General features: G+C 45.1%; 3 protein-coding genes across 5 annotated transcripts; 1 reads left to right on the top strand and 2 right to left on the bottom strand.

Moving 5' to 3' along the window:
• Positions 1 to 122,901: 122,901 nt before the first annotated feature.
• On the bottom strand, positions 122,902 to 132,835 carry LOC122929434 (zinc finger MYM-type protein 1-like). Its single transcript, XM_044282999.1, is given in 6 exon segments — positions 122,902 to 122,973; positions 129,663 to 130,708; positions 130,711 to 131,361; positions 131,364 to 131,529; positions 131,599 to 131,783; positions 132,736 to 132,835. Coding segments are annotated over 6 exon segments (2,220 nt in total).
• Positions 132,836 to 142,962: 10,127 nt separating this feature from the next.
• POC5 (POC5 centriolar protein) lies at positions 142,963 to 215,158 on the top strand. Of its 3 annotated transcripts, none has more exons than XM_044291961.1 (13): positions 142,963 to 143,092; positions 143,918 to 143,998; positions 151,399 to 151,543; positions 154,353 to 154,448; positions 156,709 to 156,911; positions 157,781 to 157,957; positions 170,582 to 170,686; positions 173,222 to 173,401; positions 174,558 to 174,720; positions 175,465 to 175,589; positions 176,992 to 177,105; positions 195,634 to 195,813; positions 214,664 to 215,158. In XM_044291961.1, the coding sequence occupies exons 2-13, from the start codon at positions 143,918 to 143,920 to the stop codon at positions 214,799 to 214,801; spliced, it is 1,707 nt and encodes a 568-aa protein (XP_044147896.1). In that variant the 5' UTR covers positions 142,963 to 143,092; the 3' UTR covers positions 214,802 to 215,158. The 3 variants fall into 3 exon arrangements, with proteins under 3 accessions (XP_044147896.1, XP_044147889.1, XP_044147902.1); XM_044291954.1 differs by having other exon boundaries at positions 175,462 to 175,589; XM_044291967.1 differs by lacking the exons at positions 195,634 to 195,813; positions 214,664 to 215,158 and adding an exon at positions 178,599 to 178,778 and having other exon boundaries at positions 175,462 to 175,589.
• Positions 215,159 to 228,557: 13,399 nt separating this feature from the next.
• ANKDD1B (ankyrin repeat and death domain containing 1B) lies at positions 228,558 to 281,487 on the bottom strand. The gene is made up of 15 exons (XM_044291944.1): positions 281,243 to 281,487; positions 275,395 to 275,498; positions 274,822 to 274,920; positions 272,826 to 272,924; positions 269,753 to 269,857; positions 263,873 to 263,971; positions 261,335 to 261,433; positions 259,760 to 259,858; positions 253,669 to 253,767; positions 251,367 to 251,465; positions 248,948 to 249,046; positions 246,763 to 246,858; positions 241,270 to 241,462; positions 235,981 to 236,112; positions 228,558 to 229,215 (listed from the first exon to the last, which is right to left on the bottom strand). The coding sequence occupies exons 1-15, from the start codon at positions 281,403 to 281,405 to the stop codon at positions 229,157 to 229,159; spliced, it is 1,644 nt and encodes a 547-aa protein (XP_044147879.1). The 5' UTR covers positions 281,406 to 281,487; the 3' UTR covers positions 228,558 to 229,156.
• Between the last annotated feature and the right edge of the window lie 6,871 nt (positions 281,488 to 288,358).

Genomic DNA, 288,358 nt, shown 5'->3' with positions numbered 1-288,358 from the left:
ACAAGGGGATACTAGTATAAAAGTTATCCATGTACAGGGGGTAACCCTTATCTAGCAGTGGGCTCATAAGGTCCCACACAAGTTTCCCGCTAACACCCAGAGTGGGGGGACATTCTGAGGGTTCAATACGGGAATCTCGCCCCTCGTACACACGAAACTTGTAAGTGTCCTCTGAGGTACTCTTACAAAGTTTATACAGCTTCACGCCATACCTCGCCCGCTTAGTGGGAATGTACTGGCCGAAACTGAGTCTACCCTTAAAAGTAACGAGAGACTCATCAACAGCAACCTCCCTTCCAGGTACATAGGCCTCCAAACATTGTGATCGATGACCGGCCTGTTTTTAAAGGCGGTCATAGGCAGGATCACCTCGGGGGGAACATGCTGCATTATCTGCATAATGCATGCATTTCCAAATGGCCTCAAAACGGCAACGTGTCATGGCCATACAGTAAAGTGGGGTCTGGTAGAGGACGTCCCCACTCCCGTACTGCCTGACACTGGGTTTTTTGACTAGGCCCATGTGCAGCACGAGGCCCCAAAACGTCCTCATCTCGGCTGCACTGACCGGAGCCCAGCCACCGGCCCTAGCCAAAAAGGAGACGGGGTGTTGAGCAATAAGCTGTTGGGCGAACAAGTTATTTTTTTCCACCATCAGATTCACAAAGTGGTCAGTGAAAAAAAAACTAAAAAAGTCATATTCAGTGAAACCCACTGTGTAAATCTGGATTCCTGGTTGGTCAACAAAGTCAGGAATCACGGGCTCAAAATCCTCTGGGGTACACCAGACAAGTTCACCGGTAGGTAGCTCAGGTGGACTTATCTGGTGGGCCGGAAAACTAGTACGAGCCCCAGGGCTGCTCATACTAGTGTGGGACACAGGGTCCCTGGCATGGGGGGCTCCTGGCTCTACCTGGCGGCGTCTCCGCCGCCTTGGGGGCTCATCATCATCACTAGATGAGGAGAACAAGGATGACAACAGGAAAGTGGGGTCATCCTCGTCCTCACTGGGGCTCTCGGAGTCGGAGAGCAGCTGGGTGTATGCCCCATTGGCTGTGAACATCCGGCGGCCCATCTTCTAACGCTAAAGGGGAGTGTGTGTGTGTGTGTAAAACTTTATTTAGTGTGTGTGTGTGGGGGGGACGGTGTGTTTTTACGTATACACTACCCTAACCTAACAGAAAAAAATATATAAAACAAAATTAAAAAAAACGCAAGCCCCAAAAAGTGGTACAAAAAAACACTTCAATCCCCTAAAAATTGCTCACACCCCCAAAAACTCGCTGATCAGCGGTACCAAGCTGATCAGCGGTGGGGTGTGCGACGCGCTAACAGCTAAGAGTGCCGGCCACAGTCAGCGCACCTACAAAAAGAAAAAAAAAAGTGCTTGTGCCCCAAAAAATGGGGGGGGGGGGGTAAGCTGCTGCACCCCTGGGGGTCGGAGGGTCGCACAGCTGAGGGTGGACCCCAGACACCCTCAGATCCGGGTGCTGCACACAAAAAAAACCATATTTTTTTTTCACTCTCCCTGCCTAACTAAAGCTCTCCCTAATTGTTTATGTGCCAGATGGCACTTTATGGTGACTCAGGGGCCACGGATGGCGGCGGATCGCGTGGGAGGCAGAGAGACCGACACTGGGCTCCTCTCTTCTCGCTCACACAGAAGTCTGTGGGCGGGGAGAGTGGAGCTCCGGAACGTTATCCCCCCGTCTGTCCATCCAGCCAATCACAGGCGATCCTGAGAGGTGGCGTCCCCGCCACCTCACAGGATCTACAGAGCGTGATTGGTGGTGTATATTACACCACTGATCACCCTCCTATTCCGGGTCATCGGGTCACCGGAGTCCCGAATGACCCGGAAACGCTGAAAACCGCAGGTCTGAATTGACCTGCGGTTTGCAGCGATCGCCGATATGGCGGGGGGTCACAGGACCCCCTCGGCATTGTCACAGGGTGCCTGCTGAATGATTTCAGCAGGCACCCTGTTCGGATCACCGCCTGCCGCGCGGTGGTGATCGGAAATAAACAGGGCCTACATGTACGCCCTGTGTCCGTAAGAGGTTAAAAGGCTTGTGCCAGCAAGCGGGCGGGTCTTTCTCTGAAGGAGGGTCACATCGTGCCATGTGTTTAGAGGGACCTGCAACCATCTGACATCACTGCCCTCCAAGGAATTAGTAGAACTACAGGTAACAGCACACTGCTAGACAATTGCACAAAGATATAAGAAAATACTGAATAAAAAATAGCAGCTTGGTGGCCATGCTCTTTGCGCATATAATTGATAAAAAATATGTCGGACCCATCTACCAGACGACAAGGTGGCTTCTAATCAGATCAACATATTTTTGATCAATTATATGCGCAAAGAGCTTCTAACTGCCCTTGCAGTAAGTATGGCCACCAAGCAGCTATTTTTTATTCAGTATTTGCTTATATCTTTGTGCAATTGACTAGCAGTGTGCTGTTACCTGTAGTTCTACTAATTCCATTGTGTTTCAGCCAAGGTAGCGTGCACCTGCGTTCTCAAATTTACTTATTATGGAGGTGCTGGTTCGTTTGTTTTTCTTCCCTAATATCACTGCCCTCCATGTGACTACAGCAAAGGACTAATCATTCATCTACCCGTTATCTGACTTGTGCTCTGTGTAATCCTGTGTGTACCATATTACCTGAATGTGTAACCTCAGACCACTGTATATATTCCTTGTGTATATTTTGTTATCTAGTGAGTCCTTAAGGCGATTAAATATATACAGTAATTTAATCTTGTGCTATCTTGTATCTCGATCATGAATCCCTGCGTCCGTGTTTCGGCCTAGTTATAAGCTACCGCGGGTTGGTTTCTCAACCTATATAATCCTGTTAGCGGACCGGGCTTATATAAAACAAGAAGCTGGTGGCAGATTTCCCGGGCTGCGAGCGCGCTGTTTCACTGGGGCAGGCCCTCCAGCTTGTTGCCTCTCTGTGCCCGTGTGGACAGGAGGAGTCGGTGTAAACTGTACCAAGCTGACCTTACATGCTCCTCTGGGAGTGTGTAACATCACGTCTTGGTAACCAGTGACCATACCGTAACTCGTGAGCTCGACGTAGTTGACGTCTGACGTTAGTCGGAGCACAAGGGGTACGGTATTCATCACAAGGGGTATTAGAATTTGGGGGCATTTCTGAGGCACTGTGGCCCAGCGTTTAGCACTGCATGGAGGTCATATGTTCTTATAGGGCAGTGGTGCCCAACCATTTTTCGTCTGAGGGCCGCTCTAGACTTGGTATAAATTTTGCGGGCCGGAACCAGGTAACTTTGCCAGAAAGAAATGCAAACGCTGTGAGGGGGCACATGTGAGCATTACTACTGTGAAGAGGGCACATATCTGGCATAACTACTGTGAGGGGGCACATATCTGGGCATAACTACTGTGAGGAGGGCACATATCAGGGTATAACTACTGTGAGGAGGGCACATATCAGGGTATAACTACTGTGAAGAGGGCACATATCAGGGCATAACTACTGTGAGGGGGCACGAGTGAGCATTACTACTGTGAAGAGGGCACATATCTGGGCATAACTACTGTGAGGGGGCACATATCTGGGCATAACTACTGTGAGGGGGCACATATCTGGGCATAACTACTGTGAGGGGGCACATATCTGGGCATAACTACTGTGAGGGGGCACATATCTGGGCATAACTACTGTGAGTGGGGCATGTGTGAGCATTACGTCTGTGAAGAGGGCACATATCTTGACATTATTACTGTGAGGGGGCATGTGATGTATACATGTGTGTAATGTATGTAGTGCAGTATGTGATTATCACACACTGCACTACATACATTACACACATGTATACATCACATACTGCGCTGTCACCTTCTTCTGCAGGTCTACCTTGATGTCTGGTCTTTAGGCTTCAGTCAGATCCTCCACCGCCATGCTTGCGCCGTGTGCCCAACACCACCAGGAGCTGGCCCCTCCTCCTTTCAGCTCCCGCCAGCTTCTCCTACAGCAGGGCGCTCTATTGCTCCAGTGCCCGCCCAATCTTACAAATCAGGGGCGTAGTTAGAAATGACTGGGCCCCATAGCAAAAAAATGTATGGCCCCCCTTCCCGGACCTCCCTTCCAGAGCTCCCACCCAAACACCCCTCCAGGACCTCCCACCCCAACATCCCCATACCCCTCCCTAGATCCCCCCCCTTCAGTGTCATCCACAGATCCCCCCCCTTCAGTGTCGTCAACAGATCCCCCCCTTCAGTGTCGTCCACAGATCCCCCCTTCAGTGTCGTCCACAGATATCCCCCCTTCAGTGTCATCCACAGATATCCCCCCCACCCAGAGCCGCTTCCTAGCTAATTTATTCACTGCTCTTGCCTCTGTGAAATTGAAGAGAAGCGCCGTAATCTCGCACAGGCGCACTGGCAGAGGCCAGGAAGATGGTGCATGTGCACTTCGATGCCTCTGCCAGTGCGCCTGTGCGAGATTACGGCGCTTCTCTTCAATTTCACAGAGGCAAGAGCAGTGAATAAATTAGCTAGGAGGTGGCGCTGGGCCGGGAGATTGCACGCACAGGCAGCATTGCTTTGCTGCCTGTGCCGTTCACAGCGCTCCTTGCGCTGATAAAGTCCTGTCACTGCGCGGGCCACATGACACGGCATCACGGGCCACATTTGGCCCGCGGGCCTTAGGTTGGGCATCACTGTTATAGGGAATTTAGATTGTGGACAGTAATGAATCTATGTAAAACTTCCATAAACACTTGCCAGCTGCTTCTTTCTCACAGGTCGGAAAAAGAAGTCAACCCCTTTAAAGAGGAGCTGTCTCCTCTCTCTGTTTTAGCATCTACTTGCATTCCTTATCTAATAACAATTCTGGAGCATCTATTTTTATGACTCTAAGCTGTGCCATTCCTCTATTATTTCTTCTAGAACAGGGTTTCTCAACTCCGGTCCTCGGGATCCACCTACCAGTCATGTTTTCAGGATTTCCTTAGTATTGAGTACGTGATATAATTAGTGTCCATGCATTAGGACTTACCACAGGTATTCATTATGTGGGATATTTTCAAATCCTGACCGGTAGGTGGGTCCCGAGGACCGGAGTTGAGAAACCCTGTTCTAGAAGTTATAAATGAATTACTGGAAGTTTGCAAAGAAGGTGCATCTGGGTTTTACCAGTTGGGGGGGGGGGGGTGTCCTTGTACAGTCTGCAACTGATTGTGCAGGGACACGCCCCCAACTGGTAACACCCATCTGGACCTTCACTGCAAACTGCTAATAATTCATTCATAACTTCTAGAAGGAATAATAAAGGAGTCATAAGAATCAATGCTCCAGAATTTTTACACGGGGAATGCAAGTAGTTGCTAAAACAGACATGTCAGGAGAGGTGACAGTTGAACAATTCATTCATACATTTTCAGGAGAAAAACCAAAGAATAGCACAATGCAGCACTCTAAGGCTAGGTCTACACAACGACATTTGTCGCGCGACATTTTGTTGCACCAATGTCGCACGACAATTTTTATAATGGCAGTCTATGGTGTCGCACTGCAACATGCTGCGACGGGACAGTCGCAGAAAAACCCATTTGAGGCGTAAACACAATGAGAACATGTATCCATCATGCCTTGTTACCACTGTGCAGGCTGGTGGTGTAATGGTGTGGGGGATGTTTTCTGGGCACACTTTAGGCCCCTTAGTGCTAATTGGCCATCGTTTAAATGCCACGGGCTACCTGAGCATTGTTTCTGACCATGTCCATCCCTTCATGACCACCATGTACCCATCCTCTGATGGCTACTTCCAGCAGGATAATGCACCATGTCACAAAGCTCGAATCATTTCAAATTGGTTTCTTGAACATGACAATGAGATCACTGTACTAAAATGGCCCCCACAGTCACCAGATCTCAACCCAATAGAGCATCTTTGGGATGTGGTGGAACGGGAGCTTCGTGCCCTGGATGTGCATCCCTCAAATCTCCATCAACTGCAAGATGCTATCCTGTCAATATGGGCCAACATTTCTAAAGAATGCTATCAGCACCTTGTTGAATCAATGCCACATAGAATTAAGGCAGTTCTGAAGGCAAAAGGGGGTCCAACACCGTATTAGTATGGTGTTCCTAATAATTCTTTAGGTGAGTGTATGTTACATATCGATGGAAGATAGGCTCTATGTTAGTCCAGCGCCAGTACTGCTGAATATCTTTGTACTCTATAAATCTTTTAGAAAACCTGATGCACGCCCTCAATAAATTCCGTGTTGTGGATTTCCAGTGTGCGATCAGCGCCAAAAATCTTCAACACACCTGAACGCGGCCTAATAATATATACAAGAGGCATTTTCATATCCTTCTTTTATAGATCTCATAATGACACAGAGCATGCTAACCTGCACTTTCTATATTTCACAAAGATGGTGCCGATATCCGCAGCCTCCGTCTTTATGCAATCAATAGGGATCGCGCCGTACACTATTAAAGGCATCAGGCACATGACGGCTGGCCCATAGGCACACATCCCTGGGTTTCCTATATCCCTACCGTTTCTTGCCTGCTCGTTCAGAATTACAGTATCACATGTAACTGGGAACAAAGGCTACAGGGAACAGAGTTTAATGGATTGTGATTACTGTTCTGGAACAGATTGAACCTCTTTATAGTCTATGAGAAGCTGATGTGAACTGAATTCAAACAAAAGGAAGATAATGGATTTTACTGCAAGCTACTCAGATGAAAAGGATGCTATCTCATAATTTACAACTACAGTAGATATCCAGGATAGGAGGAGAGAAAGGGAAAAGTAATAAAACATTGACGATATTAAAATCCTCTGCGAGATTTTGGATATTTTGAGTATTTTTCGCCTTTGCATTGTTTATTTCTAGAGAATAATTAACCTTGCTCCTCGCTAGCAATGTGACGATCTTCTGATCGTGATTATTATTACCCCAAGCTCCTAGTCTTGGACACTTTCCAGCATTCGCCCCGACTGAAGTATAGATGAAGTGTATCTTCTTAATGCCTTCTTTGAATCCCAGCCAAGTCTTTTATAGCGTATTACAGAGATTGCCTCCGTGAAATGTTTTATGCTCTAAATTCCTTCTTTTTTTTTTTTTTTTTAAGTATTAGACACCAGTCATTGCATGTCTGCTGGGGCGATGTCTTTGAGGCGCCTTGGAATTCTGACAGAGCGGATAGATGGCACAGGGAGACCGGGCACCGTTAGAATATGTATCTTTTTAGGGTACTTTTACACTAGCGTTTTTCTTTTCCGGTATTGAGTTCCGTCCTAGGGGCTCAATACCGGAATAAAACTGATCAGTTTTATCCTAATGCATTCTGAATGGAGAGCAATCCGTTCAGTATACATCAGGATGCATCAGTTCAGTCACTGTACGGTTTTTGGACAAAGAAAATACCACAGCATGCAGCGGTATTTTCTCCGTCCAAAATTCCGGAACACTTGCCGGCATTATTTTACATTGTAATGCTTTAATGCCAGATCAGGCATTGTTCCTGAAAAAACTATCCAGTTTTGCGGTCTGCGCATGTGCAGACCTTTAAAAATGTAAAAAAGATAAATACTGGATCCGTTTTTACGGATGACAACTGGAGAGACGGATCCAGTATTGCAATACATTTGTGAGACGGATTCGCATCTGGATCCGTCTACAAATGGGATCCGTTTGCATGCAGATTGCCGGCGACGGAACTGCCTGCCGGAATCCAGCGACGCTAGTGTGACAGTACCCTTGTACCTCTAGACAATAATGAAATAACACAACAATAATAGGTTTAGCTTAGAAAAATAGACCAAAATAAACAAGCTGTTCCAAACAGCGTTTAATACGTCTGCCAGGAGTTGGCGACAAGGTCGCCTAAGGGAAAGGAGCGGAAATTATTTTCAGTGTTAAAATATAGCAGTGATAATGTTGGCAGATGAAAGCAAGCAAGGCGCTACTAAGACTGCTCCATCTTTTACTTAAAAGGGTTGTCCAAGTCCTAGATACTGATGACCTCCCTTCAGGATACATTATAAATATCAGAACAATGGGGGTCCAACCAGGGGTGGACTGGGAAAAAATGGCCCTGGAATAGAAAAAAAAAACCTAGAAGTGGCCCCATGTTGTAGGTGTATCCAAATTGATAGAAGACGGGGCAACACATGTAGGCACGAACTAGAGAAGCAGGTGGGGACACCACAGTGCGGCACAAAATACTACCACCAGCACCACAGTATGAAACTGTTTTATTGCCTGAGCATGTAAATACAGTTGAATTCAGGAGGGCACCTGCCACCTCTGACCGGGTGCATAAGTACCTGATGCCCCTACATTAAAGGAAACCTGTAATCACTTTCTAAGGCCTCTTTCACACGGGCGTCCCAGATTTGCTCTGGATGCGTCGCATGTGCATTGCTGGAAACCTGCGTGAGTAGGCATGCAATTGCAGTCAATTTCAACTGCGATTGGGTTCCATTGTTCAGTTTTTATTGCGCGGGTGCAATGCGTTTTGCACGTGCATGATAAAAAACTGAATGTGGTACCCAGACCCGAACCCGGACTTCTTCACTGACTTCCTTCTATCTTCATTCAGCAGGACCTGCGCTGACGTCACCACGTGGTGAGTGCGATTACATCAAAGGTCCTTTTGCAGGTCCTGAAAGAAGAAGAAGGAAGAAGAAGATGCCGGCTGTGCGAACAAGTGGATGAGGTGAGTTAATTTTTTTTTTTTTAACCCCTCATGCCACATTTTAGTAAGCATTCTTTATTAAGAATGCTATTATTTTCCCTTATAACCATGTTAAAAGGGAAAATACTACAGTACATTGACTTTTATCAATTTACTAACATCATCTCCTAGCAACCATTCGTGAAAATCGCACCGCATCCGCACTTGCTTGCGGATGCTTGCGATTTTCACTCATCTCTATTCATTTCTATGGGGCCTGCGTTGTATGAAAAACGCAGAATATAGAACATGCTGCGATTTTCACGCAACGCACAAGTTATGCGTGCAAATCACCGCTCATCTGAACAGCCCCATTGAAGTGAAAGGGTCTTGATTCAGTGCGGGTACAATGCGTTCACCTCACGCATTGCACCCGCGCGGAATTCTTGCCTGTGTGAAAGGGGCCTAAGCCTATTTATCCACTCACTTTTCTATAAATACTTTTTAAAACATTAATAATGATATTAAAATCAATTCTGAACAAACTATAAGTTCAGAGGAAAACTTAAAATAAATGTTCCTGCCAAATATATGTAAATGCACTTTAGATGAGTCCTGTCTCCTCCATGCTTCAGAGAAGAGTCCAGCCACGCCCACAAACGAATAAGACACACCCTCTACGATAGCTCCGTCCTTGATCCCTGGGCGCTGCTCTCCATGTCTGTATGCTTAGTTTAGATTTTTTATTGTAGTGAAAGGTCCTCTTTAACCTCCTCAGAACCGCCAAACACAGGATTGCGTCCTGGCGGCGGCCCTGTTATTCCTCCTGGACGCGCCGATGCGTCCTCTCGCGAGACGCGAGATTTCGAGCACAGCCGGGAATCGGCGCAGGAGTAGTTCGTCACCAGCCTACCAGCCAATGATCATCGCTGGCAGGCTGGTGACTTTTGAAAAATTGAATAAAAAGCCATTTAACACACTATATTTATAAATATATAAAGCCGGTCGGTTGCCCTGACTACCTGGGGAGCAGTGGGAAGACAGTCTGGGACTTGGTGTCACCCTTATTTGGCAAGAGGTACCATCTTTATGTGGACAATTTCTACAAGTGTGCCCCTCTTCAGCCATTTGTTTCTAGAACAGATTGGCTGCTGTTGGCTTCCCCCAACGGCTCATTACCACCCGTCTTGCAAGGGCTGCCTTGTGTAACAAAGAACTGCTCGCGGTGAAATGGAGAGACAAGCGTGACGTTTACATGCTCTCCTCCATTCACGCAGACACGACAATCGAAATTGAACGAGCAACTGGAGTTATTGAAAAGCCCCTCTGTGTCCACAACTATAATTCGCTCATGGGAGGGGTGGACTTCAATGACCAGATGTTGGCTCCATATTTACTTTCCTGCAGGACCAGACGCTGGTATAAGAAGGTGTCTGTATATTTAATTCAATTGGCTCTGTACAATAGTTTTATTCTCTACAGTAAGGCTGGGAGAACAAGATCCTTCCTCAAATTTCAGGAAGAGATCATCGAGAACCTCCTGTATCCAGGAGGTACCGTGGCCCCAACCACCAGTGTAGTGAGCCGTCTACATGAGCGACATTTCCCCGAAATCGTTGCTGATACCTCAAACCAAGCGCCACCCCGAAAAAAATGTCGTGTCTGTAGCAGGAGTGGAATAAGGCGTGACACCCGCTATTTCTGTCCTGACCGCCCTACCTTATGCTTAGGGGAGTGTTTCCAGAAGTACCACACACAGGTACACTATTAGTATAGAGATTGCGTGACACAGAACAGGCACACAGGGCTCTTAGGGCCCTTTCATTCACAGCTGCTGCAAACCTCTCCTTTCACCTGGGACAAAGTGCATAATGTACTTCGCCACATCTCTGGGCGATTTGCGCTTTGCACATTGTCCCATGGGGAAGGAGAGGTTTGTCCTATAAAGGTAAAAAAAAAATCACAGGTAAGCAAAAAAGTTAAAGGGAACCTGTCACCCAAAAATCGCCTATTAAGCTGTTTACAGTACCTTATAGTGCTGTATAGTCGTTTCCTGATGCACTTTTTGTTAGTTTTGCCGCATGTATGCTCAGTCAGAAATCGATGTTATATTCAGCTGCTGCCCCGTGCTTCAAGTCAGGCTTGAAGTCACGGGGGCAGCGGCCTCGGCGTCTTACATGGCCCTCTCCCCGCCCCCTGCCTCTGTGACTGACAGCCGAAATCCGATTCCGGGACCGCGCTCAACGGCCGCATGCGCAGTAAAGGGCGGCAGGAGCGCGGTCCCGGCTGCCGCGCGTACTACGCGCCGTCTTACTTTCGCCGCACTGCGCATGCGCCCGACATCCTGTATCAAACGCGCCCGCGCCCAGATGCCGGGCGCGGGCGCGTTTGATACAGGATGTCGGGCGCATGCGCAGTGCGGCGAAAGTAAGACGGCGCGTAGTACGCGCGGCAGCCGGGACCGTGCTCCTGCCGCCCTTTACTGCGCATGCGGCCGTTGAGCGCGGTCCCGGAATCGGATTTCGGCTGTCAGTCACAGAGGCAGGGGGCGGGGAGAGGGCCATGTAAGACGCCGAGGCCGCTGCCCCCGTGACTTCAAGCCTGACTTGAAGCACGGGGCAGCAGCTGAATATAACATCGATTTCTGACTGAGCATACATGCGGCAAAACTAACAAAAAGTGCATCAGGAAACGACTATACAGCACTATAAGGTACTGTAAACAGCTTAATAGGCGATTTTTGGGTGACAGGTTCCCTTTAATGTTCCAAAAGTTCAATAAAGTTTTTAAAAGATAATGTTCTGTTTCAAATGTTATATAAAGTAAATGTTAATAAATTTATTGCGTTGCGGCCTGGTGTTTTTTTTTTTTGTTTTGTTTTTTTACCTTCTAGGTGGACCAACCGATCGACCAGCTGCAGCACTGATGTGCATTCTGACAGAAGCATTGCGCTGCTGTCAGATTACACAAAAGTCGGTGTATGCGGCGCTGCAAGACGAGATTTCTCCCCTGCAGTAAAAAAGATACGTTTGCCGAGGCTTATGAGCTGAGAGGCGGTGTTCATATGTTTTGGCAAACATTTTTTATTAAAAAAAAAAATACTGCCCTGGCATTTTAGGGGCCCTAAAGCGTGAGAATAAGTCTGGAATCTAAATGTCTAAAAATGCCCTCCTAAAGGGTACTCATTGGAATTTGGGCCCCTTTGCGCACCTAGGCTGCAAAAAAGTGTCACACATGTGGTATCGCCGTACTCAGGAGAAGTAGGGCAATGTGTTTTGGGGTGTCTTTTTACATATACCCATGCTGGGTGAGATAAATATCTCTGTCAAATGACAATTTTGTATACAAAAATGGGAAAAGTTGTCTTTTAGAGAGATATTTCTCTCACCCAGCATGGGTATATGTAAAAAATACACCCCAAAACACATTGCCCTACTTCTGAGTACGGAGATACCACACGTGTGACACTTTTTTGCAGCCTAGGTGCGCAAAGGGGCCTAAATTCCAATGAGTACCTTTACAATTTCACAGGGCATTTTTTACGCATTTGGATTCCAAACTACTTCTCACGCTTAAGGGCCCCTAAAATGCCAGGGCAGTATAAATACCCCACAAGTGACCCCATTTTGGAAAAAAGACACCCCAAGGTATTTTGCGAGGGGCATGGCGGGTTCATGTAAAATTTTATTTTTTGTCACAAGTTAGTGGAATATGTTTGTTTATTATTTTATTTTTTTCTTACAATCATTTTCTAACTTGTGACAAAAAATAAAAACTTCCATGAACTCACTATGCCCATCCACGAATACCTTAGGGTGTCTACTTTCCGAAATGGGGTCATTTGTGGGGTGTTTCTACTGTCTGGGCATTGTAGAACCTTAGGAAACATGACAGGTGCTCAGAAAGTCAGAGCTGCTTCAAAATGCGGAAATTCACATTTTTGTACCATAGTTTGTAAATGCTATAACTTTTGCGCAAACCAATAAATATACACTTATTGCATTTTTTTATCAAAGACATGTAGAACAATAAATTTAGAGAAAAAATTATATAGAAATGTAGTTTTATTTGAAAAAATTTACAACTGAAAGTGAAAAATTACATTTTTTAGCAAAAATTTTGGTCAATTTCGATTAATAACAAAAAAAGTAAAAATGTCACCAGCCATGAAATACCACCAAATGAAAGCTCTATTAGTGAGAAGAAAAGGAGGTAAAATAAATTTGGGTGGTAAGTTGTATGACCGAGCAGTAAACCGTGAAAGTAGTGTAGTGCAGAATTGCAAAAAGTCATCTGGTCATTAAGGGGGTTTAAGCTAGGGGAGATGAGGTGGTTAAAGCCACTGTGACTCCTGAAAAAGACAGTGGATGGGGTCGGAAGCAGAAAGCTCCACTCTCTCAGTTGGGTTACTGCAGCTCGGCTGCTGTTCAAGTGAGGCCGTGTTGCGTGAGCTGCTAAAAGCATTTAGAGGTATGCTTTACAGCAGCCACGTGGACCCATAGACAAAATAATCAGGAGACGTTCATGGATGTCTATGTAGACAGTGCACCCTGGCCTGTGCAGAAGTCATTGTGCAGAAAGGGAAAATAGATAAGATGTGCCTATGAATGGAGGCTTCTGTACTATCTTTATATAGGCGTTTTATTGTATCCCTGCCTGTGATGATAATGAGATGACTGCTGAAAAATAATCTCTACAGAACTGGAAGTGTCAGCGTACTGTTAAACTTAGTGGCCTGTGTAAAAACTGCAAGATTTTAGCTTTTTTTCTTCTTCTATATATAGTACCATGGAACATTTAAAAACAAAATCACAGACAAGTCTTGAAAATATGTTTCATTTAAAAACTTTATCTAAACAATCAGCAATTTTCTAAAGACACATGCTGTAAAGTCTGATGCCATAAATGTATGATTACCTTACTATCTTAGCACAACCTTTAAGTAATTCGGTAAATATCTGTTCTCTTTCTATCAGGGGTAGCTTCTCAGTTCTGTAGTTTCATTAGCAGCTTTCAGTCTCAGGGATGAAGGTTCCCTGGCCCAGACCTAGTTCCCAGCTGCTCACACAAACACATCCTTCCTCTAGGCCTGCTCAGCAAAGAACTCCTCACTAGGGAGTGGTACCAGACCATCACCCTGGCAACTACACTAAGACAGCTAAATGTAACTCTTGGAATTTACAGTGCACGAGAAAAAGAATACTTTAGCAATAAATCACATTAACTCTTTAACATATTAACTCTTTAGTAGTAATGCACTACAAAATTAACCTTTCAGCAGTGATTCACTGGGTCACTGCATATGAAGCTGATAAAATGGGTTTTCTACTGCCAAACTGGGTGTGACATGTCTGTACACTGTAAGCGGCTATAGCTGCTGTGAGGTAAAGGAGAGACAGCGCTTGGCTACCTCCGGCGCTCCTATAGAAATGAATAGAGCGGCGGAGCTCATATCCGACCAGCCGTTCCATCCATTTCAGGCGGACTCCACAGGGTGCAGGGCCCCAATTCCTGTGATCGATGGGGGTCCCGGCGACAGAACCCCACTAATCTGATAGCCCCTATCCACAGGACGTGTTGTAACCAGAATACCCCTTTAACAGGTATCAAGTGTAGTTAGTTGAGTACAAAAATCAAATTCCTTCTCCAAAATTCTTTATGCATGTATGCACACATTTAGACGTATACCCTTTTCTCAATTTACTGGAAGAGGGAAGGTACTCAGTCATACCGATTTTTATTAGATATGTTTTAAAATTAAAGGGGTTTTCTAGGAGTTTAATCAGGAGCATAACTAGAAAATTCAGGGATCCAGAACAAACATCTGAATGGGCCGACCCCTCCCAAACTTGAATGTTTATCTTCTTCACGTGAAAGTGGCGCAGAGACACATTTTCTGTCAAGTCACGTAAAAAGCTGCCAGCAAAAATGCATACTGTGCTGTTTTTTCCAGTAAAGTGCCAGAAACACAACAGACCCCATTACGGTCAACATGGTCAATAGGTCGCTGTTGATATCCGTCATGTGATGAATGTGGCACATCCGTTATTTTCATTGTCCTGCTCCTCTAGCCAAATAACCAACGTAGATGTGAACAAATCATTACAACCCACATAAAACAATAATCCTTTCAATTATGTAGCTGTGCAAAGAGTTTGTGTCCTGGATGCTAATTCACCATAGACAACTCTACGAGGAGGAGGAGGAGGAGGGGGCCCAAACTACGAGGGATCAAGACTGTGTTTAACGCAGGAGGCCAAATCTGTTGGCAAAAGAAGGTGACAAGGGCTAAGTGGGAGAGGCTGATAATAGGAGGACCTTATAGGGGGAAGGAGGCAGTAGAAGAGTGGCAAAAAGTAGCAGAGCCTCTGTAGGGGTAGGAAGGTGACAGAAGGGGAGTCACACCTAAGCACAGTCTCTGTAGGGAGAAGAAGGCAAGAGGGGAATGCAAGGTGGGAGAAGAGAGGGGCATGATTACAGAACTCCGGTTTGTAGACACAACTTGGGAGTGCAGGGTCAGGTGGCATAGGTAGGTTTGCTTTAAGGGGGAGGGTGCAAGGAGGAGAGGAGATGGCAAGAAAATAAAAACTTTGTACTTTCGGGTCATACTCATATTGTCTTTTGGGCACAGAGACACTAAGAAGGTCCAGATAGGACCGAAATGTCCGGTATTATGTGTAGATGTGCTTATACTCACCTGGACATGTTGAATAAAGTGTTCTAAACTGCAAAGACTTTTTGTGGAGTGCCATAGATTTCCTCTCTCTGATTATGGACTGCTGTCAGAACTGCTGCTGCTCCTCGGCTCCTGCGAAGTCTATATGAAGAGCGCAGGCTCAAAAGTACCACTGCTGTAGTCAGAATCCATCTCCATCGGCTGGCCTTTCTGAATTGACTTGCTACCACCTTAATTTGGAAAGGTGTGGAGGAAAATAGCAGAGCAGGGCACCAGCCAGGCACAGGAGTTGGTACTCAGCAGTGTTTTGTTTACTTGGTGGCAGGCAAACATGCAAGTGGCTTTATGGTGACAGACTGTTCAGTGTATCAGATAGAGGTGGCGGAATGAAGAGGCCGCGTGCTGTGGCCCCTTCCTGTTTTAACATGAGCTGGGTTCCTGATGGCAGCAGCATCAATACTACCCTCAATTCAGACAAAACACAATGAAAGTCAGTCCTGTGTTCCAATAAAGGCAGATACTTGCGCTGCTGCAGGCTCCGGGATAGTGTGGTAGGTGTTCACACTCAATACAGGTAATAGAAAATTTGGAACCGCGCTGCTTTGGACTATTTTCCCCGGTCACTGATGGATGGCATTGGGCTCCAGCCCCTTTCCTTATCACCCCAACAAGGTCCGGTCTTCCACAGACAGTAGCCTCTATGAGGTTCAAGAGAATAGGCACAATAGTGAAGCACCCTTTAGCAAATGATCTTAAAACGTTTTAATCTACTCACAAGAGTTGTTCAACAAAAAGCATATAACAATATCATTTAAGATCGTCTCGTTCCTGCCCGACCCGGGTTTCGCTGCCTCGCTTCCTGACATCATCTAGCATTAAGACAGTCTGTGCCCTCTGGCCCTGCGGGCTTTGTAGCATCTACTATGGCTGCTATGTTGGTAGTTATGCCCCTGAGTTCGATATTGCTGGCTTATCCTCCTGATCAGTGGGGGTCCGACTGCTGGCACCACCACCGATCAGCTTTTTGAAGAGCTGTTGGGAGTTAGGGTATTAATCTTGAACTCACGCAAAACTTCAACACCCAGTGGTCCCTCAAGTAACAATGTTAATTGGTTCTGGGACGACCATTGTAAGTTGAAACCATTGTAACTTGAGTCCATAACTCTATGGAAAACTGGTAATTCGCTTGAACCACCCAAAATGTCATCACAGGATAATAAAAAATTAAGATTTAAGAAAATAAGCAGATAACTAAGATAGATGAAGCAAATCCTTAGATAGAACAGCGAGGAATAGATGCTGGAAGCTGTAAATGACTCTCTATGACGTCACCCAGTGTTCCTCACCTCAAGTCCTCAGGGCCCACCTCCTGGTCATGATTTGAGAATATCCCACAGAATGAATACCTGTGGTATGTCCTGATGGATGGACACTAATTACATCACCTGCTCAATACTAAGGAAATCCTGAAAACATGACTGGCCGGTGGCCCTGAGGACTGGAGTTGAGGAACACTGATGTAACCAGATGATTCTTCAGGGTCCTGTATAGAACAGTGTACCACAAAAATGGAGCCACCTTCGCCTAATATCCAAAGGAGCAGATCATCCTGCCATAGACAGAGGGCAGTACAGGAAATGTAGTACTGCAAGGTACTGTAGAGAAGATCTACTAGACACCAATACAAGTAATTTATCAGAGAAATGCCATGTTGGTTGGTTGGATCTGAGTCTGAAGCATTGAATGTTGAGTCTAGATTCAACTTAAAGGGGTTGTCCAGGATTGGGAAGATTGGAGTATGTGTACAACAATGCCCTAAATGTTACAATCGTGCCTGTCCTACCTTTACCCGACATTTCTAATGCCCAGTTTTCAAATCTCCAACTCTCAGCCGGAAGCGCTGTGTTTCCAAGACTCGGTGACGTACCGGGTCCCTTTCTGCCGAGTGAAGCCTCTTCTTCCGCTTCCCAGGGAGCCCGGTGACGTCACCCTCAGCCACATGAATTATTCAAAGTGCCTGGATGGGCGGTAACAAGGCGGCAACCAACCGCGCTAAGCCACGCCCATCCGGTCCGGTGACGTCACCGGGCAGGGCGCTTTATTATGAATGAAAGAGGCAGAGCACTGAATATTAATTAGGGGGCGGAGTCACGGCGGAGATGAAACCATGCTGCCACGCTGTGCTGGGAACCACAGTGCAGTGCGGCAGGAAGGTAGGAAAAAATAAACATAGGTGTAAACAAAGCGTGGGGGGACCGTATGAGCCATATAGAAATGGTGAAAATACTTAAAAACATATGGGGGGACCTTGATTCAGCTGTTAATAGGGAGTACATAAAAAAAAAAAAAGAAATTTGATCCCGGACAACCCCTTTAAGATGAAAGGCCATTGTATGTTGAAAATATTGTATCCTGAGGCCACTGTATTTTGAGGGACCACTGTATAGTCCTTCAGGGATCTTTGTCACAAATGTAGTACATACAAGGGATTATGGTTTTCTCAGGGGTAGTTGCAGTTCCCCTCTGCATACCAAAGTCTCTGTAGTTGCACTTGCAGAGTTTATCAGTATCCCTGAATGTTGTCCTATAAGCCACCCATGGCAGGGGTGTCACTCTGTTGCAATACTCTGCCTAATAGTGCACCTGCATCAAATAAATCTCAAATCATATCTGCCAAGCCGCTCATCAGGGAGAGTCGGCATGGGTGTGCAATCTGTGGACACATACGACAGTGACCATTGCCATCTTTGCCCAACTACCTGCTCCTGATGTGCTGCCTCATGCAGCGAACGCACAGATCTCTGCTTTGAGAGGAATTTGATGATTCTCTTTGTGATACGTTTTTTCCAGCCATACTGTATACAGAGAGTAGCTTCTTTCATTCCCAAAGCAGCGTCTTGTATGGTGTGGTTTGTTTGCTTTCGAGAATACTCCCACAGAACACCCACACTCTTACAGTCTGTGTGTCACGTGCATAACACAGAGATCTAAGAGGCTTAACTATTTAATGAAGCATACAAGCCACAATGGCCCTCCTTGCTGCGCTGCTCGTACAGACAGAGACGTGCTCTGCATGATGATCTCATTGTGAATGATTCTGCTGAAAAGACACCGCAATCTAATAAAGCAGTGATCTGTCCGGACACATCATCCTCAGCCAACTTCATACATGCAAACTCAGTATCACATACCAAAAATGTAGGTAATGTAACATTTAAAGGGGTTATCCAGGAATTTACATTGATGACCTATCCTCCGGATAGGTCACCAATATCAGATCGGTGGGGGCCCGACACCCAGGACTCCAGTCGATCAGCTCCATTAGTTGCCTCTTCTTAGGCCACGTGACGTCACAATACATAGGTCACGTGGCCTAGTTGCAGCTCAGCCCCATTCAGGTCAATGGGGCTGAGCTGCAATACCAAGCACAGCCACTATACAATGTATGGCGCTGTTCTTGAAAAGCCGGTTGCACTCACCAGAGCTCCAATGTGCGCCGTAGCTCCCTGAAACAACTGATCGGCGGGGGATGACCTGAGGATGGGTCATCAATATCAATTCCTCAATAACCCCCCCTCAAGGGACAGAAAGTTATTTTTTTGGGGGGGGGCTTTTACTGACCAGATGCATTTTTCTATTTGGCACGTGACTTTGAGAGGCACAACTTGTTTTTCAGTTTTGTTATGCAAATCGTTTTGTGCAGCACGACGACTCAGTGGTTAGCACTGGCGCTCTGCAGCACTAGGGTTCTAGGTCTCCCTGTTTTTGTGTGGGTTTCCTCCCACACCCAAGACACACATAGTTAGGGTTCATTCACACGTCCGTAGAATGGGTCCGCATCCGTTCCGCAATTTGCGGAACGGGTGCGGACCCATTCATTCTCTATGGGGCAGGAATGGATGCGGACAGCACACTGTGTGCTGTCCGCATCCGCGGAGAGCGCCCACGATCTTCCGGTCTGAGGCTCCAGAAAAAAATAGAACATGTCCTATTCTTGTCCGCAATTGCATACCAGAATAGGCAGTTCTATGGGGGTGCCGGCCGGGTGTATTGCGGATCCGCAATACACTACGGACGTGTGAATGGACCCTTACATAGTTAATACGGTTAAAAAAACACATAAGTCCATCAAGTTCAACAAAGGGATAGGAGGGGACGCGAATCCCAGAAGGGAATTTAGATTGTGAGCTCCACTGGGGACAGCGAGGGATGTAAAGCGCTGCAGAATATGTTGACACTGTATATAACACGTGAGAGTGAATCTGGACCGCACATCCTCAATGCTATGCTTTTGATATGACAACAGTTTTTCAGCATAAATAAACATGGCTTCTCAGCACAATTTATAATAAATATAACCTATTGCTATGCACTAAAACGATGCATTGGTATACAGTTTGATCAAAGAGCATAGGCCCACTTACCACAACAAGGTTGCCTCTTCAAGTAGGGACCTACTCTAACTTTGGCGCGGCACTGCGCAGCGACCACCGGCGCCTCCGCACCAGCAGGCGACGGGACCCAGTAGCCACACAGCGCCCCCACTGTGCAGCAAAGCGCAGGGATGTAAAGCGCTGCAGAATATGTTGACACTGCATAGTTAAAATAAACGGTACATTTTTGTGCCTTTTCTCTGTGATACATAGGGCCGTATTTTTATTCTATCATCTTTTTGTTTTCATTTTTTATTCCAAAGAAAATGTATGAAAAAGGGAAAACTTGAAGTCTGGTGGCTTTTTTTTTCAATTAGTGCCCCTGTTCTGCCAAATCTCTATACCTTGTGAAAAGTCTATACTGGAAGTGACGTGGCCAAACCGGAAGTGACGAGGCCGCACAGGAATCAGCTGGAGGAGGGTGTGCGCGGCGCTGTGCAAGCGCACATCCACTGGCTCAGGAAAGAATTGTTGCAGCGCCGCAATAGAAGTACTTTGTGCACCGCGCAGGCACACTTAGGGGTATAGAGATTTTGCTGCGCAAAATGTTGCATCAGATCTCCCTACCCCTGAGTGCGCACGCGCGCACAAATCATCAGTTGCAGTTTATCCTGATTTGAACTGATGATTTGTGCGTTTGCGCACTCAGGGGTAGGGAGATCTGATGCAACATTTTGCGCTGCAAAATCTCTATACCCCTAAGTGCGCACGCGCGGTGAATGAAGTACTTCTATCGCGGCGCTGCAACAATTCTTTCCTAAGCCAGTGGATGTGCTCATGCGCAGCGCCGCGCACACCCTCCTCCAGCTGATTCCTGTATGGCCGCGTCACTTCCGGTATAGACTTTTCGCAAGGTATAGAGATTTGGCAGAACACCCCATAATGTAACACAAGTCTTCAGGCATTTAAACATTTTTTTTTTTTTTATTGCCAATTTTTCCTGTAACTGGGGCTCACATATTAGTCTACTTTCACAATGGCGTTTTGATTTGCATTTGTGAGATCTGTTCAGGGCTCTCACAAGCGGTCCAAAACGGATCAGTTCAGCCCCAATGCATTCTGAATGGAAAAGGATCCGCTCAGAATACATCATTTTGCCTCAGATCAGTCTCCATTCCGCTTTGGTGTCCATCCTATGAAACTGAGCCAAATGGATCCGTCCTGGCACACAATGTAAGTCAATAGGGACGGATTAGTTTCCACTGACACAATCTGGCACAATAGAAAACTGATCCGATCTCCATTGACTTTCAATGGAGTTCATGACGGATCCGTCTTGGCTATGTTACAGATAATACAAACGGATCCGTTCTGAGCGGATGCATGCGATTGTATTTTTCTGAACAGATCCGTCCATAACGGATCCGCACAACACACGAGTGTGAAAGTAGCCTAAGGGCTTGTTCACATCAGCGTTTAGTCCTCCGTTCGGCTTTCCGTTATGAATTGCGTCCGTCTCAAAATTGAAACGGATTCATTTATAACGGAACGTAACGGACATATTTTGCTACGTTTTGAAACGGATACCATCTAACGGATACGTTAATAAACGGATTAAAAATGTCCGTTCAATCCGTTCAGTTACTCAGGTAATGGATCCGTTTTCACTTTTATTTATTTTTTCAGTTGTCCCTCCCCTATCTGCATGCTATATAATGGTGCTATATTGTGACATCCAATTGCTGGAAGAGGAACAATGCTGCCCGCTCATGTCCTTTTTTCTGTGGACTATATGGTATGGAAACTTCGAAACATGCGAATGTCATCCATGAAAAGGAAACGGCGATATTGGGTGCATCCCATTACATCATGCCGAACAAGCCCTTTATCAAGAACTCAGAAAACAGCCTGTCAAATTTTCAGAATATCTCCGTGTCAGTGTCGCAAGCTTTGATGACCTTTCACAACGTTTACGTCGCCGATTGAGACGGAAGGATACGAAATTTTGTTGAAGTGTAACTCCAGAAGAACGACTCATGGTCACTCTGCGGTATGTATGGTACAACTTTCCATTATTGCTTCTACTGGGTTTCAGAGCCTTTTTGATTTGATTATTATTGAGAGTATATGATTAATCTCAAGAAACAACTTTTTATTTATAGTAGTTACCTAAAATATGTAAATGCATCCAAATTTTATACCATTTTCTGTTCAACCACTAGGTAATGTTGATCTGTTTGCTGTGAAGGATCTATAATTAATGCTTGTGGGACAATCCGAAAAGTGGTTTTGCTGCAGTGTATTTCTTATGAATAGTATTTGTGTAAAAATTATGTTAAATTTTATTTTATTTTTTTGTAGGTTTCTGGCTAGTGGTGAAAGTTTTTCCAGTCTTCATTTTCAATTTCGACTAGGAAAATCTACAATATCTTACATTGTTAAAGATACCTGCCGGGCAAATTGGAATCTTCTGCGTGAAGAATTTCTTCCCCATCCTACTTGCCAACAGTGGATCAGCATAGCCGACAAGTTTTATGAGGTGACACAGTTTCCCAATTGTATTGGTGCAGTGGATGGGAAGCATGTGAGGGTCTTGAAGCCCCCACGTAGTGGATCCTCCTTTTTTAACTATAAAGAGTATTTTTCTGTGATCCTAATGGCAATTGTTGATGCACATTACAAATTTGTGGCTGTTGATATTGGAGCTTTTGGACGAACAAATGACGTGTTTTTAAAAATTCTAATATGGGAAGAAGGCTGTACTCGGGGAACTTTGGTATACCAGAGCCCAGGCCTTTACCAGGTACTACAAACCCTACTCTTCCATTTGTTCTAGTCGGAGATGAAGCTTTCCAAATGTGTGGAAATTTACTGAAGCCATATGCCAGCCGTGGTCTAGACCAGGGCTGGCCAACCTGCGGCTCTCCAGCTGTTGTAAAACTACAACTCCCACCATTCCTTGCTGTAGGCTAATAGCTGTAGGCAGACTGGGCATGCTGGGAGTTGTAGTTTTGCAACAGCTGGAGAGCCGCAGGTTGGCCAGCCCTGGTCTAGACTATCGCAAAAGAGTGTTCAATTACAGACTGACTCGCGCAAGAAGAATGGTCAAGTGTGCTTTTGGCATATTGACTGCAAAATGGTGAATATTCACTCGTGCAATACAATTGAAAACAGATACTGTGGATGATGTCATAAAAGCATGTGTTGTGTTGCACAATTATGTACTGACCAAAGAGCCTTTGCCTACGGAGCCACTGGCATTAAATCCACCAGAAGATCACATAGAAACTGGCCCAAGATGAACAGTTGCTGTGAGTCGCATGCGCGATCGATTTCCAGAATATTTCATTTCTTCAGCTGGATCTGTGCCTTGGCAGGATGAACATATTTGAACTTATATAAAATTCTCTATTGTTTGTTACTGTTTGTTTATTAAATATGTACAGTTGAAAGTTGTAATTGGTTATGTACATAATAGTTTATTTTATTGTTTGTTCTTAATATATTATTGTTTATTGCTGAGTCAACCATGATGCATCGGTCTACCTACATTTATTGCCTTAATTCAGCAAAAGGTAAAGCTATGCCTCTCCAACCATCTGCCTATCCCTTGTTTGTCGTTTTGAGTCTTGACTGTATTAAAACCACTGACAAAGTATATTTGAAATAATAAAAGTATTTATTTAGATAAAGAATTTTTTAAATATATATTTTTATATTTTAATAATCATTTGCATAAGTTTACAAATAAACTTCCATAAAAGCACATAGCTCAACACAATGGAAGTAGAATTCACATTAGAAAAGGATAAAATATTCTCTACCGTACATGTAGGAATACCAAAATGTCCATTGTGAAAATGTTGTTCTATCTGTGACTGTGATCCTCCTTAGTACATGATGCAAGTGTACACCATTCTCATGATTGCACATGCTATGTGATAGCATCATCATACCAAGTTCTGAATCATCACACTACAGTATGCACCGCGAGACATGTCTTCCTTGAGCGGGATAGAAGTTATATGGTGACATGGAACATGCAAATGGAAGTGCACATTATCAGTTATTTCAATGCTGCTATGAATGTCTTACCAAACACAGGGCTACTGTGCATCATCAATATGATGTAAAAAGTGCTAGACTACAGCCATGTGGGTGGCACAACATGCAAAGAATCAGTGTAATCACTGATGGTGTGTCCTCCAGTACCCCTTTAAATTACATCAGCAGGTACAATTTTCTTTGGACAAACCCCATGTCTCTGAGTGTGTTCAGTCTTGTGCATGAGACATTATATCAAAGAATATAGTAATGACATATGCCATTTCTAGTATTGTATTTGCATCGTTTTCAAGCTAGTGTACAATGGAGGATCACGATAGCGAGACAATAGCAATGGAACAACAGATGGAAGACTGAAAAAGTCATCAGCTTTGTGCAGACCACGCAAGGTGCTGAATAAGTGACAGTATATGGATTTGTGTACTGTGTCACTCACTCACAAGTGTTAAACAAGAACTATCATCATAATCATTGCAGTCCATTACCGTAAAAGAGTTGAACCAACCTGAGTCTAGTCATGGTAGCTAATCTCTGTGTCTCTGACCCATGTGCTGATGAATGGCATTTTTCTCCTTAATATAAGGAAAAAAAACTAGCTGGAAAACTGTCAGTCATCAGCACCTTGGCCTGGAGATAAAGTAATCATGAATAATAAGGCCAATTACTATTTTCAGGGTTCAATCTGCTATGATTGAAAATCGAAATGTCCGAACGAGGAAATCAAACCACCTGCCTATATTTAGCAGCTTGTATGGGCTTCTGAAAGTGTCACGGACGGTGTACAGGAAACAAGACAATGCAACATGCATATATGACTCACTAGATCCAAAGCTAAGGATCCGAAAGGGAGACCCCTGCACAAGACCTGGCACTTTCCCTGGCTGCTCATCCTATGCAAAGATCCCAAAGGTGGATGGTTGCATATCCACGTACCTCGACTAACTAATCCCTGAACACCCTACAATAGTGAGGGGACACGACCACCGGCTCCCTACACCAGACACGGAGGGAGTCAGGGTCACCTGGGATCCAGCAAACAGAAAATAACAGATAAATGTACAGCACTTAACTTTGTAGCAGACTGGGAAACAGGATCAGCATGCACACACACTCTAGGAAGTAGTATAAGCCGCCCAGTAATGCATTATGGGGCGGAATTTAAAGGGATGCAATCAGTCCAACTACATGACAGCTGAGAGAGGCTAACGAGATGAGGAACTGAACACCACAACAAGGAAAACTCAAGGAGGAGGTTCTGAAAGGCTTCTGTCAGAGCTTCTCAGCTGTCTGGTTGTGACAGAAAGCTGATAAGTGCACAATAATTACACACATATCTGAAACATCCTTAAAAGTAATCTAAAACTATAAAAGTATAAAACATAGAAAATTTTTCAAGTTCAACATTATTAAAGTGCAAAAATTGACACAGTGGTCAATATAAACCTTGTGAGGTACTCATTTATAAACTTCAAGAAAACATATTATATATTGTGTTAACTAGGGTGGTGGTTGAGTGAATGGAGCCTTTCCTGGGGCTGCAATTGGAGACCCATCATCTTCTGCACTTTGGTCTAGGAGTGATTGCATGAACGACTCTTGCGATCTGACATATTCACCCTGTTGTTGATGTATAAAGGGAACATGAATCAGTACCAGATTCGTATGGAACAGATTTGCTTGAGAAAGGGGTATTAAAAGCGGTGGGAGTAGGAAAAACTGAGGTAGAAACACCGTCGTTTTTGGAGATTCTATTTGGAGCTGACATAGAAATCACATTCGGACTTGGTGTCTGTAGACGTGTTTGAGAACTACCAGTGCTTTTGGATTGCAAAGGTGTTTGTGCAGAGACATAGTAAGGTAGCTGTGATTGAGATTGGCTTAAAGTCTCTTGAAAGGTTGATGCAGGTTGATAGCTGAGGGATGTGCTATGGCTTTGAGAAGGTGGAAATGTGTGAGACGTTGGGTATTAGTGGGACGTAGGTTGTCTTTGGGACGATGAATGGCTTTGGGATGGAATAAAGTTGTGGCATGTTGATGGAAAGTTGTGGAAAGCTGGAAAGTTTGGTGCAGTGCCTAAGTTTTGGGCCTGTGGGAAGTTGTGGTATGGAGGTAATATGTTGGATGGTGGAAAGTTTTGGGACTGGCTAAAGTTTTGTAAATGGGGAATTTTTTGTGGTTGTTGAAAGTTTTGGGATAGGGGTAAGTTTTGGGACTGTTGAAAGTTTTGTGACTGTTGAAAGTTTTGTGACTGGGGAGCGATATGTGGCTCAGTGTATGAGTGAGCCGGTGGAGAAGTCATGGATGTTGGGTAGGAGGTGGCTGGGGGATACGACTGAGCCAGAGGACCAAAATGAGATGGTGTAGGGTGTTTAATATTCCAAACAGTTTTGATCAATGTCACTCGACAATCACAATTCTGCTCTGGAGTCATGTTGTCCATCCAATGACTTAACGTTAAGAGAAACTGCTGATTATGGTTAAGGGGTTCTGGACGACAAACTACCTCGACATGCTTGATCATGGTAGTTAACTCTTGCTTATACCGAGTTTGCTCCTCCTCTATTTTTAATAAACAATCTCGGAAGATCAGTGCAAGATCCTCAAAGACTCTATGTGGTCTTCGAAGTGGTCTCGGCCTACTTAAAACTCTGTCAAAGGCAGAAGAAATGAACTGTCGAGTATCTTCAATCTGAGCACATGTCTCAGTTTGGCGGCCGCGCGACTCCAGAGCAGAATCCTGTGACTGAGATGGTAACGAAGTTTGATCGGTAGATCATCCAGACAATTGTTCGGTTTATTCCTCATGTTTAAGAGGTTCTGCTTCAGGAGGGAATGTGCTTGAATGAGTCCTAAAATAGATAGGGAAATAAAAGGTATACTTTCTATATTCATTATTGTTTTTTGCTTCTCTTTAGGATATTTAACTCACGTGCGCAGCTGAAAACAACGTTGAAGAAATTGAAGATGTGGTGCATATTGGTAAGCTTTCCTCCGAGAAGGATCCAAACCACTTGGTGCCGTTCGTTCATGATTGAGGTCACGCATAAACCTATCGCGTATTGACCTCCAGCGTGTTGATATGATTTCAGCTAGAAAATAAAGAACAATTATAATAACCGTATATACTGCTAAATATATTCTTTTCTGTTGACATCGGATTGCATAAAAAACTGTTGCCCCAGGCAGTCTAACATTCTACATTGTATATAACTGTTATTTTGCCTGGTACCTGAATTGGCTGTATCAGTTGTTGAAACCAAGTTTTCGGAACAGAAAACTTATGCTCACTTCACTATTCTTCCAACTAGAAACATCACTATCAAATCTTCAAAAACCAAATGAATTAACAAAAGGAATGAAATTAATGTACCACAATTATTTTGAGCCTGACAGCTCAAATCGTTCCATGTGGGAACCATAGAGCTGGCCTTGCTTCTACTAGCTGTATTAGCAGCTCACAGTTTATGATTGGGAGAAATTGCCTATCTTGCTGTCTACCCTATTTGGTTTAAAACAAATGTTATCATTACCTTAAAAAGCTACCTGCAATTCCAACTGCACTTAAGTTTTTTTGTTAAAACTTGTATAGCGAATATGTTGCATGTGCCACCACTGCCCACTGCATCTTTGGTTTTAATTAAAAAATTGTAAAAAAAATTTGGTTTCCTTGTATTTGGTCTTTGGGTGTGAAGGGCTATAAAGATATAGACTTGGCGAGCGGGTCGTTGCTTTAAATTTAATATGAGAGTAGCCCCTGTTCATGGTATGTCCATTATGGGATAAGCAAAACTTAAATTTTTGTTTGGGTGAAACTAATGTCTCCAATCCTCAAGGTCATTTGTTATAATAATAATTTTTTTGGGGGGTATGATGGCCACGTTATCTTATAGGTGATATAAGATACTGTATACTGGGGGCAGTGTGGACAGCTCACAGCACATGTGCCTACTCACACGGCCTACACGTCCACGACGACTGCCACGACCACGTTGTCCGCGACCACCACGCCTGGAAGTTCTTGTTTGAACAGGTGATGGATTTCACTTTGCCTGTTTGTGTCCTAATAAATAATATAGTTATCACAAAAGACAATTGATAGTTATCACAAAAGACAATTGATTACTTTAGAGAACCTAAGTATAGATACTCACATCGTCGTCGTTATGACGTCTACTTCGCAGATTTTCAATGGAATGTGTACCCTCCTGTGTCTGAAAAACAAACACAGTTTTGGATTCATTGAAAATTGCCGTCTGCCTGCCCTGCAGCAACCAAAATGCATCACCCATATACACTCTATCAAATATTGTTGCCAATACATTGGCCTATCTATCCTTTTGCGGTGTTGGCAAATCATGTACCTTTCGAGTTTATATCCATTGTACCAATTATGGATGTGTAGAAACCAAAAAATCTAAATATAACATTCCACACTTACTGACTCCATTGGTTCAGGAGAAAAACGCAATTCCTCGCCAGCATAGGATTCAGCGTCGGAGTATCCCTGAAATATATAAATATGTATTGTCGTTCAGACATATTTATTATTTGGAACATTAATAATTTATTTTTATCTAAAGATTTTTACCTGCATGTGAAAGGATGGAGTACTTCGACTGCCAACCGAAGGAGAAGGCGAAGACATCTGAAAACGTTACAGAACCATTATAGACAAGAGCTTATAGACATATTTCAACATACACATTGGCACAAGATGCAACAAGGGTTAAAACAGGGATTAGTCAAAACACAAAATTGCTCCTCTGGTCCTTAAAATTATATCAACCCCCTATTGCAATTTGACTTTTGCCAACATCAACAGACCAGACCACAACTAAATGACTCTACATTGTGAAGGACCCACACAAAATCAGACGGCAGATTAGATCCTCATGACTCTCATCCGGCCCACAGTAGCCTTATAGCATTCCCCAGTAGCCCTATAGCATTCCCCAGTAGCCTTATAGCATTCCCCAGTAGCCTTATAGCATCCCCCAGTAGCCGTATAGCATTCCCCAGTAGCCTTATAGCATTCCCCAGTAGCCTTAGCATTCCCCAGTAGCCTTATAGCATCCACAGTTTGAAAATATTTGCCCCCAGTAGCCAAATAACATGTCCCAGTAGCGTAATAGCAACTCACAAAAGGCTAATAACATCCCCCATGTGCCTAATAGCATCCACAGTTTAAAGATATTAGCCCCCAGTAGCCAAATAGCATTCCACAGTAGATGATCAAAGTAAATACTTTTCAATTGAATCAATTCATACCCTTTTCTTGAGACTTTCTCCAACTTGAACATCAGCTTTCAGAAATGGTGAGGAGTAGCGCTCACGTGACACTCCCTTGTTTTCCTGTCTTTGTTTGGAAGTTCCTGTTTGTTCTGCGCATGTTCCTAAACAAAAAAAACTTACTATAGGAACGTTGTGTCCACGAAAGAAAAATTTAACAATCCGTTTCTCATTTACTACAATGAACGTGAATGGACGCTCCGTCAAGAATCCGCTTTTCTGAACGTAGAAAAAAATCCTGCAAGCAGGATTTTTTTTTCCGTCTGAAAAAACGTATTCCGAACGTATTACCAACTAACGGAGTCAAACGTATGCATACATACGTCAATTAGTTTCTATGGGAGGTTGAACGGATATGTTTTTAGATATTTTTTTCTACTTCCGGACGGACTACAGGAATGGAGAGCTTGAACGCAGATGTGAACATAGCCTTAATCCGGTTACAGGACAAATACAGCCCCCAGAGCAGCTGGGAACTAGGTCTGATCCAGGGAACAGTGATGACCAGTTCGCCCGCGACCACATGTGGGCTGCCATCTTAACTCACAAGTCCGGCGATGCACAGGTAAGTCCTTGCCTGTGCGCGAGCCGGTCTGAAACAAATGCGGTCACCGGGAGCAGGCAGTTCCGAGAACAGCCGACGAGGGCCTTCATCAGGCTGTTCTCGGAACTGCCTGCTTCCGGTGACCGCATTTCAGACCGGCTCGCACACAGGCACAGGTAAAGACTTACCTGTGCATCACCGGACTTGTGAGTTAAGATGGCAGCCCGCATGTGTTTGCGGGCAAACGCTGCAAACTGGCCATCACTGATAGGAAACCTTCATCCTTGCGACTGAAAGCTCCCAATAAAACTACTGAAATAAGAAAACTACCCCTCAAAGAAATAGAACATTTACCGAATCACTTAAAGGTCGTGCTAAGACGGTAAAGTAATCATACATTTATGGCATCAGACTTTACTGCATGTGTCATCAGAAAATTCCCTTAATAGGCCTAGATCAGGAATGGCCAACCTGCGTCTCTGCACCTGTTGCAAAACTACAACTCCCAGTATGCCTGGATAGTCTACAGCTATCAGCCTACAGCCGGGCATGGTGGGAGTTGTAGTTTAACAACAGCTGGGGAGCCGCAGGTTGGCCATCCCCGGCCTAGATATAGAGGCCCACAGAAGAGCATTGCATTGAGCAGTGTAATGTGTGATGCTGTCATTGAGTCACTACAGGAGGGAGCTCTCTCTAGTCAGGGTGATGGTCTTAATGGGTATGTGTCATCAGAAAATGACCTGCTATTTAAATCACGTTTTTATGTTTAACATTTATTTTTAATTTTGCATGTCATTATCTATATTTAAACAAAAAAAATAAAAAATTCTACAGTTTTCAAACTGCCCATTAAGGCCTCTTTCACACTTGCGTTGTCTGGATCCGGCGTGTACTCCACTTGCCGGAATTACACGCCGGATCCGGAAAAACGCAAGTGTACTGAAAGCATTTGAAGACGGATCCGTCTTCAAAATGCGTTCAGTGTTGCTATGGCAGCCAGGACGCTATTAAAGTCCTGGTTGCCATAGTAGGAGCGGGGAGCGGGGGAGCGATATACTTACAGTCCGTGCGGCTCCCGGGGCGCTCCATGCGATCACGTCATCTATGCGCGTGGGGCGCCCTGACGTCACTCTGGAGCGCCCCGGGAGCCGCTCGGACGGTAAGTATACTGCTCCCCCGCTCCCCACTACACTTTACCATGGCTGCCAGGACTTTAGCGTCCCGGCAGCCATGGTAACCATTCAGAAAAAGCGAAACGTCGGATCCAGCAATGCGCCGAAACGACGTTTAGCTTAAGGCCAGATCCGGGTCAATGCCTTTCAATGGGCATTAATTCCAGATCCGGCCTTGTGGCAAGTCTTCAGGATTTTTGGCCGGAGCAAAAAGCGCAGCATGCTGCGGTATTTTCTCCGGCCAAAAAACGTTCCGTTCCGGAACTGAAGACATCCTGATGCATCCTGAACGGATTTCTCTCTATTCAGAATGCATTAGGATAAAACTGATCAGGATTCTTCCGGCATAGAGCCCCGACGACGGAACTCTATGCCGGAAGAAAAGAACGCAAGTGTGAAAGAGCCCTAAGTCCAATAATAGGCACCTCTTCTTGGTGTGTAAAGATCACTTTACCGCAGTTATTTGCTTATCTGTCATTCTAATCCTGCCTGTAATGATACCACCTCTGTGTATAGATAAGACAGGATCCTCCATTCACAATAGGTGATTGTCACATCTTATCTATTCTGTCCTTGTACAATGACCTCTGCACAGAGCCTGCATAGAAAACTCTCCCATAGAAGTCACTGAGGTCCCCCCTGTCCATTGTGCTTTCTAAATATTGACAGTATTGTATGATGAGAGATGGCTGTTATATCCATGCCATGTGTTGCGCAACATTTATGGGTTTTGTTTTCAAGGCATTCCCTTCACTCTTCGGGTCAGGAAGGGGTTAAAGGAGTTGTCAGCGTTCACTAAAAACTCAGCCAGCCTCTGAACATGTGGTAAAATAAAAGAATCAATACTCCCTTCATTTCTCGCCTGCTGCTTCCTGTGCTGCGCTCCTCCCCATCGCTGATGTTCCACGCGCACCGCTCACAGTGCAGCCAATCACTAGCCTCAGCAGTACACGGAACGTCGCTGCAGCGAGGAGGACCAGAGCGAGAAAGGAGGGGAGTATCGAGTCCTTTGCTATTTTACCACATTTACAGGGGCTGCCCAAATTTATATTAAACTCGGAAACCCCCTTTAAATAACAGCCAAGTACAACAATTAATGCAGAGACCAGTGTAACAAACGGGAGTTGAATATCAGGCATGAAGAGGATAGTCCTGGAGGTCTATGTCCGTGGCTTGACCACGGAAATCCTCAGTTTGGGCTCATGCACACAGCAGTCTGCAAAACACGGATCCCGTCCAAGTGAAAATCACCATTTCTTTTTTACTTCTGTAAAAATGTCTCATCCTTGTCCGCAAAACAGACAAGAAGAGGACATGTTCTATTTTTCGGGGGACCGCGGAACGGACTTGCAGATATGAATAGCACATGGTCTGCTGTCTGCATCTTTTGCTGCCTTATGAAGATGAATGGCTCCTCATCCGATCCGCATGTGGATCGGATGCGGACTGAAACTACGGCAATGTGCATGAGCCCTAATGTTGACTAGGCCGTCTATAAAGTTAAGTATCAGGATTGCATCAGCCTCTATTAGTGACTGAACCATTTAGAATCAGCCTCTTCCCAAACACATAATACTAAGGGCTTGTGCACACGACCGTACGTACAGGTGAAACCAGAAGCTCACATGCACTATATAAAAAGACACATATGCATCTGACATGAAATTAGAATAAACCTTTCCTGTTTTTGGTCAATTAGGATTACCATAATTATTATTATTTGCCAAATCCCAAAATAATGAGTTTTAAGGCGTTTTTATTACTTTCTGCAATGTCAAACGTTTACATACACTAAGGCCTCTTTCACACTACCGTATGGCTATTTCAGTGTTTTGCGGTCTGTTTTTCACAGATCCGTTGTTCCATTTTTTTGTTTCCATTGTGTTTCCGTTTCCGTTCCGTTTTTCCGTATGGCATATACAGTATACAGTAATTACATAGAAAAAATTGGGCTGGGCATAACATTTTCAATAGATGGTTCCGCAAAAACGGAACGGATACGGAAGACATACGGATGCATTTCCGTATGTGTTCCTTTTTTTTTTTGCGGACCCATTGACTTGAATGGAGCCACTGAACGTGATTTGCGGGCAATAATAGGACATGTTCTATCTTTCAACGGAACGGAAAAACGGAAATACGGAAATGGAATGCATACGGAGTACATTCCGTCTTTTTTCCGGAACCATTGAAATGAATGGTTCCATATACGGAACGCAAAAAACGGCCCGCAAAACGGAAAAAAAACGTAGTAGTGTGAACGAGCCCTAAGACTGCCCATATGATGATGTCATGTGTTCGGAAGCTTCTTAGGTTTGTTGGCAACATCTGAGTTAGGCCTCCTGCACACAACCATTTTTTTTTCCCGTTTACTGGCCGTTTTTTGCGTTCCGTATACGGTCCGTATATGGAACCATTCATTTCAATGGTTCCACAAAAAAAACGGAATGTACTCCGTATGCATTCCGTTTCCGTATTTCCTTTCCCGTTCCGTTTAAAGATAGAACATGGCCTATTATTGCCCACAAATCACGTTCTGTGGCTCTATTCAAGTCAATGGGTCCGCAAAAAAACGGAACCATCTATTGAAAATCTTATGCCCAGCCAATAATTTAATCTATGTAATTACTGTATACTGTATATGCCATACGGAAAAACGGAACAGAAACGGAAACACAACAGAAACAAAAACGGAACAACGGATCCGTGAAAAACGGACCGCAAAACACGGAAAAAGCCATACGGTCGTGTGCAGGAGGCCTTAATTAGAGACACACTTGTGGATGTATTTAACTCCTTAACGACCCAGGACGAGAATGTTCATCCTAAATGGTCGGTACTTTGCACCCCAGGGCGAGCATTCTCGTCCTGCGATCCTTCCTATCCCCCATGCGCGCTGCTGCGATCAGCAGCACGGATCTGGCTGTTACCGTGCTGCATCCACCAGCATCGGTGATAACGCCATTGCCGGTGGATTAACCTCTCATATGCCATGGTCAGCACTGACCGCGGCATAAAGAAGGTTTGACCTCCCTCTCCCCGCTGCGGTGGCGGGAACCGGATGGTTGCCATGGCAGCCCCGTTGCCTTACACAGGCATCGGGCCTGCCAGCTACGGGAGCCCAGGAGATCCAGCCTGAGGGCTGGGTCTCCTAGGCAACTGTCAGCGTCTTACTGTGTGACAGTTAAATTTAGTACAATACAGAATGTATTGTACTTAATTGAAACAGGGATCAGACCCTAAAAAGGTGAAGCCCCACAGCGGGACAAATATAAAAAGTAAAAAAAAGTGAAAAAAGGGTTTTTTTAATAATAAAAAAAATCAAAAGTTTCAAGTAAAAAAAAAAGCGTCCTTTTCCCAAAATAAAGTAAAAATTTAATTGTAAAAAATAGGGAAAAAAAGAAAAGTAGACATATTAAGTATCGCTGCGTCAGTATCGACCGGCTTTATAAAAACATCACATGACCTAACCCCTCAGATGAACACCGTCAAAAAAATTAAATAAAAACTGTGCTAAAAAACATTTTTTATTTTTTTTGGTCACCTTACATCACTAAAAGTGCAACACCAAGCGATCAAAAAGGCATATGCCCACCAAAATAGTACCAATATAACCGTCACCTCCTCCCGCAAAAAATGAGCCCCTACCTAAGACAATCGCCCAAAAAATAAAAAAAATGATGGCTCTCAGACTATGGAGACACTAAAACATGATTTTTTTTTTGTTTCAAAAATAATATTATTGTGTAAAACTTAAATAAATAAAATAAATCATACATATTAGGTATTGCCACGTCTGTAACAACCTGCTCTATAAAAATTAGGTCAAAAATAAGATGACCTAACCCCTCAGATGAACACAGTCAAAAAATAAAATAAAAACTGTGTAAAAAAAAGTCATTTTTTGTCACCTTACATCACAAAAAGTGTAATACCAAGCAATCAAAAAGTCATAAGCACCCTAAAATTGCACCAAGCAAACCGTCATCTCATCCCGCAAAAAATAATACCCTACCTAGGACAATCGCATAAAAAGTAAAAAAACTATGGCTCTCAGTATGAAGATACTGAAACATTTTTAAATTCAAAAATGCTGTTATTGTGTAAAACTTAAATAAATAAAAAAAGTATACATATTAGGTATCGCCGCGTCCGTATGAACCTGCTGTATAAAAATATCACATGACCTAACTCCTCAGGTGAACACCGTAAAAAAATAAAATAAAAAGTGTGACAAAAAAGCCTCACATAACAAAAAGTGTAATACCAAGCGATCAAAAAGTAATATGCACCCTAAAATAGTACCAATCGGACCGTCATCTCATACTGAAAAAAAACTAGACCCTACATAAGACAGTCTCCCAAAAAATAAAAAATAAACTATGGCTTTCAGAATATGGAGACACTAAAAAAATCATTTTTTTTTAAATGCTCTATTATGTAAAACTTAAACAAACAACATATTTGGTATTGTCGCATCTGTAGCAACCTGCTCTATAAAAATACCACATGATCTAATATAGAGCAACCAAAAATCATATGTACCCTAAAATAGTACCAACAAAACTGCCACCCTATCCCATAGTTTCCAAAATGGAGTCTTTTTGTGGAGTTTCTACTCTAAGGGTGCATCAGGGGGTCTTCAAATGTGACATGGCAACTTAAAACTATCCCAGTAAAATCTGCTTTTCAAAAATCATATGGCGTTACTTTCCTTCTGCGCAATAAATACTGTGTGCCCATAGAGCAGTGTACGACTACATATAGGGTGTTTCTGTAAACTACAGAATCAGGGCAATAAATATTGAGTTTTGTTTGGCTGTTTTCCGCCTTGTTGGCGGAATTTTTTTTTATTAAAATGGAAATCTGCCAAAAAAGTTCAATTCTGACATTTCATCTCCATTTTCCATTAATTCTTGAGGAACACATAAAAAGGGTTAACAAAGTTTGTAAAATCAGTTTTGTATACCTTGAGGGGTTTAGTTTCTAAAATGGGGTCATTTTTGGGTGGTTTCTATTATGTAAGCCTCACAAAGTGACTTCAGACCTGAACTGGTCCTTAAAAAGTGGGTTTTCGAAATGTTCTGAAACATTTAAATATTTTCTTCCAAACTTCTAAGCCTTCTAACGTCCCCAAAAAATAAAATGGCATTCCCAAAATGATCCAAACATGAAGTAGACATATGGGGAATGTAAAGTAATAACTATTTTTGGAGGTATTACTATCAAGTAGAGAGATTGAAATTTGGAAATTTGCTGATTTTTCCCCATTTTTGGTAATTTTGGTATTTTTTTATAAATAAATAAAAAATTATTTTGACTCAATTTTACTACTGTCATGAAGTACAATTTGTGACGAGAAAACTATCTCAGAATGGCCTGGATAAGTAAAAGCGTTTTAAAGTTATCACCACATAAAGTGACACTGGTCAGATTACCGTAGCTAAAAATGGCCTGGTCCTTAAGGTGAAAAATGGCCGTCTTTAAGGTGTTAAATGCACACCTGAAACACACTGCTTTTTTGTGTAGCATCATGGGAAAGGGTAAAGAAATCAGCCAAGATATCAGAAAGAGAATTGTGGACTTGCACAAGTCTGGCTCAACCTTGGGTGCAATTTCAAGATACCTAAAGGTACCTCGTTCATCTGTACAAACAATTATATGCAAGATGGGAATGTCCAGCCATCATACCGCTCAAGAAGGAGAAGGGTTCTGTGTCCCAGAGATGAAAGTGGTTTAGTCAGACATGTGCATATCAACCCAAGAACAAAAGCAAGAGACCTTTGTGAAGATGGCGGAAGCTGGTAAGATTGTGTCAATATCTACAGTGAAACGAGTACTGTATCAACATGGGCTGAAAGGCCACTCTGCCAGGAAGAAGCCATTACTCCAAATGTTTCCAATGCACACAGGAACAAAGACCTACATTTTTGGAGACATGTCCTGTGGTCTGACGAAACTAAAATTTAACTTTTTGGCCATAACGAGCATCATTACGTTTGGAGGAAAAAGGGAGAAGCTTGGAAGCCTAAGAACACCATCCCAACTGTGAAACACGTGGGTGGCAGCATCATGTTGTGGGGTTGTTTTGCTGCAGGAAGGACTGGTGCTCTTCACAAAATAGATGGCATCATAAGGAAAGAAGATTATGTGGAAATACTGAAGCAACATCTCAAGACATCAGCCAGGAAGTTAAAGCTTGGGCGGAAATGGGCCTTCCAAATGGACAATGACCCGAAGAATACTGCCAAACTGGTTACAAAGTGGCTTAAGGATAACAAAGTCAATGTTTTGGAGTGGCCATCACAAAGCCCTGATCTCAATCCTATTGAAGATTTATGGGCAAAGATAAAAAGGCAGGTGCGAGCAAGGCGACCAACAAACATGGCTCAGTTACACCAGTTTTGTCAGGAGGAATGGGCCTAAATTCCGACCAACTATTGTGAGAAGCTTGTGGAGGGATATCCAAAATGTTTGACCCAGCAATGGCTATGGGGCCCTACGCCACTGGGGATCCGCCGCCAACTGAGGATTTAAAAAATAAAAAATCATGTGGCGAGTGGACCGGGCCCGGGCGTGGTGCTGTGATAGGGGGCGGTCGGACTCGGAGCCGGAGGCAGATGATATGGGGGCCCTATGGCTACTGGCACATGATAGGGGGGCCCTATGGCTACTGACACATGATAGGGGGGCCATATGGCTACTGGCACATGATAGGGGGGCCCTATGGCTACTGGCACATGATAGGGGGCCCTATGGCTACTGGCACATGATAGGGGGGCCCTATGGCTACTGGCACATGATAGCGGGGCCCTATGGCTACTGGCACATGATAGGGGGGCCTATGGCTACTGGCACATGATAGGGGGGCCCTATGGCTACTGGCACATGATAGGGGGGCCTATGGCTACTTGCACATGATAGGGGGGCCCTATGGCTACTGGCACATGATAGGGGGGCCTATGGCTACTGGCACATGTTGATTGGGGGGCTCAGGCTACTGGCACATTATAGGGGGGGCTCTGGGTACTGGAACATGAGATAGGGGGGCTCTGGCTACTGGCACATGATATAGGGGGGCTCTGGCTACTGGCACATGATCGGGGGGCCTATGGCTACTGGGACATGATAGGGATAGGGGGGCCCCTATGGCTACTGGCACATGATAGGGGGGTCCTATGGCTACTGGCACATGATAGGGGGGCCCTATGGCTACTGGCATATGATAGGGGGGCCCTATGGCTACTGGCACATGATAGGGAGGCCCTATGGCTACTGGCACATGATAGGGGGGCCTATGTCTACTGGCACATGTTGATGGGGGCCTATGGCTACTGGCACATGTTGATGGAGGGCTCTGGCTAATGGCACATGATATAGGGGGGGCTCTGGCTACTGGCACATGATATAGGGGGGCTCTGGCTACTGGCACATGATATAGGGGGGCTCTGGCTACTGGCGCATGATATAGGGGGGCTCTAGATACTGGCACATGATATGGGGGGCTCTGGCTACTGGCACATGATATAGGGAGGGCTCTGGCTACTGGCAGATGATATGGGGGGGGGCTCTTGTTACTGAAACATGATGGTGGGGGGCTCTTATTACCATTACATGATTGGGGGCATTTATGAGGGCACATTTTACTGGCACATTATTGGGGGACATCTATGGGGGCACCTTTTTACTGGCACATTGGGGGCACTTCTTAATGGCACATTATTGGTGGGCACTATAGGGGCATCTACTGAGGCCACAAAGAACAGCTATTTTAAATGGGGGCTCTGTATAGGGGCATTTTATACTGGGATACATTATGGTGGGTACTATGGGGAAGGTGGGAGAGGAGTACTATGGGGTCATCTACAGGGGCACTGAGAAGGGGTATTTTATACTTACAAATTATGGGGGACACTGAGGGCATCTACTGGGGCACTATATATGGGACATTTTATACTGGTACATTATGGGGGCACTAAGAGGGAGAGGGGAGAGGAGCACTATGGGGGCATTTACTGGGGGCACTATATAGGGATATTTTATACTGGCACATTATGGGGGCACTATGGGGACATTAGCTCAACTGGGGGCATTACAAGGGGGTATTTTTTGCACTGTCACATTATAAGGAGAATTATTTCTACTGGGGAGGGGGCATTATGGTGGGCTTTATTACTCCCTCATGGTATGACCCCTAGTAGCAGCACCAGCCTCTCCCTGCTCTGCTATCCCTCTGCCCATTCCCCAAATCCGTATTATGAAATCTTTCTCATTAGGATAAAACGCATCAGCTCCACCGAGCCCCCCAGCCAAAGTGGTGAAGTGGTGTCTGAGATCCCCAAGGGCCAAGCCAAGTAACTGTAAGTTTTCATGTGAAATATGTTTATGTTTAGCCTACACTGTGCCACACAATATACAGTTTCTTCTGTAAAAGTCATCAAGTGTCATGGGGGGGCCTTATTGTTTTTCGCCCCAGGCTTGTTTCTTTAGCTATGGCTTAAGTTATGGTAGTTATTCTCCACCATTCTTAATACGGGGCTTTATTGCAACATATACCGTATTTTTCGCCGTATAAGACGCACTTTTTCCCCCCCAAAAGTGGGGGGAAAATAGCAGTGCGTCTTATACGGCGAATGCTGCTGATTTTGCTGAGTTTTCAATGATACACCCGCCGCGATGCCGCGCGGCGGGTGTATCAGCTGAGAGGGAGGAGGGGCAGGGGGCCGGCATCTGCTTTTATAATGACAGCAGGCCCGTGCAGTGACTGTATTCTACTACACGGGCCCCACTCACTGTATAATCGTATCTTTAATAGTTAATTGTAATTGTATGTAATCGCATAAGGAGCGCTGTGTATTACCGGTACTTACAACTACAAGCGCTCGCCGCTCGGTAGGTAGCAGAGAGGAGGGAGGAGGCAGGCCGGGAGGACGGGCGCTGGCAGTGTGAGTCATACGTCACGTGCCTGCGCCGCCCACTTTATGAATGAAGCAGGCGGCGTGGGCGCATGACGTATGACTCACGCTGCCAGTGCCCGTCCTCCCGGCCTGCCTCCTCCCTCATCTCTGCTACCTACCGAGCGGCGAGCGCTTGTAGTTGTAAGTACTGGTAATACACAGCGCTCCTTATGCGATTACATACAATTACAATTAACTATTAAAGATACGATTATACAGTGAGCGGGGCCCGTGTAGTACAGTCACTGCACGGGCCCTGCTATCATTATAAAAGCAGATGCCGGCCCCCAGCGTGTATTGAGGGTCATTCACTACAGGGACACTTATGGAGGGGATCTGTGGATGACACATAGCATAAGATGCTATGTGTCATCCACAGATCCCCCCATAACTGTCATACACAGATCCTCAAAACAATGCCATCCAGAGACCCCCATAAGTGTCACCCACAGATCCCCCATAAGTGTCACCCACAGATCCCCCATAAGTGTCACCCACAGATCCCCCATAAGTGTCACCCACAGATCCCCCATAAGTGTCACCCACAGATCCCCCATAAGTGTCACCCACAGATCCCCCATAAGTGTCACCCACAGATCCCCATAACAGTGCGTCACCCACAGATCCCCCATAACAGTGCGTCACCCACAGATCCCCCATAACAGTGCGCCATCCACAGATCCCCCATAACAGTGCCATCCACAGACCACAATTAGTTCAAAACCCACCAAAAGCATACCTTTTGGTTCAAAATATTTTTTTTCTTATTTTCCTCCTCAAAAACCTAGGTGCGTCTTATGGGCCGGTGCGTCTTATAGGGCGAAAAATACGGTAACTCTCTTTTAATTTAAATGCTGAGAAACGGGTGGAACATATGTGATGTTGTGATATGGGCAGATCATCCAATAAGAGGGGGCGGCAATTTTTATCTTGCCTAGGGTGGCAAAAATCCTTGCACCGACCCTGACCCTGATGCACCCCTAGAGTAGAAACTCCCTAAAAGTGGCCTCATTTTAGAAACTACACCCCTCAAGGTATTCAAAACTGATTTTACAAACTTTATTAACCCTTTAGGTGTTCCTCAACAGTTAATGGCAAATGGAGATGAAATTTCAATATAGAGCAATCAAAAATCATATGTACCCTAAAAATAGTACCAACAAAACTGCCACCTTATCCCGTAGTTTCCAAAATGGGGTCACTTTTAGGGAGTTTCTACTCCAGGGGTGCATCAGGGGGGTTGAAACAGGACACGGTGTAAATAAACCGGTCCATAAAAATCAGCCCTCCAAAAACCAAACGGCGCTCCTTTCCCTCCACGCCCCGTCGTGTGGCCGTATAGTAGTGTACGACTACATATGGGGTGTTTCTGTAAACGGCAGAGTCAGGGCAATAAAGATACAGTCTTGTTTGGCTGTTAACCCTTGCTTTGTTAGTGGAAAAATTGGTTAAAATTGAAAATTTGACAAAAAAAAATTAAATTCTCAAATTTCATCCCCATTTACCAATAACTCTTGTGGAACACCTAATGGGTTAACGTTTGTAAAATCAAGTTTTGAATACCTTGAGAGGTGTAGTTTCTAGAATGGGGTCATTTTTGGGTGGTTTCTATTATGTAAGCCTCGCAAAGTGACTTCAGACCTGAACTGGTCCCTAAAAATTGGGTTTTTGAAAATTTCTAAAAAAAATTCAAGATTTGCTTCTAAACTTCTAAGCCTTGTAACATCCCCAAAAAATAAAATATAATTCCCAAAATGATCCAAACATGAAGTAGATATATGGGGAATGTAAAGTAATAACTATTTTTGGAGGTATTACTATGTATTATAGAAGTAGAGAAATTGAAACTTGGAAATTTGCAATTTTCAAAACTTTTTGCTAAATTTGTTATTTTTTTATAAATAAAAATGAATTTTTTTTAACTTCATTTTACCTCTGTCATGAAGTACAATATGTGATGAAAAAACTGAAGAGGGAGGAGCACTATGGGGACCCTATCTTATATACTGGCATACATGGGGGACACTATGGAGAAGGGGGAAGAAACACTATGTGGGCATCTTCTGAGGCCCTATCTTATATACTGGCAGACATGGGGGGCACTATGGAGGGGAGGAGCCCTTTGGGGGCCCTATCTTATATACTAGCACACATGGGGGGCACTATGGAGAGGGAGGAACACTATGGGGACCCTATCTTATATACTGGCATACATGGGGGGCACTATGGAGAAGGGGGGAAGAAGCACTATGGGGGCATGAGGGGTGTAGTTTCTTAGATGGGGTCACTGTTATGGAGTTTCTACTCCAGGGGTGCATCAGGGGGGTTGAAACAGGACACGGGGTAAATAAACCGATCCATGGTGGTAAACTGCTGTACGGGCACACGGCAGGGCGCAGAAGGAAAGGAACGGCTTTTGAAAGGCAGATTTTGCTGGACTGTTTTTTTGACACCATGTCCCATTTGAAATCCCCCTGATGCACCCCTAGAGTAGAAACTCCCAAAAAGTGACCCCATTTTAGAAACTACGGGATAGGGTGGCTGTATTTTAGGGTACATATGATTTTTTGTTGCTCTATATTACACTTTTTGTGAGGCAAGGTAACAAGAAATAGCTGTTTTGGCACCGTTTTTATTTTTTGTTATTTACAACATTCATCTGACAGGTTAGATCATGTGGTATTTTTATAGAGCAGGTTGTCACGGACGCGACAATACCATATATGACTACTTTTTTGGTTTGTTTGTTTGTTTCAGTTTTACATAACAAAGCATTTTTTATTTTTTTTATGATTTATTAGTGTCTCCACATTCTGAAAGCCATAGTTTTATTTATTTTTTGGGTTACTGTCTTGTGTAGGGACTCATTTTTTTCGGGATGAGATGACGGTTTTATTGGCACTATTATGGGGTGCGTATGACTTTTTGATCGCTTGCTATTACACTTTTTGTGCTGTAAGGTGACAAAAAATGGCTTTTTTACACTGTTTAGTTTAGTTTAGTTTATTTTTTTACGGTATTCACCTGGGGGTTAGGTCATGTGATATTTTTATAGAGCAGGTTATTACAGACGCTGAGATGGGTGAGAGGAGCACTATTGGGGTCATTATATAGGGGAATTATACTGGCGCCAATTATGGGGACATTTTATACTGGCACATTGTCAGGCACCATGGGGACAAGGGGAGGCGCACTGTTGGGGCATGATATAGGAGTATTTTATACTGGCACATTGTAAGGCTCCATGGGGATATGGGGGGCCACGATATAGGAGTATTTTATACTGCCGCAAATCATAGGGCACTATGGGGACCTTGTCTCAACTGAGGGCACGAAGAGGTTTTTTTTTGGGTACACAGTAGGGGGCATTGGCACACATTATGAGGGAACTATGGGGACATGGGCTCTACAGGGGGCACTAAAAGGAGGTATTTTTTATACTGCCATACAACAGGGCATTTTTATTTTTAATGTAACACATTATAAAGAGAATTATTACTACCGTAGGCATTATGGTGGGCTTTATTACAGTTGAGGGACTATGAGGAACATGAATACTAGTATAAGCACTATGGGAGCATTATTACTTCTGGGACACAGTGGGAAATTATTACTGTAGGGGCACTATTACTACTATATGTTGTCTGGTAGATAATTATTTCTATTGGTGGGATTTTGGAGAGCAGTATTACTGTGGGGGGCACCATGGCACAGTATCGGCTTGGCACAATTATTTTTGGGAACATTATGTTTACACTATTAGTGTCAGGGACACTGTTTCCTGGGCACAGTTATTTTGTTAGGAAATGGTGTGCCAGTAATTATTGAAGGGGAACTACCGTATTTTTCACCCTATAAGACGCATCGGCCCATAAGACGCACCTAGGTTTTTGAGGAGGAAAATAAGAAAAAAAATGTTTTTAACTAAAAGGTGTTTGAACTAATGGTGGTCTGTGCATGACACTATTATGGGGGATCTGTGGGTGACGCACTGGTATGGAAGGGATCTGTGGATGGCACTGTTATGGGGGAATCTGTGGATGGCACTGTTATGGGGGGATCTGTGGATGGCACTGTTATGGGGGATCTGTGGATGGCACTGTTATGGGGGATCTGTGGATGGCACTGTTATGGGGGGGTGATCTATGGATGTCACTGTTATGGAGGGGGATCTGTGGGTAGCACTGTTATGGGGGGGTGGATCTGTGGATGGCACTGTTATGGGGGGATCTGTGGATGGCACTGTTATGGAGGGGGATCTGTGGATGGCACTGTTATGGGGGGGTGGATCTGTGGATGGCACTGCTATATATGTGTCTACCACAGATCCCCCACCCCAAAACAGTGCCATCCACATATCCCCCACCCCATAATAGTGGCATCCACAGATGCCCTATTATACCATAGCTAAACCTGTGGGAGGGGGGAGGGAGGAAGGGCTGGTGTCATGCAAATGCGGCAGGGCCGGTGCGGTCACTGTACTCCAGCCCCATCGCTCACTCACTTCCTTAATGCCTAAACATTTTATAATAATAATAAACATTTTATTATAATAATAGCTTTAATTGACGTTCCGATCCTCAGCCCCATCTGTACTACCATACTTACTAAATGTCCTGTAGCAGGAAGAGCAGGGCGGCGCAGGCACGTGACGTCAGTGAGTTCCGGCCGGCCGCCCTATTGTTTATTATTATTATAAAATGTTTACGCAATAAAGCAGTGAGTGAGTGGCGGGGCCGGAGTACAGTGACCGCACCGGCCCTGACGCATTTTCATGACAGCGGCCCCTCCTCCCTCCCCCTCCAGCTTATGCCATCTACATAACAATGTAAAAAGAGGTACCTGCCATAATCATCGGCCTCACATACCAGAGCCTCAAATTTAATCTTGTTATGTATCAAAATTGAGACCCCTCTGGAGTAGGTAGTATATACAGAATGATATCCCGCCACCATCCATCTCCTCTCCAACCACCTTACTGATTCCTTATCTAAATGTGTCTCCTGGAGGCAGATGATAGCTGGCAGAAACCTCTTGATCCACTCAAGGATAGCAAACCTTTTATCCCTCTCACGGAGCCCTCTCACATTCAATGAAAGGACCCTAACCATCTATCCGAGGGGGAGGGGAAGAAAAAAAAAAAGAAAAAAAAAAAAAGAAAAAGGAATTTTCTCTCCACACCCCGCCCACCCACATCCCCCATATACCCTCCCATCTAAGTAGTCCCCCCTTCTGCTGGTCGGCAGTCCGGGCGACTCCATATCTTAGCATAGTGGCTCCTATCACCTCCCCCCCCCCAGCCTCAAAGACCCTCCTCCGCCCATTCGCTAACTTCCTCCGGAGTCTGAAAGAAAACGAACTTGCCGTTATATTCCACCCTTAGTTTTGCCGGAAAAAATAGACTGTACTTTATACCTGCCTCCCTTAGTCTTTTTTTTACCGATATAAACTCTCTTCTTTGTGCATTAGTACTAAATGAATAATCTGGAAAAAGTTTAATCTTTACACCCTGTATATGGTATCTTTCTGAAGTTCTAGCGTCGGCTAATATTCCGTCTCTGTCCTTGGATAGTAGGCATTTCACCAATATCGGTCTAGGGTAATCTCCTGGCACCCTATTTTTTATGGGGACCCTATGTGCTCTTTCGATAGAAAACAGGGGGGAAAGAGTACCTTCTCTACTGTTCTCCCTTAACCATCTCTCCATAAATTCAGTACAGTTTTCTCCCTCCGCTCGCTCTGGGATCCCCACACATCTTATATTTGACCTTCTTGATCTATCCTCCTGGTCTACCAATTTTTGTTCCATCTTGACGTTTGTCTGTTTTAAAAGTGTCACCTCCTTCTCTAATTTCTGGACGGATTTCTCTAAGGTGGGAATCCTTTTTTCCATCTCTTGCAACCGCTGCCTTACTTTTTCCATCTCCGCTCGTTTAACCATAACATCCGTCTGTACTGCCCCGAGCTGGGTTACCAGATTACCGATTAGATTTTCCATCCGTGAAACCGTACCAAGTATATCCTGCACCATTTTTACATCTGTTTCTGTGTATGTCACTGGGGTTCCCCTCTCCCCCTCTCCCCCTTCAACTGACGTCTCATGTGTCGGACCCTGTAATCTGGGATCCACAGTTTTTTATTTTTGTGGGGATCTTGGCCCTGGTGAATTCGGAACCAAATACTTATTTAGGCCCGATTGTTTAGACCCACTTTCCAAACCTACTGCTGATCTCCTGGCGGTGCTCCCCGCAGGGCCGCACTGTTCCTCCCTTTTTTTAGACGGCATTTCAGTTCTCCACCTCTTTTTTTTTTTTTTTTTCCTTTTCTCTCCCTTTTCTTTTTTTTCCTTTCCCTTTCCTCCCTTCTTCCTCTTTCCTCCTTCTCTCCTTCCTTTCCTTTCCTCCTCCTTTCCTCCCTCCCTCTCTCTTTCCCTTCCCCTTCTCTTTTCTCCCCCCCTCTCTCAATACAAGGGCAGTTTAAAAACCCAGCAAAAACAAATATAACCCCCTTCTTAAATTAGTCACATTAATCACAGACAATCAAATACAGACAATAAATTATATCCATATTTAAACAATTTTAAACATGAAAGTCAGTCCAATGGTGAGAAGATCAGTTCAAAGGGGGAAAAGTTAGTAATGTTAATCAGGACCTTGACTGGGAAAGATAAATTCCTTACGGAGTTATGACTCAGGGCATAAGGTCCGGGCGTATCGGAAAGTGCAGGCAATTAGTTAGTTAAATCGGGGAGGTGTAATACCGTTAATTTAAGACCTGGGTGCAGACAGGATTATCTCAAACGGAATTGTTAAGGGTTAATGTAAAAAGAAGGGTTATACACCAGGATCCAAACCCTTCCCCAATCTTCCTCTCCACGTTTAATTCACTGTGTTGCTGGTTGTCTCTTATTCCAACCAAGTGTCTCAAGATGGATATCGTTTATCCTTTGGTCTGCAATGGCCTCAAACTGCGTACCCATAATCACAACCACAGTCACCGTGGGAAACAGACCCTCTATCAGCTGCCATCGCCGGGGATATCACCCCTACTTTTTACCCTCCTTCATAGTGAGGGCAGACATAAGGGCAAAAACTGAACATGGGTCGCAGTAGGAGTCAATACAAGCTGTACCCCCAGAGTTAATCACCCCTGGTGATCCTATATCCAAAAGCTTAAAGGACCTGTCGTTCGGCACTGCGGTCAGATACTACGGTCAGGGTCAGCCTCTCCCATAAGGTCAGCAGGGATCCACAAAGAGCAAGACCTCAGGCTCAAACGGCAGCATCCCAAACGCCTTCTCTTCAATGCGCCAGCACCTCCACTCACAATCCTCTCCAACAGCACGGCCGCTATGGCGACTCACCACCTGGCGACTCCTGGCATCACGGAACGAGGATCGAGGTCAGGACACCAGCACCGGCATCCAGGCAATCCAGGGCGACCTCGGCATCTCGGACTCTCGGCCTAACAGCATCAGCTGTTCCGAACGACGGTATGGGCGGCCAGCGTGCGGAGGGGGGGCGGAGGCGGAGCCCTAGCGTCCTACGTCAGACGCTCTCATGCGTCCCTGGCTACTACGGCTATTCATCATCATTGAGTAAACTTTGACCCTGTACCTCACAGTCAGCAGACACATTCCAGCCAATCAGCAGCAGACCCTCCCTTCCAGACCCTCCCACCTCCTGAACAGCATCCATTTTAGATTCATTCGGAAGCTGCAGTCTTAGGCCTCATGCACACGACCGTTGTTTCATTCCGTGTCCGTTGTTCCGTTTTTCGTGATTTTCAGCGGACCCATTGACTTTCAATGGGTCCGTTGAAAACTCGGCTAATGCACCGTTTGCCATCCGCGTCCGTGATCCGTGGTTCCAGTCCTGTCCTATTTTTTTCATGGTCAACGGTTCGCGGACCCATTCAAATTAATGGGTCCGCGAAAATCGTGGATGCACAACCGTTTGTTATCTGCGTGAGCGTCCGTTTTATTTACTATGGCAAAACTGTCTGACAGATTTGAGCCAAATAAAATTACAATACAGGAAGGAAGCTTCAGGTCATAGGTTATCTGATAGCAGTTTGCTAGTGACCTGTGGTAATGGTGTTTGTGTGGTGATTTGAGGAGAATTTTAAAATTTGAGTTTAAAATGCCTAGATGGAATGTGGAAAAATTAATAACTCTGGTTAAGGAGAGGGACAGCAGGCTCAATATCTATCAAAACCGAGTCCGCAAGGAGGTGTCATGGGAGAAAGTGGCCCGTTCCATGAGGCGTTTAGAATGGCAAAAAGCCGATGCCAGAGGCTGGCTGATTTAGGTAAGTGCCAGCAATGTCATTGCACTGTCCTGGCCCCTGTCTTGTCACTATTGAACTAGCTGTTAATTCCATGATGTCTTAATAACTGCATACGAGCGTGGAACACGGAGGTGAGCGTTCCGCGGTATCCCAGCCTGGCGTTCTCTTTTGTTGCTATGATGCGGTGTGCTTTGTGTCGACGCTGAAGTACAGTCAGACACTGGTATAGATCATACGAGTGTATTACAGTACTGCAGTGGCGGCACTAAGCACACGGCGTCATAGCAACCAATGATGGCGTGAACTCCTGTTCTCAACAGGATGCTAGGCCGTGATACCACTTAACGCTCAGCTCCGTGTTCATAAACTGTATATTTTAATGGCCTGCCTTATTTTATATAGGCCTATATATGGATTTTTACAAAACAATCGTAAAATATATACCATACTCCTACCATTGGGTGTATTTTAAATGCCTGGCCTTAGCTATGATACTGAAAACTGTAGTAATGGATACTATGCATGTGCACCTGCTAGTTGGTGGCTCTTGTTCTAGTTGTAATTGAGCATACAATAGTTGGTATTTAACACATATTGTTTAAAATTAAGATACGGATGGCTAGCACGATTAATCACTGGCTTCATGAACGTATTTCATTAGTATACCCACACCGGCACTACTGTAGCATGTGGTGTCTATTCGTGCATTTTTGGATATTTATCTTCAGGGGACTGCTTGATTTTGGAGAAATGTCTGCTTTGCTCTTAGTCCCTTTTTTTTTTTGGGCCATATTTTTTCAATAAATTTATAAGATTTTAATTGTTTAATTTCTAAATAGTCAAGCAGACGAAGACCCGGTGGAACAGTTGCCGGGATCAATTCCACCGGAAGCTGAACGAAAGAGGACGCAGTGGCAATGGCGGAGCACGCAAAAGGCCATATATATACACAGCCCAATTAGAATTTCTTAAACCGGTCATGAATTTGAGGCCGTAAGTATGTTTATGATGGTGTTTGACTATTGATGACCTATCTCCTCTGTGTAGGTGATATTGTTTTTTTTTAAAGGCAAAGTCATCACCGGGCAACAACGCTGTTCAGCAGTATGAAGAGTCAACACGAGCACATCGCACATGCCCTGCCCTCTGCCGTCTCTCTTCCTCCTGTGTGCCACTTTATGTTACATCTATTCACAGATATCTGATGGGATAGAGTGCTATCAGTGCTGGAAATGAGAAGGGAGATGACACTTGGGCACTGAACGTATTTTCTCATCATACAGCTGATTGTCATATATTTTGGCAGGTGTTTGTCCATCGCCAATATGATAATGTGTACCTATCCTTTGTATATGTTCAAAATATGATAATGCTCGTCCAAGGCCTTAGCAGTCATAGGTGCCTGAATAGTGTTCCCATTTAGGTATTGTTCTCTGTGTTCCTATGTTTGTGTACATACATGCTAATATTTTTTTTTATTTTTATTTTTTTTAATTGTACCCCTTCACTATGGATATTTCCTTTACCATTATTGGCAAGTTGTATTTCAAGTCAAAAAATTGATTCTATTCGGTTAAAATAAAAGGCATAATACTTTGTACTATTACATTAAGTAATGATGCACCAACTGCGTTCCTGGAGCAGAATTAGAAATTCAACTTCCACCATGGCTTTATGATGCATTATAAATGTTCTAGGTGTGGTATTTTTGTGGGTTTATTTGACAAAAACGAGGGTGACAGTGTACAAACAGGTCCAATGCGGATGCACAGAATTTCAGCACTTGGTTAGCTCCTAGAATGTGTCCACCTGTTTTCGGCCAGTACATACCCAAACTACTATCATTGCTCTGAAAATTAGTTTCCAAATTTGTGTTGATGCTCCCAATAAGAATCCTCTGTGAATTTGTGTTTATGGATGTGTTAAATTATCATCTCACTAGGATTTTCGACATTTACTGAAAATGTCTTCTAGGCAGAATCAACGACTATAGCACAACCCATTTTTTTGGGGGGGATAAACCTTATGTAAAACCGAAATGTTGTACTTCATAGATTTAATATATGTTTATTTCTAATTTTTACATACAGTACTGTCGACAGTTTGGATGATCCTGAGGAGTCAGATTTGGGCGGGAGCAAAACTCCAGCTGCTTTCTCGCCAGAAAGTAGCCCCACTCATACCCAGGCCGAGGAGACGGAACATCCTACCGTTGAGCCACCAACCCTTTCCCAGGGGAGCACAGAAAGGACCCAGCAGCCTCAGTCAAGGCGGCGGCGAAATGTCCCCCAGGCTTCCTCGGCGGCAGATACTCGGGAGCAGATTGGCTCTCGAGTCATTGAATTCCTCGCCAAGAGGAGGAATGAGAGACCAGAGGTAGCTGTGGTGAGGGGGCTGGGGCCTTTACTGAGGGGTTACTTTACAACCAAATCAACCTTTGGATGGAGAAGTAGCAATACAGATTATAGGCCTTTTGAATTGGTGTTCGTCCCAACATCTGTTTGTACGGGGAGCAATGTAAACTATTATTATTGAGAGTAGAAGGCACAAATGCACAAACCCCCCCTTTTATTTAAAATTTTGGGGGTTGAGAAATATAATATTATCCTAATGGTTGTACAGGAAACCTATTGGCTATGTGCATTTTCGCCCAACAACACTTACTATTGAGTCTTCGGTGCCAAAAAAAGCATATCATGTTACAGGAATACATGTAGAATGTGATGGTATAATACTTGTAGTACTAAATAAAGTTTATTTTCCATGGTGAACCCAACATAAACATTTGGTATTAGAAGGTTTTTTGAAATATATAGCAAATCCAATAATAATGGTTCAATAATTTAAATCATAAACATCATTTAAAAAAAAATTATATTGATTAACTTTTTGTTCCAAAAAACCTCAGCCCACAAGCCCACGTCAAGGGTCCTCATTCTCTTGCGAGTCCCTACACTCAACTATGTCTGAAATTACAGAAGCTAATAGAAAAAAAAGAAAAACTAGCGAGCACAGAAGAAATCAAACACTGCCACGAATTGCATCCCTCTGCCATGGCAAGGACCCCTCTGGGCTTAAAAAGTAGTCTGCATAGAGTTCTCGAACTACAATGTCTGCAGTCCCAGGTCGTCTATGCAGGGTCCGATCCAAACCCAGACCTGATGATGCTGGCAAATCTTCCATGTCAACAGAAGAGGAAGCCTCGTGAATCCTGGTGAAGTTGTGTAGAACAACACAAGCTTGAATCACCAGGGTAGCATTCTCCGGATCCATATGTATGGATGACAAAAACACCCTAAACTTGCTAGAGAGTATTCCGAAAGCACACTCAACATACCGACGGGCACGAGTCAACCGGTAGTTGAAAATACGCCTCCTGACATCCAAACCACGCTTTGGATAGGGCCGCATAACATGGTGAGTTAATGCAAACCCTTCATCCACCATGATAACAAATGGAGCCGGCGGACCAGCAGATCCGGGCAGTCTTCTGGACTCGGGCAGGGCAAGCTGGTTGGCACAAAGCCGCTCACCTATTCTAGAAGCACTAAAGATGCGAGCATCAGCAGTGCTTCCATAGGCCCCAATATCAACCATTATAAACCGGTAGTTACTGTCAGCAACAGCCATCAGCACTACCGAAAAATATTGTTTATAATTGAAGAATCTGGACCCTGAGTGTGGCGGCTTCTTCACACGGATGTGCTTGCCATCCATTGCCCCAATGCAGTTTGGAAACTGCGCTGAAATTTGGAAGCCTGCAGTAATCCGAACCCAATCGTCCGCCTTGGGCTTGCGGCATAACCGTCTCTCGGAGTTGGTGCCAGATGACATGGCAAGTGTGACATACAATCCGAGAGATCGTCGATGTTCCTATAAGAAACTCAAAATGCAAGGATGCAAATGAGTTCCCCGTTGCAAGGAATCTGTTGAAAAAAGAAAAAAAAAAGAAAATCAGACAGCAGCAAATCAAAGGGGACATCAGATACATGAATCACGTATAATGTTGTACACATGATATGATTTTAAACACCCTATGTCCATTGTTGACTTATTGTTGACTTAAAAATTTGGGTGTATGAGCAAAACACTACCAGCTATTGGGGTGTGGGCAGTACTACCACAACTAAGTTCCAAAAACTGTCTTTAGCCCCTTTGAAATGCTGTAAGTTATTGCCGACTTAAAAATTATGTGAACATTATGCATGATGAGGACGTTAGATGAAAATCTCAGGGTTTCGGCACCACCACAATCCCACAAAATAGGTTACAGACCGGTATATAGGCTTTAAGCAGGGTGGTGCACGCAGCTAGGGATCCTGACTGAGGGTCCCAAGTCTTCAAGACACTCCAATAATCTGCTGCACTCGCCAATAGTTTGTGAAAAATTGTGATTTAGTCACTCACACAGCCAGGATACAGGCTGCTGTAACCTGGCTGCCTGACTGAAAAAATCACCATTTTGTCACAAACTGCTGGCGAGTGCTGTGGATTATTGGAGTGTCTTGAGGACGTAAGCTGAACACAAGTTTGAAACTTGCACAAAAGAATAGACAACCTTCAATATTTGGATGTTATGTGTCAGGGATTAACGGTTATTAAAACAAAAATACAAAAAACATTTGCACAAAAGATTATGGGCAAAGAAAGATTACTTCAGCAAACAGAAGCACATGTCTAACAGCAGCCATTTTAAAACACATGTTCCTCCTGACAGAAGCACTGCACATTACTGGTGGAGCTTGAAACATTAAATATTGCTTACCTCAACGTGACGATAAGCCTTTCCTCAGGAGAAATGCTGCGCCTCATATTGGTGTCCATGAAGGTAAGGACAGTACGTAGAGGCGACAGCAAGCGATCAAATGTATTGACTGACATCCTACAGAAGGAGAAAAACTTCTCTGGATGCAGCCGCAGATCTTTGTAGAGGGTATGAAAGTGTCCTTTCCGGTAATGTTGCGAAACAATCGGATGGACCCAAAATCGCCGCCTTCTACTAGGTTCCTCAGCCAACAAAGGAGTGCGCTGTCCCCATTGCCGAAAAACAAGCCAATGCAGTAAGACCTCTTCCTCAGATTCTTCCTCCGTGGTGAAACAGCAAAGACAAACAACCAAAATAACCTCTGTACTCTGTGAAGACTACAGAAAATGGCCACAAAACAAAACTCAGGTGAACAGCATTTATACCAGTATCCTGGGTGGAGTTATTAAAATTATTTTTTTTTCACCATTCCTTGTTTAATGACGGTCCGCAAAAAAAAACGGAAACACGGACACACGAAAACACAACGGAACAAAAAACTGACACAGATCACGGAACAACAGAACCCCGTTTTGCGGACCGAGAAAAAATACTGTTATGTGCATGAGGCCTTAGTGAGAGGAGGGACAGTGCAGCTGCTGCTGATTTAATAGGGAAATCGATAGCTAGGCCAGTGTATTCAGTGTCCACTACAGTCCTGAAAGACTCATCTGATCTCTGCTGTAAGGACAGCGTCCTGACAGCACCCCAAAAAGCCCTTTTTAGGCTAGTACATCAGTCTGCTTTTTTTTTTCCCTCTGTAATCTAATTGCAGTTGCCTGCCAGTGTGTGTGTCAGGCTCACAGCGTATACTGTGCCCATATGCCCAGTGCCACCACTCATATATCTGGTGTCACAGTAGCTTGCATTAAAAAAAAAAAAACTACAATTTTGACTAATATAATAGCAGTTAGTTTTCTGCAAGCGTGTGTGTTAGGCCTACAGCGTCTACTCTGCTAACTTCTGCCAGTGCCACTTATATCTGGTGTCACACACAGTAGCTTGCATCAAAAAAAAATCTAAAAAAATTTGACTGTAATATAATAGCAGTTCGTTTTCTGCAAGCGTGTGTGTTAGGCCTACAGCGTCTACTCTGCCAACTTCTGCCAGTACCACCAGTGCCACTTATATCTGATGTCACACACAGTAGCTTGCATTAACAAAAAAAAAAAAAAGATTTTGACTGTAATATAATAGCAGTTAGTTGTCTGCAAGCATGTGTGTTAGGCCTACAGCGTCTACTCTGCCAACTACTGCCAGTGCACAGTGCCACTCATATCTGGTGTCACATTAGCTTGCACGCATAGTACAACTAAACCAATCTAAAAAAAATGACAGGCAGAGGCAGGCCACCCCGGGCCGTCGTTGTCGTGGTGCTGTTATTCTCTTTGGCCCTAGACTAATGCCCAGTGTTCAGAGGCCACGTACCCTGAACTCGAAAAGTTCTGAGGACATAGTTGACTGGCTAACACAGGACACCCTATCTTCTACAGCTTCCGCTCGGAACCTTGATGCACCATCCTTCTCCAGCTCAGCTTCGGGCGCCTCTCAAGTTACTACTCGCCCGCCTGTCGCCACCACCAACACTAGAACCACATCCCCTTCACTTGATCTGTCAGAGGAGTTATTTACACATCAGTTGGAAGAAATTAGTGATGCGCAACCATTATTGCCAGAGGATGTAGATAACAGGGATGTGTCTCAGTCAGGCAGCATTACACAGATGGACGTACGGTGTGATGATGTTGTACCTGCTGCTGCTTCCTTTGCTGAGTTGTCAGATACAAGTGAAGCGGTTGATGATGACGATGTGTATCCGTGGATGTCACGTGGGTGCCCGCTTGAAGAAAAGAAGAACAGGGGGAAAGTTCAGATGGGGAGACAGAGAGGAGGAGGGGACGAGTTGGAAGCAGGGGGAGGTCGTCGCAAGGAGCTAGTGGCACAGTCAGACAGCATGTATCGGCACCCGGGGTCAGCCAGACAGCACGCCAATCAACGCATGCTGTTGCTACCACCAAAATGCCGTCATTGCAGATCTCAGCAGTGTGGCTTTTTTTGTGTGTCTGCCTCTGATAACAGCGATGCCATTTGCAACCTGTGCCAAAAGAAACTGAGTCGTGAGAAGTCCAACACCCACCTAGGTACAACTGCTTTGCGAAAGCACATGATCTCACATCACAAATGCCTATGGGATCAACACATGAGTACAAGCAGCACACAAACTAAAAGCCACCATCCTCCTCCTGGTCCAGCATCTTCAGCCATGTCAACCACTGCTGTCCTCCTTGCCCCCTTTCAACCACCCGCCACTCCGCCTCTCGCCTTGAGCAGTTCCTGCTCATCTGCCCACAGTCAGGTGTCTGTCAAGGACATGTTTGAGCATAAGAAGCCAATGTCACAGAGTCACCCCCTTGCCCGGCGTCTGACAGCTGGCTTGTCGGAACTCTTAGCCCGCCAGCTTTTACCATACAAGCTGGTGGAGTCTGAGGCCTTCAAAAAATTTGTAGCTATTGGGACACCGCAGTGGAAGGTACCCGGCCGAAATTTATTTTCACAAAAGGCAATCCCCAACCTGTACTCTATTGTGCAAAAGGAAGTCATGGCATGTCTGGCACACAGTGTTGGGGCAAGGGTCCATCTGACCACTGATACCTGGTCTGCAAAGCACGGTCAGGGCAGGTATATCACCTACACTGCGCATTGGGTAAACCTGCTGACGGCTGCCAAGCATGGAATGCGTGGCTGTGCAGAGGAGTTGGTGACACCGCCACGACTTGCAGGCAGGCCTGCTGCCACCTCCTCTACTCCTCCTACTCCATCCTCTTCGCTAACTTCCTCGGCTGGGTCCTCTTCTGCTGCTGCATCTTGCTCCACATCAACTGCACACCCCCAGCTCCCCAGGGGCTATTCCACATCCCGGATACGACAGTGTCACACCGTCTTGGGGTTGACTTGCCTGAAAGCAGAGAGTCACACCGAACCAGCACTCCTGTCCGCCCTGACTGTTGGTACAATCAGGAAGGGGGGGTTAACTCCATCCTCCTTCTGGCCCCCCATACCAATTCCCATCAAAACCCTTCAATAAGGACACTGACACTGTTCATCTTTTAACCCTTTTATTGTTGTTGGGTGGTAATCGGCCACAGCTTAATTATTCAAACGGCAAAACTATAAACCTTGCACCGTGCGCTCTGCCAGCCGCTGGTCTCCCAGCGGGCAGTTCCGCCCATTTGCCTCCAACACCTCTCCGTCGTATAAACCTGCCGCCAGCTGTGACTTACAAATTCAACAAGGCACCTTGCCTACTTAAAGAGTCCAACCGCAACCACATACAGAACCACAATTTGAAACGAAGAACCAAACTGCCATCTTACAGGGAGGGAGGGAGGGACAAAGCACTTCCGCTAAAAGAGGGAGAGAAGAGGCGGGACAGTGGCATATATGCCCTGCTGGACGCCCGCCTCCTCCCCTCTAACCCGGATCCCTGCATTAACCCCTTCCTACCTCTGCAAACGGGGCCAGGCGAACCCATACAAAAGTGGGGGAGAAAGCGGGGGGGCCACCAGTCCCTGCCCACTCTCCCTAAACTGTCGGGTGGCCACCAGACTGTTGGTACAATCAGGAAGGGGGGTTAACTCTGCCCTCCTTCTGGCCCCCCATACCAATACCCATCAAAACCCTTCAATAAGGACACTGACACTGTTCATCTTTTAACCCTTTTATTGTTGTTGGGTGGTAATCGGCCACAGCTTAATTATTCAAACGGCAAAACCATAAACCTTGCACCGTGCGCTCTGCCAGCCGCTGGTCTCCCAGCGGGCAGTTCCGCCCATTTGCCTCCAACACCTCTCTGTTGTATAAACCTGCCGCCATGGAGGAGAACCGCCCTCAAACGAGGCTCCGACCACCACCCAACAAAGACATGGCCTGCTCCACCCCATCCTGAAGACCTGAGAGGAAAATATCCAATCCTATATCCGAAAGATGAACCCATCGGGCCTCATCAATGAGCGATTATCGCCTTCAAGCTGCCTGTGGCAAACCACCACACCACCCTGGGACCTAATAAAGCGGGATATACGCGTATTTACCATTCTCCTGCTCCTCTCAACTGCCTCCCCACCCTGCCATACAACACGAGGGACAACTTCGGACCACACCAGAACCACTTCTCGAAAAAAGGACGGGAACCGCTCCAGATCAGACCGCATGAGGGTCAACAACTCTACCAGGGGCACGGAACCTATATCGTTCCCCCCTGCATGTATGACCAGAATCACCGGGCCATTGGCTTGCAAACCAATATCCACCACTTGGGAAAGGAGCTGCGCCCATCGTAAGCCACGGATTCCTCTCCAGAATACATCAACTTCCCGGAAACCGAGGGATCTCCCGCCAGGCCGCCAATCCGCTCTCTGGGCCGCCTAGAAAATGTAGGAATGGCCGATTATCCATATGGCCGGACGCCCTAGACCTGTAAGAAAACAGAATTAGCACCAAGCAGACAATGCACAAATCAAAAACAAGAGGAACAATGCGGGAAAGGTCTCCTGGAATTAAAACAGCTATGTTATCACTACATTGTTGTTTTTTTGTTATTTTTTTATAACAAAAGATCCGGCCTAATATACCTCGCAAAGCAAGCTGACTTCCACCTGCCAATCCTCATAACTTCCGATTTGGGCAAACCTGCCCTGGCCGCCTCCGTAGCTACCCCAATCCGGAATGAATGAGTACCGAATTCCTTTGGATTCACCCCCACTAACTCTAAACAAGACCGCAAAACCCTGGTGAACTGGAATTTAGTCAGAGGGTAACCATCTGCATGCGCAAAGAAATTGTGGCCCGCCGGGCGCAGCACACTGTAGCTACCTACCAGTCGGACCGGGCAAGTTATTCCCAAAATCGGGTGTAGAGGAATCCAGGCACCCCTACCAAACTGGTCTGTCTTAGACCGACTGATCCGAATCCTCAAAGAATCATTGCCCAGCACGACATCCTGACAAGAAAGACCCCACGATCTGCGACAACAGGGGGCAACCAACTCACCCACCTGGAGGGCCGCAAAGAAGGCTACGCTAAAACTGCACGAGAACATCGCTGTCTCAAATGGCGATGCGCAAACCTCAGGAAGCCTGGTAATAAGCCTACCCAGCAAGTTAAAACGAGATCGGCCTCCGACTCTCCTGCGACACAAACTCCTTTCTCCAACCCCTTAGAGCCTGACGAATAATAAACTGCTTGGTCACATCTAACCAGCCGCGCAATTTGAAATGAAAGGCGACACCAGCCAGGCGTCGGTGAGCGACCGCCGCAGAAACGCGCGTAACTCGCAAACGCAATAACCATTCAGTTGTGACTTCCAAGCGCATGTCATCTCGGGAGGCCACATCTCTGACGTCCACCATTCCCCACCATTCAGCCCATGCCTTACCATGCGCCTGCCATGTAGCAAGGGAAACTGACGATCTGATCAGCGTCATCAGCTGCGGTCCACCAAGTCCCACAGGTACGACGGGCATCTCTTGCCCTCTAGATCCGCTTCCGGTAGAAAGGACCGGAAATCCTGCCAACGAAAACGGGAAAGTGTATCAGTAATTTTATTATCAGCCCCTGGAACATGACGAGCCCTAAAATAGATATTACATTCGAGGGATCGCAGCACTAGATGATGCAGCAAAGCCAAAACTAGGAGGGAAGAGGAAGACAAGCTGTTAACAGCGTAGACCACACTCAAATTGTCCGTCCAAAAAGAAACATGCCTATTGGACAACCTATCCCCCCATAATTCCACCGACACGATAATAGGGAACAACTCCAACAACGTGAGGTTCCTGCACAATCCAGAGGCTCGCCATGAGTCAGGCCACTAAGCAGCACACCATTCAGCCTCCAAAATCGTACCAAAACCGCATGATCCAGAAGCATCCGAAAACAGGGACAGTTCAGAATTGGGGGTCACCTCGGACATGTAACAGATGTGGCCATTGAAGAATTGTAAAAAGGCTTTCCAAACCCGCAAGTCTTCCTTCAGTGAGGCAGTGAGTCAGATGCGATGCCGGGGAGACTTGACAACCCTGGTAGCTAATGACAAACGCCGGGCGAAAACTCGTCCCATGGGCATCACCCTACATGCAAAACCTAAAAGGCTCAAAAGAGACTGAAGCTGTAGGAGGGTAACCTTTTTGACTACTAAAAACCCATCAATTAAACCCATAAGCTTCTGAAGCTTCTCACGTGGCAACCGGAAAACCGTATCCACTGTGTCTATTTCAATACCCAAAAACGATAAACACCTAACCGGGCCTTCCGTTTTCTCAGCGGAAATGGGAACCCCAAACTGAGCCATCCTCTCTAAAAACAGATTCAGCAACAACAAGCAACCATCCCCGAAACCTGGAGAAACAAAAAGAAAGTCATCCAAATAATGCAGGACTGACGTAGAGCCCGACTCATAACGAACGACCCATTCCAGGAAGGAACCAAAGAACTCAAAATAATGACACGAAATGGAGCAACCCATAGGGAGACACGTATCATAGTAAAAGTGACCGTCCACACAGCAACCTAGCAAGTGAAAGCAGTCAGGGTGAACAGGGAGAAGACGGAAAGTCGATTCAATATCCGGCTTGGCCAGGAGAGCGCCCTTGCCCGCCTCCCTGACCAACGCAACCGCCCAATCAAAGGAGACATAAGACACAGAAGCGTCCTCTGGACTAATGGCATCATTCACCGACGAACCCTTCGGGTGGGATAAGTTATGTATCAACCTGAACTTACACGGTTCTTTCTTAGGGACCACACCAAGAGGGGAGACCCGTAAATTAGGGAAAGGTATCTCATCAAACGGACCCTTAATCCTACCCAATGAAACCTTCTCATAGACCTTTCCCTAAGGACCTCTGGAAGCTCCCGAGCCGATTTCAAGTTATCCGAAAAAAAACGGGAAACTGTTAAGAACAAAGGGGATAAAAAACCCAAAGGAAAAAACAAACCGGAGCTGGGCAGCAACCTATTTATTGGGGTACCTGTCTAACCAGGGGCCCATCTCTGCCACGCTCACCGGGGTCCTTATATCCCCCTTGTTCAAAATGTTCGGGAGGCTTAACTGCGGGGCGGGTGCTCTTACTAGCTGGGTGAGGGCCGCCACAGGCGGAGCACTCATGTTTAAATCTACACAACCCGGCAAACCTGCAGTTCCCCTCGTTAAACAACCAGCAAGAACCAGGGGGCGGCGGCTGGAAAGGGAAGGGGCCTCTGTGCCACCATTAATCTCAACCACACGTCCGTAGCTTTTACCCCCCACCCAATCTCGAGTTGTAACGCCAAGCGACAGCGGAACTCCTCATCATACCGCCACAATGAGATTTGTAAGCACTATAGATTATATCCTGATAAACGAACAGCTCGGAACACCGCTCGGGATGCCGCTGCCCCATAATGCAACCCAAAACAGAAAAGGCCTGCAAACAATTGTTCATTGTCTTGGCCACTCTGGGTCTGCGTTCAGAAGTCTTATCTGAGAAACGCCTCTCCTTGTCCACTGTGTGTTGGTCAACCGATATGAGAGACCAAACATCCACATACTGGTTAGCCCACACCTCATCCCGCACCGTTTCGTCCAGGTGGGTGCCAAGGAAGCTAACCCCACAATAGCACGAATCCTTGTGTACCCCAGCCAACACGGGCGCTTGCTTAACACTGGGAGGAGGAGGCCTCTGAGCCTGGGCAGGCTGTTGCAACCGCTCTAACAGTGTCCCCAACAACTCGGCCGTGTTCACATGACTAAACTACTGCCCCATGCCGCAGTCACACAAGCGGCAGCAGGACGATGTCACGGATGGTGTACAGGAAACAAGACAAAGCAACATGCATATATGACTGAGTGGATCCAAAGCTAAGGAACCAAAAGGGAGACCCCTGCACAAGACCTGAGACTATCCCTGGCTGCTCAGCCTATGCAAAGATCCGAAAGGTGGAGGTTTGCATATCCACGTACCTCGACTATATAACCCCTGAACACCCTACAATAGTGAGGGGACACGACCACCGGCTCCCTACTCCAGACACGGAGGGAGTCAGGGTCACCTGGGATCCAGCAAACAGAAAATAACAGATAAATGTTCAGCACTTAACTTTGTAGCAGACAGGAAAACAAGATCAGCATGCACACACACTCCAGGAGGAAGTATAAGCCGCCCAGCAATGCACCATGGGGAGGGATTTAAAGGGAAGCAATCAGTCCAACTCTATGACAGCTGAGAGAGGCTAACGGGATGAGGAACTGAACAGCACAACAAAGAGAACTCAAGGAGGAGGTTCAGAAAGGCCTCTGTCAGAGCTTCTCAGCTGTCTGGTTGTGACAGACGAGGGAAGAGGAGGCAGGAAGGGGCGGAGCCACCACTGGCACGGCAGCACAGGGAACCTGCCGGCCAGCCTGAGCTGCATCAGCGCCGATAGCAGAGCTTAAGGTACGGGTAAACGAAGGGGGGGGACTGTGCCCGAACCTAGCAGGGGGGCGAATGCGCCGAGCGGACCGCCTGCCCCCCGCTGAAGCCCTGGAATCTGACAAAATTTCCTCCCCAGGGGTACACGCCAAGCCAGGGGAGGAGGAAGGCTGGGGAGGACTGAGGCTGCTCAAAAAGGAGCGCAGCCATCCCTCACCCCCCTCCGCCATTCTCGCCCTCAAAGCCTCCAGCAGAGGGGCATCTGAAGCGGACATCCTCATGCGGACAGAGCGCTAGCTTACCAACAAAGAGCTTCCGCTCAAAGAGGGAGAGAAGAGGCGGGACAGTGGCATATATGCCCTGCTGGACGCCCGCCTCCTCCCCTCTAACCCGGATCCCTGCATTAACCCCTTCCTACCTCTGCAAACGGGGCCAGGGGAACCCATACAAAAGGTGGGGGAGAAAGGGGGGGGAACCACCAGTCCCTGCCCACCCTCCCTAAATTGTCGGGTGGCCACCAGAACGCACAGGTAGATCAGTGGCTGACTCCGCACCAACTGGAGATCGGCAAAGTGGTGTGTGACAACGGAAGCAATTTGTTGGCAGCATTGAATTTGGGCAAGTTGACACATGTGCCGTGCATGGCACATGTGTTGAATCTGATCGTACAACGCTTTGTGCATAAGTACCCAGGCTTACAGGACGTCCTCAAGCAGGCCAGGAAGTTGTGTGGCCATTTCAGGCGTTCCTACAAAGCCATGGTGCACTTTTCAGATATTCAGCGGCGAAACAACATGCCAGTGAGGCGCTTGATTTGCGACAGCCCGACACGTTAGAATTCAACACTCCTAATGTTCGACCGCCTGCTCCAACAAGAAAAAGCCGCTAACCTCCTTGTCTGAGTCCTCTTCTGCTGCTGCATCTTGCTCCACATCAACTGCACACCCCCAGCTCCCCAGGGGCTATTCCACGAAAAAGCCGTCAATGAGTATTTGTATGACTAGGGTGCTAGGACAGCCTCTGCGGAGCTGGGAAATTTTTTGGCACGTTACTGGACACTCATGCGCAATGCCTGTAGGCTCATGCGTCCTTTTGAGGAGGTGACAAACCTAGTCAGTCGCACTGAAGGCACCATCAGCGACATCATCCCATTTGTTTTCTTCCTGGAGCGTGCCCTGCGAAGAGTGCTGGATCAGGCCGTAGATGAGCGTGAAGAGGAAGAGTTGTGGTCACCCTCACTACCAGAAACAGCCTTATCAGCATTGCTTGCTGGACCTGCGGCAATGCTGGAAGAGGAGACTGAGGAAGAGGAGTCAGAGGAGGAATGTGGCTTTGAGGAGGAGGAAGACCAACCACAGCAGGCATCCCAGGGTGCTCGTTGTCACCTATCTGGTGGGGTTGTACGTGGCTGGGGGGAAGAACAGACCTTCAGTGAGATCAGTGAGGACGAGGAACGGGACACGAGTAGCTCGGCATCCAACCTTGTGTAAATGGGGTCTTTCATGCTGTCTTACCTGTTGAGAGACCCTAGTATACAAAGGCTGAAGGAGAACGACCTGTACTGGGTGGCCACGCTACTAGACCCCTGGTATAAGCAGAAAGTGCCTGAAATGTTACTTAATTACCGGAAGTCGGAAAGGATGCAGCAGTTCCAAAATAAATTAAAAAGTATGCTTTACACAGCATATAAAGGTGATGTCACAGCACAAAAAGAATCTAACAGGGGAAGAGGTGAAAGTAATCCTCCTACTACCATGACCATGCCGGCAAGGACAGGACGCTTTACAGACGTGTTGTTGATGGAGGACATGCAGAGCTTTTTAAGTCCTACGCATCGCCACAGCCCTTCGGGGTCCACCCTCAGAGAACAACCCGACCAACAGGTGGCAGACTACCTCGCCTTAACTGCAGATAGCGACACTCTGAGGAGCGATGAACCCCTTGACTACTGGGTGTGCAGGCTTGACCTGTGGCCTGAGCTATCCCAATTTGCGATAGAACTTCTGGCCTGCCCCGCTTCAAGTGTCCTGTCGGAAAGGACCTTCAGTGCAGCAGGAGGTATTGTCACTGAGAAGAGAAGTCGCCTAGGTCAAAAAAGTCTAGATTACCTCACCTTTATTAAGATGAATGAGGCATGGATCCCAAAGGGACTGACAGTGGGCGATACATTCGACTAAAAAAGGCCTGATGACATGAGCTGCCTTGGGCTAAAAATGGTCCACCCGCTGCTGTATTTTATCTCTGCATGCCGGATGACTTGCGTGACTTCCCCGCCACCAACTAGGGTTCAAGCCGCAATGTTTTAGTGCACTTTCTGCCTGGAAAACATCAATTCTTCTGACCGCTGCTACAGCAGCGGCTGCAACAATACCTAATTTTTCAGGCATGTGTACATGCCTAATTTTTCTGGCCTCTGGTGCTGCACTGTGGCTGCAAAAACAAAACAAAAAAAAAGGCACATACATGTGTCAATTCCCCTTCGTGATCGTTACCTTGTTGTGGTGTAGGGGCTTGCGTATCACAGTGAAGCGACCACCTCTATGAGTGTGTTGGCAATGGCAATGTTGGCACACCCCAGATGATAAGGTCGTTGCTTCATTGTGAACAGACCAAAAGCGATCGGCTGGATAATTTTGCATAGAAAAAACATTAATTTCCTTTGTGATCATCTAAGGTGATCATTAAAGCCTACTTGGCCAACAATGGGCACACAGTGCAGAATCATTGTTTTCTGGGTCACTTAACTGTCACTGAACTACCTCAGCACGACCATTGGCTTTGAAAAAACCCCATCGCCTGCAATCTCCCAAACGTGCGCACGAGCACAGTCATCACTACACCAAGACTGACGCATAGAGGAATAAAATTTATGTCATGAGTGTGTCAACTATTGACAACTCTTTGCGGTTGTCTAAGATCTATTCCATACACGTCCCCTGATAGGGGACGTAACAGGGAATAAACTGATAGGAAAAGTACTACTTACCACACCACTCATGTCTGGTGGCACAGTACTTTGCACGGCGCACGCGCCGTGCCCCAAATTGGAACTAGGAGGACCAACCAAGTATCTTTTTCCATCTCCCGGTTCCTAAAATCTATTCCATAGACCAGCCCCTGATAGGGGATGTAACAGGGATTAAACTGATAGGAATAGTACTACTTAACACACCACTCATATCTGGTGGCACAGTAAATTGCACGGCGCACGCCAGCAGTGCCCCAAATTGGAAGTAGGAGGACCGACCAAGCATCTTTTTCCATCTCCTGGTTCCTAAAATCTATTCCATACATGTCCCCTAATAGGGGACGTAACAGGGATTAAAGTGATAGGAATAGTACTACTTAACATACCACTCATATTGGGATTGAATAGTACATTGCACGGCGCACACGCAGTGCCCTAAATTGGAAGTAAGAGGACCGAATAAGCATCTTTTTCCATCTCCCGGTTCCTGAAATCTATTCCATACACGTCCCCTGATAGGGGACGTAACAGGGATTAAACTGATAGGAATAGTACTACTTAAACACACCACTCATATCTGGTGGCACAGTACATTGCAAGCCGTACGCGCAGTGCCCGAAATTGGAAGTAAGAGTACCGACCAAGCATCTTTTTCCATCTCCCGATTCTAAAATCTATTCCATACACCGGCCCCTGAGAGGGGACAAAACAGAGATTAAACTGGTAAGAACAGATTTTTTAAATAAAAAAAAAAGAGGACAGCCTCTGCGGAGCTGGGTATTTTTTGGGCACGTTACTGAACGCTCATACACAATGGCTGTAGGCTCATGCATCCTTTTGTAAGGTGACAAACCTGGTCAGTCAAACCCAAGGCAATATCATCAAACTCATCCCATATGCTTTTTTTCTGGAGCGCGCCCTGCGAAGAGTGCTGGATCAGGCCGTAGATGAGCATGAAGAGGAAGAGTTGTGGTCACCATCACCACCAGAAGCAGCCTTGTCGTCGTCGATTGCTGGACCTGCGGCAACGCAGAGAGAGGAGTCTTAAGAAGAGGAGTCAGAGGAGGAAGGTGGCTTTGAGGAGGTGGAAGACCAACCACAGCAGGCGTCCCAGGGGGCTTGTTGTCACCTTTCGGGGACCCTTGGTGTTGTACGTGTCTGGGTGGAGGAAGAGACCTTCAATGATGTCAGAGAGGACAAGGAATGGGACATGGCTAGCTTGGTATCCAACCTTGTGCAAATGGGGAGTTTGCGGTTGTGCAAAAGGACTGTTTACGGTTGCTTGTGGTGCGTTAAACGGGGAGTTTGGTCTATCAGAGTTTGGTCTGTCACTGTAAAGTGGGCGCAACCCTTGCACTACCTGACCGATACAACATCATACCTGATCGTATACACACACTGGATGTTTTAAAGCACGTTATTCCAAACAATTTAGGAATGTTAGGTGATTTATGCCCTTTATGGATTAAAGCCCGACTCTGCGTCAACTAAGTAATTTTCCATGGGAGTTTTGCCATGGATCCCCCTCCGGCATGCCACAGTCCAGGTGTTAGTCCCCTTGAAACATTTTTTCCATCACTATTGTGGCCAGAAAGAGTCCCTGTGGGTTTTAAAATTCGCCTGCCTATTGAAGTCAATGGCGGTTCGCCCGGATAGCCTGTATGCGAACATTTGCGAAAATTCGCATTCGCCGTACGCGAACAGAAAATTTTACGTTCGCGACATCTCTAATACCCGCCGCAAGGACCCGTAAACGCCGCAAACCGCAGGTCACAGGACCCCCCGCGCATTGTTCCAGGGTGCCTGCAGATTGATTTCAGCAGGCACCCCGTTCCGATCACCACCCGCCGCGCAGCGGTAATCGGAACTACACATGTATATATATTTTACAATTTTTATTTACATTTTTTTATTTTTTTTATTTCCTTAGAACATCTTCATGTTTTTTAATTGAAGCCGAGGTTGGTGGCATCATAAGGGCAGCCCCATAGTGGAACCATGAGGAATAGATTGAGTTAAGGGCCCTTTTCCAGCTCCGGATCAGATGTTCTTGAGATGTTCTTTGCATCACTGGCCTCCAGGTCTTCTAGAAGAATTATCCAGTCTTCCTTGATGTTACCAGGGAACCATTATGTTACCATTATACCTGCTATAATGCCCCAGGTACATGGGGGCTGGGGAACAACAGCGCAGGATTTCTGAAGTTAAAGTGGTTGTGGGGTTCAGAGTTGAACCCGAACAATTCCCTATTTTCACCTCTCCGGACTCCCTGATATGAGCATTGGAGCATATCCTCCTATGCTTTCCTTTCCTTTGTGCTGAATCGCGTAGGGGAAAGGCATTTTTAGTAGATCCGGTGAAGTATCGGGCTCTCCATAGGGACTGCAAGGCGGAGGCCTCCACCCAGAGGTGTTCCCTTTAACGTCACCGGCACAAATGGGTGGGCTACAGAGCTGCCTTGCCTGTAAAACGGCTAGGGCAGCGCTAAAGCCCGCCCATCAGAGCTGGTGACATCATCGGGAACACTGCTAGGTGGAAGCCTAGCAGTGTAAACAAAAAAGCCCTTGTCCTGTGTGATTCAGTGCAGGGCAAGATAGAGAATCAGAGCATGAAATGCCCCGATGCTCATATCAGGGGGGCTGCCTGGGTAAAGATGGCGATATGTCCATCATGACCTACTGAGTTCCCCACCCATTTTAAGATTTCCCTCCTATTAAGAAGCCTGAAAATCATTATCTATTACACAAACAATGTCACCACTTACTTTCCCTCCCTTTACTGCCCTTCTGCCACAAAATAAATCTCCTATAACAAGAGAAAAAAGTTGTCTTATTATATTTTATATTTTTTACTATATTCATTCTCCAGGGATATAGCCCGATTCTTCTATGAGCACCATCTACATAGGAGTGCCCCCACACTGACCTCTAGTGGACAGGTCAGGTATCTGTTGTCTAGTATTTACAATGTCACATCTGTCCAGGATGTCGTTTCCTCTATTAGATACTCATGGACATTTCCACTCAGCCTCTCTTACCATTGTATCATCAAAGGGGTTTCCCAGATTCCTGTAAATAGGTCATCAGTATCTGTGGGGGTCCATGTCCCGTCTCCAGAGACCCTGAGTTACCCAGCTTTTTACACACATATCATTTGAGGCTAGCAGCCGGTCCCCGCAGATTATCTCCACAGCTTCATGATATCTCACATACAGGACATGCACTCCAGTGAGATATCAGCATCCTGTTCCTTTAAATTTCATATTTCAGATGTCGCTGCTCAGCAGCCAATGGGATCGCTGGATTTGAACTTGAACGGAACCCAACGGTCAGTGGTCCTCAGACCGTTACAGGACGACGAGAGGTGAAGATGGACGCCGGTGAGATCTCATAAGTGACGCTTCTCTCATCTCCCATGATGCTTCACTCACAGGATCAGGGATCTGCTGAGGGCTTTATACTTTCTCCTACTTGTCCCAGCCACCACTAGGGGGAGCTCTCTGTATATGGGTTTACACATGTGGGTGTAGTGAGCTCCCCCTAGTGACCGGTGCAGGATTTTTTGGCTGTGTGAGGGGAGCGCTCTGTTGGATCTGTCTATGGGGGCACTCTGCTGCCAATGTACTTTATTCGGGGCACTGTGCTGGCATTATATACTGTATGGGGGCACTCTGATGTTAATGGGGGTATATTATTTAGCAGCCATTTTGGGGGTGCTGACTGTAATTATGGACAGAGACAACAGAGATGACACTTTTCCTGTCATATATCTGTATAGAGCACCAGTATAACCCAGTCTGCATTATGGGGGGTGATTTATCAGAACTGGTGCAATGGAAAACTGGCTCAGTTGCCCATAGCAACCAATCAGAATCCACCTTTCATTTAACAGAGCTGCTTTGGAAAATCAAAGGAACGATCTGATTGGTTGCTATGGGCAACTGAGACAGTTTTTCTTTACACCATGAATCTCCCCTCTGTGTCTATGTGCAGTATTACATATATGGGCCCTTCAACTGTAAGAGTCACTACAAATACCCAGTAAAGGCCACGCCCCAATGTATGATTACATGTACAAAGCCCAAAATATAGTCCAAACATAATCTTATATCTGTATATATATACTCCATTATTATATGTGATTATCATCCACGTCCATGTAAAGTGATTGTCCACCTTTTATCATCAGGTCATTTTTAGATACTGATTCATTGCTTCATACATTTTTATAGTGATCAGAGCTTAGTTTAACAGATACAAAGCTCCAGATACTCTGCACTCTAGAGGGAGCTCACTGATCACTGTGTATACATAGAACTAATAATGTAGTCTGCGGTACGCTCCTCAGCTCCCCCTAGTGGTGGCTGCAGGCAGGTAGGATTTATTATTCAGATTTTCTGTATGAGAAAAGCTGATCCCTGACTGCAATAAAGATATATGACGAAATAAAAGGGGTTCTCCAGGACTTTCATATTATCACCCCTAGGACAGGTCATCAGGGTGTGATCACACTGTTGTTAAAAGATCAGTGACTACAGTTTCTTTAATGGGTTTACAGATCGCGCTATAACTTCTAAAATTTTGGACAAGTACAGAATGGCTGCGGGCAGGACTTCTATGGAGGTAAGTGGCTTCATTGTAAACTGACCCCTTGTCCTATCACCCATAAGGAGTGGTAAGTGGTCACTTACTGTATTCTCTTCTCTTTAGAACATTTACTGCCACCAAGCCAGCATGTATGAACTTGGACTCTTCTCAAGTGAGTATTTTTGGTCATAGGAATCGCCTATGAAAACTTGATCTGAGCTTTAGGTTTAGACTGATCTGAAGTAAACTCATGATCTGGTTGTGTTCTCTCTGCAGCTTATTCCCGCACCGTGGAGGAGAAGAACCTACAAAACCTCATCTACTGCATCAGATTCCTCCCATCTCCAATCTTCAAGATGGAGGTGAGTGATCGTACTACCTGTCATATTGTCCTTATAACAGATTCCTCCATGTTCTGTCTATAGATGTGAAGGTTTTAGAGGAACATCTAATAGACAAGTGTCTGAATATGTTCTTAGCGCCTCATGCCGACCAGCAGAGAAGCCCAGAGGAAATATCTACCTTTTCCTCTGGAGAAAGAAGATTCAGAGCCGGCACTGATGATGGCAAGCCACCTGTGTGGAGAACTGAAGGTGAAGCAGCAAGATGAGATCGAGAAGAAGGAGAAAAAAGAAGAGAGGATGGTCAAACAGAAGGTGGATGTGAAGCGCAAGAACCTGGGAAGAGTTCAGCATCAGGCCGGAAGAAGACAGAAGCTCCGCCAGCCAACCACCTTCCAGTATGTGAACACCAACCTGAGAGGGAAGAAAAACATCCTCTGGACCATCCTCTTCAAACCATTCTGCCGGTGAAGGATGGTAAGGAGCTGTAAAACCACCAGCAGCAACCAAATAATAAAAAAAAATATCATAGTTATTTAATATTAATACTTAGAATATTGTAAAAAGCTGAAGGGTAGTAATATAGTAATAAATGTATAACAATAGTGAAAATAAAAAAATAACAATATGATTATTAGAAAACGTAGAAAGGATTTGATCCAGAGTTCTAGGACTGATCGCCTTTTCCCAGGGCCGAGAAGGAATTTTCCCCTTGTGACACGAATTGGCCGAATGTGTCCAGGAGTTTTCGCCTTCTTCTGGATCAACTACTTTAGGGATAGGGATCTAGATTATAGTAATAGTAAAAAAATGAATAGAAATATTAAGAATTATAATTGCAGTATTTAGGCTAATTAACTAAAATAATATATTATAATAGGTATCAGGAGTTTGATCCAGGGTCTAGGACTGATCGCCTTTTCCCGGGGTCGAGAAGGAATTTTTCCTCTGTGACACAAATTTGCTGAATGTGTCCAGGGGTTTTTCGCCTTCTTCTGGATCAACAGTTTTAGGGATAGGGACCTAACTTAGGGATCAGGGGGCTTGATCCAGGGTTCTAGGACTGATCGCCTTTTCCCAGGGTCGAGAAGGAATTTTCCCCCTGTGACAAGAATTGGCTGAATGTGTCCTGGGGTTTTCGCCTTCTTCTGGATCAATTACTTTAGGTGTAGGGATCTAGATTATAGTAATAGTAAATTATTGAGAGAAATATTAAGAATTATAATTGCAATATTTAGGCTAATTAATTAAAATAATATATCATAATCGGTATCAGGAGTTTGATCCAGGGTCTAGGACTGATCGCCTTTTCCTGGGGTCGAGAAGGAATTTTTCCCCTGTGACACGAATTTGCTAAATGTGTACAGGGTTTTTTGCCTTCTTCTGGATCAACCGTTTTAGGGATAGGGACCTAATTTAGGGATTAGGGGGCTTGATCCAGGGTTCTAGGACTGATCGCTTTTTCCCGGGGTCGAGAAGGAATTTTTCCCCTGTGACAAGAATTGGCTGAATGTGTCCAGGGTTTTTTGCCTTCTTCTGGATCAACCGTTTTAGGGATAGGGACCTAATTTAGGGATAGTTATCAGGGGGCTTGATCCGGAGTCCTAGGACTGATCGCCTTTTCCTGGGGTCAAGAAGGAACTTTCCCCCTGTGACACGAATTGGCTTAATGTGTCCAAGGGTTTTCACCTTCTTCTGGATCAACAGTTTTAGGGATAGGGACCTTATTTAGGGATATGGATCAGGGGGCTTGATCCAGGGTTCTAGGACTGATCGCCTTTTTCCAGGGTCGAGAAGGAATTTTTACCCTGTGGCACGAATTGGCTGAAAGTGTCCAGGGGTTTTTGCCTTCTTCTGGATCAACTACTTTAGGGATAGGGATCTAGATTATAGTAAAAGTAAATTATTAAGATAAATATTAAGAATTATAATTGCAATATTTAGGCTAATTAACTAAAATAATATATAATAATAGGTATCAGGAGTTTGATCCAGGGTCTAGGACTGATCGCCTTTTCCCGGGGTCGAGAAGGAATTTTTCCCCTGTGACACGAATTGGCTGAATGTGTCCAGGGTTTTTTGCCTTCTTCTGGATCAATAGTTTTAGGGATAGGGACCTAATTTAGGAATAGTTATTAGGGGGTTTGATCCAGGGTCCTAGGACTGATCGCCTTTTCCCGGGGTCGAGAAGGAATTTTTCCCCTGTGACACAAATTGGCTGAATGTGTCTAGGGGTTTTCGCCTTCTTCTGGATCAACAGGTTTAGGGATAAGGACCTAATTTAGGGATAGTTATCAAGGGGCTTGATCCAGGGTCCTAGGACTGATCGCCTTTTCCCGGGGTCGAGAAGGAATTTTTCCTCTGTGACACGAATTGACCGAATGTGTCCAGGTTTTTTTGCCTTCTTCTGGATCAAGACCTTTAAGGATAGGGATCTAGTTAAATAACATTACCAATTTTAGTAATAATATTGTCGGGATAATATAGCAGGGATAGCATTAGTATAATAGGGAGAATTATAGTAATAATTCTAGTAGTATATAATAATAGGATAGTCATTAGTGTTAGTGTAGGAACCCACTTGAAGGAGGTCGCCGTGACGTGGCAAGTGGGCTTATACATCTTGTTAAAAGTGTATACTAAGAACCTCCTGCCCATGGTTATAGCAGCAGTAGATGATGGTATTACGGTATTACATGTGGATGTGCGTTCCAGGGGATTTTGGTAATCTGTTCACCAATTGTGCTGTGCTTTATCTGTGGCGGGGGGGGGGGGGGGGCTGAGCCAAAAGGGATTAGCCTGGCAGCAGAGGTGCTATTGGACTGCTGTCCACTAGGTGTAGTAATATAGTAATAATACGAATATATAGGGTAATTATATTAAGATAATAATGATAGGAATAATTGGTAGAAATAAATGAGCCAATATCATTAGAACTTTGTGTTGTCTCCTTTATTCTTCATGCTGCCGACGATTAAACATGCCTCATGTACGGTGCAATCACCTGATAGAGAAGCTGTTTCCTGTTTTGTCAGGTGATGAGATAATTATTGGGAAGGAATGTATTTGGCCATTAATTGGTCAGTCTAGGTGATGTGTGCGCCACGTGACACTTTCAGTCTAGAGGAGACGGTACAGAGAAGAAATTCGTGGCACACCAGAGTAAATTTGATGCAATTTAATTCATTGATGTTTTACACACATCCAGTCGAGGTCTCCGCTATCATAACCACAGATCCCTTGACAAAGGCCAGATATATGGCCGAAACGTTGGGACACGTTATACAAGCCTAATTTGCGATCCGGATGTATTAATTATGTGTATATATACATGAAGTTATGAAATGAAATGATGTAAAACATCAATGAATTAAATTGCATCAAATTTACTCTGGTGTGCCACGAATTTCTTCTCTGTGCTACGTGACGTTTTATCGTCCTCCGTGGGCACCCACCACTAAAACAGGGTGTGCGGGTCTCATCATCCCCTACATAGAGGAGACGGTAAGCGGTGGACCTTGGAACCGGTCATCGATATCAGATATAGGGGGGTCCGTTAGCAGCACAGATCAGCTGCTTTGGACAGCCCCCAGATACAATGCAGTGGCCGTGCCGGGTACTACAGCTCAGCTCATAGAATCGGAGCCCTGCCTCAATATGGTAGAAACTAAAGAGTTAATGGAGCCTTCCTCACACTGTAAAGTTTCAGCTGCAGTGGGATTGTCGGGGGTCCCAGCAGCCTGCCACTCCTTTCATTTCAGGGTCTCTGTGGGATTGGTGGGGTTCCCAGCAGCCTGCTGCTCCTTTCATTTCAGGGTCTCTGTGGGATTCGTGGGGTTCCCAGCAGTCTGCTGCTCCTTTCATTTCAGGGTCTCTGTGGGATTGGTGGGAGTCCCAGCAGCCTTCCGATCCTTTCATTTCAGGGTCTCTGTGGGATTTGTGGGGGGCCCAGCAGTCTGCCGCTCCTTTTATTTCAGAGTCTCTGTGGGATTGGTGGGGGTCCCAGCTAGGGTTGAAGCTATTGATTATTTTAGTAATCAAGTTATCTATCGATTAATCAAACGATTTATCAAGTACTCTAATAAGAAAAAACTAATAAAAAAAAAGTTTTCCTTTGTAAAATTTCATCAGACCCCCGTCTCATCATCAGTCCTCTGTGCCATCAGCTCTCCCCAGTGCCAACAGTCCTTTGTGCCTTCAGTTCTCCCATGCCTTCAGCTCAACCCACCCACCCCCCACCCCTGGTTGTCATCAGCTCCACCCACCCCCCACCCCTGGTTGTCATCAGCTCCACCCATCCTCCCATGCATCCACCCTCCCCCTCTGTGCCATCAGTCCTCTGTGTCATTAGTCCTCTGTGCCATCAGCTCCACCCAGTGTCATCAATCCTGTGCCATCAGTCCTCTGTGCCATCATCTCCCCCCAGTGCCATCACCCCCATCCCCAATGCATCAATCCTCTGTGCCATCAGCTCCCCCCATGCCATCAGTCCTCTAGTGCCATCAGCACCCCCAGTGCCATTGCAGCATGCCAGACCTGCAGGGTATAGCGATAGTGAGGTCACGGTTATGGGCAATTGAGGGTTACTCACTTTTCTGAAGGAGAACCCTGGGCAGGCATGCGACAGTGAAGGAGAGGTAGACACTAGTTCCTCTGGGGCACACTCTGTAAATAGGGACCAGGCCTGATGGTATGTGAGGTGCCCTGGATGTTGCAGGTATTTTGAGTGCCTTAGGTTAGGTCCCTTTAAGAAACTCGACGCCAGTGCCTGTAACGGTGGCACACCGGTTTGCTGGAGGATTAATGGAGTACACAGTTGGTAAACCAAACGTTGCTTTACTTCAGGAAACAGTCCAACTTTACAAGCAATTGCAGTGGTATATAATTTAGTCCTTTATAGTACAAATGCACAGCAGGTTTACTTCACAGCACAGCAGGTTTCAATCTTGCAAGATACTTGGAGGGTATACAGTTAATGCTTTGCAGTACAATGCTGCTCTATCCCCTCAGCTATTCTAGCTGGCTGGATACCAAGGTCCGGATGCCTAATTGCTGGCTTGAATCCTTGGTATATATGATTCTTCCTCCAGTATTGGCACTTGCTTTAGATTACAGTACCTTTGCTTCCTAGCTGGCTTCTCTGCTGGAGTGGAAAGGTGGCTGCAGGTTTGTCCCATGAGGTGCTCTCCTACTACTGGGGTGTCTCATCTGTATTTGTTGGCTGGATTACTGGTCTGCAGGCAGGCTGTACTCCTTCTAGCCTCCTGGTGCAACTAGGAACCAGGACTATCTAGCTGCATTTCAGGAGGAGGCCCTCAGCATATCTTGGGCTGGTGCCTTCTCACTTCTGTCTCCACAGACTCCTGACTATGACCTAACCTGTCTGGGCCTGGAAATTTATACTAGTGGCTCCCTATCTCCCTCTAGTGTCTGGGATATCTAATTACACCCAACTAGGCCTGCTATGCATTAACAGGGGAAACATACCAATGTAAAAACACACAGGAAATACATTACAATGCATGGATAAATATAATATCACTGTCCCTTGTGAGCAGAAGTAACACGTTACCCAATTGACCCTTGTGTAGTGCCCACTCCTACCTAGCGGGACACTACATACCCCCATGCTACGACATTGCCCGTCCTCGGCGCAACATGAAAGGGGCCCTGTCCAGCTGGATACTGCACCTGAAATAGAGAAAAATAATGCAAAGCAGGAAATACATCATATGTATACATCAGGCAGTTCCACTGGCTAAGGAGCAAGTTCGGTGAAAAGGGGCGTCGTTCTCTTCTCTCAGGATAATGTAAGGGAACAGGGGCGCTGACCTGGTGCACCGTATCAAGGATACCAGGATTAGTGCATATAAAACTTTAAGTGCAATAGTCCATAATAAAACGGTAGTAGTCCATAGAAAATGTAAAACATTAAATAACAATTCTCGGAGGCTCAAAGCATATAAATGAGTCCGTACCCAGGTTTAAAGTGACAAGTGTAGCCAAATATAAAGCAGAAGCAGAGGTACCAGATCACAGAGGCTCGCATACGGTGGAGTCCATCTCTGGGCACATTTCTTTAAAATTGTAGCAAGATCTCAGAGGCTCATGTGCATTAGAGTCTATCCCTGGGCGCATTTCCTTTAAATTTAAGTTGCATAGTAAAGACGACAGCACATAAAAATAGTCCACATTATTCAAATGGCATATAAAAATAAGTGCTGCAATACCCTTAATCAACCTGAAAAGGGGGTTAAAGGGTTAAAGGTGCAACATACAAATAGGCACAACTTGATTCAAATATTGCAGAAGCAGGCAGGGGGTCCTGTAAACAATATGGCCTTGCTGCAATTGGTATTTCAGTGGTTTACCGCCTCCACTGAGCCGTGGGTAACTGGCAGCAGCAACAAAGGGCCAAAACAACAAAGGACTCCTGTCCTGGAAAGGGTTAATCCACTTTATTAGGGTTCCTTGGCAAAAGAAATCAAATCAATGGCCTAGCAGGCCAATTCACAGGGGCATGTCATATCCACTTGGCATCACAGTGGTGCTCCCTGGCTCCATTTGTGGATTGGGCCTGTAGTGAGAGTCAAAAGACGGGTGTGCCCACAACACAGTATTGGGGGGCAACTGCAGCATGAAAGGACCCCTAATAGGTATTGGCCCCATAGGCCTAGGGGTAAGCACGGTTGCTGACCGCACCGGTGCAGGCATAGCAATTGAGGGCTGCTGCACTGGCCTGGATACCGCTGCTGCAAGCGATCCGGTGGGTTCCTGGACAACTGGCTCTGCGCGTCAGTGCACAGAGTAGGAGGACCTCACCGCAGGTGCTGACACTAAAGGTGGCCGGCTGGCAGGGACAGGTACTCTCACCTCAGACCCGGAGACGTCCGAGTCCTTAAGTCCACTTTCCTTCTGTTTAGGTGGAGTCTGGATCCTGGTGGAGGCAATCTGGCGCATCTCACGTAACTGCTTCTCCAGCCGCACGATCTGGTCATCCAGGCTTTCAGTCTCAGGATCGCTGACTTCCGATGTTGCCGCCAGCACTTGTGAGGTAGATGGCACGTGCTGCGCAGCCGCTGCAGGTTCAGGTGAGGCCTCCGCTCTTTTTCCTTTTCAGATATTGTCCAGGGCAGCATGGAATCGCTCCACATCTTTCAATTCTCTAATAGTCTTCTCCCTGCGAGGCAGCTCAGGTGAGGGCCACGGACTCACCCTCTTTTCCACTACTGTAGGTTGCCAAAAAACATTAGGGCCAATAAAGGAGCCCTGCTCTTGAAAGGCATGATGGGCCGGTTCTGGAGAGCGCGCTGGTTCACGCTCGCAGCCAGTATAGTCCTCATCGATTTCCCAGTCCTCCGATTTCTTCCTGGGACGGGACATGGCAGTGGCGTAGGGGCCTCGCAGGCCCTCGGCAGGGGTAAACTCGACTTCCTCTCCCTCGCGGAGGTTATGCAGGTGCTCTGGGAGGTAGCTCCGCTTGACGGACCTCCGATTAACATACAAGTCTCTGCCGGTAGTATAGTCTTTTATAAAACCGAAGCCTCAGTCCTTGTCAAATGCCAAAACCAACCCCATTCTCCTTTCCAGGCGGGGTTGGGTATCAGTGTGGCGCTCATGAACGGTCTTTGCCAGTTCTTCATAGTAGATCTTAGTCTTGGTAGTTTTCTTGATTGCAGCCTCCCGTATCTCTGCCATTAATGCTGACCACTTAAACGAGGGCTGGAACAAGTCTCTCCATGAACCATAGTAGGTCTCAGGTTGCGTCCTCTGTGGCGGGCAGGTGGGTCTCTCCAGTCACGGAGAGTAGGCCGGTGGAGCATCCTCTTGCTCTACACCAATAAAGTCCATTTTTAACAGGTCAGGCGCGGACACCCCAGCAGAGCAGTCTTCACTCTTCAACATGCTCGATCCTTCTCTGGAGAGCGACAGGGTGGCGCCAACAATTTCAGACAGATCCTCCCATTGCACTGGGAGGCCGCCCCCCAGGTACTCCGATATGGGGGCGGCAGAGTCCATTTCTGCAGACATGCAAATGTCCAGACAGGGCGGTGGCGCGGACATATAGCCTTTCCCGCACTTTTCAGCAGAAGGCGCCAATTTTTACCGCCAATTTAGTATGAAGATGACGTAGCAATCAAATCCAGTCAGGTTAAGCGGCCATCTTTGAGCAAATCGCTGTCTATTCACTGACAGCAAGTGGTGGCTTACGCAAATGGCAAACAGTCCAGACAATATAATCTTCACACCGCAAATTATTACAGTTCACTTTGGCCCAGCAATTTTCAATAAAGCAATTAGGGCTTGGTCACTTTAAGGCAAATAACAGCACACAGTTTTTGTATCCGCAATGGCGCAGGAATGATCGTATCCTGTTTGTGACGCCAATTTATGCAGCACGCCAGACCTGCAGGGTATAGCGATAGTGAGGTCACGGTTATGTCACAGAAGGTGTACAGGACACAAGACAATACAAAATGAACATATGACTCACTGGATCCAAAACTAAGGAACAAAAAGGGAGACCCCTGCATAAGACCTGGCACTCTCCCTGACTGCTCAGCCTATGCGAACATCCCAATGGTAGATGATCGCATATCCTCGTACCTCGACTGTATAACACCTGAACACCCTATAATAGTGAGGGGACACGACCACCGACTCCCTACACTAGACACGGAGGGAGTCAGGGTCACCTGGGATCCAGCAAACATAAAATCACAAATGAATGTACAACACTTATCTTGTAGAAGACTGGGAAATAGGATCAGCATGCACACACACTCCAGGAAGTTGTATAAACCGCACACTAATGCATTATGGGGAGGAATTTAAAGGGATGCAATCAGTCCAACTACAAGACAGCTGAGAGAGGCTAACGAGATGAGGAACTGAAAACCAAAACAAAGAAAGCTCAAGGAGGAGGTTCTGAAAGGCATCTGTCAGAGCTTCTCAGATGTCTGGTTGTGACAGGTTATGGGCAATCGAGGGTTACTCAATTTTCTGAGGAGAACCCTGGGCAGGCATGCGACAGTGTAGGAGAGGTAGACACTAGTTCCTCCGGGGCACACTCTGTAAATAGGGACCAGGCCTGATGGTGTGTGAGGTGCCCTGGATGTTGCAGGTATTTTGAGTGCCTTAGGTAAGGTCCCTTTAAGAAACGTGACGCCAGTGCCTGTAACGGTGGCACACCGGTTTGCAGGAGGATTAATGGAGTACACAGTTGGTAAACCAAACGTTGCTTTACTTCAGGAAACAGTCCAACTTTACAAGCAATTGCAGTAGTATATAATGCAGTCCTTTATAGTACAAATGCACAGCAGGTTTACTTCACAGCACAGCAGGTTTCAATCTTGCAAGATACTTGGAGGGTATACAGTTAATGCTTTGCAGTACAATGCTGCTCTATCCCCACAGCTATTCTAGCTGGTTGGATCCCAAGGCCCGGATGCCTAATTGCTGGCTTGAATCTTTAGTATATATAATCCTTCCTCCAGTATTGGCACTTGCTTTAGACTACAGTACCTTTGTTTCCTAGCTAGCTTCTCTGCTGGAGTGGAAAGGTGGCTGCAGGTTTCTCCCAGGAGGTGCTCTCCTACTACTGGGGTGTCTCATCTATATTTGTTGGCTGGATTACTGGTCTCCAGGCAGGCTGTACTCCTTCTAGCCTCCTGGTGCAACTGGGAACCAGAACTATCTATCTGCATGTCAGGAGGAGGCCCTCAGCATATCTTGGGCTGGTGCCTTCTCACTTCTGTCTCCACAGACTCCTGACTATGACCTAACCTCTCCCTGTCTGGGCCTGGACATTTATACTAGGGGCTCCCTATCTGCCTCTAGTGTCTGGGATGTCTAATTACACCCAACTAGGCCTGCTATGCATTAACAGGGGAAACATACCAATGTAAAAACACACAGGAAATACATTACAATGCATGGATAAATATAATATCACTGTCCCTTGTGAGCAGAAGTAACACGTTACCCAATTGACCCTTGTGTAGTGCCCACTCCTACCTAGTGGGACACTACATCATCACCCCCATGCCATCAATCCTCTGTGCCAACAGCTCAATGTGCCATCAGTCCTCTTTGCCATCAGTCCCCCAGTGCCATCAGCTCTATGTGCCATCAGTCCTCTGTGCCATCTGTCCCCAATGCCATAAGTCCTCTATGTCATCATCATCTCCGATGCCAGAGGGCCCACAGCTCCCCCAATGCCACCATCTCCGCTCCTAGTCTCCAGTAGAATACTTACTTCTCCTGTATGGGCGCCTCTCCAAAACTCCTCTGTCTTCTTCTCCGCGTGCTGCACTGACATCCCGACGTCACGCAGCGTCAGGTCATAGTCACAATGTGTCAGGAGGACAGGGCAGCACGCGGTCCGGCGGATGACCACGGAGCAGTGAGTAGTAGCAAGCACTTCACTCCGACTCCGTGGTCACATGACACAAATGAATCCTCGAAGCAGATTTTTGGGTGTCTAATTACTCGATTAAATTGAGTAATCATTTTAGCCCTAGTACCAGGAGCCTTCCAATCCATTCATTGCAGGGTCTCTGTGGGATTGGTGGGGGTCGATATATTCAGTTTGGAGTATAAGCGCCACATGAAGAAATACGCGGTCCCGTGTCATGCTATCAGTAATGTTACTAATGGTTTTCTGAGGAATGTTCTGCCATGCTGAATGTACTTGGGCGCACAAATATACCTTTGCAATTGCCAATCAGTGAAGTCCCAGATGTGTTTAATGGGCGACAAATTCAGATCCCCTGCAAGCCATGGTAGCACGTTTAGGTCAAGCAAGCTGCTCAGAGTAGCACGAGCAACATGCATCTTGGCGTTATCCTATTAAAAAATTGGTTCTGGAACATGTTGGAGAAATGGCTGTACCACTGGTTCCACTACCAAATCAATGTAATGAAGACTCCAGAGGTCCAGGTACTGTACATTATGCCACCCAACACCATAATCCTGGGAGTAGTAGTGGTGTGATGTTCCCTTGTGAAGGACTCTTCATGGTATTGGCACTATGGGCTCCATATCAATCTCTGTGTTTTAATTCATCTTACTGTGCACCATTATAGCCTCTGTAAGTGATGGCATGAGGTAAATGGAGCACCTGTAGCTGGACGTCTGGCTCATAGCCCAATGTCGGGCAAATGCCTTCTGATGGTTTGTGTAGACATTGTTTGCCACCTTCAGCTTGGGATATAATATTTTCACTTGCAGAACTTGCAGGACAGAACCCTTGAACTGAGAGACCTTGGTTTATCATTCTGGCAGATGACTGCTCGCCTAGGCCAAGATGTTATTTCTGGTCCTCCTCACATGTTACGGTGGTTGGGAAAACAATGATGAGCTGGAATGACAGCAAGAGGTGCACAGAGAAGAACCTCTGCACAGATGGATTATTTGATTAGAAAAGTGTCTCCTAGTTGTCTGATTTTGGGGCGTGGAAAAGGAAGGGTATTCTGAGGTTGGGCCACCTTCTGGAAGAAAAGAAGTTCATGTCCTTTACCAGATTTCAGGAGTTGTATGACCTACCTAGAACACATTTTTATAAATATCTTCAGGTGAGACGAGCGTACAACTCCACATTTAGAGGCGTGACTGTGGTGGCAGGGAGAGATGCTGCATTGCACCAGATTCTGTCCAGGGGGGCAAGGAGAGGTATGATCTCCTGTATATACAAGCTGCTGCTTGATAAGTTTCTACTGTCGCATCCGCTTGTGGCTAAAAGTAAATAGGAGAAGGATGTTGGTGAGCTAACCGACGACCGATGGTCTGACATACTGGAGGCGATACCTCTCTCTTCCTTGAGTGAAGGGCGTAAACTCTCGCAGCTGTTCATTGTCCATAGGGTCTACAAGACACCGTTTTATTTGTTTCGCATAGGGTTTAGACCCACGGATGAATGTCCAAGGTGCTCTATGGCTTCTGCAGATTTGTTGCATATGATGTGGACGTGCGAGAGGCTAGGGAGATACTGGGAGATGGTATCTCAGACGATACAGGACGTTTACAAGGTACGGATACCGCCTGATCCGAAAGTGTGTGTGTTGGGATACGTTTCTAAATTGGCCACTAGTCAGGTCCATAAAATAGCTATAGGTAGAGTGTTATATGTTGCTAGAAAGTTGATCGCCCTGCACTGGATACAGACAGCGCCGCCAACCCTAGGCGAATTCTTAAGTGCTGTTGACACAATGTTAAGCTATGAATGGATGGTATACCAGAAGCGTGGATGCCCAGCAAAATTTGAAAAATTATGGGAACCGTGGCTGTCGTTTCGACGTCTGCATAGGAATATATAATAGTGCGCCTTTGTATTGTGTGGGTTAAGGTGGAGCGGGATGGGTGGGATGGGGGGGGATGGGGAGTTGGGTTGAAATTTGATTATTACTCATGGCTTGGTACCCTGTGTGTTACCAGACTTGCTGGATAATATGTCTCTATTTCAAATTTGTTTGTGACATGTAATAATGTGTATTTACATTATAAATTTTTCAATAGAAAAGATCTGATTTAAAAAAAAAAGAAAGTGTCTCCTAGTGGTCCATTCTGTAATGCAAGTGAAATTGAACATCACATCTACACAAAGCATTAGAAGGCATCTATGCGACACTGGGCTATACTGTAAGTCAGACATCCAACTACAAGTGTTCCATTGACCTCACGCCATTGATTACAAAGACTATCATGGTGCACAGCAAGACAGCAATGGAAGCTGGAATTAAGGTTTAGCAATGGTTCTTGCTTGGATTTTGGTTGCAATGACAACTAGAGATTGGTATGCAGACCACGCGGGCAATGCCATGAAGAAGCCTTCATAAGGGAACATAGGTTCTGAGGATTGGCATAATATACAATAGTCTGACCACTATAGTATTCATTCCAGGTACAGCTCAGCGTTACATTGATTTGGTAGTGGAACCAGTGGTGCAGATATTTCTCTGAATTGTCCCTGGACCCAATTTTCAACAGTACAACACCAAGTCACATGTTACTTGTGCTACTGTGAGGAGCCTGTGTGGTCTAAACATGCTTCCATGGCCTGCAGCAGCTCCCTACTTGTCTCCCATCAAACATATCTTGGACATCATTGGTCAGCAATTGCAAAAGGGGCGGCTAGCAGATGATCTTGATGATTTGCATGACCAACAGTATTCCACGTGGCAGAACATTCCTCACCGATGTAAGTGTATATATTTGTGTCCATGATGCCCATACTTGATACATTAATACAATTTGAGATGTTTTGAATATTTTGCTCTTATTACTCCTTTTTTTGTCCAAATGTAAAAAGAAAATGTCTAAGGCGCTCAGGGGCAGGGTTGGTGGGATATACAGGTCCTTCTAAAAAAATTAGCATATTGTGATAAAGTTCATTATTTTCTGTAATGTACTGATAAACATTAGACTTTCATATATTTTAGATTCATTACACACCAACTGAAGTAGTTCAAGCCTTTTATTGTTTTAATATTGATGATTTTGGCATACAGCTCATGAAAACCCAAATTTCCTATCTAAAAAAATTAGCATATTTCATCCGACCAATAAAAGAAAAGTGTTTTTAATACAAAAAAAGTCAACCTTCAAATAATTATGTTCAGTTATGCACTCAATACTTGGTCGGGAATCCTTTTGCAGAAATGACTGCTTCAATGCGGCGTGGCATGGAGGCAATCAGCCTGTGGCACTGCTGAGGTGTTATGGAGGCCCAGGATGCTTCGATAGCGGCCTTAAGCTCATCCAGAGTGTTGGGTCTTGCGTCTCTCAACTTTCTCTTCCCAATATCCCACAGATTCTCTATGGGGTTCAGGTCAGGAGAGTTGGCAGGCCAATTGAGCACAGTAATACCATGGTCAGTAAACCATTTACCAGTGGTTTTGGCACTGTGAGCAGGTGGCAGGTCGTGCTGAAAAATGAAATCTTCATCTCCATAAAGCTTTTCAGCAGATGGAAGCATGAAGTGCTCCAAAATCTCCTGATAGCTAGCTGCATTGACCCTGCTATTGATAAAACACAGTGGACCAACACCAGCAGCTGACAGGGCACCCCAGACCATCACTGACTGTGGGTACTTGACACTGGACTTCAGGCATTTTGGCATTTCCCTCTCCCCAGTCTTCCTCCAGACTCTGGCACCTTGATTTCCGAATGACATGCAAAATTTTCTTTCATCCGAAAAAAGTACTTTGGACCACTGAGCAACAGTCCAGTGCTGCTTCTGGTTCAAAAGTGGCTTGACCTGGGGAATGCGGCACCAGTAGCCCATTTCCTGCACACGCCTGTACACGGTGGCTCTGGATGTTTCTACTCCAGACTCAGTCCACTGCTTCCGCAGGTCCCCCAAGGTCTGGAATCGGTCCTTCTCCACAATCTTCCTCAGGGTCCGGTCACCTCTTCTCGTTGTGCAGCGTTTTCTGCCACACTTTTTCCTTCCCACAGACTTCCCACTGAGGTGCCTTGATACAGCACTCTGGGAACAGCCTATTCGTTCAGAAATTTCTTTCTGTGTCTTACCCTCTTGCTTGAGGGTGTCAATGATGGTCTTCTGGACAGCAGTCAGGTCGGCAGTCTTACCCATGATTGCGGTTTTGAGTAATGAACAAGGCTGGGAGTTTTTAAAAGCCTCAGGAATCTTTGGCAGGTGTTTAGAGTTAATTAGTTGATTCAGATGATTAGGTTAATAGCTCGTTTAGAGAACCTTTTCATGATATGCTAATTTTTTGAGATAGGAATTTTGGGTTTTCATGAGCTGTATGCCAAAATCATCAATATTAAAACAATAAAAGGCTTGAACTACTTCAGTTGGTGTGTAATGAATCTAAAATATATTAAATTCTAATGTTTATCAGTACATTACAGAAAATAATGAACTTTATCTCAATATGCAAATTTTTTTAGAAGGACCTGTATTGGCCATGTGATGGTGCCTCTGTGACTTAATGCGAGGCCAGCAATCAAAGCTCCAGGCAGGACAACATGAACACGTCCCAGCTGCCGACGTGTTAAGTGGTAGGGCCGGGAGTCTACAGTGAAGCGGAGTCATTATCTGTGCCCTTTAAGTACGGGCTAGCGGGTCAGACAGTGCAGCAGAGTGGTGTGCAACAGAGCATAGGTCACTGCGAGAATGGGCTTCCTAATAGTGTAGGTCGCAATACGTGGAGGGAGCCGGGAGCCCAGTGTCACTGTGTATCAACTGCGCGTCCTATCCCTCCTTCTCGGCACCAGTCCCAAGGTTGGGGGCTTAGGGAAATAGCAATATACATGTGTAATGTGCCTCTAACAATACAGAGGATAGCGTTTGAAATCTCAGAGTGAAAAAGTGAAATACTAGGCAGAAATCTGTGTCAGTACTACTTAACATACCACTCATATTGGGATTGCACAGTACATTGCACGGCGCACGCGCAGTGCCCCAAGTTTGAAGTAAGAGGACCGACCAAGCATCTTTTTCCATCTTACGGTTCCTAAAATCTATTCCATACACGTCCCCTGATAGGGGACGTAACAGGGATTAAACTGATAGGAATAGTACTACTTAAAGAAACCACTCATATCTGGTGGCACAGTACATAGCAAGCCGTACGCGCAGTGCCCCAAATTGGAAGTAAGAGGACCGACCAAGCATCTTTTTCCATCTCTCGGTTCCTAAAATCTATTCTATACACCGTCCCCTGATAGGGGACAAAACAGAGATTAAACTGGTAAGAACAGATTTATTTTTTTTATTAAAAAAGAAAGAGGACAGCCTCTGCGGAGCTGGGTATTTTTTGGCCGCGTTACTGAACGCTCATGCACAATGGCTGTAGGCTCATGCGTCCTTTTGTGGAGGTGACAAACCTGGTCAGTCAAACCCAAGGCAACATCATCGACCTCATCCCATATGCGTTTTTTCTGGAGCGTGCCCTGCGAAGAGTGCTGGATCAGGCCGTAGATGAGCATGAAGAGGAAGAGTTGTGGTCACCATCACCACCAGAAGCAGCCTTGTCGTCGTCGATTGCTGGACCTGCGGCAACGTAGAGAGAGGAGTCTGAAGAAGAGGAGTCAGAGGAGGAGGATGGCTTTGAGGAGGTGGAAGAACAGCCACAGCAGGCGTCCCAGGGGGCTTGTTGTCACCTTTCGGGGACCCTTGGTGTTGTACGTGGCTGGGTGGAGGAAGAGACCTTCAATGAAGTCAGTGAGGACAAGGAACGGGACATGGCTAGCTTGGTATCCAACCTTGTGCAAATGGGGAGTTTGCGGTCGTGCAAAAGGACTGTTTACGGTTGTTTGCGGTGCGTTTAACGGGGAGTTTGGTCTATCAGAGTTTGGTCTGTCATTGTAAAGCGGGCGTAACCCTTGCACTACCTGATCGATAAAACATCATACCTGATCGTATACACACACTGGATGTTTTAAAGCACGTTATTCCAAACAATTTAGGAATGTTAGGTGATTTATGCCCTTTATGGATTAAAACCCGACTCTGCGTCAACTACGTAATTTTCCATGGGAGTTTTACAATGGATCCACCTCAGGCATGACACAGTCCAGGTGTTAGTCCCCTTGAAACAACTTTTCGATCACTATTGTGGCCAGAAAGAGTCCCTGTGGGTTTTAAAATTCGCCTGCCTATTGAAGTCAATGGCGGTCCGCCCGAATCGCCCGTTTGCGAACATTTGCAAAAATTTGCGTTCACCGTTCGCAAACTGAAAATTTTACATTCGCGACATCTCTAAACCCTTACCGCAAGGACCCGTAAACGCAGCAAACCGCAGGTCACAGGACCCCCGCGCATTGTTCCAGGGTGCCTGTTGATTGATTTCAGCAGGCACCCCGTTCCGATCACCGCCGGCCGCGCGGCGGTAATCGGAACTACACATGACATACCGGTACATCATGTGTCCTTCAGTACCAGGACATCATGTCGTGTCGGTACGTCATATGTCCCCAAAAGGTTAAAGTTAGGGATATATATTTTACAATTTTCTTTTACATTTTTTTTATTTTTTTTATTTCCTTAGAACTTCTTCATGTTTTTTGATTGAAGCCGAGGTTGGTGGCATTATAAGGGCAGCCCCATAGGGGAACCATGGGGAATAGATTGAATTAAGGGCCCTTTTCCAGATCTGGATCAGATGTTCTTGAGATGTTCTTTGCATCACTGGCCTCCAGGTCTTCTAGAAGAATTATCCAGTCTTCCTTGATGTTACCAGGGAACCATTATGTTACCATTATACCTGCTATAATGCCCCAGGTACATGGGGGCTGGGGAACAACGGTACAGGATTTCTGAAGTTAAAGTGGTTGTGGGGTTCAGAGCTGAACCCGAACAATTCTCTATTTTCACCTCTCCGGACTCCCTGATATGAGCATCGGAGCATATCCTCCTATGCTTTCCTTTCCTTTGCGCTGAATCGCGTAGGTAAAAGGCATTTTTAGTAGATCCGGTGAAGTATCGGGCTCTCCATAGGGACTGCAAGGCGGAGGCCTCCACCCAGAGGTGTTCCCTTTGACGTCACCGGCTCAAATGGGTGGGCTACAGAGCTGCCTTGCCTGTAAAACGGCTAGGGCAGCGCTAAAGCCCGCCCATCAGAGCTGGTGACGTCATCGGGAACACTGCTAGGTGGAAGCCTACCCCTAGCAGTGTGCCATTGTAAACAAAAAAGCCCTTGTCCTGTGTGATTCAGTGCAGAGCAAGATAGAGAATCAGAGCATGAAATGCCCCGATGCTCATATCAGGGGGGCTGCCTGGGTAAAGATGGCGATATGTCCATCATGACCTACTGAGTTCCCCACTCATTTTAAGATTTCCCTCCTATTGAGAAGCCTGAAAATCATTATCTATTACACAAACAATGTCACCACTTACTTTCCCTCTCTTTACTGCCCTTCTGCCACAAAAAATTTCCTATAACAAGAGAAAAAAGTTGTCTAATTATATTTTATATTTTTTATTATATTTATTCTCCAGGGATATAGCCCGATTCTTCTATAAGCACCATCTACATAGGAGCGCCCCACACTGACCTCTAGTGGACAGGTCTGGTATCTGTCCTCGAGTATTTACAATGTCACTTCTGTCCAGGATGTCGTTTCCTCTATTAGATACTCATGGACATTTCCACTCAGCCTCTCTTACCATTGTATCATCAAGGGCGTTTCCCAGATTCCTGTAAATAGGTCATCAGTATCTGTGGGGGTCCATGTCACGTCTCCAGAGACCCTGAGTTACCCAGCTTTTTACACACATATCATTTGAGGCTAGCAGCCGGTCCCCGCAGATTATCTCCACAGCTTCATGATATCTCACATACAGGACATGCACTCCAGTGATATCAGCGTCCTGTCCCTTTAAATTTCATATTTCAGATGTCGCTGCTCAGCGGCCAATGGGATCGCTGGATTTGAACTTGAACGGAACCCAACGGTGAGTGGTCCTCAGACCGTTACAGGACGACGAGAGGTGAAGATGGACGCCGGTGAGATCTTATAAGTGATTCTTCTCTCATCTCCCATGATGCTTCACTCACAGGATCAGGGATCTGCTGAGGGCTTTATACTTTCTCCTACTTGTCCCAGGCACCACTAGGGGGAGCTATCTGTCTATGGGTTTACACATGTGGGTGTAGTGAGCTCCCCCTAGTGACCGGTGCAGGATTTTTTGGCTGTGTGAGGGGAGCGCTCTGTTGGATCTGTCTATGGGGGCACTCTGCTGCCAATGTACTTTATTCAGGGCACTGTGCTGGCATTATATACTGTGTGGGGGCACTCTGATGTTAATGGGGGTATATTATTTAGCGGCCATTTTGGGGGTGCTGACTGTAATTATGGACAGAGACAACAGAGATGACACTTTTCCTGTCATATATCTGTATAGGGCACCAGTATAACCCAGTCTGCATTATGGGGGTGATTTATCAGAACTGGTGCAATGGAAAACTGGCTCAGTTGCCCATAGCAACCAATCAGAATCCACCTTTCATTTAACAGAGCTGCTTTGGAAAATGAAAGGAACGATCTGATTGGTTAATATGGGCAACTGAGACAGTTTTTCTTTACACCATGAATCCCCCCTCTGTGTCTATGTGCAGTATTACATATATGGGCCCTTCAACTATAAGAGTCGCTACAAATAACCAGCAAAGGCCACGCCCCAATGTATGATTACATGTACAAAGCCCAAAATACAGTCCAAACATCATCTTATATCTGTATAGATATATATACGCCATGATTATATGTGATTATCATCCACCTCCATGTAAAGTGATTGTCCACCTTTTATCATCAGGTCATTTTTAGATACTGATTCATTGCTTCATACATTTTTATAGCGATCAGAGCTCAGTTTAACTGATACAAAGCTCCAGATCCTCTGCACTGATTTAAAGTTAAATAATAAAATCTCCCCTCTGTGGCCACCTCTAAAGGGAGCTCAGGAGCTCACTGATCACTGTGTATACATAGAACTAATAATGCAGTCTGCAGTACGCTCCTCAGCTCCCCCTAGTGGTGGCCTCAGGCAGGTAGGATTTATTATTCAGATTTTCTGTATGAGAAAAGCTGATCCCTGACTGCTAAAAAGATATATGAAGAAATGAAAGGGGTTCTCCAGGACTTTCATATTATCACCCCTAGGAAATGTCATCAGGGTGTGATCACAGGGGTTCGGGAAGGAAATTCACTGTCGTTAACAGATCAGTGACTACAGTTTCTTTAATGGGTTTACAGATCGCGCTATAACTTCGACAATTCTGGACAAGTACAGGATGGCTGTGGGCAGGACTTCTATGGAGGCAAGTGGCTTCATTGTAAACTGATCCCTTGTCCTATCACCCATGATGAGTGGTAAGTTGTCACTTACTGTATTCTCTTCTCTTTAGAACATTTACTGCCACCAAGCCAGCATGTATGAACTTGGACTCTTCTCAAGTGAGTATTTCTGGTCATAGGAATCGTCTATGAAAATTTGATCTGAGCTCTAGGTTTAGACTGATCTGAAGTAAACTCATGATCTGGTTGTGTTCTCTCTGCAGCTTATTCCCGCACCGTGGAGGAGAAGAACCTACAAAACCTCATCTATTGCATCAGATTCCTCCCTTCTCCAATCTTCAAGATAGAGGTGAGTGATCCTACTACCTGTCATATTGTCCTTATAACAGATTCCTCCATGTTCTGTCTATAGATGTGAAGGTTTTAGAGGAACATCTCATAGACAAGTGTCTAAATCTGTTCTTAGCGCCTCATGCCGACCAGCAGAGAAGCCCAGAGGAAATATCTGCCTTTTCCTCTGGAGGAAGAAGATTCAGAGCCGGCACTGATGATGGCAAGCCACCTGTGTGAAGAACTGAAGGTGAAGCAGCAAGATGAGATTGAGAAGAAGGAGGAAAAAGAAGAGAGGATGGTCAAACAGAAGGTGGATGTGAAGCGCAAGAACCTGGGAAGAGTTCAGCATCAGGCCGGAAGAAGACAGAAGCTGCACCAGCCAACCACCTTCCAGTATGTGAACACCAACCTGAGAGGAAAGAAGAACATCCTCTGGACCATCCTCTTCAAACCATTCTGCCGGTGAAGGATGGTAAGGAGCTGTAAAACCACCAGCAGCAACCAAATAATAAAAAAAAAATCATAGTTATTTAATATTAATACTTAGAATATTGTAAAAAGCTGAAGGGTAGTAATATAGTAATAAATGTATAACAATAGTGAAAATAAAAAAATAACACTATGATTATTAGAAAACGTAGAAACGTAGGTCCAGAGTTCTAGGACTGATCGACTTTTCCCGGGGTCGAGAAGGAATTTTCCCCTTGTGACACGAATTGGCCGAATGTGTCCAGGGGTTTTCGCCTTCTTCTGGATCAACTACTTTAGGGATAGGGATCTAGATTTTAGTAATAGTAAAAAATGAATAGAAATATTAAGAATTATAATTGCAGTATTTAGGCTAATTAACTAAAATAATATATTATAATAGGTATCAGGAGTTTGATCCAGGGTCTAGGACTGATCGCCTTTTCCCGGGGTCAAGAAGGAATTTTTCCTCTGTGACACAAATTTGCTGAATGTGTCCAGGGGTTTTTCGCCTTCTTCTGGATCAACAGTTTTAGGGATAGGGACCTAATTTAGGTATAGTTATCAGGGGGCTTGATCCAGGGTCCTAGGACAGATCGACTTTTCCCGGGGTCGAGAAGGAATTTTTCCCCTGTGACACGAATTGGCTGAATGTGTCCAGGGGTTTTTTGCCTTCTTCTGGATCAACAGTTTTAGGGATAGGGACCTAATTTAGGGATCAGGGGGCTTGATCCAGGGTTCTAGGACTGATCGCCTTTTCCCGGGGTCGAGAAGGAATTTTCCCCCTGTGACACAAATTGGCTGAATGTGTCCTGGGGTTTTCACCTTCCTCTGGATCAATTACTTTAGGTATAGGGATCTAGATTATAGTAATAGTATATTATTGAGAGAAATATTAAGAATTATAATTGCAATATTTGGGCTAATTAATTAAAATAATATATTATAATAGGTATCAGGAGTTTGATCCAGGGTCTAGGACTGATCGCCTTTTCCCGGGGTCGAGAAGGAATTTTTCCCCTGTGACACGAATTAGCTAACTGTGTCCAGGGGTTTTTGCCTTCTTCTGGATCAACCGTTTTAGGGATAGGGACCTAATTTAGGGATAGTTATCAGGGGGCTTGATCCAGGGTCCTAGGACTGATCGCCTTTTCCTGGGGTCGAGAAGGAATTTTCCCCCTGTGACACGAATTGGCTTAATGTGTCCAGGGGTTTTCGCCTTCTTCTGGATCAACAGTTTTAGGGGTAGGGACCTTATTTAGGGATATGGATCAGGGGGCTTGATCCAGGGTTCTAGGACTGATCGCCTTTTCCCGGGGTCGAGAAGGAATTTTTCCCCTGTGGCACGAATTGGCTGAATGTGTCCAGGGGTTTTTGCCTTCTTCTGGATCAACTACTTTAGGGATAGGGATCTAGATTATAGTAATAGTAAATTATTAAGAGAAATATTAAGAATTATAATTGCAATATTTAGGCTAATTAACTAAAATAATATATAATAATAGGTATCAGGAGTTTGATCCAGGGTCTAGGACTGATCGCCTTTTCCCGGGGTCGAGAAGGAATTTTTCCCCTGTGACACGAATTGGCTGAATGTGTCCAGGAGTTTTGCCTTCTTCTGGATCAACAATTTTAGGGATAGGGACCTAATTTAGGAAGAGTTATTAGGGGGCTTGATCCAGGGTCCTAGGACTGATCGCCTTTTCCCGGGGTCGAGAAGGAATTTGTCCCCTGTGACACAAATTGGCTGAATGTGTCCAGGGGTGTTCGCCTTCTTCTGGATCAACAGGTTTAGGGATAGGGACCTAATTTAGGGATAGTTATCAGGGGGCTTGATCCAGGGCCCTAGGACTGATCGCCTTTTCCCGGGGTCGAGAAGGAATTTTTCCCCTGTAACACAAATTGGCTGAATGTGTCCAGGGGTTTTCGCCTTCTTCTGGATCAACAGTTTTAGAGATAGGGACCTAATTTAGGGATGGTTATCAGGGGGCTTGATCCAGGGTCCTAGGACTGATCGCCTTTTCCTGGGGTCGAGAAGGAATTTTCCCCCTGTGACACGAATTGGCTTAATGTGTCCAGGGGTTTTCGCCTTCTTCTGGATCAACAGTTTTAGGGGAAGGGACCTTATTTAGGGATATGGATCAGGGGGCTTGATCCAGGGTTCTTGGACTGATCACCTTTTTCCGGGGTCGAGAAGGAATTTTTCCCCTGTGGCACGAATTGGCTGAATGTGTCCAGGGGCTTTTGCCTTCTTCTGGATCAACTACTTTAGGGATAGGGATCTAGATAATAGTCATATTAAATTATTAAGAGAAATATTAAGAATTATAATTGCAATATTTAGGCTAATTAACTAAAATAATATATAATAATAGGTATCAGGAGTTTGATCCAGGGTCTAGGACTGATCGCCTTTTCCTGGGGTCGAGAAGGAATTTTTCCCCTGTGACACAAATTGGCTGAATATGTCCAGGGGTTTTTGCCTTCTTCTGGATCAACAGTTTTAGGGATAGGGACCTAATTTAGGAATAGTTATTAGGGGGCTTGATCCAGGGTCCTAGGACTGATCGCCTTTTCCCGGGGTCGAGAAGGAATTTTTCCTCTGTGACACGAATTGACCGAATGTGTCCAGTGTTTTTTGCCTTCTTCTGGATCAAGACCTTTAAGGATAGGGATCTAGTTAAATAACATTACCAATTTTAGTAATAATATAGCAGGGATAGCATTAGTATAATAGGGAGAATTATAGTAATAATTCTAGTAGTATATAATAATAGGATAGTCATTAGTGTTAGTGTAGGAACCCACTTGAAGGAGGTCGCCGTGACGTGGCAAGTGGGCTTATACATTTTGTTAAAAGTGTATACTAAGAACCTCCTGCCCATGGTTATAGCAGCAGTAGATGATGGTATTACAGTATTACATGTGGATGTGCGTTCCAGGGGATTTTGGTAATCTGTTCACCAATTGTGCGGTGCTTTATCTGTGGCGGGGGAGGGGGGGGGCTGAGCCAAAAGGGATTAGCCTGGCAGCAGAGGTGCTATTGGACTGCTGTCCACCAGGTGTAGTAATATAGTAATAATACGAATATATAGGGTAATTATATTAAGATAATAATGATAGGAATAATTGGTAGAAATAAATGAGCCATTATCATTAGAACTTTGTGTTGTCTCCTTTATTGTTCATGCTGCCGACGATTAAACATGCCTCATGTACGATGCAATCACCTGATAGAGAAGCTGTTTGCTGGTTTAGTCAGGTGATGAGATAATTATTGGGAAGGAATGTATTTGGCCATTAATTGGTCAGTCGTGGTGATGTGTGCGCCACGTGACACTTTCAGTCTAGAGGAGACGGTAAGCGGTGCACCTCGGAACCGCTCATCAATATCAGATATGGGGGGGTCCGTTAGCAGCACAGATCAGCTGCTTTGGACAGCCCCCAGATACAATGCAGTGGCCGTGCCGGGTACTAAAGCTCAGTTCATAGAATAGGAGCCCTGCCTCAATATGGTAGAAACTAAAGAGTTAATGGAGCCTTCCTCACACTGTAAAGTTTCAGCTGCAGTGGGATTGTCAGGGGTCCCAGCAGCCTGCTGCTCCTTTCATTTCAGAGTCTCTGTGGGATTCGTGGGGTTCCCAGCAGTCTGCTGCTCCTTTCATTTCAGGGTCTCTGTGGGATTGGTGGGGGTCCCAGCAGCCTTCCGATCCTTTCATTTCAGGGTCTCTGTGTGATTGGTGAGGGGCCCAGCAGCCTGCCGCTCCTTTCATTTCAGGGTCTCTGTGGGATTCGTAGGGTTCCCAGCAGCCTGCTGCTCCTTTCATTTCAGGGTCTCTGTGGGATTAGTGGGGGGCCCAGCAGTCTGCCGCTCCTTTTATTTCAGAGTCTCTGTGGGATTGGTTGGGGTCCCAGCTAGGGCTGCAGCTATCGATTATTTTAGTAATCAAGTTATCTATCGATTAATCAAACGATTCATCGAGTACTCTAATAAGAAAAAACTAATAAAAAAAAACGTTTTCCTTTGTAAAATTTCATCAGACCCCCGTCTCATCATCAGTCCTCTGTGCCATCAGCTCTCCCCAGTGCCGATAGTCCTTTGTGCCTTCAGTTCTCCCCATGCCTTCAGCTCAACCCAGCCACCCCCCACCCCTGGTTGTCATCAGCTCCACCCATCCCCTCATGCATCCACCTTCTCCCTCTGTGCCATTAGTCCTCTGTGCCATTAGTCCTCTGTGCCATCAGCTCCACCCAGTGTCATCAATCCTGTGCCATCAGTCCTCTGTGCCATCATCTCCCACCAGTGCCATCACCCCCATCCCCAGTGCATCAATCCTCTGTGCCATCAGCTCCCCCATGCCATCAGTCCTCTAGTGCCATCAGTCCTCTGTGCCATCAGCACCCCCAGTGCCATCACCCCCCCATGCCATCAATCCTCTGTGCCAACAGCTCAATGTGCCATCAGTCCTCTTTGCCATCAGTCCCCCAGTGCCATCAGCTCTATGTGCCATCAGTCCTCTGTGCCATCTGTCCCCAATGCCATAAGTCCTCTATGACGTCATCCCCTCCGATGCCAGAGGGCCCTCTGCTCCCCCAGTGCCCCCATCTCCGCTCCTAGTCTCCAGTAGAATACTTACCTCTCCTGTATGGGCGCCGCTCCAAAACTCCTCTGTCTTCTTCTCCGCGTGCTGCACTGACATCCCGACGTCACGCAGCGTCAGGTCATAGTCACAATGTGTCAAGAGGACAGGGCAGCGCGCGGTCCGGCGGATGACCACAGAGCAGTGAGTAGTAGCAAGCACTTCACTCCGACTCCGAGGTCACATGACACAAATGAATCCTCGATGCAGATTTTTGGGTGTCTAGTTACTCGATTAAATTGAGTAATCATTTTAGCCCTAGTACCAGGAGCCTTCCAATCCATTCTGTGGGATTGGTGGGGGTCGATATATTTAGTTTGGAGTATAAGCGCCACATGAAGAAATACACGGTCCCGTGTCTTGACATGCTATCAGTAATGTTACTAATGGTTTTCTGAGGAATGTTCTGCCATGCTGAATGTACTTAGGCGCACAAATCTACCTTTGCAATTGCCAATCAGTGAAGTCCCAGATGTGTTTAATGAGAGACAAATTTAGAGCCCCTGCAAGCCATGGTAGCACGTTTAGATCAAGCAAGCTGCTCAGAGTAGCATGAGCAACATGCATCTTGGCATTATCCTGTTAAAAAATAGGTTCTGGAACATGCTGGAGAAATGGCTGTACCACTGGTTCCACTACCAAATCAATGTAATGCCGAGCTGTTATTGTACCTGAAATGAAGACTCCAGAGGTCCAGGTACTGCACATTATGCCACCCAACACCATAATCCTGGGAGTAGTAGTGGTGTGATGTTCCCTTGTGAAGGACTCTTCATGGTATTGGCACCATGGGCTCCATATCAATCTCTGTGTTTTAATTCATCTTACTGTGCACCATTATAGCCTCTGTAAGTGATGGCATGAGGTAAATGGAGCACCTGTAGCTGGACGTCTGGCTCATAGCCCAATGTCGGGCAAATGCCTTCTGATGGTTTGTGTAAACATTGTCAGCTTGGGATATAATATTTTCACTTGCAGAACTTGCAGGACAGAACCCTTGAACTGAGAGACCTTGGATTATCATTCCGGCAGATGACTGCTCGCCTAGGCCGAGATGTCATTTCTGGTCCTCCTCACATGTTCTGGTGGTTGGGAAAACAATGATGAGCTGGAATGACACCAAGAGGTGCACAGAGAATAACCTCTGCACAGATGGATCATTTGATTAGAAAAGTGGCTCCTAGTGGTCCATTCTGTAATGCAAGTGAAATTGAACATCACATCTACACAAAGCATTAGAAGGCATCTATGCGACACTGGGCTATACTGTAAGTCAGACATCCAACTACAAGTGTTCCATTGACCTCACGCCATTGATTACAAAGGCTATCATGGTGCACAGTAAGACACCAATGGAGGCTGGAATTAAGGTTTAGCAATGGTTCTTGCTTGGATTTTCGTTGCAATGACAACTAGAGATTGGTATGCAGACCATGCGGGCAATGCCATGAAGAAGCCTTCATAAGGGAACATAGGTTCTGAGGGCTGGCATAATATACAATAGTCTGACCACTGTAGTATTCATTCCAGGTACAGCTCAGCGTTACATTGATTTGGTAGTGGAACCAGTGGTGCAGATATTTCTCTGAATTGTCCCTGGACCCAATTTTCAACAGTACAACACCAAGTCACATGTTACTTGTGCTACTGTGAGGAGCCTGTGTGGTCTAAACATGCTTCCATGGCCTGCAGCAGCTCCCTACTTGTCTCCCATCAAACATATCTTGGACATCATTGGTCAGCAATTGCAAAAGGGGCGGCTAGCAGATGATCTTGATGATTTGCATGACCAACAGCATTCCACGTGGCAGAACATTCCTCACCGATGTAAGTGTATATATTTGTGTCCATGATGCCCATACTTGATACAGTGATACAATTTGAGATGTTTTGAATATTTTGCTTTCATTTTATTACTCCTTTTTTTGTCCAAATGTAAAAAGAAAATGTCTAAGGAGCTCAGGGGCAGGGTTGGTGGGATATATTGGCCATGTAATGGTGCCTCTGTGACTTAATGTGAGGCCAGCAATCAAAGCTCCAGGCAGGACAACATGAACACGTCCCAGCCGCCGACGTGTTAAGTGGTAGGGCCGGGAGTCTACAGTGAAGCAGAGTCATTATCTGTGCCCTTTAAGTACGGGCTAGCGGGTCAGACAGTGCAGCAGAGTGGTGAGCAGCAGAGCATAGGTCACTACGAGGATGGGCTTCCTAATAGTGTAGGTCGCAATACGTGGAGGGAGCCGGGAGCCCAGTGTCACTGTGTATCAACTGCGCGTCCTATCCCTCCTTTTCGGCACCAGTCCCAAGATTGGGGGCTTGGGGAAATACCAATATACATGTGTAATGTGCCTCTAACAATACAGAGGATAGCGTTTGAAATCTCAGAGTGAAAAAGTGAAATACTAGGCCGAAATCTGTGTCAGTACTACTTAACATACCACTCATATTGGGATTGCATAGTTCCCCAAGTTGGAAGTAAGAGGACCGACCAAGCATCTTTTTCCATCTCACGGTTCCTAAAATCTATTCCACACACATCCCCTGATAGGGCTCTTTCACACTTGCGTTCTTTTGTTCCGGCATAGAGTTCCGTCGTCTGGGCTCTATGCCGGAAGAATCCTGATCAGGATTATCCCAATGCATTCTGAATGGTGAGAAATCAGGATGCATCAGGATGTCTTCAGTTCAGGATCAGAATGTTTTTTGGCTGGAGAAAATACCGCAGCATGCTGCGCTTTTTGCCCCGGACAAAAATCCTGAACACTTGCCGCAAGGCCGGATCCAGAATTAATGCCCATTGAAAGGCATTAATCTGGATCCGGCCTTAAGCTAAACGTTGTTTCGGCGCATTGCCGGATCCAACGTTTATCATTTTCTGAATGGGTTATCATTTTCTGAATGGTTTAGCGTCCCGGCAGCCATGGCAAAGTGTAGTGGGGAGCGGGGGAGCAGTATACTTACCATCCGTGCGGCTCCTGGGGCGCTCCAGAGTGACGTCAGGGCGCCCCACGCGCATGGATGACGTGATCGCATGGCACGTCATCCATGCGCATGGGGCGCTCTGACGTCATTCTGGAGCGCCCCGGGAGCCGCACAGACGGCAAGTATACTGCTCCCACGCTCCCCACTACTACTGCCACTCTCCACTACTACTGCCACTAACACTGAACGCATTTTGAAGACGGATCCGTCTTCAAATGCTTTCAGTTCACTTGCGTTTTTCCAGATCCGGCGTGTAATTCCGGCAAATGGAGTACACAACGGATCCGGACAACGCAAGTGTGAAAGAGCCCATAGGGGACGTAACAGGGATTAAACTGATAGGAATAGTACTACTTAAACATACCACTCATATCTGGTGGCACAGTACATTGCAAGCCGTACACGCAGTGCCCCAAATTGGAAGTAAGAGGACCGACCAAGCATCTTTTTCCATCTTTTTCTTACCAGAGATTAAACTGGTAAGAACAGATTTATTTTTCAATAAAAAAAAAGAAAGAGGACAGCCTCTGTGGAGCTGGGTATTTTTTGGCCGCATTACTGAACGCTCATGCACAATGGCTGTAGGCTCATGCGTCCTTTTGTGGAGGTGACAAACCTTGTCAGTCAAACCCAAGGCAACATCATCGACCTCATCTCATATGTGTTTTTTCTGGAGCGTGCCCTGCGAAGAGTACTGGATCAGGCCGTAGATGAGCATGAAGAGGAAGAGTTGTGGTCACCATCACCACCAGAAGCAGCCTTGTCGTCGTCGATTGCTGGACCTGCGGCAACGTAGAGAGAGGAGTCTGAAGAAGAGGAGTCAGAGGAGGAAGGTGGCTTTGAGGAGGTGGAAGACCAACCACAGCAGGCGTCCCAGGGGGCTTGTTGTCACCTTTCGGGGACCCTTGGTGTTGTACGTGGCTGGGTGGAGGAAGAGACCTTCAATGAAGTCAGTGAGGACAAGGAATGGGACATGGCTAGCTTGGTATCCAACCTCGTGCAAATGGGGAGTTTGAGGTTGTGCAAATGGACTGTTTACGGTTGTTTGCGGTGCGTTAAACGGGGAGTTTGGTCTGTCAGAGTTTGGTCTGTCACTGTAAAGCGTACGTAACCCTTGCACTACCTGATCGATACAACATCATACCTGATGTTTTAAAGCACGTTATTCCAAACAATTTAGGAATGTTAGGTGATTTATGCCCTTTATGGATTAAAACCCGACTCTGCGTCAACTACGTAATTTTCCATGGGAGTTTTGCCATGGATCCCCCTCCGGCATGCCACAGTCCAGGTGTTAGTCCCCTTGAAACAACTTTTCCATCACTATTGTGGCCAGAAAGAGTCCCTGTGGGTTTTAAAATTCGCCTGCCTATTGAAGTCAATAGGATCGCCTGTATGCGAACATTTGCGAAAATTCGCGTTCGCCGTCCGCGAACTGAAAATCTTACGTTCGCGACATCTCTTATACCCGCCGCAAGGACCCGTAAACACTGCAAACCGCAGGTCACAGGATCCTCTGCGCATTGTTCCAGGGTGCCTGCTGATTTCCAGGGTGCGCGGCGGTAATCGGAACTACACATGACGTACCGGTACATCATGTGTCCTTCAGTACCAGGACAATGCCGTATCGGTACGTCATATGTCCCCAAAAGGTTAAAGTTAGGGATATATATTTTACAATTTTTATTAAATTTTTTTAATTTTTTTTTTATTTCCTTAGAACATCTTCATGTTTTTTGATTGAAGCCGAGGTTGGTGGCATCATAAGGGCAGCCCCATAGGGGAACCATGGGGAATAGATTGAATTAAGGGCCCTTTTCCACATCTGGATCAGATGTTCTTGAGATGTTCTTTGCATCACTGGCCTCCAGGTCTTCTAGAAGAATTATCCAGTCTTCCTTGACGTTACCAGGGAACCATTATGTTACCATTATACCTGCTATAATGCCCCAGGTACATGGGGGCTGGGGAACAACGGTACAGGATTTCTGAAGTTAAAGTGGTTGTGGGGTTCAGAGCTGAACCCGAACAATTCTCTATTTTCACCTCTCCGGACTCCCTTATATGAGCATCGGAGCATATCCTCCTATGCTTTCCTTTCCTTTGTGCTGAAGGGAAAAGGCATTTTTAGTAGATCCGGTGAAGTATCGGGCTCTCCATAGGGACTGCAAGGCAGAGGCCTCCACCCAGAGGTGTTCCCTTTGACGTCACCGGCACAAATGGGTGGGCTACAGAGCTGCCTTGCCTGTAAAACGGCTAGGGCAGCGCTAAAGCCCGCCCATCAGAGCTGGTGACATCATCGGGAACACTGCTAGGTGGAAGCTTACCCCTAGCAGTGTGCCATTGTAAACAAAAAAGCCCTTGTCCTGTGTGATTCAGTGCAGGGCAAGATAGAGAATCAGAGCATGAAATGCCCCGATGCTCATATCAGGGGGGCTGCCTGGGTAAAATGGCGATATGTCCATCATGACCTACTGAGTGCCCCCCTCATTTTAAGATTTCCCTCCTATTGATAAGCCTGAAAATCATTATCTATTACACATACAATGTCACCACTTACTTTCCCTCCCTTTACGCCCTTCTGCCACAAAAAATCTCCTATAACAAGAGATAAAAGTTGTCTTATTATATTTTATATATTTTACTATATTTATTCTCCAGGGATATAGCCCGATTCTTCTATAAGCACCATCTACATAGGAGTGCCCCACACTGACCTCTAGTGGACAGGTCTGGTATCTGTCCTCTAGTATTTACAATGTCACTTCTGTCCAGGATGTCGTTTCCTCTATTAGATATTCATGGACATTTCCACTCAGCCTCTCTTACCATTGTATCATCAAAGGGGTTTCCCAGATTCCTGTAAATAGGTCATCAGTATCTGTGGGGGTCCATGTCACGTCTCCAGAGACCCTGAGTTACCCAGCTTTTTACACACATATCATTTCAGGCTAGCAGCCGGTCCCCGCAGATTATCTCCACAGCTTCATGATATCTCACATACAGGACATGCACTCCAGTGAGATATCAGCGTCCTGTCCCTTTAAATTTCATATTTCAGATGTCGCTGCTCAGCAGCCAATGGGATCACTGGATTTGAACTTGAACGGAACCCAACGGTCAGTGGTCCTCAGACCGTTACAGGACGACGAGAGGTGAAGATGGACACCGGTGAGACCTCATAAGTGACGCTTCTCTCATCTCCCATGATGCTTCACTCACAGGATCAGGGATCTGCTGAGGGCTTTATACTTTCTCCTACTTGTCCCAGCCACCACTAGGGGGAGCTATCTGTATATGGGTTTATACATGTGGGTGTAGTGAGCTCCCCCTAGTGACCGGTGCAGGATTTTTTGGCTGTGTGAGGGGAGCGCTCTGTTGGATCTGTCTATGGGGGCACTCTGCTGCCAATGTACTTTATTCGGGGCACTGTGCTGGCATTATATGCTGTGTGGGGGCACTCTGATGTTAATGGGGGTATATTATTTAGCGGCCATTTTGGGGGTGCTGACTGTAATTATGGACAGAGACAACAGAGATGACACTTTTCCTGTCATATATCTGTATAGGAGACCAGTTTAACCCAGTCTGCATTATGGGGAATGATTTATCAGAACTGGTGCAATGGAAAACTGGCTCAGTTGCCCATAGCAACCAATCAGAATCCACCTTTCATTTAACAGGGCTGCTTTGGAAAATGAAAGAAACAATCTGATTGGTTGCTATGGGCAACTGAGACAGTTTTTCTTTACACCATGAATCTCCCCTCTGTGTCTATGTGCAGTATTACATATATGGGCCCTTCAACTATAAGAGTCGCTACAAATAACCAGCAAGGGTCCATTCACACGTCCGTTGTTTCTTTCCTGATCTGTTCCGTTTTTTGCTGAACAGATCTGGACCAGATCTGGACCCATTCATTTTCAATGGGTCCTGAAAAAAAATCTGACATTGTGCTGTCCGTTTTTTTTCAGGACCCATTGAAAATGAATGGGTCCAGATCTGGTCCAGATCTGTTCAGCAAAGAACGGAACAGATCAGGAAACAAACAACGGACGTGTGAATGGACCCTAAAGGCCACACCCCAATGTATGATTACATGTACAAAGCCCAAAATACAGTCCAAACATCATCTTATATCTGTATATATATACTCCATGATTATATGTGATTATCATCCACCTCCATGTAAAGTGATTGTCCACCTTTTATCATCAGGTCATTTTTAGATACTTATTCATTGCTTCATACATTTTTATAGCGATCAGAGCTCAGTTTAACTGATACAAAGCTCCAGATCCTCTGCACTGATTTAAAGTTAAATAATAAAATCTCCCCTCTGTGGCCACCTCTAAAGGGAGCTCAGGAGCTCACTGATCATTGTGTATACATAGAACTAATAATGTAGTCTGCAGTACGCTCCTCAGCTCCCCCTAGTGGTGGCCTCAGGCAGGTAGGATTTATTATTCAGATTTTCTGTATGAGAAAAGCTGATCCCTGACTGCTATAAAGATATATGACGTAATGAAAGGGGTTCTCCAGGACTTTCATATTATCACCCCTAGGAAAGGTCATCAGGGTGTGATCACAGGGGTTCGGGAAGGAAATTCACTGTCGTTAACAGATCAGTGACTACAGTTTCTTTAATGGGTTTACAGATCGCGCTATAACTTCTACAATTCTGGACAAGTACAGGATGGCTGTGGGCAGGACTTCTATGGAGGTAAGTGGCTTCATTGTAAACTGACCCCTTGTCCTATCACCCATGATGAGTGGTAAGTTGTCACTTACTGTATTCTCTTCTCTTTAGAACATTTACTGCCACCAAGCCAGCATGTATGAACTTGGACTCTTCTCAAGTAAGTATTTTTTGTCATAGGAATCGTCTATGAAAACTTCATCTGAGCTCTAGGTTTAGACTGATCTGAAGTAAACTCATGATCTGGTTGTGTTCTCTCTGCAGCTTATCCCCGCACCGTGGAGGAGAAGAACCTACAAAACCTCATCTATTGCATCAGATTCCTCCCGTCTCCAATCTTCAAGATGGAGGTGAGTGATCCTACTAACTGTCATATTGTCCTTATAACAGATTCCTCCATGTTCTGTCTATAGATGTGAAGGTTTTAGCGGAACATCTCATAGACAAGTGTCTGAATTTGTTCTTAGCGCCTCATGCCGACCAGCAGAGAAGCCCAGAGGAAATATCTGCCTTTTCCTCTGGAGGAAGAAGATCCAGAGCCGGCAGTGATGATGGCAAGCCACCTGTGTGAAGAACTAAAGGTGAAGCAGCAGGATGAGATTGAGAAGAAGGAGGAAAAAGAAGAGAGGATGGTCAAACAGAAGGTGGATGTGAAGCGCAAGAACCTGGGAAGAGTTCAGCATCAGGCCGGAAGAAGACAGAAGCTGCACCAGCCAACCACCTTCCAGTATGTGAACACCAACCTGAGAGGAAAGAAGAACATCCTCTGGACCATCCTCTTCAAACCATTCTGCCGGTGAAGGATGGTAAGGAGCTGTAAAACCACCAGCAGCAACCAAATAATAAAAAAAAAATACATAGTTATTTAATATTAATACTTAGAATATTGTAAAAAGCTGAAGGGTAGTAATATAGTAATAAATGTATAACAATAGTGAAAATAAAAAAATAACAATATGATTATTAGAAAACGTAGAAAGGATTTGGTCCAGAGTTCTAGGACTGATCGCCTTTTCCCGGGGTCGAGAAGGAATTTTCCCCTTGTGACACGAATTGGCCAAATGTGTCCAGGGGTTTTCGCCTTCTTCTGGATCAACTACTTTAGGGATAGGGATTTAGATTTTAGTAATAGTAAAAAATGAATAGAAATATTAAGAATTATAATTGCAGTATTTAGGCTAATTAACTAAAATAATATATTATAATAGGTATCAGGAGTTTGATCCAGGGTCTAGGACTGATCGCCTTTTCCCGGGGTCAAGATGGAATTTTTCCTCTGTGACACAAATTTGCTGAATGTGTCCAGGGGTTTTTCGCCTTCTTCTGGATCAACAGTTTTAGGGATAGGGACCTAATTTAGGTATAGTTATCAGGGGGCTTGATCCAGGGTCCTAGGACAGATCGCCTTTTCCCGGGGTCGAGAAGGAATTTTTCCCCTGTGACACGAATTGGCTAAATGTGTCCAGGGGTTTTTCGCCTTCTTCTGGATCAACAGTTTTAGGGATAGGGACCTAATTTAGGGATCAGGGGGCTTGATCCAGGGTTCTAGGACTGATCGCCTTTTCCCGGGGTCGAGAAGGAATTTTCCCCCTGTGACACAAATTGGCTGAATGTGTCCTGGGGTTTTCACCTTCTTCTGGATCAATTACTTTAGGTATAGGGATCTAGATTATAGTAATAGTATATTATTGAGAGGAATATTAAGAATTATAATTGCAATATTTAGGCTAATTAATTAAAATAATATATTATAATAGGTATCAGGAGTTTGATCCAGGGTCTAGGACTGATCGCCTTTTCCCGGGGTCAAGAAGGAATTTTTCCCCTGTGACACGAATTAGCTAACTGTGTCCAGGGTTTTTTGCCTTCTTCTGGATCAACCGTTTTAGGGATAGGGACCTAATTTAGGGATAGTTATCAGGGGGCTTGATCCAGGGTCCTAGGACTGATCGCCTTTTCCTGGGGTCGAGAAGGAATTTTCCCCCTGTGACACGAATTGGCTTAATGTGTCCAGGGGTTTTCGCCTTCTTCTGAATCAACAGTTTTAGGGGTAGGGACCTTATTTAGGGATATGGATCAGGGGGCTTGATCCAGGGTTCTAGGACTGATCGCCTTTTCCCGGGGTCGAGAAGGAATTTTTCCCCTGTGGCACGAATTGGCTGAATGTGTCCAGGGGTTTTTGCCTTCTTCTGGATCAACTACTTTAGGGATAGGGATCTAGATTATAGTAATAGTAAATTATTAAGAGAAATATTAAGAATTATAATTGCAATATTTAGGCTAATTAACTAAAATAATATATAATAATAGGTATCAGGAGTTTGATCCAGGGTCTAGGACAGATCGCCTTTTCCCGGGGTCGAGAAGGAATTTTTCCCCTGTGACACGAATTGGCTGAATGTGTCCAGGAGTTTTTGCCTTCTTCTGGATCAACAGTTTTAGGGATAGGGACCTAATTTAGGAATAGTTATCAGGGGGCTTGATCCAGGGTCCTATGACTGATCGCCTTTTCCCGGGGTCGAGAAGGAATTTTTCCCCTGTGACACAAATTGGCTGAATGTGTCCAGGGGTTTTCGCCTTCTTCTGGATCAACAGGTTTAGGGATAGGGACCTAATTTAGGGATAGTTATCAGGGGGCTTGATCCAGGGTCCTAGGACTGATCGCCTTTTCCCGGGGTCGAGAAGGAATTTTTCCCCTGTGACACAAATTGGCTGAATGTGTCCAGGGGTTTTCGCCTTCTTCTGGATCAACAGGTTTAGGGATAGGGACCTAATTTAAGGATAAGGATCAGGGGGCTTGATCCAGGGTCCTAGGACTGATCGCCTTTTCCTGGGGTCGAGAAGGAATTTTCCCCCTGTGACACGAATTGGCTTAATGTGTCCAGGGGTTTTCGCCTTCTTCTGGATCAACAGTTTTAGGGGTAGGGACCTTATTTAGGGATATGGATCAGGGGGCTTGATCCAGGGTTCTTGGACTGATCACCTTTTTCCGGGGTCGAGAAGGAATTTTTCCCCTGTGACACAAATTGGCTGAATGTGTCCAGGGGTTTTTGCCTTCTTCTGGATCAACTACTTTAGGGATAGGGATCTAGATTATAGTCATATTAAATTATTAAGAGAAATATTAAGAATTATAATTGCAATATTTAGGCTAATTAACTAAAATAATATATAATAATAGGTATCAGGAGTTTGATCCAGGGTCTAGGACTGATCGACCTTTTCCTGGGGTCGAGAAGGAATTTTTCCCCTGTGACACAAATTCGCTGAATGTGTCCAGGGTTTTTTGCCTTCTTCTGGATCAACAGTTTTAGGGATAGGGACCTAATTTAGGAATAGTTATTAGGGGGCTTGATCCAGGGTCCTAGGACTGATCGCCTTTTCCCGGGGTCGAGAAGGAATTTTTCCCCTGTGACACAAATTGGCTGAATGTGTCCAGGGGTTTTCGCCTTCTTCTGGATCAACAGGTTTAGGGATAGGGACCTAATTTAGGGATAGTTATCAGGGGGCTTGATCCAGGGTCCTAGGACTGATCGTCTTTTCCCAGGGTCGAGAAGGAATTTTTCCTCTGTGACACGAATTGACCGAATGTGTCCAGGTTTTTTTGCCTTCTTCTGGATCAAGACCTTTAACCCCTTAAGGACACAGCCTTATTTCACCTTAAGGACCAGGCCATTTTTTGCAAATCTGACCACTGTCACTTTAAGTGCTGATAACTTTAAAACGCTTCGACTTACCCAGGCCGTTCTGAGATTGTTTTTTCGTCGCATATTGTACTTCATGACACTGCTAAAATTGGGTCAAAAAAGTTAATTTTTTTGCATAAAAAAATACCATATTTACCAAAAATTTTGAAAAATTTGCAAATTTCAAAGTTTCAGTTTCTCTACTTCTGTAATACATAGTAATACCCCCAAAAATTGTGATGACTTTACATTCCCCATATGTCTACTTCATGTTTGTAGCATTTTGGGAATGATATTTTATTTTTTGGGGATGTTACAAGGCTTAGAAGTTTAGAAGCAAATTTTGAAATTTTCAGAAATCTTCAAAATCCCACTTTTTATGGACCAGTTCAGGTTTGAAGTCACTTTGTGAGGCTTACATAATAGAAACCACCCAAAAATGACCCCATTCTAGAAACTACACCCCTCAAGGTATTCAAAACTGTTTTTACAAACTTTGTTAACCCTTTAGGTCTTCCACAACACTTCATGGCAAATGGACATACATTTTTAGAATTTAGATTTTTTGGAAAATTTTCCAATATAATCAATTTTTTCCTGGAAAAAAACAAGGGTTAACTGCCAAACAAAACTCAAAATGGGTTGCCCTGATTCTGTAGTTTCCAGAAACACCCCATATGTGGTCGTAAACTACTGTTTGGCCGAACGGGAGGACATAGAAGGAGGGGAACACCATATGGGTTTTGGAAGGCAGATTTGGCAGGACTGGTTTTGTTTATACCATGTCCCATTTGAAGCCCCCTGTTGCACCCCTAGAATAGAAATTTCAAAAAAGTGACTCCATCTAAGAAAGTACACCCCTCAAGGTATTCAAAACTGGGTTTACAAACTTTGTTAACCCTTTAGGTGTTCCACAAGAGTTATTGGCAGATGGAGAAACAATTTAGAAATTTCTATTTTTTGGAAAATTTTCCAATATAATCAATTTTTTCCAGGAGTAAAACAAGGGTTAACTGCCAAACAAAACTCAAAATGGGTTGCCCTGATTCTGTAGTTTGCAAAAACACCCCATATGTGGTCGTAAACTACTGTTTGGCCGAACGGTAGCACATAGAAGGAGGGGAACACCATATGGGTTTTGGAAGGCAGATTTTGCAGGACTGGTTTTGTTTATACCATGTCCCATTTGAAGCCCCCTGTTGCACCCCTAGAATAGAAATTTCAAAAAAGTGACTCCATCTAAGAAAGTACACCCCTCAAGGTATTCAAAACTGGGTTTACAAACTTTGTTAACCCTTTAGGTGTTCCACAAGAGTTATTGGCCGATGGAGAAACAATTTAGAAATTTCTATTTTTTGGAAAATTTTCCAATATAATCAATTTTTTCCAGGAGTAAAACAAGGGTTAACTGCCAAACAAAACTCAAAATGGGTTGCCCTGATTCTGTAGTTTGCAAAAACACCCCATATGTGGTCGTAAACTACTGTTTGGCCGAACGGGAGGACATAGAAGGAGGGGAACACCATATGGGTTTTGGAAGGCAGATTTTGCAGGACTGGTTTTGTTTATACCATGTCCCATTTGAAGCCCCCTGTTGTACCCCTAGAATAAAAATTTCAAAAAAGTGACTCCATCTAAGAAAGTACACCCCTCAAGGTATTCAAAACTGGGTTTACAAACTTTGTTAACCCTTTAGGTGTTCCACAAGAGTTATTGGCAGATGGAGAAACAATTTAGAAATTTCTATTTTTTGGAAAATTTTCCAATATAATCAATTTTTTCCAGGAGTAAAACAAGGGTTAACTGCCAAACAAAACTCAAAATGGGTTGCCCTGATTCTGTAGTTTGCAAAAACACCCCATATGTGGTCGTAAACTACTGTTTGGCCGAACGGGAGGACATAGAAGGAGGGGAACACCATATGGGTTTTGGAAGGCAGATTTGGCAGGACTGGTTTTGTTTATACCATGTCCCATTTGAAGCCCCCTGTTGCACCCCTAGAATAGAAATTTCAAAAAAGTGACTCCATCTAAGAAAGTACACCCCTCAAGGTATTCAAAACTGGGTTTACAAACTTTGTTAACCCTTTAGGTGTTCCACAAGAGTTAATGGCAGATGGAGAAACAATTTAGAAATTTCTATTTTTTGGAAAATTTTCCAATATAATCAATTTTTTCCAGGAGTAAAACAAGGGTTAACTGCCAAACAAAACTCAAAATGGGTTGCCCTGATTCTGTAGTTTGCAGAAACACCCCAAATGTGGTCGTAAACTACTATTTGGCTAAACGGCAGGACATAGAAGAAGGGGAACGCCATACGGTTTTTGGAAGGCAGATTTTGCTGGACTGGTTTATTTACACCATGTACCCTTTCAAGCCCCCTGATGCACCCCTAGAGTAGAAACTCCATAAAAGTGACCCCATCTAGGAAACTACGGGATAAGGTGGTTGTTGATTTGGTACTATTTTAGGGGTAAATATGATTTTTGGTTGCTCTATATTACACTTTTTTGAGGCAAGGTAACAAAAAAATTAAATTCTAAAATTTTTCTACATTTGCTATTTAGTTTTGTGGAACACCTAAAGGGTTAACAAAGTTTATAAAGTAACTTTTGAATACCTTGAGGGGTGTAGTTTCTTAGATGGGGTCACTTTTTTGGAGTTTCTAGTCTAGGCTACATCAGGGGGGGCTTCTAATGGGACATGGTGTCAAAAAAAAAACTGTCCATCAAAATCTGCCTTCCAGAAACCATATGGAGTTCCCTTCGTTCTATGCCCTGCCGTGCGGCTATATAGCCATTTACGACCACATATGGGGTGTTTCTGCAAACTACAGAATCAGGGCCATAAATATTGAGTTTTTTTTGGCTGTTAACCCTTGCTTTATTACTGGAAAAAAAGGATTCAAATGGAAATTTTGCCCAAAAATGGGTGTTTTGGCACCGTTTTTATTTTATATTTTTAACACCGTTCATCCGAGGGGTTTGGTCAAATGTTATTTTTATAGCGACGACTTTTACGCACGCGACGATGCCCAATATGTATGGCTCTCAGACTTTGGAGACACTAAGCAGGCATCCTAAAACTGCGGCCCTCCAGATGTTGTAAAACTACAATTCCCACCATGCCCTGCTGATGGCTGTAGGTTGTCTGGGCATGCTGGGAGTTATAGTTTTACAACATCTGGAGGGCCGCAGTTTGAGGATGCCTGCACTAAAACTAATATTTTTTTGGGGAAAAAAAATTGTTTCTGTGTCTCCAAAGTCTGAGAGCCATAGTGTTTTATGTTCTCTAGGGGACTGTTGGAGATTATAAAAATTTAGTACTCCATGGAAGTGTGATACTCCCTGAAGCAATCGATAATGCAGAGGCCCGGATGATCGGGGCAAGTGTCACACTGAGTAGTGGTGTCCTTCCGTATCCCCCTCTTGTGACACACTCTGCATCTTTTTTGGGTTCGTCCCTTCTTTCCAGTATGGGGGACCACACCTGGAAAGTGTTGGCCAGGGACGATCCGGGCGCCTCCAGTTCCCGAGGTACTCCGGCCTGCTCTTTCCCGGTCCGAAAAGATCAGGTCTTTGAGGACTGCCTCATAGAATTGGAGGAATGTCCCTGTGCTGCCAGCGCTTCGGGATAGTACAAAAGAGTTGTACATGGCAACCTGCACCATGTAGACCGCAACTTTTTTGTACCATGCCCGGGTTTTGCGCATGGCATTATATGGCTTGAGGACTTGATCAGAGAGATCAACTCCTCCCATATACCGATTGTAGGCGACGATACAATCGGGCTTGAGGACCGTTGCCGTGGTACCTCGCACAGAGACTGGGGTGGTGCTGTTACCGTGGATTGTGGACAGCATAAGGACATCCCTCTTGTCCTTATACCTGACCAGCAACAGGTTTCCACTGGTAAGTGCACGGGTCTCACCCCTGGGGATAGGTACCTGGAGGGGGTGGGCAGGGAGGCCGCGTTGATTTTTCCGCACGGTCCCACAAGCGAACGTGGATCTGGCGGCAAGGGACCTGAACAAGGGAATGCTGGTATAAAAGTTGTCCACGTACAAGTGGTAACCCTTATCCAGCAGTGGGTACATAAGGTCCCACACGAGTTTCCCGGTAACACCCAGAGTGGGGGGACATTCTGGTGGTTGAATCCGGGAATCTCGCCCCTCGTACACACGAAATTTGTAAGTGTACCCTGAGGTACTCTCACAAATTTTGTATAGCTTCACGCCATACCTCGCCCGCTTTGTGGGAATGTATTGGCGGAAACTGAGTCTCCCCTTGAACGCAACGAGAGACTCATCAACCGCGACCTCCCTTCCAGGTACGTAGGCCTGCTGAAATGTGGCCCCAAAGTGATCGATGACCGGCCGTATCTTGTACAGCCGGTCATAGGCAGGATCACTTCGGGGGGGACATGCTGCATTATCGGAATAATGCAGACATTTCCGGATGGCCTCAAACCGGGAGCGTGTCATGACCATACTGTACAGTGGGGTCTGGTATAGGACGTCCCCACTCCAGTACAGCCTGACACTGGGTTTTTGCACTAGACCCATATGCAGCACGAGGCCCCAAAATGTCCTCATCTCGGCTGCACTGACCGGCGTCCAGCCACCGGGTCTAGCCAAAAATGAGCCCGGGTTTTGAGCGACGAACTGTTGGGCGTACAGATTCGTCTGCTCCACCATCAGATTCACCAGTGGGTTACTGAAAAAAAAACTAAAAAAGTCTATTTCAGTAAACCCCACTGTGGGAATCTGGATTCCAGGATTGCCAGCGAAATCCGGAATCTCAGGCTCAAAGTCCACTGGGGGACACCAGCTAAGTTCATCGGCAGGGGTCTCCGGTGGACTTATTTGGTGGGCCGGGAAACCAGTACGAACCCCAGGGCGGCTCGTACTAGGGTGGGCCACAGGATCCCTAGCATGTGGGGCCCCTGGCTCCGCCTGGCGGCGTCTCCGCCGCCTTGGTGGCTCATCGTCATCCGATGATGATGAGGAGGATGCGGATGACAAAAGGAACGTGGGGTCATCCTCATCCTCACTGGGGCTCTCAGAGTCGGAGGCAATCTGGGCATATGCCTCCTCGGCCGAGAACACCCGGCGGGCCATGGGTGTGTGTGTGTGCGTGTGTATGTGCGTGCGTGTAAACCTTTATTCTATGTGCGTGTGTGTGGGGGCACGGGTGTTCGCGTACTAAAAGTCCAGGCAAAAAAAATGGGCAAGTGTTAGAAAAAAAAAAAAAAAAGTTCAAACTTGCTGATCAGCGGTTCAACGCTGATCAGCGGTCGGTGGGGTGGTGGGGCGGTGGGGCGGGCGATGCGCTAACAGTGGACGGACGCTAAAAAGTGCCGGCCAGTCAGCGCACGCAGAAAAAAAAAAGTGGTGGTGGGGGGGTCTGGTGGGGGTGGGGGGGTCTGGTGGTGAGGGGGGGGCTGGTGGTGGGGGGGATGCGGGGGGGGGGGCAAGTGGCAGGGGGGTCTGGGGTCTGGTAGCTGGAAAAAAAATTTGGAATAAATGTGATTTTTTTTTTTTTTTTTTTTTTTCTAACTTTTCCCTTCTATCCCTGCCTAAAAGTGCCTCTCCCTCACTGACCCTAACCTACCTGGGTGGCGATGGGTGCAGGAGGGTGATGGATGGCGATTAGGGGGGACACAGGAGCTGGTGCTGGACGATGCTGCCGGGTGCTCGTGCAGAACAGGAAGAGGAGGGGAGAGAGGAGCGCAGGAAGTTTGAATCTCGCGCCTCTCTCCCCTGCACCAATCAGCACCCTGGACAGCGGCGTTCAGCACCAGGGCCAGCTCCGCCTCTGCAAATCCTCGGACTGCGATTGGTGGTGTAAAATTACGCCACCGATCGCAGTCTTTTTCCGGTTCATCGGGTCACAGGACACCCGAATGGACCGGAAACGCAGAAAACCGCAGGTCTGAATTGACCTGCGGTTTTCTGCGATCGTCGATGCGGGGGGGTCAAATGACCCCCCCCTGCATTGTTACAGGATGCCGGCTGAATGATTTCAGCCGGCATCCCGTTCCGATTAACCCCCGCGGCGCCGGCATCGCTATTTAAAGCCATGACGTACCGGTACGTCATGTGTCCTTAAGGACTCGGGAAACATGCCGTACCGGTACGTCATGTGTCCTTAAGGGGTTAAGGATAGGGATCAAGTTAAATAACATTACCAATTTTAGTAATAATATAGCAGGGATAGCATTAGTATAATAGGGAGAATTATAGTAATAATTCTAGTAGTATATAATAATAGGATAGTCATTAGTGTAGGAACCCACTTGAAGGAGGTCGCCGTGACGTGGCAAGTGGGCTTATACATTTTGTTAAAAGTGTATACTAAGAACCTCCTGCCCATGGTTATAGCAGCAGTAGATGATGGTATTACAGTATTACATGTGGATGTGCGTTCCAGGGGATTTTGGTGATCTGTTCACCAATTGTGCGGTGCTTTATCTGTGGCGGGGGAGGGGGGGGGGCCGAGCCAAAAGGGATTAGCCTGGCAGCAGAGGTGCTATTGGACTGCTGTCCACCAGGTGTAGTAATATAGTAATAATACGAATATATAGGGTAATTATATTAAGATAATAATGATAGGAATAATTGGTAGAAATAAATGAGCCATTATCATTAGAACTTTGTGTTGTCTCGTTTATTGTTCATGCTGCCGACGATTAAACATGCCTCATGTACGATGCAATCACCTGATAGAGAAGCCGTTTGCTGGTTTAGTCAGGTGATGAGATAATTATTGGGAAGGAATGTATTTGGCCATTAATTGGTCAGTCGTGGTGATGTGTGCGCAACGTGACACTTTCAGTCTAGAGGAGACGGTAAGCGGTGGACTTAGGAACCGCTCATCAATATCAGATATGGGGGGGGGTCCGTTAGCAGCACAGATCAGCTGCTTTGGACAGCCCCCAGATACAATGCAGTGGCCGTGCCGGGTACTAAAGCTCAGCTCATAGAATAGGAGCCCTGCCTCAATATGGTAGAAACTAAAGAGTTAATGGAGCCTTCCTCACACTGTAAAGTTTCAGCTGCAGTGGGATTGTCAGGGGTCCCAGCAGCCTGCTGCTCCTTTCATTTCAGGGTCTCTGTGGGATTCGTGGGGTTCCCAGCAGTCTGCTGCTCCTTTCATTTCAGGGTCTCTGTGGGATTGGTGGGGGTCCCAGCAGCCTTCCGATCCTTTCATTTCAAGGTCTCTGTGGGATTGGTGAGGGGCCCAGCAGCCTGCCGCTCCTTTCATTTCAGGGTCTCTGTGGGATTTTTGGGTGTCTAGTTACTCGATTAAATTGAGTAATCATTTTAGCCCTAGTACCAGGAGCCTTCCAATCCATTCTGTGGGATTGGTGGGGGTCGATATATTTAGTTTGGAGTATAAGCGCCACATGAAGAAATACACGGTCCCGTGTCTTGACATGCTATCAGAAATGTTACTAATGGTTTTCTGAGGAATGTTCTGCCATGCTGAATGTACTTGGGTGCACAAATCTACCTTTGCAATTGCCAATCAGTGAAGTCCCAGATGTGTTTAATGGGAGACAAATTCAGAGCCCCTGCAAGCCATGGTAACACGTTTAGGTCAAGCAAGCTGCTCAGAGTAGCATGAGCAACATGCATCTTGGCGTTATCCTGTTAAAAAATAGGTTCTGGAACATGTTGGAGAAATGGCTGTACCACTGGTTCCACTACCAAATCAATGTAATGCCGAGCTGTTATTGTACCTGAAATGAAGACTCCAGAGGTCCAGGTACTGTACATTATGCCACCCAACACCATAATCCTGGGAGTAGTAGTGGTGTGATGTTCCCTTGTGAAGGACTCTTCATGGTATTGGCACCATGGGCTCCATATCAATCTCTGTGTTTTAATTCATCTTACTGTGCACCATTATAGCCTCTGTAAGTGATGGCATGAGGTAAATGGAGCACCTGTAGCTGGACGTCTGGCTCATAGCCAAATGTCGGGCAAATGCCTTCTGATGGTTTGTGTAAACATTGTCAGCTTGGGATATAATATTTTCACTTGCAGAACTTGCAGGACAGAACCCTTGAACTGAGAGACCTTGGATTATCATTCCGGCAGATGACTGGTCGCCTAGGCCGAGATGTCATTTCTGGTCCTCCTCACATGTTCTGGTGGTTGGGAAAACAATGATGAGCTGGAATGACAGCAAGAGGTGCACAGAGAAGAACCTCTGCACAGATGGATCATTTGATTAGAAAAGTGGCTCCTAGTGGTCCATTCTGTAATGCAAGTGAAATTGAACATCACATCTACACAAAGCATTAGAAGGCATCTATGCGACACTGGGCTATACTGTAAGTCAGACATCCAACTACAAGTGTTCCATTGACCTCACGCCATTGATTACAAAGGCTATCATGGTGCACAGTAAGACACCAATGGAGGCTGGAATTAATTTTTAGCAATGGTTCTTGCTTGGATTTTCGTTGCAATGACAACTAGAGATTGGTATGCAGACCACGCGGGCAATGCCATGAAGAAGCCTTCATAAGGGAACATAGGTTCTGAGGGCTGGCATAATATACAATAGTCTGACCACTGTAGTATTCATTCCAGGTACAGCTCAGCGTTACATTGATTTGGTAGTGGAACCAGTGGTGCAGATATTTCTCTGAATTGTCCCTGGACCCAATTTTCAACAGTACAACACCAAGTCACATGTTACTTGTGCTACTGTGAGGAGCCTGTGTGGTCTAAACATGCTTCCATGGCCTGCAGCAGCTCCCTACTTGTCTCCCATCAAACATATCTTGGACATCATTGGTCAGCAATTGCAAAAGGGGCGGCTAGCAGATGATCTTGATGATTTGCATGACCAACAGCATTCCACGTGGCAGAACATTCCTCACCGATGTAAGTGTATATATTTGTGTCCATGATGCCCATACTTGATACAGTGATACAATTTGAGATGTTTTGAATATTTTGCTTTCATTTTATTACTCCTTTTTTTGTCCAAATGTAAAAAGAAAATGTCTAAGGAGCTCAGGGGCAGGGTTGGTGGGATATATTGGCCATGTAATGGTGCCTTTGTGACTTAATGCGAGGCCAGCAATCAAAGCTCCAGGCAGGACAACATGAACACGTCCCAGCCGCCGACGTGTTTAGTGGTAGGGCCGGGAGTCTACAGTGAAGCAGAGTCATTATCTGTGCCCTTTAAGTACGGGCTAGCGGGTCAGACAGTGCAGCAGAGTGGTGAGCAGCAGAGCATAGGTCACTACGAGGCTGGGCTTCCTAATAGTGTAGGTCGCAATACGTGGAGGGAGCCGGGAGCCCAGTGTCACTGTGTATCAACTGCGCGTCCTATCCCTCCTTCTCGGCACCAGTCCCGAGGTTGGGGGCTTGGGGAAATAGCAATATACATGTGTAATGTGCCTCTAACAATACAGAGGATAGCGTTTGAAATCTCAGAGTGAAAAAGTGAAATACTAGGCCGAAATCTGTGTCAGTACTACTTAACATACCACTCATATTGGGATTGCATAGTACATTGCACGGCGCACGCGCAGTGCCCCAAGTTGGAAGTAAGAGGACCGACCAAGCATCTTTTTCCATCTCACGGTTCCTAAAATCTATTCCACACACATCCCCTGATAGGGCTCTTTCACACTTGCGTTCTTTTGTTCCGGCATAGAGTTCCGTCGTCTGGGCTCTATGCCGGAAGAATCCTGATCAGGATTATCCCAATGCATTCTGAATGGAGAGAAATCAGGATGCATCAGGATGTCTTCAGTTCAGGATCGGAACGTTTTTTGGCTGGAGAAAATACCGCAGCATGCTGCGCTTTTTGCCCCGGACAAAAATCCTGAACACTTGCCGCAAGGCCAGATCCGGAATTAATGCCCATTGAAAGGCATTAATCCGGATCCGGCCTTAAGCTAAACGTTGTTTCGGGGCATTGCCGGATCCAACGTTTATCATTTTCTGAATGGTTACCACTTTAGCGTCCCGGCAGCCATGGCAAAGTGTAGTGGGGAGCGGGGGAGCAGTATACTTACCATCCGTGCGGCTCCTGGGGCGCTCCAGAGTGACGTCAGGGCGCCCCACGCGCATGGATGACGTGATCGCATGGCACGTCATCCATGCGCATGGGGCGCTCTGACGTCATTCTGGAGCGCCCCGGGAGCCGCACAGACGGCAAGTATACTGCTCCCACGCTCCCCACTACTACTGCCACTCTCCACTACTACTGCCACTAACACTGAACGCATTTTGAAGACGGATCCGTCTTCAAATGCTTTCAGTTCACTTGCGTTTTTCCAGATCCGGCGTGTAATTCCGGCAAATGGAGTACACAACGGATCCGGACAACGCAAGTGTGAAAGAGCCCATAGGGGACGTAACAGGGATTGAACTGATAGGAATAGTACTACTTAAACATACCACTCATATCTGGTGGCACAGTACATTGCAAGCCGTACACGCAGTGCCCCAAATTGGAAGTAAGAGGACCGACCAAGCATCTTTTTCCATCTTTTTCTTACCAGAGATTAAACTGGTAAGAACAGATTTTTTTTCAATAAAAAAAAAAAGAGGACAGCCTCTGCGGAGCTGAGTATTTTTTGGCCGCGTTACTGAACGCTCATGCACAATGGCCGTAGGCTCATGCGTCCTTTTGTGGAGGTGACAAACCTGGTCAGTCAAACCCAAGGCAACATCATCGACCTCATCTCATATGTGTTTTTTCTGGAGCGTGCCCTGCGAAGAGTACTGGATCAGGCCGTAGATGAGCATGAAGAGGAAAAGTTGTGGTCACCATCACCACCAGAAGCAGCCTTGTCGTCGTCGATTGCTGGACCTGCGGCAACGTTGAGAGAGGAGTCTGAAGAGGAGTCAGAGGAGGAAGGTGGCTTTGAGGAGGTGGAAGACCAACCACAGCAGGCGTCCCAGGGGGCTTGTTGTCACCTTTCGGGGACCCTTGGTGTTGTACGTGTCTGGGTGGAGGAAGAGACCTTCAATGAAGTCAGTGAGGACAAGGAATGGGACATGGCTAACTTGGTATCCAACCTCGTGCAAATGGGGAGTTTGAGGTTGTGCAAATGGACTGTTTACGGTTGTTTGCGGTGCGTTAAACGGGGAGTTTGGTCTGTCAGAGTTTGGTCTGTCACTGTAAAGCGTACGTAACCCTTGCACTACCTGATCGATACAACATCATACCTGATGTTTTAAAGCACGTTATTCCAAACAATTTAGGAATGTTAGGTGATTTATGCCCTTTATGGATTAAAACCCGACTCTGCGTCAACTACGTAATTTTCCATGGGAGTTTTGCCATGGATCCCCCTCCGGCATTCCACAGTCCAGGTGTTAGTCCCCTTGAAACAACTTTTCCATCACTATTGTGGCCAGAAAGAGTCCCTGTGGGTTTTAAAATTCGCCTGCCTATTGAAGTCAATAGGATCGCCTGTATGCGAACATTTGTGAAAATTCGCGTTCGCCGTCCGCGAACTGAAAATTTTACGTTCGCGACATCTCTAATACCCGCCGCAAGGACCCGTAAACGCCGCAAACCGCAGGTCACAGGACCCTCTGCGCATTGTTCCAGGGTGCCTGCTGATTGATTTCAGCAGGCACCCCGTTCCGATCACCGCCCGCCGCGCGGCGGTAATCGGAACTACACATGACGTACCGGTACATCATGTGTCCTTCAGTACCAGGACATCATGCCGTACCGGTACGTCATATGTCCCCAAAAGGTTAAAGTTAGGGATATATATTTTAAAATTTTTATTTAATTTATTTTTATTTTTATTATTTCCTTAGAACTTCTTCATGTTTTTTGATTGAAGCCGAGGTTGGTGGCATCATAAGGGCAGCCCCATAGGGGAACCATGGGGAATAGATTGAATTAAGGGCCCTTTTCCACATCTGGATCAGATGTTCTTGAGATGTTCTTTGCATCACTGGCCTCCAGGTCTTCTAGAAGAATTATCCAGTCTTCCTTGATGTTACCAGGGAACCATTATGTTACCATTATACCTGCTATAATGCCCCAGGTACATGGGGGCTGGGGAACAACGGTACAGGATTTCTGAAGTTAAAGTGGTTGTGGGGTTCAGAGCTGAACCCGAACAATTCCCTATTTTCACCTCTCCGGACTCCCTGATATGAGCATCGGAGCATATCCTCCTATGCTTTCCTTTCCTTTGTGCTGAATCGCGTAGGGAAAAGGCATTTTTAGTAGATCCGGTGAAGTATCGGGCTCTCCATAGGGACTGCAAGGCAGAGGCCTCCACCCAGAGGTGTTCCCTTTGACGTCACTGGCACAAATGGGTGGGCTACAGAGCTGCCTTGCCTGTAAAACAGCTAGGGCAGCGCTAAAGCCCGCCCATCAGAGCTGGTGACATCATCGGGAACACTGCTAGGTGGAAGCTTACCCCTAGCAGTGTGCCATTGTAAACAAAAAAGCCCTTGTCCTGTGTGATTCAGTGCAGGGCAAGATAGAGAATCAGAGCATGAAATGCCCCGATGCTCATATCAGGGGGGCTGCCTGGGTAAAGATGGCGATATGTCCATCATGACCTACTGAGTGCCCCCCTCATTTTAAGATTTCCCTCCTATTGATAAGCCTGAAAATCATTATCTATTACACATACAATGTCACCACTTACTTTCCCTCCCTTTACGCCCTTCTGCCACAAAAAATCTCCTATAACAAGAGATAAAAGTTGTCTTATTATATTTTATATATTTTACTATATTTATTCTCCAGGGATATAGCCCGATTCTTCTATAAGCACCATCTACATAGGAGTGCCCCACACTGACCTCTAGTGGACAGGTCTGGTATCTGTCCTCTAGTATTTACAATGTCACTTCTGTCCAGGATGTCGTTTCCTCTATTAGATACTCATGGACATTTCCACTCAGCCTCTCTTACCATTGTATCATCAAAGGGGTTTCCCAGATTCCTGTAAATAGGTCATCAGTATCTGTGGGGGTCCATGTCACGTCTCCAGAGACCCTGAGTTACCCAGCTTTTTACACACATATCATTTCAGGCTAGCAGCCGGTCCCCGCAGATTATCTCCACAGCTTCATGATATCTCACATACAGGACATGCACTCCAGTGAGATATCAGCGTCCTGTCCCTTTAAATTTCATATTTCAGATGTCGCTGCTCAGCAGCCAATGGGATCACTGGATTTGAACTTGAACGGAACCCAACGGTCAGTGGTCCTCAGACCGTTACAGGACGACGAGAGGTGAAGATGGACGCCGGTGAGACCTCATAAGTGACGCTTCTCTCATCTCCCATGATGCTTCACTCACAGGATCAGGGATCTGCTGAGGGCTTTATACTTTCTCCTACTTATCTAAGCCACCACTAGGGGGAGCTATCTGTATATGGGTTTATACATGTGGGTGTAGTGAGCTCCCCCTAGTGACCGGTGCAGGATTTTTTGGCTGTGTGAGGGGAGCGCTCTGTTGGATCTGTCTATGGGGGCACTCTGCTGCCAATGTACTTTATTCAGGGCACTGTGCTGGCATTATATACTGTGTGGGGGCACTCTGATGTTAATGGGGGTATATTATTTAGCGGCCATTTTGGGGGTGCTGACTGTAATTATGGACAGAGACAACAGAGATGACACTTTTCCTGTCATATATCTGTATAGGAGACCAGTTTAACCCAGTCTGCATTATGGGGAATGATTTATCAGAACTGGTGCAATGGAAAACTGGCTCAGTTGCCCATAGCAACCAATCAGAATCCACCTTTCATTTAACAGGGCTGCTTTGGAAAATAAAAGAAACAATCTGATTGGTTGCTATGGGCAACTGAGACAGTTTTTCTTTACACCATGAATCTCCCCTCTGTGTCTATGTGCAGTATTACATATATGGGCCCTTCAACTATAAGAGTCGCTACAAATAACCAGCAAGGGTCCATTCACACGTCCGTTGTTTCTTTCCTGATCTGTTCCGTTTTTTGCTGAACAGATCTGGACCATATCTGGACCCATTCATTTTCAATGGGTCCTGAAAAAAAATCTGACATTGTGCTGTCCGTTTTTTTTCAGGACCCATTGAAAATGAATGGGTCCAGATCTGGTCCAGATCTGTTCAGCAAAAAACGGAACAGATCAGGAAACAAACAACGGACGTGTGAATGGACCCTAAAGGCCACGCCCCAATGTATGATTACATGTACAAAGCCCAAAATACAGTCCAAACATCATCTTATATCTGTATATATATACTCCATGATTATATGTGATTATCATCCACCTCCATGTAAAGTGATTGTCCACCTTTTATCATCAGGTCATTTTTAGATACTTATTCATTGCTTCATACATTTTTATAGCGATCAGAGCTCAGTTTAACTGATACAAAGCTCCAGATCCTCTGCACTGGTTTAAAGTTAAATAATAAAATCTCCCCTCTGTGGCCACCTCTAAAGGGAGCTCAGGAGCTCACTGATCATTGTGTATACATAGAACTAATAATGCAGTCTGCAGTACGCTCCTCAGCTCCCCCTAGTGGTGGCCTCAGGCAGGTAGGATTTATTATTCAGATTTTCTGTATGAGAAAAGCTGATCCCTGACTGCTATAAAGATATATGACGAAATGAAAGGGGTTCTCCAGGACTTTCATATTATCACCCCTAGGAAAGGTCATCAGGGTGTGATCACAGGGGTTCGGGAAGGAAATTCACTGTCGTTAACAGATCAGTGACTACAGTTTCTTTAATGGGTTTACAGATCGCGCTATAACTTCTACAATTCTGGACAAGTACAGGATGGCTGTGGGCATGGAGGTAAGTGGCTTCATTGTAAACTGACCCCTTGTCCTATCACCCATGATGAGTGGTAAGTTGTCACTTACTGTATTCTCTTCTCTTTAGAACATTTACTGCCACCAAGCCAGCATGTATGAACTTGGACTCTTCTCAAGTGAGTATTTTTTGTCATAGGAATTGTCTATGAAAACTTCATCTGAGCTCTAGGTTTAGACTGATCTGAAGTAAACTCATGATCTGGTTGTGTTCTCTCTGCAGCTTATCCCCGCACCGTGGAGGAGAAGAACCTACAAAACCTCATCTATTGCATCAGATTCCTCCCGTCTCCAATCTTCAAGATGGAGGTTAGTGATCCTACAAACTGTCATATTGTCCTTATAACAGATTCCTCCATGTTCTGTCTATAGATGTGAAGGTTTTAGAGGAACATCTCATAGACAAGTGTCTGAATTTGTTCTTAGCGCCTCATGCCGACCAGCAGAGAAGCCCAGAGGAAATATCTGCCTTTTCCTCTGGAGGAAGAAGATCCAGAGCCGGCAGTGATGATGGCAAGCCACCTGTGTGAAGAACTAAAGGTGAAGCAGCAGGATGAGATTGAGAAGAAGGAGGAAAAAGAAGAGAGGATGGTCAAACAGAAGGTGGATGTGAAGCGCAAGAACCTGGGAAGAGTTCAGCATCAGGCCGGAAGAAGACAGAAGCTTCGCCAGCCAACCACCTTCCAGTATGTGAACACCAACTTGAGAGGAAAGAAGAACATCCTCTGGACCATCCTCTTCAAACCATTCTGCCGGTGAAGGATGGTAAGGAGCTGTAAGACCACCAACAGCAACCAAATAAAAAAATAAATCATAGTTATTAAATATTAATACTTAGAATATTGTAAAAAGCTGAAGGGTAGTAACATAGTAATAAATGTATAACAATAGTGAAAATAAAAAAAAATAACAATATGATTATTAGAAAACGTAGAAAGGGTTTGATCCAGGGTCTAGGACTGATCGCCTTTTCCCGGGGTCGAGAAGGAATTTTTCCCCTGTGACACGAATTGGCTGAATGTGTCCAACGGTTTTCGCCTTCTTCTGGATCAACAGTTTTAGGGATAGGGATCTAGATTATAGTAATAGTAAATTATTAAGAGAAATATTAAGAATTATAATTGCAATATTTAGGCTAATTAACTAAAATAATATATAATAATAGGTATCAGGAGTTTGATCCAGGGTCTAGGACTGATCGCCTTTTCTCGGGGTCGAGAAGGAATTTTTCCCCTGTGACACGAATTGGCTGAATGTGTCCAACGGTTTTCGCCTTCTTCTGGATCAACAGTTTTAGGGATAGGGATCTAGATTATAATAATAATAAATTATTAAGAGAAATATTAAGAATTATAATTGCAATATTTAGGCTAATTAACTAAAATAATATATAATAATAGGTATCAGGAGTTTGATCCAGGGTCTAGGACTGATCGCCTTTTCTCGGGGTCGAGAAGGAATTTTTCCCCTGTGACACAAATTGGCTGAATGTGTCCAGCGGTTTTTGCCTTCTTCTGGATCAACAGTATTAGGGATAGGGACCTAATTTAGGGATAGGTATCAGGGGGCTTGATCCAGGGTCTTAGGACTGATCGCCTTTTCCCGGGGTCGAGAAGGAATTTTTCCCCTGTGACACGAATTGGCTGAATGTGTCCAGGGGTTTTCGCTTTCTTCTGGATCAACAGTTTTAGGGATAGGGACCTAATTTAGGGATAAGGATCAGGGGGCTTGATCCAGGGTTCTAGGACTGATTGCCTTTTCCAGGGGTCGAGAAGGAATTTTCCCCCTGTGACACGAATCGGCTGAATGTGACTAGGAATTTTCGCCTTCTTCTGGATCAACAGTTTTAGGGATAGGGACCTAATTTAGGGATAGGGATCAGGGGGCTTTACCACTGGTTCCACTACCAAATCAATGTAATGCCGAGCTGTTATTGTACCTGAAATGAAGACTCCAGAGGTCCAGGTACTGTACATTATGCCACCCAACACCATAATCCTGGGAGTAGTAGTGGTGTGATGTTTCCTTGTGAAGGTCTCTTCGTGATATTGGCACCATGGGCTCCATATTAATCTCTGTGTTTTATTGCATCTTACTGTGCACCATTATAGCCTCTGTAAGTGATGGCATGTGGTAAATGGAGCACCTGTAGCTGAACGTCTGGCTCATAGCCCAATGTAGGGAAAATGCCTTCTGATGGTTTGTGTAGACATTGTTTGCTACCTTCAGCTTGGGATATGATAGTTTCACTTGCAGAACTTGCAGGACAGAACCCTTGAACTGAGAGACCTTGGTTTATCATTCTGGAAGATAGCTACTCGCCTAGGCCGAGATGTCTTTTCTGGTCATCCTCACATGTTTCGGTGGTTGGGAAAACATTGATGAGCTGGAATGACAGCAAGAGGTGCACAGAGAAGAACCTCTGCACAGATGGATCATTTGATTAGAAAAGTGGCTCCTAGTGGTCCATTCTGTAATGCAAGTGAAATTGAACATCACATCTACACAAACCATCAGAAGGCGTCTACACGACACTGGGCTATACTGTAAGTCAGACACCCAACTACAAGTGTTTCATTGCCCTCACACCATTGATTACAAAGCAGTGGCATCGGGATCGCCATAGCAGCCATAGCAATGGCTATGGGGCCCTACGCCACTGGGGGCCCGGGCTGCCGGCTGAGGACTTAAAAAAAAAAAAAATCATGTGTCGGTGCAATAGGGGGTGGCCTCTCCCCCCAACCAACCCTCCCCCCATCATTGGTGGCAGCGGCAGTTCCGATCAGAGTCCCAGCAGTGTAATGCTGGGGCTCGATCGGTTACCATGTCAGCCAGGACGCTACTGAAGTCCTGTCTACCATGGCCAGTTACTCTGCAGCAGCATACTTACATGCCCTGTGGCCGCCCGGCGCTCCTCCTTCTTGTAACTCGTCACAAGTTTGTGCGGCGCATTGCTATAAGCATAAGCAATGCACTGCACAGACCTGTGAGTTACAAGAAGAAGGAGCGCCAGGCGGCCACAGCACATGTAAGTATGCTGCTGACTAACTACCATGGCAGACAGGACATCAGTAGCATCCTGGCTGCCATGGTAACCGATCGGAGCCCCAGCATTACACTGCTGGGACTCTGATCGCAACTGCCTCTGCCACCAATGATGGGGGGGAAGGGGGCCCACTGCCCACCAATGATTTTAATACTGGGGGGAGGGCTCACTGCCCACCAATGATTTTAATACTGGGGGGGGGGGCTCACTGCCCACCAATGATTTTCATACTGGGGGGGAGGGCGCACTGCCCACCAATAATTTTAATACTTGGGAGGGGAAGGGGGAGGGCGCACTGCCCACCAATGATTTTAATACCGGGGAGGGTGCATTGCCCACCAATGATTTTAATACGGGGGGAGGGTACACTACCCACCAATGATTTTAATAAGGGGGGGTGCACTGCCCACCAATGATTTTAATACCGTGGAGGAGGGGGAGGGTGCACTGCCCACCAATGATTTTAATTCCGGGGAGGGCGCACTGCCCACTAATAATTTTAATACCGGGGAGGCTGATGGAGAGGCACTGGGGGATGATGGAGAGGCACTGGGGGCTGATGGAGAGGCACTGGGGGCTGGTGAGAGGCACTGAGGGCTGGTGAGAGGCACTGAGGGCTGCTGGAGAGGCACTCGGGGCTGATTGACAGGCACTGGGGGCTGATGGAGAGGCACTGGGGGCTGATGGAGAGGCACTGGGGGCTGATGGAGAGGCACTGGGGGCTGGTGAGAGGCACTGAGGGCTGGCGAGAGGCACTGAGGGCTGGCAAGAGGCACTGAGGGCTGCTGGAGAGGCACTCAGGGCTGATTGACAGGCACTGGGGGCTGATGGAGAGGCACTGGGGGCTGATGGAGAGGCACTGGGGGCTGGTGAGAGGCACTGGGGGCTTATGAAGAGGCACTGGGGGCTGATGGAGAGGCACTGGGGGCTGATGGAGAGGCACTGAGGGGTGCTGGAGAGGCACTGGGGGATGGTGAGAGGCACTGGTGTCACGGATGATATTGCAGATAGCTGGAAGTTATGGATAAACATTCGACTGGCTTGATCCCAAACTAAGGAGCATAAAGATGACCCCTGTAAAACCCTAAGAGTTCACCCTGACTGCTAAGCACATACAAGGGTCTCAGAGGTAGACGATTGCATGCCCTCGTACCTAGACTGTGTGACACCTGAAAACCCTAAAATAGTGAGGGGACACGACCACTGGCTCCCTGCACTTAATACGGAGGGAGTCAGGGTCACCTAGAATCAAGCCAGCAAAGAAACACAATACAAGAAAGGACTTATCTGAACAAGCAGTAACAGAAGTCTCTAGCAGTGATCACTTCAATCCAGGAAGTAGTATAAACCGCAAAGTGAGGCAGTATGGGAGGGAATATAAAGGGAGGCAATTAGTGTGAATAGGTGACAGCTGGGAGAAGAAAAGGAGATGACAAAGTGAAACCAAAACAAAGAACATCATGCAAGAGGTACAGAAGAATGTCTGCCAGATCTTCTCAGAGAGCTGGCGGTGACAACTGGGGGCTGAAAGAGAGGCACTGGGAGCTGATGGAGAGGCACTGGGGACTGATGGAGAGGCACTGGGGGCTGGTGAGAGTCACTGGGGACTGATGGAGAGGCACTGGGGGCTGATGGAGAGGCACTGGGGGCTGGTGAGAGGCACTGAGGGCTGCTGGAGAGGCACTGGGGGCTGATTGCCAGCACCCCTGAGGCTAAGCCAGCCAGCACCCCTAAGGCCAAGCCAGCCAGCACCCCTGAGGCCAAGCCAACCAGCACCCCTGAGGCCAAGCCTGTCAGCACCCCTGAGGCCAAGCCAGCCAGCGCCCCTGAAGCTAAGCCACCCAGCACCCCTGAGTCTTCAGAACTGTAAGTAAATTATATATAAGGAGAGCTTATAATATGAAAGAGACTAATTATGTCTGAACAGACATATAGCGCAAATTCCAGTTTTTGTTTACATTTTATGTTGCGCAGAATTTTCAGTGAAATATATATACACGTGTATCAGCACTAGATATATACCCTTACTCTCCCTAATACCCAAACTACACAAGATACATATCCCTACTTTCTGTCTAATACACACACACACCACGATATGTACTTTCACCTTCTTGTGTAACAGACCCCTGTACAATGTAACAATCTTCTTTAATACACAGACATTTAGATTCATACATTTCCTACACTGGCACAAATGCGTGGCCAGTGATCAACTGTCTGTGCTCAGTCCTACGCGTAACCGTCGCAAGTGCATGAGGAACTGCGGATGTGGCGGCGAGGTCCGAGAGGTATGTGGGGGTGGGAGATCCGGGAGGAAGGGGCCCATAATAATGTTTTGCTATGGGGCCCAGTCATTTCTAGCTACGCCCCTGGGCAATGGTACCAAATATTAACAAAATGTATGTAAACTTTTGACTTTGCAGAAAGTAATAAAAATGCCTTAAAACATTCTCTCTCTCTCTCTCATTATTCTAGCATTTGGCAAATAATAATAATTATGGTAATCCTAAGTGACCAAAAACAGGAAAGGTTTATTCTGATTTCATGTCAGATATTGAGAAAAACATGCATATGTGTCTTTTTATATAGTGTATGTAAACTTCTGGTTTCAACTGTATTTTGCGGTCCGCAAAAAAAAAAAAACGGGTGACATCCATGTGACGTCTGTATTGCATCCTTTTTTTTTTTTTTTGCAGATCCATTGTAACAATGCGTGTCCTTGTCTGCAAAACAGACAATAGGACATGTTCTATTTTTTTGCGGAACGGACAGGCAGACATATGGACACGGAATGTAAACACAGTCATTTCCATTTTTTTTAAGCCCCATTGAAATGAATGGTTCCGTATACGGACCTGGAAAAAACGTAACAAAAGAAAAATAGGTTTGTTTGCATGACCCCTAACAGAAGCCACTTCTCCCTCAAGAGTCGGACTCATGCAGATCAGCACTCCTCACACGTATTTTTTCCTAGGTGGCATCCTACACACCACCTGGACCTCCACAAGAAGAAGAAGCCCCCCTTGAAAGGTTTGGACTCAAAACTTTGAAATTAAAGAGGGCCTAAACCTTTGCTGAAACCACTTCTCAGAGTGCTCTGCACCTCCAGGTTTCATCGTCTCTGCTCAGCTTTTCCGGCATGTAGCGTACAGATTCCAAATCCGTGGATCCTTATTAGACATACCTGGAAAAAACTGTGCACAGCCCAAAAAAAAAACTAAGGCCTCATGCACACGACCGTATGTATTTTTCAGTCTGCAAAAAACTGATCCGCAAAAAATACGGATGATGTCCATGTGCATTCCGTATTTTGCGGAACGGAACAGCTGGCCCCAAATAGAACAGTCCTATCCTTGTCCGTTATGCGGACAATAATAGGACAAGTTCTATCTTTTAGAGTAACGGAAATATGGAAACGGAATGCACACGGAGTACATTCCAATTTTTTTGCGGAACCATTGAAATTAATGGTTCTGTATACGGACCACATACGGAAACCGCAAAAACGGAACGGAAACGGAAAGAAAATACGTTCATGTGCAAGAGGCCTAAGGTGCAGAGCGGTCTGAGAAGCACTGCTGTGCCCTCATGGTTTCGGAAAACGTATAGGTCCCAGTGGCATTGCTAGGGCTGGTATCACCCGGTGCGGTAGAAAATGGTGTCACCCCAACCTCCCTCCCCCCCCCTGGAGCAATAATCTTTTAGTCATATAACCAAAAATAAGTCAAAGTTAATGCTTTTAAAAAATAACGTTTATTTTAAATCCAACCTTTACTGAACAAATCACATTTTACAACACTAAATTTAACAGGATAAAATTATAAATAATTAAATAGCACAAAATTCAACATGAATAATAAATAAATAAATAATTAAATAACAGAAAATTGAACAGGAACAAATACAAGTGCACTTAAAGAACATCTCAATCAATTCAGAACTTTGCTTAACTGGCCTTCAAAGCTGCAAAACTATTAATTGCTTCATCGAAATCAATGGTTTGCACTAATTCGCTTTCAACTGACAACAGTACAAGATTGGAAAGCCTAGACCAGGGGTGGCCAACCTTACAGACACAAAGAGCCAGAAAAAAAAATCGTATGACTGCCAGGAGCCACAAGCGATCCGTTTACACAAATATGCGTGCACACGACAGTATTACTGCAATGGAGTTATAAAACATTTAAAAGTGCATTTAAACCACCTTTCCTACCTGTAATGTAGACCAGTTTAGTGAGGATTCTGGCAATCTTTGTTTTTCACAATGTGTTTCAAGATTTCTCAGATGACACCCCATGCACAGATGACACCCCATGCTCAGATGACCGCCCCATGCTCAGATGACCGCCCCATGCTCAGATGACCGCCCCATGCTCAGATGACCGCCCCATGCTCAGATGACCGCCCCATGCTCAGATGTCCGCCCCATGCTCAGATGTCCGCCCCATGCTCAGATGTCCGCCCCATGCTCAGATGTCCGCCCCATGCTCAGATGTCCGCCCCATGCTCAGATGTCCGCCCCATGTTCAGATGACCGCCCCATGCTCAGATGATCGATCTATGCTCAGATGACCGCCCCATGCTCAGATAACCTATCTATGCTCAGATGACCGCTCTATTCTCAGATGACCGCCCCATGCTCAAATGACTGCCCCATGCTCAAATGACCGCCCCATGCTCAGATGACCGCCCATGCTCAGATGACCGACCCATGCTCAGATGACCGCCCCATGCTCAGATAACTGCCCCATGCTCAGGTGACCGCTCTATGCTCAGATGACCGCACCATGCTCAGATGACCGCCCATGCTCAGATGACCGACCCATGCTCAGATGACCGCCCCATGCTCAGATAACTGCCCCATGCTCAGGTGACCGCTCTATGCTCAGATGACCGCACCATGCTCAGATGACCGCCCATGCTCAGATGACCGTCCCATGCTCAGATGACCGCCCATGCTCAGATGACCGCCCATGCTCAGATGTCCGCCCCAAGCTCAGATGACCGCCCCATGCTCAGATGACCGCCCCATGCTCAGATGACCGCCCCATGCTTAGACGACCGCCCATATGCTCAAACACACTTGGTGTGCTGGGCAGTTGCACCTGTGAAAAAAAAAGGAAAAAGGCAGAGCAGCAGTGACAGAGAGACTGGGGCCAGCAGCAGCCATTTCAGTCAGATTAGAGCCAAAGCTGCAGAGTGGCTGTAATCGGACTAAAATGGCTGCTGCTGGCCTCAGTGAGTCTCTCTGCCACTGCTGCTCTGAGTGCCCACTGCCCTGCTGTCCACCATTAACATTCATTAAAAGTTACTATGGAGCTGGAAGCAGGTCCTACTTGCTTGCTGCACCACTTCTTGCCGCCCCCATAGACCCAGCCTGCGGTCTGATGAATCTGGCTGCTTGGCCTGGCACTGAGAAGACTGGGGGCGGGCATTAGGTCACACACAAACACACTCACAGATGGGGGTGTGGGGCTGAGGGCGGGCACATCGGCGGCTGGTGGCGGGGATAAGCACTGCAGCTTCGCCTTCTCTGCCGGAGGAGGAGGCGGAGCTGCAGTGAGTGACTGAGTCACGTGCCCGCTCTCGGCGCTCTGAGTCCTCTCCACTCTTCCACCTCGTTCCAGCCTTCCAGCGCTTCACTTACGCGCTGCAGAGAGGAGAGTAATCCATGGCCGCACCGCTCCCCTGCGAGCCGCAAATGAAGGCTCAAGGAGCCGCATGCGGCTCGCGAGCCGCGGGTTGGCCACCCCTGGCCTAGACTCTACCATTGTAGATCGTAGATAATTTTTGATAAGATGAAGTTTTGAAAAGCTCCTCTCGCACGAAGCCACAGATACGCAGATTGTGAGAAATAATTTCAGACATAGTGAAAGGTGTGGGAGAGACTCAATAAAATCCCATTCAGCTATGAAGGTCAAAACTTGTAAAGCTGCCCAATCTTTGACTTCTTCTAGGTCCAACTTTGCTGCTTTTAGGTGTCTTCTGAACCTTGGTATCTCCAGTAACAGCTCACTCTCAGATACCTCATCATAGAAATTGGTCAGTCTTGGAATGGACACCTTTAATTCTCCTTCAGTGGCAGATATGAGACTCTTTGCTTGAACAGCCTCAAACATGCCTGCTACTTCTATGATGGCTCTTAATCTGGTCTGGAGTTCCAAATGAAAGCGATCAATGCACTCAAACATCGCCCTCTTAATTTCTTCTTGGACACTTGGGCTTCCAGCATCTCTTGCCAGTTCCCCTGCCATCCTCTTATTGAACCTGGTTCTTCTCTCTACTGCAATTCCATATTCATCAGCTTTTAAAAGTGCCTGCTGAATTGCATTTTCGACTAGGTGACTGCGCTCCTCACACAGAAAAAGTCTTAGTGTCTCAAGCTTTGTCACCACTTTATCGAGACTTAAGCCCTTAGTCTGCAGGTACTGCTGTGCATCATTAACTTCCCTCAGTACATCAGACCAGAAGTGCAGGTAGCATAGAAAAGTAAAGTCACAGACAGCAGGTAGAAGACCTTGTGCTGCTCCTCTTGTGTCCATATTTTCACATGGTTCACAAAGAGCTTCAAGTGCCGACACAAACATGTCAAATTTTTCTTTTACTGGCTTAACTGCAGCATAATGAGCACTCCAGCATGTTGTGCATAGTCTTTTTACTGACACTCCAGCATGGTCAATTAACACATCCCATCGATGGGTGGAAGCAGTAAAAAAAGAAAACATTGTCTGCAGAGTTCCAAAAAAGGTCATGCAAGATGCATTTTGAGTAAAAGAGTGCTGACCGCACAAGTTAAGGGAATGGTCCACACATCCATTAAAAATAGCCTTCCTGTTTTTCCCCTTCAGAATGGATTGTACACCTCCATGGATTCCAGCCATAGTAGCAGCATTATCATAACCCTGAGAGCGGCACATCATTATGTCGAGTCCATCACTTTCTAATTTTTTAAGAATGTCAGAACTGAGGTCAGCAGCTTTTTTCCCCTTTAAAGGGAAAAATCCCCCAAAAAAATATTTTACCTCAACTTTCCTGTTGGTGATGTGTACATATCTGATCACTTCAGACATCTATGCGATACGTCAGGCGTGCTGTCAAACATGATGCCAAAGTACTTTGCAGACTTTATGTCCGTTACAATCTTCGCCTTCACATGATTTGCCAGGACACTTATAAACTCATTCTGAGTTTGTGGAGACAGATAGGAGACAGACAGGTTAAGTTTACAGGTGTGCCACTTTAACCTAATTAGGTGTTCCTTCAGTACCGGATCATACTTGGAAAGCATCTCAACCATCTCAAGAAAGTTCCCTTTATTCAAAGAAGACTCATCTTCCTTGTGACCACGAAATGCCAGATTCTGCTTGGCAAGAAACAATGTAATATCCAGCAATCTGTGCAAAATGTCCCTCCACTTTTTCTTCTCAGTCTCCATCCTAGAAATAGTTTGGGCATCAATGGTTCCATGCAGCCTCAGTCCTGCTGCCAAAGTTTTCCACTTTTCCAGACAGTATAAGTGCTCTTCGGATGTCTCATGATTATATACCTTTGGGCTTAGTTTCCACCACTTCTGAAACCCAGTGACAAATTTGGATGTTGTATCTGTAGTACAGCTGGTAAAGAGTGGGCAACAAATGCAATATAAATTCCCGCTGACAGGTGAGCAAACCATCCATGTCCTCTGAATTTTCTGTCCGTTTGGCATGACCTTGTAAAACCACACTTTGAAAGTTGTCGCACTTCTCCCTTTGATGCAGCTTTTTCATCTGGCCTTCTGGTGACACTAAAAGGACCATCTTGGTTCTGGAAAGAAGCACTTCCTCTTTTCACAATTTCTACCCGAAAATGATCTGGAACCGGTATCTCCCAGAAGGACACATCAGATAAAATTTGCTAATCTTTCTCCGTAACTGCAGTCATGTCTTTCATAGTATACGGACTATGGCTTGAGTCACTTTCAGCACTCTTTTCTGCTTCAGAGTCTGTAATTTCCATTCCTTGCTCTTCTGCTTGAAATTCTTCTATTTTCCCTCCTTGCTCTTCTTCAGATTCTGCCATTTCCACTTCTTGCTCCTCTGCAGAAAGCTTTCTAGCAAAAGCATCAGAAGAATCAGCTTGATCAATTGGCAGAGTGCAATACGCCAGACCTGCAGGGTATAGTGAAGTGAGGTCACGGTTATGGGCAAACGAGGGTTGCTCACTGTATTGGAGAACCCTGGGCAGGCATGTGGCAGTGAAGGAGAGGTAGACACGGTTCCTCTGGGGCACACTCTGTATGTAGGGACCAGGCCTGATGGTGGATGAGGTGCCCTGGATGTTACGGGTATTTTGAGTGCCTGGGGCAAGGTCCCTTCAAGGTTCGTGACGCCAGTGCCTGTGACAGTGGCACACCGGTTTATAGTTGGAATAAGTGAGGTACACAGGTGGTATAGTGAACCAAATGTTGCTTTACTTAACAGTCCAACTTTATACATCAAGATGGTAATACAGTCCTTTACAGTCCCAAATGCACAGCATGTTTATTACAGCAGGTTTCAATCTTGCAAGATACTTGGAGGGTATATATAGTTAATGCTTTGCAGTGCTATGCTGCTCTATCCCCACAGCTATTCTAGCTGGCTGGATCCCAAGGCCAGGATGCCTATTCGCTGGCTTAAATCCTTGGTATGAATTCCTTCCTCCAGTATTGGCACTTGCTTAAGGTTACAATACCTTTTACTTCCTAGCTGTTTCGCTCTGCTTCAGGTGACAGGTGACTGCAGGTTGCTCCCAGGAGGTGCTGTCCTACTACTGGGGTATCTCAACTGAGCTATCCTTAGCCTCAGGAGCTTCAGGCTGATGAGGTAACTCCTCTGGTCCCCTGGAATACACTACTCACTCCCCTGTCTGGGCCTTCCTATATATATCTAGGGCTCTCTAGCTCCCTCTAACGTCTGGGAGGCTAAACTACACCCTGACAGGCCTGACACCCAGTGAACACAGGGAAAATACACAAATGCAATAAAACACATTAACTTGTGTAGTGCCCACCTTTACCTAGTGGGACACTACAGAGTGTCTTTTGATGAACCCTGGCCATCATCTGGTCTTTTGACATACTTGAGCATGGATCCAGCAAGGGTTTTGATTGCTTGAATTTTTGCCTCTTTTGTTCTCCTTTGCTGGAATCCACTTGGCCTCTTTGACTTATGCACTCCATGTGGCATGGTGGAATATTCGCTTAGGAATTCAGACTTTGCTTTCTGAAATCCATTTGAAAAAAGGACAGCATGAAAACATATAATTTGTCTCTTGTGCTTCTCATATTTTGCTAATGGTATGGATAAACCAAATAATACACCGTTGTTTGGTTTAACTTTGTGGGGGGGAGTTGTTGGAGGAGCTAGCAGACAGATCGCCGATGGGAAGGGGGGTGCTAGTGGCAGGTCTGGTGGAAGTATTTTTGCCAACACAAGCAAAGCTACACTTTGGTGCATTCTCCCCCCCCCCCCCAGAACTCCCCCTAACACCAGTATCCGGACCCCACTCCAATCTCACAAACTCCCTACTGCCGCCCGCCGCCTCGGCTCCAGTCACACACCCCTGACCCCGTGTGCTGCTCTCTGTGTGAGTGAGGGGCTGCGCCGCCGTACGGCACATGTAGCACACAACACACCTGTCAGAGCACCCACCCGCAGTGGCGGATCAAGAGCCTGGGCTCAGGAGGAGCACTTCCAGATTGTTTTGTTTCGGCAGACAGAAAATAATAGCAGGCTCTGGCTGGCAAGGCAACTTGAATTATGCTAAAATCATTGGGCTAGGGCCATTTTAATGAACTCTTTTAGTATGGCAGTCGATTTGCAAGTGGTCATCACAGGACTGTCGTGCCGGCCATTAGGCCATAGTAGTGTCACTATGACACTATGGCCGGTGTGATGGTCCTGTGATGACCACATGCAAATTGACTGTCACACTAAAAGATTAACTGTAGGCTATATTACAGAAGGCTGGTCCTGGTGGTCAGTGGTGTGACCTGTGTTCTACAAGGCTAATTTACATTACTGAGAAATACAGGGCACACTACAGCATAATATACTGGAATCTACAGTATACACTGTAAATATATCAGTCCTCCAACCAATAATAACACCGCCATACAATGACCAGATAACACCTACATACAGTGACTGGATAACACCGGCATAAAGTGACTGGATAACACCTCCATACAGTAACTGGATATAGGCTATAAGGGGGCACAGTATAGAGCAGTGATGGTGAACCTTTTAGAGACCGATTGCCCAAACTGCAACCCAAAACCCACTTATTTATAAAAAAAAAGTGCCAATTTAACCTGAATACCAATATGGTCTGTCTTCCATGTACTTTAGCATTTACATAGCTATAATTTCCTGCCTACAGTCAATGCGCTGCCTGTGCTGTTTATAGCGCACCCTGCACTGATGAATGGCAGAAAAAGTCTAAGGCAAATTGGTACACCATAGACTTTTTCCCAGGGTGTGGGATGGGTGCCCACAGAGAGGGCTCTGAGTGCCTGACATCTCTCCAGGTCCAACCTGGAGTCCAGATTGAAGTTTGGAAATGCCCCCGTCCCTAAATATAATTAAGTAGGCAGCAGAGCGGCACAAAAACAGAGTGTGGATGTGGCATCAGCATGAGGAGACCATAGAGTGGCGCATGACAGAGTCTAGAGTTGGCGTCAGCAGCAGCAGTGTCAGGAGAAAGCCAACAAGTGGCACATTGACCGAGTCTGGAGTTGGCAGCATCAGGAGAAGGCCACCGAGTGGCACAAGCACAGAGTCTGGAGTTCAGGGCAGCAACATCAGGAGAAGGCCACCGAGAGGCAAAATTACAGAGTGAGGAGTTGGCGGCAGTATGAGAAGGCCAAAGAGTGGCACAATGATAGAGTCTGGAGGTGGCCACCCTGCCTACCTCCTGACTTTGGCAATAGCAATATTTTTACAGCACAGTACGTGTCCCCTATATTTTTATATAATAAATAAAGAGTCCCACAGTACATAATGTGGGCAAAACATACCTAATTACATAACATTCCCAATACATAAACTTATTTTTATGTGGAAAATGGTGCCAGGTGGTGTACCATAATAAAAATGCCAGGGTACACCCCCTGGCACCTATGAGTATCACTAATAAAATTGTAAAATAGCCTTTTTTCACAAAAAAATAAATGTATTTATTGGGAATGTTATGTAAGTAGGTATATTTTGCCCACATTATGTACTGTGGGACTCTTTGCACCGGCCCTGTTACATGGACGTGACCAGGGCCTGTGCAAGGATTTTTTGGCAACACAAGCAAAGCTACATCTCGGCGAACCCCCCTCCCCGCCCGCAGCTCACCTGGTCCTGGTTCTGTCTGCAGCAGCTGGCTTCTCCACAATATTTTCCATTATACCTCAGGTCAGACCACCAATCAGACCCCCAATGTTAATCATACCTCAGATCAGCCCCCCATATCAGCCGTCAACACCCCATGCATCATGCCCATGTCAGCCGTCAGCCCCCATCCATCATGCCCCCCATGTCAGCCGTCATGCCCCTATTTCAGCCATCATGCCCTCATGTCAGCCCCCCATGTCAGCCGTCAGCACCCTATCCATCATGCCCATGTCAGCCATCAGCCCCCATCCATCATGTCCCCCATGTCAGCCATCATGCCCTCATGTCAGCCGTCAGCAGCCCATGTCAGCAGTCAGCTATCAGCCCCCCATGTCAGCACCCCATCCATCATGCCCATGTCAGCCGTCAGCACCCCATCCATCATGCCCATGTCAGCCCCCATCCATCATGACCCCCATGTCAGCCGTCAGCCCCCCATTACATCATGCCCCCCATGTCAGCCGTCAGCACCCCATCCATCATGCCCATGACAGCCGTCAGCCCCCATCCATCATGCCCCCCATGTTAGCCCCCATCCATCATGCCCCCATCCATTATGCTCCCTAATGGGGGACAATGTTGGAGTCTGCACCATCGGGGGGGGGGGGGGTGACATGATGAGGGGCAATGTTGGAGTCTGTGCCAAAAAAAGGGGGGTGACGGTGACAGGATGGCACAGACTCCAACATTGGCACAGACTTCCCCATGGCACAGACTCCAACATTGTCCCTCCCTTCATCATTGTCCCGGTTCCCCTCATCATGTCATCCATGATCCCCTCCCACCATGGGTGGCACAGACATTTCTTCTCTTCCCCTCCGGGCTCCATGGCAGAGACATGTTTGTACATTTGGTGCAACACGCCAGACCTGCAGGGTATGACGAAGTGAGGTCACGGTTATGGGCAATCGAGGGTACTCACTATATTTGAAGAACCCTGGGCAGGCGCGTGGCAGTGAAGGAGAGGTAGACACGGTTCCTCTGGGGCACGCTCTGTAGATAGGGACCAGGCCTGATGGTGGATGAGGTGCCCTGGATGTTACAGGTATTTTGTGTGCCTGGGGCGTCCTCGGCGCAACATGGAGGGTCCCTGCACAGCTGGATACTGCACCTGTAATAGGGAAGATAAAGCAAAGCAGGAAAACACATCTACATTTGCAAGATATACATTATATGCATACATCAGGCAGTTCCACTGGATTAGGAGCAAGTAATGGTGACAAGGGGCGTCGTTCTCTTCTCTCAGGATAAAACAATGGGAACAGGGGCGCTGACCTGGCACAGCGTAACAATAAATACCAGGATAGTCCATAATAATACTTTCAAGTGCAAATTGTCCATGATAGAACAGTTGTAGTCCATGGAAAATGTAAAAACATTAAATAACAATTCTTGGAGGCTCAAAGCATTTAAAATGAGTCCGTACCCAGGTTCTTTTCTTTTTGATTAACCCACAGCCACGTAAAGATATCGCAGATTACACTAGAAAGGCAGCTAGAATCACAGAGGCTCGCACGAGGTGGAGTCCATCTCTGGGCACAATACTTTAAAATAGTAGCAAAATCTCAGAGGCTCATGTGCATTTGAGTCTATCCCTGGGCCCAATTCTTGAAATTCAAGTTGCATAATAAAATAGCAGCACATAAAATAGTCCACATTATTCAAATGGCATACATATAGAAATAAGTGCTGTAATACCCTTAATCAACCTGAAAAGGGGGTTAAAGGGTTAAAGCAGGCAGGTGGTCCTGTAAACAAGATGGCCTTGCTGCACTGGTATTTCAGTGGTTTGCCGCCTCCACTGAGCCGTGGGTAACTGGCAGCAGCAACAGAGGGCCAAAACAACAAAGGACTCCTGTCCTGGAAGGGTTAAGTCTTCTTTAGGATCCCTTGGTAAATAAAGCAAACATCAAGGGTCTAGCAGGCCAATTCACAGGGGCAAGTCATATCCACTTTGCATTTCAGTGGTGCTCCCTGGCTCCATTTGTATATTGGGCCTGTATTGCGATTCAACAGATGGATGTGCCCACAACACAGTATTGGGGGGCAACTGTAACATAAACGGACCCCTGATAGGTATAGGCCCCATAGGCCTAGGGGTAATTAAAGTGGCTGACCTCACCAGAGCAGGCATAACAATCGTAGGCTGCTGCACTGGCCTGGGTACCGCTGCTGCAAGCGGTCCGGTGGGTTCTGGAACGACTGGCTCTGTGCGCCGGTGCACAGCGTATGAGGATCCCACCACAGGTGCCGGTACTAAAGAGGGACGACTGGCAGGGACAGGTACTCTCACCTTAGACCCGGAGACGTCTGAGTCCTTACGTCCTTTTTCTTGCAGGTCAGGTGGAGTCCGGATCCTGGCGGAGGCAACCTGACGCAGCTCCCGTAGCTTTAACTCCAGCCGCACAATCTGGTCGTCCAGGCTTTCAGAGTTGAGATCGCTGGTCTCCGCGGTCGCCGTCGGCACTTGGAAGGTGGGTGATTCGTCCTGCGCAGCCGCTGCAGGCTCAGGTGAGGCGTCCGCTTTCCTCCCTCTGCGGATATTTTCCAGGGTAGCTCGGAATCTCTCGGCATCCTGAAGCTCACGGACAGTTTTCTCCCTGCGAGGCAACTCAGGTGAGGGCCATGGGCTAACCCTCTTCTCCACCACTGTTGGTTGCCAGAATACATTTGGGCCAATGAAAGAGCCCCGTTCCTGGAAGGCATGATGGGCCGGTCCTGGAGAGCACGCAGGTTCGCGCTCGCAGCCAGAGTAGTCCTCATCAAGGTCCCAGTCCTCTGTCTTCTTCTTAGGACGGGACACGGCAGTGGCGTAGTGGCCTCGCAGGCCCTCAGCAGGGGTAAATTCAACCTTCTCTCCCTCGCAGAGGTTATGTAGACGTTCTGGGAGGTAGCTCCGCTTGACGGACCTCCTGTTGACATATAAGTCTCGTCCAGTCAGGTAGTCTTTTATAAAACCGAAGCCTCGGTCCTTGTCAAAGGCCACAACCAACCCCATTCTCCTTTCCAGGCGGGGTTGTGTGTCGGTGTGGCACTCGTGAACGGTCTTTGCCAGTTCTTCATAGTATATCTTGGTTTTAGTTGTCTTCTTTATGGCGGTCTCCCGGATCTCTGCCATTAGAGCTGACCACTTGAACGAGGGCTGGAAGAAGTCTCTCCAGGAGCCATAGTAGGTCTCCGGTTGCGTCCTCGGTGGCGGGCAGGCGGGTCTCTCCGGTCCCGGAGAGTAGGCCGGTGGAGCATCCTCTTGCTCTACACCAGTCACATTCATGGTTAATAAATCAGGCGCGGACATATCAGCAGGAAAGTACTCACTCCTCAACATGCTCGATCCTTCTCTGGAGAGCGACAGGGTGGCGCCAACAAGTTCAGACAGATCCTCCCATTGCACTGGGAGGCCGCCCCCCAGGTACTCCAGTATGGGGGAGGCGGAGTCCATTACAGCAGACATGCAAATGTCCAGACAGGGCGGTGGCACCAGCATACAGCCTTCCCGCACTTTTAGCAGAAGGCGCCAATTTTTACCGCCAATTTAGGATGAAGATGACGCAGCAAACAATTTCAATCCAGCTAAGCGGCCATCTTTGAGCAAAATAGCTGTCTATTCACTGACAGCAAGCGGTGGCTTAAATAAGCAGAAAACAGTCCACACAATGCTATTTTCACACCGCAATCATTACAGTTCACTTTGGCCCAGCAATTTTCAATAAAACAATTGGGGCATGTCACTTTAAGACAATTTTCAGCACACAGTTTCTAAATCCGCTATGGCGCAGGAATATTCGGATCCTGTTCGTGACGCCAATTTATGCAACACGCCAGACCTGCAGGGTATGACGAAGTGAGGTCACGGTTATGGGCAATCGAGGGTACTCACTATATTTGAAGAACCCTGGGCAGGCGCGTGGCAGTGAAGGAGAGGTAGACACGGTTCCTCTGGGGCACGCTCTGTAGATAGGGACCAGGCCTGATGGTGGATGAGGTGCCCTGGATGTTACAGGCATTTTGTGTGCCTGGGGCAAGGTCCCTGTGGTATTCGTGACGCCAGTGCCTTTGGACGGTGGCACGCCGGTTGGTGGTTGGAATGATGGAGGTACACAAGTATATGGTGAACCAAACGTAACTTTACTGGACAATCCAACTTGGTACAGCAGGTGTAGTACAGTCTTTATATTACAGTTCCACAAGGGGGCTCATTCACAACATGGCAGGCAATAGTCATGCAAGATACGCAGAGGGTAAACTTTACAAGCACTCAGCAGCAGGTTGTACCTTTCCTCAGAATCAATGTACAGTGTCCTTTCTAGAACTCCTGCTCTGGCTTTATATCCCAAGGCCCGGATGCCTAAATGGGTGGCTTAAATCCTTGGTTACTTTCTTCCTCAGGTATTAGATTCTTGCTACACTTTTCTAAGGTCCTCTGCCCATCAGGGTCACTTAGCTTACCCTGGGTCGCCTCCTCCTATCAGGTGGATAACTGTAGGTTTCTCCCAGGAGGTTGGTTCCTGCAACTGGGGTATCTTCAGAGCTAACTTAGACTCTCTTGTTCTCAGGCAGGCTGGAGCTTCTCAACAGCCTCCTGGACATCACTAGCAGCCAGGGCTATCCAGCTGCATGTCAGGAGCAGGCTTCTTAACCTCTGTCTTCTCAGACTCCTGACTCTGCACTAACTCTCCCTGTCTGGGCCTGGACATTTATACTAGGGGCTCCCTATCTCCCTCTAGTGTCTGGGATGTCTAACTACACCCAACTAGGCCTGCTGTTGCATCATACAGGGGTACATTGCATATAACAACACATTAAAACATACATTAAATGCAGAATTAAATATGACATTCCTGTTCCTTGTGAGTAGGAGTAACGCGCACACCAATTGACCCTTGTGTAGTGCCCACCCCTACCTAGTGGGACACTTCATTTGTCCCCCATCTCCCCCTCTCTGTTACAAGTACAATACACTTACAGTACCTGATATATGACTGGGGTCTGGCTGGAGTGGGGTCGGTCTGGTCCCGGCTCCAATCTCAGCTGGCTCTGCCTTAAGGTGTCTTCTCCAGACTAGAGATCAGCAGGGTCGGCCAACAAGTCGTGCCTCAGTGTCACTCTGTGTTCTTCTGCTGCCAGCCTGGAGGGGCAGCTTTTACAGGCCACAGCAGACAGAGAAGCTCCGCCTCCTCGCCTCCCTCCGCTGCTGCCCCACTGACAGTCAGTCACGCCTCCTTTGGCCTGAGCGCCGCACGGCACACATGTAGGCAGGACAGCCGCCGCCCGCCAGACAAGACAGTAGCAGCCGCAGGCCCGCACTGTAAATAAGTAGTAATTAAGGCCCCCGGACTTACTGCAGTGCAATTTCAATGTGTTACATAATTTAATTAATCACCTAGGTAGGTCTGGCTGGCAGCTGCTGCTACAATGGGGTGTCACCTGCCCCCGGCCTAGGTGATTAATTAAATTATGTAACACATTGAAATTGCACTGCAGTAAGTCAGTCCGGCGGCCGGGTGACACCCCATCAGACTGGTGTCACCCGGTGCGGCCCGCACCCCCCGCACCCCCCTTTAACATTTGAGCAGTTGTATGAGGGCATATGGGCAGCATACAGGTGGGCCCCCTGCTCAGGACATCCCATGTGCAATGAACTTCAGTGGCTGGCATCAGGGGCGTAGCTAAAAGCTCATGGGCCCTAGTGCAAGAGTTCAGCTTGGGCTAGGGTGGCCAGACGTCCGGTTTTAGTCCGGACAGTCCGGTTTTCAGGCTCCCTGTCCTCCGTCCGGCGCAGTGCCTGGACGGACACAGGGATGTCCTCCTTTTCAGTAGCTCACGTCTCAGACAGCAGCACTGCGCTGTCTGAGCGTGAGCCGACACAACAGACTGAGGCTTCTCTCACCCCCAGTCAGTCACTAGAGCCGCAGACATGGCTCCCTGTGGATGACTGAGGGGAAGAGAAGCGCCCCAGCTGCCCCCGTTTACCTTCCATTCACAAAGTTCTTCCCTCTCCTCCTCTGTGTTTTTTTCCAGCCGATGGTGGGGACGTGGCTTCACTGACATGGGGGCGTGGCTTTATGTGGTTTTGAGGCGTGGTTTGTGTCATTGTGGGAGTGGTTTGTGCGTTGTGGGTGTGGTTTGGGCCGATCCGGCTTTCTAGGGTGAAGCCAGTGGCCACCCTAGCTTGGGCCCCCCTTCCCTCAGTGCTTGTTGGAAAGGGGCAGGGGAGCATGTAGCCTTCCTGCTGCCTGAGGAAAACATTGAAAGGGCACCCCCATATGCCAAATTCTTGACCTAACCCCTTCCCTCCAGCCAGAGGTGTAATTTGACCAGCATGCACTTTCTATAATGCCAGTGTTTTATGTAGCACAAAAAAACAAGGGTCTTTGGGCCCCTCAGGCTCCTGGGCCCGGTAGCGACTGCTACCTCTGCACCCCCTATAGCTACGCCCCTGGCTGGCATATAACACTGCATTTAGATCACTGCAAGAGAAATGTATGACTAGTCACTGCACCGGTCTCAGAGAAGAGAATTCTTTTAAGGTGGAATTCACATGACCATATCTTCGGTCCGCAACCGATCCACATTTTCTGCAGATCAGATGCGGACCCATTCATTTCAATGGGATCGCAAAAGATGTGAAGAGCACACTGTGCGCATCCATATGTCCGTCCTCAGGCCCCGCTCATTCAGCGCAATGCTCCAAGGAAAGGAGAAGACAGAAGCAGCAATAAACTTCCTCTGTCTTCTCCTCGGGGTCGGATCCGACCTGTGGTTGTCTCACTACGGCAAGAAGCATTTATCATGTAGAGAAAGTTAAAGGGGTTGTCCTGGTTCAGAGCTGAACCCTGACATGCCTCCATTTTCACCCAGGTAGCCCCCCTGACATGCTCCGATGCTCTCCTTTGCCCTGCGCTAAATTGTGCAGGGCAAAGGCAGTTTTAGGAGATCCAGGGACGTACCGGGTTCTCCATGAGGCTGCCAGGAAGCCCAGTGATGTCACCGTCACTGATGGGCGGGCTTTAGCGCTGCCCTAGCCAGTAAAACTGCTAGGGCAGCACTAAAGCACGCCTATCAGAGCTTGTGACGTCATGGAACACACTGCTGGGTGGAAGCCTCCGCCCGGCAGTGTGTGATTGTAAACAAAAGAGCTTGTGCCCTGTGCGATTTAGTGCAGGGCAAGGGAGTGCATCAGCACATGAGATGCTCCAATGCTAGCCTCAGGGGGGCTGCCTGGGTGAAAATAAGGGTATGTCCGGGTTCAACTCTGAACCCGGACAACCCCTTTAATGCAAGGCACTTACTAATGTATTGTGATTGTCCATATTGCCCCATTTGCTGTCTTGATTCATTTTTCCATCACGTTATACACTGCTTATTTCCATGGTTATGACCACCCTGCAATCCAGCCTCGGTGGTCGTGCTTGCATATTATAGGAAAAAGCACTAGTCTATGTGCGATCGCACGGTCCCGGCCACCAGGGAGGCTGCTATTTTTTTCTGATGGATTGCAGGGTGGTCATAACCATGGAAACGAGCAGTGTATAATGTGATAGAAAAATGAATCCAGCCAGCAAAGGAGGCAATATGGACAATCATAATACATTAGTAAGTGCCTTGTAGTAACTTTCTCTACATGATAAATGCCATTTGCTGAAGTGAGACAACCCCTTTAATCCACGTATGTAAAGTAAGTAAAGCATAATTACTATAAAAACTTGGCCAGGCTGTTTATTATTTAGTCACTTTGTGGAATCAGTGACAAGATCGTCTTAGAATTGAAGTTTGTACTTGAGAACTTTGTAAGGTGAAAAAGGCTTTTATTTTTTGCATTCCTGTACAACATCAGGTCAGCTACAATACAGAGCCTCACACCCTGTGAAGCCTGATACTCCGCCCTTCCCAGTCCGGTCATGTGACCACAGGATCACGTGACTTTCCTGTAATGGGACCTCCAGGGCAAACTGTCGCCGGGAGGTACGCTGTTACCATGGCGGCGCTGTACTTCCGCTCCCTGGCATCCGGCCGTTACCTCCTCAGTACAGCAGCTGACAGCGCCAAGTTTAAAGGTGGGTGAGCGAGCGGTGTCAGTGGTGCAGCGCTGCGGTGTGTATTACATCTGACCTCCCCGGGCAGCTGCAGGGCTGGGACCTGTGCTCTACGTCCTGTGTCTCCCATACAATCAGGAGGTATGTGCGGGGCCATGTACCTGGGCTCCGCAGGGCTGCATCCTTGCTAGCCCCAGTGGTTGCCAAATAAAGCCAGCAGGGGGCGCGCCGGAGCCCCCCGAAGTGATATCCATCAATATCTAAAAGGTGGACGACCCCTGTAGGGTTTTGCATAATGGAAATATTGATGACCTGTCCTAATGTTGGGTCATCAGTGACCAGTCAGTGGGGGTCCGGCTCCCAGCACCCCTGCTGATCGGGCCACGTATATATCAGTGTTCGGGGATGTAGACGGGTCACTGGTAATCCTCATTATTATGGTTTTCCAATTTGTCTATTAAAATAATTAGATGTGATTTTTATTTTTTTACAGAAAATCATGTAGTTATTGAAGGGTCTACATATTTGAGTGGTACGCTCCCCGCTGTCTTTCTGCAGATTGACAGATTTCTCCCTGTTACCGTGCATAGGGACAATGCTGTCAATCAGTGGCTGGAGGGCAGGTGAATCATTAAAGGGGTATTCCGGTTGTTTCAAGTCATCCCCTAACTATTAGATCGCTGGGGGTCCTCATGGATGGGACCCCCACCAATCACAAGAATGGGGTCCTGTACCCCCCTGCAGATAGGGGATAACTTGACACAACCAGAATACCCCTTTACGAGCACCGCCCCCTGACTGGCGTTACCCTGCACCTGATAATGGAGGTCTGATGTTTCTGTGCAGATGTCTTCAGATGAGAGCAGTCGAAGCCTCAACATCCCTAAAGATTCAGATCATGGCAGTTCAGTGTCTTCAGATTTCCAGGTAACTTCTTAAAGTTCATTTCTGATGATCTTGTCCGGATATTGTACGTCTTGTAGAGTCTGCAATAGACTATCCATAATACACCATATTAATATCAGAGCTAATACCTTAAAGGGGTTAGAGCCGGGACCCAGTGTAGGGAGCAGGTAACGGGCCTGCATCGGGGTTTGCCAAAAACTTCCCAAAATATGAACGACCCTTTAATTTTTTTTTTCTCTTCTTTTTATTAAGGGAACAATATCCTGTGTAGACTGGCACAGGGTCAGCAGTGGGGAGTTTAACCCCTTCACGCATTATCACATACATGTACGTGATAATGTGTAAAGAGCGGGCTGTTGTGGTGAGCAAGCACCTGGCTGCAATAACAGGAATCGCCAATAAGGCTGAACCCGGTAATTTAACCCCTCAGATGCTGCGTTCAATAGCGATCGTGGCATCTGTGGAGTTAGGCAGAGGGAGGGGGCTCCATCCAATCACCAATCAGACCCCCCCCCCCCCCCCCCCCCCCGCATTGAAATTGCAGGGCTCCAATCGATTACAGCTTGGGCCTTCTGAAGGTTCCCATGGTAAACTGTGGCAGAATCCCGTTCACCATAATAGTTCTCTATTCCCTGGGTTAAGCAACCTAAGAGGGCTAAAAGTTATTATGTAAAAAAAAATCGAGGCAAATCACCCCCATTCCCCATTGTTATATATAAACATAACAGGAATCGCCACGTCCGAAAATATCTGAACCATTAAAATATAAAAATATTTTTCATTTGCCATTTTTAGACACCTTGTCCCCCCAAAAAATTGAATAACAATGATAAAAAAAGTTGTACATACCAATAAAAACCACAGTTAGTTCTGCAAAAAACAAGCTCTCATACAGCTCTGTGGATGGAAAGTGCTAAAAAAAAAAAAGTTATGGCTTTCAGAAAGTGGTGATGCAGACAAAATGTTTATTTTTTTTTTTTTTCAATAAAACTTTCTAAAACTGGTATCGCCATAATCGTATTGACCTGCAGAATAAGGACCGCAATATCAAAAACCTTGGTGGGATTGTTGATTTTTTTTTTATATTATTATTTCATCCCACAAATTTCCCCCCCCCCCCCATTTTCCAATACAAGACATTGCAGCATTAAAAAATACACCTTGCCCTGCAAAAAAATGAGCCCTCATATGGCTATGTGAACGGAAGTTATGGCTCATGGAATCTGGGGAGGATTCGTCTTGAAGGGTTTAACCCCATACCAGTTTTGCCCGAGCTCTTTTTTGGGAAAAGGAGCTAACCGTTCAGCCCAAGCAGACTTCAAGCAGCAAGGTGAAGGCTGCTTTAAAGGGGTATTCCGGTAGGTACAAGTTATCCCCTATCCACAGCATAGGGGAAAGCTATCGGATCAGTGGGGGTTCTACCGCTGGGACCCCCATTGATCACGAAGGTGCAGGTGGTACTGGGCCCCCGTTCTCGTGATCGGTGGGGGTCCTAGCGGTAGAACCTCCACCTATGTGATAGCTATCCCCCTATCCTGTGGATAGGGGATACTTGTACCTACTGGAATAATATCTTGGGCTTTAACTCTAAGAAGTAAAACAAGATCGCAGCATTATCTCTTCTACAGCCTGTAGAAATCTAGTCGGGAGTGATAGAAGTTGAAAGTGAACGCAGGTTTCAGCTGCTTTCACTCCCGACCTGATTTCTAAAGACTATATCTCCCTCTTAGATTATCAGCTTTCAAACAAGACCAGGCTCACATCTCTGGCTGCTACACAGCTCAAGATATGAAGGATTAAAGGAGCCCTCCCTCCTTCAGCCGACTGTGATTTCTGGAGGAGAGAGAAATCATCCTCTCTCATAGGGATCTCATCTATTAGCCCTCCCACGGTTATGTGGTCTGAAAGATAAAAATGTTCTGGATCTTGTTCCCTATAACCCATTTAAAGGCATATTAGTTATCACTCAGGGGTTAAATGCACTCCATTCACATGAATTGTGCACTGACTATTTACTTTAGACATAGTTTCTAAATTTTTTTATCTACGCTAAAAAGGTGATTTTGGGAGGGTTTCTCCAGTTTTTATGTAACTGTTGTCAAATCACTGGGACCCTCGTGTAATATAGCACTCCGCTGTTTCCATCAGTCCCACAGACACTGAATGGAGCGGCAGGAGCACACTTGACCACAGCTCCACTATTCCACACTGCGACTGTGGCTCCTTCATTCCAGCGACTGGTGGGGCCCCCAGCAATCGGACTGTATCACGTCTCCTGCAGATAAGGGCTCGTTCACACAAACATATTTTCATTCCATGTCCATTCATTTTTTTTTTTTTTTTTTTTTTTTAGGACCGTATACGGAACCATTCATTTCAATGGGTCTGCAAAAAAGAAAACTGAAGTTACTCCATGTGCATTCCGTTCCCGTATTTCAGTTCCGCAAAAAAGTAGAACATGTCCTATTATTGTCCGCATTACGGACAAGGATAGGACTGTTCTATTAGGGGCCGGCTGTTCAGTTCCGCAAAATACAGAATGCACACGAATGTCATCTGTGTTTTTTGCAGACTGCAAAATACATACGGTTGTGTGCATGAGGCCTAAGTCCCTTTTATACACTAGCGAGTTTTCCACGCAGGTGCATGATGTGAACGCATTGCGCCCGCATTTAATCCTGACCCATTTATTTCAATGGGTCTGTGTACATGAGCGATGTTTTTCACTTCTGCGTTGCGTGAAAATCGCAGCATGTTCTATATTCAGATTTTTTTTTTTACGCAGCCCTGGCCCCATAGAAGTGAATGGGGCTGCGTGAAAAAGGCAAGCAAGTGCGGATGGTTGCTAAGAGATGTTGTTTGTAAACCTTCCGTTTTTTTTATCACGCGCGTGAAAAACGCATTGTGGAAAAAACTGACTGAACTTGCTTGCAAAATGGTGCGAGTTTCACTGAACGCATCCATACTTAATCCGTCACGCTCATGTAAAAAGGGCCTAAGGCCTCATGCACACTACCGTTGTTTTGGTCTGCATCTGAGCCGCAGTTTTTCACTTCCATGGGGCCGCAAAAGATGCGGACAGCACTCTGTGTGCTGTCCGCATCCGTTGCTCCGTTCCATGGTCCGCAAAAAAAATATAACCTGTCCTATTCTTATCCGTTTTGCGGACAAGAATAGGCAGTTATATCAATGGCTGTCCGTGCCGTTACGCAAATTGCGGACCGCAAAACACACAACGGTCGTGTGCATGAGGCCTAATACAGAGGAGCAGCACGGCTCCCATTGCTGAGGCTCTGTATACATCTCCCCTGCCACTCTTGGGGAGGGGGCAGTAATCTCTGGTACAATAGCGCCCTAAGGAGCTCCATCTAAAAGCGTCACTTATAGGTGGGGAAGTAGATTTTTAACTTTTTCACTGCCGGCTGTGCTTGGACATTTTGCATCTCTAGTAGCCAGGTCAATTTTCACAGTTTTGACATGTTCAAATCAAACCTAAATTATAAAATAAAAAAAAACATACTAACCTCCTATCTCCATATGCTTTGTGAAAATACACCCGCGTTGTCAAAATGCCACTCAGTGCTCTATACACACAGGCACAGGCAAAAAAGTTGATATTAGTGGGTAAAAGTGTAACCTGAGCAGAAAGTTATATGGACCACACCTCGTAAAGGGAACCTGACACCATGAACATGCAACTTAGGCCTAGTTCACACGACCGTATTGCTTTTATTGTTTTTTGCGGTCCGTTTTTCACGGATCCGTTGTTCCGTTTTTAAGTTCCGTTGTGTTTCCTTTCCGTTTTTCCGTTCCGTTTTTCCGTATGGCATATACAGTATACAGTAATTAGATAGAAAAAATTGGGCTGGGCATAACATTTTCAATAGATGATTCAGAAAAAACGGAACGGAAACGGAAGACATACGGATGCATTTCCGTATGTGTTCCGTTTTTTTTGCGGACCCATTGACTTGAATGGAGCCACGACCCGTGATTTACGGCCAAATATAGGACAAGCTCTATCTTTCAACGGAACGGAAAAACGGAAATACGGAAACGGAATGCATACGGAACACATTCAGTTTTTTTTGCGGAACCATTGAAATGAATGGTTCCGTATACGGACCGTATACGGAACGCAAAAAAACGGCCCGTACACCCGCAAAAAAAACGTTTGTGTGAACTAGGCCTTAGTCCTCATGCACACGGACGTTGTTTGGGTCCGCATCCTAGCCACTGTTTTGGCGGCTCGGATGCGGACCCATTCACTTGTGTGAATGTCCGTGTGCTGTCCGCATCCGTTGCTCCGTTCCGCAAAAAATATATAACATGTCCTATTCTTGTCCGCAAAACGGACAAGAATAGGCAGTTATATCAATGGCTGCCCGTTGCGTTCCGCAAATTGCGGAAGGCACACGGGCGGCTTCCGTTTTTTGCGGATCCGCGGTTTGCGGACCGCAAAAAAACGGCTTGGTCGTGTGCATGTAGCCTTAATCTGCAGGCGGTGTTACAGAGCAGAAGGAGCTGAGCAGATTGTGTATATAGGAAGATTCAGTAAAAACCTATATTTTATTCATTTCATTTCCTGCTCATTTTTGGCTTTGAAGTCCAGGAGGCGGTCCTATCATTGATTGACAGCCTGCCCTCTATGAGTGTGTATACAGAGATCTGTCAATCACTGATAGGACCGCCTCCTGGACTTCAAAGCCCAAAATGAGCAGAGATTTAATTGCACGAAATACAAGTTAGGGCACATTCAGACGGCCGTAGTGCTTTGCGGATCCGCAAAACATGGACACCGGCCATGTGCGTTCCGCAACTTGCGGACCACACATGGCCGCACCATAATAGAAAATGCCTATTCTTGAATAGGACATGTTCTATCTCTACTGCAGAGCCGTGGTACGGAATAAGGGATGCGGACGGCACACGGTGTGCTGTCCGCATCTTTTGAGAGCCCATAGAAATGACTGGATCCGCAGACCTTCCGCTAAATTTCGGAACGGCTACGGATCCGTACATACGGTCGTGTGAATGGGGCCTTATACTGAGTCTTTTCCCATATAACTACATATCAATCATGCTCTGCTCCTTCTGCTCTATAACCTGCTGCCTGCAGCTTAAACACTATGGGGATCATTTACTAGCAGATATACACCACTTTGGCATATATTTGTCGCAGATTGTGACGCAAAGGTTATTTGCACTGCAATCTGAAACTTTTCCCCTCTCACGCCAGGTCTAAAACAGGGTGCGGGCCGGCCAGCTCGTCTCATTTATCATTTTCTAGGTCTGTTTTAGGTGTAGAAAATGGTCTAAATCTACACCAGCAAGGGAGCTGGCGTAGATTTAGACAGGTGGTGGATACGCCGACGTTATGTATAGGCTGGTGTCTCTAAATAAATTCGACAAATCCACCGCCAGCTAAAGGGGTATTAAATTAAGACTGGCGTCTAAAACACCTGTCTTACTAAATGACCCCCTGTGCTCAGCCTGACAGGTTCCCTTTAAAAATAAATGTTCAACGTGTGCGGAGTTCATACATACCACTTAGGCCTACATTTACATACACAGAACTGGAAAGATCAAAAATCTGCAACTTTTTTGTAAAATTTCCAGCTTAAAACCAACCTATAAAAAAAACAGGGATTACAGTCCTTGAAAAGTAAGTGCACCCCCAAAACCTATACATTTGTAAAAAGCAAACAACCTGATGATTGCCGTTCCCTGACAGACTGTTAACAGCCACTTCTGCCTTCAGATAACTTTGTGACAAACACAAATTAATTAAAAAAAATGCTTCAAAACATACATTTGGACCTAAAATGTGCATCCAAGCAGAAGTTTACACATAAAAACACCATAAATCTAATAAGACGTGCAAATCTCATATATACCACAACTGTATACATCGAGAGAACAGAGAGGCCTTCCAATATTTGGGCATCATCCACAAATGTGTTAAAAATGTATACTGCAAACCGCCTCCAGGTTACCAAAATCCACGTTACGTGAGAGCGCAAAACATACCGTGTATGAAAATATAACCTAATAATTAATACACGCACCTTTAGGCCTCTTTCACACAGGCGTTGTGGGAACATGCGTGATTTTTCCGCGCGAGTGCAAAACATTGTAATGCGTTTTGCACTCGCGTGAGAAAAATCGCGCATGTTTGGTACCCAAACCCGAACTTCTTCACAGAAGTTCGGGCTTGGGATCGGTAATAGCATTCTGAATACAGAACGCAGGGTACAATAGCGCTGGAGGGGTTAAAAAAAATAATAAAAAAAAAATTTAACTCGCCTTAATCCACTTGATCGCGCAGCCGGCATCTCTTCTGTCTCTTTCTTTGCTTTGTGCAGGAACAGGACCTGTGGTGACGTCACTCAGGTCATCACATGGTCCATCACATGATCCATCACCATGCTAAAAGATCATGTGATGACCGAAGTGACGTCACCACAGGTCCTGTTCCTGCAATCAGCAAAGGAGACAGAAGAGAAGCCAGGCTGCGCGATCAAGTGGATTAAGGTGGGTTAATTTTATTTTATTTTTTTAACCCCTCCAGCGCTATTTTACTATGCGTTCTGTATTCAGAATGCTATTATTTTCCCTTATAACCATGTTATAAGGGAAAATAATAATGATCGGGTCTCCATCCTGATCGTCTCCTAGCAACCGTGCGTGAAAATCACACCGCATCCGCACTTGCTTGCGGATGCTTGCGATTTTCACGCAACCCCATTCATTTCTATGGGGCCTGCGTTACGTGAAAAACGCACAAAATAGAGCATGCTGTGATTTTCACGCAACGCACAAGTGATGCGTGAAAATCAACGCTCATGTGAACAGCCCCATAGAAGTGAATGGGTCGGGATTCAGTGCGGGTGCAATGCGTTCAACTCGCGCATCGCATCCGCGCGGAATACTCGCCCGTGTGAAAGGGGCCTTACAGGAAACGATGATTATTAGCCAAAAAATTTGACAAAAATTCTTATTTGCAACTAAAATGCAAACTGTAGCAGAGCCCTTATGATAAATAAAATATAATCACCAAAAAATAGTAGTCTGAGTGAGGTTCATACGTGGCACACGTGTCTACACACCAGCTTTAGCATTCTTGTATTGGGCAGTGTGACGTGTACGGTGTCTTCTTTCAGAAAATGTAAGGGTATGTGGGATGATGAGATTTGTGGGCGTCCGCGGTGTAGATTGTCACAGCAGTAAAGGGGCGACCATGAGGTGTGTGTTCTGTATGTTTCTGGTCCTTCTCTGTAGCTTGTTACAAGGCTCTTTAGATTTTCGATGTGAGCATGTTCTTGAAAGAAGGGAGAGCCTCCCGTCCTAGAAATGTCATCCATCTTCTGGTTTCATTACACGGTTAAGCAGCTCCTGCTCTTCTGACTCTTTTGTGACAGGACGAATACGAAGAGCTTCTTCGCTATGCGGTGGTAACTCCTAAGTTTGGGCCTCATTTCCTCAGGGAGCATCAACTGACTGCTGAACAAACCACAAGTGACAGGTTTTCAGGTCTCGAGAAAGCTGCGCAAGAACAAATCCCAGGTAATATCAAGCAGGCGAATGGATGGCAAGAGAATCGCTGGTTTTATCCTCCTTCAAAATAATAATCGTTATGAGTTTTCAAAGATCAGTCTGAACAATGTAATTTGTTCCTTTATAGCCCCCATACACATTAGTCTATGGTGAGCCGAACCGGCCGATAGAGTAATGTGTATGGGGAGTTCCCGACTCTCTCCCCCGACAGATGAGGTTGGGGGAGAGAAGGATTGGGCGAAATGAATATTTTTGGCCAATTCTTTTGTTCTCTCAGATAATAAGCTGCCGCAGCCACTTCTTCTTTCTCCTCTCTCCCAGTTCAGCCGAACCGAACATATACAGTGGCTATATAAAGTCTACACACCCCTGTTAAAATGTCAGATTTCTGTGCTGTAAAAAAATTAGACAAAGATAAATAATTTCAGAACTTTTTCCACCTTTTAATGTGACCTATAAACTGTACATCTTAATTGAAAAACAAACTGAAATCTTTTAGGTGAAGGGAAGAAAACATATAAAAATAAAATAATATGGTGCATACATGTGCACACCCTCTTATAACTGGGGATGTAGCTGTGTTCAGAATTAAGCAATCACATTCAAAATCCTGTTAAATAGGAGTCAGCATACACCTGCCATCATTTAAAGTGCCTCTGATTAACCCCAAATAAAGTTCAGCTGCTCTAGTTGGTCTTTCCTGAAATTTTCTTAGTTGCATCCCACAGCAAAAGTCATGGTCCACAGAGAGCTTCCAAAGCATCAGAGGGATCTCATTGCTAAAAGGTATCAGTCAGGAGAAGGGTACAAAAGAATTTCCAAGGCATTAGATATACCATGGAACACCGTGAAGAAGTCATCATCAAGTGGAGAAAATATGGCACAACAGTGACATTACCAAGAACTGGACGTCCCTCCAAAATTGATGAAAAGACGAGGAAGAAAACTGGTCTGGGAGGCTACCAAGAGGCCTACAGCAACATTAAAGGAGCTGCAGGAATATCTGGCAAGTACTGGCTGTGTGATACATGTGACAACAATCTTCATATGTCTGGGCTATGGGGTAGAGTGGCAAGACGAAAGCCTTTTCTTAAGAAAAACATCCAAGCCAGGCTACATTTTGCAAAAACACATCTGAAGTCTCCCAAAAGCATGTGGGAAACAGTGTTATGGTCTGATGAAACCAAGGTTGAACTTTATGGCCATAATTCCAAAAGATATGTTTGGTGCAAAAACAACACTGCACATCACCAAAAGAACACCATACGCACAGTGAAGCATGGTGGTGGCAGCATCATGCCAAGGGGCTGTTTTTCTTCAGCTGGAACTGGGGCCTTAGTTAAGCTAGAGGGAATTATGAACAGTTCCATATACCAGTCAATATTGGCACAAAACCTTCAGGCTTCTGCTAGAAAGCTGAACATGAAGAGGAACTTCATCTTTCAGCATGACAACGACCCAAGGCATACATCCAAATCAACAAAGGAATGGCTTCACCAGAAGAAGATTAAAGTTTTGGAATGGCCCAGCCAGAGCCCAGACCTGAATCCAAAAGAAAATCTGTGGGGTGATCTGAAGAGGGTTGTGCACAGGAGATGCCCTCGCAATCTGGCAGCTTTGGAATGTTTTTGCAAAGAAGAGTGGGCAAATCTTGCCAAGTCAAAATGTGCCATGCTGATAGACTCATACCCAAAAAGACTGAGTGCTGTAATAAAATCAAAAGGTGCTTCAACGAAGTATTAGTTTAAGGGTGTGACACTTATGCAACCATATTATTTTATTTTTATATTTTTTCTTCCCTCTACCTAAAAGATTTCTGTTTTGTTTTTCAATTGAGTTGTACAGTTTATAGGTCACATTAAAGGTGGCAAAAGTTCTGAAATGATTTATCTTTGTCTCATTTTTTTTTTTACAGCACAGAAACCTGACATTTTATCAGGGGTGTGCAGACTTTTTATATCCACTGTATGTGTATGTCAGAGTCTGATGAGAGAGCTGTCCGCTAACAACTATTGAATGTGTATGGGGGCCTTTAGGGCCAGTTCACACTGAGTTTTGTGGCACTGATTTTGGAGCGTTTCTGCCTCAAAATCGGCTCCAAAAAAGCCTCCCATTCATTTCAATGGGAAGCAGCAATTGCTTTTGCACGTGGAAAAAAGAAGCAGCATGTCCCATCTTGGGGCTGAATCTCCCATTGAAGTGAAAGTGCGTGCATTTTTTGTGCGTTTTCCACGCGCTTTTTGGCACAGATCTGCTTTTAAAAACCTCAACCTGAGAATTCAGCTTTGTAATAAAGTGAACACCCATTGGTTAAAAAAACAAAAAGGCGTAAAAAAAAAAAACGCATCAGAAACCTGTGTTTTCACGCTGAAAAATAAAAAAAAAGTTGCAGATTCTACAGTGTGTTTTTCAAAATCAGTCGTGTGAACTGGCCCTTAGGCTACACATAGATAGGGGGGCTTTCAGACGTTATGGATTCTGTTGCAGAATTTTTCACGACTGAAAATCGGTTCTATTCGTTTGAATGGGGCGGCAAGAACATGGATTTCTGCAAGCCTCACTCAGGTGGATGGAACTGATTTTCAGTCGCAGAAAATTCAGCAACAAAATCTGCCACGTGTGAAAGCACCCAAAAGCTTAACGCGGCTACCTACTGTAGTGAGCTGGGCTGAAGAGCTATGTGTACGGGGAGAATGACGGCACATGCTGGATCTCAGCGAGCCTGATAACACATGGGCAGAGGTGTATTTCCCTCTCCTCGTTATTATAAAGACGCATGCTCGGCAGATGTTAACATGTGTATTTAATGTCTTTTCAGAGGGACCACAATCTTCATTAGAGGACGTTCAAAGAAGTTCAGAGAGAGAAGGTCAAAGAGGGCCCTCTCCAGCAAGCGTTACTGAGAACCATCAAGGTAGTAGCATTAGGAAGGTACATAGATGAAAGGGTTATTCCCTTCACAGCAGGGGGCGGACGTGCCATAGTCTCTACAAGGAAATTTCCCTGTGAGCCGATGCCCAGGGGGCAACCTGAGCCCTCCTCATTGCCGCCAGCCTAGTAAGTAATGATCTGTCACTCCCAGAGTTAATGTTGGGAGCATCAATTACTGCAGTTAAGTACCTGGCTGGTGGCCAGAGGTGCCCTCCCGATTCCAGAATTCTACTGCATTTTTGTGCTGCACTTTGGTTTTTGATGCTGCTGGGTCAGTTTATTGTGTTGCACTGTGGTATTTGGCTCTGCTAGGGCGGTATTTTGTGCCGCAGTATGGTATTGCTGGCCCCACCTACTTGTGTTAGCCCCGCCTTCTGTCCTTTTGGACCCACCTACAACATGGGTCCACTTTAACCCCTTAGGGACCCATGACGTACCGGTACGTCATGTATAGTTCCATCATGGATCTCACAGGCCGGAAGCTGTATGAGTAATACACACAGTATTACTCATACAGCCAATGCATTCCAATACAGAAGTATTGGAATGCATTGTAAAAGATTAGACCCCCAAAAGTTCAAGTCCCAAAGTGGGACAAAAAAAAAAAAAGTGAAAAAAAAAAAGTTGAAAAAATAAAGATTTCCCCCCCAAAAATTAAGTTTCAAGTTAAAATAAACAAAAACATAATTTTCCCCAAATAAAGTGAAAAAAAAAAATAGGTAAAAAATAGTGTGGGGGGGTATACATATTGGGTATCGCCGCGTCCGTATCGACCGGCTCTATAAACATATCACATGACCTAACCCCTCAGATGAACACCGTATAAAATAAAAACTGTGCTAAATGAACCATATTTTTGTCACCTTACATCACAAAAAGTAGAACAGCAAGCGTTCAAAAAGGTGTTTGCCCATGCCGAACAGCGTTTTTGAGTGCGTCATGGGATATGATCAAGACGGATCCAGCATGAAACGCAATGTAAGGCAATGGTGCAGGATTCGTTTCTTCGGACACAAAAAAAAAAAAAAAAAGATACGGCGCCCATTGACCTACAATGGATTTAGTGCCGACTCCTTGTTCATTATGGAGATAATACAACCGGATCCGTTCTGAACGGTTGCAGACAATTGTATTATTGATCTAAATATTTTTTTCTGGTCCCCTAACAAATCCAGCAGAAATGCAGATGTGAAAGTAGCCCAAGGCCTCATGCACATGACCGTTGTGTGTTTTGTGGTCCGCAAAACACAGATGGCGTCCATGTGCGTTCCGCAATTTGCGGACCGGCACGGACAGCCATTAATATAACTGCCTATTCTTGTCCGCAAAACGCGGACAAGAATAGGACAGGTTATATTCTTTTTACGGATGCGGACAGCACACTGAGTGCTGTCCGCATCTTTTGCGGGTCCCCCCTTGGGGCGAATGGGTCCCCATCCGAGCTGCCAAAACTGCTGCTCGGATGCGGGCCAAAACAACGGCCGTGTGCATGAGGCCTAAGAGCGATTTTGAAGTATAAATGGTGAGTCCTGACCAATAGAACACGTTTCCCTTTCAGTACCATAGACATAAAGATCATCTCTAAACTATGCTGAAATGTCGAGAGGAAATCCGACACGTATTTCTATAGCAGAAATCGGAGGCTGACCCTTGGACTGCTGGCGCGGTTGTGTCTCTGGGTGCATAGCAGATCTGCACCAGGATTCGCCTCCATTCAATGAGTTTGGTCCACTTCATTGAGCAGGGGTAATCGGATTCCTTACCCAATCTGTGCACATAAGTATCGTGCTGCGTAATCCTGCAGACAAACGTCGGGTACTTTTCTGTAGCACATGAAATTGCTTGCAGAAACCGCATTCACACACATGGCATGTGGATTGTGAATGGACCCAAAATGACTGTAAAATAATTAAAATCCATAGTTCCTTCACATATGACCCAGTTAGGACCTGGGCGTATATGTAAATGTGAGTTAGATGGTATTGTCATCATTTCATCAGTACTACAGATTCATGACGCCGATGAGCTGTCTTCAAGGGATGTAGTTGAATTACTTCAGACAGCTCTTTTAAGAAATAGATCCGATACTAATGCAATATGGATCACCTATAGATGTCTTTGTATTTTTAACACTTTCCATAGACTTCAATGGGCATTTTACATTTGCAAAGCAGTGGGTGGAGGATGATCTACTCTGATTCCCAGACTGACACTACTATTCCTATTTTCTTTTGTATTTGAAGAACCTCCGTTCCAAAGGACCTTAGCATCGGGTATGGAGGTGTTTTCTCCTGTTCATTCAGATGAGCTATCTCTCCGTGCTTCCTCCTCTTCTGCCTCTGCCAGATCCCAGACAGAGCGGATCCAAGTAACTCGGCTGCCTGTCTCTTCTGAAAATATGCAGCAGGTTGAAGACTTGCTTGATCTATGGAGTGGTAACCTGAAGGTAGGTAGATTCCTGCTGTGCATTTAGTATTTCTAAGCACCCTCGGCCTCTGTAGAACCTGCCAAGGCGAAGCATAGGTTCCATCAGATGTTTCGTTTGTGCACCTTGTAGCCACTAAATCTGGCTATTTTTTTTTTTTTTTTTTTAGTTAAAGGGTCAATCCGGTCAAAAAGATTTAACAATATGTTGGAGAAATATGTGCATAGATTGCATTGGTGGAGTCTAAAGCCATCATTCCGTCAGCTATTCCTCTGCCACAACCTCCATCCCATAACCATGCATTTTCGGCAGAGAATGTATGTGTACCCAGTAGGCAGCAGCTTGGGAATAAATGACTGGGCATGTTGAAATCCAACATGCCTTACCCTTCTTTCTCCCGACATATGTCAGGGGGAAGTCTGGGCACTACCATACACATTAGATGGTTAGCTATTCTCTTGGGTTCGGCCAACATCCATCTAATGTTTATGGCCACCTTAAACGGGTTTACCAGCATTTCTTTTTTTTTTTTTTTTTTTTTTTTTTTTTTTTTATCCCGTAGATTCCCCCCTCTTTACCACTATGGGGCATTGCCTAGTGGGGACTCTTTGAAACTGATGACTTATCCTCTGGATAGGTTATCAGCATCTTATTGGTTGGGGGTCCGAAACTCGGGAACACCGCCGATCAGCTGTATGAGAAGGCCCCGGAACTCCTGTGAACACAGCAGCCTTCTCTCTGGTTCCGCTAGGCCAGGGACTTCTCAACTATCGGTCAAGTGGCCTAGGGGCTTCTCAGCCCCATTTACTTTTGAGTCTTGTTTGGATACTGGGTCACACTGAAATTCCTCTAGAAAACGACTTACCTGTGTGTCTGTTACTCTTTCACAGACAAATGTGTTGGCTGAACTGAGCAAATGGAGGCTAACCATAATCGAGAAGCACCGGCTGGAGATGAAAAGGCAGAACGAAAAGCATGCGGAGCATATTACTCACTTGAGCAACCAGATAGACAGCCTGAAAGCTCTAATACAGAGCTATGAAACCTCTATACACAGAAAAGACGAGGTAATGACTATAACCAACTATTAGTTCACCTTTCATGTGAGATTTGTTTATAGGGAAGTGAAAACACTGTTAGATTTCCATGGATTTTCAGGTCTTAAAGAGTAACTAAACCTTTAACATTTTAATAAGATGTTCCTAATGCCCTAATAATATGGTAGTTTGTCTAATGTATTTTATCAATGTATTTTTATTACAGTCCAACCCCCCCTCCCCAAAGCGCACCATTCCCTGTGCGCTTAAAACTGACATTTCTGTACGCCACTGCCTGCTCAGCGGTGTACGGAGTATGGGCTGTAGACACTTTATGCATGGGGCCACAGCAGCAGTGCGTACGGGCGCATATTGCTGCTCCTACCCTGTACCTATGTACTATGCCAGGATTAGCGGAGCGGGCTCCTGCTTCTGCCTACTCCATTAAGCTAAGAGTCCTACATGTCAGCTGTTAGCTTAGTGGAGCAGGCAGGAGCCGCTCAGCTAATCCTGGAGTTAGTAAACCTCCGGGGGGCAGGAGCAGCAATATGCATTCCGACCCATACGCACTGCTGCTGCTGTGCATTCATAAAATGTCAGTTTTAAGCGCACAGGGAATGGTGCGCACAGGGAAAGTATATTAGAAAAACTATTATTAGTTATTTTATTTTACTCAAAGGTTTAGTTACTCTTTAAGGGGTTGTCTCGCCTCCTTGATTTCCGCTCCGTAGGCGCACTTTCTGAGCTGGAGGGGGCATTGCTTATGCTTTGAATGATGGCACAGGCAATGTAATCTCGCCCCTTACCTGTACGCTCCCAAGGCTTCATTTGTCTTCAGCTAGCTGCCTTTTCCAAGGCTACTGCCATTGCCAGGAGCAGCTCAGGGCAAGATATATGAGGTGGGCGGTATGGGAGGGAGCTAGTGCGCATTTGCAGCAATGCACGCACTCCCACCATCCCGGCCACGAAACAGGCTGGCACTTTACTACCCAGTGAACAGATGCGGCCACCGCTACTGGATTGCAGCGGTGGCCGTAACCCCTGACAATGAGCATTCTCTAAGGGACTAAAAGATGGCAATTATCCAGGAGAGGAGGCAGTATTGCAACATGGAGTATATTGGTAAGTTCTTCATTATAGCGTTATATTCAACATAGGTACCATTGTGCCAAGTGAGACATCCCTTTTAAAGGTCAGCCTATTAAACCAAGCATACTGCATGGTGATTTAAATGAGTCCTCTATTGCTGTAGTCGCATGTACTGTTGCAGTATAATTATTACTTTTATTCCTACATAAGTGGGATAATCGGAACCGGAACACCTCTACCTCCTCCTCTCCCTCATTGTCACTCCTCCTCCTCATCACCACATTGACAGGGCCAGGCATCTTCACTGTTAGGATGCCTGGCTTTTACATCTAACACTTGCGCTGGTGAGATTTCACTGGACCAGCACTTTCAGATTTCTTTTCAGAATAAGCTGCCGTATGTCTACACAACGAATAACCATGTTTCTTGCCATTATATGACTTATATTCTTCGTTATCTAGCAATTTTTCCCCTTGGCAGTCTCTGTCTGATTCTCAGGTTTTTCTAACTGCTATGATACCTCCCATAGACTACACAGAGAAAACGGGAGATTCTGATCCCCCTCACTCTCTCAGAATCATTCAGTAGCATCATATAAGACATTATCGATAAGTATTGAGCAGTATTGCTGTGACTAAGGCCTCCTGCACACAGCCGTTGTTTGGGTCCGCATTCGAGCCGCCTTTTTTGCGGCTCAGATGTGGACCCATTCACTTCAATGGGGCCCCAAAAGATGCAGACAGCACTCTGTGCGCTGTCCGCATCCGTTGCTCCGCAAAAAAAATAGAACATGTCCTATTCTTGTCCGTTTTGCGGACAAGAATAGGCATTTTTACAATGGGCCTTCCGCAAATTGCGGAAGGAACATGGACGGTTTCAGTTTTTTTTTGCAGATCGCAAAAAACGGAACGGTCGTGTGCATGAGGCCTAATTGGAATTTCCAGCTTCCCACTACATCGTACGCAAGAGTAAATGGAGCCATTAGAAAGTACAAGTTGTCCCACAAAAACAAGCCCTCGTGCAGCTATGTGAATGGAAAAATACAAAACCTATGGCTTCGTGAAGGCCGGGAGTATAACGCGGAAACTGAAAATCGCCAGGGGCTAAAGGGATTAAGCACCGTGTTCATGCATACTACACCTATGATGTGTGTGTATATATATATATATATATATATATATATATATATATATATATATATCTCATATGTAAGCCAAATTGTATTGCCTTTTTTTTATTAGCTAGACTTGCTTTTATGTGAATGGAGTAAGGGTAGTGGGGAGCTGGGCCTCTCATTTATCTTTTCCTTGACATATCGCTGGTGATTAATGTGTTCACAGTGTGATCTCGCTCTGGATGAGTACACTTGCAGGCAGTGTTCACGTCCTCCTAGACACCTGGGGATGACACTTCCTTTATGTTCATCAAATATCTGGAAAACAAAAACCTGCATTTTGATGCCGTATGAATCATAAGAAGCATACAGCGAAGACCTCTGTGACGTGATCCTCTTATTACTATAGGATAATAGGAAATTTGTTGAACGCTCTTATTTTGCACAAGTGAAGACCTAACACTTATTATTTTCCACCGTATCAATATATCAAATCATATCAATGTAATCATGTGAATGTTTCCAGCCCCATGTTTGTCTATAGTTAGAACTCATATAGAAGGACAGAACCAACTTCTAGAAATGCATAAATGGCCCGTATAAAATCCAATGTAAAGCTGTTCTTTGTAAGTCACTGTGAAATACAAGCTAGAAAAAATAACTGCATGTGAGCTGTTAGCTTAGCAGAGCAGGCAGGAGCCCACCTCGCTCAGGTAATCCTGGCATAGTACATGGGTACAGGGTGCCAGGAGTTAGTAATCATCCAGGGAGCACGGGCAGGAGCAGCAATATGCACACCTGCCCGTACTCACAGCACTGCTGCGGCCCCATTTATAAAAAAAATGTTCTCTGTACTCTGAGCTGCCAGCAATGTACAGAGAACAGAGTTTTAAGCGCACAGTGAATGGTGCACTTTAGAGAAGTAAAAGTGTCAAAAAATAGAAAATTGATTAATGAAGTATATTAGATAGTTTTATTAGGAACAAAATATTAAAAGTTCATATAAAGGTTTAGTTACTCTTTAAGGGTTCATTCACACATCCGCAAGTGTTATGCGGATCCACAAAACACAGACACCTGCAATGTGCGATCCACAATTTGCGGACCGCACATCAGACACTATAATAGAAAATGCCTTTTCTGGTCCGCAATTGCGGACAAGAATATAGGACATGTTCTATTTTTTTCAGGAACGGAATAGCGGATCCGTAAAATACGGATTCGCATCCGTTCCAGCCCCATTGAAAGTGAAGGGGGCCGCAAATTGCAGAACGAATGCGGACCCAAATTACGGACGTGTGAATGGACCCTAAGGCTTCTTCACACTTTATTTATGTCTTAAAATGCTTTAAAATGCATGCTGAAACGCCATGTGCTTCAAGTCTATTTAAGGGTGTTTTATTTATTTTTTCTTTGAAAAATGTTGTTGCGTTTTTTTTTAGCTAAAGCCAGATATGGATCCAGCAGGAAGGAGAAGTAATCCCCTGAATTGATGCAGTAAATTTGTTTCTCATAGGCCATAGCAAGTTGAATGCAGTCCTGAAATGCAATTGTTCTGACAGTGGTGCACAGTCATTGGCTGTAATAGACGCTGATTGGCTGGATATCTTTTAAAGGCAAGAAAAGAGCTATTGGCTGCATGAAAACTGCACACAGCAACACAAGGGATACAATGCCATTACTGTACAGTATGAGCTGTCTGTGCCAGTGCCCTTCTATCCGCCACAATGCACCCCCAGCAAGTGCCCTCCATTGCATTGTCAGCCACAATGTCCCTAATAGTGCTGGTCAGTGCCCTCCATTACAGTGTCGGCCATATAGCGCCCAACAATTCCAGCCAATTCCCTCTATTACCGTGTCACCCGTGATGCCACACAAGAGTGCTGGCCAATGCCCTCCACTACAGTGTCAGCTATAATACCCCCCGAACTGTGCCAAACAATGCCCTACATTAGTGTCGGTCATAATGCCCCCCCAGTAGTGTCTGATAATGCCCTACATTACAGTGTCGGCCATAATGCCCCCCCAGTAGTGTCGGATAATGCCCTACATTACAGTGTCGGCCATAATGCCCCCCAGTAGTGTCGGACAATGCCCTACATTACAGTGTCGGCCATAATGCCCCCCAGTAGTGTCGGACAATGCCCTACATTACAGTGTCGGCCATAATGCCCCCCAGTAGTGTCGGACAATGCCCTACATTACAGTGTCGGCCATAATGCCCCCCAGTAGTGTCGGACAATGCCCTACATTACAGTGTCGGCCATAATGCCCCATAACAGTGCAGGCCAATGCCCTCCATTATAGTGCCTTTGGATACCTTTTTCAGCAGCACCAAATGGCCAAGAACAGACCCTGAAGACGCTCCCATCCTTTCGGAAAGCGATTAACCAGTTTCCAGTTGCTTCATCTGACAGCTAAAATAAGAACCTGCTTTATCTGTATTATTTTGGTCCAGTCCTTCTTTTTTCTTATTTAGGGTACTTTCACACAAGCGTTAAAGTTTTCCGGTACGGAGTTCCGTCCTAGGGGCTCAATACAGAAAAAAACGCATCTGTTTTATCCCCATGCATTCTGAATGGAGAGCAATCCGTTCAGTATGCATCAGGATGTCTGCAGTTCAGTCACTTACGGTATTTGGCTGGAGAAAATTCCAGAACACTTGCCCGATTGTCGGATCTGGCATTAATTTCCATTGAAATGTATTCATGCCGGATCCGGTACCAAGTGTTCCAGAAAAACGGATCTGGTTTTACCGGTCTGCATATGCTCAAACCTTAAAAAAATTGAAAAAAATAAATACCGGATCCGTTTTTCCAAATGACGCTGGAGAGACGGATCCGGTATTTCAATGCATTTGTCAGACGGATCCGGTTCCGGGAAAAAAATGGTATCCATTTGCACGTGGATTTCTGCATCTGGCAGGCAGTTCTGATTCCTCGAAAGCTAGTGTGAAAGTACCCTTACCCTAAGTTCACACTTGCGCGTTTTACAGCGCGTTCGAACGCGCTGAAAAACGCCCGACGCATAAACAAGTTCTTGAGCTTCTTTGGGGCGTTTTGTCGCGCGTTCCCGTACCTAGACTTTCGGGAACGCGCGACAATGGGCGTTCGCTTGTCTCTGTATGCGCGATTGCAAACGCCCGTACAATCGCGCATACAGAGCTCTCCTTTCAGAACGCTTAGGTCTGAACCCAGGGTTAGGGTTGATATTTTGAGGGTTCAGGACCAATTACCATTTTTCCAGGTACAATTGTTTGTTGAGGGATCATTTGAAGTTTTTCCTTTTATACTTCTCATTTCATTGAATCTACTTCTGGTTGTGGTATATAAAATTTGCATGAAAAGCTGCCCCAAAAACTTTTCTGCTCTTAAAAAAAAAAAAAAAAAGTGCACGTGACCTACTGCAGTCTGATTTACTGTATTTTATGCCAAAAACTGCTGTAAATTATAGAACAAATCTACTTCCCTCACTTCAGATCAAGGTGGATTTGATTTAAATCACTAGTCAGTAAGGCTTGATTTAAATCATATTTTTTTACATAAAGACTAATTCTTGCTGGTATAATTTATAATATACAAGTAGATAAAGATTTTTAGAATAATAACTTTTCATATTAGGTTGATTCTGCATTCATAGGTTTGTAGAAGTTAGGATTAAGGTATTTTTCTCAACTCTGTTTATGTTATAACATTTTTGCTGTGAAGAAGAGGCATGTGATCTCTGCTGAGTCAAATTCAGTTTTGAGAACTGCAAAAGTAAACCAAGCATCTGTGATAATATCTTGTAGGCAGAGAAACTGCCCAATAATTTTACAAAAATCTCTGGAAGAGCATGACATTGTGAATGGATTAGTGGAATTTATTTACCCAAAAAATTACACATATAGAAACATAGAATGTGTCGGCAGATGAGAACCATTTGGCCCATCTAGTCTGCCCAATATACTGAACACTATGAATAGCCCCTGGCCCTATCTTATATGAAGGATGGCCTTATGCCTATCCCATGCATGCTTAAACTCCTTCACTGTATTTGCAGCTACCACCTCTGCAGGAAGGCTATTCCATGCATCCACTACTCTCTCAGTAAAGTAATACTTCCTGATATTACTTTTAAACCTTTGCCCCTCTAATTTATAACTATGTCCTCTTGTAGCAGTTTTTCTTCTTTTAAATATTCTTTCCTCTTTTACCTTGTTAATTTCCTTTATGTATTTAAAAGTTTCTATCATATCCTCTCTGTCTCGTCTTTCTTCCAAGCTATACATGTTAAGGTCCTTTAATCTTTCCTGGTAAGTTTTATCCTGCAATCCATGTACTAGTTTAGTAGCTCTTCTCTGAACTCTCTCCAAAGTATCAATATCCTTCTGGAGATATGGTCTCCAGTACTGCGCACAATACTCCAAGTGAGGTCTCACTAGTGTTCTGTAGAGCGGCATGAGCACCTCCCTCTTTCTACTGGTAATTCCTCTTGCTATACACCCAAGCATTCTGCTAGCATTTCCTGCTGCTCTGTGACATTGTCTGCCTACCTTTAAGTCTTCTGAAATAATGATCCCTAAATCCCTTTCCTCAGATACTGAGGTTAGGACTGTATCACTGATTTTATATTCTGCTCTTGGGTTTTTACGTCCCAGGTGCATTATCTTGCACTTATCAACATTACATTTTAGTTGCCAGATTTTTGACCATTCCTCTAGTTTTCCTAAATCCTTTTCCATTTGATGTATCCTTCCAGGAACATCAGCCCTGTTTCAAATCTTTGTGTCATCAGCAAAAAGACAAACCTTACCATCGAGGCCTTCTGTAACGGTAACAAGACCTTGGTCTGAATATACTCCATTGACTACAACCCTCTGTTGTCTGTCCCTCTGCCTAATCCATTCAACAATATGGGAGTCCACGTACAGCCTTATTCTACATAATTAAAAAACAAATCTTTATTTCATGATGGAATAACCTTTGGATGGCAATATATTTTCCTCAAAAAGCATTGTATATAAAAAAAAATCGATTTACTTTAAAAAAAAAAATCTTTTATTAAAAAAAAAAAAAAAATCATTGATTTCCACCCTGCTTCAGATCATAGATGGCACAGAACTGTTTTTCTGGAGAATGGACTGCCAGAAGATTCACCAAATGTATTTAGGGACCTATGTGTCTTACTTTTTTTTTTTGTGTGACTTTTCTACCAGTGTTTTGCCTGCATTTTTGAAGTTCTATAAAGATTACATTGGAAACCACTACAAAAAAAACACATTAGAGAAAAATGCAAGTTGACCCCAAAAAAATGCTAAAAAAGAAAAACCCCAAAACCGTAACCCTGTGGGGCAGAGAGAGCAAGCTGCACATGTGCAGCCACCCCCCTTTCACTGCTACTGGCTCAGCTATTTTTGGAAGTCCCATAGTGGTGAATGGGGTGGCCACACTTTCGCTGCTTGCTCTCCGTTCACTGCTACTGGACTTGTGAAAATAGCCAAGAGTGTTCATTCAGGTATTTTTGGTCGTTCCATGGCAGCACATGTGCGGTTTGTTCCCCGATCATTTCAGAGGCCCATTTTGGAAGTAGCAGTCCCAGAAGTGGAAGCTGCAACTATCTGACTTATATGTCCTATCCTAGTGATTTGCATTAAATGTCCCAGATGGGACAACGCCTTTTAGGTTTCTTTAAAGATCATAGTATGTTTGCTAGTTTAGGGCTCATGCACACCACCGTATGTATTTAGCGATCTGCAAAAAACAGATCCACAAAAAATACGGATGATGTGCATTCCGTATTTTGCAGAACGGACGAGCTGGTCCCTAATAGAACAGTCATATCCTTGTCCGTAATGCGGACAATAATAGGACACGTTCTATTTTTTTTGCGGAACGGAAATACGGTTACATAAACAGAATGCACACGGAGTAACTTCAGTTTAGTTTTTTTTGTGAACCCTATGAAATGAATGGTTCCGCATACGGTCCGCAAAAAAACTGAACGGACACGGAAATAAAATAGGTTCATGTGCATGAGCCCTTATGTTGTGTTTGCTTGATGAAACAGAAACAGTATTTCTTATAGAGTCAGCTGTAGAATTTAAAGGGGTTGTCCGGGCATTTAATATTGAAGGCCTACCCTCAGGATAGATCGTCCATACCAGATCGGCGGGGGTCCGACACTTGGCACCCCTGCCAATCAGCTGTATGAGGAGACGGCGCGCGCAGTGTGCAGGTGCCATCTCTTTTCCTGCTGTGATGTCTGTGGCAAAGACCATAGACTGCAGCAGTAAACAGGAAGAGAGATGGCACCTGCACACTGCGCGCGCGCCGTCTCCTCATACAGCTGATTGGCAGGGGTGCCGGGTGTCGGACCCCCACCGATCTGATATCTATGACCTACCCTGAGGATAGGTCATTATTATTTAAAGCCCGGACAACCCCTTGAACACTATTAATATAAAATACTGATTGTGTTCATACTACCAATGTGTTTTGCTTGCTCATTAACATGGCAGTCTTGTAGTCAGCATCCGGTGCACATCCCTGAGAATATGGTATCCGGCATGCTTTCTTCTGCGGTATCACGTCTCTGCTGCCAGACAAACCATTGAAAAGTGAAAACAAAATGAGTTATTTTAGTAGACAAGCCAATAATTAGAATAACGTCGCAGAGTCCCATAATCGGGCTGTCACGCCTTTCTGCTACATGTCGCACATTCAGTCTCGCTGCGCCCATCTCGCGTAGCACTTGATATAATGACAATTGAATGTACTGTAGGGCTCAGCACGCACACACTGAATGATCTTGTATACAGCGTGTGACGATAAATGTGCATTTGTGTGGCGCTCCCGCTGGCTGCGTGGGCGCACGGGCAATGTGCGTAGCGGCAGGAGGACTCCAGGGGTGATTGATTGGCTGAGTCATGTTCCTGCAGCCTGTAATTAGCTCTCGGTATAGTCCATTCACTGTATTATGGCTTTTTTGTTTTCCCAATCAGTCGCTCATTAGATTTATAATCACTCAATAACCACAGTGTAATCCTGCCTCCGTATTCTCAGCTGCTGGATTTCTTTAAAGTGACAGACTGTGCCCTGAACTTCAGTATACTTTCTGTATCCATTCCTCATGCTTTTTAAGATCTCAGTCTGCCCTTTCCACTCCTCAACATAGAGGTCATATGTATTGACGTACTAGCACCTCATGTTGGTAGCGTGGGCACTAAAAAGGGCAGAGAAAATAGCCACAAAAACATTGAAAAAAGGCTCCACATAAAAGAAGAAAAATTTAAAGGGGCTGTCTCACTTCAGTAAATGGCATTAATACGAGGCACTTACTAATGTATTGTGATTGGCCATATTGTCTCCTTTCCTGGCTGGATTCATTTTTCCACCACATTATACACTGCTCATTTCCATGGTTACGACCACCCTGTGAGCCGGCTTTTGGTGGCCGTGCTTGCACACTATAGGAAAAAGCGCTAGCCTATGCACACTCAAACGGTCCTGGCCAACAGAGGGGCCAGCACTTTTTCCTATAGTATGCAAGCGCAACTACCGCTGGATTGCAGGGTGGTCGTAACCATGGATATAAGCAATGTATAATGTGATGAAAAAAAACGAATCCAGCTAGCAAAGGAAGCAAAATGGACAATCACAACACATTAGTAAGTGCCTTGTAGTAACTTTCTCTACATGATAAATGCCATTTTCTGAAATTAGACAACCCCTTTTAACCCTGCCATTTCTTGCTTAAAGGAAATGTGTTATCAGAAACTGAGCTATTGTTCGGAGTTGGTTTTTATCTTATAAGGGTTTTTCAGGAATTAAGAAAATAAAATACGTAAATATGACTTTATTATAAAAAAAAAAATACCTTTCTATTAGTTATAATGGCTCATTTTCTCTGGGGAGCGATCATTAGGAGTAATAAAATGGCCGCCATCTTAGAAGTACATACAAAACCTGTCCTAATCACACAGGAGGACAAGTTACTTCAGAGCACTGAGTTAAAGGGCTGCCTCATCCTCCTCTCTGCGCTGCTTGTCAGGGGTTATGGTCCTGAATCATGGGCGTAACTAGAAGTGCCTGGGCCCCACAGCCCCGCCCATTTTTGATATACTATTTTTACCCCCACCTGTCCTTTTTTATTTTTGATAAAAATCTTTTTTATTTATGTGCAAATTACCTTCCTAACGTGCCCAAAGGGCTGTCCCTCCGGCCGTTTGTGCCCAGCCGCGCCCATTATCGCCAAGCCCACCACCTCCCCACTGTTAATTATTCACTGCTGTCCTCGTCTTTTTGTGCCGTAGTCTCGCGCATGCGCCAATGTTACTCACGTGCGGGCCCCCGCGGTGTCCTGGCAGCAGCCTCAAGTCATGTAATCGCGTATGCGCCAGAAAGCTGGCGCATGCGTGATTACACTACTTGAGGCTGCTGCCAGGACACCGCATGGGCCCGGACGTAAGTAACATCAGCGCATGCGCGAGACTACGGCACAAAAAGACGAGGACAGCAGTGAATAATTAACAGTGGGGCGGTGGTGGGCTTGGCGATAATGGGTGTGGCTGGGCACAAACGGCCAGAGGGACAGCCCTTTGGGCACGTTAGGAAGGTAATTTGCACATAAATAAAAAAGATTAAACTTGACTGACACGCTGTCGGGCGCCGGGCCCCTTGTCAGCCCGGGCCCCGAAGCAGCCGCTTCCCCGGTAGTTATGCCACGGTCCTGAATACTGTTTAACATGATCTTCAGCTGAATCTCTGAAGGAACAGAGTTCATGGGGAGACATGAAGCATAGAGAGCTGATGATATGTGGCTGTGTCCTGCTATGTGATTAGGACAGGTTTTGTGTGTACTAATAGGATGACAGACATTTTATTTCTCCTAATGATTCTCCCCAGACAAAACGAGCCATCATAACTAATGAAAGATATTTGGGAATAGATTTATAATAAAGTCATATTTAGTTATTTTCATTTTCTTAATTCCCGGAGAACCCCCTTTAAACATGTTTTTTATAGAATTTTTTTTATTTTTTTTATTTTCTCTTATATTTTAAAAAAAAACTAAAATAAAATTGTCACATTGGCTACTGAACCTTATTGACTTCTATGGGAGATTTTTGTAGGCATGCTCTGTTACCTGTGCAGAGGTCAGGACGGAGCAGATAAACTGTGAATGGTGAATCCTGTGTTGTCTATACTTCGATGATATCTGTAATTGTAATCCAGCCTGTGGTGATAATGCAATGGCTACTGATAACCTGTACAGAACAGGAAGTCTTGACTATCAGGCCTAGTGGTCAGTACGAAAACTGTTACCATGAAAATGCAAAGTAACCTGCAGCCAGCAGGATCTAGAGCAGGAGAGGCTGAGCAGATTGTATATAGTTTTCTGGTAAAAGATTCAGTAAAACTTGTCATTTATACTCCTGCTCATTCGGGCCTTTGTAGTCCAGGAGGCGGTCCTCTCAGTGATTGACAGCTGTCCTCTGACTGTATACAGAGACAGCTGTCAATCACTAATAGGACCGCCTCCCGGCCAGAATGAGCAGGAATTTAGATGAATAAATTGTGATTGGCTGCAGAAGGAGCTATCCACTACTTTTCTCTCTGCAATAGGAGACTAATATTAAAGGGGTACTCTGCTGTGAATGGAGAGATTGTCACACACACGGCTCTCTCCCCATCTTCTGAAAGTAAGTGTGGCCCTGAGACGTGGTTCCCACCTTGGGGCCCCGCACCTGTTGGGCGTTTATGGCAGATCCTGTAGATATTCCATAAATGTCAAGATGGCAATACCTCTTTAGGCCACAACCCCATTGCAAAGCTCCACCTGGGCCTCCGCCATCTACCGGCTCATGCCCACGACTGGGGTTTTTGTCATCATCCAATCTGGATATGGCCCCATTAACTTCAATTGGGCCACAAAAGATGCGGACAGCGCACAATGCGCTGTCCGCATCCGTATGTCCGTTCCGTGCTACCTGCAAAAACAAATATATAGAACATACTTGTCTGTCTTACGTACAAGGATAGACCTGTTCTATAGAGGGCAAGGCGTTCCATTCTGCAAAATGCATAATGCACACAGCCAGTATCCGTGTTTTGTGGATCCGCAATTTGCGGCCCACAAAAACGGCTATGGCCTTGTGTATGAGCACTAAATGAAAGAGATGGGAAGGCAATCAACCTCCATGTTCTCTGCGGGATTTCTGTAAGGTTGTTTTCTTCAGGGACATGCCGAAAATCCTGCAGACTGATCAACCCCGTGGGCGAGATTACCTCCTGTGCACTTTATCGTTCAGGCCTCGGTTCTGTGCTCCTTTCATTTCCCTTTGACACAAATGAATACAGACATCCGTTGTTCATGCCACTGCTGCATTCTCTGTTCCCTTACACATTTCAGATCTACCAGTCCTTTATTAGAACCTCTGACCTCACCAGATATGATGTTCTTACCCCTAGGTGATTTCCAACCTGACCCGTGCGCTGGAGAAGCAGAAGGAAAAGACGGAACTAATGCGAACATTTTCCCACTGGCGGTTGCAGCAAATAGAGGGCAGACAGGAGGTGAAGAGCCCGACATGTGAATCATTCCCAAACTCTCAATGCTGGGGTTAAAACAGGTGTCCTTTTAACTGGTGCTAAGAAACGAAAGGTCCTTTCAAGAGCGTGCCCAGCACAGTATCCAGGCCCTTCACAATGGACGGCTGCACCCACTTCAGAGGCTAGACTCCTAGACCACACTCAAGGAGAAGCCGCACTTCAGAAGGTCAAGTGAACTCCTTGTTCAGAAGGAAACGTTTTGGCGGCGAATGAAGCGACTGTTTCACTTGACCTTTTGCAGTGCTGTTTTCTTCTGGTTTATTGGACAGAACTTTTCCGCATAGGGCTATGTTCATACCAAGTTCAGTAAACTGGTTTGGTGTATGCTCTGAGAAAGCCCCTGGCACATACAGAACATAGTCATAGATACCCAGTTACCTGACTGTATGTTTAGTCTCTGCCAGGGTGGTATACGCTAGAGTTTTTAAATATTTTTTGCAGTATAGAATATACAGTGGGTGATGGCAAAAAACATAGCACACAGTATAAATTTTTTTTCTCCTTGTGGCCAATGGCCAACATATCTCATTGACTGTACAGTGGCATACTCCCCTTTAAGGTGGTCAGATAAATGTCTGTTGCACCATCAACTATCTAGTGCGGCCCCCCCAGCTGTTGCAAAACTACAACTCCCAGCATGCCCAAACAGCCTATAGGTATCAGCCTACAGCAGGGCATTGTGGGGGTTGTATTTTTACAACAGCTGGAGGGCCACAGTTTGAGGATGCCTAAATTCTAGTGTGTATGGTGATGTCATCACTCTCTCCTGAAGGGAAAGAAGGGTCGGGCATGTTGAATTCCCGGAGATAATTCACCGTCAGACTCAGTGATTGGCTGAGCTCATCACTGGAATTTCCTATGTTTTTCGAGATCGGACGAGGGGGTATAAACCAGCAGGGATCCGTTTAGTGTTGGAACGGGAGTAGTGGGGAATTTCCCTCAATGGTCATTTATGAACAGCCAGAGGATGATAAATGCCACCACTGGGATCCTCACTCATCATTAGAGCAGTTGCCAAGCTCCCCGTCTGCACAACCACAGGAAGGGTCTTCTTCTTTTTTTTTTTTTTTTTTTTTTTTTTTTATATAAAGTGGTGGTCACATATAGTCCCTGGTGTTCAAATTAAAGCCCCAATGGGACAAAAGTCCTCTGTCGATTTTGGGGGTCATTTCTTAAGACCAGTGTTTTAGATGCCGATCTTAAAGGGAACCTGTCATCATATTTATGCTGATCTCACTGAGGGCAGCATAAATTGGTGACAGAAATGCTGATCTCAGTGATGTGTCACTCATGAGCTAAAAGTAAGTGGTTTCTGAGAACCAGCATCATAACCATTGCAGCCCAGGCCTGGAAAAGAGTCACATATACCTGAGAAGAGTCCTGGTTATTCCTAATCTCCTGCTATCTCGCCCCATCTGCTGATGGTTGGCAGTTCTCTCCTAGAGAGAAAGGGAGAAAACTAGGTAGAAGACTGTCAGCCATCAGCAGGTGGGCAGGAGAGCAGGAATTCATGAATAACCAGGACTCTTCTCAGGTGGCCGGGACTCTTTTCCAGGCCCAGTCTGCAATGATTGTGATGTTGGTTCTCGGCAACCACTTACTTGTAACTTATAAATGACAGACCGCTGAAATCAGCTCATCTGTCTCTACTTTATTCTGCCGTTAGTATGGGCAGCATAAAGTTGATGACAGGTTCCATTTAATAAAGCCCCTGCTCTTGCGGCGGATCACCGAAGTCAGGTAGAGGTGCCGGCCTCTACATAAATTCGGCGCATCCAGCACCGCTTCTAAATGTAAGACTGCTTCGTAGACTGCTTACATTTAGACCATTTTCTACGCCTAAACCTGGCATGAGCTGGGAAAAGTCAGAGATTGCAGCGCAACTACCGTAACCTGAATATAGGCGTAGTTCAAGTTAATAAATGATCCCCTAGGACTGTTGATCCTAGTTTGTAGTACTCTCCCCTTTAACACTTTGCCATGTTAGTCCAGATCTTTCTACTGTCTCCTTTTAGAGTATGCTTCCTTTTCTTAGGGCCACCTAGTGTGGTTTAGAACAATTCTCTATAATCCAGTATTTCTCAGTGATCCTAAGTGCCCCCTACTCTAGCATAGTGCATTACACTACCCCACCCCAAAGGGTATGGTCATACACTGAGCTGCTAATAGTAAAAGCACAGCATGAGCGCGGTGCACGTACCCCGAGGGTTCAGCACGTAAACCATCGGGTTTCTTGATGCTGTTTTGGAAGCCACAACCAGGAGCTAATTAAAAAAAGAGAAGTCCTATGTCTCCTTTATATTTTCTCTTCTTTTAAGATCCACTCCTGATTTAGGCTTCCAAAACTGCATTCAGAAATCTGACCCTTTGGCCGTACCCTACCTTGCATGTAACCCCCTGGGGTCACATTTCTTAGGGTGAGGAATCATTATGTTGGGTCAAGTCTAGATTGTACAATGCAGGGGATTTGTTGTCTCAATGAATGAAGTATTTTCTTAGGATTATGTATGCAGTCTGGCCGACAGACACTACAGAAGGATGTTGTTGAAGAGCGTGTGGAGAACATGGCGCTCCGTTATGGAGTCCAACTGGAAGGACAAAGTGGAACAGGCGTGCCGAGCCAGAGCCGAAGAGGTTTGCGTTGAGCTCTCTAGTGATTATGAATCCAAAGTTGCTCAGGTATTTAACCAGTAATCTATCTAGATACTGATAAACTTTACATAATGTAACATCCATAAGGTACTTGGTTTCCCCTGGAAATGAAATGGTGTTTACCAGGCAGGACTTACTTATTGATGACCTGTTCTTAGGGTAGGTCCTGAATATTAGATCAGCAGGAGTCCAGCTCCCAAGACTACAAGCCAATCGGCTACAGCACAAGAACCAAAAGTGGATGGGATAAGAGCTGCAGTAACCAGGCATGGCTACTACACAGTGGACCAAACATGGTTCTGTTGCCTGGTTCCAAAGGCAGAGCTTGCAAAAACAGCTGATTGGCAGGGGTGCTGGGAGGTGGACATCTGCTGATCTGATGACCTAGCCAACGTAAGTCCTGGAAAACGCCTTTAAAGGGGTTGTCTCACTTCAGCAAGTGGAATTTATCATGTAGAGAAAGCTTTTAGAAGCCATTTACTAATGTATTGTTATTACCCATATTGCCTCCGTCGCTCGCTGGATTTATTTTCCATCACCTTATACACTGCTCGTTTCAATGGTTAAGACACCCTGCAATCCAGCAGCGGTGGCCATGCTTGCACACCATAAGAAAAAGTGCCAGCCTCCCTGGTGGCTGGGTGGTAGCTCACATAGCCTGGTGCTTTTTCCTATAGTGTGCAAGCATGGCCACCGCTGCTGGATTGCAGGGTGGTCGTAACCATGGAAACGAGCAGTGTATAATGTGATGGAAAAATGTATCCAGCCAGCGAAGGAGGCAATATGGACAATCACAATACATTAGTAACTGCCTTGTAGTAACTTTATCTACATGATAAATGCCATTTGCTGAAGTGAGACGACCCCTATAAGAGAATCCTCAATTGGGCAAGAATGAATCTGGTCAGCAGCAATGTGCTTGGCATGATCAGTTAAGTTATTTAGAAGGTTATAAGGGTTTTTTTTTTTGTTGTTTTTCTCCATTTTAAGGGTACGTAGACAAGTGTCCAAAACCCCAAATTATTTTTTTTTTTTACAGACGAATTTGCTGATAATACCACAGTTTTACACACAAAACTGTGCAGCCATTCTTACCTGTACACCTGTTGCATTAAAAAGCGAATGATCACCAATATGCCATGCAAGCCGCATCATTTACCCTTTCCCTTCTTGCCATTTGTAGTTGAGTGGTGCTCTGGAAGAAGCTAGAGCAGAAGTTTCAAGGCTTCACGCAGAGAGGGACCAGTTTGAGGGATCCATGAAGAAAGCATTCATGCGTGGTGTCTGTGCGTTAAATATTGAGGCAATGTCCATGTTTCAAGGGAGAGAAATCCGAGCAGAGCACGGTAGGACACGTCTTCTGGATGAGTTCATGGAAGAAAAACCTGTTACAGGTGAAACTCGAAAAATTAAAATATTTTGCAAAAGTCCATTTATTTCAGTAATGCAAATTAAAAGGAATTGCATTAATGCAGCTTAAAATTCTAATTTTGTGAAAAGGTTCAATATTCTAGGCTCAGTGTCACACTCTGGTCAGCTAATTAATCCATACCCCCTGAGCAAAGGGGACCTCAAAATTGTGACTTTGGGGTTTCATAAACTGTAAGCCATAATCATCCAAATTATAACAAATAAAGGCTTGAAATATCTCGCTTTGCATGTGATGAGTCTATCTCATGTGTTAGTTTCACCTTTAAGTAGCATTACTGAAATAAATGAACTTTGCACGATATTAAAATTTTTCGCGTTTCGCCTGTAGTTGTGTATATTGCAGCGTATGCTGGTGGCCTTGTGTTTCTCCATCGCAGAATATGTTAAGAATTTGCTTATTTGTTATAAAAATGCTCTTGTGATAGTGAAGTGCAGTACCAAGGTGTTGAACACAAGGTGGCACTGTAACACAGGCACTGAGACATTCTACATCTACGGGACCTGCACAATAGTAATGAACACGTCCATGAATAATATTTGATGAATATTTTGCTTCAACCTGTTCTGCTGTTCACTGCAACACTTTATTTTTTAAAATTTTAGAATATTTTGCAATGTTAAGAATATTCGTAATTGTATCTCCTGTCTATTGGTAGCAGATCATCCACCTAGGAGAGAAGACCCTGGCTGCAGTTCCTCCGTGACCTTTCAGCAGGTGCCGACCACTTCACAGCATGATCTCCCCTCCCCCATCCACACTCCTGCTGCCACAGCAGAGCAAGACGTGAGTAAGAAGGAATTAGGCTGGCCGAACGCTAGATCCCGTCATACCGAGCACGCAGCAGAAATAAAAAAAAGATCAAATATTGAAATCCAACATAAACTGTACATTTTCCCTGATGCTTACCTTCATTTACTAGATATCACGGGCAACACGATACCTGTTTATTATAGGAAATGCCACTTGTCTTAAATTGCGCCAGAAATCGTCACGTCTCATTTTATGTATTTTTATGGCACGAGTAAGCCAAAAAGAAGAATCCACTCTGGCTCCTCCTCCAAGGAGAAAAGGCATTCCTTATTGTGACAGTAATCCAAACAATAGGCGGTGTGACGTTAGACTAGACAGTCCAAAGGGGCGCCAGATTTAGTGATGTGTGATTGTTACATAAACTATTACCGTCTGCTGTAATGTAGGTAAAGAGATCGCCTGAGATTTGAGTGGATTAGGAGGAGCAGGAAAATGTGCTGCTAACAAGTTACTCTTAAAGGGGTTGTCCAGCTCCTGGCCCAATTTTATTTTATTTTATAAAAAGCTCTGGTCTATAATAGCAAAATAATACTGACCTCACCGATCTCCCACCACTTCCATGATCCCACTCCCTGGGTCCCTCACCGATCTCCCACCACTTCCATGATCCCAATCCCTGGGTCCCTCACCGATCTCCCACCACATCCATGATCCCACTCCCTGGGTCCCTCACCGATCTCTTCATCCAGCTATGACTCGACTCAGACTGATGACAACTGTAGCGGTGACCGTGACCTCCATGATGTAGAGAACATTTTGTCATAGGAAAGGTGAAAAAAACCTTTAATGATGCAGGTATCTGGGGCTTTAAAGACACAGAAATGTTATTTTTTATCACTGAATTATGAGGACCATAGCTTTTTAATATTTTCATGGATGTAGCTGTATAAGGGATTTTTTGGGGGGGGCTGTGACGAGTGGTATTTTTTTGTGGTACCAATTTCATATAATGTTCAGTGTTTTTTGGTTTTGCATACATTGCTGTCTACTATGGCTGCATGAGCACCTCGCGATTACATCACAGGTACACAATGGTGTGATTGAGGCAGGCCTTTCCTATAATGCCTCAGACGCCGCAGATTCTTTTGATCATGCCATCATAGGGGTTAAACAGCTGGGACTGTAGTCTCCTCCAATCCTGGCTATTCCAGCAGAGTGTCAGTTATAATATTCAGCTGACACCATCTGCAGATAATGTGGGAACAGCTTGTTTGCCAGCACCATGATGTACATATTATGGACTTTACATAGCACCAGCACCGTAAATGTATTTTAGATGTTTCCAAGGGGTTAAAGTGTCATGCTGGCCATAAGTTATATTGTGTTTCGCCTGCTTTTCAATCTTGATTTCAATCATTTATTCTCCGCCCTTTAGTTTCGACCTCACTTTATTCCTTCAAGTGTTTCTGAGTCCAAAGATGATCTGAGCTCCCCAGTGGTACTGTCCGCTACCACATCTGGATCAAGCATCTTGTCAGCACATAAAATGGTAATTGCCCGCATTGATGATTTTATTTTTTTCTTTTATTTTTATTTTTTTCTGTGTATGTACTTTTCAACTGCCGTGACCAAAGCGTGGACCAGAACCCTCTGACATTATACCACCAGACTGTTCTCTTCCTTATTTCAAAGGCCATTTTACACAGGCAGATTATTGGAATAATTATTGGGAACGCACATTCATATGAATGCTCGTTCCAGATAAATGCCCCATGTAAATGTGCCAGTCCACACCCGACAACTTAGCCAAACGCTCGTTTGTTAGGTGATCCATTGCTTCTGGGTCACATAAAATCACTGTTTGCCGGCAGCACATAGTGCGGTGTGAGCAAGGAGGTGCTGCTGACAAGTGGTGAACAGAGATGAACAATCACAGTAGCGATCATTCGTCCCCATGCAGTGGGAATGATTGCTGCACGGAATGTAGCTTTAACGAAGAAGCTTCCTTTAGGAAGCTGGCGTACATTTAGACAGGCGGTGGATGCGCCGAAGTTATGTAGAGGCCGGCACCTCCACATAACTTAGGCACAGCCACCGGAGTCTAAAACGCCGGTCTTAATATATGATCCCCATAATCTACTGCCAGAGGTGCTTCGAAAGCAGCTCTCGTTCCTTTCCTGAGCTGTGTATACCAGCGTATGGGATGAGGAGTTAGAAGGAATAGCAGTCCGCCAATCAAAGCTATCCATACACAATATGAGCGTCTAACTGTAAACCTTTTCTCCCAACATACAGGCACGCTCAGCTTAACCAAGTGTGCATGTTTCATTCAGTGTGCAGGGAGCCCAGGAGAAGGGATAGGATAGGAGTGATAGTAGCAAGATGGTGGTTGTAGTTGTTACTCACAGTGGCACTCCTCTGGGCCGTGCAGTGATAGGAAGGGCACACCTTTTACTCTCTTTTCCAGCCTGATTTTTGTTCAGGGTGCCCTTCATGGTGATGAATTTTCAGGTGCATGGCAGAGTCCCTTGGCAGCTGAAGATGATGGTGGCATCAGTGTAGGAAATATGAGGCTAGGTTAACAGAAATAAATTCATGATTAGTTAGTTTTCAGCATGCATGGACTGGCATGTGTAACCAAGTTTTTACAGGTTACATGGTTTCAGTAGTAGTTACCCGGTCTTGGTCTTTCTTTGAAGCAAATTTCCTCAAACTGCACTTTTCTCTCAAGCCTAAGAATTTAGAAATGGGGGTGTGACATTTCTCACTATACACCCACAGGGTGGACCCCAGCGTCAGGCAAAGTTCTGCAAGTTTTTCACAGGTTGTGATACTCGCAGTAAATGTTTCCACAATGTCCTCAGTGTTCTTGTAAAAAGTATGTCCAGGCACCATAAGACTTAAATCTCCTGAACAATGTCTGCTATCGAGTCTATAAGCTTCTTTCTAAGCAAGTTATCACCGCAGAGCTTCTGCTCGTACCGCCTGTCAACACTGGTATGCTCTTCAAACATATCCTTTCTCTTCTCCATTTTAACCTAGCGTTAAAGCTTTCTGTCTGGATGATTCACTGTCCGGGGCTGTGTCTTCACTCCTTCCACTTCACCAGCTAGACTGCCCTACAGTGAGGCCTAACCAATCAAGACCTGCTAACTCCTTACTGATTTTTACATGACAGTGCAGTAATATAGGACATTGAAAATACAGAACCCTTTTGCGGGAACCACTGCATTGCAGTTGGACAGTACAAGTTGGGAGAGTGGAATAAACTAAGCATAACCAATCCTTCTTTATCTGTCATCTAATGTGCATGAACTTTAACATTCACTCTGCCGATGTGTGACCACCAAGAGATAAGCCTGGTCAGCATTTATTCGGCTAAATAGAATTATCTAGAAGTACTAATTTTATCTGTTGGTTTAAAGGGGTTGTCCCACTTCATAAAATAGGTTTTATCTAATCTATTTACCCCCACACAACATATCTTCCTATCCATGTTATTATCCAAAAGCTACCTTTCATTCAAAAAATCATGTAAAGCGATTCCTTTGTTGTTTTCTGTATCCCATGGATACGGCCTCTTTCGTCCGGCCGCATCGCTGTGCCGCGCCTGCGCACAACGGCTGAACAAGTACTCGGGCCGCCTCTCCATTCCTACAAGTACGCGCACGCCCGCGCATGCGCAAATACAGCAGGCGGGTGCCGGAATCAAATAGCCGGCACCCGACCTCTATGACAGGGAGCGGGACCTTAGGGGTTAACTGCCGCTGATCGCAGCCCCCTATCATAGAGGTCGGGTGCCGGCTATTTCACTCCGGCACCCACCTCCTGCATTTGTATTAACATTGGTGGCGCAGTGCGCCCCCCCCCCCCCAGTATAATATACATTCAGTGCGGCCACCCCCCCCCCCCCCCCCCAGTATAATATACATTCAGTGCGGCCACCCCCCCCCCCCCCCAGTATAATATACATTCAGTGCGGCCACCCCCCCCAGTATAATATACATTCAGTGCGGCCACCCCCCCCCCAGTATAATATACATTCAGTGCGGACCCCCCCAGTATAATATACATTGGTGGCGCAGTGGGAAGTGCCAATGAGGGTTAAAAAAATAAATAAAAAATTAACTCACCTCCTCCAATTGTTCGCGCAGCTGCCGGTCTCCTGTTCTATCTTTAGGACCTGTGAAAGGACCTTTGGTGACGTCACTGAGCTAATCACATGGTCCATTACCATGGTGATGGATCATATGATGTACCATGTGATGACCACAGTGATGTCACCAAAGGTCCTTTCACAGGTCCTAAAGATAGAACAGGAGACCGGCAGCTGCGCGAACAATTGGAGGAGGTGAGTTAATTTTTTATTTATTTTTTTAACCCTCATTGGCACTTCCCACTGCGCCACCAATGTATATTATACTGGGGGGGTCCGCACTGAATGTATATTATACTGGGGGGGGGGTGGCCGCACTGAATGTATATTATACTGGGGGGGGTGGCCGCACTGAATGTATATTATACTGGGGGGGGGGGGTGGCCGCACTGAATGTATATTATACTGGGGGGGGGTGGCCGCACTGAATGTATATTATACTGGGGGGGGGGTGGCCGCACTGAATGTATATTATACTGGGGGGGGGGCGGCCGCACTGAATGTATATTATACTGGGGGGGGGGGCGCACTAAATGTATATTATACTGGGGGGGGGGGGGCCGCACTCAATGTTTATTATACTGGGGGGGGGGCGGGACCTCACATACGGCTCCATGTGGATGACCTCATACACATGAACGAGCACGCAGGGTGAGTCATGAGGAGGCGTGGCCTTCACTCAACTGCCTGAGAACCAGGAAGTTATCAGGACATCTACTGCTGATAAGATTAAAAAAGCAAAGTGGGACAACCCCTTTAAGAAGGTATGCTTCAAAACGACACAGATCACATTGTGTGCATTGCCTATTTATTCTGGAGGATTGGAGAGGGCCTTGTAGACGCTATCTGTAGTATGACCAGCATAAAATCAGATGTTGTCTAAGCACCATGGCATGATGCAGTATCCGGTATAGCAAATTATACTGCAGCAAGATTTCTTCCTGAGAAAAAGATCACAGCACAGCGCTGAGTATAAAGCTCAGGAGGAGAACCTGCATCTCATTATGAGGCGCTCTACGCCTCATAATGATACCAAGAAAAAGTATTGCGATACTCGATACCACCCCCAAAAGTAAAAAAATACCCATACATTAAAGGGGTTATTAATTTTGAACCTCCATGTGCCTCATATTAATAGAAAGTGACACAATCCTTAACCCCATGTTGCCCATTATACGAGGTACATGATGCGACGTTAATACAGTCATACATCGTAAGACACATACCTGTAAAAACATCAAGAAACTTCTCCTGCAGCAAGATCTTTGTAAATGTTGAAGGTTAAAGGACCAGTGATGATGTCAACAGCATGTAACAAAGTGGATGTTACTGATCACATGGCAATGACATCATCAAAAGTCTTTTACATTTTTGAAATACAAGAGTTAAAAAAATCAGTCTGTTTGCAAGTTGTGACTTTGTTCCCTTTGTATCTTGTCAGCTGACAGCTCATATGTATGTCTTATCTCGGACCTCCTGATCTCAAACACTTAAGGTCCCTTTACACGGGACGATATTACAGCAGATTGTCGGGAAGGATGCGTTCAATCTGCTGCTTGCTGGTGGAGGTGACCAGTGCATTAACATGTAACGATCTCCTCCAGAGATGAGGAGGAGCGATCACTAATGTCATTGCCCTTCCCCACACTGACTCGTTTCTCGGAAGCAGATCGTGTTTACACAGCACAATCTGCTGTTGGTAAACAAGGATTTTTGTGTGTGCACAAACAATCCAATTACCTGATGAATGTACATTTACACCGCCAGATCATCGCTAGGGCTGCAACGATTAATCGATGTAATCGATTATATTCGATAACTGGATTCGTTGTCGACGAATCCAGTTATGGAATAATCGCCGATTCGTTGCTATTCGGGCGGGCGGGCGGGCGGTCGCTGCATCTTTATTTTACCTTTTTACAATGACGCTCCCGCTCCTGTAACAGCCAGGCAGAGCGGACGGCGGCGTAACGTCACTCACTCACGTGACACGCCTGCTCCGCCTCCTTCATTCATGAAGTGGGCGGAGCAGGCGCGTCACGTGATTGAGTGACGTTACGCCGCCGTCCGCTCCGCTCTGCCTGGCTGTTACAGGAGCGGGAGCGTCATTGTAAAAAGGTAAAATAAAGATGCAAGCATCGGGGCCGGGGCTGTTAGGGGGAAGGGGGAGGGGGGATCTGTCTATGGCACTGCTATGGGAAGGGGGGTCTGTGTATAGCACTGCTATGGGGAGGGGGGAGGATCTGTCTATGGCACTGCTATGGGGAGGGGGGTCTGTGTATAGCACTGCTATAGGGAGGAGGGGGGGTCTGTGTATGGCACTGCTATGGGAAGGGGGATCTGTGCACTGTTATGAGGAAAGGGATCTGTGCACTGTTATGCCCATAACAGTGCACATATCCCCCTCTCCATAACTACGCCGTCCACAGATCCCCCTCTCCATAACTACGCCGTCCACAGATCCCCCTCTCCATAACTACGCCGTCCACAGATCCCCCATAAGTGTCGTCCACAGATCCCCCATAAGTGTCGTCCACAGATCCCCCATAAGTGTCGTCCACAGATCCCCCATAAGTGTCGTCCACAGATCCCCCATAAGTGTCGTCCACAGATCCCCCATAAGTGTCGTCCACAGATCCCCATAAGTGTCGTCCAAGATCCCATAAGTGTCGTCCACAGATCCCCCATAAGTGTCGTCCACAGATCCCCCATAAGTGTCGTCCACAGATCCCCCATAAGTGTCGTCCACAGATCCCCCATAAGTGTCGTCCACAGATCCCCCATAAGTGTCGTCCACAGATCCCCCATAAGTGTCGTCCACAGATCCCCCATAAGTGTCGTCCACAGATCCCCCATAAGTGTCGTCCACAGATCCCCCATAAGTGTCGTCCACAGATCCCCCATAAGTGTCGTCCACAGATCCCCCATAAGTGTCGTCCACAGATCCCCCATAAGTGTCGTCCACAGATCCCCCATAAGTGTCGTCCACAGATCCCCCATAAGTGTCGTCCACAGATCCCCCATAAGTGTCGTCCACAGATCCCCCATAAGTGTCGTCCACAGATCCCCCATAAGTGTCGTCCACAGATCCCCCATAAGTGTCGTCCACAGATCCCCCATAAGTGTCGTCCACAGATCCCCATAAGTGTCGTCCACAGATCCCCCATAAGTGTCGTCCACAGATCCCCCATAAGTGTCGTCCACAGATCCCCCATAAGTGTCGTCCACAGATCCCCCATAAGTGTCGTCCACAGATCCCCCATAAGTGTCGTCCACAGATCCCCCATAAGTGTCGTCCACAGATCCCCCATAAGTGTCGTCCACAGATCCCCCATAAGTGTCGTCCACAGATCCCCCATAAGTGTCGTCCACAGATCCCCCATAAGTGTCGTCCACAGATCCCCCATAAGTGTCGTCCACAGATCCCCCATAAGTGTCGTCCACAGATCCCCCATAAGTGTCGTCCACAGATCCCCCATAGTGTCGTCCACAGATCCCCCATAAGTGTCGTCCACAGATCCCCATAAGTGTCGTCCACAGATCCCCCATAAGTGTCGTCCACAGATCCCCCATAAGTGTCGTCCACAGATCCCCCATAAGTGTCGTCCACAGATCCCCCATAAGTGTCGTCCACAGATCCCCCATAAGTGTCGTCCACAGATCCCCCATAAGTGTCGTCCACAGATCCCCCATAAGTGTCGTCCACAGATCCCCCATAAGTGTCGTCCACAGATCCCCCATAAGTGTCGTCCACAGATCCCCCATAAGTGTCGTCCACAGATCCCCCATAAGTGTCGTCCACAGATCCCCCATAAGTGTCGTCCACAGATCCCCATAAGTGTCGTCCACAGATCCCCCATAAGTGTCGTCCACAGATCCCCCATAAGTGTCGTCCACAGATCCCCCATAAGTGTCGTCCACAGATCCCCCATAAGTGTCGTCCACAGATCCCCCATAAGTGTCGTCCACAGATCCCCCATAAGTGTCGTCCACAGATCCCCCATAAGTGTCGTCCACAGATCCCCCATAAGTGTCGTCCACAGATCCCCCATAAGTGTCGTCCACAGATCCCCCATAAGTGTCGTCCACAGATCCCCCATAAGTGTCGTCCACAGATCCCCCATAAGTGTCGTCCACAGATCCCCCATAAGTGTCGTCCACAGATCCCCCATAAGTGTCGTCCACAGATCCCCCATAAGTGTCGTCCACAGATCCCCCATAAGTGTCGTCCACAGATCCCCCATAAGTGTCGTCCACAGATCCCCCATAAGTGTCGTCCACAGATCCCCCATAAGTGTCGTCCACAGATCCCCCATAAGTGTCGTCCACAGATCCCCCATAAGTGTCGTCCACAGATCCCCCATAAGTGTCGTCCACAGATCCCCCATAAGTGTCGTCCACAGATCCCCCATAAGTGTCGTCCACAGATCCCCCATAAGTGTCGTCCCAGATCCCCCATAAGTGTCGTCCACAGATCCCCCATAAGTGTCGTCCACAGATCCCCCATAAGTGTCGTCACCCTCCACAGATCCCCCATAAGTGTCGTCCACAGATCCCCCATAAGTGTCGTCCACAGATCCCCCATAAGTGTCGTCCACAGATCCCCCATAAGTGTCGTCCACAGATCCCCCATAAGTGTCGTCCACAGATCCCCATAAGTGTCGCCACAGATCCCCCATAAGTGTCGTCCACAGATCCCCCATAAGTGTCGTCCACAGATCCCCCATAAGTTGTCCGTCCACAGATCCCCCATAAGTGTCGTCCACAGATCCCCCATAAGTGTCGTCCACAGATCCCCCATAAGTGTCGTCCACAGATCCCCCATAAGTGTCGTCCACAGATCCCCCATAAGTGTCGTCCACAGATCCCCCATAAGTGTCGTCCACAGATCCCCCATAGTGTCGTCACAGATCCCCCATAAGTGTCGTCCACAGATCCCCCATAAGTGTCGTCCACAGATCCCCCATAAGTGTCGTCCACAGATCCCCCATAAGTGTCGTCCACAGATCCCCCATAAGTGTCGTCCACAGATCCCCCATAAGTGTCGTCCACAGATCCCCCATAAGTGTCGTCCACAGATCCCCCATAAGTGTCGTCCACAGATCCCCCATAAGTGTCGTCCACAGATCCCCCATAAGTGTCGTCCACAGATCCCCCATAAGTGTCGTCCACAGATCCCCCATAAGTGTCGTCCACAGATCCCCCATAAGTGTCGTCCACAGATCCCCCATAAGTGTCGTCCACAGATCCCCATAAGTGTCGTCCACAGATCCCCCATAAGTGTCGTCCACAGATCCCCCATAAGTGTCGTCCACAGATCCCCCATAAGTGTCGTCCACAGATCCCCCATAAGTGTCGTCCACAGATCCCCCATAAGTGTCGTCCACAGATCCCCCATAAGTGTCGTCCACAGATCCCCCATAAGTGTCGTCCACAGATCCCCCCCATAAGTGTCGTCCACAGATCCCCCATAGTGTCGTCCACAGATCCCCCCCATAAGTGTCGTCCACAGATCCCCCATAAGTGTCGTCCACAGATCCCCCATAAGTGTCGTCCACAGATCCCCCATAAGTGTCGTCCACAGATCCCCCATAAGTGTCGTCCACAGATCCCCCATAAGTGTCGTCCACAGATCCCCCATAAGTGTCGTCCACAGATCCCCCATAAGTGTCGTCCACAGATCCCCCATAAGTGTCGTCCACAGATCCCCCATAAGTGTCGTCCACAGATCCCCCATAAGTGTCGTCCACAGCTCCCCCATAAGTGTCGTCCACAGATCCCCCATAAGTGTCGTCCACAGATCCCCCATAAGTGTCGTCCACAGATCCCCCATAAGTGTCGTCCACAGATCCCCCATAAGTGTCGTCCACAGATCCCCCATAAGTGTCGTCCACAGATCCCCCATAAGTGTCGTCCACAGATCCCCATAAGTGTCGTCCACCAGATCCCCCATAAGTGTCGTCCACAGATCCCCCATAAGTGTCGTCCACAGATCCCCATAAGTGTCGTCCACAGATCCCCCATAAGTGTCGTCCACAGATCCCCCATAAGTGTCGTCCACAGATCCCCCATAAGTGTCGTCCACAGATCCCCTAAGTGTCGTCCACAATCCACCATAAGTGTCGTCCACAGATCCCCCATAAGTGTCGTCCCACAGATCCCCCATAAGTGTCGTCCACAGATCCCCCATAAGTGTCGTCCACAGATCCCCCATAAGTGTCGTCCACAGATCCCCCATAAGTGTCGTCCACAGATCCCCCATAAGTGTCGTCCACAGATCCCCCATAAGTGTCGTCCACAGATCCCCCATAGTGTCGTCCACAGATCCCCCATAGTGTCGTCCCAGATCCTCCCATAAGTGTCGTCCACAGATCCCCATAAGTGTCGTCCCAGATCCCCCATAGTGTCGTCCACAGATCCCCCATAGTGTCGTCCACAGATCCCCCATAAGTGTCGTCCACAGATCCCCATAAGTGTCGTCCACAGATCCCCCATAAGTGTCGTCCACAGATCCCCCATAAGTGTCGTCCACAGATCCCCCATAAGTGTCGTCCACAGATCCCCCATAAGTGTCGTCCCAGATCCCCCATAAGTGTCGTCCACAGATCCCCATAAGTGTCGTCCACAGATCCCCCATAAGTGTCGTCCACAGATCCCCCATAAGTTCGTCCACAGATCCCCCATAGTGTCGTCCACAGATCCCCCATAAGTGTCGTCCACAGATCCCCCATAAGTTTCGTCCACAGATCCCCCATAAGTGTTCGTCCACAGATCCCCCATAAGTGTCGTCCACAGATCCCCCTAAGTGTCGTCCACAGATCCCCATAAGTGTCGTCCCAGATCCCCCATAAGTTGTCGTCCACAGATCCCCCATAAGGTGTCGTCCACAGATCCCCCATAAGTGCGTCCACAGATCCCCCATAAGTGGCGTCCACAGATCCCCCATAAGTGTCGTCCCACAGATCCCCCATAAGTGTCGTCCACAGATCCCCCATAAGTGTCGTCCACAGATCCCCCATAAGTGTCGTCCACAGATCCCCCATAAGTGTCGTCCACAGATCCCCCATAAGTGTCGTCCACAGATCCCCCATAAGTGTCGTCCACAGATCCCCCATAAGTGTCGTCCACAGATCCCCATAAGTGTCGTCCACAGATCCCCCATAAGTGTCGTCCACAGATCCCCCATAAGTGTCGTCCACAGATCCCCCATAAGTGTCGTCCACAGATCCCCCATAAGTGTCGTCCACAGATCCCCCATAAGTGTCGGTCCACAGATCCCCCATAAGTGTCGTCCACAGATCCCCCATAAGTGTCGTCCACAGATCCCCCATAAGTGTCGTCCACAAGATCCCCCCCTAAGTGTCGTCCACAGATCCCCCATAAGTGTCGTCCACAGATCCCCCATAAGTGTCGTCCACAGATCCCCCATAAGTGTCGTCCACAGATCCCCCATAAGTGTCGTCCACAGATCCCCCATAAGTGTCGTCCACAGATCCCCCATAAGGTCGTCCACAGATCCCCCATAAGTGTCGTCCACAGATCCCCCATAAGGTGTCGTCCACAGATCCCCCATAAGTGTCGTCCACAGATCCCCCCATAAGTGTCGTCCACAGATCCCCCATAAGTGTCGTCCACAGATCCCCCATAAGTGTCGTCCACAGATCCCCCATAAGTGTCGTCCACAGATCCCCCATAAGTGTCGTCCACAGATCCCCCATAAGTGTCGTCCACAGATCCCCCAATAAGTGTCGTCCACAGATCCCCCATAAGTGTCGTCCACAGATCCCCCATAAGTGTCGTCACAGATCCCCCATAAGTGTCGTCCACAGATCCCCCATAAGTTTCGTCCACAGATCCCCCATAAGTGTCGTCCACAGATCCCCCATAGTGTCGTCCACAGATCCCCCATAAGTGTCGTCCACAGATCCCCATAAGTGTCGTCCACAGATCCCCCATAAGTGTCGTCCACAGATCCCCCATAAGTGTCGTCCACAGATCCCCCATAAGTGTCGTCCACAGATCCCCCATAAGTGTCGTCCACAGATCCCCATAAGTGTCGTCCACAGATCCCCCATAAGTGTCGTCCACACCCACAGATCACCCATAAGTGTCGTCCACAGATCCCCCATAAGTGTCGTCCACAGATCCCCATAAGTGTCGTCCACAGATCCCCCATAGTGTCGTCCACAGATCCCCCATAAGTGTCGTCCACAGATCCCCAATAAGTGTCGTCCACAGATCCCCCATAAGTGTCGTCCACAGATCCCCCATAAGTGTCGTCCACAGATCCCCCATAAGTGTCGTCCACAGATCCCCCATAAGTGTCGTCCACAGATCCCCCATAAGTGTCGTCCACAGATCCCCCATAAGTGTCGTCCACAGATCCCCCATAAGTGTCGTCCACAGATCCCCCATAAGTGTCCGTCCACAGATCCCCATAAGTGTCGTCCCAGATCCCCCATAAGTGTCGTCCACAGATCCCCATAAGTGTCGTCCACAGATCCCCCATAAGTGTCGTCCACAGATCCCCCATAAGTGGTCGTCCACAGATCCCCCATAAGTGTCGTCCACAGATCCCCCATAAGTGTCGTCCACAGATCCCCCATAAGTGTCGTCCACAGATCCCCCATAAGTGTCGTCCACAGATCCCCCATAAGTGTCGTCCACAGATCCCCCATAAGTGTCGTCCACAGATCCCCCATAAGTGTCGTCCACAGATCCCCCATAAGTGTCGTCCACCAGATCCCCCATAAGTGTCGTCCACAGATCCCCCATAAGTTGTCGTCCACAGATCCCCCATAAGTTCGTCCACAGATCCCCATAAGTGTCGTCCACAGATCCCCCATAAGTGTCGTCCACAGATCCCCCATAAGTGTCGTCCACAGATCCCCCATAAGTGTCGTCCACAGATCCCCCATAAGTGTCGTCCACAGATCCCCCATAAGTGTCGTCCACAGATCCCCCATAAGTGTCGTCCACAGATCCCCCCATAAGTGTCGTCCACAGATCCCCCATAAGTGTCGTCCACAGATCCCCATAAGTGTCGTCCACAGATCCCCCATAAGTGTCGCCCACAGATCCCCCATAAGTGTCGCCCACAGATCCCCCATAAGTGTCGCCCACAGATCCCCCATAAGTGTCCCACAGATCCCCCATAAGTGTCGCCCACAGATCCCCCATAAGTGTCGCCCACAGATCCCCCATAAGTGTCGCCCACAGATCCCCCATAAGTGTCGCCCACAGATCCCCCATAAGTGTCGCCCACAGATCCCCCATAAGTGTCGCCCACAGATCCCCCATAAGTGTCGTCCACAGATCCCCCATAAGTGTCGTCCACAGATCCCCCATAAGTGTCGCCCACAGATCCCCCATAAGTGTCGCCCACAGATCCCCCATAAGTGTCGTCCACAGATCCCCCATAAGTGTCGTCCACAGATCCCCCATAAGTGTCGCCCACAGATCCCCCATAAGTGTCGCCCACAGATCCCCCATAAGTGTCCCACAGATCCCCCATAAGTGTCGCCCACAGATCCCCCATAAGTGTCGCCCACAGATCCCCCATAAGTGTCGTCCACAGATCCCCCATAAGTGTCGTCCACAGATCCCCCATAAGTGTCGTCCACAGATCCCCCATAAGTGTCGTCCACAGATCCCCCATAAGTGTCGTCCACAGATCCCCCATAAGTGTCGTCCACAGATCCCCCCATAAGTGTCGTCCACAGATCCCCCATACGTGTCGTCCACAGATCCCCATAAGTGTCGTCCACATCCCAGATGAAGTGTTCCACAGATCCCCATAACGTGTCGTCCACAGATCCCCCATAAGTGTCGTCCACAGATCCCCCATAAGTGTCCGTCCACAGATCCCCCATAAGTGTCGTCCACAGATCCCCCATAAGTGTCGTCCACAGATCCCCCATAAGTGTCGTCCACAGATCCCCCATAAGTGTCGTCCACAGATCCCCCATAAGTGTCGTCCACAGATCCCCATAAGTGTCGTCCACAGATCCCCCATAAGTGTCGTCCACAGATCCCCCATAAGTGTCGTCCACAGATCCCCCATAAGTGTCGTCCACAGATCCCCCATAAGTGTCGTCCACAGATCCCCATAAGTGTCGTCCACAGATCCCCCATAAGTGTCGTCCACAGATCCCCCATAAGTGTCGTCCACAGATCCCCCATAAGTGTCGTCCACAGATCCCCCATAAGTGTCGTCCACAGATCCCCCATAAGTGTCGTCCACAGATCCCCCATAAGTGTCGTCCACAGATCCCCCATAAGTGTCGTCCACAGATCCCCCATAAGTGTCGTCCACAGATACCCCCATAAGTGTCGTCCACAGATCCCCCATAAGTGTCGTCCACAGATCCCCCATAAGTGTCGTCCACAGATCCCCCATAAGTGTCGTCCACAGATCCCCATAAGTGTCGGTCCACAGATCCCCATAAGTGTCGTCCACAGATCCCCCATAAGTGTCGTCCACAGATCCCCCATAAGTGTCGTCACAGATCCCCCATAAGGTCCGTCCACAGATCCCCCATAAGTGTCGTCCACAGATCCCCCATAAGTGCGTCCACAGATCCCCAGAAGTGTCGTCCACAGATCCCCATAAGTTTCGTCCCAGATCCCCATAAGGTCGTCCACAGATCCCCCCTAAGTGTCGTCCACAGATCCCCCATAAGTGTCGTCCACAGATCCCCCATAAAGTGTCGTCCACAGATCCCCCATAAGTGTCGTCCACAGATCCCCCATAAGTGTCGTCCACAGATCCCCATAAGTGTCGTCCACAGATCCCCCATAAGTGTCGTCCACAGATCCCCCATAAGTGTCGTCCAAGATCCCCCCATAAGTGTCGTCCACACAGATCCCCCATAAGTGTCGTCCACAGATCCCCATAAGTGTCGTCCACAGATCCCCCATAAGTGTCGTCCCAGATCCCCCATAAGTGTCGTCCACAGATCCCCCATAAGTGTCGTCCACAGATCCCCCCTACAGTGTCGTCCCACAGATCCCCTAAGTGTCGTCCACAGAGCCCCCATAAGTGTCTTCCACAGATCCCCCATAAGTGTCCGTCCACAGATCCCCCATAAGTTCGTCCACAGATCCCCCATAAGTTCGTCCACAGATCCCCCATAAGTGTCGTCCACAGATCCCCCATAAGTGTCGTCCACAGATCCCCCATAAGTGTCGTCCACAGATCCCCCATAGTGTCGTCCACAGATCCCCCATAGTGGTCGTCCACAGATCCCCCATAAGTGTCGTCCACGAACCCATAAGTTCGCCACAGATCCCCCAATAAGTGTCGTCCACAGATCCCCCATAAGTGTCGTCCACAGATCCCCCATAAGTGTCGTCCACAGATCCCCCATAAGTGTCGTCCACAGATCCCCCATAAGTGTCGGTCCACCAGATCCCCCATAAGTGTCGTCCAAGATCCCCATAAGTGTCCGTCCACAGATCCCCCATAAGTGTCGTCCCACAGATCCCCCATAAGTGTCGTCCACAGATCCCCCATAAGTGTCGTCCACAGATCCCCATAGTGTCGTCCACAGATCCCCCTATAAGTGTCGTCCACAGATCCCCCATAAGTGTCGTCCACAGATCCCCCATAAGTGTCGTCCACAGATCCCCATAAGTGTCGTCCACAGATTCCCCCATAAGTGTCGTCCACAGATCCCCCATAAGTGTCGTCCACAGATCCCCCATAAGTGTCGTCCACAGATCCCCCATAAGTGTCGTCCACAGATCCCCCATAAGTGTCGTCCACAGATCCCCCATAAGTGTCGTCCACAGATCCCCCATAAGTGTCGTCCACAGATCCCCCATAAGTGTCGTCCACAGATCCCCCATAAGTGTCGTCCACAGATCCCCCATAAGTGTCGTCCACAGATCCCCCATAAGTGTCGTCCACAAGATCCCCCATAAGTGTCGTCCACAGATCCCCCATAAGTGTCGTCCACAGATCCCCCATAAGTGTCGTCCACAGATCCCCCATAAGTGTCGTCCACAGATCCCCCATAAGTGTCGTCCACAGATCCCCCATAAGTGTCGTCCCACAGATCCCCCATAAGTGTCGTCCACAGATCCCCCATAAGTGTCGTCCACAGATCCCCATAAGGACCATAAGTGTCGTCCACAGATCCCCCATAAGTGTCGTCCACAGATCCCCCATAAGTGTCGTCCACAGATCCCCCATAAGTGTCGTCCACAGATCCCCATAAGTGTCGTCCACAGATCCCCCATAAGTGTCGTCCACAGATCCCCCATAAGTCGTCCCCGCTCCCCAACCGATCCCCCATAAGTGTCGTCCACAGATCCCCCATAAGTGTCGTCCACAGATCCCCCATAAGTGTCGCTCCACAGATCCCCCATAAGTGTCGTCCACAGATCCCCCATAAGTGTCGTCCACAGATCCCCCATAAGTGTCGTCCACAGATCCCCCATAAGTGTCGTCCACAGATCCCCCATAAGTGTCGTCCACAGATCCCCCATAAGTGTCGTCCACAGATCCCCCATAAGTGTCGTCCACAGATCCCCCATAAGTGTCGTCCACAGATCCCCCATAAGTGTCGTCCACAGATCCCCCATAAGTGTCGGTCCACAGATCCCCCATAAGTGTCGTCCACAGATCCCCCCTAAGTGTCGTCCACAGATCCCCCATAAGTGTCGTCCACAGATCTCCCCCATAAGTGTCGTCCACAGATCCCCCATAAGTGTCGTCCACAGATCCCCCATAAGTGTCGTCCACAGATCCCCCATAAGTGTCGTCCACAGATCCCCCATAAGTGTCGTCCACAGATCCCCCATAAGTGTCGTCCACCGATCCCCCATAAGTGTCGTCCACAGATCCCCCATAAGTGTCGTCCACAGATCCCCCATAAGTGTCGTCCACAGATCCCCCATAAGTGTCGTCCACAGATCCCCCATAAGTGTCGTCCACAGATCCCCCATAAGTGTCGTCCCACAGATCCCCCATAAGTGTCGTCCACAGATCCCCCCATAAGCCCCCTATAAGTGCGTCCACAGATCCCCATAAGTGTCGTCCACAGATCCCCATAAGTGTCGTCCACAGATCCCCCATAAGTGTCGTCCACAGATCCCCCATAAGTGTCGTCCACAGATCCCCCATAAGTGTCGTCCACAGATCCCCCATAAGTGTCGTCCACAGATCCCCCATAAGTGTCGTCCACAGATCCCCCATAAGTGTCGTCCACAGATCCCCCATAAGTGTCGTCCACAGATCCCCCATAAGTGTCGTCCACAGATCCCCCATAAGTGTCGTCCACAGATCCCCCATAAGTGTCGTCCACAGATCCCCCATAAGTGTCGTCCCATCAGATCCCCCATAAGTGTCGTCCACAGATCCCCCATAAGTGTCGTCCACAGATCCCCCATAAGTGTCGTCCAAAGATCCCCCCATAAGTGTCGTCCACAGATCCCCCCATAAGTGTCGTCCACAGATCCCCCATAAGTGTCGTCCACAGATCCCCCATAAGTGTCGTCCACAGATCCCCCATAAGTGTCGTCCACAGATCCCCCATAAGTGTCGTCCACAGATCCCCCATAAGTGTCGTCCACAGATCCCCCATTAAGTGTCGTCCACAGAATCCCCCATAAGTGTCGTCCACAGATCCCCCATAAGTGTCGTCCACAGATCCCCCATAAGTGTCGTCCACAGATCCCCCATAAGTGTCGTCCACAGATCCCCCATAAGTGTCGTCCACAGATCCCCCATAAGTGTCGTCCACAGATCCCCCATAAGTGTCGTCCACAGATCCCCCATAAGTGTCGTCCACAGATCCCCCCATAAGTGTCGGTCCACAGATCCCCCTAAGTGTCGTCCACAGATCCCCCATAAGTGTCGTCCACCGATCCCCCATAAGTGTCGTCCACAGATCCCCCATAAGTGTCTGTCCACAGATCCCCCATAAGTGTCGTCCACAGATCCCCATAAGTGTCGTCCACAGATCCCCCATAAGTGTCGTCCACAGATCCCCCATAAGTGTCGTCCACAGATCCCCCATAAGTGTCGTCCCACAGATCCCCCATAAGTGTCGTCCACAGATCCCCCATAAGTGTCGGTCCACAGATCCCCCATAAGTGTCGTCCACAGATCCCCCATAAGTGTCGTCCACAGATCCCCCATAAGTGTCGTCCACAGATCCCCCATAAGTGTCGTCCACAGATCCCCATAAGTGTCGTCACAGATCCCCCATAAGTGTCGTCCACAGATCCCCCATAAGTGTCGTCCACAGATCCCCCATAAGTGTCGTCCACAGATCCCCCATAAGTGTCGTCCCACAGATCCCCCATAAGTGTCGTCCACAGATCCCCCATAAGTGTCGTCCACAGATCCCCCATAAGTGTCGTCCACAGATCCCCCATAAGTGTCGTCCACAGATCCCCCATAAGTGTCGTCCACAGATCCCCCATAAGTGTCGTCCACAGATCCCCCATAAGTGTCGTCCACAGATCCCCCATAAGTGTCGTCCACAGATCCCCCATAAGTGTCGTCCCACAGATCCCCCATAAGTGTCGTCCACAGATCCCCCATAAGTGTCGTCCACAGATCCCCCATAAGTGTCGTCCACAGATCCCCCATAAGTGTCGTCCACAGATCCCCCATAAGTGTCGTCCACAGATCCCCCATAAGTGTCGTCCACAGATCCCCCATAAGTGTCGTCCACAGATCCCCCATAAGTGTCGTCCACAGATCCCCCATAAGTGTCGTCCACAGATCCCCCATAAGTGTCGTCCACAGATCCCCCATAAGTGTCGTCCACAGATCCCCCATAATAGTGTCGTCCACAATTTGTTTTAATATGGCCTTTGAACATAATTTTTCAAGTAAGATCATATAAACCTCTCTGTTTTGTAATTTTGTCGTTTTTCCCGATTAATGGTAGAAAATAATCGGCAACTAATCGATTATTCAAATAATCGTTAGCTGCAGCCCTAATCATCGCTAACGAGCGTTACTATGAACGCTCTTTAGCATTGAGCTATACGAGAGATCAGAGATAAGAGGTACATATGAGCTGACAGGATACATAGAGAACAAAGTCACTACTTGCAAACAAACTCTTATCTCAGAAACAGACATTTTATAATAATAATAAAAAAGACCAGTTGAAAAAATTTGGTTTTAGCTCAAAATGAGTAAAATGCACACAAAAAAAGTCACAAAAAATGCCCCTGAAGTAGGGCTACAGCTATCGATTATTTTAGTAATCAAGTATTCTATTGATTAACACAGTGATTAATCGAGCACTCTAGTAAAAAAAAACATGAATTAAATAAACTTTTTTTCCTTTATAAAAACTCATCAGCGTCCCCCGTGCCATCATCAGCCCCCATGCCATCAGTCCTCAGCACCATTAGCCCCTTCCATGCCCTCAGTCCTCTGTGCCATCACCTCCCCCCAGTGCCATCAGTCCTCTGTGCCATCAGCCCCTCCATATGGAGTCCGCAGGAGAAGGACCGCAGCGTCGTCTTCTTCCTATCATGCATTGGGACCTAACGTCACACAGCGTCTTGCAGCGCATGCTGACTATGTCTGCATGCCAGGGCCAGGACAGTGCCAACAGGAGACCAGGGAGCAGTGAGTGATGGACTTTACTTCACTCACGCTTGTGGTCACATGATCAATAGAGGGACTAGGGACAGTGTGGATTTATAGGATGCAGGTTTCTGGTCACGCAGTCACTCGCCTGAATACAAATGCTTCCTTTTCTTTCCCTTCTCTCACCATGTCAGTCAGTGTCGTAGATGTTCTCTTCATAACCCTACTGCTTACATTAGTACATATAAGTGACGTGACCGTCCTCATGCATGGAGGGATACTGTAGCTGCTGAACACCTGTACTCCTATTACCAGCATTTGATAATTAAATTGCCTTTCTTTTTTATGTGCATATATAGCCTGTGACCAAAGTTATAACATCAGGTCAGCAGAAGGCTGGGAAGACGATAACGGCCCGTGTTACAGCTCGTTCTGATCTGGCACAGAAGATCACCAAGACGGGAGGAAGTATCACTTCTATGGGCGTTTCACCACCAATGAGCTCTGTAGTGGTGGAAAAGCATCACCCAGTTACTCAGGTAACTTCATGATCCCTCATGTAATAAATAAGTACAGCTATTCCAGAGCAGCACAATTACGGATGTTTTGGCTTACACCTAGAAGCCGCCAGGTAAAGGTGGAGCTATCACCTTTTGCTGATGTTTTTCCTTCTGGAATAAGCATTGTGGCTATATTTCCAATAATGGTATAACATTGTAACAGTATATAAACAATCAGTTTTGCTACAACCTGATCTTGCAAGACTTGCACATATAGGTCAACATCACTTGTGACCTGGGGAATTCCCACAATCAGCGGAACGACGGGGCCATGGCAAATGTGGCTCTTTCACTTCATTTGGGGGCATTATCTCTCCTTGGAGAGAGAGCGTGAGTCAGCGTGAGGAGACTTTTATAGGCCATACATCCTCCTCCTGGAATTCTGGGAAGAAAGGACTGCAAATAAATTCTTGCTCTGCCTCTAATGCCACCAGATGTAAGGCAGCTATCCTATAAGTCAGTGTTCGACCCTCTAAATAAGCCCTGAAACATGACTCTGATATTAACCACCTCCCGACCGCCTAACGCACCAATGCGTCCGGGAGGTGGTTGATTTACTCCTCCTGGACGCATCGGCGCGTCATCTTGCGATACCCGAGATTTCCTGTGAACGCGCGCACTCACAGGAACGGAAGGTAAGCGAGTGGATCTCCAGTCTGCCAGCGGCGATCATTCGCTGGCAGGCTGGAGATGTGATTTTTTTTTTTTAACCCCTAACAGGTATATTAGACGCTGTTTTGATAACGGCGTCTAATATACCTGCTACCTGGTCCTCTGGTGGTCCCCATGTTTGGATCGACCACCAGAGGACACAGGTAGCTCAGTAAAGTCGCACCAAACACCACACTACACTACACCCCCCCCCCCCCCCCGTCACTTATTAACCCCTTATGAACCCATGATCACCCCATATAAACTCCCTGATCACCCCCCTGTCATTGATCACCCCCCTGTCAGGCTCCGTTCAGACGTCCGTATGATTTTTACGGATACATGGATCGGATCCGCAAAACGCATACGGACGTCTGAATGGAGCCTTACAGGGGGGTGATCAATGACAGAGGGGTGATCACCCATATACACTCCCTGATCACCCCCTGTCATTGATCACCCCCCTGTCATTGATCACCCCCCTGTAAGGCTCCATTCAGACGTCCGCATGTGTTTTGCAGATCCGATCCATGTATCCATGGATCCGTAAAAATCATACGGACGTCTGAATGGAGCCTTACAGGGGGGTGATCAATGACAGGCGGGTGATCACCCATATACACTCCCTGATCACCCCCTGTCATTGATCACCCCACTGTCATTGATCACCCCCCCTGTAAGGCTCCATTCAGACGTCCGCATGTGTTTTGCGGATCCGATCCATGTATCCATGGATCCGTAAAAATCATACGGACGTCTGAATGGAGCCTTACAGGGGGGTGATCAATGACAGAGGGGTGATCACCCATATACACTCCCTGATCACCCCCTGTCATTGATCACCCCCCTGTAAGGCTCCATTCAGACGTCCGCATGTGTTTTGCGGATCCGATCCATGTATCCATGGATCCGTAAAAATCATACGGACGTCTGAATGGAGCCTTACCAGGGGGGTGATCAATGACAGGGGGGTGATCAGGGAGTGTATATGGGTGATCACCCCCCTGTCATTGATCACCCCCTGTAAGGCTCCATTCAGAATTTTTTTTGGCCCAAGTTAGCGGAAATATATATATTTTTTTGTTTGTTTTTTCTTACAAAGTCTCATATTCCACTAACTTGTGTCAAAAAATAAAATCTCACATGGACGCACCATACACCTCACGGAATCCAAATGCGTAACATTTTTTAGACATTTATATTCCAGACTTCTTCTCACGCTTTAGGGCCCCTAAAAAGCCAGGGCAGTATAAATACCCCACATGTGACCCCATTTCGGAAAGAAGACACCCCAAGGTATTCCGTGAGGGGCATATTGAGTCCATGAAAGATTGAAATTTTTGTCCTAAGTTAGCGGAAAGTGAGACTTTGTGAGAAAAAAACAAAAAAAAAAATCTATTTCCGCTAACTTATGCAAAAAAAAAAAAAATTCTATGAACTCGCCAGGCCCCTCATTGAATACCTTGGGGTGTCTTCTTTCCAAAGTGGGGTCACATGTGGGGTATTTATACTGCCCTGGCTTTTTAGGGGCCCTAAAGCGTGAGAAGAAGTCTGGGATCCAAATGTCTAAAAATGCCCTCCTAAAAGGAATTTGGGCACCTTTGCGCATCTAGGCTGCAAAAAAGTGTCACACATGTGGTATCGCCGTACTCAGGAGAAGTTGGGCAATGTGTTTTGGGGTGTCATTTTACATATACCCATGCTGGGTGAGAAAAATATCTTGGTCAAATGCCAACTTTGTATAAAAAAATGGGAAAAGTTGTCTTTTGCCAAGATATTTCTCTCACCCAGCATGGGTATATGTAAAATTACACCCCAAAACACATTCCCCAACTTCTCCTGAGTACGGCGATACCAGATGTGTGACACTTTTTTGCAGCCAAGGTGGGCAAAGGGGCACATATTCCAAAGTGCACCTTTCGGATTTCACAGGCCATTTTTTACACATTTTGATTGCAAAGTACTTCTCACACATTTGGGCCCCTAAATTGCCAGGGCAGTATAACTATGCCACAAGTGACCCCATTTTGGAAAGAAGACACCCCAAGGTATTCCATGAGGGGCATGGCGAGTTCCTAGAATTTTTTAATTTTTGTCGCAAGTTAGTGGAATATGAGACTTTGTAAGAAAAAAAAAAATTTTAAATAAAATCATCATTTTCCGCTAACTTGTGACAAAAAATAAAAAGTTCGATGAACTCACTATGCCCATCAGCGAATACCTTAGGGTGTCTACTTTCCGAAATGGGGTCATTTGTGGGGTGTTTGTACTGTCTGGGCATTGTTGAACCTCAGTAATCATGACAGGTGCTCAGAAAGTCAGAGCTGTTTCAAAAAGCGGAAATTTACATTTTTGTACCATAGTTTGTAAACGCTATAACTTTTACCCAAACCATTTTTTCTTTGCCCAAACATTTTTTTTGTTATCAAAGACATGTAGAACAATAAATTTAGAGAAAAATTTATATATGGATGTCGTTTTTTTTGCAAAATTTTACAGCTGCAACAAAATTGTTAAATTTCGATTAATAACAAAAAAGTAAAAATGTCAGCAGCAATAAAATACCACCAAATGAAAGCTCTATTAGTGAGAAGAAAAGGAGGTAAAATTCATTTGGGTGGTAAGTTGCATGACCGAGCGATAAACGGTGAAAGTAGTGTAGTGCAGAAGTGTAAAAAGTGGCCTGGTCATGAAGGGGGTTTTAGCTAGCGGGGCTGAAGTGGTTAAATAAGCCAGCGTCTCATCTGCAGACAGCTGTTTCTGGGTGATTGCCCCTCTTCAGTGCAGAGCAGAGAGTACTGGCTTTACTGGGTGAGAGGCCTAGCTTGTTAAGAGCTCATTTGCATCCCCTTTCTTCCTTCACTTCAGTAACGACGATACCAAGAGGTTAAAGGTTCTTACTAGAAGGAGTGAACGGCTACGTTTCAGAGATTATAGAGGATGACAGTGATATGTGTGGTATAAAAGTATTTGGTAAAATAGGCATATCAGGAGAGCGGACAGATCCTCTTTAGTATGCGCTGAAAATGTTAATATATCTGAAGCCCCTAGCAGTATTTCTGATGTTTGTTTTATCGGTGGTACCATTGACATTTCACACGTTAAGGATTTGTGAGATATGTAGCACCAATATGTTTTACAGGTAGACTGAGAAATACTATAAAAGCCACACAGCTACTGCGGCCCTCTGCCATCTTGCTTCTGTTACATTGGCATGGTGTGGCAGGAGAGGCAATTATCATCATCCTACTAGGTCGGTGGCACCATAATGACCCAACCATAGTGTTTCCTGAAGGGGCTGCTGTTTAACCCCTTAAGGACACAGGGCGTACAGGTACGCCCTTGTGCCCTGGTACTTAAGGACACAGGGCGTACATGTACGCCCTGTGCATTTTCAATCACCGCCGCGCGGCCGGCGGCGATCGGAACCCCGTGCCTGCTCAAAACATTGAGCAGGCACTTGGGGCAAATGCGTCGGGGGGTCCGGTGACCCCCCCATGTATGCGATCGCAAAAAACCGCAGGTCAATTCAGACCTGCGGTTTTCTGCGTTTCCGGGTTATTCGGGTCTCTGAAGACCCGATAACCCGGAACAGGATGGTGATGGTGGTGTGATTTCACTCCACCAATCACCATCCAGCGATCCTGAGTGGTGATGGTGACATCACCACTCAGGATCGCTTTCTGATTGGTCAGGGGGCGGTGCGGCGGCAGATTCAAAAGAGGCAGGCGCCCCTCTCCTCCTCCTTTTGTGTTCCAGCGCCGGAGGAGAGAGGAGCTGCCTGCTTGTGTCCACCATCGCTGCCAGCACCCCTGATCTGTGCCCCCAGGACCCGATCTGTGCCCCAGCACCCCATCAGGTACATAGGGACAGCTAGGGAAAGTTTGGGATAGGCAGGGAAAAAAAAGGGAAAGTTAGTTTTTTTTTACTTTTTATTGCATCACCCTAGTTAGGGTGTCTGGGGTCCACAGCACAGCTGTGTGACCCTAGACCCCCCAGGGGTGCTGCCACTTGCCCCCCTCCCCCTGCCACTTGCCCCCCCCCCCCCCACCTTTTTTGGGGTACTTTTTTTTTTTTTTTTTTTTTTTGAGTTCGCTGACTGTGACCGGCACTTAGCGTCCGGCCACTGTAAGCGCATCGCACACCCCACCGCTGATCAACTTCGGACGGTTGATCAGCAGTTTTGAATTTTTTTTCCTCACTTTTTTGCCCTTTTTTTTAGTTAGTTTTATTTATTTTTTTCTGTTAGTTTTAGGGTGAGTTCGTGAACACCCGTGCCCCCTCACACACGCACACCAAATAAAGAGTTACACACACGCACATATACACGCAGACACACACTCCCCTATGGCCCGCCGGACGTTCTCGGCCGAGGAGGCATACGCCCAGCTTGCCTCCGAGTCCGAGAGTCCCAGTGAGGATGAGGATGACCCCACATTCCTGTTGTCATCCGCATCCTCCTCATCATCTAGCGATGATGATGAGCCCCCAAGGCGGCGGAGACGCCGCCAGGCGGAGCAAGGGGACCGCCATGTTAGGGACCCTGTGGCCCACACTAGTACGAGCAGCTCTGGGGCTCGTACTGGTTTCCCGGCCCACCAGTTAAATCCACCGGAGCACCCTGCCGGTGAACTTGTCTGGTGTAGCCCAGAGCGATACGAGCCCGTGATTCCTGATTTTGTAGGCCAATCAGGAATCCAGATTTCCACAGTGGGCTACACTGAATATGACTTTTTTTGTCATTTTTTCAGTGACTCACTGGTAAATCTGATGGTGGAGCAGACGAATCTGTACGCCCAACAGTTCGTCGCTCAACACCCGGGCTCCTTTTTGGCCAGGCCCGGTGGCTGGACGCCGGTCAGTGCAGCCGAAATGAGGACATTTTGGGGCCTCGTGCTGCATATGGGCCTGGTCAAGAAACCCAGTGCCAGGCTGTACTGGAGTGGGGACGTCCTATATCAGACCCCACTTTACAGTACGGTTATGACACGCTCCCGGTTTGAGGCCATCAGGAAATGTCTGCATTATTCCGATAATGCAGCATGTCCACCCCGAGGTGATCCTGCCCATGACCGTCTGTACAAGATACGGCCGGTCATCGATCACTTTGGGGCCAAATTCATGGAGGCCTATGTACCTGGAAGGGAGGTCGTGGTTGATGAGTCTCTCATTGCGTTCAAGGGGAGACTCATTTTCCGCCAGTATGTGCCTTCCAAGCGGGCGAGGTATGGCGTGAAGCTATACAAAATTTGTGAGAGTACCTCAGGGTACACTTACAAATTTCGTGTGTACGAGGGGCGAGATTCCCGGATTCAACCACCAGAATGTCCCCCCACTCTGGGTGTTACCGGGAAACTCGTGTGGGACCTTATGTACCCACTGCTGGATAAGGGTTACCACTTGTACGTGGATAACTTTTATACCAGTATCCCCTTGTTCCAGTCCCTTGCCGCCAGATCCACGTCCGCTTGTGGGACCGTGCGGAAAAATCAACGCGGCCTCCCTGCCCACCCCCTCCAGGTACCCATCCCCAGGGGTGAGACCCGTGCCCTTACCACTGGAAACCTGTTGCTGGTCAGGTATAAGGACAAGAGGGATGTCCTTATGCTGTCCACAATTCATGGTAACGGCATCACCCCTGTCCCTGTGCGAGGTACCGCGGCAACGGTCCTCAAGCCCGATTGTATCGTCGCCTACAATCGGTATATGGGAGGAGTTGATCTCTCGGATCAAGTCCTCAAGCCATATAACGCCATGCGCAAAACCCGGGCATGGTACAAAAAAGTTGCGGTCTACTTGGTGCAGGTTGCCATGTACAACTCTTTTGTACTATCCCGAAGCGCTGGCAGCACAGGGACATTCCTCCAGTTCTATGAGGCAGTCCTCAAGGCCCTGATCTTTTCGGACCGGGAAAGAGCAGGCCGGAGTACCTCGGGAACTGTAGGCGCCCGGATCGTCCCTGGCCAACACTTTCCAGGTGTGGTCCCCCATACTGGAAAGAAGGGACGAACCCAAAAAAAGTGCAGAGTGTGTCGCAGGAGGGGGATACGGAAGGACACGACTACTCAGTGCGACACATGCCCCGATCATCCGGGCCTCTGCATTGACGGTTGCTTCAGGGAGTATCACACTTCCATGGAGTACTAAATTTATATCCCAATTTAGGACTGACATGGGATAAAAAAAAAAAAATGGTTCTCAGACTTGAGACACCCAAAAAAACTAAAATAATTTATTAAAAGTAGACATAGGTATTGCCGCGTCTGTAATAATCTCCTCTATAAAAATGCCCCATGACCTAACCCCCCAGATTAAGGCTGCTTTCACACTAGCGTTCGGTATTCCGTTCGTGAGCTCCGTTTGAAGGAGCTCACGAGCGGACCCGAACGCAGCCGTCCAGCCCTGATGCAGTCTGAATGGAGGCGGATCCGCTCAGACTGCATCAGTCTGGCGGCGTTCAGCCTCCGCTCCGCTCGCCTCCGCACGGACAGGCGGACAGCTGAACGCTGCTTGCAGCGTTCGGGTGTCCGCCTGGCCGTGCGGAGGCGTGCGGATCCGTACGGATCCGTCCAGACTTTCAATGTAAGTCAATGGGGACGGATCCGTTTGAAGATGCCACAATGTGGCTCAATCTTCAAGCGGATCCGTCCCCCATTGACTTTACATTGAAAGTCTGGACGGATCCGTACTAGGCTATTTTCACACTTAGCTTTTTTTTGCTAAAATAATGCAGACGGATCCGTACTGAACGGAGCCTCCGTCTGCATTATTATGGGCGGATCCGTTCTGAACGGATCCGCCCGAACGCTAGTGTGAAAGTAGCCTAACACGGTCCAGAAAAAAAAAAAGGTGCAAAAAAAGTTTTTTTTTTGTCACCTTACATAATAAAAAGCAAGCGATCAAAAAGTCATATAGCCCCCAAATTAGTGCCAATACAACCGTCATCTCATCCCGCAAAAAATGAGCCCCCACATAAGATAATCAGATAAAAAAAAAAATTGAAAATGACTCTTAGACTTTAGAGATACAAATTTTTTTTTAGGGTATCAAAAAGGATAATATAGTCTAAAACCTAAATTATTGTAAAAAAAAAGTTGACTTATTAGGTATCGCCACGTCCGTAAGAATCTCCTCTATAAAAATACCCCATGACCCAACCCCCCAGATTAACACAGTAAAAAAAAAAAAAAAAAAATAGGTGCAAAAAATTTTTTTTTGTCACCTTACATAACAAAAAGTTTCATAGCAAGCGATCAAAAAGTCATATAGCCCCCAAAATAGTGCCAATAAAACCGTCCGCTCATCCCGCAAAAAATGAGCCCCCACATAAGATAATTGGCTAAAAGAAAATTAAAAAAATTACACTTAGACTTTAGAGATACCCAAAAAAAAAAGTTGTATCAAAAAAGATAATATAGTCAAAAACCTAAATAATTGTAAAAAAAAGTAGACTTATTAGATATTGCCGCGTCCGTAAGAATCTCCTCTATAACAATATCCCATGACCTAACTACCCAGATTAACACGGTTAAAAAAAAAACAAAAAAACGGTGCCAAAACCGCTATTTTTGGCACTTTTCCATTTCAGTCCGTTTTTTCCGGTAAGAAAACAAGGGTTAACAACCAAACAAAAGTTAAAATTTATTACCCTGATACTGCAGTTTACAGAAACGCCACATTTGTGGTCGTAAACTGCTGTATCCGTAAAAGGGAGGCTGCAAAAGGAAAGGACCGACATGGTTTCTGGAAGGCCGATTTTGATGGCCTTTTTTATTGACACCATATCCCTTTTGAAGCCCCCCTGATGCCCCCCTAGAGTAAAAACTCCCTAAAATTGACCCCATCTAAGAAACTACACCCCTCAAGGTATTCAAAAATGATTATACAAACTTTATTAACCCTTTAGGTGTTCCTCAACAGTTAATGGCAAATGGAGATGAAATATCAGAATTTCAATTTTTGGTAACCTTACCTCACAAAAATGTAATATAGAGCAACCAAAAATTATATTTACCCTAAAAATACTCCCCCAAAAAATGCCACCTTATCCCGTAGTTTCCAAAATGGGGTCACTTTTAGGGAGTTTCGACTCCAGGGGTGCATCAGGGGGGTTGAAACAGGACACGGTGTAAATAAACCGGTCCGTAAAAATCAGCCCTCCAAAAACCAAACGGCGCACCTTTCACTCTACGCCCTGCTGTGTGGCCGTACAGTAGTGTACGGCCACATATTGGGTATTTCTGTAAACGGCAGAGTCAGGGTAATAAAGATACAGTCTTGTTTGGCTGTTAACCCTTGCTTTGTTAGTAGAAAACATGGGTTAAAATGGAAAATAAGGCAAAAAAATGAAATTTTCCAATTTCATCCCCATTTGCCAATAACTCTTGCGCAACACCTAAAGGGTTAACGACGAATGTAAAATCAGTTTTGAATACCTTGAGGGGTGTAGTTTCTTAGATGGGGTCACTTTTAGGGAGTTTCTACTCTAGGGGTGCATCAGGGGTCTTCAAATGGGACATGGTGTAAATAAACCAGTCCATAAAAATCAGCCCTCCAAAAACCAAACGGCGCACCTTTCACTCTATGCCCCGCTGTGTGGCCGTACAGTAGTTTACGGCCACATATTGGGTGTTTCTGTAAACGGCAGAGTCAGGGTAATAAAGATACAGTCTTGTTTGGCTGTTAACCCTTGATTTGTTAGTGGAAAAAATGGGTTAAAATGGAAAATTAGACAAAAAAATGAAATTTGCAAATTTCATCCCCATTTGCCAATAACTCTTGCGCAACACCTAAAGGGTTAACGACGAATGTAAAATCAGTTTTGAATACCTTGAGGGGTGTAGTTTCTTAGATGGGGTCACTTTTAGGGAGTTTCTACTCTAGGGGTGCATCAGGGGGCTTCAAATGGGACATGGTGTAAATAAACCAGTCCATAAAAATCAGCCCTCCAAAAACCAAACGGCGCACCTTTCACTCTACGCCCCGCTGTGTGGCCGTACAGTAGTGTACGGCCACATATTGGGTATTTCTGTAAACGGCAGAGTCAGGGTAATAAAGATACAGTCTTGTTTGGCTGTTAACCCTTGCTTTGTTAGTAGAAAACATGGGTTAAAATGGAAAATAAGGCAAAAAAATGAAATTTTCCAATTTCATCCCCATTTGCCAATAACTCTTGCGCAACACCTAAAGGGTTAACGACGAATGTAAAATCAGTTTTGAATACCTTGAGGGGTGTAGTTTCTTAGATGGGGTCACTTTTAGGGAGTTTCTACTCTAGGGGTGCATCAGGGGTCTTCAAATGGGACATGGTGTAAATAAACCAGTCCATAAAAATCAGCCCTCCAAAAACCAAACGGCGCACCTTTCACTCTATGCCCCGCTGTGTGGCCGTACAGTAGTTTACGGCCACATATTGGGTGTTTCTGTAAACGGCAGAGTCAGGGTAATAAAGATACAGTCTTGTTTGGCTGTTAACCCTTGATTTGTTAGTGGAAAAAATGGGTTAAAATGGAAAATTAGACAAAAAAATGAAATTTTCCAATTTCATCCCCATTTGCCAATAACTCTTGCGCAACACCTAAAGGGTTAACGACGAATGTAAAATCAGTTTTGAATACCTTGAGGGGTGTAGTTTCTTAGATGGGGTCACTTTTAGGGAGTTTCTACTCTAGGGGTGCATCAGGGGTCTTCAAATGGGACATGGTGTAAATAAACCAGTCCATAAAAATCAGCCCTCCAAAAACCAAACGGCGCACCTTTCACTCTATGCCCCGCTGTGTGGCCGTACAGTAGTTTACGGCCACATATTGGGTGTTTCTGTAAACGGCAGAGTCAGGGTAATAAAGATACAGTCTTGTTTGGCTGTTAACCCTTGCTTTGTTAGTGGAAAAAATGGGTTAAAATAAAAAATTTGACAAAAAAAAGAAATTCTCAAATTTCATCCCCATTTGCCAATAACTCTTGTGCAACACCTAAAGGGTTAACAACGTATGTAAAATCAGTTTTGAATACCTTGAGGGGTGTAGTTTCTTAGATGGGGTCATTTTTGGGTGGTTTCTATTATGTAAGCCTCGCAAAGTGACTTCAGACCTGAACTGGTCCCTAAAAATGTCGTTTTTGTAAATTGCTGAAAAATTTCAAGATTTGCTTCTAAACTTCTAAGCCTTATAACATCCCCAAAAAATAAAATATCATTCCCAAAACAATTCAAACATAAAGTAGACATATGGGGAATGTAAAGTCATCACAATTTTTGGGGGTATTACTATGTATTACAGAAGTAGAGAAACTGAAACTTTGAAATTTGCAAATTTTTCCAAAAATTTGTTAAATTAGGTATTTTTTGGTGCAAAAAAAAATATTTTTTTGACTTCATTTCACCAGTGTCATGAAGTACAATATGTGACGAAAAAACAATCTCAGAACGGCCTGGATAAGTCAAAGCGTTTTAAAGTTATGAGCACTTAAAGTGACACTGGTCAGATTTGCAAAAAATGGCCTGGTCCTAAGGTGTAAAAAGGCTGTGTCCCTAAGGGGTTAACAGAGCACTTGAGATGTTGTTCTACCACCTTGTAACAAATCTTTTGATTCATGTTCTTTAGTTCGTTTTAAACATTTTTACAATCTCCATATTTTATTTATGATACAAAAATACATCTCGACATGACATTTATAATATCTTAAATGTTGAAATCATCCCCAACCCGCCCCAACCACCCCCCTCCCTCCCAACCTTGCAGGAAAAAAAAAAAAAAAAAAAAAAAAAAAAAAATTAATGAATTAAGCCGTAACCCACTCTCCCCACCGACCACTCCATTTTAAGTAGGCTCCTCTCTGTTTGTACAAGATCTTCTCGTAGTTCTTCACCTTCTCAACCATAGCCATCCAATTACCACAATCTGGGATGGAGGAGCTAAGCCACAGTCTAGCAACAATAAGCCTGGCCAGGAACATGACCTTAATCAATAATTGACGATTTATGGGCTGATAATTGACCTCCGATAGGTCTCCCAGGACCCATATCCTGGGGGACAAAGGAACAAGCATATTCAGTTTGCAGGCCAAAGTGGTCTGGACTGATCTCCAATAACCACCCACCATCGGGCAATCCCAGAACAGATGTAAATGATCTGCCCCGGAGTCGCCACAGCGTGGGCAATCGGAGGAGGTCCTAAATCCTCTTCTATATAACCACATAGGTGTCACATATATTTTGTGCAGAATGTTAAATTGTACAACAGTGTGATTGAAGTTGTGTGAAACATATTTTAAGTTTTCCCCTATAGTTTCCCAATCTGGGGGACCCACCTCCGAAAGTAGCAAAGACCAGGACTTCTGTCCTGGAGAAAGAAGACCCATAAAAAAGTGTTTCATTAAGTGTCTATAACAATATGACATTTTAATTTTTGTAGCAGTTTTCTTAATAATAAGATTGTGTAAAAATTCAGGAGAATCTATAAAAAGAAGGTGACTATTCAGAGTGCTGGAGAGTGCAAACCTCAATTGGAAATATGCATACCAAGCCACCTCACCCATATCTGCCCTCTCCCCTATTTCCCTTGAGGACAGAATTTGTCCACCACTAACCACCTGATGTAAATACTGAACTTTCTTCGTCCTCCAGTACTGGCAGCACTTCAGGTCCCTTATATTCACAAGCTTTAGGTTATGCCACAGTGGGGTGCAAATAAGCGATGCCTCAACTCCACACCAGCTCCTGATGACCCGCCAGGTCTTTGTAGCCATTCTGCAAAAAAGTGTATACCCGGTCTGTGAATTTAATAGATAGTCGGACTCCAATACAGTAAAGAAATCCGTAAAGCCTGAGTCTTTCACCACCTTATTGCAGAAATGGCTATTCTCCCAATCACTAAAAAGGCAGAGCTGAGAGGCCATGAAGTAACCCCTAAAGTAAGGGAGGTTAAGGCCTCCCTGACTATAGGGCATAGAGAAGTAGAGCGCCTTCAGTCTGACGCGCTTCCTCCCCCACAGTAGATCATTAAGCATCCGCTCAATTAGTCTAAAGTACTTATCTGCGATCCATACAGGCGAGTTGCGCAGGACATAAAGAACCTGGGGCAGTACTACCATTTTGATTAAAGAAATTCTATCAGCTTTCGTATGCAGAATTTTTTGCCATATCTTGGATTTAGCCCTCAGCTTTGTCAGCAGGGGAATCAAGTTAAGTTGTAAATATTCCAGAGGTTTAGCAGAAACTAAAATCCCCAGGTACTTTATTGATTCAGAGACAGTTAGCTGATCATCCCAGTTACCTCGCAACTCGTCTATAGGAAGGAGAGCAGTCTTCTCCCAATTGATCTCTAGGCCAGACGGAGCGGAGAAAAAACCAACCAGATCCATTATACGAGGGAGACTAGTTTCTGTTTGCTGAAGGAAAATCAAAATGTCATCTGCGTAGAGAGATACGCGGTCATGCTTCCCCATTAAGCCGAAGCCAGCCACCTGCAAATCCTGTCTTATGCTGGCTGCTAAAGGTTCAATATAGATATTGAAAAGAAGAGGTGAAAGAGGACAGCCTTGACGGGTGCCTCTTCCTAGGAAAAAGCTCTCTGTGACCGTATCATTAATCCTGATCCTAGCAGTTGGGGAGCTATATAATAGCTGAACCATCGCCATAAATCTAGGGCCAAAGCCCATTTTTTTCATTACCGCCCAGAGAAAAGTCCACTCCACCCTGTCGAAGGCCTTAGTGGCATCCAGCGACAGGATGGAGCGGGCCCCACACCCTGGAGACTGAATGTTAATAAATAACCTGTGCAGATTGTGGTGAGTGCCCCTTTTTGGCATAAAGCCATTTTGGTCTGGGTGAATAATAGTTGATATAACCTGTGAAAGCCTCCTAGCTAAAACTTTAGATAGTAGCTTAGCATCTGTGTTTAATAACGAGATCGGTCTATAGGCGCTCATTTCTAGCGGATCCTTATCTTTTTTGGGAATTAAGACAATCAGAGCCTCCATCATAGTGCATGGTAGATTTCCTCCCTGTGTTGCCTGAGAAAGGACCTCTAATAGCTGAGGGAGAATCACGTCGCTATGCTTGCGGTAAACCTCATATGGAAGGCCATCCATCCCCGGCGACGAGTTCCCTGTGATGGATCCCAAAGCCTCTTGAAGTTCCAAAAGGGATAACTCCTCTTCCAGATATTCTACTTGGGCTTCATTTAATACAGGAAGTGAGATCCTCTCAAGAAACCGCGTCGCTAGGTCAGGCGGCAAGCCAGGAGAGGGGCTATATATCTGGGTGAAATATTGTAGGAAGGTGTCCCTGATTCCTTCAGGATCTGTTATAGTTTCCCCCGCTGTATTACGGATCGAAACAATAGACTGATTTTTCTTGCCTTGTTGTGAAATTATCCTAGCCAGCAACCTGCCGGGGCGTCCAGACTCCGAAAAATATTTTAAACCCTTGAAAAATACTCTATGAGTTGCTTTCTCTGTTATGTATTTATCCAAGGAGCAGCTGGCCTTCTGCATCTCCTCCCTATTATACTCAGTAGGTTGGGCGATAAAACGCTCGCTTGCGCCTGCTACAGCCCTGGTCAATTCCTCCTCTTTTTTTTTAAATGTTCTCTTTGTTGCAGCGATCTCGCTTATAAAGACCCCCCTCAGATATGCTTTCAAGGCATCCCATACTATGTTAATATTAGCAGAGGGGCGATTCACTTCCCAAAAAAAGGATATCAATGATTTAGTGGACTTTAAATTATCCATAATAGAAAACCAATATGGGTTCAACTTAAATCCTAGCCCCCTGTTGTCCTTGTTCTTCCCAGCACAAACCTCAATCAATACCGGTGAGTGATCCGAGATTGTTCTTACCCCATATCGTATCCTGCGGATATTACAGAGATTATTCTCATTGGTAAATGCTAAATCAATTCTAGACATAGCTCTGCCACCCCTGCTGACACAAGAGTATACTCGCTTGCCTCCGCCAAGATGTTCCCATATATCCACCAGTCCAACTTCCCGGCAGAATTGTGGCAGCGGGGAGGCAGATAGATTCCTCCCACATTCTGCATCTAATGTAAATCTGTCTTTCTTGGGGTCCATTACTGCATTAAAGTCCCCCATCAAAACTAGCCGGCATTCAGATCTCCCTTCAAAAAAGTGTGTTAGCTGGACCAATGGGTACATTGAAAAGGGCGGAGGTATATAAAAAAAAGCGAGAATATAGCTATGGCCGTACAACTTACCATGCAAGAAAATAAATCTACCCTGGTCATCTATATAGGATTTAATAAGGATAAAGTCCACAGAGTTATGGATCAGAACTGACACACCCCTAGAGGCGCCACTAAAAGTGGAGTGATAAGACTGCATGTGCCATCCCGTTGTCAAGCGGGACACGGTTTCTTTGGTAAGATGGGTTTCTACCATGCAAATAATTGCTGGAAGATATCGTTTGAGTGCATCCATAATGGCTTGCCTTTTTACCCTTTCACCGAGCCCTCTGATATTCCAGGTTACAATCCGAGTAGACATCCTTCACTGTGCATAAGGAAAAAAAAAAAAAAAAAAAAAAACCCTCCCCGAACCTGCAAGGTGGGTTCCCACCCGCCCATCCCGCTCCCCTCTCCATTGATCCGCCCGACCTGGTCAGCGAACCTCTAAACCCACGGCCGTTCTCCCTTGCCCTGGCCCCTCCCTTCCATAATAGTATCCGTTTTCTCCAGCTACTCTGACGCTTGATCTGCTTTGTTTTTTTTTTTTTTCCTTTATTTCTATCTAAAAAGGATTAAGCAGTTCCCTTATGGATCATTCTTGGATCGCTGGATACTATAGCAAATATTTAACATCATTGGGCGCCCCTCCCTCCCCTCCCCCCCTTCATTCCTGCTAATACAAAATTTCAGATGCCCATTTGCTCCAGCCAGTTTAGCGCCTGCTGTGGTGTCTCAAAATAAAGTGAAGTCCCGTTGTGGATTACTCTCAATTTCGCTGGATACTGTAGAGAGTATTTGATCTCCTTGGCCGCCAATCGTTTCTTTATCTCTATAAAGTTTCTTCTTTTCTCCTGGGTCTGCCGCGCAAAATCAGGGAAAAAGAGCAGTTTAGTACCCTGATATTCAATGGGTGCACATTCTCTTGCTCTTTTCAAAATCATGTCTCTATCAGCAGACAGTAGAAGTTTGATTAAAATTGCACGCGGCGGTCTCCCTGGTATGGGCTTCCCTCCTGGTATTCGGTGTGCTCTTTCTATTTGGAACATAGGGGAAAAGTTCTCACTCCCAAAGCTGTGCATGACCACATCTTTAATTTCTTCCTCTAGTTGTCGGCCCTGAGCTCCTTCCGAAAAACCGATTATGCGCACATTATTGCGTCTGAATGGAGCCTTACAGGGGGGTGATCAATGACAGGCGGGTGATCACCCATATACACTCCCTGATCACCCCCTGTCATTGATCACCCCACTGTCATTGATCACCCCCCCTGTAAGGCTCCATTCAGACGTCCGCATGTGTTTTGCGGATCCGATCCATGTATCCATGGATCCGTAAAAATCATACGGACGTCTGAATGGAGCCTTACAGGGGGGTGATCAATGACAGAGGGGTGATCACCCATATACACTCCCTGATCACCCCCTGTCATTGATCACCCCCCTGTAAGGCTCCATTCAGACGTCCGCATGTGTTTTGCGGATCCGATCCATGTATCCATGGATCCGTAAAAATCATACGGACGTCTGAATGGAGCCTTACCAGGGGGGTGATCAATGACAGGGGGGTGATCAGGGAGTGTATATGGGTGATCACCCCCCTGTCATTGATCACCCCCTGTAAGGCTCCATTCAGAATTTTTTTTGGCCCAAGTTAGCGGAAATATATATATTTTTTTGTTTGTTTTTTCTTACAAAGTCTCATATTCCACTAACTTGTGTCAAAAAATAAAATCTCACATGGACGCACCATACACCTCACGGAATCCAAATGCGTAACATTTTTTAGACATTTATATTCCAGACTTCTTCTCACGCTTTAGGGCCCCTAAAAAGCCAGGGCAGTATAAATACCCCACATGTGACCCCATTTCGGAAAGAAGACACCCCAAGGTATTCCGTGAGGGGCATATTGAGTCCATGAAAGATTGAAATTTTTGTCCTAAGTTAGCGGAAAGTGAGACTTTGTGAGAAAAAAACAAAAAAAAAAATCTATTTCCGCTAACTTATGCAAAAAAAAAAAAAATTCTATGAACTCGCCAGGCCCCTCATTGAATACCTTGGGGTGTCTTCTTTCCAAAGTGGGGTCACATGTGGGGTATTTATACTGCCCTGGCTTTTTAGGGGCCCTAAAGCGTGAGAAGAAGTCTGGGATCCAAATGTCTAAAAATGCCCTCCTAAAAGGAATTTGGGCACCTTTGCGCATCTAGGCTGCAAAAAAGTGTCACACATGTGGTATCGCCGTACTCAGGAGAAGTTGGGCAATGTGTTTTGGGGTGTCATTTTACATATACCCATGCTGGGTGAGAAAAATATCTTGGTCAAATGCCAACTTTGTATAAAAAAATGGGAAAAGTTGTCTTTTGCCAAGATATTTCTCTCACCCAGCATGGGTATATGTAAAATTACACCCCAAAACACATTCCCCAACTTCTCCTGAGTACGGCGATACCAGATGTGTGACACTTTTTTGCAGCCAAGGTGGGCAAAGGGGCACATATTCCAAAGTGCACCTTTCGGATTTCACAGGCCATTTTTTACACATTTTGATTGCAAAGTACTTCTCACACATTTGGGCCCCTAAATTGCCAGGGCAGTATAACTATGCCACAAGTGACCCCATTTTGGAAAGAAGACACCCCAAGGTATTCCAGAGGGGCATGGCGAGTTCCTAGAATTTTTTAATTTTTGTCGCAAGTTAGTGGAATATGAGACTTTGTAAGAAAAAAAAAAAATTTAAATAAAATCATCATTTTCCGCTAACTTGTGACAAAAAATAAAAAGTTCGATGAACTCACTATGCCCATCAGCGAATACCTTAGGGTGTCTACTTTCCGAAATGGGGTCATTTGTGGGGTGTTTGTACTGTCTGGGCATTGTTGAACCTCAGTAATCATGACAGGTGCTCAGAAAGTCAGAGCTGTTTCAAAAAGCGGAAATTTACATTTTTGTACCATAGTTTGTAAACGCTATAACTTTTACCCAAACCATTTTTTCTTTGCCCAAACATTTTTTTTGTTATCAAAGACATGTAGAACAATAAATTTAGAGAAAAATTTATATATGGATGTCGTTTTTTTTGCAAAATTTTACAGCTGCAACAAAATTGTTAAATTTCGATTAATAACAAAAAAGTAAAAATGTCAGCAGCAATAAAATACCACCAAATGAAAGCTCTATTAGTGAGAAGAAAAGGAGGTAAAATTCATTTGGGTGGTAAGTTGCATGACCGAGCGATAAACGGTGAAAGTAGTGTAGTGCAGAAGTGTAAAAAGTGGCCTGGTCATGAAGGGGGTTTTAGCTAGCGGGGCTGAAGTGGTTAAATAAGCCAGCGTCTCATCTGCAGACAGCTGTTTCTGGGTGATTGCCCCTCTTCAGTGCAGAGCAGAGAGTACTGGCTTTACTGGGTGAGAGGCCTAGCTTGTTAAGAGCTCATTTGCATCCCCTTTCTTCCTTCACTTCAGTAACGACGATACCAAGAGGTTAAAGGTTCTTACTAGAAGGAGTGAACGGCTACGTTTCAGAGATTATAGAGGATGACAGTGATATGTGTGGTATAAAAGTATTTGGTAAAATAGGCATATCAGGAGAGCGGACAGATCCTCTTTAGTATGCGCTGAAAATGTTAATATATCTGAAGCCCCTAGCAGTATTTCTGATGTTTGTTTTATCGGTGGTACCATTGACATTTCACACGTTAAGGATTTGTGAGATATGTAGCACCAATATGTTTTACAGGTAGACTGAGAAATACTATAAAAGCCACACAGCTACTGCGGCCCTCTGCCATCTTGCTTCTGTTACATTGGCATGGTGTGGCAGGAGAGGCAATTATCATCATCCTACTAGGTCGGTGGCACCATAATGACCCAACCATAGTGTTTCCTGAAGGGGCTGCTGTTTAACAGAGCACTTGAGATGTTGTTCTACCACCTTGTAACAAATCTTTTGATTCATGTTCTTTAGTTCGTTTTAAACATTTTTCTGTCTTTACAGCAAACCATTTCTCAGGCCATAGCTGCAAAATACCCTCGACCAGCATTGCACAGTGCCAGCTCCGGCAGGGGCACCGGGCAGAGTGCCAGAACATCTCACGTCCACTCCGGGGTTCATTCAATCAAAGTAGTCGACTAACCAGTTCTTCTTTCTTCAAAATCCACAAGAGGAGCAGACAGGAGAGCGGTCTTGATTCTGGATGGGGCACATCTACCTCTGAATACATGGCATCGGCGATACATATTTTTAGTCCTGTTTCTCCTAATTTACATAGCAGTGTCTTTTCCTTGCTATGTAGGGTGCAGCGAATAGAGTGCCTTATGTGTGTGGTGTGGGTCGCATAGTATTTATCAAGTCTAATATACTGTATTTGTCTATTTCTTTGAATAGTTTTCTATGCAGAATAATGCTGCTTTTACATAAATGGCCTTTGTGGCTGGCTTTTATCTACAGCTGCTGTATTTTTATAATTTTACTATTTTGTAATAAACAAAATCTTTCACTTATGTAGTTTTGAAATGTTTTCGTCAAGCAGGGGCAGAAATGAAAGGATGAAGGAATATAAAGGTTAGAAACCAACATGAAAGCATCGGCAGATGATGTCCTTCTATGTAGGTCACGTAATTATTGACTTGCAAATTTACCATTGCATTACAGTAAACCCTTTTTTTTATTTTTTTTTTTTTATCCGTCGCCCTTTTAGATCAATATATTTTTTTTTTTTATACTCTCATTTACTTCAGCTTAGGCCTCATGCAGTATTAGAGATCTGTGTTGTATGGATCTGTAATACAGCGCACACGCTGTGGGCCCATGCTGTACATCCACATACCTCTGATTTTACATGGCACATTATTTGCATTAATGATTGAGGAACCACACAGGACCCTGCTGGTACCTGGCTCCCGGTCTCAATAGACATCAGTTAGAGGCACCAGCACAAGTCAGCTCAATATAGAAAATACTAAGTATTGGTAAATAATTAATGCTGTAACTTCACAACCATGATTGCAAATTCACAAGAAAAGAATATTGCTTAGCTTGTTGTATGTGAGCCATTATTTTCAATCTGTCTTTAATGATGGAAGCATAGTGCAAAACATTTTGAATTAGATGCTTTCATGTTGATAAAATTGTCAGTGGTTATCATTGAGTACAAACCCTTAAAGGGAACATGTCACTTTGAAAATGGTGTCTGAGCTGAAGGCAGCATGTTATAGAGCAGGAGGAGCTGAGCAGACTGATATATAGTTTTCAGTTTCAGTATTACCTGTATTTTATTCATTTAAATTCTTGTTCGTTCTGGGCTATGAAGTCCAGGAGGCGGTCCTATCGGTGATTGACAGCCTTCCCTCTATGACTGTGTATACACAGAAAGCTGTCAATCACTGAATATTTTCCCACAAAACGATATGTCAATCTGCTCAGCTCCTCCTGCTCTTTAACCTGCTTCCAACAGATTACTTTCCATTTTTAGGTGACAGGTTCCCTTTAATGATCAGCAATATGCCTTTTCACAGCAATCATTAAGGGGCCTGTAGAATAAGTGCTGCATACGTCTCTCATGCCATGACTGCCTAAGTCCTGCTGCAATGGCCAGGATCAGAGTATTTTCCAATGCTATCTTTTAACCCTGTCATCGTCATTATCACGTGTGAGCATGGCATAAACATATATGGCTCCCTCCTTTAGTGGCACAATTGGAGACTGGAGAACTTATCTGTAATCAACCCTGGGAATCTAGAAAGGACTTCAGGGCTATTTGTACAACATTAAAGGGGAATGTATTAGGAGTGGTGTTTCTTACACCAGTCTTAAAGGATAACTGTTGGTTGTTTTTTTTGTATTGGATTGTGGTGAGTAATCTCTCCTTGGAGGCCCTAATTCAAATTTTCTCTTTGTATTCAATTACCTCGTAATTCCACAGTTTTGTTCCCTGTACTGCCTACTTTTACCTGTGCTTAAAATAGTCTTGCTATGCATATTCCGTCTGTGTGGAAGGACGGAGGACGCAGAAGCACGCTGTGTGCAAGGTCACATTACTGACAGCCAGGGACTAGAGTTGAGCGAACACCTGGATGTTCGGGTTCGAGAAGTTCGGCCGAACTTCCCGAAAATGTTCGGGTTCGGGATCCGAACCCGATCCGAACTTCGTCCCGAACCCGAACCCCATTGAAGTCAATGGGGACCCGAACTTTTCGGCACTAAAAAGGCTGTAAAACAGCCCAGGAAAGGGCTAGAGGGCTGCAAAAGGCAGCAACATGTAGGTAAATCCCCTGCAAACAAATGTGGATAGGGAAATGAATTAAAATAAAAATTAAATAAATAAAAATTAACCAAAATCAATTGGAGAGAGGTCCCATAGCAGAGAATCTGGCTTCACGTCACCCACCACTGGAACAGTCCATTCTCAGATATTTAGGCCCCGGAACCCAGGCAGAGGGGAGAGGTCCCGTAACAGAGAATCTGGCTTCATGTCAGCAGAGAATTAGTCTGCATGTCATAGCAGAGAATGAGGCTTCACGTCACCCACCACTGTAAGAGTCCATTTTCATAAATTTAGGCCCAGCACCCAGGCAGAGGAGAGAGGTCCCGTAACAGAGGATCTGGCTTCATGTCAGCAGAGAATTAGTCTGCATGTCATAGCAGAGAATGAGGCTTCACGTCACCCACCACTGTAAGAGTCCATTTTCATAAATTTAGGCCCAGCACCCAGGCAGAGGAGAGAGGTCCCGTAACAGAGGATCTGGCTTCATGTCAGCAGAGAATTAGTCTGCATGTCATAGCAGAGAATGAGGCTTCACGTCAGCCACCACTGCAACAGTCCATTGGCATATATTTAGGCCCAGCACCCAGGCAGAGGAGAGAGGTCCCGTAACAGACAATCTGGCTTCATGTCAGCAGAGAATCAGTCTGCATGTCATAGCAGAGAATGAGGCTTCACGTCACCCACCACTGCAACAGTCCATTGTCATAAATTTAGGCCCAGCACCCAGGCAGAGGAGAGAGGTCCCGTAACAGAGGATCTGGCTTCATGTCAGCAGAGAATTAGTCTGCATGTCATAGCAGAGAATGAGGCTTCACGTCAGCCACCACTGCAACAGTCCATTGGCATATATTTAGGCCCAGCACCCAGGCAGAGGAGAGAGGTCCCGTAACAGACAATCTGGCTTCATGTCAGCAGAGAATCAGTCTGCATGTCATAGCAGAGAATGAGGCTTCACGTCACCCACCACTGCAACAGTCCATTGTCATAAATTTAGGCCCAGCACCCAGGCAGAGGAGAGAGGTCCCGTAACAGACAATCTGGCTTCATGTCAGCAGAGAATTAGTCTGCATGTCATAGCAGAGAATGAGGCTTTACGTCAGCCACCACTGCAACAGTCCATTGGCATATATTTAGGCCCAGCACCCAGGCAGAGGAGAGAGGTCCCGTAACAGACAATCTGGCTTCATGTCAGCAGAGAATCAGTCTTCATGTCATAGCAGAGAATCAGGCTTCACGTCACCCACCACTGTAAGAGTCCATTTTCATAAATTTAGGCCCAGCACCCAGGCAGAGGAGAGAGGTCCCGTAACAGAGGATCTGGCTTCATGTCAGCAGAGAATTAGTCTGCATGTCATAGCAGAGAATGAGGCTTCACGTCAGCCACCACTGCAACAGTCCATTGGCATATATTTAGGCCCAGCACCCAGGCAGAGGAGAGAGGTCCCGTAACAGACAATCTGGCTTCATGTCAGCAGAGAATCAGTCTTCATGTCATAGCAGAGAATCAGGCTTCACGTCAGCCACCACTGCAACAGTCCATTGGCATATATTTAGGCCCAGCACCCAGGCAGAGGAGAGAGGTCCCGTAACAGACAATCTGGCTTCATGTCAGCAGAGAATCAGTCTTCATATCATAGCAGAGAATCAGGCTTCACGTCACCCACCACTGTAAGAGTCCATTTTCATAAATTTAGGCCCAGCACCCAGGCAGAGGAGAGAGGTCCCGTAACAGAGGATCTGGCTTCATGTCAGCAGAGAATCAGTCTGCATGTCATAGCAGAGAATCAGGCTTCACGTCACCCAACATTGGAACAGTCCATTGGCATATATTTAGGCCCCGGCACCCAGACAGAGGAGAGGTTCATATTGCCTCGCAATATAATGGTAAAATGAAAATAAAAATAGGATTGAATGAGGAAGTGCCCTGGAGTCCAATAATATATGGTTAAGGGGAGGTAGTTAATGTCTAATCTGGACAAGGGACGGACAGATCCTGTGGGATCCATGCCTGGTTCATTTTTATGAACGTCAGCTTGTCCACATTGGCTGTAGACAGGCGGCTGCGTTTATCTGTAATGACGCCCCCTGCCGTGCTGAATACACGTTCAGACAAAACGCTGGCCGCCGGGCAGGCCAGCACCTCCAAGGCATAAAAGGCTAGCTCTGGCCACGTGGACAATTTAGAGACCCAGAAGTTGAATGGGGCCGAACCATCAGTCAGTACGTGGAGGGGTGTGCACATGTACTGTTCCACCATGTTAGTGAAATGTTGCCTCCTGCTAACACGTTGCGTATCAGGTGGTGGTGCAGTTAGCTGTGGCGTGTTGACAAAAGTTTTCCACATCTCTGCCATGCTAACCCTGCCCTCAGAGGAGCTGGCCGTGACACAGCTGCCTTGGCGACCTCTTGCTCCTCCTCTGCCTTGGCCTTGGGCTTCCACTTGTTCCCCTGTGACATTTGGGAATGCTCTCAGTAGCGCGTCTACCAACGTGCGCTTGTACTCGCGCATCTTCCTATCACGCTCCAGTGCAGGAAGTAAGGTGGGCACATTGTCTTTGTAGCGTGGATCCAGCAGGGTGGCAACCCAGTAGTCCGCACAGGTTAAAATGTGGGCAACTCTGCTGTCGTTGCGCAGGCACTGCAGCATGTAGTCGCTCATGTGTGCCAGGCTGCCCAGGGGTAAGGACAAGCTGTCCTCTGTGGGAGGCGTATCGTCATCGTCCTGCCTTTCCCCCCAGCCACGCACCAGTGATGGACCCGAGCTGCGTTGGGTGCCACCCCACTGTGACCATGCTTCATCCTCATCCTCCTCCACCTCCTCCTCCTCCTCCTCGTCCTCCAGTAGTGGGCCCTGGCTGGCCACATTTGTACCTGGCCTCTGCTGTTGCCAAAAACCTCCCTCTGAGTCACTTCGAAGAGACTGGCCTGAAAGTGCTAAAAATGACCCCTCTTCCTCCTCCTCCTCCTCCTGGGCCACCTCCTCTTCCATCATCGCCCTAAGTGTTTTCTCAAGGAGACATAGAAGTGGTATTGTAACGCTGATAACGGCGTCATCGCCACTGGCCATGTTGGTGGAGTACTCGAAACAGGGCACACAGGTCTCGCATGGAGGCCCAGTCATTGGTGGTGAAGTGGTGCTGTTCTGTAGTGCGACTGACCCGTGCGTGCTGCAGCTGAAACTCCACTATGGCCTGCTGCTGCTCGCACAGTCTGTCCAGCATGTGCAAGGTGGAGTTCCACCTGGTGGGCACGTCGCATATGAGGCGGTGAGCGGGAAGGCCGAAGTTACACTGTAGCGCAGACAGGCGAGCAGCAGCAGGATGTGAACGCCGGAAGCGCGAACAGACGGCCCGCACTTTATGCAGCAGCTCTGACATGTCGGGGTAGTTGTGTATGAACTTCTGCACCACCAAATTCAGCCAAGCAAGGGATGTGCGTCAAATTGGCTAGTCCCAGAGCTGCAACGAGATTTCGCCCATTATCACACACCACCAGGCCGGGCTTGAGGCTCACCGGCAGCAACCACTCGTCGGTCTGTTGTTCTATACCCCGCCACAACTCCTGTGCGGTGTGGGGCCTGTCCCCCAAACATATGAGTTTCAGAATGGCCTGCTGACGTTTACCCCGGGCTGTGCTGAAGTTGGTGGTGAAGGTGTGTGGCTGACTGGATGAGCAGGTGGAAGAAGAGGAGGAGGAAGCCGAGTAGGAGGAGGTGGCAACAGGAGGCAAAGAATGTTGCCCTGCGATCCTTGGCGGCGGAAGGACGTGCGCCAAACAGCTCTCCGCCTGGGGCCCAGCTGCCACTACATTTACCCAGTGTGCAGTTAGGGAGATATAGCGTCCCTGGCCGTGCTTACTGGTCCACGTATCTGTGGTTAGGTGGACCTTGCTACAGATGGCGTTGCGCAGTGCACACTTGATTTTATCGGATACTTGGTTGTGCAGGGAAGGCACGGCTCTCTTGGAGAAGTAGTGGCGGCTGGGAACAACATACTGTGGGACAGCAAGCGACATGAGCTGTTTGAAGCTGTCTGTGTCCACCAGCCTAAATGACAGCATTTCATAGGCCAGTAGTTTAGAAATGCTGGCATTAAGGGCCAGGGATCGAGGGTGGCTAGGTGGGAATTTACGCTTTCTCTCAAATGTTTGTGAGATGGAGAGCTGAACGCTGCCGTGTGACATGGTTGAGACGCTTGGTGACGGAGGTGGTGTTGGTGGTACATCCCCTGTTTGCTGGGCGGCAGGTGCCAACGTTCCTCCAGAGGCGGAGGAAGAGGCCGAGGCGGCAGCAGCAGAAGAGGTAGCAGGGGGAGCCTGAGTGACTTCCTTGGTTTTAAGGTGTTTACTCCACTGCAGTTCATGCTTTGCATGCAGGTGCCTGGTCATGCAGGTTGTGCTCAGGTTCAGAACGTTAATGCCTTGCTTCAGGCTCTGATGGCACAGCGTGCAAACCACTCGGGTCTTGTCGTCAGCACATTGTTTGAAGAAGTGCCATCCCAGGGAACTCCTTGAAGCTGCCTTTGGGGTGCTCGGTCCCAGATGGCGGCGGTCAGTAGCAGGCGGAGTCTCTTGGCGGCGGGTGTTCTGCTTTTGCCCACTGCTCCCTCTTTTGCTACGCTGTTGGCTCGGTCTCACCACTGCCTCTTCCTCCGAACTGTGAAAGTCAGTGGCACGACCTTCATTCCATGTGGGGTCTAGGACCTCATCGTCCCCTGCATCGTCTTCCACCCAGTCTTGATCCCTGACCTCCTGTTCAGTCTGCACACTGCAGAAAGACGCAGCAGTTGGCACCTGTGTTTCGTCATCATCAGAGACATGCTGAGGTGGTATTCCCATGTCCTCATCATCAGGAAACATAAGTGGTTGTGCGTCAGTGCATTCTATGTCTTTCACCGCTGGGGAAGGGCTAGGTGGATGCCCTTGGGAAACCCTGCCAGCGGAGTCTTCAAACAGCATAAGAGACTGCTGCATAACTTGAGGCTGAGACAGTTTCCCTGGTATGCATGGGGGTGATGTGACAGACTGATGGGGTTGGTTTTCAGGCGCCATCTGTGCGCTTTCTGCAGAAGACTGGGTGGGAGATAATGTGAACGTGCTGGATCCACTGTCGGCCACCCAATTGACTAATGCCTGTACCTGCTCAGGCCTTACCATCCTTAGAACGGCATTGGGCTCCACCATATATCGCTGTAAATTCTGGCGGCTACTGGGACCTGAGGTAGTTGGTACACTAGGACGTGTGGATGTGGCAGAACGGCCACGTCCTCTCCCAGCACCAGAGGGTCCACTAACACCACCACGACCATGTCCACGTCCGCGTCCGTTACTAGATGTTTTCCTCATTGTTATGGTTCACCACAACAACAAAAATATTATTTGGCCCAATGTATTGTATTCAAATTCAGCGGGATATAAATTTGAGGCCTAGTATTTAGGCGCTGGGTGACCGGTATGGATTTAGTGACAGAATTAGACTTGGAAATGCACAGTAGCGTGTGTGTGAAGTTATTCTGAATGACCCTATGTGCACCTTGAATATTATATACCCTTTTAGGGATAGATTTCAAATAGCTCTGATATAGCAGAAACCACTAAATTATGAAATTGCTAAATTGGGAATTGTATTTCAACCCAGAACAAAAAATGTGCTTTGACGGACACTAAATAACTTGCCCAGCCACAACAGTACAGCGGTAATGACAGATTTAGCGGGATATAAATTTGAGGCCTAGTATTTAGGCGCTGGGTGACCGGTATGGATTTAGTGACAGAATTAGACTGGGATATGGCCAAAAAATAACCACACTATTGCTGGTTAAATGCACTTGGTGACGGGCGCAGCTTGCCCCTGATGTAGTATATAGCCAAAAAATGAACAGACTATTGCTGGTTAAATGCACTTGGTGTCACAGCTTGACGAACCACACTACTGAGGGTTAAATGCACTTGGTGACGGGCGCAGCTTGCCCCTGATTTAGTATATGGCCAAAAAATGAACAGACTATTGCTGGTTAAATGCACTTGGTGTGATAGCTTGACCAACCACACTACTGAGGGTTAAATGCACTTGGTGACGGGCGCAGCTTGCCCCTGATGTAGTATATGGCCAAAAAATGAACAGACTATTGCTGGTTAAATGCACTTGGTGACGGGCGCAGCTTGCCCCTGATTTAGTATATGGCCAAAAAATGAACAGACTATTGCTGGTTAAATGCACTTGGTGTGATAGCTTGACCAACCACACTACTGAGGGTTAAATGCACTTGGTGACGGGCGCAGCTTGCCCCTGATGTAGTATATGGCCAAAAAATAAACAGACTATTGCTGGTTAAATGCACTTGGTGTGACAGCTTCACCCTGATGTAGGCTTTAGCCAAAAAACAACCACACCATTGAGGGTTAAATGCACTTGGTCGCAGCTTGTGCTGGCGCACCTCAAGACACAAAATGGCCGCCGATCACCCCAGAAAAATGTGACTGACAAACGGTCTGGGCAGCCTAAAAACAGTGAGCAATTGAATTTCAGCAGCTCAATGACCCACAGCTGCAGATCGATCAATAATCAAGTCCTTTGGAGGAGTTAATCTGCCTAATCTCGCCCTACTGTCGCAGCCGCAACCTCTCCCTACGCTAATCAGAGCAGAGTGACGGGCGGCGCTATGTGACTCCAGCTTAAATAGAGGCTGGGTCACATGGTGCTCTGGCCAATCACAGCCATGCCAATAGTAGGCATGGCTGTGATGGCCTCTTGGGGCAAGTAGTATGACGCTTGTTGATTGGCTGCTTTGCAGCCTTTCAAAAAGCGCCAAGAAAGCGTCACAAAAGCGCCAAGAAAGCGACGAACACCGAACCCGAACTTTTACGAAAATGTCCGGGTTCGGGTCCGTGTCACGGACACCCCAAAATTCGGTACGAACCCGAACTATACAGTTCGAGTTCGCTCATCCCTACCAGGGACTGTAAGTAAATGATTAAAGCCAGGTCCTCCCCAGCAGCTGATAACAGTGCCTGCGCTGTGTGCACTTCTCCCTGTCCCTGCGCTTGGCAGATGCTCCCTCACTCAGCAGAACTGGAGAATGCAGAGTTGAACCAGCGCAGAGCAGGGAAGGGAGATCTGCCGTCTGCTCAGTGTATAAATGAAAGCAACATGTGGTAAGAGGACCCCTTTGTGCTGCAGGAGATTAACCCTTTAGGGGGAGGGCTCTGGTTACTGACACTTTTGGGGGGCTATTGTTACTGGCTAGTGAGGGCAGGCGGGATTAGCCTCAGGGTGAGGGCAGTGGCGGCCATCTTAACTGAATAGTGAAATTGCAGTTTTATGCAGACTGGTTGCTAAGGGCTGAATCTTATTCCAGAATCAGTTACTATTAGACTGACTTACCCCATATTTAATATCATGTTATTAGTAACTACATATATGAAAATTGAAATTGGGGTTTAAATGTGACAGTTATCCTTTAATAACAGACTGTGCTGGCATATGATGCGCAAAAATTATTAAGGGGTAATAATTGGGGTGTATCTCCAGGAGTTCTGTGCACTAGAAATTGAAATCTGCCCCTGTAAGGGAACTGGTGTACATTTCAGGTGTAATGTGGGCCTGTTTTCTGCCACACATACTGGTAAATGTGTCAGGCTGCAGGTGACCTGCCTGTGCCCATGCCCCACCCATTTTTTGTAAAAGTGTCCAAAAACACCAGAAAATATGCAAACTTTGGCACAAAATGCTCTTGTGCCAAAATTGGCAAGTTTCGTACAGCAGAAAACTGCAGAACTAGAATGCTTGTGTCATAGTGACAGAGAGGATAATGGACTACCATACCATATAGTAATACAGTTTAAAATACAAATGTAAGACAGCAATCCCTTAAAGGGACTTTGAGATTTAAAAAAGCCACAGACAGTTGGCAGTATAAAAAAAAAAAAAAAAACGTAATAACTAATATCCCACTACTCCAGCAGCGCGCTCTATTCCTGCATCAATTACGTCATGTCCATCAATTACATGGATTGTGAATGCAAAGAACCACTGGCCATGTGGACAGGCCATAACTGCTGCATGTCCTGTGGTGCCCGGAGCAGCAGAGCAAGAGCAATGGGATCATTTAGAAGGTGAGGAGGTTTTTTTTTTGGTTTTTTTTTATACAACTCTATGACCATTTTTTTAAAACTCTTGGAAAATACCTTTTAATGGGATTAAAAGGTCATTAAAATGTAAAAAAAAAAAAAAGAAAAAAAGACAAAAAACATATATTGATTATAAACAAAACTGTACTTATTAGCTATCCATACTAGCAAAATTACCTGAAGAATTTAACAGGTTATTTAGAATGAACAGTATATAAAAATAAATGTTAAATTGCCTTTTTTTTTTATCCATGCCACAAAAACCATATAAATTACGCAGTAATTTATATTTGTACCGCCAAACGGTGCCAAAAAATATCCTCCCATACCGTACCCATGTCAATTAAATAAAACAAATTATAATAATTAGTTGGACATCAAGATTTAAACTGGTTTGGGAAAGTGTGAATTGAACCAGGAGTAATGTGAAAACTACTTTGGATTTCTCAACATGATTTAACTACTACACTCAACAGACCAAAGTTCTAACCTTAGGCATTTATTTCCTCGGGGAGTGCTGCCATATTGTCAAGCCATGTATTGGTAAAGTTATGCATAGGTGTACTTTATCCACAGCATTGCCATGTAGCCGCTGTCCCTGAACCCACTAGTCCGCTCTCTGTCTGTTTTATCCGTGACGAGGCTGGAGCATCTTTTCTTAGATCTCTGTGGTGTTCTGTTCCTCCATGCACTGTATGTATCCAAAAGTGGTATTGATAAAAACCTAAAACTGCTCTGCCAACAAAAATTTAAAAAAAATCAAATTATGGATTTCAGAATGACACAAAGTAAATTTTTATTATTTTTTTTTTTAAATGTTTTTAATTATTTAAATGTAGTAAAAATGACCAGTATATACATTTTGTATTGCCATGATTGTACTGATCCACAGAATAAAGCTAGAAGTATTTCTCAAGAGACGTGTCAGCAGAGCTAGCAGGTCCTTCTTAATGGATGTAAAAAGAACACCATAGCATTGATCTATATAGATTTCCTTTATTTAAAAAAAAAAGTAACAGAATACAGTAAATACATGTAAACATCTTGCAGGAGTTCAAAAAAGTAATGTAAACTAGAAGTCTTGGTTTAATAAAGTGCATTATGTACATCAATAAGTATAAAAGGGATAATTAAAAAAGTGTGATTCCCCACAGCTGTACACAGAATAGTTTTCTATCTGGCACTGTAGTTTGTACCTCTTTGGATCTACATTTTGGGATTTGTTAATGTCCAGTACAGTGATAGTAGTACAGAATTGGGGTGATGTAGAAGCAAATATATTACATTTCTTAGGGTACTTTCACACTAGCGTTATTCTTGCCAGGCACGGAGGCTCAATACCGGAAAAAACTGATCAGTTTTATCCTGTGCATTCTGAATGGAGAGCAAACCGTTCAGGATGCATCCGGTTGTCTTCAGTTCAGACCTTTAAAAATGTGAAAAAGATAAATACCAGATCTGGGGTTTTTTTCAGGATGACAACTGGAAAGACGGATCCGGTATTGCAATACATTTGTAAAATGGATCCGGATCCGTCTACAAATGGTATCCGTTTGCATACAGATTGCCGGATCCAGCAGGCAGTTCCGGCGACGGAACTGCCTGCCGGAATCCTGCGACGCTAGTGTGAAAGTACCCTTATGGCGTTACATGATAGCAAACGGCTGACTGTCCATATAAAATGTCACAAGGACTGTTATCATGAAATCTGATATATTTTAAAGGACATCTGTCAGCAGTTTTGTACCTTTGACACTGGCTGACCTGTTACATGTGCACTTGGCAGCTGAAGGCATCTGTGTTGGTCCCATGTTTATATGTGCCCGCATTGCTGAGAAAAATTATGTTTTAACATATGTGAATGAGACTCTAGGAGCAACGGGGGGGGGGGGGGGGGGGGGTGGCCATTACACCTAGAGGCTTGGCTCTCTCTGCAACTGACACGTCCTCTGTACTTTGACAGGGCCAGGCAGTGTAAACATCATAATGCTTGGCCCTGTCAATCAGTGCAGAGCCTCTGGGTGTAATGGCAATGTCCTCGTTGCTCCTAGAGGCTCATTTGTATATATTAAGGCTACTTTTTTTCACCTTTTTTGCATGCGCAGACCGGAAAGACGGATCCGGCATTTCGGTATTTTAAATGCCAGATCAGGCAAGTCTTCACTTTTTTTTTCACCGGAGATAAAACCGTAGCATGCTGCGGTTTTCTCTTTTGCCTGATCAGTCAAAATGACTGAACTGAAGACATCCTGATGCGCACTGTACAGATTACTCTCCATTCAGAATGCATGGGGATAAAACTAATCAGTTATTTTCCGGTATTGAGCCCCTAGGACGGAACTCAGTGCCGGAAAAGAAAAAAAAGCAAGTGTGAAAGTACCCTAAAACATCATTTTTCTCAGCAATGTGGACACATATGAACATGGGACCAACACCGATGTCTTCACCTGCCAAATGCACATGTAACATAGTTTATAAGGCTGTAACAATCCATCTGTCCATCCAGTTCAGCCTGTTGATCCAGAGGAAGGCAAAAAAGCCCTGTGAGGTAGAAGCCAAATTTCCTCACGTTAGGGACATGTAACAGGTCAGCCAGTTTCATAGATACAAATCTGCTGACAGATGCCCTTAAATACAAGTTTTAAGCCAATGTCATTTATTCATTATCCAGATAAGGCATATGGCTTCGCACATATACAAGCGCACTACAGGGGGCAGGATCATAGACATAGGGAATGTGTGCGACATTAATAAGATGTGAGGTCTGATGTGTGTTCATGTTCTTGTACTCATCATGTGTACACTGATCAGCCATAACAGATGAAGTGAGTAACATTCCTGGGACCATGGCACCTATCAAAGGGTGAGATGTAGTAGGCAGAAAGTGCGGTCAGTTCTTGAAGGTGATGTGTTGGAAGCAGTAAAATTGCGCAACCGTAAGATCTCAGCAGATGGTTGGATAACTGGTGCAGAGCACCTCCAAAATGGCGGGGGTAATGGGGTATTCCTGGAATGCAGTGGTGAGTACCTACTAAAAGTGATTCAAAGAAGGACTACCAGTCATGGACGCCTGTAACACGTAGGGAGTGAATGCTTGCCATAAAAGAGCACGTGATCTGTGCTGGCCAAGCAGGAAGTATCTTGGACTACCAAATGCACAGTGTGCATCAGGTAGTATGAGAAGCTTTGTGAATATCTTGGATGGCAGGAGAGGAGCCCAGAATTTGGCAGATGAGAAGGAGGGCACGGTGTGAGAATTCTGTTCGTTCCCTAATTAATGTGAATATATATTTTTTTTTTTGGACCGTAGGATCACCTTAATGGTGGCAATCATAGACTAGATGTAAGTACAAACAGTGCATTGCAGTTTGGTGAACAGTTGCACACCATCTGAAAACACCTACAAGGGGCCTGTGATAATCAGAACATGGAGCAATGAAAGAATGAGTGCTACTCCAATGAATCCTATTTTTTACATCATGTGGACGGCCAGGTGCATGTGTGTCGCTTACCTGGAAAAAGATAGCACAAGGATGCACTATGGGAAGGAGGCCTACTGGCGGGGAGAGTGTGATGCTCTGGGGAATTCTCTGATGGGTCTTGTGTATGTGACACGTGTCATCATCCTAAAGAATGTTACAGACAAAGTGCCATCCTTCACGGCAGTGGTAATCGTTAATGGAAGTCCTCACCCAGCAGGATATTGTGTTCTGCCACACTGCAAAAACTGTTCAGGAATGGTTTTGGGAGAACATGGCAAAGAGTTCAAGGTGTTGCAAAATCTCCATATATCATTCCGATTGATCTTCTGTGGGATGTGCTGGAAAAATGAGTCCGATCCATGGAGATCACACCTCAAAGTTTAGGAGACTTTAAGGATGTACTTCTGTCTTGTTTCTTATCACGGGACACCTTTAGTTGTGGAGTCCATGTCTTAATGGGTCTCAGACTTCTTTTTGTGGCTTATACATTATTAGGCAGGTGGTTTTACTTCATGGCTGATCAGTGTATGTGCAAGAACCAATGTCTGGTGACCATGTGATGTCATTGCTTTGGTGCAGTCTTTGTTTTCCATTGTTTTTCAGTTTCACCCAGTGTTAGGAAATCGTGCACTTCTTGGGCTGCACACCATCGCTGCTCTGTACTCTGAAGTTTTCTGTAAAGAAACAAAGAGATGAACTAGAGAGAAGTAGTTGGCCCATAGTTGGTTATTACTCAAAAAAAATATTGTATTTAATAGTCTACCCTAGTGAAAAATGTGGTTCTAGATATGCCAACCCTTCTAGTATCAATAGTGACCAATATTTTGTCTGGTCATCATTAATCTGGAGACATGAGACACTTAGTATCCTCAGTGTTGTTAAATCTTTATTAACTGTCACACCTGGACACATGTCCTGCCAGCCACCACCAACTCCACCATTCTTTCCACCCATATCCCTGCACAACCCAAAGTCCTAAGATTTTCTTTGCCATTCAGACAATTCATGTTGTTTCATTAGTGGGACCCTGCAAATTAACTGATGCGATCTTACAACCATTGCATAACTGGAGGTTGTTTATGTGTATGTGTGGATAGATTAGATTAATAGATTGGATTAGTTGGATAGATAGATAATTTGCAGTACTATAAGGTTATATTCAAGCGGCCTTTTACCTAGATTTTGAAGTGTATTTCTATTGTCAATAACCGCCTCTCATTGTTTTATACGACATGATACATAGTAACGTGCTGTGAAAGAATAATAAAATACCCTATAAAAAGTATACATGGTGTATTTTTTTTTTTTAAGTGGGAGTCTATAGGTGGCATATATCCCTGTAAGCCTATGTGGTGTCATAAGTTACAACCTTCCGACTGAGGTATGTTCCAAAGTATACCCCTGATGAATGTGAAAAAGAAGATGTGAACAGAGCCTTAGGCTACGGCTACATGGCAACATTTCACGTGACAATCGGTCTGTGCAGAGGTTCATCTTTGCTGTCAGTCCGGTTCATCGTTGTGCCCCCAACCACCAGGACACACAACATTGAACAGTGCTGACATCTTGGTCTAGGTGAGTAGCGATCTGCTGGAGAGATAAACCACAGTCTCTCAGTTCAAGGATTCAGTCAGTTTGTGACTAGCGTCGATAACTGGCTTGTCGAAGAACACAGGAGACATCGCACAATCAGCTCACACGACTTGGTCTAATTTTTGAGGTTTCATGTGGCTAAAAAAAAATTGCTTTCAATTTGCCTTAAATGACCCCTACCACTTGCCACAGATTGGAGCTAGGTGCTTGAAATGTGATCTTCAGATCTTAGTGACACCTGCTACATCTTCGATTTCCATAACCTAACTGCTTGTCCTTCTAGGTGGTGCAATGTCAGTGTTGTTGAGTGTATTTTTGCCGTGGGACTCTTCTGTGTCTTGCCATCGCGTGGCACATGTGGCTGTGTAGCCCTAGTCTTATATCAATAGCAGGCATGCAATCAAAGCAGTTATGGAGTAAGCAGGGCTGTTGCCATCACCAGGGTGCATTGGGCAGTACCCACAGTCACAGTGATGGGTGAATGGTCTGCTCTCTGATATATCTATAATAATAATATCCCTGTGTGAGTGCACTGTGTCTCCATGTGCAACACCAGTTTTGCCACAGTTCCCCCGCCGCCGTCGGCGCACAGATTTCTGGTAATTGAAGTCCTGGTGAGCGGCCATGGAGGAGACGCCTGCACGCACAGAACTAAAGCGAGCCTGCACCGCCTACATGTGTACACAGTTTTACACTGGGCATGTGCGGACACAGTGCTCCACACACTGCCCACACTCACAGAGCAATCATCACACCACGTTCCGTGGACGGCAATGAGCGGCCGTCGCTTGGGGTGTCGTCTGTACGGACGATGGGTGGTGCGGACAGCGTGGGGGGGGGCGTGTTGATCAGCTGGAGCGTGGTTTGATGATTGCCCTGCATGCCGGCCAATTCTAGCGCCCGTTATTGTAACGGGCATAATGTCTAATATATATATATATATATATATATATATATAAGACTATATGTCCTAATGATGTGTTATTAATCATTTAAGTAGAAAAACAACCCTAATACTATGCCGGTCCAAGTCAGCGCACCGGGCTCTGCATCTGACAGAGTCCTTCTTTACTCTGGGATCATGAGACCAGGCGCCTCCATTCTCAGATTAAGACGGACCCACCAATCAGACTGTTGTAACATATCCACATAATAAACTTTACGTCTCACAAATGTCAGAGCAGTTACAGGTGAGAAAACCCTTGGAATGCTGTAGATCAGGCATCTCAAACTGCGGCCCTCCAGCTGTTGCAAAACTACAACTCCCACAATGCCCTGCTGTAGGCTGATACCTGTAGGCTGTCCTCGCATGCTGGGAGTTGTAGTTTTGCAACAGCTGGAGGGCCGCAGTTTGAGATCCCTGTGTAGATTAAACGCTATGGCTCGTTTTCAGTGGGAAAGCCATCAAGCAGATAAGCATGAATAATAAAGAGAAAACAGTAAAAATGTCATGTTCTTCACAGATCTGACTCATGTCGAGAACAACAATTGACAAGGATTCCGAATAAATATTTTTCCACCTTTTAAATGTTTCAGCAGCTTCCTTTGATCTGCTGTTTGCTCACGCTGATGTTCATGTTATTTACTAAAGGCCCATTAACACTGATGATATAGCAGATTATTTTTGGAAAGGAAGTGTTCCTTCCCAACAATCGCCTGCTCATCAGTGGAGAAAAACACGGCATTTACATGCAGCGATTTCCCCACAGTATGAGAAGGAGTGATTACTAATTCCATCGCATTACCTTTAGAAAATTTTGACATTTTCTTCTGCACTAGGCCACACCTCTAACTCCACCCAAAACATAACTAAACACCTAATCCCACTCAGTCCCCTAAATATAGTAATTATTCCTCTTTTATACCACTGCACAGTAGTTATGTCAGCATTGTGACACCTTCACAGATTATGCCCAGATATGTGCCCCTCACAGTAGTTATATCCAGATATGTGCCCCCTCACAGTATTATGACCATTTATGTGCCCCCTCACAGTGGTTAAGCCCAGTTATGTGCCCCCTCACAGTAATGTGCCCAGCTGTGCCCCCTCACAGTAATATGCCCAACTACTGTGCCCCCTTCACAGGCAATAAAAATAAACTCCACATACTCACCTCATTCCCCAGCAGCAGCAGGATACACGGAGCGGCTTGCAGCATATCCGCGCCAAAATCCACAATTTTTTATTGCCAATCTTTGTGCAGATTAGATGCAGTTTTGCCGCAGATCTCACCCTTCAACTGAAAAGGGTGAAATCCACAGCTAAAACCACAAACATAATTAACATGCTGCGTATTTGGAAATCCAAATTTATCTAATCTCATACACTTTGCTGATACTGTACTATGCTTCGTTTTTTCCACATGGGAATCCACAAGGAAAGACCACGCTTATTCCGCAACATGTGCAGTTGGCCTAAGGGTACCGCCTATGAATGGTGGAGACAGGGGCACAATGCGGCTGTGAAATGCAGGGTCATATGGGCCACAGCTGTCTAGTATATAGATTGGTAAAACTGATTACCATTGTCATTTTTTATTGTTAATGGCTGTGCATTTCCTGCAAAATCACATCAGCAGCTTCAATGGATTTTTAACAATCTAATACTAATCAGACTTACATGGTATTCGCGTGGTTTTTGGCCACAATGCAGCTGAGCTTCCACCCTGCACCAGCGTCCCAATCTGCCTTTGGCCTTATAAATTAGTAAAATTGAATAATGCCACAAAGTTGTGAACTGTAAAAAGTAATTCAATTTAAGGCCAGACACGCAAGATTGAGTTCAATGCGATAAACTCAAAGCGTGTGTCAGTGAGAGGTCCGGTGCTGACCTCCATTCCTCTCACAGGATCGCAGAGCATTATACTGATTTATAATGCTGTGTAACCCTTAAGCCTTATTTACACGTCCGTGTCCATGCTCAATTCCGTGAGGAGGTGGCCAGTGATGCATCCGTGAAGCTGTCTGCGATAGATCTGTGTGTCCGTTTTTAATTTTCAAAGAATCTCTTCCTAATGATCCGTGAAACACGGATGCAACACAGATGGCATCTGTGGCTTTTACGGACCCATAGGGCGGGATGGATGCGTGAAGACGGACAAAATAGAACATGCATCCGTGATAAAAACACGGATCTGAGGACCGTGATAAAACACTGATGTCTGAATACATACATTTAAATGAATGAGGACATGTGCTGTCTGTGGAGAACAAGTACAGCACACGTCCGTGAAACGGTGATGTGTGAATGAGGCTTTAAGGTGGATTTAGAAGAACCACTAATCATCCACATTATCGGGAATGACCATTTCCCGCGAACGCTCTTTCCTGACAATTTGCCCATCTAAATGTGCCGCCAATCATCCGATAAATGAGTAAAACGCTCGTTCATCAGGTGATCCTGTCGTTCATGCAGGCCCCACCAATCATTGTTTCTGGGCAGCAGATCATGCTGTCTAAACAGTGATCTTCTGCCCAGAAACAATGATTCTATATAGGGACGAGGGATCGCTATAGCCCTCATACTGTGAAGAAGATCGCTGCATGTAAATGCAACTTTCTTCTTCACTGAGCAAGCAGCCGACTATCGCGAAGGAACGCTTCCATCCTAACAACCAGCTGCTCCATCGGCCCGTCTAAACCTCCCTTTAGAATCCTAAAATCACAGTGTAATACAATAGATTTCAGGACTCTAAGGCTGGTTTCACATGGGCGTTGCGGGAAAAGATGCGGGTGCAATTTTTCCACGCGAGTGCAAAACATTGTAATGCGTTTTGCCCGTGCGTGAGAAAAATCATCATGTTTGGTACCCAGACCCGAAACCGGACTTCTTCACTTAAGTTCGGGTTTGGGTTAGGGGTTGTGTAGATTTTATTATTTTCTCTTATAACATGGTTATAAGGGAAAATAATAGCTTTCTGAATACAGAATGCATAGTACAATAGGGCTGGAGCGGTAAAAAAATAAATAAAAATAATATAACTCACCTTAATCCACTTGATCGCGCAGCTGGCATCTCTTCTGTCTTCTTCTTTGCTGTGCACAGGAATAGGACCTTTGATGACGTCACTGCGCTCATCACATGGTCCATCACATGATCTTTTACCATGGTGATGTATCATGTGACGGACCATGTGATGAGCGCAGTGACATCACCACAGGTCCTTTTCCTGTGCACAGCAAAGATGAAGAAAGAAGAGAAGCCGGGCTGCGCGAACAAGTGGATTAAAGCGAATTATAATATTTTTATATTTTTTAACCCCTCCAGCCCTGTTGTACTATGCATTCTGTATTAAGAATGCTATTATTTTCCCTTATAACCTTGTTATAAGGGAAAATAATAATTATTGGGTCCCCATCCCGATCGTCTCCTAGCAACCGTGCGTGAAAATTGCACCGCACTTGCTTGCGGATGCTTGCGATTTTCACGCAGCCCCCTTCACTTCTATGAGGCCTGCGTTTCGTGAAAAACGCACAATATAGAGCATGCTGCGATTTTCACGCAACGCACAAGTGATGAGTGAAAATCACCACTCATCTGCATAGCCCCATATAAATGAATGGGTCCGGATTCAGTGCAGGTGCAATGCGTTCACCTCACGCATTGCACCCGCGCGGAAATCTCGCCCGTGTGATAGAGGCCTAAGGGCTCTTTCACACAAGCAAACTTTCCGTCCAGATGCAATGTGTGTCAGCTCTGCGTTCAGGAAAAATCACAGCATCTTCGATATTGTGCGTTTTTCACGCAGCCCTGGCTCCATAGAAGTGAATGGGGCTTGTGTGAAAAACTGAATACATCCAGATGCAATGTGTTTTTCACTAATGGTTCAGTAGATGTAGATTATTCTTCTTCAGTTTTTATTCAAGCGCGTGAAAAACGCATCAAAACTGATTGCATCAATGCAGGAAAAACTGAAACACTGAAGGAAATCTGACTGATTCAACTTGCGTGCCAAACTTAGTTTTTTCCTAAATAGATCCTGACACAATACATATGGCTCATGTGAAAGAGGTCTAAGGCTGGGTTCAGACCTGAGCGTTTTACAGCGCGTTCCTACGCACTGTAAAACGCTCAACAGGCAAGAACCAATGATTCCCTATGGGAATGGTTCTCACCTGAGCGTTTTACAGCGCGTACGATCGCGCTGTAAAACGCCCGACGCCCCAAGAAGTACATGAGCTTCTTTGGGGCGTCTTGTCGCGCGTTGCCGTACATAGACTTTAGCGGGAACGCGCGACAATGGGCGTTCGCTTGTCTCTGTATGCGCGATTGCAAACGCCCGTACAATCGCGCATACACGCTCAGGTCTGAACCCAGCGTCAGGGTCACACAGCATTATAAATCATTATAATGCTGTAGGATCCTGTCAGAGAACTCTCACTGACACACGCTGTGAGTTTATCGCATTGAACTTGATTATGTGTGCCTAAGGCCAGGGTATCTGCACATGGAAGCAGGTCAACGTGTAGAAGATCCGCACGGATTTCTCAGCGCTTCTGCACTAAAACTGCACCAAAGACTGCAAGACATAACAGTTTTTTGTTGCAGATTTGGTGCAGTATTGCCGCAGATCTCATCCTTCAAAAGGGTGAAATACGCAGATAAACCCACAAACATAATTGACATGCCGCGGATTCGAAAATTCACACGGCAGTTCAATTTGCAAAAATCTGCAAAGATCTCCACATGTTTAATCTACTACGCTGGTACTGTACTACGCTGCTGTTTTCCCGTCCGAATGCCCCCGGAAAAACTGTGTGTAATTCCCACTGTGTGTAGGTACCCTAAATCAGCAGAACTGCACAGATGATAAATAACAGTAAGAAAAGTGGGCATTTAACATTACCTGCCATTTGGTGATGCCCCAACACTACCAGATCTTCATATAAAGACTTTATTGGATTCTGTTTTTTTAATAAGATGCCATGCAGCCATATGAGTAGCATGCGGTGACCATGCTCCTTGTAGCTGAATTTATCTGTTAATAGAAGAAATTAGAAATATTCATTACATCAATATAGAGAATTGTTAAAAAGCTGCTCCATGTATCCTCAGCCACTGGACTCTGGATTTGTTCCATATAATTCCCAGTGAATTATCACAGCCCTGAACAATGCAGATTTTTTGCTGCAACCATGGGAATCTTATCACATTAACATGATCTTTGATGCCATGTTGAGCACATTTTTGCTGTATACCTAACTTGGCAGCATTGTTATTTCCTTTGTCTGGAGCTGTGATGCTTAAAAAAGAAACTTTGAAGCCATATGAAAATGAGCGTTGTCTATTGCTGCATGTGCCTAGGACCCTGGTGTTACTTGTCAATTACTCCTCCTGCGCACATCACTCCCTGAGCATGCGCCATACAATGCCTACTGTGGACATGCATTGCTTTCTGGCACAAAACTGTAGAACCAGCAGAGGTGAAGCAAGAGCTATGAGCAGCAGCAAGTCCGGGCCCAACAGTGATGTGCACAGGTGCAAGATTTCAGGGGCAGAGGACAGTGACGTCAGCGGACTGCTGGGTTGGCTTACAGCAAGAGAGGGGAGGAGCTATTGATAAATAGCAGCAGGGGGCCTGGGCCCTTGCAAGGTCATTAGCATATGTCTTCTAAGCTTGTTTTCTGAGCATCACAGCCACAAAGGGAAAAAAAAAGGCACCATATGTAAACTGTGTATGTGACATACAATGCAATTTGAGCAGATTATTCAAGTAGCTGACAGACTCCTTTTAATCTATTCATGCTTTGTATTACGCTTTGTATGTATTCCCAAAAACTGTCTGTAGGTGGCACTGTTTAGTTAATTATGCCTTGACTCAGCAGAGGGAGCTAGCTTTCTCCTCTGAGAGGGGAGCTATTTAAAGGGATTCTGTCATCAGATTTAACCCCTCTAACCTAAACATATGCTCATGTCCAGACTAATAAGAAGAATCCTAAGCTGGCCTTATTAAACCTCACTGTGGCTCTATTTGCCCAAGAAACTGGTTTTTATAACCTGTCAATCACTTACTTAAGGTGCCCAAGAGGAGGTCCGTTAATACAGGGTGCCCGGCCGCACCCCTCGCCGTCAGGTGCCCAGCGCCGCCTTCCCTGTCTTCAGCGCCGCCTTCTACAGCTCAGCGCCGCCTCCGCAATCTTCCCCGTCCCTCTGCCAGATCCCGCACCTGCGCACTAGGCTCAACCTGATGCGCCCGTGCGGACTCCTAGCAGCGGCTTTGTTGAGCGAAGTGCGCATGCGCCGGCCTGATGCGCACTTCGCTCAACCCTGATATGACCTGCAGATTGGCGCCAACCTCTCACAGCCCGGGGTCTGGCAGTTTTTTGGGCAAATAGAGCCACAGTGAGGTTTAATAAGGCCAGCTTAGGATTCTTCTTATTAGTCTGGACATGAGCATATGCTTAGGTTAGAGGGGTTAAAACTGATGACAGAATCACTTTAAGGAGTATTACAATATACACTTTAGTTTTTAGTTCTGCCAGGCATTCAGGGCAGATGCCAGTTCAGCTCCAGGAGAAACATCATTCAATAGATACTTTGCTGCTTGTAGAAGGATTAACAGTTAATGGCACCTTTCCTACTGATTGTGAGACTTTTTTTTATGTGGATGGTTTGTAGTCTCTGGCGCCTACCACACATTCTTGCAATGTGTATGGATAGTTTGTAGAGTTTTGCATGCCTGTGATCATCTTGGAAAGGTTGCAAAGTGTTTAAAAGAAGCTCAGGTACTACAACTCCTATCATCATCATTGTTGCTGCTTGCCTATATACAGCTATTGGGAGGAGACTCCACTGTGACTTGTCTTGGAACTGTGCCTTGATATTGATGGGGGAACTACAACTCTCATTTTGCACTTTAGTAAACAGAGACATTTGTTTCCTACTTCTGATTTGGTTACTGACTCCTGCACCATATGCACCTAACCTATACCATTAAGGGCGCCCAACTAAATTCAGGCAGGAGCCCCAACATGAAGGTGTGCTCCGAGCAAAGAAAATTTACTAGAGATGAGCGAATTTGTTTAAATTAATTTCAGGTCTGAATCCCTTCTAACCAAATCATAAGTGCTCTAATGGACTACATGGTGATATAGGAAAGAACAGTTGCTTGTTCTGAACAAGCAGTCCAAAAATGACACCCTAATGGGGGCAGATGCACTGAATTATGCTTATTGCAATGCTCATTCATAAATGGTAGAAAAATTGCAACAGTTGTTTGGGAAAACGGCAAAGCAGGATATTCCCTGGGTTCGATGAAAATATACATGACACTGTTGTTGACACACTAAAATACTCTTTTTGCACACATATAGACTGTAGAAGCTTTGCAAACAGGTTTTTGGAGAAAAAGACTGGGTCCTGAATATTAAAAAAAACAGTACTTTCTCTTTAAAAGCTTATGTCTCTATAGTGCAACACACATTTATGAACATGTCGAGCTATTGTTACACATATACTAACTATCCTGTCCCTAATGATAAAACCTGAATTTCTACCTAGTAATTCAATCTACCTAACAAAATATATCTTCTTCACAATCTATACACTGTACCTACAAGACACTAAAATGGCGGGCTTGTGTCTGTAATTGGTGTTTGTCAGAGACACGGCAGACACATCCTATCACTTCAGTGACTGAGATCACAATGACGCCTCTGCTTCAGAGTTAGCATAGAGCTGGAAAGACCAGCCAACATCTTCCCTTTGGCTATCAGGCTGACTGCAAACCCTTGTGGACAAGCCCATCCGACAGGGCCCAACCCGAGGTTATGTGATCTTCCGTCTTAATCTTCTCTTCTGTGTCACTAGTGTACAGAATTTTTATGTGTAGCATGGTGGGTGCGATCAGTGAAGTAGCTATAGGGGGTACAGAGGTAGCAGTCACTACCAGGCCTAGGCGCCTGAGGGGGTCCAAAGACCCTTGTGCCACCTAAGACACCAGCATTATAGAAAATGCATACTGGTCATGTTATACCTTAGGCTGGAAGGAAGGGGTTAGGTCAAGAATTTGGCATGGGGGAGTGGGATTCCGTTTCAATTTTTGCCTCGAGCAGCAAGAAGGCTATGTGCTTCCCTGCTCCTGTCCACAAAGTACTGAGGGAAGGGGGGCCCAAGCTGAACTCTTGCACCAGGGCCCATGAGCCTTTACCTTCGACCCTGAATAGAAAAGACTAAAATCTGGAAGAATAATTTTTGTGAAATTCGTGATGAATCCGATTGATTCGCTCATCTCAATCCCTTACCATAGGCCCTGTTAGTATATGAACACTGCAGATGGGAACTTCCCTCTAATTGGGGATGCAGATCACCCTCTTAGAACCTGAAATCCATTAAATAATGTAAAAATCCACAATCAAATTTTTAATAGCAAGCCCCAATGGGAACAAGCCATCCTAGCATCTTGGGTGACGCTAGGAAGGCCCCACGCGACAGGGAGATGCAGTGGCTGTGTGAGGGGCTTGGGGGGGGGGGGGGGCATTATTGGCCTTGGATAACCCCCTTTAGCAACTATTTGGAAATTAGGAAAGCAAATTTGTAGTTTAATGTAAAAAAAAAAAAAAGGAAAGAATAGTCGCCCTGCAATGTATAGAGAACCTCCTCTGCAGTCACCAATGCTGCAAACATTCAGCTCTAACTGGAGCTTTTATACGGTGTGATAGTCTAGTAGAAGCTGACACTTTATAATATGCATGAATAACAAGGAGGTTTTTTTCTGCATATATCACAGGGCTGCATTCCTTCTCTCATATCTCACAGGTTTTCCTCCAGCTCCAACCTGTCACAGATATTGCTCTACCTTTGTACATAGAAATATGCTGCACATGACCCACTATGGAAAGAGGCTGAACAGACTTGGTGTCCTCCTAGGCTGCTGCCTTCAGTTGAACAGGACTCGTCAAACATGAGTAAGCTTAATAACATGGGTACACGTCCAACAACACCTCCCAAGGCAGAAAGGATGGTCTGTTTTATGAGTCAGCGACAGACCCTGGTGAGGAACATGGTGCTTTTACACCTATGTGCCCTCACATTAAAGAAGGCCACTGCCATGTACTGCCCAGCAAAACATGGTGTCTAGAGCCGTGACTTAACACAGCGCCATATTGGAAAGAAAGCTGAGGGTCACCAAGCCTTACATATAATAACCACTGTACATCAAAGAGCATATGGGACATATATACACAACATAGGTATACGTCAATAACACTATTAAAGGGGTTGTCTCACTTCAGCAAATGGCATTTATCATGTAGAGAAAGCCTATACAAGGCACTGACTAATGTATTGTGATTCTCCATATTGCTTCCTTTGCTGGTTTGATTTACACTGCTCGTTTCCAGAGGTTACAAAAGTCACCTGTCAGGGTCCGCATCATCAAATGGCAGGCACACCGCCGATGCCCGTGCACTGTGGACCGCTTTTGTGTGCATGAGCCCTAAGATACCTTGCGCATATTTATATAGGCGATACATTTTCATAGATTTTTTCCATTAGGAATAAATGACTATTTTGATTTTTGTTCGGCGATTATTATTATTATTGCACAATTTTTGGGAACAAGTCTTAATATTAGTCACTCGTTTTTCAGCAGATTTTTTGTAAAGATGAAAGTTGCAAAATTATCAGCAGCATATCGCCCTATGTAACAGATGCGCAACCAATGATCAATAGAACTGATTGAAGGAGGAACGACTGTGGTAGCAATGCTTCCACCCTTATTCATTTTGCATCAGCCTGTGTAATAGGCCAGTGCAAAGAAGTGCCAATCAACTGGGATTTTTTTTCCTTTTCTTTTTTTTGGGTGGCCCCTTGAAATAGAACAATGTGATAATGTGGCCTCATATGAAAAAGGTTGTGCACCTCTGCTCTACACTGTGACATTGTAAGTTGTTCCAAAAATGTGGTGTGTTATGCCTCATTGACATGTCAGTGTTCGGTCAGTGGTTTGCATCAGTGATTTTGAGCCAAAACAAAGGTGTGGCTCTAAACACAGAACTGGTACAGATCTTTCGCCTTTACCTTATGTCTGTGGAGGCCCCAATCCTGGTTTTGGCTTACAACCACTGATGGAAATCACTGAGCAAAACACTAACATGTGAATGAGGCTTTACTGCAATGAATGCTTTTTTTGTACCTGTCCACTGCATCTCAATGGCTTTAATCTGCTGTTCCGAGAAATTCCAAAACTGAGCCAACTTCTTCCATTCATCAGGCTTCAGTTGCTGGTACGCTAAATTCCAGAGAGCAGAGCGGATCTGACTGGTCTTTGATGAGTGATCTTGTTTAAATGTCAGAGGCTCCTCTTGGTGGTCATCTTCTTTAAGACTCTAAAAGCAATTGAGAAAAATCATACAAGACATCCCAAAATGCAGGAAAATTAAGTGAAATAGAACTTTCTCATAAAAAGAAAATCAGACCTCATGCACACGTCCGTTGTTGTGTTCCGTTCCGCAAAATGAAGTTCCGTTGTTCCGTGATCCGTTTCTGTTTTTGTTTCTGTGTCTCCTCCTTTATTTTTAGAGGACCACCAGACATAAAGGAAAGTAAATAAAAGTCTAAGACAGGTTTGCCATGCAAATGATAGTAAAAAAAACGGACGCGGACGACAATCTTGTGTGCCTCCGTGCTTTTTAGGGGGCCCATTGACTTGAATGGGTCCGCGAACCGTTTTCCACGAAAATAATAGGACAGGTTATATTTTTTTTACGGACTGGAACCACGGATCACGGACGCGGATGGCAAACGGGGCATTAGCCGAGTTTTCAACGGACCCATTGAAAATCAATGGGTCCGCAGAAAATCACAAAAAGCGGCGCAACGGACACGGAATAAAACAACGGTAGTGTGCATGAGGCCTAACACCGATAAATGGAAGGTCATGAGTTCTTTTGGTTATATCTGGGTTTTTTTGAAAAGCTGGGTGACAAAATATATATCATTACTGCTCCCACACGGTCACCACCCAGTTTTCTTAGACTTGTGGACGGTAAATTTATATATATACTGTATATATATACAGTGATCAATCCTCTGATTACTGCTTAACTGGGGAAATTGTCATTCGAAAGTCCGGGAAAGCTGGAGGACAAGTGAGTGAGAGCCCTAGACTGGAGCTACATGACCAGAGATCACTGTGTAGCAGTGCAGCCTTAGAACATAATGGGACTGAATGGGTTCGCAGTGACTTGCATGTTGCATAGACCTCAACCTCAGAATCGTGCATTGGATAATTTGCTAATCTTGGCTCGCAGTCACAGCTACTTGCTAGTCATACTGAGACTCGATTAATTTCCATTATGTTTTGAGGCTGAACTGCTGCACAGCAATATTTGGTCATGCTACAAAGTCGGCATATAGCCCCAGCCTAAATGGTGGCATACTGCTGGCGATGTAACTTTCTCAGAAACAGATAAAACGATTTTGGGAAGCACTCAAAGAAAAGCTGATAATCACTTTTATGCCTTAGGTAAGGCCTGAGGTGAGCAGTGCATGACTTCTATCTCCAGTGTCATGTACCGCCCCCTCAGACCCTGCAGTAGACCCTGGGTCTATTGCAATACATAAAACTGTTCCTTGCACCATTCTGAATACTGTGTATGACTGTCAAGGTAGATATTTATTCTTAAAGGTATCCATATACTCAAGAATCCTTGTGATTGCTAATGTATACTTCCCTAATACAGGTCAGCTGACTTTCGCCTCTGAGGCCTTTGCAGCTCTGGAGGACTTTGCGGATGGTCTACCAATCATTATGGGCGGGGATATCAATCTTTCCCTAGATGCCAGACTGGATACTTCCACAGGTACGTCCTCCATCTCTCCTGGGGTGGCCTGGGGACTCTTGAGACACCTGCACTCCTTAAATCTGGTCGATATGTGGCGTATCCTCAACCCTACGGATAAGGACTTCACGTTCTTTTCCTTATCCCATAACTCATATCACTGCCTTACACCCGGGGGAAGGCATTGAACCCATACTGTTTTCAGACCACTCTATGATTTGGGTCACTTTGAACATAGGAGACCCTACACGAGGGAGGGGGTCTTGGAAACTTAACGATAATGTGATTAGAGACCCTGTCTGCGTGGCGGATATCAAGACTGCTATCTCGGTTTTTGTGGAGGTACATAAATTAGATGCCTCTAGTCCTACCATCAAATGGTAGGCATTAAAATGCGTAATCAGAGGTAGGCTGGTATCCCATTCTTCCAGGCTCAAGAAGATGCATTCTGGGGAGATTACAGAACTCCTTTGGAAATTGGCCAATTTGGAGCGACATCATAAAAAAATACCCTTTGTCGTTAGTGTTTCACAAGCTTAGTGACACCAGATCTGCTATATGGAAAATTATAGACCAAAAATACCTGGGAGCCAGAGATAAACTTAGGAAACTTTTCTACGGTCCTGGGGACAAGAGTGGTAGACTTTTAGCCAGAATGTTGCGTGCGAGACAATCAGTCACCTACATCCCTTTAATTAATTGCAGGAATGGGGGCCAGGTCCATTCTACTAGGAATACTTTGCAAGAGTTCCAATCTTACTATGAAAGCCTTTATAATTTGAAAGGGAAGTACGCTGATTTGGCTCTGGACCAGAAAGTTCAGAAAATTAGGCATTATATGTCACAATTATTGGGTCCTAAGTTATCGGCGGAGAAGAGGGGTGATTTGGAGAGGGATTTCTCGCTTCATGAGATTCAGGAGGTTGTTAAAAGATTAGATGTTAGTAAATGCCTGGGCCGGCTTCACTCCTCGCTTTTATAAGACATTCCTAGACGATATATCCCATCCCCTCACCGATATGTGTAATTCTATAACAAATGGCTCTTGCTTCCAAGTTCAGGTTTTGACAGCTCATATTTGCGTGCTTCCCAAACAGGGTAAAGATCCTTTGGTGTGTAGCAATTACCGACCAATTTAACTGATCAACATTGATGTGAAGATCTATGCCAAAATCTTAGCCAACAGGCTGAAAGTTCACATGCCGTCTTTGATTAATGCAGACCAGGTTGGCTTTGTCCCTGGACGGGAAGCAAGAGACAACACTATTAGATCTTTAGCCCATATCGCGCGGGTCACCTCTTCCGGATCCCCCTATGCCTCCTTTCGGTCGACGCTGAAAAAGCCTTTGACCAGATAGACTTAGTATTTTTACAGGAGCCTCTCGGGGCTTTCGGAATGGGTCCCAATATGACACATAGGATCCTTGCCTTATATCACAACCCTAGAGCTCAAGTGCGGGTAAACGGTGCTCTTTCTACCCCCTTTCCGATTCTTAACAGTACGAAGCAAGGTTGCCCCCTATCCCCTCTATTGTACATTATGTTCATGGAATTCTTGGCCAGGGCTCTTAGAGCCAGTCCTTCCATTAAGGGACTTAACGTCGGGGCGTTAGAATCTAAAATAGCCATATACGCTGATGACCTTTTGATATTTTGTTCCGATCCGGTAGTTGGTCTCCCCAACATTCTCACTCTTCGGGGACTTAAGCAACTTCAAGGTGAACCTCTACAAGTCCGAGATACTGAATGTCAACATACCGCACGTTAAAGTTTCGTCTCTGAAAGCTTCGTTCTCTTTTCAATAGAAACAGGATTATATCTCTTACCTAGGGACAGCCATTCCATTTCGTTTAGCCAACCTGTATCAACAGAATTTCGTTCTGCTTTTAGAGGACATTAAGAGAGATTTACTGTCTTGGGGGAGACTTCCTTTATCGTGGTTTGGGAGATTACACACACTAAAGATGAACGTGTTGCCGAGGATTCTGTACCTCTTTAGGACCATCCCCATCCCTCTGTCGTGCGCTTTCTTCAAGTCCCTTAGAACTCGGTTCTTAGACTTTATTTGGGCTGGCTCGTCCCCTAGATTGGGGATGGGTTTTCTAACAAGATCCAAGCTAAGAGGGGGTATGGGAGTCCCGGATAAGCAGCTGTACCATAGAGCGGCGATCCTCTCCTATGTATTGGACTGGTTCCACAGTAATTCCTCCAAGAAGTGGGTCCAGTTTGAAAGGCAAGAGATGGGTTTCCCGGTTCAAGATCTATTGTGGATTCTCAAATCACACAGACCTAATTACCTTCCATTTCTCACCGATGGGGTGTTGCAGATGTAGGACAAATATGCCGTACCTTTGGGATGCACTTCCTTTCCATGTCCCATGACACCTATTTTCAACAACCCTAGCTTCCCAATGGGAATGAGCCAACAGTCGCTGTTGGGCCTTCGTAGGGAGTAGAATATAAGGGTACACCACTTAGTACTGAAAACAGTAATATGTCCCCTAAACTCCTTCTCTGTGCAGAATGACAGGGGGGCCTGGTTCCAGTTTGCATTAAGAAGTTCATATCCTCTCTAGGGCCCATTTCCACCCTATCTAGGGACCTTACGGCCTTTGAATCTTTGTGTCTCCAGATGTCTCCAACTACCCATTTGGTTTCTCTGGTTAATGGGCTGCTGCAGGAGAGTGGGGGATCTCCATCCTCTCTGCCATATGTTAAGGCTTGGGAGAAGGAAATGAGGAAAAACTTCTCTGAGGAACAGTGGATAAAGGCATTCACCCTGTCCCACAAGTCTTCCGTCAGCTGTGATTTAAAAAAAAGAAAAATTCGAGATTATGTCCAGATGGTATAGGATGCCAGCTGTCTTGCATTCCTTCTACCCGACTTGCTCGGACTTATGTTGGAGATGTGGATTGGAGAGGGGTACCATGTCTCACATTTAGTGACAATGTCCTAAAGTGTCCCTATTTTGGGAGGCAGTGAATGACCTATACAATCAGGTTACAGGTACCTCGTTAAAGTGGTCCCTGGAGGGCAGTCTGCTATCCATACTTCCTGGATCCATTCAAACGTTAAATAAGGGCCTTCTGAGAATTTTTGTGCAGGCCGCACGTTTGGTTGTGCCTAGACACTGGAAGTCTTTGGACGTTCCAAACGTTAAAGAATGGTTAGACACTTTTGAAAACATGGAGGAATTAATGGCTGCAGATGAAGGTACCAATAGGAAGTATCTTAAAACGTGGACCCCTTGGATCTTATTCAAGGATACTCCGGTGTTTCTTAGTTGGTTAGCTCAGGCTGATAGTAGCGGGTAAATATGATAGATACCCACCTTTACACAGTGTTACCTTACCTCTTGTGTTTCCCTTCCCCCCCTCCGTCTTTTGGTGTTGTCATCGTCTTAAGTGTTCTTGTTATATGGAATATGCTTTATTTTATTATCTGCTCCATAAGAAGTTATTATAGATTTATGCTGTTCACTTTCAGCGTCACATACAGTGGCTTATATGTACTATAATCTCAATTTGATGAAATGACTTCCGTAATAAAAGTAATTGAACAATAGTTGGTTTAGAGTTAGAGAAAAGTGTCTGTCCCTGCACCACATTTATCATCCAGCTTGAGCCCCTGTGATAAACATGGTGCAGGTCTAGACCGCAAAAGTTACACCATCTATAGGACTAGTAAATCTGCCCCGCAATGTGCCACCATTCGCAACATGAATTTTCTGTATAAGTAGGCCGTCATACCTCATTGTGGCTACACAAACTTATAACTTGTATTCTGTTACATGGTAAAGCAACCCTAAATCAGAGTCAGATGAGTTTGGAAATAATATATCTTACCTCAATCCACATGTAATGTCTTTCAGCTTTGATGATCATATCTGCAATGAGGGTGTGATTGCTTCTCGCTGCTGCATCAAGTGCTGTCTTACCTTGCTGCAAACCCAGATATAACATTTAGTAAAAATGTCATAGAAGGAAGAAATATGCATAAAAGTATGCAAGGTATATATTTATATGTGTGCCATCTGACAAATGTTTAAGCTGTAAATATGTGCCTAGCGGCCTTTATGAAGCATGTTTCCATGGTGCTATGGAAGAGCAATGTACATGATTGAATTAAGACTCACCCAACTCCAGCAGAGCAGCACATCCTCCACTATACTTGTACATGCTCTCCATACTTCTAAAAAAAAGTCTATTTTTAAATTCGTTTGTGCTTCGTTTGGTGGTAAAAACAGAATTGCGTTATGGATTCGGTTACCATGGACCATAACGCAATTCTATGACAAAATGTATAACGGAATGCCTTTATAGGCATTCCTTTATTCATTCTGTCATAATAGAAGTCTATGGGCTGCATAACGGATCCGTCCCGTTTCCGTTATGTAGGGGAGTCCTCCCCTGCATAACGGAAACGGGACGGATCCATTATGCAGCCCATAGACTTCAATTATGACAGAATGAATAACAGTTATACATTCTGTCATAGAATTGCGTTATGGTCCATGGTAACGGAATCCATAACGCAATTCTGCTTTTACCACCAAACAAAGCGCAAACGAATTTCATAACTTTGATTGTTTTTTCGGCATATGATTGTGGCATTATTTTAATGCTGTATGGGATTATTTGGACATGGATTTCTTGTAATTCATGTTGGTATTACTTGCGTGCTGATTGGCAATACTTGTGAACGAAGTAGCGATATTACTTAGGAACTGTATGTGGTTGGATCAAGTTATGTGGAGAGGATATCCACATGGGACAGATACTCTGTGGATTTGCATGTACGCAATCTGCAACATTTTAAAGAACCAGCAAAGTGGATAAGATTTTAAGAAATCTCATACACACATTGCAAAAAAATCAACAGTGAAAACTTACCTGCAGTGCAGATTTGAAATGTCAATTTATACTGCAGATTTCCACAAGAGATTTCACTCTATTCAATGCATAGAGTGACATTAGTGGTAAATCCACAGCAAAATCTGGAGTGGAATTTCTGCTGCAAGAATTCTGCCCCTGTCCTTATAGTTCAGGGGCCAAGACTACTCTCATTCCCAAAAATGTACAATAAAAGCAGGGGAACAGCACTCCAAGTAAATAAGTATAGCAAAAATGAGTGGATGCTTGCAGAAATGGGGTTTGGTCCAACTCACACCTGATCCATATTAGAGAGTAAAATGTTGAGGCAGCACTCCAATAAATAGTTAAAAAAAATTAGTATCATGGTTTATTGCAAAAACATATCCAACAGATGCAATGTTTCGCCGAAACGTCACATCTCTTGGATATATTTTTGCAATAAACCAAGACACTCATTTGTTGGAGCGCTGCCTGAACTTTTTACTCTCTGATGAGAATGCAGGAAATTTTCTTATACCAACATTTCATATACTAGTCTTAAACTGAAACACATACTGGTACAGGACATAAGCATGAAGAGCATGTCTCTAAATAAGGGTGCTTTCACACTAGCGTTTTTCTTTTCCGGTATTGAGTTCCGTCCTAGGGGCTCAATACCAAAAAAAAACTGATCAGTTTTATCCTAATGCATTCTGAATGGAGAGCATTCCGTTCAGGATGCATCAGGATGCATCAGTTCAGTCCCTCTTACGTTTTATGGCCGGAGAAAATACCGCAGCATGCTGTATTTTTCTCTCTAGCCAAAAATCCTGAACACCATTGAAATGTATTAGTGCTGGATCCAGCATTAAAATTGCCACATTGATGGATCCGTTCTTCCGGTCTGAGCATGCGCAGACCTTTAAAATCAGTGAAAAAAATAAATACCGGATCCGTTTTTCTGGAGATGGATCCTGTATTTCAATGCATTTGTCAGACGGATCCGCATCTGGATCCGTCTGACAAATGCATCCGTTTGCGGCCAGATTGCCGGATCCGGCAGGCATTTCCGACGACGGAACTGCCTGTCGGAATCCTCTGATGCAAGTGTGAAAGTAGCCTAAGTTCCCCCAATTTTTAAGTTGTTTAATAGTTTGAAAAACCTGTATGTTATTACCTTATCTGCAATCCTAAGGTCACAGCGGTTTTTAAGAAGCTTTTCCACCAAATCAGTGTTTTTGAGCTCAGATGCTAAATGCAAAGGAGTCTGCCGCCTCTATAATTAACAAAGAATTGTGTCATTAAAAAGTCAACTTCACCTAAACTACAGGATTATTGCTTGAATGTTGCATCCCTGCGTTATCCATGTGTACCATGGACAAAATGGGAAAGCCAATAATCGCTGAAGGGCTGTTCCCTAGAGAGGTTAACCATTATATTTGCTTGATCATTTCCAAACTGAAATCTTTTAAGAACAGGACCTGAAATCTTGTTCACTTCATATTGTGTGCTCTATGTAGCACAAGCTGCAGTGAAATCTTTCTGTAAATCCATTTTGTTACAGACTGTGCATTTCAAGTACAAAATCCTCATTATTCTGAATATTTTACCATTTGTTTTTAGAACTCTTAGGAAGATCTTGATCTAAGCGTCTCCATGGTTACAGACTACTGACAAACTCTGTGTGTAGTCTGGTCCATCAGCCACCAGTTTTTCTAATGCACAGGCAGTAGAGTGATGGAGGGGAGTTTCACACGAATGCAGGATAAACTGAGGGTTTATTTCTACTTTGTAACCCTGGATAAATAAGTCTTTATAGGAGCGGCATACATCTTTTTAGTCAAGCCTGTTTAAAGTTTTATTTTAGAAATACTGAAGCAATAAATAGTTGGCTGCAAAACGTGCATAGCCCATTATACCACTATTGATATGGGATCACTTCTTCAACGTGTAAATCTACGTTTAAGTTGACAGTTACTTTTTATCTACTGTACTTTAGAAAATGAGAAGAATTGGAGGGGCTGGGTATCATTAGCTCGGAGGACCACCCATGGACACCTTTGGCCTAATTTACATACAGTGGTGCTTGTAAGTCTGTGAGCCTTTCAGAATTTTCTAGATTTCTGCATAAATTTGAAATTTAAACTACATCAGATTTTAATTGGAACAAATGTGGATGGCACACACTATATCTGGAGCATAGTAGAGGATAAAATATATTTATTAAGAATGAAAGATGTAAAAAAATTTAATTAAATTAAAAAAGTGCAATCCTACAAAGGATAAACCTATAAATAAATAAATTGCAATATACCGGTAGGTAATATAAAAGAAGAATTATTAATAAAAGTGGTAATGGTTAATCAGGGTCAGACAGAAGGGTAAAATGCTGAGATAAATTTGTAGATCAAAGCAGATCTTGAAGTAGTTTATGTCTGATCCTGATTAAGCCAATAACGCAGTATCATATAGAATAAACTATAAATGAAAGTACCATATCAAAACAGATCTGTAATAACTACATCAAAATGTATCTGCAAAAGTAAAGAAGAGGTAATTGGTATCCATAGTATGATATTTCTCCTAGTTGTCAAGGATAGTTCAATTGCTCTTAAGTGTATGGAACAACGTACAATAATATACGGTAAGTATATTCCTTAGTTGTTGAACTTGTTGCAGTGCAGGTATAAGAAATAAAAGTTCCTCAGGTTGTAACAGTGTCCTCACTAATATTGAGAGTGAATAATATTCCAGACCGTTAGTGGTTAGTAATCAGATCATACCGAGAACATCAATGTTGATAGTCAGTAGTCAGACCATGCTGGGAACATGTTTCACAGGTTTGATGGGGTTTTTATGCTGGAATGCAACGTTTTCCTTTCTGCAAATATAATGCTTTTCATTTAAACTAAAAAGTTCTATTTTGGTCTTATCTGTCCACAAAACATTGTTCCAATAGCCTTGATTTGCCCAGGTGACCTTTAGCAAACCGTAGATGGGCAGCAATGTTCTTTTGCCATGCACCGCATTGTTGTTCAGTGTGTTCCTGATGGTGGTCTCCTGAACATCAATATTTGCTAATGAGAAAAGGCTTTTAGTTACTTAGGGGTTACCTTGGGGTTTTTGTGCCTATTACACACTTTGCTCTTGATATGATCTTTGCTGGTTGACCTTCATATTATCTACTATTTCTAAAAGTTCACATACATTTGCCACTCACAGACGTGATATTTGATCATTTTCCTTAGTAAATAAATGACCTCTAATATTTTTGACTCATTTGCTTGATGTGGTTATCCTTTTCTACTTTTAAAACTTGTGTGCAAATCTGGTGTAGTTTTAGTTCAAATTCATGCAAAAATATTGAAACTTTTGGAGCGTTCACAAACTTTCAACAATATTTGAACAAAGAAGTTTTTCTCGACCAAGGCTGATGTACCAAGGGAGATAAAGGTATGTGCAAAATGCTGTCTGTGTCACCTGCAGGGCATTGGGATTAGTTTGCTTAGTGAAACAGAGCTGACAGACTCCCATTAAGAGAGTAATCTGTACAATTTAATCAATCATCTCCTTAATCTGAATTGGCTAATACTTACCACATTGATTGCATTAATCTCATAGCCAGCTTCCATGAGAGCATCAACTATATCCATATGATTATTAAGAATGGCTAAATGGATGGGGGTATTCTTATCCTGAAAAGGCAAAATGCATAAATATTTGAATTATTAGAACCTCTCTAAACACCACCTCTTTGAGAAGACCACCCTTAATCAAGACATGATTTTTCTGTGACCTGATTTTAAATTCCCTGCAAACCGGCTGCCTTCTTCAAGAGAACCATTCTTGTGTCCAGAATGTGGCTTCCCTGACCCCTGTCCCACCCGGTAAGGCAGCTGCTGGCCGCTGCATCCAAGTGGAGATTGAATGGAGAGGTGGCTGTGCATGTAGACAGCTCTCTCCATTCACTTCTATGGGATTCACAGGAATAACACAGTTCTATCATTTTAGTAGGGTCTGTGTTTAGTATTACAGTTTACTACAACTTTGTCCCATTCAAGTGAATGGGATTGTGCAGCAATGCATACCTACTACTAAAAGTACAGAGCCCTGCCTGGTAAACAATGAAGGGCATGTGGTGCTGCAGCCCCTTAAAGGGCTGATTCACATGGGTTCCCAGAGTTGCACCCCCCATGATCTAATATTGAAGCGCTATCCTAAAAATAAGCCATAGGTTATAATGAGTTACCTCTTAGGTAGTTGCAAAGTTGGAGCTTTACTTTCACAAGTCATTGTATCAATTTTTCCCTTAAGTTACACATATAAACACTTAGGTGGGCATTTACTATCCAGAAATACGCTTAGGGCCTAGGGTGTATTTCTGGCGCAGATTGTGGTCCAAAGGTTATTTGCGCCACAATCTGCGACTTTTCGCCACTCACGTCAGGTCTAAAAAAGTGCGCGTGACGTGGGCTTGGGAAGGGGACGAGCCGGCAAGGAAGCTGGCTTACATTTAGACTGGCGCTGAATGCGCCAAAGTTATGTAGGGGCCGGCGCCTCTTCATAACTTTGACGGATCCACGCCAGATATAGGGGTTATTAAGACTCGCGTCTAAAATTCTAGTCTTAATACATGATCCCCTTAACACTTATACGCTGCCATATTTTAGGATCCATATTACAGCTGTAACACCCTCAGTTCTACTGAACTAGATTTTGCTTTAGTAGTGATCTACATTGACTTCAGAAGAACTGAGGTGTGATAGATGGTCCAGGTTTTGGACCATCTATACAGACATTAAATTGACCTACGTGATTTTTTATGAAATGACTGTAGAAATGCATGGCAATATCTATAAATTATTTATGCTGATGCAAGATATATATATATATATATATATATATATATATATATATATAGATACAATATCCAGAATTAACCTAGTACATGAAGCATTATACCAATGGAATTGAATGTGGTCATTTTAAGATATTTTTGACAAGTTTGTTTTTGTTCTCCTTTTCACTCCCTTTCATTAGAAGGTCCACCCTTCAAATCACACTTGATTTTCTTCACATATGACTTAATAACCCAATCATAATGGAGTTTTCTGGGAATACTATGGTTTTTAACAAAGATGCTCATGTAATTTCTTACCTCATGTCATCTTCCCCATGCTTCCTTTTACAGTTTGGGCTCTTCTGACCTATTTTTACCATGTAAACAAATAACTCTGCTTCTTTCCATCCTGTATGTAGTACTTCCTGTTTCTGTATCCAACCAAACCCATGATGCACTTCTCCTTTCTCTGCCACAGCTCAACTCCCAGCTAGTTATAGCTCCTCCCACCCAGCTAGTTATATAGACACTCCCCTATCACTGCGCCTAACAGCCAGCTAGTTATAGCTCCTCCCACCAGCTAGTTACATAGACACTCCCCTATCACTGCCCCGCCTATAGACATAACATCATAGGAAATAAGAAAGAGTTACATGGACATGGTCATGTGACCACAGTCCAGAACGAAAGATTGGAGCAATAAAAGAAAAAGGAAATAAAGTACATTACAAAATTAAAGCAACCTTCAGAAATGATTATTTTAAAGGATGTTGATCCAAACCAGAAACCCCCTATAATGTCTGGGTCTGGTCTATACAGGTTCATACCGATAGCATTGCTATGTTATTGCTTATAATGTAACTTTATAAATTGTTGGATTCAATAAACTTTGATCTAATAATTCACAGTATCACTAAATCCAGTAAATTGTATATTATAATAAATTCTTATTATCTTTCAGAAAATACATTAAAAAAAACAATAAAAGAATAACTCAATTGATTACATTTTACAGAGCTACAATGACAATGTAAACAATAATATCAATAGTTACTTACATTTGGGTTTGGTGTGAAATCGAAGTTGTTTTTAAGGAGGAAGTTGACCAGGGATAAGTAACCCTTCTCTGTGGAGACATGTAACGCCGTGTATCCTTCCTGAAGAGGGAATATATTGTAAATGACAAACATTTAGTATTCAAGAACTATTGTATTACACATTGGATGGAATGAATTTATTTAAATTGGTATAAAATTACATTGTTTGATTTATAGAATATAAACTGAACTGAACACTGGGGAAAATGTATGTTTAAGTTAAAGGGGTTATCTCATTCTCTCTCCATATGTCTATTAGGTAATATAGGTGCCAAGAGAAGCAATAAGGGAGGAACTCAATGACCCAGGGTGTAAAGTAGCTACCAGAGAGCTAAACCAGTGGCTCTTATGTACCTGAACTGAACTGTCATCCCCCAGGATGGACCTGTATGCCGAGTACCATGCCCAGTCATAAAGAACCGCTGTCTTCTCTCTATTGAGGCACTGTGGTATTTTTACAATCTCCAAAATTGTGTTATACATGTGTTTCTATGTGTAGGTTTTCATATGCCTGGGGTCTGTGTTCTGTGCTTGTATCCAAAAACATCTTGGACATTTTTTTCCCTTCACACTTGTTTTTTAACCAAATTAAATATATGGAGAAAAAAGGTAGCCACAAATGTGTAAAAGATGTCAACTCCTTGTCCCAGCCATGTCTGAATATGAGGTGCAGCCCCCCACAATACAAGGGGGTGACCATCACTATAAGACTTATCAAGATTGGCATTTTTAAAGCCAGTCTTGATCTCCATTGCGGTGGTGCAAGTTGGACCAAAATTATTAAGAGGTGCTACTTGGCACAGAAGGGGTAAAAAGTTGCACATTTTTGCACACCCCCTGAGCTGCAGCAGAAAGAGCACTCCCATTGAACTTGCAGCTTGATATACATCTAGCAGAGTAATTGGATCTATGGATTCATGTGAGATACAGGGCTGGTTCTAGCTTTGTCAGAAAGACATAGTCATGTAATAGATGAAGTCTGAATTTCTTTTTTTACATTAAGCCCTTTAACCACTTCCCGACCGCCCATTGACTATAAACGTCCAGGGTGGTCAGGTTTATCTCTGAATGGACGTTTTTGAACGTCCATTCAAAGATTGTAGCTGCTGTGCCAGGGACCCGCTGCCAGTGACAGCAGGGCACCCGAGAGATAGGGCAGGGACTGTTCCTGCCTTCTGGATCGCTGTATACACAAATCGTTGAACAAGCGCTATGTATACAGACCAGGAAGCGATGTACCGCTTTCTGTCCCGGCCCGGTGATCATCCTCCGGGGCCGGGAGAGTGCAGGAGCTGCCAGGTCTTCCACAGACCTCAATCAGCCCTGCACTAACGCTGTACAGCCTCTTTGGGGGCTGTATTCTCACTGTAACTGGGGCTACTATGTCAGCCCCAGTTACAGGAGAAATCAATTGTAAAAAAAAAGTGAACTTAAATGTCCCCCAGATGTCTTGTATGACCTAAAAAATAATATAAAAATAATAAAGTGTTTAAAAAAATAAAAATAATAATTCACACGTAAAAAATACATTTTCCCCTCACAGAAAAATCATTATGTAGCTGGCTGACATTAGCGAGGTGCTAATGTAAGCAGAACATGACTGTATGACTTATATCTCCCTGCCTGGCGCTGTTCGCGCTAAAAAAAAGAATTTTTTAATATGCAAATGAGCCCGTAGGTGCTAGTGGGGTGTTGCTGCAGCACCTAGAGGCTCCATCCTCTCACCGTTTGGCACGCCCTTGTTAAGGTGATTGACATCCTCGGTCTCCTCCGTGCCCCGCAAATCCCGCACCTGCGCCGTCCATTCTGCAGCAACGCCCCACTAGCACCTACAGGCACATCGCTAATGTCAGCCAGCAGCATAATGATTTTTCTGATGACAGAAACCCTTTAAGTCATTAAAAATGTTAAAAATCTAAAAAAATAATATAGACATACAGTATTTGGTATCGCCAGCGTCTGTAATGACCGGATCTATAAAAATATCACACGATCAACCCCATCAGGTGAACGCCATAAAAAATAATAATAAAAATTACACCAAAACAGCTTTTTTAGTCATCACACCTCCCAAAAAACATGTCAATCGATCAAAAAGTCGTATGTACCTCCAAATGGTAGCAATCATCCCTCAAAAAATGAGCCCTCACACAAGACCATACCATAAGATTTTTTTAAAGTATGGCTCTAAGAAAATTGCAACACAAATACATGATTTTGTTTTCTAAAAATGTTCTTATTGTGTAAAAAAAAAAATCAACATATTTGGTATCGTTGTGTTTGTAACAACTGGATCTATAAAAATATCACATGATCTACCCCATTAAGTGAACGGTGTAAAAAAAAAATATATATAGAAATATGACACCAAACAGCTTTTTTTGTAATAAAAAGCGATCAGAAAGCCAAATGTACCCCAAAATAGTGCCAATACAGCTTGACGCGCAAAAAAAAGTTTGTGACCACAATTAGGGTCTTACTGTATCCAGGATAAAATGGGTAGCAAATTGTGGGTGGAAATTCTCCTTTTATCCTTTGTGAAAAAGAAGGTTTGGGCATAACGCACCATTTTCTTGTAAAAATTTTTTTTTTAATTTTTACAGCCAAGTATTAAAAATTCTATGAAATGCCTGTTGGGTCAAAGTGCTCACTACACCCCTTAAAAATTCCTTGGGTGTTTACAAAATGTGGTCACTTTTTGGGGAGTTTCACCTCAGGGTCTCTTCAAATGCAACATGGCGCCTAAAGACCATTCCAGCAAAATCTGCCCTCCAAAAACCATATTGCGCTCCTTGACTTCTGAGCCTGTCGTGTGCCCATACAGCAGTTTACAACCACATATGGCGTGTTTGTGCAACTGTAGAATCGGGGCAATAAATATTGAGGTTTGTTTTGTTGTTAACCCTTGATGTGTTAAAGGAAACATTTTTATTAAAATGGAAAATCTGCAAAAACAAATGAAGTTTTTAAATTTCACCTCCATTTTGCTTTAATTCCTGCGGAATACTTAAAGGGTTAACATTTCTAAAACAAGTTTTGAATAGTTTGAGGGGATGTAGTTTTTAAAATGTGGTAAGTTATGGGTGGTTTCTATTATGTGAGCTCCTAACGCTGGGTTCACACCTGAGCGTTTTACAGAGCGTTCAAACGCGCTGTAAAACGCTCAACACATGAAAACCAATGCTTCCCTATGGGAATGGTTCACACTTGAGCGTTTTACAGCGCGTTTGAACGCGCTGTAAAACGCCCTACGCTCAAAAAAGTTCTTGAGCTTCTTTGGGGCGTTTTGTCGCGCGTTCCCGTACATAGACTTTCGGGAACGCGCGACAATGGGCGTTCGCTTGTCTCTGTATGCGCGATTGTAAACGCCAGTACAATCGCGCATACAGTCCGCTCCTTTCAGAACACTCAGGTGTGAACCCAGCGTTACAATCGCGCATACAGAGACAAGCGAACGCCCATTGTCGCGCGTTCCCAAAAGTCTATGTACGGGAACGCGCGACAAAACGCCCCAAAGAAGCTCAAGAACTTTTTTTGAGTGTAGGGCGTTTTTCAGCGCGTTCAAAGTGTGAACCAGGGCTATAGGGAAGCATTGGTTTTCATGTGTTGAGCCTTTTACAGCGCGTTTAAACGTGCTGTAAAACGCTATGGTGTGAACCCAGTGTAAAAGTGACTTCAGAACTGAACTGGTCCTTAAAAAAGTTGATTTTGTAAATGTTCTTGAAAATTTCAAAAATTGCTTTTAAAATTCTAAATCTTCTAACGTCGTAAAAAAAAAAAAATGACATTACCAAAATGATGCTAACATAAAGAAGACATATTGTAACTGTTAATTAATAAGTATTTTATAAGGTATTGCTATCTGTCTTAAAAGCAAAGAAATTCAAATTTAGAAAACGGTGATTTAAAAAAAATTATTGGTAACTTTTGGATTTTTTTAAGAAATAAAGCTAAAACATATTGACTCAAATTTACGATTAACATGATGTACAATGTGTCACGACAAAACATGAATGGCTTGGATAAGTAAAAGCATCACAAAGTTATTACCACATAAAGTGACACATGGTCAGGAAGGGGGCAAATGGCCCGGTCTAGAAGTGTTTAAGGCCACATGTTTTATTAGTAAAAAAAAAACAGGGACAAAAAACGCGGTTATTTGGTCTTAGACATAGACTTTCTAGCATAGACATTCAGCATGGTTGGACACCACTTCTCTAGAGACATCCACAAAATAAGAATATTAGCATCTACAGTCAGGTCCATAAATATTGGGACATCTACAAAATTCTAACATTTTGGGCTCTATACACCACCACAATGGATTTGAAATGAAATGAACAAGATGTTCTTTAACTGCAGACTGTCAGCTTTAATTTGAGGGTTTTTACATCCAAATCAGGTGAACGGTGTAGGAATTACAACAGTTTGCATATGTGCCTCCCACTTGTTAAGGGACCAAAAGTAATGGGACAGAATAATAATCATAAATCAAACTTTCACTTTTTAATACTTGGTTGCAAATCCTTTTCAGTCAATTACAGCCTGAAGTCTGGAATGCATAGACATCACCAGACACTGGGTTTCATCCCTGGTGATGTTCTGCCAGGCCTCTACTGCAACTGTCTTCAGTCCCTGCTTGCTCTTGGGGCATTTTGCCTTCAGTTTTGTCTTCAGCAAGTGAAATGCATGCTCATTTGGATTCAGGTCAGGTGATTGACTTGGCCATTGCATACCATTCCCCTTCTTCCCTTAAAAAACTCTTTGGTTGCTTTTGCAGTATGCTTTGGGTCATTGTCCATCTGCACTGTGAAGCGCCGTCCAATAAGTTCTGAAGCATTTGGCTGAATATAAGCAGATAATATTGTCCGAAACACTTCCTGCTGCTTTTGTCAGCAGTCACATCATCAATAAATACAAGAGAACCAGTTCCATTGGCAGCCATACATGCCCACGCCATGACACTACCACCACCATGGTTCACTGATGAGGTGGTATGCTTAGGATCATGAGCAGTTCCTTTCCTTCTCCATACTTTTCTCTTCCCATCACTCTGGTACAAGTTGATCTTGGTCTCATCTGTCCATAGGATGTTGTTCCAGAACTGTGAAGGCTTTTTTAGATGTAGTTTGGCAAACTCGAATCTGGCCTTCCTGTTTTTGAAGCTCACCAATGGTTTACATCTTGTGGTGAACCCTGTGTATTCACTCTGTTGAAGTCTTCTCTTGATTGTTGACTTTGACACACATACACCTACCTCCTGGAGAGTGTTCTTGATCTGGCCAACTGCTGTGAAGGGTGTTTTCTTCACCAGGGAAATAATTATTTGGTCATCCATCACAGTTGTTTTCCGTGGTCTTCCGGGTCTTTTGGTGTTGCTGATCTCCCCGCTGAGTTCCTTCTTTTTAAGAATGTTCCAAACAGTTGTTTTGGCCACGCCTAATGTTTTTGCTATCTCTCTGATAGGTTTGTTTTGTTTTTTAAGCCTAATGATGGCTTGCTTCACTGATAGTGACAGCTCTTTGGATCTCATCTTGAGAGTTGACAGCAACAGATTCCAAATGCAAATAGCACACTTGAAATGAACTCTGGACCTTTTATCTGCTCATTGTAATTGGGATAATGAGGGAATAACAGACACCTGGCCATGGAACAGCTGATAAGCCAATTGTCCCATTACTTTTGGTCCCTAAACAAGTGGGAGGCACATATGCAAACTGTTGTAATTCCTACACAGCTGACAGTCTGCAGTTAAAGCACATCTTGTTCGTTTCATTTCAAATCTATTGTGGTGGTGTATAGAGCCAAAAATGTTAGAATTGTGTCGATGTCCCAATATTTATGGACCTGACTGTAGATATCACTATTTTTTTGATACATCACCTATAAAGCAACATTTCACATCAACACAAGAACCTTTATAAAGTCCTGCTTCAAGCAAAGCATTGTTCAGTAAAACCCACAGAGCTGCTGATTTCTTTCTTTTATTATTATTTCGCTACAAACAGCACCATCATTCCTCAAGAGCTGAAATAATAAATGAAACGCATACCAGGTTCATAGTGTTGATATCGCTTCCATCTTGCAATAATAGATCAGCACAAGCCTCATGTCCTCCTTCCACAGCCAAATAAAATGGTGTGGCACCTTTCTAATGGAAAATCCAAAAACAAAACACTATTATAGAAGGCAGAACTTTATATTCAGGTATTACTATCCAGCAGGAGCTCTGTTATCTACCTATATTTTCAGTCATTAAAGAAAGACCTAAAACTATATGACACATGCTTGAAGTCATTATATACAGGGACATTAGATTATTAATTTGAGGGGTAAAGGCTACTGGTTGAACCTGAGGCACCATAGTATTTTACAGATTTATGTGCGTTTTTCTCAAAAAATATATTGGTCTCTTTTATGGTAAAGAAGCCCCATATGGCTTGCAACAACAGTGGAGCAGATTTACTAAGAATTCTGGTGCACATGCCATGCACAATATTTAATAAGTGTCATAGATTCGCTCTGCAAGGTGACATGATTGCAGGAAAGGGGGCATGGCATAAGTTGCGCTACTATGTGCCACAATTGTGCAAAGTAAGCCACTAATAGGCAGTGTCAGACTGGGGTTCCTTGGGCCCACCAGAGAAAATTATTTTTGGGGTCCAACCCCTATATCATCAGTATAATAGGTTTCAAATCAAATTAATAGACCCTAGTGGCAAGTGATTATCTCCCAATGTTTTTTTTTTCTCCTGGATCTTTCGGGCCCACTATTGTATCAGAGCCTGGGCCCACAGGAGGATCCACTGGTGGTCCAGTCCGGCTCTGCTAATAGATTTTCTAAACAAAGTAGACAGTCTAATGATGCACCAAATGTATCATCCAACATTAGCCACTGTGATAAATTTGGCACATCTTTAGGTTACTTTCACATCTGCGCTTTCCCTTTTCACTATTGAGATCCATCGTAGGATCTCAATACTGGAGGAAAGCGCTTCCGTTTTGTCCCCATTCATTGTCAAAGGGGACAAAACTGAACTGAACGAAACTGAGTTCACCAGAATGCATTCTGTTCCGTTTGGTTGCGTTTTCATCGCAGACAGAATGATGCTGTCCACGATGTGGTGCGGAGCAAGACCCATCCTGACACCCAATGTAAATCAATGGTGGCGGATCCGTTTTCTCAGACACAAAAGAAAACAGATCCATCCCCCATTGACTTACAATGGTTTTAGAGACGGAACCGTCATGGCTATTTTAAAGATAATACAACCGTACCCGTTCAGAACGGATGCAGATGGTTGTATTATTATGACGGAAGCGTTTTTGCTGATCCATGACGGGTTTTAAATTACAAATTTTGTTGAATCCTTTCAAACAAATTTACATCAGTGTGCTTGGTTCCTCCTGCTCTATAAAATGCTGCCTGAAGATTGCACTGCATTTTCACCGTGATTTTTAAAATTAAAAGTCAGAGACCAATCAAGACAAGTATTTCCATTATAGTCATTGTACAAACCTGGTTATTATAGTTGGCCTTATATTAGCTATTGCCATACAGTGAATACTGTACCCAACACGTTTGATAGTGTTTTTACTTCTAAATATCCATGATGGTCATATATACCTTATTTGGGTTATCCTTTTCTTGAAAATGCTCCAACAGAACCCTCATAACTATATCATGACCATTAGCAGCAGCCAGATGTAGCGCTGTGTTACCTTCCTAGACAGATACAGCAAAGAAGAACATGAAGAGCATCAATGACTTAAGGTGCCCATACACGTTCTATCACTGTCAAGTGAAAAATTTCTCCCAACTCTCTCATATACATACACACATAGTTCATTGGATTGTATGTGTTTTTAATGATGACAGAGGAGAAGACCTCTGCCAGACACCTCTGTTGGTGCTTGTCTCCCAGGAGAACGAAGAGATTTAGTCTTTAAATTCAATGCAGCCGATCCTTTTCTCTCCCAACATCATCTGTCGGGGAGACTCTCCAGCTCCCCATACACTTTAGATTGTCAATTGGTCCTATTAAAACAGCTGACAATAATATGTATGGTTAAGCTTCTTACCAGCTACTGTATGGTCCTGCCATTAATATACTGCATGAAACATCTAACCCAGTTATAACAATTTATGACTAGAATATGCCTCTCCTTTTCTGCGTATCTAGTCAGAAGTGTCCCGCAAGACCGGTAAACTAAACTAAAATTAGCAGAGGGTTATAAAATGTTTGCATGTTGGTGAATAAATTATTAATACTGACTATAAAAACTAGTGCTATTCTCAAAAGGGTACAGCAAAGTGGCTGAACAGATGGCTGATGGAAGTGGGCGTTGATGTATTCGCCACCATGCAGGATTGAGTATCATATGGCTCTTTTGCTGTTGCAAAAAGTCAAAGAATTGGCCCCCATAGCTTACAGGGCTTATATATGCTTAGAAAAATGTGTGTGGTACCACTCCTTAGTCTCATTCACTTCAATACCAGAGAAAACCCATGGACAGGGATAGTGAGGTTTCTAGAAGATAACAGTCATGTGTTTCTAATCTTGGACAACTCTTTTAAAGCAAATATTTTGCCATAAAAATGCTATTCAATCTACCACCAACATACAAAAGAGGTGGGCACAGCCAAAATAATCTTAGAGTGCTGCCCTGGGTAAAACAGTAGTCTTTTTGTGAGGATCCTATCTACCACATTAAGTTAAAGAGCAAGACTTGTTGGGCAGATTGTTTAGTATAATGTGTAAGTTATTGACTGAAATCCCTGCATCTTCTATGCTTAGGACATCTATGCTTTCGGTTCAGTTGATCTCTGGCAGCTTTCAGTCTCATGGATGAAGATTCCCTGGACCTTGCTTCTCTTTAGGCCTACTTCACACATGCGCATGTTTCCTCTAGTGTTTGTGACTAGTCACTCTCTACAATACAAGCCCGTCTCCCAGCAGCCGCACCAGGACTGCCAGTGTTAAATATATGTTGCTATACATAACCATGTGGTATTCATAGTGCATAAGTAAAAAGAGAATACTTTAGCATGAGAATGGATAGACAATAAATCACAGCATTTAAAGAACTTCTGGGTTGTGGGTGTAGATGAGCAGCAGCCACAACACTTCCCATAGTGCTGTCTGCTGAAAGATCAGACAAAAATGTAAATGTCTACTTTGGACAGAATATATAGTATTGTGACATGTGGCAGGCACTATATATGGGCCTTATGGTTATCATGATTGGACAGTGTGAATGGTGCCAGATTGGGACCCAAGGATTGACTGGATTGACTAGACTAGGTATTGGAGCAGACATTATTGGACACTGACACACTATTACCTTTAAACAGTCAAAGGAGTTGTCTGGGCTATTGATATCAATGATCTATCAATATCTGATTGTTGGGGTCCCACTCCTGGCACCCCCTCTGCGGCCTCCTCCTAGACCAGTGACAACACGTTTATTGGTCACCTGGCCTAAGCAAGTAAATCAGTCTGAGCTGCAACACCAAGAACAGCCACTATACAATGTACAGTGCTGTGCTCAGTGAGCGGGGGTGCTGGGTGTCAGACCCGCACCAATTAGATATTGAGTATAAACCATTAATACCAGTATCCCAGAAAACCCCTTTAAACCTCAACCTCCATTGTTAAATAACTATAAAGTGATTCATTTTTTTTTATTTTTTTTTATTTTTTTTTATAAAAAATTATAATCTAAACTGGTGTAATCTGATTGGTTGGTGTAGAAAACTAAGACAGTTTTCCTTTACACCAGTTGTCATACATCTCCCCCTATAAATTTTCCCAAAATAATTGACTCCTTATACTGGATTAAGGAGACTTAAAATGTTAAACATAGCAGTATTTTGTTATATGTAAGGGATTTCAGCTACTGATAAGATCCAGGCATCAACAGGTTTTGTTTGGTGAGCCCTGGGTAGAATACACAGATAAGCATATATTTTAAAGCTGTTTGTAAGAATTGAACACACAAATACAGGACTGGTGATAAATGGTACTAAAAGAACCTGAAAAACTTGTTCGAGAATTTCAAAGAATGTTTGCAGCAATCCCCACCAGTACACATTGTCCTGTCACCATGACATATGTAATTCATTTTTATGGCAAATGAAAGGTCACCCTGAGCTGTAATATACCTTGTCTTCTTTAGATGTGAATAATCCCATATAAAGTAGATTATTGATCATATTAATGTGTCCACTCTCAGCCGCTAGATGAAACGGTTCTCTGCCTTTCTGCAGAAGACAATAAAGAAACACTGCAATTTAATACAAAAAATAGAGTATTTGATGATATGTTAAACAGAATTATGAAGCTCCTGGGCCCCAGTGCACAATCTGTAATAGGGCCCCCAGTTAAGGCTACTTTCACACTTGCGTGTGGTGTCTGCACAGGCGGATCCGCTCCTATAATGCAGACGATGGGATCCGTTCAGAACAGATCCGTCTGCATTATATTTTAGAAAAAATGTGTGAAAGTTGCTCAGACGGATCCGTCCAGACTTTACATTGAAAGTCAATGGGGGACGGATCTGTTTGAATTTGAGCCATATTGTGTCAACTTCAAACGGATCCGTCCCCATTGACTTACATTGTAAGTCTGGACGGATCCGTTTGCCTCCGCACGGCCAGGCGGACACCCGAGTGCGGAGGACAAACAGTGCCAGACTGATGCATTCTGAGCGGATCCGCATCCACTCAGAATGCATTAGGGCAGTACGGATGCGTTCAGGGCCGCTTGTGAGAGCCTTTAAAAGGACCTCACAAGCGGAGCCCCGAACGCTAATGTGAAAGTAGCCTAACATGTCTCATTTCTAATACTGGGGTCTACCTGTGTTGCAGAGGAGTCTATGGGCCTCCTTAGGTACCAGGGAATGGGGCAGCTGCTACCTCTGAACCAAGTACAGATACAGCCTTGACTTCAAATGTGAATGTTACTAACTACTATTTACACTGACAAGCAAGAGTAACAATGTTTTGAACTGTTGACTTTCAGGCTCCATATCTCACCATCCACTACAGCTTTGAACGAGACTACCATCATTTTATAGACAATCATCTTGGCTATCTCATACATAAATGTCATGTAACTGCATTGCTACTGTTTTGCTCCTGGTGGTTAAAAAATCTTTTTCTTCTTGTATATTACAAATTACAACCTGTTCTCAGATTCCCTAATAGCTCAGTGTGTTATTAGGTTGATTCCCAAGCAAAAGCTCACTGTTTCAAATCCAGGAGTAGCCATGAAGATTTCACAAGAAAAGAGAAACAGCGTCATCCAGCTCATCGATAGAGGAATGTTGGCCAAGAAAATTGCCAAACTGCATCATGTGAGTGCCATGACAGTTACAAAATACGATATGAAGTCCATCCATTTATTCCAAAGTCGAGAGGTGGATGTCCAGGCAAAATATCAGAGTCAACAAGTCGGCTCATCACAAGGTCTATCAGTTCTGGTGCGACAAACACAGCAGAGGAGGTGGTCGAATGCTTCATAATAGTGAGATCACAGACATCCATGCAAACACTGTGCAACGCGCATTACACAAGTCTGGAATAGTGGCCTGAAAAAAGGTGAAGAAGTCTTGACTTCAATATCGTCATACAAAGCGTAGGCTCGAGTTTGCAAAAAAGTACAATGGATAGTAGAAGATTGGAAACGGGTGATTTGGAGCGATGAGCTGAAAGTCAATAGACTGGGCTCTAATGGGTGCAAATGGGTCTGGAAGAAACAAGGAAAAAGGGGGCTAATGGATCGAGAAATTGAAGGAACTGTCAACTGGAGGAAGCCTGATGCTATGGGGTTGTTTTACAGCCAAAGGCGTTGAATACTTGACCAGGATCGATGGTGGTCTCAATGCTGAGCTATATGTGAGTATTCTACAAGGCGAGTTACTTCACACACTCGAATACTATGGGTATGAAAAGGATGACATAGTGTTCCAGCAGGACAAGGACCCGAGGCATACGTTGAGATTAGCGATTAAATGGTTCACTGACAATGAAGTAGAGGTGCTGGATTAGCCCCCACAGTCCCCAGACCTCAACCCAATCGAACACTTGTGTGTAGAGTTAAAGAAAAAGTTATATTCGTACCCAAGTGAGCCGACCAGTATGAACCAACATTGGGAACATGTAGAAGAAACCTGGGAACAGATTTTGGTCGAGACATACTTGAATCTGATCGAGAGCATGCCTAGAAGGATTCAGGCAGTATTGAAAGCCAAAGGTGGAGGTACAAAATACTAACAAAATAATAAAAATGTAGAATTTTAGGAGTAAAACTGTAACAATGCAGTTACATGACAAGAATCTGCATAACTAATCATATGCTGAATAGATACAAGTCCAATTTATGTATGAGATAGCCAAGATGACTGTCTATAAAATGATGGTAGTCTCACGTTCAAAGCTGTAGTGGATGGTGGGATATGGAGCCTGAAAGTCAAAAGTTCAAAACATTGCTACCCTTTTGCTTGTCAGTGTAATCAGACATAGGCTATTTTATCACAGCTTGTGCCTTCTTTGCCAGTGGCAGTGTACAAGCTGGCTTAAAGCATACCTAAGTTTTTTTTTTTAAGTTTGCAAATGGCTGTGCTTCTTTCTACAATCATAACTGTGAAGAAACTGTTATGTTTAGGCTTCCCTTATGGTTTTTTAGCCATATTATTCCATGTTTCAGCTGCACAGCTAGATGCATTTCACTCAAAAGCATAGGGGAGTCTTACTTCTGCAGCACTGTGCTACCTTAACACCCTTTTCCATTACTTCTCATCTATGTTTGTTTTCAGCTCTGGAACTCACAGAACAGATAAGAAATAAATCACAGAGCACACAGACACACAGTAGACTCCTGTGATGTTAGAAGCAGTGTAGAAGCAGTTCTTTCATCAGGCTCTGTACTCTGTATCTCAGCTAGCTCTGACACGCCCCCACTTGCTCTCAACTATCTTCTGAGTCTCTGTTACCAGGGACTGATCTTGCCAGACAACAGGCAGCGGACTGCAATTTAGATGGAAGTGAGATCCCTAGTGGTCACGACATTACAGCTTTTTTGCAGGTGGATGCAGACAGAATTTTTTTTTATGAAATGATTTAGAAATTTGCTATTTATTCCATTCGCTATTAAACAAAATTTTGTGACAGTCCACTGACTCTTTAAACAGCAATCTCTGTTTTGCTGATGGATATGCAGAGCAGTGAAGGAATATTTGATTTTTCCACTGCTCGTTTATCAGATTAATCCTGCTCATAAAGATAGTGATTCAGGTAATACATATATTAGGCAATTCCTGTCCTTTCTGAGCAGTTTCCTATCAGATGTAAGTGTGGGGCAGATTAATATCTTAGGCTTCGTTCACATCTTCGTTTAAAGATCCGGCAGGCTGCTCCAGCACAGAGCAGCCTGCCGGATCCTCTACTTCACTGCCAGATCCTCATTGACTGCAATAAGGTCTGGCGGGGATCTGGCTGGTTTCCAACATAAATGCCAAGTTTCGGCTGGAGAAAAACAATTTCATGCAACACCACCATTTGCGCCAGATCAGGCAGCCAGATCTCCGAAGCTGAGGTGTGAACGTTGCCTCAGTGTATTGTATTGGTCAGAGCCCTGTTTTACGATAAGAAAGACTTAGCCACAGTCACCATAGCGGAAAACCAACAGTCCCCATTATAATCAATCTCTTCCAAGACCAGAACAGAAAAACTGAATGCTCTCATTAAGAGAAACAAAATAAGAGTATTGCAGGTTTGATACTTTTTAATGGCTAACATAAAATATAGAAGTAATGATGTTACATAGCGAGCTTTCGAGACATCACCCTGTCTCGAAAGCTCGCCATGTAACATCATTAGTTCTATTTTTGTTAGCCATTAAAAGGTATAAAACCTGCAATACTCTTATTTTGTTCCTCTTAATGAGAGCACTCAACTAGTTTTCTATTGGCTAACACGGTATCAGACTTTTTCCTTTTTCTTTTGAGAAAAACATGCCCAGATGTGAACCTAGCCTAAGGAGCTCATCGAATACTCTTTTATTATTATGTATTTAAAGCAGCAGGACTAAAAAGGAGGGCACTTGGTACTTTAACTCTATATTCTTCTCTGTGTTTGTCACCCGCTGCAGCTTTGATCTGATGACACATAGCCCATTTTCTACCCTTTACCCAGGAAGCAGAACAGATAATCTGCAGAACAAACTACACATACTTTTGAAAGATATTAAAACCGGCAGCTGTGTCATAAAGGAGTCCGACACACCTCATAGAACCAATATTGAAAGACTTTTACACCCATTTCGCCTAATTCTTACTAAAGAAATGTATTGTGTTATGTTTACAAGAAGGGAGGGTGACAGAATAATCCCACACTACCCCAAATAAACAGCTTCTAGATCAGCAGAAAGAGACCTACTGCTCATGTTGTAACGCATGCACAGAAATTACAAATCGAGAATATTATGAATTTTTCCATATCAATTACCAGGAAAACACTATTTGCAGCTATATAAAGTAGAAGGATGATCCTGAGTTACAGCCTGTATTTTATTCCGGAGCTGCATTTACAATTCTGCACACTACAAAGCCAAAAACATTAAAGGCCAGATTTATCATTAGCTCAAGTCAGAATAATGGAGTGAAAAAGTCGCAGATTTTTGCACAATTGCTAAAACTGCGCAGAAATTTGCTAATTTTTTCTGCTCTGCACTATGCTCGCCAGTTTTCTGAAAGTGGGAGTGTTTTCTTATGTAAATCAATCTCAAGACAGATTTACTATTGTGACTATTTAAAAAGTCGCTAAAAAGTTGCAAAGAAATTCGCAATTTCACTCCAGTGTGGACCATGCTTATCTTATGAGACTTTTTAATAGAACATGCGACTTTTTTGTAAAGACGTGCGACTTTTGTAAAGCCGCTTACTGACGGATAAACTGCTACCGTCAAACCACATTTATTACAGTCTAAAAGGGCCGATCATAAAACTGACTTTAGCTATACATGAAAGTGGAGTGAGCTGTCAGAGTCATGATAAATCTGGCCCTAAGCGTTTTTCATCACTTTCTGATCAGTGGAGGTCCCACATCTGTCAGCAGAATCAACCTTATTAAACCAGGCATACTGCATGGTAGGGTTGATCTTGCTGATTAAAACGATACCTCTCATTAAAATTCATGGCCTCGTTCAAGAGAAATCAGCCATTAATAATTATGCTAATTAGGGTTAAGTGCACTGAGGGACTGGCCACAGCTTCCACTTTCCAGCTTTAGTTACTCAACCCTTTACTGAAAGGTCCAGACGTTCTCATTGTCCTCTTACCTGGCTTGGTAATCCCGCACATGAACCACTGAATTTTCAAACAACGCCTGCACAGTTAGGATCTAAGGATCAGGGAAAGCCAGCAGAGATGTACTGCACATGCGCCGATTGAGGATTCAACAACGAGAGCACAGGATTACAGGGCCAGGCAAAAGGACATTAAGGATGCCTGGCCCTGTCACTCAAGGGTAGGAGGAGTGGCTAAGGGTGGAAAGTGGAGAAACTGAGGTGCTCCGGAGGGTTAGCGCTTACCCTCAGTGCTCTGAAGCCCCCAGCATAATTAAGAAGCGGCAGATTTCTCATGAACGGGGCCACGAATGTTAAGAAAGGTCATGTTTTAATCAGCAGGATCAACTCTACCAGGTAGTACATCTGGTTTAATAGGATTTATCCAGCCGAAAGGTGCTCTTTAAGAATAATGGGACTAGTTAATGGATATGTTACATAAAATACAGCTCCAAGGCTGAGTTCACACTTCAGTTATTTGGTCAGTTGTTTCCATCAGTTATTGTGAGTAAAAACCATTACTGAAGCCTACAAAGAGATCAGGTGTAATGGAAAGATTTGCACCTGTTCTCTGTTTTTGACTCGAACCTGGTTTTGGCTCACAATAACTGATCGAAATAACTGAAGTGTGAATAACTGAAAACATAAGATGAAACATACTGAGTCCTAAGATACAGGTAATACAGAAGGACACTTACCTCATCCGTGATGTTTAAGTCTTTCAACTGCAGGTCTTTCAGCAGATAATCTACTATATCATTCTTATCATTCTGAGCAGCAAAATGAAGAACATTCATTCCATCCTAAGAAACACAATCATGTTTTACTTTACGTATTTTATTCTCCTCCAGATGTTCCAGACTTAAAATCTCCAGACTAAAGAGCGTTAGGTGTGTTGCACAGCCAAGATATATTCTGGAATACTTTCTGTCCCTGCAATGCCCTTTAGTTGTTGTTAGTTCAGTCATAGGTTGATGCTACACTGCCTTCATAGCCGCCACACCTGACCAACATAAACACGTAAGAGAAAAAACAAGTACAGTGGTCCCTCAAGTTACAATATTTATTGGTTCCAGGATGACCATTGTATGTTGGCATCATTGTAAGTTGAAGAATTGGTTCCAAAGCCCCAAAATGTCATCCAAGATAAGAGAAAATAAAGATTTAAGAAAAATAGACTAGCAACTGATACAGCCATTTTACCAGAGAAGTCGCCTTGATTGGTTGGATCTGAGTCTGAGGCATTGTTGAGTCTAGTTACAACTTACGATGGGTCAGAAAAGACCATTGTATGTTGAAAATATTGTATCCTGAGGCCATTGTATCTTTATGGATCACTGTAAACTTTTATAAAAAATGCCACCCCTAAAAAAATACTTGTAAAAAAAATGCATGAATTTCATGACCTTTTTATTTTTACAAGGCAAAAAATGTAATGTGTAAGCACTCTAAATCAAATCTTTCGTAATAAAAAAAATAATTAAGTGATATTTCTTAATATAACCAGGCAGCTGGCAGATTATAGAACATTTCCGATTAAAGGGCTGTCTCCAGCAAGTGACATTTATTATGTAGAGGAAGTTAATACAAGGAACTTACTAATGTATTGTTATTATCCATATTGCTCCCTTTGCTGGCTGGATTCTTTTTTTTTTTCATATTATATACTGCTCGTTTCCATGGTTATGACCACCCTGCAATCCATTAGTGGTGGTAGCGCTTTCACACTATAGGAAAAAGTGTTGGCCTCTCTGGTGGCCAGGACTGCAGAAGTGCACTTAGGCCAGTGCTTTTTTCTATAATGTGCAAGCAAGACCATCACAATTATGAAGTGCCTTATATTAACGTTGTCTACATGATAAATGCTATTTTCTGAAGTGAGACAACCATTTTAAAGACTGGTTCAAAGGTTCGAAAAAAGGGTCATATTTCTTTTCTCCAGAAAGCTCTAACACATTACAGTCAATTAGACTGATAATAGACAGGAAAGAATAATAGGGATATTTACTACAAAATGCAGCATAAAAATGAAATGGAAAGTGTGCCAAATATATGATGTGACAGTTTCTACACATTTTGACCATTTGAAAAATATCAGTAAAAAATGGATGTGAATAAGAAGAGCTGTAAAATGCTCCAAACATATTGAGCATCTGCTACATTTTACAGTGCAAAGATATTGGTATATATGTACAGTAGATATACGGTGTCCAACATGCCTAGCCAAATTTATCATGGCAAGTGCATCATTTTACCTAACTTGTAAATGCATTTATCCTAAAACCTTATTGATTCATTTCTCTCTAAAGATCGGGGTGCACAACCCGCCGCCCACACAGGCCCATTCTTCTAAAAAGGAACACAGCTGATTGACTGCTGTGCGGTCAGCTGCGACCTCCACTCTATACATACACAGCGCAGGATTGAAGCTCCTGCACTCTAGCGGGAGCAGATCGGCTGTCAGTGATATTCAGAAGCGATTTATTCCTTAGTGAGTAGTGCTCAATGAGCACTATGCACTGTAATATTTAACACAATTTGCTAAAAAAAAATAGCAAATTCCCTATGTGTCATATAAAAACATTGAAAAAATTATTTTGGTGGTCCAACAAAAGTTACAACCGTTAAACCACCATGTGCGCTAAATCAGAAAAAAGTGTCTGGTCATCAAGGCCTTTTCTGGCCTGGTCGTTAAAGTGTTAACCAACAAGTGCTCTGCCCGCTGGCAAGGGAAAGGGCTTATTGATTACTGCATGGCACCTCTCACAGAGCTATAACCTGTAAGTGGGGGGCAGGAGGCGGTAATAACCAGTGAACTCCATCCTCTGCAGTAAAGGAAAGCGCTAATTTATGAATAGGTGGAAGGAAATGTTGCCATTTTACGCTCTATTACATTGCACTATTTTCGGGCCATTTGGGAACAAGTCTTCATAAGTTTGTCAGCTAATTGACGGATTATTGTCAGCACTAGTGTTGATCACGAATATTCGAATTGCGAATTTTTATTGCGAATATCGGCACTTCGAGAATTTGCAAATATTTAGAATATAGTGATATATATTCGTAATTTCGAATATTCAAGATTTTTTTTTAATCAGTACACATGATCCCTCCCTGCTTCTAGCTTGTGGGCCAATGAGAAGGCTGCAATATCCTTGACTTTAGGAGTAGTGTTGATTGCGATAAGAATTTTCGTAATGCGAATTTTCGTAATTTTTTTAAAAATCTGTACAGTTGTTCCACTTTGGCATACTTCTCCATGATAAGCATCTCCATCACCATGGGAACGCCTGGGGGTTAGAATATACTATCGGATCTGAGTTTTCACGATCTCATTTATTCTCATTACAAAAATTTGCATTACGAAAATTCTCATTACAAAAATTCTCATTACGAAAATTCGCAATCAACACTACTCCTAACAAATATTTGAATTTGCGAATATTCAACGAATATTCTACGAAATATTCGCGAAATATTGCAAATTCGAATATGACCCCTGCCACTCATCACTAGTCAGCACTTCACCCTGTGTAACAGATGTGCTGCTGATAATCATTAGAACTGAATGAGAGCAACAACTGTGGTAGCGATCATTCCTCCCCCATTCGCTTTGCAACGGCATACAGCAAATGAGTGCAGATTGACTTTTTTTTTTTTTATTACAGCCCCTTAAAATAGAATAGAATAGGATATATATATATATAGAGAGAGAGAGAGAGAGAAAGGGAGAGAGAGAGGGAGAGAGAGGGAGTAATAGGGGATACAGACCTGATTTGTGGATTTCTGACTTGCTCCTGCTTTGATCAGCATCTGCACAACTGTTAGGTCTGCTGACCATGCGGCCAGGTGGAGGACAGTCAGCCCGTACTAGGAGAAGAATGGGTCGGTCATACATTGTTTATGTTGAATTGCAGTTCTTCTCAAAAAATTAATAAATAAGTAAATAAAAGTTCTCACTGCATTTTGTAAAGGTCAAAAATATATACACCAAACAAATATGAAAAGCACTGAATTGCGGTAGAGATCGAGAACCAATGCATGTGCCATAGAGGTCATATAGTCTCAGTTTGTGTAGTTGGAACATTTTTCTGCTAAGTGCAATTCTGTTGTCTCTCACTGAGGGCTGCATACAGTAGTGACAGACATGATCATTTCAGAGGTCTGTCATTCATGAGCCAAAAGTATTGGTTGCTGAGAACCAATAATATAATCATCAGGGCCCGGCCTGGGAAAAGAGTCAGGGCTGCCTAGAAGAGTCATGGTTATTAGTGAGCTCCTGCTCTCTCCACTCATCAGCCGATGATCGGCAGTTCTCTCCTATGGAGAAAACTAATAGAAAACTGTCAATATCTGTAGGTGTATGGGAAGAGCAGGATCTCATGAATAACCTTGACTCTTTTCCAGGACAGGGATGCCATGACTATGATGCTGGTCCTCGACAACCACTTACTTTTAGTTCATGACTGACACCGCTGTGAGGTCAGTGTCTGTCACTTTCAAGCAAAAGAATAGAACGAGGCGGCACTGCCTAAACTTTAGGCTTTCAAATACATAGGCAATCCTGTGATACGTGCAACACATCCATGCGGTGCTCTGCCCATAATAGGTTCTCAATAAATCTCAAATATAGAGTATATAACTAAGGCGGCTCTCACCATTAGTCGTAAAAAAGTCCTTCATTCGTCTAAACAGACATACACATGTGTGGCAGGGGCGGACAAACTTCCATGCAGTCAAAGGTGACGGCCGATTTGCGCAATTGTGCTTCCTCTGGCCACTGAGGAAGTGCAATCATGTTTAGACGAATGAAGGACTTTTTTATGACTAATGGTGAGTGCCGCCTTACTTATATACTCTATATTTGAGATTCAGTGTCTGTCACTACTTTAGGATGTCCTTAGTGAGGGCAGAATGAGGTTGATGACAGAACCTGCCTTAAAATAGAATCTGTGAAGATTGAAAATGCAGTGCAATCAGTGGGAATAGTGTTATAGAGCAGGAGGAGCTGAGCAGGTTGATTTACCATATTTATAGCATAACTCACCATGATTTATTCAATTAAATCACTGTTCTTTCTATGCTTAGGAGTCCAGTGGGTGATGTTAACCGGTGACTGAGCCTTTCATCTATGGCAGTGCATGAAGAGATAGGTGTCAATCACTGATTAGGACTAGACTTCTACGCTCAGAATAAACAGTGATTTATGACTCTTTTTCCAGAAAACTATACGTCAATCTTCTCAGCTCCTCCTGCTCTATAGTATGCTGCCTGCAGATTGTACTGCACTTTCAGTGTGATGAGTAGTAGTTTTGTATAGTTGTTTTTTTATTTTATTTTTTACTTCTTGTAATTGGACCAAACCAAAAGTATCAGAAATAGGCCATGTAGGGGGTCGGTCTCAAGTGCCTCAGATCAGGGATGCCCAACCTGTGGCCCTCCAGCTGTTGCAAAACCACAACTCCCAGCATGCCCTTATAGCTATAGGCTGCTCAGGCGTGCTGGAGTTGTAGTTTTGCAGCAGCTGGAGGGCCGCAGTTGGACAGATCATTGTAGGCTCAACTAATCACAAATAAGTAATTTTTTTTTTAGAAACAGTGCCACTCTTGTCCATGCTTCAATATGGTTAAGCTGCACTACAAAACATAACCCATGGACAAAATTTGGTCCTGGGAGGGGCAGCAGAACCTTTACTGGTAACCTCATACAAGCCCCTTTAAATTTTAATCAAGCTGGAAGAGCAACGTTGTAATTTTTTTCTTCATACCTTATCCGCAATATCAACTCGCGCCTTATGGTTGAGAAGATAAGATATGGCTTGATAATTTTTTCCTGCCACCGCAAAATGTAAGGCGGTCCGATCAAGCTAAGAAAAGAAATAGACGTTATACATAGCCGTGGACGTTTGTTCTTTACACTGTGTATGCCAGCGCTTGTTTTCTGGGCAGTCCATTATCGACCTGCGTAAACTATGGAAAATTTACTGTCAACAAACAATGAAACTGTATGTGGATGAGCAATGGTAGTGGTGATTAGTGATGAGCGCAGGGGCAATATTCGAATTAGCGATATAAAGCTTATCAGGAGAGAAACGCAATGAGAGGAGTAAATAAACTTTTCAGGACTGTTTTAGGCTGTGGTCCTTTGTGCGTTGGAGGCTCTGTTAGCAGATCTGGTCGAAAACGCCCCATAATATTGGAAATGCTTCTTTCTATGCATGTTTCCCTCTGCTGATTTATACATTTTTGAAAAAAATTTAATTGGTTTCTGGCCCGAAAAGTGGTTTTGAATTTTTCAACCTATTCAGCAGTCGCCGTGCCAGCACCAGTATAATACTCACCACATTTTTAGCATTGATATTCACTCTTTTTTCTTTGAGTGAGGTCATTGTTTCCACATCGTTTTTCTTTGCAGCTTGATGAAACTCCATCTCATCTTTTAACACTGGAACAACATTAGACAAATTTACGATTTAGGCGCACAGCCCTTTATAAATTTGAGGTATTGTAAGTGTTGCACCAGATTTACACCAAAATCTTATGCGCACACCAAATATTTTTCTATGGTTTCAGAATTCTAGAGGCAGCGGGGAAGTCAGCACAGTGATTACTAATACCGTCTAAAAGTAAGATAGTATAAAGTGCATCTGTCAGCAGATTTGTACCTATGACACTGGCTGACCTGTTACATGTGCACTTGGAAGCTGAAGTGGTCGCATGTCCATATGTGCCCGCATTGCTGTATGATGTTTTCACTGCCTGGCCCTGTCAAAGTGCAGAGGGCGCTGCAGTTGCAGAGAAAGCAGAGCCTCTAGGACTCATTTTCATACCTTTAAACATAATTTTTCTTAGCAATGCAGGCACATATGAACAGGGGCGTAGCTAGAAATGACTGGGCCCCATAGCAAAAAATTTGTATGGGCCCCCCCTCCCAGATCTCCCACCTCCACATACCTCTCGGACCTCCCATCCAAACACCCCTTCAGGACCTCCCACTCCAACATCCCCACACCTCTGACAGAACCCGCGCCTGTGCACTAAGCTCAGCCTGATGCGCCCGTGCGGACTCCTGGCAGTGGCAGGCGTGGGATCCGGCAGACGGACTGGGAGGATTGCGGAGGTGGCGCTGAGCTGTAGAAGGTAGCGCTGAAGACAGGGAAGGCGGCGCTGGGCACAGGACGGCTAGGGGTGCTGCTGGGCACCCTGTATTAATGGACCTCCCCTTGGGCACCTTAAGTAAGTGATTGACAGGTTCTAAAAACCTGTTTTTTGGGCAAATAGAGCCACAGTGAGGTTTAATAAGGCCAGCTTAGGATTCTTGTTATTAGTCTGGACATGAGCATATGTTTAGGTTAGAGGGGTTAAATCTGATGACAGAATCCCTTTAAATAATGCAGCTGCGCCTGCCATGCTTGAGCAGGTATATGTGTGAATATGCATTAGGGAAGATGCTAAGATCCGGCTGTACCTCACACATATACCTGCTCAAGCCTGGCAGTGGTAATGGTTAATGGCATTTTGGCGAAGACACAACCACCTAATCCTATCTGAGGGGTCTGTAATACAATCGCCAATGCCATTAACCATTACTACACCACACTATTAAATAATGCAGCTGCGCCTGCCAGGCTTGAGCAGTTGTATGTGTGAATAGGGTTTAGGGAAGATGCTGAGATCCAGCTGTACCATGCAACGTAACCCAGAGGAACCCATGTTTTTGTATTATGTTGAAAGATTTTTAATTTTTTTTGTTGGGTGGTGCCATTTTTTATTCAGAGATATTCACATGTGTTTTGAAAAACATGCCATGGCCCAAAAAATGCTTCAAAACCGAGTAAAAACTCCAATCAGAAAACAAGATGCTCAAAGGACCTATAACAGGACAGAAAAACAGAGCCTGCATCAGTTCGTTTTATTTGCAAATCTGCCCTCCAAAAAGCAATTTCTTTTAACAACATGCAAAAATGTTGTGAGTAGAGCCTAACCTAACTTAGGCTCTGTGTGAACTGTAACATACTGTAGGAGTTACATGTTAGGAAATACACCTGATATATCTCAGACAGAAGCCTCTGTTGTCTATAGGTATACAGTGGCCTACACTGCCCAGTGGTTCCCATTCTTACTACACCACCCTATTAAATAATGCAGCTGCGCCTGCCAGGCTTGAGGAGTTGTATGTGTGAATAGGGATTAGGGAAGATGCTGAGATCCGGCTGTACCTCACACACACAGATTAAATAACTTCACTGGTCCACTACATTAGTCTCCAGACTCCAGTTACAGTACTCCACGTCTCTCCACTGACGCTGCTGCTTCAGTCGGAGTCGGACACACACTGCAACAGTGACAGACTCAGTCCCACCCCCCAGCCAGCCCTCACCTCAGCCACTTGAACCGACCGACACCGAACCGTACCCGTACTGCGCACGCGCCAAGCCAGCCACCCATACTCCAGCAACTCGCTTCGCAGCTTCCTTGTACATGCCGCTCCTAGTCTGCGACTCCTCCACTTCCGGCGAACCGCCGCCCAGACTGCCTCTCTACCTCCGGCTCCAAGTACGACCGCGCCCTATCACAGCGCCACGTTGTTATCCTCAGTCGGTGGCGGGCCCCATAGCCACTTGCTACAGTTGCTATGGCAATCCCTACGCCACTGCATATGAACATAGGACCAACACAGATGTCTTCAAGCGCACATGTAACAGGTCAGCCAGTGTCATAGGTACAGATCTGCTGAGAATGCTGTGAGTAAGACCTACAGTCATATGTGTGCATTACTTTTACTGTAATTTCTTGTCCAAGCACTGTCCCTTTAATTGGTCCTCAAACTTCTGCAAAAAATTCAATGCTTCTATCTACACACCAGCAGCAGTATACTCATCTTCACTACTCTTGGCTGATTTGCTAACAACTACCCACTAGACAGGGGAAAGTGGGGCCATCCCACTACCCGGCAACTATTACTAAGGACTGCCACTTAATTGTTAACTACTCAAATATCAAATTAGTCACTTGTACTGCTGGAAGTGCATAGTTAGCATCACAGTAAACACTTTAACACCTTTAGCAATAAACAATTGATAAGTTTAGCAGTGAACTTTAGCATTAACCCTTTAGCAGTGAACCAGCAGGTCACTGCATGAAGAAAATAAAAGAAAAAACACCAGCCTGCAACGTAACCCAGAGGAATAGGGGAAAGAAGAAAAAAAATGATGTTGGCCCAGGTTTACACCATGTTTTTGTATTATGTTAAAAGATTTTTTATTTTTTTTGGGTGGTGCCATTTTTTATTCAGAGATATTCACATGTGTTTTGAAAAACATGCCATGGCCCAAAAAATGCTTCAAAAGCGAGTAAAAACTCCAATCAGAAAGCAAGATGTTCAAAGCACCTATAACAGGACAAAAAAACCGAGCCTGCATCAGTCCGTTTTATTTGCAAATCTGCCCTCCAAAAAGCAATTTCTTTTAACAACATGCAAAAATGTGGTGTATAGAGCCTAACCTAACTTAGGCTCTGTGTGAACTGTAACATACTGTAGGAGTTACATGTTAGGAAATACACCTGATATATCTCAGACAGAAGCCTCTGTTGTCTATAGGTATACAGTGGCCTCCCATTCTTAAATACTGTATACTACACGGTATATATTTTTTGGGGAACATGTCCATATTAAAAGAAATTTTCAAGTACATTATTCAGTACAGTTAAAAACAGGTATACTGACACACAGTACCCCGCAAAAATATTAAAAAAAGACACTATCTTGGCATATGACCTCATAAGGTTATACTTTCTCCGCTTGCCGGCACCCCCATCTCTCCTGATCCACACACTTTGCACCGCAATCTGTACCAGAAATACGCCTATACAGACGTGGACAAAATTGTTGGTACCCTTTGGTCAATGAAAGAAAAAGTCACAATGGTCACAGAAATAACTTTAATCTGACAAAAGTAATAATAAATTAAAATTCTATAAATGTTAACCAATGAAAGTCAGACATTGTTTTTCAACCATGCTTCAACAGAATTATGTAAAAAAATAAACTCATGAAACAGGCATGGACAAAAATGATGGTACCCCTAGAAAACACAGAACATAATGTGACCAAAGGGACATGTTAATTCAAGGTGTGTCCACTAATTAGCATCACAGGTGTCTACAACCTTGTAATCAGCCATTGGGCCTATATATATGGCTCCAGGTAATCACTGTGTTGTTTGGTGATATGGTGTGTACCACACTCGACATGGACCAGAGGAAGCAAAGGAAAGAGCTGTCTCAAGAGATCAGAAAGAAAATTATAGACAAGCATGTTAAAGGTAAAGGCTATAAGACCATCTCCAAGCAACTAGATGTTCCTGTGAGTACAGTTGCACATATTATTCATAAGTTTAAGATCCATGGGACTGTAGCCAACCTCCCTGGACGTGGCCGCAGGAGGAAAATTGATGACAAATCTAAGAGACGGATAATCCGAATGGTAACAAAAGAGCCTAGAAAGACTTCTAAAGAGATTCAAGGTGAACTTCATGCTCAAGGAACATCAGTGTCAGATCGCACCATCCGTCGTTGTTTGAGCCAAAGTGGACTACATGGGAGACGACCAAGGAGGACACCATTGTTGAAAACGAATCATAAAAAAGCAAGACTGGAATATGCCAAACTACATGTTGACAAGCCACAAAGCTTCTGGGAGAATGTCCTGTGGACAGATGAGACAAAAATCGAAGTTTTTGCCAAGGCACATCAGCTGTATGTTCACAGACGAAAAAATGAAGCATATCAAGAAAAGAACACTGTCCCTACTGTGAAACATGGAGGAGGCTCTGTTATGTTCTGGGGCTGCTTTGCTGCGTCTGGCACAGGGTGTCTTGAATCTGTGCAGGGTACAATGAAATCTCAAGACTATCAAGGAATTCTAGAGAGAAATGTACTAGCCAGTGTCAGAAAGCTTGGTCTCAGTCGCAGGTCATGGGTCTTGCAACAGGACAATGACCCAAAACACACCGCTAAAAACACCCAAGAATGGCTAAGAGGAAAAAATTGGACTATTCTAAAGTGGCCTTCTATGAGCCCTGACCTCAATCCTATTGAGCATCTTTGGAAGGAGCTGAAACATGCAGTCTGGAAAAGGCACCCTTCAAACCGGACACAACTGGAGCAGTTTGCTCATGAGGAGTGGGCCAAAATACCTGCTGAGAGGTGCAGATGTCTCATTGACAGTTACAGGAAGCGTTTGATTGCAGTGATTGCCTCAAAAGGTTGCGCAACAAAATATTAAGTTAGGGGTACCATCATTTTTGTCCATGCCTGTTTCATGAGTTTATTTTTTTACATAATTCTGTTGAAGCATGGTTGAAAAACAATGTCTGACTTTCATTGGTTAACATTTATAGAATTTTAATTTATTATTACTTTTGTCAGATTAAAGTTATTTCTGTGACCATTGTGACTTTTTCTTTCATTGACCAAAGGGTACCAACAATTTTGTCCACGTCTGTATATCCCCTGTGTTTAGCTACATGTGTAGATATAGCCTTCTTTTAAAAAATGTGAATACATCTGCATGGCATTACCATGAAAACGTCCACTTTTAGTTGCATGTACACACAGGACATATTGATAAAATCTAATAGATTATTTTAAAATTAATTTTTCAATAAAGAAATAAGCCCAGTAGATTGACTCCAAAGTCAACTTCAAATGGGGCCATTTTCTGCTGGACCTTTGAGGGGTACTATTGGGTCAGGTCCTCGACTCACTGGTAGATCTTCAGCTACCCTAATGGTCCTAAAAAGATGCACAGTTTTGGGTGAGATCATCTACAATTATTTATATTAACTTTATTTTCTATTTCAATGCATTTAGTAGGATCCCGAGAGGAGCATCAAACATACAAGTCAAATTGCTTCATGTCTATACTAGTAAATAATGTACACTGATTTAGTTGCTACATAACAGTGTTAAAGACCGAGTGTATTGAATTATTAAAATATTACAGAATATACCCAGAAAAGTACAACACATGACAACTGCCTAATGTGTCTATATTTGTTTTCTGATGCAGTTGCCATATGCTGAAGGCATCTAGAACACCCTAGTTATGGACATATCATGACAACAGCTAAACATGAATTACTTCTGTTCTGATGAAGCTCACGAAAAGTAGTTTCTGTGACTTACATATCTCATGATTCTCTGTTGGAATGTGATGGGCATGTTTGTTCCGGACAGTCTGCACCAGTCCATTGACATTACCAAGCATTTTCTCAGCTCCATTTCGTCCCAGTTGAACCAGCCTTGCTTTCCTACCTTCCTTCTTCTCCTCATTTTCCTCTTCCCTCATTTCTGTGTTCCAGTGGTTTACCTTATTCAATGCACTATTGCACACCCTTGCACTGATATGAACCCCCTTAAAGAACGATCACAAAGTCTGTCCTTAAATGCCTAAGTAGGATCTCCTCCATGCATGAACTCTGCAGTACAAAGTGTTTCTGCTTTGTGAACACGTTGGGTAAGAGGGTTGGGTTGTGGATCAGGTCTCTCCTGTATGTCAGTGATAGGAGTCCCCTGCAGGTATAACACAACCAACCCAGGGTGAGTCATATTGACGTAGAAAATTGTAAAGTTTTAAAAACCATTCTAAACACACAATAAATAAGGTAAGAAGGAAACTGCAAGTAAGATGACACACAGGCACTAACGAAAGGGTGCAAATAGAAGTAGAGAAAACTGTGCTTCATTCCAATGCATTATATTTATTTTGCTTAAAGGGGTATTCCCATCTTAATGATCACTGTTAAATCTGTTAATGATATGACAGTGATCATTTTTCTAAATACATTTTATTACCCAATTCCCACTCTTTTTGAGAAAATAAGTCCCCTTTTACCTGATGTTGTCTGTCGTCTCCCCTGGTTACGGCCACCTCTCCTGTCGAATCCCGCCGGGCCGCGCTTGCGCAGAAGGCTGAAGATTCTCTCCCGGCCGGGCCGCCCAATGTCCTGAATGCGCACGCGAATGCAAACGCGCACACCGGCTCTGTACTATACAGGCCAGGAAAAAGTCACCATGGCGCATGCGCGGCGTGCGCGTTCAGGACATTGCGCGGCCCGTCTGGGAGAAAAACTTCAGTCTTCTGCGCAATCGCGGCCTGGCCGGGAGAAGACATCACTCAAGCCCAGCCGAATCCAGGAAGTGGACGTCGTGCTGGACGAAGGTAAGTATTAAAACTGAAGATGGGATACCCCTTTAACCAACTCAGCTCCCCTAGCTTAAACCCCCTTAATGACCAGACCACTTTTTACAATTCTGCACTACACTACTTTCACGGTTTATTGCTCAGTCATACAACTTACCACCCAAATTAATTTTACCTCCTTTTCTTCTCACTTATAGAGCTTTCATTTGGTGGTATTTCATTGCTGCTGACATTTTTTGTTATTAATCTAAATTGACCGAAATTTTAGCAAACAAATGAAATTTTTCACTTTCAGTTGTAATTTTTTGTTAAAAAAACTACATTTCTATATAAATTTTTCTCTAAATTTATTGTTCTACATGTCTTTGATAAAAAAGTGTATATAAGTGTATATTTATTTGGTTGGGTAAAAGTTATAGCGTTTACAAACTATGGTACAAAAATGTGAATTTCCGCATTTTGAAGCAGCTCTGACTTTCTGAGCACCTGTCATGTTTCCTGAGGTTCTACAATGCCCAGACAGTAGAAATACCCCACAAATGACCCTTATTTCGGAAAGTAGACACCCTAAGGTATTCGCTGATGGGCATAGTGAGTTCACAGAACTTTTTATTTTTTGTCACAAGTTAGCGGAAAATGATGATTTTTTTTTTTTTTTCTTACAAAGTCTCATATTCCACTAACTTGTGACAAAAAATAAAAACTTCCACGAACTCACTATGTCCATCACGAAATACCTTGGGGTGTCTTCTTTCCAAAATTGGGTCACTTGTGGGGTAGTTATACTGCCCTGGCATTTTAGGGGCCCTTAATGCGTGAGAAGTAGTTTGGAATCCAAATGAGTAAAAAATGCCCTGTGAAATCCTAAAGGTGCTCTTTAGAATTTGGGCCCCTTTGGGCACCTAGGCTGCAAAAAAGTGTCACACATGTGGTATTGCCGTACTCAGAAGAAGTAGGGCAATGTGTTTTGCGGTGTATTTTTACATATACCCATGCTGGGTGAGAGAAATATCTCTCTAAAAGTCAACTTTTCCAATTTTTTTATACAAAGTTGTCATTATAGAGAGATATTTCTCTCACCCAGCATGGGTATATGTAAAAAGACACCCCAAAACACATTGCCCTACCTCTCCTGAGTACAGTTATACCACATGTGTGACACTTTTTTGCAGCCTAGGTGCGCGAAGGGGCCCAAATTCCTTTTAGGTGGGCATTTTTAGACATTTGGATTCCAGACGTCTTCTCAGGCTTTAGGGCCCCTAAAATGCCAGGGCAGTATAAATACACCACATGTGACCCCATTTTGGAAAGAAGACACCCCAAGGTATTATGTGAAGGGCATGGCGAGTTCATAGAAGTTTTTTTTTGGCACAAGTTAGCGGAAATAGATTTTTAATTTTTTTTTTCTCACAAAGTCTCCCTTTTCGATAACTTGTGACAAAAGTTCAATCTTTAATGGACTCACTATGCCCCTCAGCGAATACCTTGGGGTGTCTACTTTCCGAAATGGGGTCACATGTGGGGTATTTATACTGCCCTGGCATTTTAGGGGCCCTAAAGCGTGAGAAGAAGTCTGGAATATAAATGTCAAAAATTTTTTACGCATTTGGATTCTGTGAGGGGTATGGTGAGTTCATGTAAGATTTTATTTTTTGTCACAAGTTAGTGGAATATGAGACTTTGTAAGAAAAAACAAAAAAAAATCAATTTCTGCTAACTTGTGCCCCCCCAAAAAAATCTTCTATGAACTCGCCATGCCCCTCAAAAGTGATCTTTTTATAGCGCCGCAGCGATTTTACGGTGTTTTTGCAGTGATAAAAAAAAATTCTGTCACTGCGGTGGGGCGGACTGAACGCAATTGTGCGCACAAGATCAGGCCTGATCGGGCGAACACTGCGTTTTTTGTAGAGCCTATAGAACATGACCTATTCTTGTCCACAATTGCGGACAAGAAAAGGCATTTTCTATATAGTTCTGGCAATGTGCGGATCCGCAAAATGCGGAAAGCACATTGCCGGTGTCAGTGTTTTGCGGATCCGTGGATTTGCGGATCCGCAAAACACATACGGACGTCTAAATGGAGCCTTACAGGAGGGTGATCAATGACAGGGGGGTGATCACCCCATATAGACTCCCTGATCACCCCCTGTGATTGATCACCCCCCTGTAAGGCTCCATTCAGACGTCCGTATGTGTTTTGCGGATCCATGGATCTGCAAAACACATACGGACGTCTGAATGGAGCCTTACAGGGGGGTGATCAATGACAGGGGGGGTGATCAGGGAGTCTATATGGGGTGATCAGGAGTTAATAAGGGGTTAATAAGTGACGGGGGGTAGTGTAGTGGTGTTTGGTGCTACCTTACAGAGCTGCCTGTGTCCTCTGGTGGTCGATCCAAGCAAAAGGGACCACCAGGTAGCAGGTATATTAGACGCTGTTATCAAAACAGTGTCTAATATACCTTTTAGTGGTTAAAAAAATCGCATCTACAGCCTGCCAGCGAATGATCGCCGCTGGCAGGCTGTAGATCCACTAGTTTACTTGCCGATCCTGTGAACGCGCACGCCTGTGTGCGCGTTCACAGGAAATCTTGCGTCTCGCGAGAGGATGCGCCGGCGCGTCCAGGAGGAATAAAAGGGCCGCCGCCAGGACGCAATCCTGCGTGCGGCAGTCCTGTAGTGCTTAATGAGGACCTGTCACCTAACATGTCTGTTTTAGCAACTACTCACATTCCCCATGGAGCATCTATTCTTATTACACAATGTTGTTCCATTTCTTTATTATACCTTCTAGAAGTTATGAAGTTATGAATGAATTGCTAGCAAATTGGAATTAAGGTTCATATAGGTGTTTCCAGTTGGGGGTGGGAGTTCCCCTGCACAGTCTGACATTATCCAATCAATGCTGCCAGTAGCAGACTGTGCAGGGACATCCCCCCAACTGGTAAAACCCATCTGAACCTTCATTGCAAGCTGAAAATAATTTATTTATATCTTCTAGCAGGAATATTAAAGAAACAGCACAACATAGAGTCATAAGAGGTTACGGTTCCTATTTAACCACCTCAGCTCCCCTAGCTTAAACACCCTTAAAGACCAGACCACTTTTTACAATTCTGCACTACACTACTTTCACCGTTTATTGCTCGGTCATGCAACTTACCACCCAAGTGAATTTTACCTCCTTTTCTTCTCACTAATAGAGCTTTCATTTGGTGGTATTTCATTGCTGGTGACATTTTTACTTTTTTTGCTATTAATCGAAATTTAACAAAATTTTTGCAAAAAAATGATATTTTTCACTTTCAGTTGTAAAATTTTTCAAAAAAAAACGACATCTATATAAAAAATTTTCTCTAAATTTATTGTTCTACATGTCTTTGATAAAAAAAAATGTTTGGGTAAAAAAAAAATGGTTTGGGTAAAAGTTATAGCGTTTACAAACTATTTTTCCTGTCATGTTTCCTGAGGTTCTACAATGCCCAGACAGTACAAACACCCCACAAATAACCCCATTTCATGAAGGAGACACACTAAGGTATTTGCTGATGGGCATAGTGAGTTCATAGAACTTTTTATTTTTTGTCACAAGTTAGCGGAAAATGATGATTTTATTTATTTATTTATTGTTTCCTTACAAAGTCTCATATTCCACTAACTTGTGACAAAAAATAAAAACTTCCATGAACTCACTATGCCCATCACGAAATACCTTGGGGTGTCTTCTTTCCAAAATGGGGTCACTTGTGGGGTAGTTATACTGCCCTGGCTTTTTAGGGGCCCTAATGCGTGAGAAGTAGTTTGAAATCAAAATGTGTAAAAAATGCCCTGTGAAATCCTAAGGCTGGGTTCACACCTGAGCGTTTTACAGCGCGCTCCTACGCGCTGTAAAACGCCCAACGCCCCAAGAAGTACATGAGCTTCTTTGGGGCGTCTTGTCGCGCGTTCCCGTACATAGACTTCAGCAGGAACGCGTGACAATGGGCGTTCGCTTGTCTCTGTATGCACGATTGCAAACACCCGTACAATCGCGCATACAGAGCGTACGTTCAAGTACGCTCAGGTCTGAACCCAGCGTAAAGGTGCTCTTTGGAATGTGGGCCCCTTTGCCAACCTAGGCTGCAAAAAAGTGTCACACATCTGGTATCGCCGTACTCAGGAGAAGTTGGGCAATGTGTTTTGGGGTGTCATTTTACATATACCCATGCTGGGTGAGAGAAATATCTCGGCAAAAGACAACTTTTCCCATTTTTTTATACAAAGTTGGCATTTTACCAAGATATTTATCTCACCCAGCATGGGTATATGTAAAAAGACACCCCAAAACACATTGCCCTACTTCTCCTGAGTACGGTGATACCACATGTGTGACACTTTTTTGCAGTCTACATGCGCAAAGGGGCCCAAATTCCTTTTAGGAGGGCATTTCTAGACATTTGGATTCCAGACTTCTTCTCACGCTTTAGGGCCCCTCTAAAATGCCAGGGCAGTATAAATACCCCACATGTGACCCCATTTTGGAAAGAAGACACCCCAAGATATTCAATGAGGGGCATGGCGAGTTCATAGAAGATTTTTTTTTTTGGGCACAAGTTAGCGGAAATTGATTTTTTCCGTTTTTTCTCACAAAGTCTCCCTTTCCGCTAACTTGGGACAAAAAGTTAAATCTTTCATGGACTCAATATGCCCCTCATACCTTGGGGTGTCTTCTTTCCGAAATGGGGTCACATGTGGGGTATTTATACTGCCCTGGCATTTTAGGGGCCCTAAAGCGTGAGAAGAAGTCTGGAATATAAATGTCTAAAAAATTTTACGCATTTGGATTCCGTGAGGGGTATGGTGAGTTCATGTGAGATTTTATTTTTTGACACAAGTTAGTAGAATATGAGACTTTGTAAGAAAAAACAAAAAAAATCTATTTCCGCTAACTTGTGCCAAAAAAAATGGAGCCTTACAGGGGGGTGATCAATGACAGGGGGGTGATCAAGGAGTCTATATGGGGTGATCACCCCCCTGTCATTGATCACCCCCCTGTAAGGCTCCATTCAGACGTCCGTATGTGTTTTGCGGATCCGATCCATGGATCCGTGGATCCGTAAAACACATACGGACATCTGAATGGAGCCTTACAGGGGGGTGATCAGGGAGTGTATATGGCGTGATCACCCCCCTGTCATTGATCACCCCCCTGTAAGGCTCCATTCAGACGTCCGTATGTGTTTTGCAGATCCGATCCATGGATCTGTAAAACACATATGGACGTCTGAATGGAGCCTTACAGGGGGGTGATCAATGACAGGGGGTGATCAGGGAGTCTATATGGGGTGATCACCCCCCTGTAAGGCTCCATTCAGACATCCGTATGTGTTTTGCGGATCCGATCCATGGATCCGTGGATCCGTAAAACACATACGGACGTCTGAATGGAGCCTAACAGGGGGGTGATCAATGACAGGGGGGTGATCAGGGAGTCTATATGGGGTGATCAGGGGTTAATGAGGGGTTAATAAGTGACAGGGGGGGTGTAGTGTAGTGTGGTGCTTGGTGCTACTTTACTGAGCTGCCTGTGTCCTCTGGTGGTCGATCCAAGCAAAAGGGACCACCATAGGACCAAGTAGCAGGTATATTAGACGCTGTTATCAAAACAGCGTCTAATATACCTGTTAGGGGTTAAAAAAATCGCATCTACAGCCTGCCAGCGAACGATCGCCGCTGGCAGGCTGTAGATCCACTCTCTTACCTTCCGATCGCGTCTCGCGAGATGACGCATAGATGCGTCACTCTGCCTGGGACAGCCGCCGGCGGTTAAAGAATCACTAGTGTAAAACTAGCCTTAAATAAAACTGTATATAAATAGCACATATTTGCTTAATTCTCTTAGCAAAATGCTGGGTCAGTTTCTTTACTTGACCCAGTCAATCTGCCAACATCTTGTATTAAAAAGCTCCAGCTGATAATGATGAATCCTGAATATTCATGAGCTCCTGACTCTCCCTGCCTACCTGCTGCTGATTGACAGTTATTTTCCATATGAATCAGCAGCAGGTGGGTAGGGGAGTGGCTATAGCTGTTAAATAAATAATGCGGCATGTGGCATC

The sequence above is a fragment of the Bufo gargarizans genome, chromosome 1 (genome assembly GCF_014858855.1).
Source record: "Bufo gargarizans isolate SCDJY-AF-19 chromosome 1, ASM1485885v1, whole genome shotgun sequence".
NCBI lineage: Eukaryota > Metazoa > Chordata > Amphibia > Anura > Bufonidae > Bufo > Bufo gargarizans.
This window is presented reverse-complemented; position numbering and strand designations above follow the sequence as displayed.

Coding starts and splice junctions, on each gene's coding strand:
- ANKDD1B (XM_044291944.1), bottom strand. CDS start 281,405: ATGAGGGAAGAGGAAAATGAGGAGAAGAAGGAAGGTAGGAAAGCAAGG. Junction 274,921..275,394: donor ATATCAATGCTAAAAATGTG/GTGAGTATTATA, acceptor TTCTTTTCTTAG/CTTGATCGGACCGCCTTACA. Junction 241,463..246,762: donor GACATTACATGTGGATTGAG/GTAAGATATATT, acceptor AATTGCTTTTAG/AGTCTTAAAGAAGATGACCA.
- POC5 (XM_044291954.1), top strand. CDS start 143,918: ATGTCTTCAGATGAGAGCAGTCGAAGCCTCAACATCCCTAAAGATTCA. Junction 157,958..170,581: donor CTATACACAGAAAAGACGAG/GTAATGACTATA, acceptor TCTTACCCCTAG/GTGATTTCCAACCTGACCCG. Junction 174,721..175,461: donor AGAAATCCGAGCAGAGCACG/GTAGGACACGTC, acceptor GTCTATTGGTAG/CAGATCATCCACCTAGGAGA.